This window comes from Saimiri boliviensis, chromosome 12, assembly GCF_048565385.1.
Source record: "Saimiri boliviensis isolate mSaiBol1 chromosome 12, mSaiBol1.pri, whole genome shotgun sequence".
NCBI classification, from domain to species: domain Eukaryota; kingdom Metazoa; phylum Chordata; class Mammalia; order Primates; family Cebidae; genus Saimiri; species Saimiri boliviensis.
The window spans coordinates 47080483-47368840 of NC_133460.1; the positions used below are offsets into that span (position 1 = coordinate 47080483).

The 288358-nt window shown below is 40.5% G+C and overlaps 4 protein-coding genes and 3 pseudogenes across 12 annotated transcripts in view; 3 read left to right on the forward strand and 4 right to left on the reverse strand.

Annotated features, from left to right (window-relative positions):
- The first annotated feature begins 23352 nt into the window (after nt 1-23352).
- Nucleotides 23353-23829, forward strand: LOC141580718 (large ribosomal subunit protein eL21-like; annotated as a pseudogene).
- Nucleotides 23830-27362: 3533 nt separating this feature from the next.
- On the reverse strand, nt 27363-113639 carry DNAJC12 (DnaJ heat shock protein family (Hsp40) member C12). Of its 2 annotated transcripts, XM_074382309.1 has the most exons (8): nt 113393-113639; nt 90607-90730; nt 83672-83787; nt 69910-70014; nt 56792-56870; nt 46412-46551; nt 37675-37879; nt 27363-27910 (listed from the first exon to the last, which is right to left on the reverse strand). In XM_074382309.1, the coding sequence occupies exons 4-8, from the start codon at nt 69985-69987 to the stop codon at nt 27816-27818; spliced, it is 597 nt and encodes a 198-aa protein (XP_074238410.1). In that variant the 5' UTR covers nt 69988-70014; nt 83672-83787; nt 90607-90730; nt 113393-113639; the 3' UTR covers nt 27363-27815. The 2 variants fall into 2 exon arrangements, with proteins under 2 accessions (XP_074238410.1, XP_010337618.1); XM_010339316.3 differs by lacking the exon at nt 90607-90730.
- On the forward strand, nt 61280-65082 carry LOC104651527 (mitochondrial import inner membrane translocase subunit TIM14 pseudogene; annotated as a pseudogene).
- Nucleotides 97438-101594, reverse strand: LOC141580506 (zinc finger protein ENSP00000375192-like; the record flags this gene model as incomplete). Its single annotated transcript, XM_074381575.1, has 2 exons — nt 97438-97547; nt 101433-101594. Coding segments are annotated over 2 exons (264 nt in total), but the record flags the coding sequence as incomplete, so codon positions are not given.
- An 89-nt stretch (nt 113640-113728) lies between the features above and the next one.
- SIRT1 (sirtuin 1) lies at nt 113729-158886 on the forward strand. 2 transcript variants are annotated; one of them, XM_039478420.2, is made up of 9 exons: nt 113729-114240; nt 117483-117599; nt 120226-120467; nt 123130-123282; nt 140244-140391; nt 141512-141591; nt 142843-143029; nt 146530-147090; nt 156789-158886. In XM_039478420.2, exons 1-9 carry the CDS (start codon nt 113799-113801, stop codon nt 157115-157117), a joined length of 2259 nt encoding a protein of 752 aa, XP_039334354.2. In that variant the 5' UTR covers nt 113729-113798; the 3' UTR covers nt 157118-158886. The 2 variants fall into 2 exon arrangements, with proteins under 2 accessions (XP_039334354.2, XP_003928731.1); XM_003928682.4 differs by lacking the exons at nt 113729-114240; nt 117483-117599; nt 120226-120467; nt 123130-123282 and adding an exon at nt 138199-139742.
- Nucleotides 158887-162358: 3472 nt separating this feature from the next.
- The window catches only part of HERC4 (HECT and RLD domain containing E3 ubiquitin protein ligase 4), a 147359-nt gene continuing 21359 nt past the window's right edge, over nt 162359-288358 (reverse strand). For 4 of the 7 annotated variants that reach the window (XM_003928679.4, XM_074382299.1, XM_074382298.1 and 1 more), the window contains 23 exons: nt 268705-268864; nt 260242-260318; nt 257042-257263; nt 255866-255957; nt 248972-249102; nt 236857-237017; nt 227498-227574; nt 227112-227236; nt 226035-226094; nt 225794-225905; nt 225091-225280; nt 223579-223751; nt 208056-208175; nt 199046-199069; nt 196828-196926; nt 195106-195273; nt 194733-194876; nt 180704-180870; nt 179382-179448; nt 175587-175669; nt 171269-171452; nt 165745-165847; nt 162359-163569 (listed from right to left, as the gene is read on the reverse strand). In XM_003928679.4, coding sequence (XP_003928728.1) covers nt 163361-163569; nt 165745-165847; nt 171269-171452; nt 175587-175669; nt 179382-179448; nt 180704-180870; nt 194733-194876; nt 195106-195273; nt 196828-196926; nt 199046-199069; nt 208056-208175; nt 223579-223751; nt 225091-225280; nt 225794-225905; nt 226035-226094; nt 227112-227236; nt 227498-227574; nt 236857-237017; nt 248972-249102; nt 255866-255957; nt 257042-257263; nt 260242-260318; nt 268705-268864 — 2948 coding nt within the window. In that variant the 3' untranslated portion in view covers nt 162359-163360. The other 3 variants (XM_003928678.4, XM_074382302.1, XM_074382303.1) reach the window with 3 other exon arrangements.
- LOC141580581 (POU domain, class 5, transcription factor 1-like) lies at nt 227583-236850 on the reverse strand (annotated as a pseudogene).

The window sequence follows — 288358 nt, forward strand, 5'->3', positions numbered from 1 at the left end:
CATTTCAAGTCCCCTCTGGAGGGAATGCCCATGTCTGGAGTCTTGTTCCCCAGTGTGCCCATGTCCCCAAAAACATCTGGTCTCAGGTTCTTTCTACATACTAGAGTGCATACAACTAACAATAATACCTAAGTCTTAGCTCCTGCAGGGGTGAGAGAGAGGCTCTGACACTGAGAGCCCCCTTCGTTCTTTTCATTTTTATTCTAATAAAGCCTCCTACATCACATATGTCTACAAAGACTCTTGAGGAATATATTTCCTTACCAAACATATTGATTTCAGACAAAATTCTCAGAACATTTGTTCAGGCCGGGTGCGGTGCGTCCCACCTGTAATCTCAGCAGTTTGGGAGGCCAAGGCAGGCAGATCACTTGACGTGAGGAGTTTGAGACCAGCCTGGCCAACACAGGGAAACCCCATTTCCACTAAAAACACAAAAATTATCTGGGTGTGGTGACGCATGTCTATAATCCCAACTACTTGGAGGCTGAAGCAAAAGACTCTCTTCAACCCGGGCCTTGGAGGTTGAAGAGAGCCGAGATTGTGACATTGCACTCCAGCCTGGGCAACAGAGCAAGACATGGTCTCAAAAAAAAAATTGTTCAGCACGGAAACTTTAGACACATTTTATCTGACACCACAAGTCATTCCAAGAGTTGCATATACACAGTGTCCTTCTGAAAGTTACTTGTCTTTCAGATGTGAAGACACATACATCATTAGAGACAGAATGCTAGTGTTTTAAAATAGTGTGTGCTTTGGATGTTGAAGCACAGAAATGCTGCACTTAACTTTTGGTACACACCTCTAGTGCAGGGGTTAGTTAGCAACTTTCTCTCTAGAAGGTCAGCCAGTAAATATTTTAGGTGTCGCAGGTCATATGGTTTCTCTTGCAACTACTCAACTCTGCCTTTGTATCACAAAACCAGCCATAGTTAACTTCCAGTTTCATGGAAAGAAAAATGAAAAACAAAAAGCAGCCACAGATAATCTGTAAACAAATGAGTGTGGCTGTGTTCCAATAAAACTTTATTTACAAAAACAGAACAGGAGGCTGGATTTGGCCCGTGGCTATAGTTTATTTCTGCTGTAGAGGACTCTTCTCACTATAATAAAAAAGTTACTCCCAAGTTATAACTGTGAAGATATCATTAAGTGGGACACTATTAAGAGGCTGATTAATGTTTCACTAGTTCTTCCTGGTTTATAAACACCCAAGAAATCTCATGATTTCCATTAGCACAAAGAAACCAAGAAAGGATATCAGTAATATATACATGAGGCCAGTTGGGAATGAATATTTTTGAAGATCATTTAATCTCAATACATCGGAATGGCCCAAAGCCTTCCAGAATCCTCTCCTGTACACTGTGGTTGTCTGCTCCACTTGCCAGTGGATGGGGCGCAGGTCCTGGAAATGCTTAACTATTTTCTCGTTTCTCTGTAGTTAGTACTGTATCTGCTGTTGTAAACAAAGCCTTTCAGCCCTTGAGCATGTTAAGATGTAACCTGAATCCAGGTTTGCAAGTTTATTTGTGAAGTAATTTGAAGGAATAGGAAGGATAGGGGCTTTGAAGTCAGAGCAACCAGGCATCAAATTTAAACTCCTTCCCTTTCTTGCTGTGTAACTTTGGGCTGTTTGCATAACCTCTCTGAGACTTAATTTCCTTATCCACTAGGTGGTAATAATAATCACTTCCACCTCACGGTATTGTCAGCAGTCACTGCCATTTTCTAAGTTCTAACCACAGGTCAGGCACTGTGATGAGTGTTCATTCATTTAACCTCCAAAACAGATCACAGCTAGTCTACAGAGAAGGAAGTGAAGATGAGATCACATGCTGGTATTCTCTTTCCCTTTTGCCAGAATGAGTCCCCCTCATAGAGGTATCTGCAACCAACTCAAGGGAGCCACTGGACAGGGATAAAGAAGGCCATTTGACTCATGTTATTGAAGGAGTGGAATGTGCTTTGCTCTTTTGTCTCTCTGAGCTGGATAAAGGGAGAAACGAGTTCCCTGGGAGTTGATGTACAAAGCTGCCCAGAGTTGACTCTAGCCGAGGATGTGTTTGGGACTGCATGAGGCCATCTCTGAGAGGCCAGCAGCAGCTGCTCTGACATTCTCTCTGATCTAGGCCTTTTTTTTTTTTTTTTTTTTTGATGCCTATTACAGCTCATGATTTGTTTTACAAATATAATTCCCCAGCCTGTGTAACATTCATCATTCCAAGTTCAGCCCAGCATACTTTTTAAAAAATATATATCGGTTGGGCATGATGGCTCACGCCTGTAATCCCAGCACTTTGGGAGGCCGAGGCAGGTGGATCACGAGGTCAAGAGATTGAGATCATCCTGGTCAACATGGTGAAACCCCGTCTCTACTAAAAATACAAAAAACTAGCTGGGCATGGTGGGGGGCATGGTGGTGCGTGCCTGTAATCCCAGCTACTCAGGAGGCTGAGGCAGGAGAATTGCCTGAACCCAGGAGGCGGAGGTTGCGGTGAGCCAAGATCGCGCCATTGCACTCCAGCCTGGGTAATAAGAGCGAAACTCCGTCTCAAAAAAAAAAAAAAAGAAAAAAGAAAAAATATATATCAACTGCATGATATATGTCAATTACCCCTGAATGTGAGATATTCTATCCCTGAGACGAAAGACTTGGAGGAGGCTTCTTTCCCGGCATCCCTGGACCGGGTAAGTCTCTTTCGTCACCATCACCATTGCCTCTTTCTTTTTTGAAATGAAGTTACACTCTTGTTGTCCAGGCTAGAGTGCAATGGCGCAAACTCTGCCTCCCAGGTTCAAGCGATTCTCCTGCCTCAGACTCCCAAGTAGCTGGAATTACAGGCATGTGCCACCACACCTGGCTAATTTTGTATTTTTAGTAGAGATGGGTTTTCACCATGTTGACCAGGCTGGTCTCGAACTCCTGACCTCAGGTGATCTGCCTGCCTTGGCCTTCCAAAGTACTAGGATTACAGGCATGAGCCACCATGCCCGGCCACCATGACCTCTTTCTTGACATCGTTCTGACCACCTCTCTCTCCTGCCCACAGACCCCCAGTAGACGGCTGGCAGAGTAAAGGCCAAGCTTCCCAGTTTCATTCACAAGGCCTTTCATAATTTGGACCTAACATCTTTTCAACCTTGTCTCGTACTACTGCCCAGCATGACTCCCTAAGACCAGTTAGGCTGCGTTACACACTCCCGCAGAACAGAATAGCAATTTCTGGTTCTTTCACACATTGACATCCTTGGCTAGAAAGTTCTCCTTGCCCTTAATAGTTTCCTGGAATATACACACCCCTCAACATGCATACACACACACATACACCTCACAGATATGCACACATGTAGACTTAAGAACATACACACAAATAAATTTAAATAGGTATATAGAAGCAATAACTAATTTATATTCTGTCTCATTTTCAAGAAGTACTCAAAGGCTGGGCACAGTAGCTCACGCCTGTAATCCCAGCAGTTTGGGAGACAGGGGCAGGTGGATCACCTGAGGTCAGGAGTTCAAGACCAGCCTGGCCCACACAGGGAAAACCCCATCTCTACTAAAAATACAAAAATTAGCTGGGTGTAATGGTGGGCACCTGTAGTCCTAGCTACTCAGAAGCCTGAGGCAGGAGAATCACTTGAACCCAGGGGGCAGTGATTGCAGTGAGCCAAGATCATGCCACTGTACCCCAGCCTGGGTGATGGAGCAAGGCTCTGTCCCAAGAAAGAAAGAAGGAAAGAAGGAAGGAAGGAAGGAAGGAAGGAAGGAAGGATTGATCTCCAGAAAAGCTAAAACAAACATTAGGTATACTAGAAAAAGTCAAGAATTAAAACACTAACGATCTTATTTTGTGGCAAGACAAAGCAGTGACTTTTGTTATCAAATAGTATTAATTTCCTTATTGAATAGGTAACACACTCTTATGATTCCAAAATCACAATGGGCTCCTCTCACCCCTGTCCTCCTGCCACCAAGGTCCCAAAGGCCACCAGTTATCAGTTTCTCACTTTTTCTTTCAATGTATTCTTTTTTTTTTTTTTTTTTTTTTTTGAGACGGAGTTTCGCTCTTGTTACCCAGGCTGGAATGCAATGGCGCGATCTCGGCTCACCGCAACCTCCGCCTCCTGGGTTCAGGCAATTCTCCTGCCTCAGCCTCCTGAGTAGCTGGGATTACAGGCACGCAACACCATGCCCAGCTATTTTTTTTTTGTATTTTTAGTAGAGACGGGGTTTCACCATGTTGACCAAGATGGTCTCGATCTCTTGACCTTGTGATCCACCCGCCTCGGCCTCCCAAAGTGCTGGGATTACAGGCTTGAGCCACCGCGCCCGGCCTCAATGTATTCTTTATGCACATACGAGAACATATGCATATTGTACACAAATGTTAGCATATTATTCAACATGTTCTGAACCCTGCTTTTGTTATTTGAAGATATACACTGTCTTTCTCTATGAAGAATTTGCTCATTAAAAATGGCCTCTGCTAACTCAAATGCCAGCTGCAGGTGGAGCTCACTGCCTCAGAATGAATACATCATTATTTATTTAACCAAATCCCTATTGATGACCACTAAAGTTGTTTCTAATCTTTTGATTTCCCAAAAACAAATGGTTCAAAGAAAAAAAAAAAAAGAAGAAAACTCTTGAATATGTGACATTTTCTAAAACAGGACTCTTAATCCAAGTCATCCAGAATTAGAAGGGGTCAGCCCTTTGTGCGGGTATCAGGAACTGGGCACAAGAAATCACTGTAGTCAAACAGTTCTAGAAGGACCACCTACACAAATAGTCTAGAAAAGAGAAGCCTGCCGGGCGCGGTGGCTCAAGCCTGTAATCCCAGCACTTTGGGAGGCTGAGGCAGGTGGATCACGAGGTCAAGAGATCGAGACCATCCTGGTCAACACGGTGAAACCCCGTCTCTACTAAAGATACAAAAAATTAGCTGGGCATGGTGGCGCGTGCCTGTAATCCCAGCTACTCAGGAGACTGAGGCAGGAGAATTGCCTGAATCCGGGAGGCAAAGGTTGCGGTAGCCGAGATCGCGCCATTGCACTCCAGCCGGGGTAACAAGAGCGAAACTCCGTCTCAAAAAAAAAAAAAGAAAAGAAAAGAAAAGAGAAGCGTACTCACTGCGACCTCTGTCTATGCCATTTCTAGGAAAAAGGAATAACCAGAAGGAAAAGCATTCCTTTGCCTTACGACTTCTCAAACAAGTCAATTGTTAGAAACTGTTCTTTTCCTTACTACTTCTGTTTCCCCTGCTTCTCCTTCGCTCCAGAAGCTCCCCAGAAAGGACTGGACATCCTGGAATTTTTTATGAACAATTCAAGACGCTGCAGTCATAATTTCTGTGACCACAGCTTCTGCTAACTCAAATACCTTCTGTGTGTAGCGCTCACTGCCTCTGGCTCATAAGAGGGACCAATAATGACTGCAGTTACAAAGAAGGAAGGTCTGCGGCCTTCTCCGCAGAATGGCAAGGGGCATTTATAAAGCAAGAGAGAGACGGGAGGTGCGTGAGACCCACTCTCAGTCACTGCTTCCACTTGCAGAACCTTTCAGGGGTGAGATGTAGAACTCCGTTAATTTTTTTCAGTACCCACATGAATATCATGACGCAGTCCCAACTCCTTGGCAAGACTCACTTGAAGGTACATTCATTCTGGAAACTAATATATTTCTAAAATGCAAGCAAAGAGGCTCAGAAACGCTGTTATCTATTGCTTCTCCTATTCCTGCTTTTGCCCCTAAAATTAGCCAATATATCGTTCAAATCTACTTGTGACAATTTGATTTTGGTTTACATTCATCCCGGCTTGAAAAATGACCAGGGCTGAGGCATATTGATGCTTCCTGAGCCATTCATTTCTAGCACGTATTAATACATCAGCACTACCTTCAAGTAGTATATCTTTCTGAATTAGTCTTTGGTTTTTTTTCCCCACTGCCTTTAAAACTTCATTTAAAAAAATAACACTCAAACCATTTTTCTCAAGATTGTCTCTATAAAACATCCAGCCTGTTACTGGCTGGGCCGTATCTTCACATCTTGGTTTTTTTTTCAGTCCTTCTTTCTTACTCTCTGTTATTATTACTATAGCATTTGAGAATTTCTCGGTAGGAGTAATGCTTGGCTACTGGGGAAATAAAGAGATTTTTCATCTTTCCAACTAAAATGTACCACAAGCTGTAACATTTTCCCTTCGTGACTCTTCGGGCTGCCATGTCAGAGGTTCTGGTGGAGGTTGTCCACATTTTAAAAATGATAAAAGTATCAAACTTCTTATGCGAGTCAAGATCTCAGCAGGAGACAGAAAGCACATTCAATTTAGAACAATTCTATTCAGATTACATAAAAGAGTCTACAAAGGGATGGGGAGAGTATAAAGAAACCACAAGGGACACTGAGCTGCCATCACCCCTTAGAAGAGAGAGAGCGGGCACCAGATTCCTGAAGGAGAAAGTTCTGAGGAAAGGGCTGCCCCCGAGGAGGAATAAATATCTAGGAATAAATATATACTCCTAAACTGCATTGCTAAAGTGCACACAGCCAGGGGAAGGTGATCCTTCTGGGAAGGAGCTGGGACGGTAGCACACCACCTCACTCATCTCCCTTCTTTTTGCTCCCCAGTTAGGCCTCCCTGTTGCCAATGCAACTGCTCAGCCTCTGTGTCTGAGAGCAGGACACGGAGTGGGTCTCTAGAAGGACAAATAGAAGGTAGCCGGGACTCTGACTTACAAAAAACTTGGGAAATAGAGAAAATAAGATCATATGTCATCAAGCACCTTAACACATTGATCTGTCCTATATTTATATTGTCTAATATATGGTTACATTAAAAATTAAATCATCAGGGGTATCGTGGCATGTGCTTGTAGTCCCAGCTACTCAGAAGGTTAAGGCAGGAGGCTGCCATGGGAGGATCATTGGAGCTCAGGAGTTCCAGTACAGCCTGGGCACACAGCAAGACCCTGCCTCAAAAAAAAAAAAAAATTGCCAAGGCTAGAGTGCAGTGGCACAGTAACAGCTCACTGCAGACTTGACCTCCTGGACTCAAGGATCCTCCCACCTCAGCCTCCGACGTAGCTGGAACTAAAGACATGCGCTCTGCCCAGCTAATTTTTTTGGTTTTTGTAGAGATGGGGTCTTGTTAGGTTGCCTAGGCTGATCTGTAACTCCTAAGCTTAAGTGACCTTCCTGCCTCTGCCTCCCTAAGTACTGGGATTAGAGGTATGAGCCACTGCCCCCAGCTCAAAAAAAAAAAAAATTATTAATGCTATGGCTAATCATTTCCAAAAAATAAAAGTTTTAAAATTACAAATTAAATGATTAAATCATTGACTATTTCAAAGATACAGAGATGCGCTGAAGATAACAGCATATATTTTGTATTTTACATTAAAATTATCTTATGGGCTTTTTGTTGCTCCTTTGTCTTCACAATCATGATTTTCAAATATTTTTTCTTTTTGATTCTGTCTCTGGAGACATAATCATTGTTTTTAACAGCTCTATAGTAGACTACACAGTAGCTGCATCAAATTTTAAAAATCAACTGTTGCACACTTAAACTTTTTTTCTTTGCATGTAATGTTGTTAGGTGTATCTTTATGATACAAGCTTTTTTCCATAATTCCTGTCATTCCTTTAGGATCTATAGTTCCAAAAATGCAAATGTTAAGGCAGAGGATGTGAACATGTTGATGGCTCTAAATATGTATTTTTAAATTGCATTGCTAAAGAATTATACTCATGTTTAGGGCCACCAAGAATGTATAAGAAAATTGGGATCACGAAACCCTCATCTACATTGAATATTAACACTTTCAGCTTTTTTCCCCTTTTTTTTATGTTTTGCTAATTTACCAGGCAGACACACTCAGTTTTGTTTAATTTGTTTTTCTTTGCTTACTAGCAGAGTTTCTATGTTTTACCATATGTTTACATGTTGCTACTAAATTGGATTTGCTATTGAATCTCTGACTTTCAGTTATTAGGCCCTAAACCTGCAACTAAAATTGACTCTTGGGAGCATCCTTACTGAAAACAATGGATAGTAATTTCAAAGGAAAAAAGCTAATAAATTTCAAATTGAGAATATATAGTCAATATCTACTTTTGGAAAGTTTATAACTCTGTTAGATTTTAAGATTTATCCACCCCTTCCCCATTTTACCCATCTTGCCCCACGTTCCACCATTTAAAATAACTAGTAGAAAGCAAAATGTAGCCTGAAAGATAACAGAAGTTAATTCACATTACTTTCTGCTTCTCATTGGCAGTGTAATGGTTAGCATCCACTTTAGGAGATATTGGGGTATTTAGGTTTGACTGACTGATTCTGAGATACATGTGGGTCTATTTCGGTCTAAACTTCTATTTCTCTCTCTTTTCTTACCTCACAAGCTATTTGGGGAAGTATCTTTCTTGACCCACCAGGTTCCAGGGCTGTAGGAGGTCCTTCTTATATCAGAGATTCTCAAACATTAGAAGAATTACCTAAGAGAGCTTATTAAAAACACAACCCCTGAACCTCACTGTTGGAGATTCTGACTCGGCAGATGTGGGGTGAGCCTACGAATCCACACTTTTGAAAACAACTGAGATGCAGTGCTGTCCTGAGCACACTTTGGGAAACTAGAATAGATCCTTGGCATAGAAAGCGTATCTATACTGAGAATATTCGAGGTGGCAGGGCAAATGAGCCTGGGAGGAGGGAGAAGGAGCATATAGCCCAGCAACAGCTCCTTCTAAGCCCATTCTCCAAATGTGTCATTGTGGAAGAAACTCTAAGACCATGATGTGGTGGAAAAGGTAATCAGTGTGTAGCAACCCTTCTTCTTCTTCTTTTTTTTTTTTTTTTTTTTTTTTTTTCGGAGACAGGGTCTCACTCTGTCACCCAGGCTGGAGTGTAGTGTTCCAAGTCTGTAGTTCCAGCTACTAGGGAGGCTGAACAGGGAGGATGGCTTGAACTCAGAAGGTTGAGGCTGAGGCTGCTGTGAGCCATGATCACACCGCTACACTGTCTCACTCTGTTGCTCAGGCTGAGTGCAGTGGCGTGATCATGGCTCACAGCAACCTCAACCTCCGGGACCCAAGTGATCCTCCCACCTCAGCCTCCCGAGTAGTTGGAACTACAGGCATGCAACCATGCCTGGCTGATATTTTAATTATTTTGTAGAGGTGGAGGGTCTCACTATGTTGCCTAGGCTGATCTTGAACTCCTGAGCTCAAGCAATCCTCCCACTTCAGCCACCCAAAGTGCTGGGATTACAGACATGAACCACCACGCCCAGACTGTGACAACATTTTTGTATGCTAAGGATAGGCTGGTCAATAAAACAGACATATCTCTACCTTGTTGAAGGCCACCATCTAGTAACAATTCATTATAACATCATTTAGTGATATCGAATACATTTTCAGTGTTGTATCACCTCTCTACACCTATTTCATAACATCCTAAAATGCTCATCCAAGCCTCCACATCAGTCTTACCTCTGCCCACAATACTTTCAGATAGCATAAAGTTTCAGATTCTTGGCACACACATACACTTTGTGAACAAAAGTATTTCTCTTCTGCACTGAGAGCACTGGCCTGAGCAACGGCAGAATTGCTAGATTGTCTAAGATTTCTTCAAGCCCCACTAGGTTTTATTCATGAAATGTCTGCAGTGGACAGCAGTAGTAACAGACCACACCATAGACATATAGAAACAACCAGATCTGGAGTCTTTTTGCACCGTCACAGCCACTTGCAAATACGTTCTAGGTGGAGTCTTCTGCTACTATTAGCCCAATGCTGCCATCTTGTGGCCGTCTAAGGAAACGTGATCACAGTTTACAGACGAAGATTTTTTTTTTCCGGAGACCATGTCAATATTTTGCTGGTGGTGGGGGGAAATTTATACTTCCTTATCATGCCCTCTATCAATTTTTAATCTAGGTAGAAGCTACTTGGGAAGCTTTGAAAGTGGAGTTTAAAAATTCTACTCAGAGAAGCAGAGAAGCTTAGATCTTAGAAAACACCTTGTAAAGAGATGGTTGGGCTTTTCTTATTTTTTATTTTATTTTACTTTTTTGAGACAGAGTTTTGCCCTGTTTCCCAGACTGGAGTGCAGTGGCACAATCATAGCTCACTGTAGCCCAGCCTGGACCTCTGAGGATCAAGGGATCCACCCACCTCAACCTCCTGAGTATCTGGGACTACAGGCGTGTGCCACCATGCCTGGCTAATTTTTGTATGTTTTGTAGAGATGACATTTCATCATGTTGCCCAAGCTGGAGTTGAACTCCTGGGATCAAGTGATTTCCCTGTCTCGGCCTTTCAAAGATCTGGCCTTTTTGTAAGCCACGTTTGCCCAAATGGTAAAATCTTGATGTACACGCTGCTAAAATCACTGTAATATCAGATTACACATTTCTTCCAGGATAACTTTGCATCCTGAAATTCTTTTTTTTTTTTTTTTTTTTTTTTTCCTGAAATGAAATCACTCCTAAGGAAAAATCTTGTTCCTTGCTCTGCAGAAACCAACATGCATTTGTTTGAAGTGCTTTCCCAGCCTCATTTTTCTTCAGGGCTTCAACTGTACATGCATATCTAGACTGCTCATATCTTTCCTTGAGCGGAGAAAAATTATTCTTCCAAGTTCTTGTTAAACACCCATAGTACTGTGTCACTTTCTTGTTTCCTCTCTGAAACCAGTTGTAAAGTTTAACCCTCGGCACTAAAAGGCACAAAACTTTGGACACACACAAAGTCTAACCTGGACAAGTACCTCAGTTGTCCTCAGCACCGCCCTGGGCATTGCAACAAATGTGTAACCAATGCCGTAGCATACTGAGGGCAGAAGCCCTGGTGTCGGGAGTGAGGAGGGGGTGTCTCTGAGACTGATCCCCAAATAGGAATGCAAAAGGGCAGTCCCTAGTAGAGTCCAGAGTAAAGAATTAAAACAGATACACACAGATATATGACTTCTCTAGTCCTCTGAAAGAGAACTTTTACCGAGTGTTTGTCCAGATTTACCATGAATACAGTGTGGTTATGTTGGCTACTTTCATTAAGCATCTGCTACGCTGCAGGCCCAGGTGCTCAGAGAGGAGATCCAGTGGTGAACCAGACAGTTCCTGCCTCGGGGAGCTCCTAGACTTGCCATAGCCACAGATGACAACGGAGGACAAGATGTTGTGACACACGCTAGAGCAGGTGTTGGCTGAAGGAGCCCCTGAGCCAATGTGAGAGAGGCAAGGAAGGCTTCCTTATGTAACTCAACTCCCTCACTTTCCTAAGGAGAAAACAAGTCTTCTGTATGTAGCAGCCTGTCCACCATCTCTGAGTGAGAAAATGACAGCGCTAGGACCAAAAACCAGGTCTCCTAACCCCCAGAGGAACTAACAATGGCTCAAAGGATCATGGCTTATTCGGGACATGCAAGAGCCTGGTGAGGCTGTGTAGAATTGAAGGTTCTTGTTTACACCTTTGTCGAGTTTTCTAGGAATCCCTCTTTCCTTATCTCCCCCTCTACCCCCACTTTTGGATTTTCAGTTCTGTGTCATCCTCTGGATTCAAAGTAACAGAGCAGGCTGGGTGTGGTGGCTCCTGCCTATAATACCAGCACTTTGGGAGGCCGCGTCAGGAGGATTATTGAGCCTAGGAGTTCGAGACCAGCCTGGGTAACATAATGAGACCCTATCTCTACAAAAAATACAAACATTAGCTGGACGTGGTGGTGCATGCCTGTGGCCCCTACTACTTGGGAGGCTGAGGCAGGAGGATTGAGTGAGTCCAGGAGGTTGAGGCTGCAGAGAACCATGATTGCACCACTGTACTCCAGCCTGAGCAACAGAGCTATGACCCTGTCAAAATAAAAAAAAAGTAACAGAAAATCAAACCCAAAGTGAACATATAATGAAGGTATTTAGATTATGATGTACCTATGCATGATAAAGATATTTAGATTATTTAAAGGAAGCAGGGGGGAAAAAAAAGAAGAAAAAAATTTAAGGGAGGAAAGTAGTTGATCTTTATTCTTTTAATTTTTTATGATAGAGTATATTAGTTTCCTAGAGCTACCATAACAAAGAACCACAAACTAAGTAACTAAAATCAAAAGAAAATTTTTTATGTATTCATTTTTTTTGAGACAGGTTCTCATTCTGTCACCCAGGCTGGAGTGCAGTGGTGCAAACTTGGCTCTCTGCAGCCTCGACCTCCCAAGCTCAAGCAGTCTTCCCACTTCAGCCTCCCTAGTAGCTGGTGCATGCCACCACATCCAGCTAATATTTGTATTTTTTGGTCAAGTTGGGGTTTCACCAGGTCGCCCAGGCTTGTCTTGAACTCCTGGGCTCAGACAATCCACCTGTCTTGGCCTCCCAAAGTTCTGGGATTACAGGCATGAGCCACTGTGCCTGGCCTAAACTAAAGAAATTGATTGTCTCAGTTCTGGAGGCTAGAATTCAAGGTCGTTGGCAGGGTCATGCTTCTTCAGAGGGAGGGTCCTTTCTTGCCTCGTCACAGCTTCTGGGTAGCCATCAATCTTTGACATTCCTCGTGTCTCTGTCTTCACATGGAGTTTTCCTCTAAGAATACCAGTTATACTGGATTCGAGCACACACTAATGACCTCATCTTAACTTGATTACAACAAGTTAATCAAGCAAAGACCCCATTTCCAAATCAGGTCACATTCAGAAGTGAGAGGAGACTAGAATTTCAACCTACCTTTTAGAGGAACATAATTAAACCAATAACAAAGAACATTTCAAGCATAACACATATGCAAACATTCTTAGAAGAAGAGTCTAGTATGATGAACCTTTAAGCATCCATCTCCCAGGTTCAACAATCATCAATTTTCTACCAATCTCATTTCATCTGTATCCCCATCCACTCCCCCTCCTCTCCTGTATTATTTTGAAGCAAACCTCCGACCTTATATCCTTTCATCTGTAAACATCTGATCCATCTCTAAAGATAAAGACTCTTGGTTTTAACATAACCACAATAACATTATCACACCTTAAAATGTTGGTCAATAAAATCCTTTCAGTATTCAGATTTGCATTGTCTCATAAATTGTCTTGGTTTTGTAACAGTTTGAATCAGGATTCAAATAAGGTCCTCATATTTAAGCTGATATTTAAGCCACCTTCCTAGGAGGTAGGCTAACAATCTCAACATCTTTTTTCTCCCTCTGGTGGAGTTGAACCCTAGATGACTTCACCGAAACTGACTGTGGGAGTAGGGGTTTGAGGATTTCTGAACTGCTCTGAGTGACAAGAATTTAAAGTGGATGGAGGGAGATCTTAGCAGGAGGGAAGGCGTGAGAAAGACAGTAGGGTAAGATGGAGAGAGGAGCCAAGAGGAAGATTGTGGATTCAGGAGCCACAAGGCCACGGATGGAAGGAGCCTGAGGAAAGGTGGTAAGGTGGCTTGAACAGCAGTGGGGAGAGGCTAGCTGGCAAGCTTTTAAGAACAAGATAGTCTGGACAGGTGCGGTGGCTCACGCCTGTAATCCCAGCACTTTGGGAGGGAGGCTGAGGCAGGTGGATTGCCTGAGGTCAGGAGTTTGAGACCAGTCTGACCAACACGGTGAAATCTCATCTCTACTAAAAATGAAAAAAAAAAAAAAAAAAAAAACATATCTGGGCATGGTGGCAGGCACCTATAATCCCAGCTACTCGGGAGACTGAGGCAGGGGAATTGCTTGAACCAGGGAGGTGGAGATTGCAGTGAGCCGAGATCGCACCACTGCACTCCAGCCTGGGTGACAGAGCGAGACTCTGTCTCAAAAAAAAAAAAAAAATAGAACAAGGAATTCTAATATGCAACTGTACATGTCCTACACGTCAGCCACCTAGAAACTTTCTCTTTCCAAACACACTAAGTGCTGTGAAGCTTCCACACTGTTCCTTCTATTGAAATACCCTCTTACCTCTCATCCCAGCTCTTCATCCTGGAGAACTAGGCACTCTTCAAAAGCCAGTGCAGATATCCATACCTCTGTGAAGACCTCTCTGACTCCCCGCTCACTAAGTTGGCTTGCTCCTTTATCTACTGCTCTATAAGGCTTTGAATATATTTCTACTACAGCACTTCTCAAAGTCCTGTCATGATCTGCATGCATGTCCGAGTCCCCAACAAAACCGTGGGCTCTTTGAGGGAAGGGGCTACACTGGTTCATCTTTTTATCCTGAGTCCCTACCACAGTGCCTCGCACGTTCGGTAAATGCTTACTGAATGAAAGAAAATTAGAAGAGGAGGAAGATAAGAAGAAAAAGGAAGGGCAGGCAAAGACAAGATCAAAACAAGAGGAGAAAGAAGACGAGGCAGGAAAGGAAGACATACACAAGACAAAGAGCTGAGCTCGGCAAGTGTTAAAGCAAACTAAACACGGCCTGGGAGGGACTCTGGACGCCTATATTTGAGTCCTTGTAGACAAACCGCAACCTAGCTTAATAGGCAGACAACACTGAAAACCTAACTTAGAAGTATGCACCTCTATCAATAGCTGAGTATCGGCCAATCCCAGCGGCCACGCTTCAACCACTCACGGACTGCTGAGTGTTCACGCTGCCTTCAAACGAGGCAAACGCCGAGCTGTGACCAGTCCAACTTCCCATTTCTGTGCGTCATTTCCCTTTTTTTTTTTTGTCTATAAATCTTCCACTACGTGACTGCACTGGAGTCTCTGTGAATCTGCTGTGATCCTGGGGTCTGCCCGATTCGCGAATCATTCACTGCTCAATTAAACACCTTTAAATTTAATTCAGCTGAAGTGATTATCACAAGGCAGAACAGGCTAGTGTGATTTCCAGGTTGCAAAATCAAGGTGAAATTAGGCCTTCAGGAATCTTTCCTTGGCCAGTACAGCATATAGCTTTTTATTTTTTCTTGAGAGGGAGTCTCCCTCTGTTCCCCAATCTGGAATACAGTGTTGCAATCACAGCTCAGGGTAGCTTCAACCTCTGGGCTCAAGTGATCCACTTCAGCTGAGATTACAGTCATGCACCGTCATGACTGGCTAATTTTTTTTTTTTTTTTTTTTTCCTTTTTATGTTTTGTAGAGAGAGAGTCTCACTATGTTGCCCAGGCTGGTCTTGAACTCCTGGGCTCAAGGAATCTTCCCTCCTTGGCCTCCCATAGGGATTACAAGCGTGAGCCACCACACCTGGCCTCAGTTCAGCATTTTAAAATTTTTAATTTAGTGATCGAAATTTAAGAATCATGTAAAAATCCAAATTTCTAACTTCTCAAACAAAAATAGAACTGCCTAACCCGGCCTATCCTGGGCCAAGCCTCCTCCCTGGTAACTATTGGATGGATCAAAACATGCTTTCTCTAGGTTACCACAGCCCCCACCACTCCCTACTGTAGCCCCAGCACGTGGGTTGAGTATCATTGGTCACTCACTGTGTCTGTGCTCCTGGTTTTCTCACAATTGGCCTACTTCACTCATTTACTTCACCCGCCTGGGTCTTATAAACATTAGTTTGTCCACTTTGTCTCAGGCAAGCTGCTCCTCCCAGATTCTCTATGGTTATAAAATATAATGGTAATAATTACTGTAAAGCTGCACTGTCCTATAGAACTTCCTGAGATGATGGGAATGTTCTATAATCTGTACTGTCCAATACGGGAACTACTAGCTCCATGTGACCACTGAGTACTCAAAATGTGGCTAATGTGAATAAGGAACTCCATGTTAAATTTTATTTAATTTTACTTTTCATAGCCATGCATGCTTATTGGCTATCATATGAGAGACGCATTTCTAGGGCAGCGCTTCTCAAGGTTTATTGAGCATGGAAACACCTGAGGAGCTTGTTAAAACTCGGACTGTAGTTCAGCAGATCCAAAGTGGGGCCCAAGATTCCGCAAGTCTACCAAGTTCAAATGCGGATGATGCTGAGCTTTGCACCACATTTTGAGGGTAAGAATCTAGAACACTTCTGCTCAAACTTTAGCTTGTCAAAGAATCCCCTGGAGAGACTGTTAAAACAAATTCGTGGGCCTTAGACCTCACAGATTCTGATTCAGTAGGTCTGGGGTGAGGTCCAAAAACCTGCATTTGTAAAAAGCTTCTGGGTGATGCTGGAGCACCATTCTAGAAAATGGGCAAGTGATGAAAAAAATAGTTTCAGTGACTCTCTAATTTTCTTTGCCAGTTGCTACTTGTCTTGGTCCATTTGTGCCACTATAACAAAATACCACAGACTGGGTGGTTTACACACAACAGAAATTCATTTCTTACAATTCTGTGGGCTGGGAAGTCCACCACTCCAGGTTTGGTGTTGGGTGAGGGCCAGATCTCTGCTTCCAAGACGGTGCCTTGTGGCTGCATCCTTGGGAGGGGGGGAACATGGTGTCCTCGAATGGCTGATGGAAGGGAGGGGCGAGGAGGCGAACTCTGTCTGAAGTCCCTTTCATAGGGGCATTCATACATACATGAGGGTAGAGCCCTAAGGACTCTTAACAGAACCAGCCCAATCTGGTTCTACTCTGTGTTATAAAATGATGAGTTGTTTTTCAATTGCCATGGACCCCCAGGTTGCAAGTTATGTAACCTGATCATGCTCAGATGAACCAAGCATGCAACCACAGGTGGAACCTAAGTGCTCCAACCAAGGAACAAGGAATGAATTAAGAAGCAAGCACATCAATGGCATGATCCATGATCCAATCAAATCAAGCCCTGGCATTGCCCCATGGCATGATCCAGTCAGGTCACACCTCCCAGCATCATCTCATGGCAAGATCTAATCAGATCATGCCTCATTACCCTCTGCCTATAAAATCTACCCCAGCTCCCAGGTTGGGAGACAGATTTTAGCATTGCCTCCTGTCTCCTTATCAGTTGACTTAATAAGCCCTTTCTTTTCTGAAAAGCCAGTGCCACAGTGTTGGCTTCTAGGCCTGTCGGGCAGCAAGCCCATTGCTTGCTCTGTGACAACTTAATCACTTTCCAAAAGGCCCCACCTCTTCATATCACCACAGTGGGAATTAAATTTCAACATGAATTTTGGAGGAGACATCACATTCAAACTATGGTACTACTAGCTGGGCATGGTGGCTCACACCTGTAATCCCAGCACTTCGGGAGGCTGAGGCAGGTGGGTCAGGAGTTCAAGACCAGCCTGGCCAACATGGTGAAACCTGTCTCTACTAAAACTACAAAATTAGCCAGGCATGGTGGCGCATGCCTGTAATCCCAGCCTCACAGGAGGCTGAGGCAGGAGAATCCCTGGAACCCAGGAGGTGGAGGTTGCAGTGAGCCGAGATGGTGCTATTGCACTCCAGCCTGGGCAGAAAGAATGAAACTCTATCTAAAAAGAAAAAATTAGCTGCGCATGGTGTTGCATACTTGTAATCCCAGTTACTCCAGAGGCTGAGGCCGAAGAATTGCTCGAACCTGGGAGGCAGAGGTTGCAGTGAGCCAAGATGGTGCCACTGCACTCCAGCCTGGGTGACAGAGCAAGACTCTGTCTCGGAAGAATAAAAAAACTATAGCACTATTATTACCAGTTAATATTTTGTGTCCTACACAAAGGTAGTTGCCATCTCCATTACCGATTTACAGATAAGGAAACTGAGGCACAGGGAGGTTAATGAACTTGCCTAACTGATGTTACTGCTGGTAAGTGCCATCCCCAGAGCTACCCTCTTCACCAACACAGTTTACACCATGAACAATGTGTATTCTAGCAGTAGTGGCTTTGCTGTGATACAGAAATGCCCTGTGTCCTTGAATTTAGACCTGAAAATAACTTATTTAATCAGTCAGTCTGATTTTGATTCACAATTTTCCTAGTTTAATTTTATAGTTCCTCATTTTACCAGGGAGGAAACAGACTCAGAGGAGGGACATTTCTAATGCCACACAGCTATTTCTCTTTAAGTATTTTTTGATGAACACACCTTCACATCGAATGACTGACAGCTTCTGTTTCTAAAATTTTCTGCCCCACGTTGTTTGAACACGGATGGAATCTCTAAAACAGCATTTTTAGCTAGCCGCTACTAGTGGAGACACATCACACCACTCTCTACACTCACACACTGCGGAATCTTTTGTCTTTTATTGGCCCAGGTGTTTCTTTTTTGAAGCTTGGGGAGGAAAGACACTTGCATAAGAACAAGGTGAGAGAGGAGGGAAATGGTCAGAGGAAAGATGACTGGTTCTCATCCTTGAACCGTGCGGCCACAGATCCTGACTGCCGGGCCTGAACCAAACACCGAGAAACTTCAAGAGAAGTCTGGTGAGCAGGAAGCTGCCAGGAAAGGAGACCATCTTTCTTCACCAGCAGGTATCCAGCAGCAGGGACGCTCCAAGATGGAGGTGAGGATCAGAGAGGTGGGGCAGAGACAGGGGCCGCTGTAATAGACCTGTCTGGGAGCCCAGGGGGAGTGCCCCTCGGGTCATAGCGACTTCTAGAAATAGCAGGTCACAGGGAAGAGGGAGAGCCACCAAGACATTAACCATTTCACCTACAGCTTGTATCGTTGAAGCCACCACGATCCTCAACCTCAGCAGCATGTTAAAATTACCTGAGAGTTGTAAAATTCCTGCCCAGAAATATGAAATCAGAATCTCTGGAGTGGGCGGAGTGGGGTGGCACTGAGATATTAGGAAAACCAAAGCATTTTGCCTACCCTCCTCTATGATGCAGAATGTTTCACCTCTGTTCACCACCAACTAGTCAGTTACCTAAAGGTTTCTCCAGCAAGGTGTCCTCAAATTCAATTTAATTGTGACACTGTCTACCTGGAGATAGCCTGAGATCCCATAGAGCAAGAACTCAGTCCCACAGAATTCTCCCCGACTTCACATGCCAATTGCACGCCCCAGCTTGTGTCCTGTGATTCTGTCTGGCTGTAAATCATGGTTCTCACCACCCACTACTTGGGTTTCATTAATTTGCTAGAGTGGCTCAGAGAAATCCTTTACTTACACTTAAGGATATTACAAAGGATACAGACTGTCGACCTAAACAAAGACTGAGGCAAAATTAATATGAAGAGTTTATTTCTCTTTTCTTTCCCAGGCTGAACAGCCAGATGGAAGAGATGCGTGGATCAAGGTATGTGGGAAGGGGCATGAAGCTTCTGTGTTCTCTCCAGGCACCACCCTCCAAGAACTTCCATGTGTTATCCAGAAGCTATCCGGAAGCCCCACCCCAAGCCCTGTCCTTTTCTGTTTTTATCTAGGATTCATTAGGTAGATATCATTGATTACACCATTGACCATCAGTGATCAACTCAGCCTTTGGCCCTTCTCCCTGCTCCGGTGGTAGCGGGGGTGAGGCTGAAAGTCCCAACTTTCTAATCATGCCACGGTCTTTCCAACCTGCATCCTGCCACCAGTCATCTCATTAGCATATAAAAGACACTTATCATTCCAGAGATTCCAAGGGTTTTAAGAGCCCCATGACAGGAAACAGAAGCAAAGACCAAATATTTATGTCACAGTGTTGCTGGTGAGAACCAGGGTTTTCACGTTCTCCATTGAGTCCAAGGTTGAGAACCAGTGGTTTAGGGAAAAAAAATAAAATGAAACAAAAATGTTTTCCATTTTACGGTGGTTTTTAGAATGTAACAAAGTCGACATTGAAATGAGATTAGTTGTGAGGTTCCAATAAGTTGTATCAGGAAACACTTTGGAAACTGTTAATATTAAAGGTAGTAGTTACTGTTGGTATTATTATTAGACCTGGTTTAGAGCCTCAGTTCCAGCTCAAGTGAGCGGGAAAGTCCTTACTATAGAAATTTCACCCTGTCCTTAGAGGAGGAATGCTGTCTAGAATGGCATCAAACTCAGCCGAATGTGAAAAGATAATTGAGATGTTTGGGCTGGTCTATACAGATGTACCTAATTAAGTATAATCTTTCCCTTTCTATCTTTGTCCTTTTACTTAAAAGACTAGTAAGAAAGGCGAATTAATAGAAAGAAATGGCGGAAAAGACACATCCTCTTTCTCTGCCTTCCATGTCCCATGTCCCTCAAAATCCTCAACTTCCACTTTTGACCTACACATTACCTGCAAGGTCCCACACTGTCCCGGCTCCCACCCAAGTTTCTAAACTGGCCAACTTTGGGCCTAGCCCTTGGCCAAGATCCTATGTTCTACAAGGGGAGATCCTTTTATCCAGCCACAGGTAGAAAAAACTGAATCAGGGAGCACAGGTAATTTGCCCTAAGTCCCACAGTAGTTTAGAACCAGAGAAAGATCCACTTCTTCACTTAAATTCCACAAAAAATATAAGAAATAATCAAGGCAAAAATATTGGAAGAAACCAAAGACACCAGGTGGGAAAAGAAAGGGTAAAAATGAGCTGCCTGATGCAAAATATTCTCCCACAATGAGGATGAGTTGCCACAGAGAGCTGAGAAGTAATAATACTGAGGACAAGGCCACACTGATGCATATCACAGAACCTGAAATTGAAGGGAATTGAAGCCTTTCATTGTGAGACATTTCATCATTTTCTCAGTAATTGCATCAGTTTTATAATTTCTTCCATCACTGACTCCCCAGTAGTCTTGGCAACTCCCGTCTGTGATGTAGAGGTGGTAAGTAATGGTGTTTGCCTCCAGGAAATTAAAGACTCCTCTCAATAACTATATTAGTCATCAACACTTGCTGCTGTGATTGATCTTGTAACCACCATCAGATCTGGAAAGGATATGAAAATTCATAAGCAGGAAAACAACCTTATCTTCTCCTTATTCAGCTCTGTGATACAGAAGGAATATCTGCAAAGTCTTCTCTGCATTTCTAATTTGTTCATCAAGGGGCATATTTTTGTCAGGTTGGAAATATGTCCAGGTACTGAAAATTATTTGGATTCACTGGAAATTGTGAATTCTGCCTGCGTTTTCCAGAGTTGCTCTGTTGAATTACCCTTTACTTAAAATGTTTTAGAATGTGCATTTCAACATTTCAGGATACCCAGAAGGCAAGTAGTCACAGCATTGAAAAAAAAAAAAAAAAAAGCCCTGTTCTCCTCTCTGTCCGTAGAAGGTGCCAGAAGAAATGTGTGCTCTGGTTTTATTATTGCTTTATATCTTGGGCAGTCCTGGTATTAGGGGATAGAGAAGGTGCTGGGTAAATTATCCCATAAGCACAGTGCTTCAGACTAAGCCACTCAACAAAGTCTGGTCTAGAATGGAAAAAAAAGGCAAGCATCTCAGTGAATAAGCATTGTTTCCTGGGTTTTTTAATCCAGTGGCCCTAAGATCTCTGAAGCCTGTCAAATTGCATCTATTCATTTCTTGAGAATATGGTAATCAAATTATAAATGCACATACATACTCTTTAATCCAGAAATTCCAGTGCTAGGCATTTATCCTACAGGTATACTTTACATAGAAGAAATACTTTATACAAAGCTGTTCATTACAGTGCTATCTGTGATTGCAGAAAAAAAAAATGTAAAGAGCTTGAAAAGGCATTGATAGAGGATATGTTAAAAAAAAAAAAAAAAAAAAGAGTATGGTTCCAAAACTTAGCTGGGTATGGTGGTGTGCACCTGTAATCTCAGCTACTTGGGAGGCTGAGGCAGGAGAATCACTTGAACCCAGGAGGCAGAGATTGCAGTGAGCTGAGATAGCACCATTGCACTCCAGACTGGGAAACTAGAGCGAAACTCTGTCTCAAACCAAAAAAAGAGAGAGAGAGAGAGAAGTATGGTTCATCCACACGATAGAATGCTATATAGCAGGTTAAAAAGAATATAGTAGCACTCAAACACTAAAATGAAAAACTTCCAAGTTATATTAACTGAGTACATGGAAATTATTCAGGAGTGTACATACCATGCTATCATTTGTGTAAAGAACAGAAACACATAAATGTGTGTAAATTCCAGGATACCTAAGGAAAGATATGCAAAAAATAGTGCCTCAACACATACGAATGCAGTAAGAACGGTAACTAATACACATAGCACTTACTTCTCATGTTCTAAGCACATTACATATTTAAACTAATTTAATATACTACTTTTAAACTGACAGTTATTCACATACCTGTCTTACTTCACTAAAATATCAGCCTCTTGAGACATGATATAAGCCTTCTGATCTCCTACACAGGCCAGGTGTTGTGGCTCACACCTAAAGTCCCAGCACTTTGGGAAGCCAAAGCAGGAGGATCACTTGAGTCCAGGAGTTTGAGACCAACCTGGGCAATACAGCAAGACTCCATCTCTACAAAACATGTATATTGTGTATGGTGTGTGTGTGTGTGTGTGTGTGTGTGCGCGCGCGCATGCGCACGCACTTAACACGCTAGGTTTTTTGCATTTATTTTCTATTTTTGAAGTTAAATTTGCAGAACGGTAATGCCAAACCATGTTTTACTAAAGTGCTAAAATACTGATAGAAATGATTATCTAAACCAGGCATGGTGCCTCACACCTGTAATCCTAGCACTTTGGGAGGCTGAGGCGAGCAGATCACAAGGTCAGAAGTTTGAAACCAGCCTGACCAACATGGTGAAATCCCATCTCTACTAAATCCTACACAAATGCTAGTATAATATTTATCACATAATATTCTCAAGAAATATGTGCCTCATTCAGTCACTATCAAATATGAGAAAATACCTTCACCATTTCAAGCTGCTGATTTTACAGGTTAATAATCGTTAAGTAAAAATGTCTTTTCATAATGAGTTTGCTATGGCATGAAGCTGAGCCACAATGCAAAACTAAGTGGCATTTAAAGTGTGCTATTCTATATACGCACACCCGATTAAGGTTGTGCTGGACACACCAGGAAACTGAACTGAATTATTGAAGAAATGTCCTGTTGTCCCGTTACTTTCCATTCAAAAGACTGCATTATCACAGCACAGTCCCCTTCCTTTTTATACTTTGAGTTCAGGGAGTATTTAAGTCTTTAAGTGTAAAAGGTCTGCTACTAAGTTAAATGGGATCAAGTATACAAAGTGCTTAGCACAAGCCTGGCCTATTATAAACCTCCTTTAAAGTGGATGAACGTCTCATTTTCATGTTGGAGGGTTCAGGCATTATGGGAGAGAAAAGCAAACGAGCTGGTGCTCAATCTTGTCAACAATTGGGAAATGAGTCTGTAACAAAAATAGAATGGATCGCGGGAATGAAGTGTTTTTGCCTTTGACAAGTCATTAAAAATCATCAGTGTTATAAACCAGTCCGGGGGAAAAGAAAAAATAAATAAAACCCTGATTCTTAGATTCAAAAATTCACTTATTCAATATGGTATTGATTTGGGTGCCTACATGGGCGAGGCAGGTATTCTAACAGGCAATTGTTGCCTTTTGGCGGGAACCGCTATTTTCTAATAATTCACCAAAATGAGGAACACAGAGGAAAAGAGGAGAGGCACCCGACTGATGTTCTCTAGACCTTTCAGAAAACAACGACTTGTTCCTTTGACCCTGTCCATGCGAATCTATAGGAAAGGTGATATCGTAGACATCAAGAATGGGTTGTTCAAAAAGGAATGGCCGCAAGTGTTAACCACGGCAAAACCGGAGAGTCTACAGTGTGACCCAGCGCGCGTTGGCCTTGCTGTAAACACACGAGTTGAGGGCGAGATGCTTGCCAAGAGAATTTGTGTGCATATTGAGCACTTTAAACACTCCAGGAGCCGAGATAGCGCCCTGAAACGCGTGAAGGAAAATGATCAGAAAAAGAAAGACGCCAAAGAGAAACGCACCTGGGTTCAACTGAAGCCCCAGCCTGCTCCACCCAGAGAAGCAGCGATTGTGGGAACCAATGGGAAGGCGTCTGAGCTGCTGGAACCTATTCCCTTTGAATTCACGGCATAATAGGTGTAAAAAATAAAAAAAGACCTCTGAACTGTAAAAATGTTCCTCTTCATTGAGTATAAGCGTAGTATCCTTCCCCCAAAGAAATTTTTTTTTTTTTTTTTTTTTTTTTTTTTTTTTTTTTTGAGACGGAGTTTCGCTCTTGTTACCCAGGCTGGAGTGCAATGGCGCGATCTCGGCTCACCGCAACCTCCGCCTCCTGGGTTCAGGCAATTCTCCTGCCTCAGCCTCCTGAGTAGCTGGGATTACAGGCACGTGCCACCATGCCCAGCTCATTTTTTGTATTTTTAGTAGAGACGGCGTTTCACCATGTTGACCAGGATGGTCTCGATCTCTTGACCTCGTGATCCACCCGCCTCGGCCTCCCAAAGTGCTGGGATTACAGGCTTGAGCCACCGCGCCCGGCCCCCCCAAAGAAATATTTAAAGCAAACTTTAATTGTGTCCTAATTCATTGTGTAACGTCTTTACTAATCAAATTTAATGTATTTCTTGCTGAAAGACGTGAGGTGGCTTATTATGCAACAAATTACTCAATTGGTTACAAAACAGCCATATATTATTTATGAAATGTTTGTACTGGTTTCAAGATAGTCTCTCTAAATCACCATAGAAGAAACAAAATAATTTTACAAAAATTAAAAAAAAAAAAAATAGGCAATTGTTGTCCAAAAGCTCACTTTACTAAATTAACATGCTAGGTTTTTTGCATTTATTTTTTATATTTGAAGTAAAATTTGCAAAATGATGATGCCAAACTATGTTTTACTAAGGTGCTAAAATATTGATAAAAATAATTATCTAAACAGTTGGCCCTAACTTTTACACTTCACAAAACAGTAAAAACTCAAATAAAAATAAAAGAACCAACACAGAGTTGTATTAGTTAAGAAAAAAACAAGAGTTTTCATGGATGTTATGGACGGAATTGTGTCCCCTTGAAATTCATATGCTGAAGTCCCAAACCCCAGTACCTCATAATGTAAGCTTATTTGGAGATAAGATCTGGAAAAAGGAGATTAAGTTAAAATGAAGTCATTAGGGTGGGCCTTAATCCAATATGACTGGTGTCCTTATAAGAAAAGGGAGAGACACCATGGATGTGTGTGCACAGAGAAAAGGCCACGTGAGAACACAGCAAGAAGGTGGCCATCTGCAAGCCAAAAGAGGCCTCAGAGAAAGCAAACCTGCTGACGCCTTGATCTTGGACTTCCAGCCTCCAGACCTGTGAGAAACACTGTTGAAGCATCTAGTCTATGGTATTTTGTTGTGGCAGCCCTGGCAAACTAATACAGGCTATTCTGATACCATTTCATCAAAGGAAACACATTTCAAACTACAATGGTTGGATCGCCAGGCACGGTGGTTCACGCCTGTAATCCCAACACTTTGGGACTCCGAGATTGGTGAATCACCTGAGGTCAGGAGTTTGAAATAAGACTGGTTAATATGGTGAAACCTCATCTTAACGGGCGTGGTGGCGGACGTCTGTAATCTCAGCTACTCAAGAGACTGAGGCAGGAGAATCGCTTGAACCCAGGAGGCTGAGGTTTCAGTGAGTTGAGATTGCGCCACTGCACTCCAGCCTGGGTGACGGAGTGAGATCTGTCGGAAGAAAAAAAAAATTTAAATTTAAATTTAAAATAAACTACAATGGTTGGGAGGACATGGCATCTAAATAACAGACAGCCCTGTATAATGAATACATTTAGCTTTTTAAAAGACACTGTCAGTGGAGGAGGGGAGTGGAAAAAAATGGAAAACAAAATTGCTGTCTTAGTCCACTGGACTACTTAACAAAATATTATAAACTAGGTAGCTTATAAACAACAAAATTTTATTTCTCACATTTCTGGAGACGGGGAAGTCCAACAACAGGGCAGATTTGTTACCCGGTGAGACCCCACTTTCTGGCTTACAGATGGTGGCTTCCTGCTGTGTCTTCACATGGTGGAAGGAATGCAAGGCGTCTCTCTCTCTCTCTCAATCCTCTTTCATAAGAGCACCGTAAAGTTTACTCTCTGCGGGTTTACTGTCGAGTTAAAAACGAGGAAACCGAGGCCAGCACAAGAAAATTGGATGCCAATTTATTCAGCTGCCGGGCAAGGTTCTGCGGTCCCGGGGAGAGGGGCTAGGGAAGTCGAGCTTGACTCCTCTCAGGAGTGGGGTTTTATAGGGAGTGAAGGCGTTCAATTGGATTTGGAGAAACAGGATGTGCACAGGTTGAACTGCTATTGGTAGGTAGGTGGGACTTCTGGTGAGCGGGCTAAGTGCTGAGTGCAGAGGGGATTTCCAAGGGTGGGGGTTAGGTGACAAGTGCGGAGGGGATTTCCAAGGCGGAGCTAGATGATGGGCATATTCTGATAATGTAATTTTCAAGCCGGGAGGGAGATGGGCGTGTCCGAACTCCCAGCGAGGCAACCAGCCTTACAAGCACTAATCCCATTCATGAGGGTGAGCCCACATGATATAATCACCTCCCAAAGGCATCACCTCCTAATAACATCACCTTGGGCTTTAGGAATTTCTACTTGTGAATTTGGGAGGAACATAAACATTCAGACCATAGTACTTTCTATACTCTTTACCTTTCTCATTGTGCTGTGGCCTAGTGAAAACTCTGTCACTAAGAAACCTCCACTCTAAAATCCATTTTTTTCTTTATTTTTCATTCACTTGTTCACAAGCTAAGAAATAACTATAGACTACATGTTACTATCAATAATTGCAACCCAAAGAAGTTCTATTACCTAACAGGTCCATTTCCATAGTTGTAATACATTTTATAGACTTATCATTTGCAGCCGGTCACAGTGGCTCATGCCTATAGTCCTAGCACTTTGGGAGGCTGAGGTGGGCAGATCATTTGAGGTAAGGAGTTTGATACCAGCCTGGTCAACATGGTGAAACCTCACTGCTACTAAACATACAAAAAAATCAGCTGGGCATGGTGGTACACTCCTGTAATCCTAGCTAATCGGGAGGCTGAGGCGGGAGGATCACTTGAACTTGGGAGGCGGAGGTTGCAGAGAGCTAAGGTCACAAAACTGCACTCCAGCTTGGGAGACAGAGCAAGACTCCATCTCAAAAAAAAAAAAATTATCACTTGCTTATAAAACACAAGAAATCTTGTAAAATCATAATTTCCTCTAATAATAACTTTTTAAATTAAATTAGAAATGTCTATTTTAAAATTATTTTTAAATTACAAATTATTTTTAAAATACAGTCAAGTCCAGGCATGGTGGCTCATGGCTGTATTCTGAGCACCCTGGGAGGCCAAGATGGGAGGATCACTTGAGGCCAGGAGTTCAAGACTAGCCTGGGCAGCATAGCAAGATCTCATCTCTACAGAAAATAAAAAATTAGCCAGGCATGCTGGTGTGTGTCTCTAGTCCCAGCTACTAGGGAGGCTGAAGTAGGAGGATCACTTGAGCACAGGAATTTGAGGTTATGGTGAGCTATGATTATTACACTGTACTCTAGCCTGGGTGACAGAACAAGACCCTAAAAAAAAATTGAATTATAAATTCATTTATGAACTTTGGAGAAATTATTTATTTCACTCCATGGGGTTTAGGCAAGTGATTTCACATTTCATTGTAAGTCAAGGATAAGAAAACATTTTTTGTACATCCATCACTAATACAGATCATAGTATATCAATGAAATAATTAAATACACTGGACAGAGATTGATTTTTAATGGATTTCTACAAATAGCATTAACAGGAAAAAACATATAATACAATCTACTCTGCATCTAAGAGCTTTAGTTTATTCAAATATTGGAAGAAATTTGTCTTCTGAAATTTTTCTCATTTAAAAAGCATTATGAGATCTGGTTCAAGGATAAAGGAATCAATTAGTACTCAGCAATTCACAGACATGACATATAAACATGACATGCTGAAAATATAAACAAAGACTGCATGTTGGCAGCGTAGGGGACAGTCTTGCTCTTCCTCATGTTTGAAGTAGAGATATTTCATATTTCATAGTTTCTGAACTTCCTCAGGAGTTCTGAGGGAGCATCCCTGGACCAGCGGAAACGAAGGTGCCAACCATTCACATCTGAAAAATCTTTAAAGGAAAGAAAAGGAATATTTAAAATCATAAGTAGGAAAAGAAAAGTCAATCTTGTTATAGTAAAACAGTTTGGGGATAAGATTTCACTGCAGCCGGGCGCGGTGGCTCAAGCCTGTAATCCCAGCACTTTGGGAGGCCGAGGCGGGTGGATCATGAGGTCAAGAGATCGAGACCATCCTGGTCAACATGGTGAAACCCTGTCTCTACTAAAAATACAAAAATTAGCTGGGCATGGTGGCGCGTGCCTGTAATCCCAGCTACTCAGGAGGCTGAGGCAGGAGAATTGCCTGAACCCAGGAGGCAGAGGTTGCGATGAGCCGAGATCGCGCCATTGCACTCCAGCCTGGGTAACAAGAGCGAAAACTCCGTCTCAAAAAAAAAAAAAAAAAAAAAGATTTCACTGCAACAGGTACAATGTAAGGGTAAGACTTTGGTATGAATTACCAACATCTTACAGAAATGGATTAACTTAAGCAGACTGGAATTCTTATGAATAACAATTATAATTTATATGGATGAGAAGATCTCACATGCTTCAACACTTGGTAAGAGGAAATACATAGATGCCTCTGGTGGTGGGGATTTTGACAATTCACATGCCAAGAAATTTGAAATCAATTTCACAGTTTTCAAAAATCTTTCAAAAGCAAAAAGTCAATGGTAAAAGAATCCTGGAAATATGAATACTGTAATTTAATTCCATGGTAATAACATTTTTAAAAATTATAATAAACAACATTGTTGAAAACCAGAGGGAAAAAAGGTAATTTTCCTTCTCTACTAGAAGTATAAATTGGCAAAACTCCTCTAGCTGGCAATTTGGCGATATTTATCAAACTTGTGAAAATATATAAACCTTTGACTCAGTAATTTTACTTCTTTTTTTTTTTTTTTTTTTTTTTTGAGACGGAGTTTCGCTCTTGTTACCCAGGCTGGAGTGCAATGGCGCGATCTCGGCTCACCGCAACCTCCGCCTCCTGGGCTCAGGCAATTCTCCTGCCTCAGCCTCCTGAGTAGCTGGGATTACAGGCACGCACCACCATGCCCAGCTGATTTTTTGTATTTTTTTTTTAGTAGAGACGGGGTTTCACCATGTTGACCAGGATGGTCTCGATCTCTCGACCTCGTGATCCACCCGCCTCGGCCTCCCAAAGTGCTGGGATTACAGGCTTGAGCCACCGCGCCCGGCTTTAATTTTACTTCTTGAAATTTATCCTAAGGAAATAATAATGGATGCACCCAATGATTTAATTGTAAGAATATTTATAATGATTCATTTATAAATTTTTTTTGCAAACCAGGAAGCATTCTAAATCTTTAGCAAATGAAAGCTAGTTAAAAGGTTTTGATACAGTCATTAACAATTTTTTAATATTTACTGTCATAGAAAAATGCTCATAGCATATTGCTAAGTGACGGTTAAAAAACTGTTTATGTTGGGCACAGTGGCTCATGCCTGTAATCCCAGCACTTTGGGAGGCCAAGGTGGGTGGATCACGAGGTTAGGAGTTTGAGACCAGCCTGGCCAACATGGTTAAACCCTGTCTCTACTAAAAATACAAAAATTATTGGGGCGCGGTGGCACGCGCTTGTAATCCCAGCCACTCGGGAAGCTGAGGCAGGAGAATCACTTGAACCTGGGAGGCAGAGGTTGCAATTAGCCGAGATCACTCCATTGCACTCCAGCCTGGGTGACACAGTGATCCTCCATCTCAAAAAAAAAAAAAAAAAAAAAAAAAAAAAAAAAAAAAAAAAAAAAAAACTGTTTACATAGTACTTTCTCATTACTAAACTCATTTATTTACATGAGTATTTATGTGAAATGTTTTTAAGTCTAAAAGAAGAAGGCCAGGCATGGTGGCTTACACCCATAATCCTAGCACTTCGGGAGGCTGAGGCAGGTGCATCTCTTGAGCTCAAGAGTTTGAGACCAGCCTGGGCAACATGGCAAAATCCTGTCTCTACAAAAAAAAAAAAAAAAAAAAAAAAACCATATATTAGCCAGGCAAGGTGGCAGGTGCCCGTGGTACCAGCTACTTAGGAGGCTAAGACAGGAAGATCACTTGAGCCCTGGAGGCAGAGGTTGCGGTGAGCTGAGAGTGTGCAACTGCACTCAAGCCTGGGTAATAGAGTGAGACTTTCTCAAAAAACAGATAAGAAAAGGTACACCAATCTTTAAAAAAAAAAAATTTTTTTTTAAGGCTGGGCACTGTGGCTCACGCCTGTAATCCTAGCACTTTGGGAGGCCGAGGTGGGTGGATCACCTGATGTCAGGAGTTCAAGACCAGCCTGGCCAACATGGTGAAACCCCATCTTTAAAAAAGGAAAAAAAGAAAAGGTACACCAAAATTAACAGTATTTATCCCTGGATTATTGCTATAGATGTGATTTTCATTTTTATACTCTTTTTTGTTCATCTGTACTTTCTTATTTTTCTACAATAAACAAGCATGCTTTTGTCTTTTTATGTTTATAATATTGCTAATGAAAAAGCAGGTTACAGAATAATATATAAAATATGCTTCCATTGATATTTTAATATAGTATATAAATATGTAGTTAGGAAAAAATCATATACGGAATGGTTAACAGTGGTTATCTCAGAAAAACAGATTACACTGACACTTTTTAAAGAATTATTGGAAGCCAGGTGTGGTGACTCACACCTGTAATCCCAGCACTCTGGGAGGCAGAGGCAGGCAGATTACAAGGTCAGCAGTTAGAGACCCTGTCCAATATGGTGAAACCCTGTTTCTACTAAAAAATACAAAAATTAGCTGACTGTGGTGGCGCACACCCGTAGTCCCAGCTACTTGGGAGGCTGAGGCAAGAGAGTTGCTTAAACTGGTAGGCAGAGGTTGCAGTGAGCCGAGATTGTGCCACTGCATTCCAGCCTGGGAGACAAAATGAGACTCTGCCTCAAAAAATAATAATAATAATAATTATCGGAGAAAACAAATCTGAAGAATTTCCATTTGGAGAAAAAGCAAAAAATAAATTATTTCTGATTGCTATATTTGTTCTTATAATTAAAACTTACTCACAAAATTTGTATACTATGATCCTTTTAGATATACTAACACAAATAAAAATATACCAAAATATCAATAATACATATTTCTCTAAATTATAAGATTATGAATTATAAATTCTTCCTTTTCCTTGATCATATTTTCTCACATTTTATATAGTAAATAAGTGTCATTTTTGTTTAAAAAGATGTAGTTTGTAGTTTGGGTTCCTCTAGAAATAGACATGCAGACAAGAACTTGAAACAGATTGGGCACAGTGGCCCACACCTATAATCGCAGAACTTTGGGAGGCTGAGGTCAGTGGATAACTTGACCTCAGGAGTTTGAGACCAGCCTGGGCAACATGGTGAAACCCCATCTCTACAAAAAAATTAGCCAGATGTTGTGGTGCGCGCCTGCAGTCCCAGCTATTTGTGGGGCTGGGGTGGGAGAATCGTTTGAGCGTAGGAGGTTGAGGCAGCAGTGAGTTGTGATCACACCACAGCACTCCAACCTGGGTAACAGAGTAAGACCCTGTCTCAAAAAAAAAGAATCTGAAACAAAGTGGCTAATTTGGGAGGTGATCCCAAGAGGCACCTTAGCAGAATGAGAACCAAATCTATAAAAGGTACATTATCAAACAAGTTACCATCATGGGTGACTGCAAATGATCCCACAGGGGAACTCTGGGAGACATATAAAACTTCTTAGAGTTATCCCATGTGAGGAGTTGAAGGAGCTGGGGAATTTAGCTTCCCACTCCCACTTATTATTGTCATCCAAAGGGCATTTACTCCCTGGCACTTACTGCCTGCTGATTTGCTGCCAAGCAGGCTCCATTGCCAGAGCAAGCCCTCTGGCAGAGTCACAGTGTTTATAGTTGGGGCCACAGGGTTGGCAATGCCTAGGAAGGTAGGTGCCCAGGGACATGGCAGCACACCAAAATCATTGGGTACATTTAAATTTGGGTTCCCTTTTTTACTTTACTCCCTTTCTTTCCCTTTTTTACTCCACGATGTTACATACAACTATTTGATTGTAGAACTGTATTTATCAGAAGGCATATTTATTGCATATTTAAGCAGAAAGAAGTAAAAATGAGATTGTCTTGCACAGTGGTTTTCAGATGTGGTGCTCCATATTTTACTGTTTGCAATAAAGAATTAGAACGTGGTGGGGACTATTTGGTGGCTGCTCATTACAGAAGAGAAATCGAAAAGCAAACTCCAAAGTGAATATCTAGTGCTGCTTGAGGAAATTAGCAAACATGCTGAAAAGTGATATATAAGAAGTCACTCAGGGCTTGGTAAAGTTGACGTGAATAATATTTCTTAAATGCTGACATTATAAAAATTTACACTGCAGTAAAATGAAATGATAAATAATCATGCAAAGGCACTTTGATATATCAAACTCCAGCTTTAAGGCACTAGTCAGAAAAGCCAATAATCTTTTAAACAGCATAAAGAAAATACTGGTAAATGCAACCTTTGGCAGAATTTCATAATTCTCCAACAACAGCTTCTTAGAACAACGATTCCCAGCCGGGTGCAGTGGTTCACACCTGTAATCCCAGCACTTTGGGAGGCCTAGGTAGGCAGATCACCTGAGGTCAGGAGTTCTAGACCAGCCTGGCCAACATGGTGAAACCACGTCTCTACTAAAAATACAAAAATTAGCCAGGCGTGGTGGTAGGCACCTGTAATTCCAGCTACTTGGGAGGTAGACACAGGAGAATTGCTTAAACTGGGGAGGTAGAGGTTGCAGTGAGCCGAGACCACACCATTGCACTCCAGCCTGGACAAAAGCGAACCTCTGTTTCAAAAAAAAAAAAAAAGAACAATGATTCCCAACCCCTCCACTTCATTTTTTATTTTTTATTTTTCCAGACACAGAGAGACACAGGGTCTTGTTCTTTAACCCAGGCTGGATGCAGTGGCAGGATCACAGCTCACTGCAGCTCAAGCAATTCTCTTGCCTCAGCCTCTCAAGTAGCTGGGATTACAGGCACATGCCACCATATCTAGCTAAATTTTGTAGAGACAGGGCTCTTGCTGTGTTGCCCAAGCTGGTCTTGAAGTCCTGGCCTCAAGCAATCCTCCTACCTCAGCATCCCAAAGTTCTAGGATTACAGGCCCAAGCCACCACGGCTGGCTCCACTTCATTTTTAAACAATAGCATATACATCGCAATATGAAGACATCAAAACTGACATTCACAATTTGTTCTAAATACATTATATATGAAAATTATGTGAATTGGCATTATCTATTATTATGCAAGTAAATAGAGTCGAGAACCAGGAGGAGGAAAAGAAAAGCATTCAGGACACAAACACCTGCCCAAAGATTCTATCACAAGCCAGCTGCCAAAATGACCTGCCTTGCCTCTAAGGCTAGTTTTACCTATTGCCATCACTCACTAATTAGAGCTTGCTAGTTCCCACAAGCTTTGCTAGTGCCAATGAGTTTTCTTTCAAAACAATATGTAACATTTCTCTTTCTAATAAAACCCCCAACTTTTGTTTGTTCTTCAGGCACAGCAAAGACCACCCCATATGTGTATACCCCGAATTGTAATGTAGTTTTTATATATTTTCCTAAGTAAAACGTTTTACATAGAGATGAGAATCTATATTTTTGTCTGACTTTGATGTAATATATATCTACACTGCGGAATGCTATCAGCTGTTAAAAAGAAGGAATTCATTCTGAATGTAAGGATTTACAGACAAGTCCCTTAATCATAAAAGTTAACACTGGCAGGGAGTGGTGGCTCATGCCTGTAATTCCAGCACTTTGGGAGGCCGAGGCGGGTGGATCATGAGGTCAGCAGATAAGAGACCATCCTGGCCAACATGATGAAATCTCGTCTCTACTAAAAATACAAAAAAAATAGCTGGGCGTGGTGGCACACGCCTGTAGTCTCAGCTACTCAGGAGGCTGAGGCAGTAGAATTGCTTGAACCCAGGAGGCAGAAATTGCAGTGAGCCAAGATCGAGCCACTGCATTACAGCCTGGGCAATCCTCCTACCTCAGTATCCCAAAGTTCTAGTTAACACTAAAATAGTGATTATGATGTGCCTGGTACTGGTCTATATATTTTATGTATATTAAGTTAGTGTGTGTGTGTGTGTTTGCATGCACACGCACGCTTGTGACAGGATCTCATTCTGTCACCCAGGCTGGAGTACAGTGGTGCAGTCATAGCTCACTGCAGACTCGACACCCCCGCAGACACACACCTGGGCTCAAGTAACTGGAATTACAGGCACACACCACCACTCCTGGCTAATTTTCGTATTCTTTTTTTAGAGATGGGGTTTTGCCATGTTGCCTAGGCTGGTCTCCGGTTTCTAGCCTCAAGCAATCCGCCCACTTCAGCCTCCCTAATTGCTGGGATTAGGTGAGCCACTGCATCTGGACAGTTATTTGCTGAAAAAAAAAAAAAAAAAAAAAAAAAACCGTATGAGGTAGACACTCATATTTTGACCATTGCATAACTAAGAGGACACAAATGGAGAAAGGTTAACTAGCTTGTCCAAGGTCATACAACTTATCAGTGAAAAGCTGAGCCCACACTCTTAACCACTGTGTAACACAGAGAAATGGTACAGTGTAACCCCATTCTTTACTTGTAAAGCTCTCCTAAGTGCACAAATACACACTTGTGTTAGCATAGAGAACAGTGGAAGGGAACACACCTGAGTGTCTGCCTTGGTTACTTCAAGAAGTAGAAGCAGAAAAGGTTGGCAGCCTGGGATAGACACTAAGTTACTGCTTATACATGATTCTTTGAATTTTGTTCCATTTTTTGAGACATAGTCTAGCTCTGTTGCCCAGGCTGGAGTGCAGTGGCACAATCTTGGCTCACCGCAACCTCCGCCTCCTGAGTTCAAGCGATTCCCTGCCTTAGCCTCCCAAGTAGCTCGGATGACAGGCACATGCCACCACACCCAGTTAATTTTTGTATTTTTAGTAGAGACTGGGTTTTACCATGTTGGCCAGTATAGTCTTGATCTCCTGACCTCGGGATCCGCCCTCCTCGGCCTCTCAAAGTGCTGGGATTACAGGCATAAGCCACCACACACGGCCAATTCTTTAAATTTTTTAACAGCAAGTCTATACTGCTTTTGCTCTTGTTTAGTATTTAAATGACCATTTTTTAAAAAGAAGGAAAATTTCATAAAATTCTATGAGAAGGGCTTAGGCCTCAGCATCATGCCTGAGTCTCTGAAGTATCTCCCACTCCACCCACACTACACCTAATTCTGGTGTGTGCAGACTTGGCCTGAATCTGACAGAAAGACTCGGGGAACCCCCAGGGGTTAAAGATTCACAGAACTGAACATTCATCATGTTTGCATGCAGGGAAGTGATAGTACTCCTGTATTTGCTTAAAATACTGTTTTTCTACATTTCGAGCTTCTCCTTTGATCAGTTAGTTATATTATAACCCTTTCCAGTTACTAGGTCATGCAATCAATGTGCAGATTCCACAGCGATCTCTTGGGTAACCCACAGAGACATCTGAATCAAACTCTATGAATCTTCATTACCAGCAAGAAGAGAAAACGTAAAAGTTATCCCCAAAGAGAGATGTGAAGTGACTATTTCTCAAAAAAACTATAATCCACCACAAGCCATCTAATTATCTTTTTAATACAAATGTTCGAGGTTGTTCAGGAATGTTCTGCTTAAAGGCTAAATTCTAACAGGGGGCTACATCACAAGCCTGAGAATCAACACATAATAATTTGAAGGACAGTTACAATGTGTGTATATACAACAACCTAAACTAGTTGGATGGCTAGATAGATGGCCAGGTAGACAAATGATACAAACAGCTAACATTTACCTAGGACTTCCTAGAGGTGAACCGCTGTGCTAAGCATTTTGTAAGTATCTCCTCATTTAATCCTCATGGTAGCACTACAAAAAGGTACTATTTTTATTTAAGAGACAGAGTCTCACTACATCACCCAGGGCTGAATGCAGCACCTATTCACAGGTGTGATCATCGCACACAGCAGCCTTGAACTCCTGGCCTCAAGCCAGCTTCCTGCCTCAGCCTCCTGAGTAGTTAGGACCACAAGTGCATGCCAACGCCCCTGGATGAGCAAGTACTATTATAATCCCTATTTTATAGATGCAGAAACTGAGTCTAGAGAAGTTGAGTAACTTTGCTGAGTAATACAGATAATTAGTTGAACTAGGACATGAACTCAGGTAGTGTAGCTTAGTAGTCAGGAGATAAACTTCTATAATACTCTGCTTCAGTGGATTTATAAATTATTCAGAATGTCTACAGAGCTACTTACAGATAAGGCAATATCAGGCCGGGTGTGGTGGCTCATGCCTGTAATCTCAGCACTTGGGAGGCCCAGGCAGGCGGATTATTTAAGGTGAGGAGTTTGAGACCAGCCTGGCCAACATGGTGAAACCCCATCTCTACTAAAAATGCAAAAATTAGCCAGACATGGTGGCAGGCACCTATAGTCCCAGCTACTGGGGAGTCTGAGGCAAAAGAATCGCTTGAATCCGGGAGCCAAAGGTTGCAGTGAGCTGAGATCGTGCCACTACACTCCAACCTAGGAGATAGAGGAAGACTCCATCTCAATAAATGAATGAAAGAATGAATGAAGACTAGGCGTGTTGGCTCACACCTGTAATCCCTGCACTTTGGGAGGCCGAGGCAGGTGGATTGCCTGAGATCAGGAGTTCCAGACCAGCCTGGCCAACATGGTGAAACCCCATCTCTACTAAAAAATACAAAAAATTAGCTGAGTGTTGTAGCACATGCCTGTAAACCCAACGACTTGGGAGGCAGAAGCAAGAGAATCACTTAAACCTGGGAGGCGGAGGTTGCAGTAAGCCAAGATCATACCATTGTACTCCAGCCTGGGCAACAAGAGTGAGACTTCGTTTCAAAAAAAATTTTTTTTAATTAATGAAATAAAGCATTATCACAGGATAGGGCAATACCTTGGAACACTGACTCTGAAGCCAAACTGCCTTGGTCCCTCAACCTTCTTGGACTTTGGTTTTCCTAACTATAAAATGAGAATAATATTGATACCCCTACAACCTTGTAGTGAGGATTAAATAAGTTAATTCATGTAAAATTAATATTTAACGAGATAATAAATGTAAACTAATATATGTAAAGAGTGTTTCTGTACATAGAAAACCTTCAATAAATGTTAGCTAGTGTTATTTCAGTAGACAAAAGACACTGAGAATTCTCTCAAGGTTTCCCTTGAGGAATGTCTTCTAGTTTCGCTGTCAATGCTAAGTGTCTTTTAAGATGCTAAACCAGCCGGGCGCGGTGGCTCAAGCCTGTAATCCCAGCACTTTGGGAGGCCGAGGCGGGTGGATCACAAGGTCAAGAGATCGAGACCATCCTGGTCAACATGGTGAAACCTCGTCTCTACTAAAAATACAAAAAAATTAGCTGGGCATGGTGGCGCGTGCCTATAATCCCAGCTACTCAGGAGGCTGAGGCAGAAGAATTGCCTGAACCCAGGAGGCAGAGGTTGCGGTGAGCCGAGATCGTGCCATTGCACTCCAGCCTGGGTAACAAGAGCGAAACTCCGTCTCAAAAAAAAAAAAAAAAAAAAAAGATGGTAAACCGATCTCTAAGCTTGGCACTGCTGTGCACATTGAAAAAGTTAAGAATAAATGCAATATAAACAAAGCTCTTTAATTTCAGACCTTCTCCATTCTGCAGTTACATAACATGACTTACTTGAAGAATCTGAATTTTGCGGGGAGACTGGCTTCTCCAGGGGTTTGGATTCTTTTTGCTCCATTTTCTCTGTGGTTGAAGCCAGCTCCTCTTCCTTTCTTTCTCTTTGCTCATTCCATTCCTCATTTTCAACCTTGTTGGTAAGAGTCTTGTCAGATTCTTCCAGCATCAGGTCCTTTTTACCTCTGACAGCCCAGTGCATTGACTAATGTAAAGCAGAGACATAAAAATTAAATTGATACTATATGGTTTTCTATATTTAAAGTTTGATATGTGGTAACACCTGACCTACTCCTGTCGTGCTAATTAACAGCATGTTAGATGTGACTATTAACCAGATACTCGTAAATTAATTCAAATATTAATCCAACTATTGGTTACTTTTCACCACACACCCTTTTGTACCTTTGTCATTTTCTGTTCTGTATATGTATTTCCTATTAGATTTAAAAATTGAACAGATGGATGAATGGATGGAGGGATAGATGGAAGAACTAACAGATGAATACAGCAAAAAAGAGAGCTTTTGAGATTGCTATCAAGAATGTTTCAAGTGGAATCATTAGTCCTAGCATCAACCAAAATAATGCATAACTATTTCTTAAAATCTCAGCTGGATATTGTGGGAAGCTATTCCTGAAGTGCTAGCAAACAGTGACATACTATCTCTACTAACAAAACTCAAGACTAGAGGGAAATATAGCCTTTTAACACCCTAAAATCATAAATATTCTAGCTCTCTGCCCTAATCAAATCAAAGAAGTCATATATTCCCTCCTCCAACCTATCTCTTCCCAACTACAAAGCATCATCATACTGAACCCACTTCCCCAAATATAACCAGTTCAGAGGATAATCAACCCTAGGATCTATGAACCACCCCATAAAGCAGCCACTGCCACCAATAAATGTAATCAGCTCTCACTCTAACAAGAAAAAGAAACGGGTCTGGGTGCAGTGGCTCATGCCTGCAATCCTAGTACTTTGGGAAGCCACGGTGGGTGGATCATTTGAGGCCAGGAGTTTGAGATCAGCCTGGCCAATGTGATGAAACCCTGTCCCTACTAAAAATACAAAAATTAGCTGGGCATGGTGGCACACACCTGTAATCCTAGCTACTTAGGAGGCTGAGGCAGGAGAATTGCTTGATTGAACCCAGGAGGTGGAGGTTGCAGTGAACTGGGATCGTACCACTGCACTCCAGCCTGGGCAACAGAGCAAGACTCTGTCTCAAAAAAGAAAAAGAAATAGGAAGGAAAGGCACCAAAATGTAACTGCAGTTATGCCTGTGTAACAGAATTATATCTTTTGTTGTATTTCCCAAATTTTCTATGAGAAGATTATATATATGTACAATTAGAAAACATTCTATTTTAGGCCGGGTGCAGACACTCACACCTATAATCCCAGCACTTTGGGAGGCCAAGGAGGGTGGTTCACAAGGTCAGGAGTTCCAAAATAGCCTGGCCAACATGGTGAAACCTCATTTCTACTAAAAAAACAAAAATTAGTTGGGCAAGGTAGTGAGCACCTGTAATCCTAGCTACCCAGGAGGCTGAGGCACGAGAATCACTTGAACCCAGGAGGCAGAGGTTGTAGTGAGCTGGTATTGCACCACTGCACTCCAGCCTGGGTGACAGAGCAAGACTCAGTCTCAAAAAAAAAAAAAAGAAAAGAAAAGAAAACATTCTATTTTAAAAATTAAATGTAGTCTTGTAGTTATGAAGCAAAAACATACAAGGAGGGAGATTCCTGGTGCCAACAATATGTGTGGGAAGAGAATAGTTACAGAGTAAACACTTCAAAACCATTTGCTAAATTGTAAATGCAAGTATTACCCATTTCTCTGTAGATTTTATTTCAAAATAAAAAAAAATTTTTTTTTTTTTTTGAGACAGAGTTTCGCTCTTGTTACCCAGGCTGGAGTGCAATGGCGCGATCTCGGCTCACCGCAACCTCCGCCTCCTGGGTTCAGGCAATTCTCCTGCCTCAGCCTCCTGAGTAGCTGGGATTACAGGCACGCGCCACCATGCCCAGGCAATTTTTTGTATTTTTCGTAGAGACAGGGTTTCACCATGTTGACCAGGATGGTCTCGATCTCCTGACCTCGTGATCCACCAGCCTCAGCCTCCCAAAGTACTGGGATTACAGACGTGAGCACCGCGCCCAGCAAAAATGTTAATTTTTAAAAGAGGAAATGCCTCAGCTGGCATTTTAAAAATTGGCTTTTGTTTGGTTGATTTAGGTTTGTAGTTTTGGTTTGGTTTTTGCATAAGCACAGAATAAAAGAGGTTGCCAGTGACTTCCTTACAGAGGGAAAAGGATATTAGGAAGGTTAGTGAAAAACAGGGAATAAGACATTCAAGAATTCAGGGCCCAGAGAGCTGAAAATGTGGACTGCGAGCTTCACAAACCAGCAAGGTGGCCTGTACATGATGTATTAATCTCTGTGCCTCAGTTCTTCTCTCCTGAAACCAAAGTACCTACGGTCTGCCTTAGATAAGTGGCTAGGGTTAATGCCTAATCCACAGTAAATGCTTTAAAGGCCCTCAGTGAAAAGATATTCTGAAATAGTAGTCTTATTCATTTCCTTTGTGAGTAAATCAGAATAAAGTATGTTATCATCAGACTCCCGCATCTGCTGATCCTAATTAAAGAAATATACAGAAGAAATAGCCAAACTGTATCTAACCTTAGATACAAGTGCTTCTCAGGCTTTGCAGTTCAATCAAAGGACTAACATCAGAGTGATGCAAAGCAGCCCGGTTTGCTGGGACACAGATAAATAGTCTGCAAATCACTCATTTCTGTGTTCACAGAGCATATTTCTCAGCTCCCCAATGGTGTTAGTTGTACAGAACAACATTTAACATCAAGTGAACTAGTCTATTATGGAGCAGATTGTTTCAATTAGAATCGGCATCAGTAAAAGATATCAAAAGACAATTTATACAGACTAAGAGAGAGACTAGAAAGGGGAGAATCTGTACAGCAAGATAATAAAAGGCAAAAGACAGAATATCGGTATATGCATGGAAGGAACTAACACTAAAAAGAGAGCAAGCCCAGGTGCAAAGGCCACTAATCTTTTTTTTTTTTTTTTTTTTTTTTTTTTGAGACGGAGTTTTGCTCTTGTTACCCAGGCTGGAGTGCAATGGCGCGATCTCGGCTCACCGCAACCTCCGCCTCCTGGGCTCAGGCAATTCTCCTGCCTCAGCCTCCTGAGTAGCTGGGATTACAGGCACGCGCCACCATGCCCAGCTAATTTTTTTTTGGTATTTTTAGTAGAGACGGGGTTTCACCATGTTGACCAGGATGGTCTCGATCTCTCGACCTTGTGATCCACCCGCCTCGGCCTCCCAAAGTGCTGGGATTACAGGCTTGAGCCACTGCGCCCGGCCAAGGCCACTAATCTTAACAGTTTGTGAAATCGCTATGTTATTCCGCCTTCACAATTAACTCATTTACCAGCTCTCTTCAATGAGTTGGGTTTTTTTTTTCTAGGAAGCCATTTTCTTACATTCTAGACCTTAGTCAATACTAGGAAATAGTGCCTTTGCTGTGGCTTCTTTTTTTCCACAGCCATCCTAAATCCATGCTGCCATATATTTTGGTGCTAGAGGGAGAGCCACCCATCCCTGGGTCCCTTTGGGTAAAACTGTTTAGCATGATAACTCTTCAGGTTATCCCAGGATCCCAAAAGCCTGGATTACTGAACCCTCACTCCATATCCTTTTTTTTCAAACCAGTATTACATGTCTAAATTTAAGTTGCCAACATATTCATCGACCTGGGTGAGAACTTAAAATAATTTTACAAATTAAACTATCAGGAGGAACTTCTAGAAAACAAAAAGAAAAATAAATAAGTGGGTAGTAAAGTGACAGACTTAGTGTGAGGAAAAAAATACCAGTTCAGTTGCATTACTCCTGGGTGATAGAAATGTGGTATATATACACCATGGAATACTACTCAGCCATAAAAAAGAGCAAAATACTATCTTTTGCAGCAACTTAGATGGAGCTAGAGGCCATTGTTCTAAATAAAATAACTTAGGTATGGAAAACTAAATACTGTATGTTCTTCATCATAAAAGGAAGCTAAGCCATGGGTACACAAAAGCATACAGAGTGGTATTAACATAATAGACTTTGGAGACTCGGGGGAGACTGGGAAGGAGAGGGAAGGATAAAAAAACTACATATTGGGAGCCGGGCATGGTGGCTCACACCTGTAATCCCAGCACTTTGGGAGGCCAAGGCAGGCAGATCACAAGGTCAGGAGATTGAGACCATCCTGGCCAACATGGTGAAACCCCATTTCTACTAAAAATACAAATATTAGCCAGGAGTGGTGGTACACACCTGTAGTCCCAGCTACTCAGGAGGCTAAGGCAGGAGAATCACTTGAATCTGGGAGGCAGAGGTTGCAGTGAGCCGAGATTGCGCCACTGCACTCCAGCCTGGGTGACAGCAAGACTCTGTCTCCAAAAAATAAATAAAAATAAAAAATTACATATTGGGTACAATGTATATTACTCAGGTGATGGGTGCACTAAAATTTCAGACTTCACCACTATACAATTCATTAATGTGGCTAAAAACCACTTGTATTAGTCCGTTTCACACTACTATAAAGAACTACCTGAGACTGAGTAATTTATGATGAAAAAAGCTTAATTGACACAGTTCCTCAGGCTTAACAGGAAGCATGACTGGGAGGCCTCAGGAAACTTACAATCATGGCGGAAGGTGAAAGGAAAGAAAGGACTTTCTGCATATGGTGGCAGGAAATAGAGAGAGAAGCGGAAAGTGCCAACACACTTTTAAACCGTCGGATCTCCTGAGAACTCACTATCACTGAGAAAAGCAAGAGGCAAACCCGCCCCCATGATCCAATCACCTCCCATCAGGACCTTCATCCAGCTCAACATGAGATTTGGGCAGGGACACATATCCAAACCATATCACCACTCGTACCCCAAAAGCCAGTGAAATTTTTTAAAGTTTTTAATACAAGAAAAATATGGCACCCCCGAGGCTGTCATTTGAGGAATTCTCCTAAAGGAGACTCCCAAGATATGATCTTGTGTGTGATGCTACATAAGTACACTGTGATTTGTCCTGCCTTGTGGGTATAGGGACTAAAAATGCTCCCAACCAGAGTGATTATACTGCTTAAATAAAAAGCAGAAACACAGGGTTGATGGTGTAAAGGAAAGGGAATTCATGAGATTTAACACTCTGTAAATGTGCTGGGCATGCGTTTTAGAAACATGTCACCTGAAATTGAAATCTTAAAGTTATAATCATTTTGTTGTCAGAATGGCACATATAATATAGTAGTCTGCCCTCATCCTCAAGGGGTATTCCAAGACCCCTATGGATGTCTGAACCTTGGGTAGTACCAAACCTTACATATACTATGCTTTTTCTGATATATACACACCTGTGATAAAGTTCATACTTCAACCTCAGTCCAAAAATAGGTGAGTACAGTACAATAAAATATTTTGAGAGACAGAGCACATTCACATAACTTTTATTACATATGTTGTTATAATTTTCTAGTTTATTATTAGTTATTACTATTAATCTCTTACTATGCCTAATTTATAACTGTGGCCATGAGGACATAGTTCTCATAAGCTGTTAAAGTTATCTCATGCCACTTCAATTGCTACAAATTTTATAAAGAGTTAATAAAAACACATTTTTGGTGAATTGATCATCTGACAAATTGATTGCCTCTGGGAGGGCTTTTGGGTCAGACCCATGTGGGCCTATTTGTTTGCTGATTTTTCCTGGGTTCCCAGCTAGGTAAGGTGTCTTTGGGGTGGGTCCAATCGGCCATAGACTACCTATCAGGAAAGCTTCCTACTATGCCTGCATGGCCACAGCTATAAATTAGGTACAGTAAGAGATTAATAACAACAATGAATAATAAACAAGGATAATTATAACAATGTATGTAACAAAAGTTACGTAAATCTGCTCTCATACTCTCTTTCAGAATATTTTATTGTACTGTACTCATCTATTTTTGCACTGGGGTTGATTGCAGGTAACTAAAACCAAAGAAAGCAAAACTGGGGATAAGGAAAAATACTACTGAATACCTGACTCGAACACCCTAATGATGACATTTATCTACAAAACAATAGGCAATGATCTCTTAAGTGATGAACAATACTAGGTATGATAATTGTTATTAATTTCTCTAGAGTAGCGAAATGATAAACATAAAATAGTAAAAAGACAAGGTGACAATTAAAATGTTGTAGAGAGAAGTGAGGCGCTCACATGCAGAAGTTACTATAAGGCATAGAATAGAAAGGAATGAAAGGAAAGTTACAGAGCGTCTATCAAATGAGGTCGAGAACAGGTAATACTTGATATATAGGACTCAAAGTCCACTGCAACAGGGAAATAGAAGGATATCAAAAACACTAAGGTTTGGCCCAAACAAAGAAGACTGTATGAGGAAAAAGTATCACTGCTGATTTGAAACAGAGAGATATACATCTCATCATTTTGCACTACTAATAAAAATAAATCTGAAGCCAAATATAGCCCAGCACACTATTTCAACTTTTCCCACAAGACAAATGATGCAGCCAGTAAGATCTAAAACGTAATTATTGTAAAACCTTGACGACTTCACAGTTAAGCTACATTCAAAGCAGAAATGATGTGTTTGGAGACAGGAAATTAGTATTTAATGGAAAGACGCTGATAATATAAACTCAAGTGGGGATTTGGAGAAGAGTTTTTGAAAACTTCACAACTAACTGGATATTAGCTACTAAAAATTCAGTGATACAGTTGAGTGGACCATCCAGGAAAAGTGAGCTATAAATCAGAAAGTGTTAGAAAAGCAGGAGTCAGTAATTCAGTGGCAGTTACAGTGTGCCACACTTAAGAGACTGGGAAATATGGTTATGCAGAGTTGGTAGAACAATGTTCATTTAGCTAGTGTCAAAAAGGAATTTTGAATTTACACAATGAAAATGACCAAAATCTTATTATCAATACATAAAGTCACTATTTTTTTAAAGATTCCCTCTAGTAATTTTATGCATTTGTACAATAATCATATAGTTAGTCTCTCATAAATAATTAGCCCACCTTAAACAAATCCACATGAATGCACACTTCTTTGCAAAATGCGATGAAAAAAACAGCGTACACTTTATGTAGAGTCACTTTAATCATATACTTTGGAAGTTTTGCATTGCTCTTCCCCGTTATTTCGAAAAACACCCTTCAATGTTATGGGCCTTTTGTCAACAATTTGCTCAAGTCTTCTGAAATAAAAACTACGAATAAGGAAATCTAAATGTAACCCTGAAGGGCTATAATTTAAGAGATGTGAATCATTTTATACACTAATTCTAACTGTCCCTGAAAACTTATCTATGAGGTAATTACTGTATTATAAATCCCATGTCATAGAAAAGTGTTCCAATGGAGAGAATCTAGGTAACAAATCATGCCTAAATCTTTAAAATTACATTTTGTCTATAATATATAAAGGTCAATGTTGAACAAAATAAATATATAACAGTAAGTACAGTGAATATTTTCGGATTTATGTTTTTTTTTTTTTTTAGACGGAGTTTTGCTCTTGTTACTCATTGTTACTCAGGCTGGAGTGCAATGGTGCGATCTCAGCTCACCGCAACCTCCACCTCCTGGGTTCAAGCAATTCTCCTGCCTCAGCCTCCTGAGTAGCTGGGATTACAGGCACACGCCATCATGCCCAGCTAATTTTTTGTATTTACTTTTAGTAGAGACGGGGTTTCACCATGTTGACCAGGATGGTCTCGATCTCTCGACCTCGTGATCCACCCGCCTCGGCCTCCCAAAGTGCTGGGATTACAGGCTTGAGCCACCACGCCCGGCCGGATTTATGTCTTTTAATGACATGAAGAAAGATAACACATGTTTTTGGTTTTGGTTTTGGTTTTTTGAGACAGAGTTTCTCTCTTGTTGCCCAGGCCGGAGTGCAGTGGCATGATCTTGGCTCACTGCAACTTCTGCCTCCTGGATTCAAGCAATTTTCCTGCATCAGCCTCCAAAGTAGCTGGGATTACGGTCATGTGCCACCTCGCCTAGCTAATTTTTGTATTTTTAGTAGAGACGGGGTTTCTCCATTTTGGTCAGGCTGGTCTCAAACCCCTGACCTCATGATCCACCCACCTTGGCCTCCCAAAGTGCTGGGATTTCAGATGTGAGCCACTGTGCCTGGCCTGTTTTTAAAGTCTAACAATTTTTCACCAGAATGATTAATAGGAATAATTCATGGCTTTCTTTGACTAATCAGATCTTACCTTTTTAATAAAAATTGTAAGCCTTCAAAAGAGAGCAAGTGGATATAAACTAAAAAGATGGAGATATGAATTTACAATGGTTAAAACTCAGCAATTCATGAGCAACTTGAGAAGGACATTTATTAGAACTCATAAAACAGTAAGTGATAACAGGGAGTGTGTATACTGAAACAGCCAAAGAGACTGAAAAAATGTAGTCACAGGCTCTCCTGGCACAAATTCATGGCCTCTATTCTGGTGAATTTCTCTTCATGGAATTCATGGACACTGAATTATACCCAGACTCTGCTAACTTCTTGGATTTCTCCCTGCTATTGCCTAATGACTCTTTAAGCTACTACATGAGTCTAATCCATGGGCAGCCTGAGCTTCACAAATTCACGTCATCCCCAGAGAGAAACCCACCATCTTCACCGAGTCATTCAAAGCTTCCCACTGCTGGAATGGCATCGAGATCTGGCTCCTTCGCCAGTGGTCATAGTGGGCTCGACTCTCTTCATTGGTCAGAATCTCCTTTGCCTTCTGCAGTTTCTGAAAGGTCTCCACTGGAAAACAAATCAAGAAATGAGCACTTCTCTCTTGAAGACGATATTTTAAACTCCAAAACCATCCCACTGATCTCATTAGAACCGTGATTCTGCCACTTAGTAGTGATGTGATCTTGGGCCAATTTACCTTGTTAAGCTTTTGTAAAGGGTATCATAGGGACAAGCAAGATCATGGATATAAAGTGCTTGGCACACAGTTTATCCACTCCCTTTATTGTGCCTCCGTCATGTGCCAGATGCTACTCTCAGTGCTGATGACAGATGTGAATAATACACATTATTAGCAGGGGAGAGAGGCATTTGTAAACATTAAAAACATACTATTCTATCTTCTAGGAAGAAAACTATCTTTTTTAGTGCTGGTTATGAGAGAGGGCAGTAATTAGGCAACAGGGACAGTAAAACTGAAGACTATATGGCAGGAATGAGCATGGTGATTTAGAGGAAGTAGAAATTGCCAGTGTAGCTGCAGCACACAAGGCTAGGGGAAGAATGACGACGGATGGGCCTGTAGAGTAGACAATAGCTCAATCAACCACGGCCTGAGATGTCACGTTAAGGATGCTGGACTGCTTTTTGTCGTAAGACCAATGGGAGGCTTTAAGTATAATAAATAACATGGTAGATGCTGGGACAAATGGTAGCTTGTCACTAATCTACTTGACCAGATGGCATATAATAGAAACCTTTTATGGCTCCAAAGTCTGCTCTGCCCCTCAGTGAAGTAAAACCTTTCTGCAGCCACATAATATGATTCTTTGCTTAAAACTTCCAATAAGGGCCGGGCGCGGTGGCTCAAGCCTGTAATCCCAGCACTTTGGGAGGCCGAGGCGGGTGGATCACGAGGTTGAGAGATCAAGACCATCCTGGTCAACATGGTGAAACCCCGTCTCTACTAAAAAATACAAAAAACTAGCTGGGCGTGGTGGTGCGTGCCTGTAATCCCAGCTACTCAGGAGGCTGAGGCAGGAGAATTGCCTGAGCCCAGGAGGCGGAGGTTGCGGTGAGCCGAGATCGCGCCATTGCACTCCAGCCTGGGTAACAAGAGCGAAACTCCGTCTCAAAAAAAAAAAAAAAAAAAAAAACTTCCAATAAGGCCAGGCGCAGTGGCTCACGCCTGTAACCCCAGCACTCTGGACCATAAAGCCAAGAGTTCGAGACCAGCCTGGCCAACATAGCAAAACCCCGTCTCTACTAAAACACAAAAAATTAGCCAGGCCTGGTGGAGGGTGCCTGTAATCCCAGCTACTCGGGAGGCTAAAGCGGGAGAATCACTTGAACCCAGGAAGTGGAGGTTGCAGTGAGCCAAGAGCCCTCCATTGCACTCCAGCCTGGGCAACAAGAGTGAAACTGCATCTGAAAAAACAAAAACAACTTCCAGTGACTTCCCACTTCTCTTAGAATAAAGTCCAAAATTCATAGCATGGCTACTAGGCCTGTCCTGTCCCCCTCCCTTCCTCCTCTGATCTCATTTCCTGTGACTTAGACCCATCTCCTCTTGCTGCAGCCACAGTGACTGTTCCCTGGGCACATCAAGTACACTCCAGCCTCAGGGTCTTAGCACTTGCTGTCCCTACCAAGAACACTTTTACCCCAGGAATCCATATGACTCTCTTCCCTCAGATGTCAGCTCAGGTGCCACCTTATCAGTGGGGCGGGCCTTCTCTGAGCCTGCTATGTAAAAAGACTGCCCACCCATCAGCCCCACTCCATCATCTCCCATACCCTACTTTACTTTTCTTCATAGTACTCCCTGACATTATAGAGCTAATTGTTTATGATCTCTCATCTCAACCAAACTATCAACTCCATAAGAGCAGAGATGTATCTGTTTTGTTCTCTGCTTGCATCCCTTCCACTAGAGCAGTGTAATACATACTCAAAAAAGCATTATTTGAATGAATAAATTAATGAACGAATGCTTCCTATTTTGAGTATGAATATAAAGATTTTTTCTTCTTTTGAGAAAGGGTCTCACTCTGTGGCCCAGGCTGGAGTGCATGGTGTGACTGCAGCTCACTGCACCTCTACCTCCCAGGCTCAGGGAATCCTCCCACCTCAGCCTCCTCCTGAGTGGCCGGGATCACAGACACTTGCCACCAGGCTTGGCTAATTTTTGTACGTTTTGTAGTGATGAGCTTTTCCCAAGTTGCCCAAGCTAACCTCGAACTCCTGAGCTCAAACAATCTGCCCACCTTGGTCTTCCAAAGTGCTGGGATTACAGGCCTGCTCCACTGCTCCCAGCCCTAAAGATATTCTTCTTTTGCTATTCTCTGAGCTCCAAGGACTAAAGAAATGGCACATATCCACAAAACATTTTGTGAATTAGGAATATTTTAATAGTATAATTGGAAAATACAATTTAAAATACACTGATAATGCTTAAAAATTCCTCACAGGAAGGGACCAAGATGCTCAGAAACAGAAAGCGTTAGGGCATATTCATATTCAGTACTTAACAGTACCTCCACACCAATTGTGAAAATCCTGAAATACTTCCGTATTCTAGTTGGTAAAGAACTACGTAGGCTGTTTGCCGTGGCTCACGCCTGTAATCCTAATACTTTGGGAGGCCAAGCTGGGTGGACCACCTGAGGTCAGGAGCTCAAGACCAGCCTGACCAACATGATGAAACCTCATCTCTACTAAAAATACAAAAATTAGCTGGGTGTGGTGGCACACGTCTGTAATCCCAGCTACTTGCTTAAACCCAGGAGGTGGAGGTTGCAATGAGCCGAGACCACACCAGCCTGAGCAACAGTGAGACTCTGCCTCAAAAAACAAAAAGAACTACAGTTACTGAGCCGCCATCCCAACACACCACCACTTCAAGTGTTCCCCAGAGATACTGCTTGACACAGTAGAGCAGGTCCAGGCCCCTGGTCAGAAGCTGGACAATACAGGTACCTTATGAGCCATTAATTAGTTCAAGGCCTGGCACAGTGGTCCATGACTGTAATCCCAGCACTTTGGGAGGCTGAGGCAGGAGGAATGCTTGAGTCATGATTTCTAGACCAGAGTGGATAACATAATAAGACCTTGTCTCTACTAAAAATTTTAAAAATAGAAACAATTAGCCATGTGTGGTGGCACATGCTTGTCATCCCAGCCCCTAGGGAGACTAAGGCAGGAGGATCACTTGAGCCCCAGACATTGAGGCTGCAGTGAACCATGATTGCCACTGCACTCCAGCCTGGCTGAAAGAGCCTGTCTCAAAAAAATAAGTAAACAAAATGTTTAAGAAATAATAAGTAAAAATGTAAATTAAAAAATATTTGTAAGGCCAGGCACAGTGGCTCACACCTGTAATCCCAGTACTTAGAGACAAAGGCAGGTGGATCACCTGAGGTCAGGAGTTCACAACCAGCCTGGCCAACATGGTGAAACCCCGTCTCTACTAAAAATACAAAAAATTAGCTGGGCATGGTGGTGGGTGCCTGTAGTCCCAGCTACTCGGGAGGCTGAGGCAGGACAGTTGCTTAAAGCCAAGAGGTGGAGGTTGCAGTGAGCTGAGATTGCACCATTGTACTCCAGCCTGGGCAACAAAAGTAAAACACTGTCTTAAAAAAAAAAATTAAATAATATTAATTAATAAATAAAACAGTTCAATATTACTTCTGTTGGTAGTAGCAATTCATGGATGAAGGGGAAGACTTTAAAGATGGGGCTATTGAAAGCTACAGGAAAAAGAACAAATAAAAGTATCTCCATAGCAGCTTGCTCCAGCGAAAGCAATCCTTTCTGTTCCTATTAACAGTGTAAATGTCCCACCTGTATAAATGAGATGTCATTTTTTCCAACAGGAATAAAAAGCTTACTAAATTACCGCCGAGGCTGTCCGTGCCAGTTGCTGCTCTTGCAGTGCTTGTAAAGATTTGTGTTTTTATCTGTGACTCACCTTCTCTTTGCACAACATTGTTGGCTTCCCTTTCTAGAACTCCCAGAATGAAAGAAGCTGCTTAGAATTATTCTGATGTGAGTCCTTCAACAACAGTTGATAACCAGAAAGAAAAAAGAAACCTTATCTTTCCTATAATGTGACCTTTTTCTTGTTCCATCCACTTCACCACATTTAATAAAAGTGAGTTTGGGTTTATATTTGTCCATTAATGTAGCAACTAATCAAATGAGTCACACAAGATAAACACCGGCCAGTTCTGGGAAGAGAGGCCTCATTTTTAAAGCTTATGTGAGCAAATGATGCTGGAAGTTTTACGAGACGTTCTGTTCTAACTCCATAAAATACAAAGGTTCTTTTAAGTTCATATTTCACAATAGAATTTGTATTATTACAGTCACATTTTAAATGTATGCCATTTACAATTACCTGAGAAATAATAACAATACTGTGTCAAAATGATCTTTGAAAAAATCTGGAAGATAATAGGCCAATTGTTAATAGTGCTTCTCTATCAGGGAAAGAAAAAAGCAGACTTTCTCTTCCAGTGTTATTTATTATTTATGTTATTTTTAATCTATGGGGAAAAACTGTAAAGATTGTAAAGTAAAAAAAAAAAATGGAGACATTAAAAGATGTTAGTTAACAAAGGACAAATTGCTCCCTTCTTTTTTTTTTTTTTGAGACGGAGTTTCGCTCTTGTTACCCAGGCTGGAGTGCAATGGCACGATCTCGGCTCACTGCAACCTCTGCCTCCTGTGTTCAGGCAATTCTCCTGCCTCAGCCTCCTGAGTAGCTGGGATTACAGGCATGCACCACGATGCCCAGCTAATTTTTTGTATTTTTAGTAGAGACGGGGTTTCACCATGTTGACCAGGATGGTCTCGATCTCTTGACCTCGTGATCCACCCGCCTCGGCCTCCCAAAGTGCTGGGATTACAGGCTTGAGCCACCGTGCCCGGCTAAATTGCTCCCTTCTAATATCCAAATGTCTTTGAAGTTTGCATATCAGTAACAAAAATATCATTCCACAGGTTCTTAATTTAGTCTAAAGTTGCCTTTTTTTTTTTTTTTTTTTGATGGAGTCTTTTTCTGTCCGCCCAGGCTGGAGTGCAGTGGTGCAATCTCGGCTCACTGCAACCACCACCTCCCGAGTTCAAGTGATTCTCCTGCCTCAGCCTCCCAGAGTAGCTTCGATTACAGGCACCCACCACCACACTTGGCTAATTTTTTGTACTTTTAATAGAGACAAGGTTTCATCATGTTGGCCAGGCTCGTCTCAAACTCCTGACCTCAGGTGATCCACCCACCTCGGTCTCTCAAAGTGCTGGAATAATAGGCATGTGCCACCACACCCAGCTCCAAGTGAATTTTTAAAGATATTTTGAGGCCGAGTGCAAATATATATATATATATATATATATATATATATATATATATATATATATATATAAATAAATATACTGATAAAAATATTTCAAACATATATATATCCAAGTGCGTAAAGATCAACATAACCGGGCATGGTGGCTCACGCACGTAATCCTAGCACTTTGAGATTCTGAAGCAGGTGGATCATCTGTGTTCAGGAGTTCGAGGCCAGCCTGGCCAGCCTGGCTAACATGGTGAAACCCTATCTCTACTAAAAATACAAAAAGTAGTCGGGCACAGTGGTGGGTGCTTGTAATCCCAGCTACTTGGGAGGCTGAGGCAGGAGAATAGCTTGAACCCAGGAGGCAGAGGTTGCAGTGAGCCAAGATTGTGCCATGGCACTCCAGCCTGTGCAACAAAAATGAAACTCAGTCTCCAAAAAAAAAAAAGATCCACTTAAATATTCAGAAAGTTGTATTAATGAAAATTGAGTAAATAGATGCTTAGATTAAAAAACAATCTCTACCCAAAGGTTGAATCATCTATCAAATGCATGCCTGACTAGAGAAAATATTGATGTCTGTGTACCTTTTCATTTTAAAAAATATTTACACAGTCCAGTGTTTCTCTGAACAAGCCTTGAGGTAGCCCATACATGAAAACCCCCATCACTATGGCAACTAGAAATGGCAATGACAATGATTACACAGTGATTCATCATGTATCCTGAATAAAAATTTTTGTCAGGGACAGAGAAACAACTCACAGTCATGTTTCACTGAAAAGAACCCAGTTAAAGAATAACCTGGAGTGGTGGTGGTTTTTATTGTTTATTATATATATATATATATATATATATATATATATATATATATATATATATATATTTATATATGTAATCCCCCTGCTGGGATTACACGTGTGAGCCACTGTGCCCGGCCCCAGAAATCTGAGCGCTGTCTGGAGCTCCCTTTCTCAACTGATGACCTGCTCTGTGTGGGGAGGTGGGGTCTTACGCCCCCAGCTTTCTCGGGGAGGACCCCCGACCTCCGCTGCTCCTCTGTCCTGCTAGTCTTCCTCCATGAAGCACGCTGGGTGCACATAATCAGGCCATCCTGGGGAACTCCAATTTAAGAGGGTCAGTTACATCTCAGGGAACTCCCGGGTGGATGTTCCACTCTCAGTAGCCCTTCTTGTTTTACCAGAAAAGATGCAGTTAAATCACCCACTGAGGTGGCAGCTTATTAGTGGGAAGACAGATGGAGCATCAGGTGACACAGGCCATCCAGGCGGCTCTGCTCCCACCAGACAGGAGCCAGGCCTCACTGGCGGGACGGCTGCCCACAGCCCTTCAGGGGCTCACTTGGCGGGTGACAGGGCTGCAGCCAGGCCTTCTCTCCCTGCCCCTTGGTGGCCCTGTGACTTCCCGTATGCTGTCTCTCCTGCCACCTCTCACCTCACCACTAACACTGCTGAGACCAGGGAAGTAAGTGGGTAGCTTCTCCATAAGCATAGGTTGGGGACTGTGGTCTTGAGAAGCCATGGGCCAGCAATACCTGCTTTTCTGAAACTCCCAAGGAGGGCTCTGACATTCTTTTAAAAAACAACACAAAGCAAAATTAAAAAAAAAAAAAATATATATATATATATATATATATATATATATATATATATACATATTTTTTTTTTTTTTTTTTTTTTTTTTTGAGACAGAGTTTCACTCTTGTTGCCCAGGCTGGAGTGCAGCAATGCAATCTCGGCTTACTGCAACATCTGCCTCCCAGGTTCAAGTGATTCTCCTGCCTATGTCTCCCGAGTAGCTGGGATTACAGGTGCCCACCACCAGGCCCGGCTAATTTTTGTATTTTTAGTAAAGACGGTGTTTCACCATGTTTCAAGCTGGTATCAAATTCCTGACCTTAGGTGATCTACCTGCGTTGGCCTCCCAAAGTGCTGGGATTACAGAGTGAGCCACTGCGCCCGACTTAAATTTTTATCATGTTATGCTAGGACATCTATCTTAATATTAACTCCAGTACAGACAGGTAGTTAATATGTCCCCTAAAGAAATGTTCGGGCCAGGCTCGGTGGCTCATGACTGTAATCCCAGCACTTTGAGAGGCCAAAGCAGGCAGATCACCTGAGGTCGGGAGATGGAGCCTGGCCAACATGGTGAAACCTTGTCTGCACCAAAAATACAAAAATTAGCCAGGTGTGGTAGCACACGCCTGTAATCCCAGCTACTTGGGAGGCTGAGGCACAAGAATTGTTTCAACCTGGGAGGCGGAGGTTACAGAGAGTGTCGAGATCATGCCACAGCACTCCAGCCTGGGTGACAGAGCAAGACTGTCCCCACACACACACAAAAAAGAAAGAAATGCCAGGTGCAGTGGCTCACATCTATAATCCCAGCACTTTGGGAGGCCGAGGCAGGCAGATCATGAGGTCGAGAGATAGAAACCATCTTGGCCAACATGGTGAAACGCTGTCTCTACTAAAAAATACAAAAATTAGATGGCCGCGGTGGCACGTGCCTGTAGTCTCAGCTACTTGGGAGGCTGAGGCAGGAAAATTGCTTGAACCCAGGAGGCGGAGACTGCAGTGAGCCGAGACTGCGCCATTGCACTCCAGCCTGGCGCCTGGCGACAAAGCAAGACTCTGTCTCAAAAAAAAAAAGGCTGGGGGTGGGGTGGGGAAATCAAATGAGCACAAGCAATAGCTAAATATCTAACAAAAGATGACCTCACGTATAGAAAAATGACCTGTTTTTGCAAATCAAAGGAATCAATGATTTCTAGAGAAAATTAATAAAGAACTTTAAGGCAAGGAAAACATTTTCTAAATGAAAGAAGAGTTTGGATTTGTGCAATATAGAATTATAGATAGGTCTTAGTATGATATTGTCCTTATAGAAAAATCACATATACACACATGTTATACACATATAGTCAACATAACTCTCAAATTTAAGATATAATATTACCTACTCTGAGGATAATATCGGAGTAGGAAAACACAAGAGACTTCAACTGCACTGGTAAAGTTTTAAGCTGGATGAAACATATGTGGGCATCTGTTAAATTTTTTTTTTTTTTTTTTTTTGAGATGGAATCTCTTGCTGTTGCCCAGGTTGGAGTCAGTGGCAGGATCTTTGCTCACTGCAACCTCCACCTGCCAGGTTCAAGTGATTCTCCTGCCTTAGCCTCCTAAGTAGCTGGGACTACAAGCATGTGCCACCACACCTGGCTAATTTTTGTATTTTTAGTAGAAATGGGGTTTCACCATGTTGGCCAGGCTGGTCTTGAACTCCTGACATCATGATCCGCCCAACCGAGCCTCCCAAAGTTAGAGTATTCTTTATTCCTTTTTGTACATATATTTTTTTCCATAATTAAAAAGAAATGAGAAGCACTTAAGGAATGCTGTAGCTATCCAGGCATGAAATGATGGGGGCTTACCGATAGCAAGAGGCATGGCAGAGGGACATGGGGAAGGTAAATCAACAGTGTTTGTCAATTGCCCAGATATGGACATGAGGGAGAGGAAGGAGACGAGGCTTCCATGACACCAACTGAATGGATGGTGGTGTCATTCACTGAGATGGGAGAACACAGAAAAATAAGCAAGATTTCAGAAGGGGTGATAGGAAAATAATGAGTCTAGTTTTTGACAGGGTGACCTTGAAATATTTCCAAATGGAAATTTCCCAGAAGCAGTCAAAACTACGATCTGCAGATGGGGAGTGAGAACTGAGTTAAAGATAGATTTGGGAGTCATCAAAAGAGCTGACGATTAAAGCTACAGACCTGGACTAGGTTTGAGAGAGAAAATGGGGAGTAGGCTCAGAAGAGCGCTTAGGAGGGAATGTTGGGACAGGAGAGGAGTCACAAAGGAGACTGATAGAGAGCAGCCCAAAGAGGCTGGAGCAACCGTGAGTACATATTATCCTGACAGAGTGTTTCAAGGAGGAAGGTATGGTCAACAGGGCCACATGCTGATGCAGGTTCAGCAGAGATAAGTACTAAAAGGAAACCACTAGATTGGATACCCAGGCAGTCCTTGGTTCATTTCTGAGAAACTAGGGAAGTCAGAGGGGGACAAATGGAAAAGTAGGGAGAAGGGAAATAGTGACATCAACCGCAGACTTCTTTTTCAGGAAGCCTGGTTCTAAAGAGAAGAAGAGAGGCAGGAAAGGAGAGAAGGAAGACAGGTTGTGGAAGGATTATTGGTTTGTTCATATTTTTCCCAAGCTTGGATAGGTATAAGAATATTTAAGTGATAGTGACAGAAAGAAACAAAAGTATGAATATATGGTATATTCAGGTCCCCAGTAATGAAGAAATCACAGCAAGGTTCTCATCAAGACAACTGCCTAGCCAGGCACAGTGGCTCACTCCTGTAATCCCAGCACTCTGGGAGGCCGAGGCAGGCAGATCACTTGAGGTCAGGAGTTCAAGACGAGGCTGGCAAATATAGTAAAACCCAGTCTATTAAAAAAAAAAAATTAGCCAGGTGTGGTGGTGCACACCTGTAGTCCCAGCTACTCGAGAGGCTGAGGCAGGAGAATCACTTGAGCTCAAGAGGTGGAGGTTGCAGTGAGCCATGATTGCACCACTGCACTTTAGCCTGGGTAACAGAGTAAGACTCTGTTTGAACAAAAAAAAAAGACAACCACCTGATTACAAATATACTCAAGTTATGTTAACACTCAATAGCTGGTGAAATAAAGCATTAACTAGAAGAATTTTAAACCACAAAGCAACACATCATAGCAGAAAGAATAGTGGACCTTAAATGACTACTATTAGAAGAGACCTTGCACAGTCCCCTCCCTTTCTATCATCCAATAGTGCAAAGAAAGAATACATTTGTGCATAATAGACAAAAGAAAATGAAGTTACTATTCACTGGTTTTCAGTTCTATATACTATGCATTTTCTTGAGAAATAGCCTTTATGAAATTCTTACCAGCTTTGGAGTTTTCAGGATGCTTGTCTGGGTGACATTCCAGAGCTCTGGCTTTAAATTCTGCCAGGATTTGTTCAACCTAAAACAAAAAATCAGTGTTTAAAATAAGGAGTCCTGCCGGACGCAGCGGCTCTCGCCTATAACCTCAACACTCTGGGAGTGTGAGGCAAGGGGATGGCCAGGAACAAGACCAGCCTGGACAACAAAGTGATAACCAGCCTCTACAAAAAGTAAAATAATTAGCTGGGCATGGTGACACATGCCAGTAGTCCCAGTTACTTAGAAGGCTGAGGCAGGAGGATCCCTTGAGCCCAGGAGTTCAAGGCTGCAGTGAGCTATGATTGCACCACTGCACCCCTGCCTGGGTAACAGAGCAAGATACTACCTCAGTATAAAAAAAAAAAAAAAAAGGTCAAACTTGAATGCATGAAAGAAAAAACTGGGGTATCAATCCTCCCCAAAACAACCATGATCAACCCAACTTTGTTTTATCCTTATATTTCTACTTTGACTTTTTCCTGAAAGAAATAATTTCCTCAATAACAATACTCAGAAAGCATACAATAAAATAGTAGTTATGGCCAGGTGCAGTGGCTCACACCTATAATCCCAGCACTCTGGGAGGCTGAGGCAGGCGGATCACCTGAGGTTAGGAGTTCGCGACCACCCGGCCCAACATGGAGAAACCTTGTCTCTACTAAAAATACAAAATTAGCCATGCCTATAATCCCAGCTACGCAGGAGGCTGAGGCAGAAGAATCACTTGAACCTGGGAGGTGGAGGTTGTGGTGAGCCGAGATAGCACCATTGCACTGCAGCCTGGTCAACAAGACTGAAACTTTGCCTCAAGAGAAAAAAAAAAAGAAAAATAGTCGTTGTGATGACAATTTAGCTACTTAATTTAAATGATGGCCCAAGATATCTATGACCTCAAAATATTTAAATATCCAAAATGGTCAGGTAGGTTTCTCCTAAGAATATACAAAATATCCAAATTCTTCAAAAATGCTTAGCCACCATTACTCAAGGATAACTGTCTCTGAATTATAAATTATATATTTAAAAGTTCATTATTCCTGTCTTTTGGTCTTTTTCTTTTTTTATTAAGAATTTCCAAATTAAGCCAGGTGAGGTGGCTCATGCCTGTAATCCCATCACTTTGGGAGGCTGAGGGGGATGGATCACGAGGTCAGGAGTTCAAGACCAGCCTGGCTGAGATGGTGAAACCCTATCTCTACAAAAACTACAAAATTAGCCAGGTGCAGTGGCACTTAACACAAAACCTGATCATCATAAGAACTCAATAATAGTGGCTATTACTAAATACAGGTGGTTGGCTGGGCTTGGTGTCTACACTTGTAATCCCAGCACTTTGGGAAGCCGAGACAGGCAGATCACAAGTTCAAGAGTTCAAGATCAGCCTAGCAAACATGGTGAAACCTCAGAAGGCTGAGTCAGGAGAATTGCTTGAACCAGGAGGCAGAGGTTGTAGTGAGCTGAAATTATGCCACTGCACTCCAGCCTGGGCAGTAGAGCAAGACTCTACCTGAAAAAAAAAAAATTAAATACAGGTGATTAAGTAACCTGTCCAAAGACATTCAGCTAGTTACTAAAAAAAAAGCTGTTAACTAAGCAGTCAGACATCTTTCTTTCTTTCTTTCTTTGTCTCCCTCCCTCCTTCCCCCACCTCCTTCCTCCCTCCCTTTCTTTCTTTCTTTCTTTCTCTCTGTCTCTCTCTTTCTCTCTTTCTTTCTTTCTTTTACCAACCTGGGCAGGTTCACCCCTCCTTAGGCAACCTGGTGGTTTCTTACTCCCAGGAGGTCACCATATTAATGTTGAGCTTACTGTGGACACTCCATTGGCACAGCACTGCAGCCCAAAACTCGTGGGCTCAATCAATCCTCCTGCTTCAGTCTCCCAAGGAGCTGGGATTACAGGTATGTGTCACCATGCCCTATGGCCCAATTCGTCAGGCTTAGGAAATTCTCATGGGGTTCCATCTTTACTGACTGCTAATTAATGAAAACAAATTAGCCGGGCACGGAGGCTCAAGCCTGTAATCCCAGCACTTTGGGAGGCCGAGGCGGGTGGATCACAAGGTCAGGAGATCGAGACCATCCTGGTCAACATGGTGAAACCCTGTCTCTAGTAAAAATACAAAAAATTAGCTGGGCATGGTGGCGCGTGCCTGTAATCCCAGCTACTCAGGAGGCTGAGGCAGGAGAATTGCCTGAACCCAGGAGGCGGAGGTTGCGGTGAGCCGAGATCGCGCCATTGCACTCCAGCCTGGGTAACAAGAGCGAAACTCCGTCTCAAAAAAAAAAAAAAAAAAAAAAAAGAAAACAAATTAGCTCTTGTTTGAGAAATTAAATATCAAGCACCTCAGCTGAATATTATCATAAGATTCATGGTAGAATATAAACTTTATGTTCTTTTCTCAGTTCCATGTTATCCTTAGTCAATTCTCATAAGAAATGTCTTCACTTTTACAATCAAAGTCAGACTGTGTTAGATGGACATATGTATAAAACCCAGAGTAATGACTGTATTCTTTTCTTTGTTAAACTTCCTTCAAATAATAGGAAAAGACAGACTTCCTGTTAAGAACTGTAATGAACTATGTGTTTCCTCTTCCTGAGTGCTGTCTTTAACCATTAGTCACCATAACCTGCTTATATAATAAATAAAACTGACAATTAGACTTGTTTTTAAATTTTAAATTGTCAAATATTCTATAAAATGTAGTAGTAAGCATTTTTAAATTCTTAAGTCATTTATAAATACAAACTCTCTGAAAAATGTTCTACATCTACAGAAAAAAAGTAAAAAAAAAAAAAAAAAGTCCCTTTATTCCTCGTCCAAGGATTATACCCAAGAGGATAAATTATATCCTTAAAGACACACTTTGGCAGTGGTGCCATCATGGTTCACTGCAACATCCACCTCCTGGGCTCAAGCAATCCTCCTATCTCAGCCTCCCAAAAAGCTGAGACTACGACATGGGCAACCACACCCAGCAAATTTTTGTACTTTTTGTAGAGATGGAGTTTTGCCATGTTGTCCAGGCTGGTCTGAAATTCCTAGGCCCAAGCAATCCACCTGCCTCGGTCTCCCAACGTTCTGGGATTACAGGCATGAGCCACTATACCTGGCTTAAAGATGCACTTTTAATGCATATTTATGTGTGTGTGTGTGTGTGTGTGTGTGTGTGTGTGTGTGTGTGTGTGTGTATCTTGGGGTTTTTCAATCATGTATAGATAAAATTGTATCTATCGAAGGTAGAAAGTTTTGGGGTTTTATCATTGCTGTTGTTTTATTTTTCAATTCCTATCCCACTAGAAAACATTCTGGGCTGAGCACAGTGGCTCACGTCTGTAATCCCAACACTTTGGGAGGTTAAGGTGGGCAGATCACTAGAGGTTAGGAGTTCAAGACGAGCCTGGCCAAGATAGTGAAACCCCATCTCTACTAAAAATACAAAAATTAGCTGGGCATGGTGGCGCGAGCTTGTAATCCCAACTACTCGAGCGGCTGAGGCAGGAGCGGCTTGAGGCCAGGAGGTGGAGTTTGCACTGAGCCAAGATTGCACCACTGCACTCCAGCCTGGGTGACAGACTGAACTCTTTTTTTTTTCTTTTTCTTTTTCTTTTTCTTTTTCTCTATTTATTCCAGGCTTCAGGCCGAGGCCCTAGAATAACTCTCTTAAAAAAAATTAAAAAATCCTAGGCTGGGCATGGTGGCTCATGCCTGTAATCCCAGCACTTTGAAAGGCCAAGGTGGGTGGATCACCTGAGGTCAGGAGTTCGAGACCAGCCTGACCAATATAGTGAAACCCCCGTCTCTACTAACATACAAAAATTAGCCAGGCATGGGGACAGGCACCTGTAATCTCAGCTACTCGGGAAGCTGAGACAGGAGAATCACTTGAACCCAGGAGGCGGAGGTTGCAGTGAGCAGAGATCGTGCCATTGCACTCCAGCCTGGGCTACAAGAGTGAAACTCCAACCCAAAAAAAAAAAAAAAAATTCTGAGATTTAGTATATGGAAACAAATGTGTCAAAATGGTTGATTCTCAGTTTGTTTACATTTGTGATTTTTATTTTCTTATTTCTATTTTCTAGGTTTTACCAATTTCACATTTTAAAAAATTAAGAAAGTCCGTATCTTTCTTTCATTATTATTGCTAGTTTTACTATCATAAAGTTTATTACAAAGCTCCTATAGAGTTGGCTGTATGTAAACTGGTAAAGTGGGTTAGTTTATCTTGAACACATTGTATTTATCTTCTGGCCTGCCCACTCCATAGGCCCATTGCCAAGTGCAGTCTATTGGCGGCTGAGGCTCTCCATGTCAAGGTCCACCAAATCCGGCCTTCCTGACCCAAAGTCCAGTAGTCTGGAAAACTGCCTAACCTGTTGTCCTGTAAACATACAAAAAATGTTCAACTCTACTCGTAATCAAATAAATCAAAATATCCAAAAGACGGTAATGAACAGTGTTACTGAGCGTGCAAAGAAATGGACATTAATGGTTTCCTGGTAAGGATGTAAATAGGTATAGACTTTCTTCAAAAAAATTGAAAGATACATGTTTGTGTGTGTATATATGTGTGTATCTATAGACAGATAGATACACACATATATATGAAGAGCCTTTAACTTATTTCCCACTCTTTGATTCAACAATGCCAATTCTAGGAATTTGTCTAAGGAGATAATCAGAGTTAAGAAAAGAATTGCTTTAAGAAGGTCCAAGAATAAAATATAAATTTTAAACAAAACCTATGATAGAGCAGGAGCAGTGTCATCTCGGACAAACACCGACACTTTAAATTCCAGCTCCCTGTCTAGCCTCATGCATTTCAAGGAAATCACTTCTCTTAACTACAAGCAGCCGGAAAGAGCAGACAGTAAAACGGATAAGACAGCTCAAGCACAGAGGGAGGTTGCAGGGCAGGGGTGGGGGGAGTCTCTGGTAACTGCCAAACTTCACCCTCATACAATGGGCCCTAGTAAAAGAGTGGACCTTAATAAGTACATTCCTTTCCCTTCAGGTGCACTAAGATAGGGAAGCTAAAAGTAGACTTGGGGTGGGGGGAGCCTGCAGCTGCAGGAAGATGTGTGGGAACAGGTACACAACTCTCCCTCACAGATAAGCATAACAAAGAGACACAGAAGCAGTCCAGGCCTCTGATAAACTCTTCCACCCTGAATCCTTAAAAACAGTCAGTACAAGAGTGTGGCTCTGACCTAACTCGGCCAGCTGCCCCTCTCAGGTTTATTCAAAATAAATCTGACCCTGTTGACTGTCAAGCCGTCCTTCATATTTCTCTCCTCTTTCTTTAATTCTTACAACCTATGTGTCCAAAAATAGGATATTTGTTACAGTTGATTGTAATACAACTATAGAGTAGAATACTTTACAGTCATTTAAAAAATTGTCATCATAAAAGATTTTTAACAAACAGAAAATTTAAGTATTTCTATGAGAAAAGGTAAGATATTATGAGCAATATATTATGTTATACTGCATATAATAATATATAAGTATTATGTGTAATATAAATCCATGTCTTATCTCAAAAGGGATTATATAACATATATATGTATATAATAATGATAATTATTATTTTAAATTTATTGAGCCAGGCACGGTGGCTCATGCCTGTAATCCCAGCACTTTGGGAGGCCGAGGTGGGTGGATCACCTGAGGACAGGAGTTTAAGATCAGCCTGACCAACATGGAGAAACCCCATTTCTACTAAATACAAAAAATTAGTCAGGTGTGTTGGTGCATGCCTGTAATCCCAGCTACTCAGGAGATTGCTGAGACTAAAGAATCACTTGAACCCAGGAGGTGAAGGTTGCAGTGAGCCCAGATTGTGCCATTGCACTCCAGCCTGGACAGTAAAAGTGAAATTCCATCTTAAAAAAAAAAAAAAGTCAGGTGCAGTGGCTCATGCAGATCACTAGGTCAAAAGATCAAGACCATCCTGGCCAACATGGTGAAACCCCATCTCTACTAAAAATACAAAAAAAAAAAAAAATACCTGGGTGTGGTGGTGCACACCTATAATCCCAACTACTCAGGAGGCTGAGGTAGGAGAATCGCTTGAACCTAGGAGGCAGTGGTTGCAGTGAGCTGAGATTGCACCACTGCACTCCAGCCCGGCAACAGAGCGAGACTCCAACTCAAAAAAACAAAAAACAAAAAAATTCATTTTAATACTGATTTAATTGATATCTATTATTTTAACTCACTCTGTTTGAAACTAGATTTTTCCCGCAAAATTCCAGATATTAGCAATATCCCTGAAATAAGAGATCCTCCTAAATTATTTAAACCAAATGATAATTAAGACATGAGGCATAGAAAACAATTTAAGACACAAAATAAATAATGGTAGTATTTGGGTTATTACCCTTAAAATACAATAACTTGCCTATTAATTGATACGTGATAAAAATAAGCTGAATAAACAAGTAATGTGGGAGAAGGGATAGTTTTTCCTTACTGAAGAATTCCAGCAAATAAATGTAAAAATAATGAGAAAAAGAAAGTCACCATTAGGCAAACACCACAGTAATAACTGCTACAGGCAAAATTCACCTAAAAGATGCTAAACTCAGTGAGTAAAAGTTTGAGGAGAAACAGTACAGTCTCAAAGTATCTTCCCCAAGATATTTGTTAATTACAAAAGGAAAAATAATAACCCTACCATGGAAAAACCTAGCAGAAGCAACCTGATGGACATCACCTTAACGAAGTGATCGAGGTCAACAAGGCACATCCATATCATGTACCCCTACATGATATACTGAGAAAGACACACCGTCACATCTGAGGAATTCTTTCCAAAAATGCAAAACCTCAATCTAATCATGAGAAAATATCAAACAAAGCCAAATTGAGGGATAGTCTACAAAATAACTGACCAGTACTCTTCAAAGTGTCCAGGTCATGAAAGACAGAAGGTAGAAGAAAGCATCAGATTGGAGGCCACTAAGGGAACAGGACAACAAAGAGTAATAAGGGATCCAGTCTTTGATCCTAGAACAGAAAAAAGGCATTAGTAGGAAAACCGATGAAATTAGATAAGACTTATAATTTAGATGAGGGATTGACTGACTCTGGCCTACTACTACCTGTTTCTTTGTTGTTGCTGTTCATTTGTTTGTTTTGAGATGGAGTCTCGTTCTGCCACCCACGATGGAGTGCAGTGGTGCGATCTCGGCTTACGGCAACCTCTGTTTCCGGGGTTCAAGCAATTCTCCTGCCTCAGCCTCCCAAGTAACTGGGATTACAGGAGCGTGTCATCACGCCCAGCTAATTTTTTGTATTTTTCATAGAGACAAGGTTTCACTGTGTTGGCCAAGCTGGTCTCAAACTCCTGACCTCAGGTGATCCACTCGCCTCAGCCTCCTAAAGTGCTGGGATTATAGGTGTGAGCCACTGCCCCCAGCTGCTGCTGCCTGTTTTTTAATTAAAGTTTATTGGAAGACAGCCAAGATCATTCACTTATATATTTATTTGGCTGTTTTCTCCAATGGCAGAGCTGAGTAGTTGGGACAGAGACTATAAGGCCTGCAAAATCTAAATATTTGCTATCTCAGGATCAGCACCAGGTGAGGCAAGCAGAACACCTAGGTTTAAGGAAATCTCTCTTTCTTTCTCTCTCTCTCTCTCTCTCTCTCTCTCTCTCTCTGTGTCTCTCTGTCTCTCTCTCAAGTTTCTGTACATACACAACCCTGAATCCTGACTCTGTCTATCTGACCTTTTGCAAAAAATTGTTTGCTAGACTGTGGTAGAGTTAATTGCAGCAATGTTAATTTTCTGATTCTTTTTAGTGGTTTGTGCTTGAGATCAGTGGCTGCATCACTCTCTGGTAAAGGCATGCGGTTGTTGGCTGTGACCTCTGGGCTCGGATGATCTGTGCTTCTTGTAGAGGCAGGGGGCCCAGCCAGAGCCACCACCAGTACAATGGTAGCAGCTGGACTGACCATTGCTGTTGCAGGATTTGCAGGCCATTAGTTTTGCAAGCCATGGAGCACATGGAGCCTCAAGTAAAACAAGTTTTTCAGTCTACCAAAATCTGCCTTTAGCGGTGGATATTACTGAAGTGGGTTTGAACCCAAAAATGACAAAACAAGAAGCAGCATTAATACTAAGGGTAAGCCCTACTGCCAATAAAAGAAAAATAAGACATGCTCACTGATGAATTATACTCTTAAATCACAGCAACCAAAATCAGTGAAGCTAGAGATTTACTAGAAGGTCAAGCTAAAATATGAAGTAAATGTATGAAGAATTTTAAGTTCATTTTAGTTTATGTATATGAGAACCAAGTTTTTATAATAAAACGCCTCAGAGCTATAATTCCTTTTTAATTTCTGATTCTGATCATTGTACTTTCATTAAGTATGATGTTAACATAAAGGGAAGCTGGGTTAAGGGTATATAGAACTCTGTGTACTATTTTTAAACTTTTCTGTAAGTCAAAAATTATTGCTGGGTGCGGTGGCTCACGCCTATAATCCCAGCACTTTGGAAGGCCGAGGCAGGTGGATTACCTGAGGTCAGGAGTTTGAAACCAGCCTGTCCAACATGGCAAAACCTCATCTCTACTAAAAATACAAAAATTAGCCACTTTCATTAGCTAATGAAAGTGCCTATCATTAGCACCATGATAGGCACTTGTAATCCCAGTTACTAGGGAGGTTGAGGCAGGAAAATCGCTCAAACCCAGGAGGAGGAGGTTGCAGTGAGCTAAGACCATGCCACTACACTCCAGCCTGGGCAACACAGGGAGACTCCATCTCAAAAAACAAAACAAAGCATTATCACAAAATAAAACATCTTAAAAATAATGCAAGCTCAAGGATAGGATAAGTGTACTAAATTCCAAGTGCACAGTAACACTATGGGGCCAAAACAACAGCTACAACCACAACCACAACAACTTAGCACTCTGCGCCAGGCACTGTTTAAAGTACTTTACGTATCGTGTACTGTTTAATCCCCACAATGCTATGAGGTGGATACTATTTACTCCCATTTGCAGGTTAGAAAAATGAATCATGCCGGGCGCGGTGGCTCAAGCCTGTAATCCCAGCACTTTGGGAGGCCGAGGCGGGTGGATCACGAGGTCAACAGATCGAGACCATCCTGGTCAACACGGTGAAACCCCGTCTCTACTAAAAATACAAAAAATTAGCTGGGCATGGTGGCGCGTGCCTATAATCCCAGCTACTCAGGAGGCTGAGGCAGGAGAATTGCCTGAACTCAGGAGGCGGAGGTTGCGGTGAGCCGAGATCGTGCCATTGCACTCCAGCCTCGGTAACAAGAGCGAAACTCCATCTCAAAAAAAAAAAAAAAGAAAAAAAAGAAAAATGAATCATATTTTATCAATGTTATACAACTAGTAAGTGGCAGAGTCAAGATCTGAACCCAGGTAGTATGAAGTCAACAAGAGGACTAGAAAAAAATATATAGATAGATGTTTCCATTTATCAGGTTCATGCTGAGTTTTCAAGTCCATGAAGTCTTGAAGTCATAAATGTCTTCGAATCATTAGCACTGAAATACCAAATATTTTAAAACCAGTTAAGAGCCACACCAGAGAGGATGCTTTACAACTCAAATGTGTAGTGTATGCAACAGTAAGGACTTTACCTTACTGTTTTTTAGCATGTGTCTTTTGTGTAGAATCCAGCATAAGGGGCGAGGCGCAGTGGCTCATGCCTGTAATCCCAGCACTTTGGGAGGCCAAGGCATGTGGATCACTTGAAATCAGGAGTTCAAGGCCAGCCTGGACAACATGGTGAAAACTTGTTTCTACCAAAATACAAAAATTAGCCGGGCATGGTGGTATGCACCTATAATTTATGCTACTCAGGAAGCTAAGACAGGAGAATCACTTGAACTCAGGAAGAGGAAGTTGCAGTGAGCTGAGGTCCTGCCACTGCACTGCAACCTGGGCAACACAGTGAGACCTCATCTCAAAGAAATAAAAACTTTTAAAAAAGAAATACAATATAGGGAGAAAGGCTGACTGTCTTGGGATCAATCTTTGTTAAATTGTTTTGAAATGTGAGTATATTGTTTTCTATACAACATGGAAATCCTATAATCTATATGATAAATCATGATGTAAACTAGAAAGTTAGTCTCATTGCTTATGGTCTGGTTGTATTTTCAATTTCTGAAAGATGATTTTTAAAATTCTCTGAGAAGGAAAAGCTTCAGAATTACTACTCTAAAACTATAAGACAACATATAATTTTACTTTAATCAATTTCCAGCACAAAACTTTAAATTGTAAAAACTGTATACCAAAGCAAAAGTGTTATGTGGGTGTCTCAATTCAATTGTGACAAATAAAATTCAAATATCAAATTGTTTTGAAATTCTAACTGCTAAAATGCTTTTGGGCATAACAAGTTCTGACTAATTTTAGAGCATCAAATGAAGGAACACCTGAAGTAAGACAATCTATCCAATACAAATCAAGTAAAGGAAATGTCATATTATTCAAAAATGTCATAAACATATTTTTTAAATGGGAAGCATATCTATAAAAAGAAGAGAAAAAATGACAGCTATCTAAAAAGAAGTGACAAAATTGTGACAAATATTTTATTAAAAATAAATGATTGCTATCTAGATATGCTATGCCATTGACAGACCAAAAAAATACATCCAGTAAAAGGAATGTTGAGACAAAGAAGTATGACTATACCTGGTAACCATATTTTGAATATTATACATAAACAATTGGGATTATTTTTTGTGAGGCTGTCCAAAATGAACCCTCCTTCTATGTAGACTCAAAAGATAAGAACATCACTTCAAAAGACTGACTACACAATCATAAAAAAGAATGAGTTCATGTCCTTTGCAGGGACATGGATGAAGCTGGCAACCATCATTCTCAGCAAACCAACACAGGAACAGAAAACCAAACACTACAGGTTCTCTCTCTCTCTCTCTCTTTCTCTCTCTCTCTCTCTCTCTCTTTTTTAGAGATGGGGTGTCACCATGTTGGCCAGGCTGGTCTTGAACTCATGACCTCAGGTGATCCACCCATCTCGGCCTCCCAAAGTGCTGGGATTACAGGCATGAGCCACCGCGCCCGGCCCCCGCATGTTCTCTCTCACATGTGGAAATTGAACAATGAGAACACGTGGACACAGGGAGGGGAACATCACTCACTAGGGCCTGTCAGGGGGTAGGGGGCAAGGGGAAGGAGAGCACTAGGACAAATACCTAATGTATGTAGGGCTTAAAACCTAGATGACAGGTTGATAGGTACAGCAAACCACCATGGCACATGTATACCTATGTAACACACCTGCACATTCTGCACATGTATCCCAGAATGTAAAGTAAAAAAAAAAAAAAAAAAAGACTGACTAAATGAGTCACAGATTATGGAGATATAATGATCTTTACTTTATAGCTTAGCACATATATATTTTTTAATCCAAATTTGTGAGCCTTATCAAGCTAAATTATGTTCCTTTGATTTTAAATTATTCCTTCAAAAATTAATTGATAATATTATAATTTCAAGTGTGACTAGCACATGGTAAAAATGGTAATAAGCTTTCTCAATCGCTATAAGCAAATCAACATAAACAAGACTATCACATTCTTGAGAAGAAATGTGCAACTCAAAGACCATTACAAGCTATTTTGGGGCGGGGCAGTTTTTAAAATTTCAACATGTCTAAGATAACTTCCTCAGCATAGCAAAAAGAGAGATTTTAATCCTTTGTGTCCAATAACACATTCTGTCCTTAAAACAAAACTAAGTACATTAATGAACTACTACTTTTACGAAACAACAATAAATATAGAAACATTTTGATTTAAAATGCTAATATTACTATTTAGATTTTAATAAAAATAAATAAAATGTATTAATTATATAAAATAAATATATTCCAATAACATGATTCAATCATATATAATTTAATAATAAATATATTTTATATTAATCAACATTATTTTAAATCTTAAAAAATTGAAAATAAATAAAATATTTAACAAAAGGAGAATAATTCAACTGTCGTAGCACAGTGAAATGGAATATCTTGCAACCATTAAAAAGTGTATAAAGAAAGTTTAACAGCATGGAAAAATCCTTGTTATGACTGGGTAAAAAGCAGGAATCAACAAGTATATACAATATCCTCCCAAACATGTCTTTAAAGAATATACATAGAAAGAACACAGGAGATTAATATGCCAAAATATAACTAGTGTTACCCTTGAGAGACAGAATTATAAATGATTTTTCCATAATTTAAAAAACCTCTACAACCTTTGTAATTGTTTATTGCGAATGTTAAAAACCTTATTTCCTTACAGATCCAGTGAACAGCTACAGAGTTTTCATATATTTTGTTTCAGAAGCCACCTTTTGAAGAAGTAATTTCTGTTACACAATTTGAAATATTAACATAAAAGGATGCTTCTTGGTTTATACTTTTTTTTTTTTAATAGAGATGGGATTTCTCCATGTTGCTCAGGCTGGTCTCAAACTTCCAACCTCAGGTGATCCATCCACCTCAGCCTCCCAAAGTGCTGGGATTACAGGCATGAGCCATGATGCCCAGCCAGTTTATACTTTAACTGCTCACATAGGAGTACACATTTTAATAAAATCTATTAAAATCCCTAATTTAATAGGAAATTTCATTTCACCTCAATTATGAGTCACCATAATAAAGGTATAGCTTATGTATACTGTGAAACACTGCAATCAGAAAGTATAATAAAATTTCAAATATTTATTTTTAGTATACTATATTGTGAAACAGAATATATGTCCATGTGCCAGAATACACATATTTGATCAGAAGTGTCCATAAAATTGCCATAGGACACTCTTCAAGTAAAAACCCAACATACATTTAAATTCTTAACTTTCTCTGAGCTAAAAGTGCTTTAAAACAATACAAGATTTAAAAAAAAAAAAACAAAAAAAAAAACAAGATTATGTTTGTAGGCAATGTAACTAAAAATTCAGTTAAAACCTTAAATAAAAACTTGAAATACTATTGTGAAAAAAAATGCTGTTGTGATTTTAAAAAAAACATTATCCACTGACTTACCGAAGATAGTTCATCACATCCCAGCAACGTGTAGTAATCTTCAGTATCTCCTGATCTGTAATTCAGTATTGCATCCATTTAGATGACTTAATTAGCTCTTCTTCCCTTAGAAACAAGAGACACAGTGAGCTTCGAATTAACAGGAAAAGACTCTTTTACAGCACCACGTTCCAAACAGCAAAAACTAGCTTTAAGACTGGCCACAGTCAGTACACCAGATGTCATCCTAGACCTTTGTAAACTCTGCCTCTCATTGGCCATTTACAAGAGAAGAAAAGAACAGTCCACGTGTCTATTATTGCAGTGCTGCCTGGGATCTGTAGTTTGAGTTTATATAAGAGCTGCAAATGAACCGTTTGTTTTATGAGTTAATAAAGACTGCCCATTTTTCAGAAACTTGCCACATTAACCACCTCTCCATAGCCTATACATTTTTGTTTTTATCATTTAAAGGAAAAAAAAAGAAAAATTGAAGCATGTGGTAAAATCTTAGGATGTGTTAATTAGGGTAGTGGGAGTTTTTTGAGCATTTTAAATATTTCATTTTATTTATTTATTTATTTTCAGACAGGGTCTTGCTCTGTCACCCACTCTGGAGTACAGTGATGCAATCTCAGCTCACAGCAACCTCCGCCTCCCAGGCTCAAGCAATCCTCCCACCTCAGCCTCCAGAGTAGCTGGGACCACAGGCACACACCACCATGCCCAGCTAAATTTTGGTTTTTGTTTTGTGTTGGTTTTTGTTTTGTTTTGTTTTCAGAGAAGGAGATTTTGCCATGTTGTCCAGCCTGGTCTTGAACTCGTGAGCTCAGGGAGATCTGCCTGCTTCGGTCTCCCACTGTGCCGGAATTACAGGTGTGAGGCATGGTGCCCAGCCAATAACACAGTTTTAATTTTTATGGAGCTTACGTTCTAATGGAGGAAGACACCTGAAAAACATGAAAAAAAAACAAAAACAAAAACAAAACAGGATCATTTAAAACAGTGATTTGTAGGCAGGGCATGGTGGTCCACACCCGTAATCCCAGTTACTTGGGAGCCAAGGCAGAAGAATCGCTTGAACCTCGGAGGCAGAGGTTGCAGTGAGCTGACATAGTGCCACTGCTCTCCAGCCTGGGCAACAGAGCAAGACTCCATCTCAAAAAATAAAATAGTGATTTGTGCTGTAGAGGAAGTAAAATAGGACAATGAGAAGGAGAACTGTATAACTCAGGTCAGATGGCTGTGCTATTTCTCCTGGGTTGGTTCAGATTCAGGTGTGTCTCTGGTCTGAGGTGGGTCCAGGCAATTTATGTTTCAGTTCATTTTGGCCCTAAGAAAACACATCTCAGGTCTGGGATTTAGAGAACAAGGTGAGTGGTCAGGAACACAACACTTTAAATGCCTTAACACCTTTTTTTTTCTTTTTTCTTTTTTAGAGAGAAAGGATCTCCCCATATTGCTCAGATTGGTCTTAAACTCCTGGAGTCAAGCAGTCCTCCCACTTTGGCCTTCCAAAATGCTGCAATTACAGATGTGAGCCACCCTGCCTGGCCTTTAACACTTTAAATTCCCCCACCTTAGGGGAAAAATAGTTTTTATTTTAGCCCACCTATATACATCTTTTTAAAGGTTTATTTCTGAAGAGAAGCAAGAAAAAGCACTGAAGCAGACCAGGCGCGGTAGCTCATGCCTGTAATCGCAGCACTTTGGGAGGCCGAGGTGGATGAATCACAAGTTCAAGAGTTCAAGACCAGCCTGGGCAACATGGTGAAACCTCATCTCTACTAAGAATACAAAAATCAGCCTGGCATGGTGGTGCATGCCTGTAAGTCCAGTCACTCAGCAGGTTAAGGCAGGAGAATTGCTTGAACCCAGTGAGCTGAGATCATGCCACTGCATTCCAGCCTGGGTGACAGAGCAATGTGGTATTGGTCAGGTGCAGTGGCTCATGCCTGTAATCTCAGCACTTTGAGAGACTAAGGCAGGAGGATTTTTTGAGCCCAGAAGTTCAAAACCAGCCTGGGCAACATAGCAAGACACTGTCTCTATTTTGATATTAATAATATAACATTTTTTAAAGTGTGTGGTATCTTCCCCAGCTCTCTTACTCCTGCTCTCACCATGTGATGTGCCTGCTCCCACTTCACCTTCTGTCATAAATAAAAGCTCCCTGAAGCCTTCCCAGAAGATGAACAGATGCTGGCTCCATGCTTCTACATCCTGCAGAACTGTGAACCTCTTTTCAGTATAAATTACCAAGTCTCAGATATTCCTTCATAGGAATGCAAGAATGGCCTAACACAAAAAATTAGTACCAAGGAGTGGGGCATTGCTATCAAGATATCGGACAAAGTGGGAGCAGCTTTGAAACTAGGTAATGGGCAGAGGATGGAGGACTTGGAGGGCTCAGAAGAAGACAGGAAGATGAGGGAAAGTTTGGAAATTCTGAGAGACTGGTTAAATGGTTGTGACCAAATTGCTGATTGTGATATGGATAGTGAAGTCCAGGCTAATGAGGACTCAGATGGAAACAAGGAACTTATTGAGAACTAGAACAAGGTCACCCTTGTTATGCCTTAGTAAGGAACTTGTCTATATGGCATTCATGCCCTAGGGATCTGTGAAAGTTTGAACTTAAGAGTGATGACTTAGGGTATCTGGTAGAAGAAATTTCTAGGAAGCAAAGTGTTCAAGAAGTGACCCGGCTGTTCCTAACAGCCTAACTCAGGTGCAGGAGCAAAGAAGTGACTTAATTTATATTTAAAGGGAAAGCAGAAAAAGCTTGGAAAATTTGGAACCTAGGCATGTGGTAGAAAAAAAAAAACATTTTCATGGCAAGAATCCAAGCAGACTGCAGAGCAACCACTTGCTAGAGAGACTTACATAAATGAAAGGGAGCCAGGTGCTAATAGCCAAGAAAATGGGAAAAAAACCTCAAAGGCATTTCAGAGATCTAAGAGGCAGCCCCTCCCATCACAGGCCCAGAGGCCCAGCAGGAAAGAATGAATTAGGGGGCCAGGCTCAGGGTGCTGCTGACCTGCACCACCCTGGGAGGCTGCTTCCCTGCATCCAGCCACTTCAGCCCCAGACTCAGCTCAAAGGGGCCCAGGTACAGCTCAGGCCACAGCTCTGAAGGGTGCAAGCTATAAGCCTTGGTGGCTTCCATGTGGTGTTAAGCCTGAAGATGTTCAGAATGCAAGAGTGAAGGAGGTTTGGCAGCTTCTTCCTGGATTTCAGAGAATATAAAAGAAAGCCTGGGTACCCAAGCAGAAGCCTACCACAGGGGCAGAGCCCTCACCAAGAGCCTCTACTAGGGCAGAGCAGAGGGGAAATGTGAGGTTGGAACTTTCATATAGTTTGAAAAGTGTCCCTGCCTGAATCTCATGTTGAATTGTAATCCCCAGTGTTGGAAGTAAGGCCTGGTGGGAAGTGATCAGACTACGGGACTGGATTTCTCACGAATGACTGAGTATCATCCTCTTGGTGCCGTCCTCGCAATAGCAAGTGACTTCTCTGAGATCTGGCTGTTCAAAGTGTGTATCACCTCTCTTTCTCTCTCTTTCTCTCTCTCTCTTTTTCTCTCTTTCTTTCTTTTGACATGGAGACTTCCTCTGTTGCCCAGGCTGAAGTTCAGTGGCACAATCTCAGCTCACCGCAACCTCCACCTCCCAGGTTCAAGCAATTCCCATGCCTCAACCTCTCTGAGTAGCTGGGATTACAAGCACATACCACCATGCCTGGCTAATTTTTGTATCTTTAGTAGAAAAAAATTTTTTTGCCCTCTCAGGGTTTTGCCATGATGGCCTGGCTGGTTTCAAACTCCTGACCTCAGGTGATCCGCCCTCCTCAGCCTCCCAAAGTGCTAAGATTACAGGTGTGAGCCACTACACTTGGCTTGTTGCTCCTTCCTTTTAGCTGATTTCTCCCTTTTGGAAAGGGAATGTATACCCGATACCTGTATCTCCGTGTATCTTGGAAGAAATAACTTGTCTTTGATTTTACAAGTTCATGTGGAAGAAACTTGGCTCAAGTCTCAGATAAGACAGACTTGGGACTTTTGAGTTAATACTAGAATGAGTTAAGACTTTGGGGAACTATGGGTAAGGGAGAATTGTATTCTGCAATGTGAGAAGAATATGAGATTCGAGGGGTCAAGGTGGAATAATGAAGTTTAGATGGTGTCTCCTCTAAATCTCATGTTGAATTGTAATCCCCAATGCTGGAAGTATGGCCTGTTAGGAGGTGACAGGATCATGGGGCCAGATTTCTCATGAATGATTTAGTGCCCTCCTGTGGCTGCTGTCCTCAGAATAGTGAGTTCTCATAAGATATGCTGTTTAAAAGTATGTAGCAAGGCATCTTCTCCCTCACTCTCCTGTTTCTGCTCTTGCCATGTGACATTTCTGCTCCTGCTTTGCCTTCTGCCATGAGTAAAAGCTCTCTGAGGCCTCCCCAGAAACCAAGTAGATGCTGCCTCCATGCTTGTACAGCCTGCAGGACCACAAGCCAATTAAAACTCTTTTCTTGGCCAAGCAATGTAGCTCATGCCTGTAGTTGTAGCACTTTGGGAGGCTGAGGCAGACGGATCACTTGAGCCCAGGAGTATGACACCAGCCTAGGCAACATGGCAAACTCCATCTCTACAAAAAATATAAAAATTAGCTGAGCATGGTGGCATATGCCTGTAGTCCCAGCTACTCCAAAGGCCGAGGAGGGAGGATCACAAGCCCAGGAGGTCTAGGCTGCAGTAAGCCACAATCATGCCACTGCACCCCAGTGTGGATGACAGAGTCAGACCCTTTCGCAATTAAAAATGTTTAAAAAAGCTTCCTTTCGGCTGGAACCGCCATCTTCCAGTAATTCGCCAAAATGACGAACACAAAGGGAAAAAGGAGAGGCACTCGATACATGTTCTCTAGGCCTTTCAGAAAATGTGGAGTTGTTCCTTTGGCCACATATATGCAAATCTATAAGAAAGGTGATATTGTAGACATCAAGGGAATGGGTACTGTTCAAAAAGGAATGCCCCACAAATGTTATCATGGCAAAACTGGAAGGGCAACCCAGCATGCTGTTGGCATTGTTGTAAACAAACAAGGGCAAGATTCTTGCCAAGAGAATTAATATGCGTATTGAGTACATCAAGCACTCTAAGAGCTGAGACAGCTTCCTAAAATGTGTGAAGGAAAATGATCAGAAAAACAAAGAAGCCAAAGAGAAAGGTACCTGGGTCCAAATGAAGCGCCAGCCTGCTCCACCCAGAGAAGCACACTTTGTGAGAACCAATGGGAAGGAGCCTGAGCTGCTGGAACCTATTCCCTATGAATTCATGGCATAATAGGTGTTAATAAATAAATAAATAAATAAAAGACCTCTGGACTGTTAAAAAAAAATAAAAAAAAAACCAAACTACTTTCTTAATAAATTACCCAGGCTCAGGTATTCCCTTATAGCAATGCAAGTATGGCCTAAGACAATGTGATTTTGAGGAACATTTTAACCCAGGAATTCATAGAAGCACTCAGAAAATAAATAAAAAGCAGAAGGAAGGAGCAAAACACATAAGCTGTCATACAGAGATGGAAATGTCCATTGCATGTTCAGTTAAAGGTAAGGAAAATGACCTATGGTAAGGTGTGTTGGAGAGAATGCCTTTAATACTGGGATTGAGCAGGTGACCTGAGCCAGAATATAGAGAGCCTTGATGATCAGGTAGAAGATACTGAGTGAGTACGGATGCAACAGGAATTGTAGGTTTTTGAGCACGTGAATAACATGTTAAACGTAGTGCTTTTAAGATTAGTCTGGGCAGTGCACAGTGGTTTCCACTTATAATCTCAATGCTTTGGGAGGCCAAGGTGGGAAGATCACTTGAGATCAGAAATTCAAGACCAGCCTGGAAAACACAGTGAGACCCCCATCTCTACAAATATATATATATATATTTTCTTTTTAGATGAAGTTTCACTCTTTTGCTCAGGCTGAAGTGAAGTGGCATGATCTCAGTTCACTGCAACCTCTGCCCCACGGGTTCAAGCAATTCTCCTGCCTCAACCTCCTAAGTAGATGGGATTACAGGTATCTACTACCACATCCAGCTAATTTTTGTATTTTTAGTAGAGACAGGGTTTCATTATGTTGGCCAGGCTGGTCTTGAACTCCTGACATCAGGTGATGCACCTGCCTTGGCCTCTCAAAGTGCTAAGATTTACAGGTGTGAGCCACTGTTCCCAGTCTAAAAAAACAATTTATTATTATTATTTTAATTAGCCAAGCACAGTGGTACACACCTGTAATCCCAGCTACTCAGTAGGCTGAGGTGGGAGGATCACTTGAGCCCAGACCAGGAGTTTGAGGCTGCAGTGAACTATATCACTGCCACTGCACTCCATAGGTGAGAAATAATGGCAAATAGTGTTTAACCATCATCTCAAAAATTGGACCCATATTTATTTTTGGAATGCTCCAGATTCAGTGTCTGGTAAGGCTTACTGTTTGCTTCATAGATGGCACTTTGTTGCTGTGTCTTGACATGATGAAAAGGGCAAGGCAGCTCCCTTCAACCTTCTATAAAAGCACTAATCCCATTCATGAAGAAAGAGCCCTTGTGACATAATCACTTCCCAAAAGGCCGAACTACTTTTTTTTTTTTTTGAAACGGAGTTTCGCTCTGTCACCACGCTGCAGTGCAGTGGCATGATCTGGGCTCACTACAGCCTCCACCTCCTGGGTTCAAGCAATTCTCTTGCCTCAGCCTCCCGAGTAACTGGGACTTCAGGTGCATGCCACCACGCCCAGCTAATTTTTGCATTTTTAATAGAGACGGAGGGTGGTGGGGGGTTAAAAAAAATTGAGATGGGATTTCACCATGTTGGCCAGGATGGTCTTGATCTCTTGACCTCATTATCTGCCTGTCTCAGCCTCCCAAATTGCTGGGATTACAGGCATGATCCACTGCGCCCGGCCAGCCCAACTTCTTAATTGCATCACAATGAGGATTCAATTTTAACATAAATTTTGGAGGGACACACTCAGACTATAGCAATACCCTTCTGAATCTTAGTGCTCTTTTTTCCTTTTCATTTGATTGTCTCATTCTTTTTTTTTTTTTTTTTTGAGACAGAGTTTCACTTTTGTTGCCCAGGCTGGAGTGCAGTGGTGGGATCTCGACTCACCTCAACCTCCGCCTCCCGGGTTCAAGGGATTCTCCTGCCTCAGCCTCCTGAGTAGCTGGGATTATAGGCATGTGCCACCATGCCCAGCTATTTTTTTGTTTGTTTTTTCAGTAGAGATGGGGTTTCTCCCTGTTGGTCAGGCTAGTCTTGAACTGTCGACCTCAGCTGAGCCACCCACCTCCCACCTTGGCCTCCCAAAGTGCTGGGATTACAGGCGTGAGCCACCGCGCCCCACCTGATTGTCTCATTCTTTTCAACATCTCTATAGCATTCCACCCTGGTCATACAATACTTTATTTAACCAGTGTCTTTTTTAAGTTGCATATTCATTAGAAAACTTTCATTACTTATTTTAATAAATATTAGCAACTTTTTTGCATATTGTTCAGAAAAAGCAGTAATACAAGATGAACAGGTATTTTGAGGAAAGTTGGAGTACCACTTCATTATTCCTACTCTTTTCCCCAAAATTAACCTTCAAACCTTTGCAGCATCTCATGGTAGGGTATAATTTTAATGTTCTTTGGGGTTCTCTCCCCATCTATAGAGGTAACAAAAATCATGACAAGGCAGAGCATGGTGGCTCACGCCTGTAATCCCAGCACTGGGAGGCCAACATAGGCAGATCACAAGGTCAAGAGATCAAGACCATCTGGCCAACATGGCAAAACCCTGTCTCTACTAAAAGTACAAAAATTAGCTGGGCCTGGTAGCGTGAGCCTGTAGTCCCAGCTACTCGGGAGGCTGAGGCAGGAGAATTGCTTGAACCCAGGAGGCACACTGCACTCCCTCCAGCCTGGGTGACAGAACAAGATTCTATCTAAAAATAGTAATAATAATAATGACAGGACCACTAGCTAATCTTTTGGAGAAGTGATAAACAGTAAAACTAGAGCCACTCCTCTTTATACCAAAATAAATTATGGAAAAATCAAATAACTCAGAAGCCATGGGAAAAAAATCTTACAAGCATGACTATATAAAAATTAAGTGGCCAGGTGCAGTGGCCCATGCCTGTAATCCCAACACTTTGGGAGGTCAAGGCAGGTGGATTGCTTGAGCCCCAGAGTTTGAGACCACCATGGGCAACATGGCAAGATTCAATCTCTAAAAAAAAAAAAAAACAACTTAGCCAGGCATGATGGCACACACCTATGATCCCAGCTACTTGGAAGGCTGAGGCAAAAGAATCGCTTGAGTCTGGGTAGGTCCAAGCTGCAGTGAGCTGAGATCATGCCACTGCATTTCAGCTTGGGTGACAGAGCAAGACCCTGTCTCAAAAAAAAACCAAAAAAATTAAGCACATTTTTGTGACCAAAAAAAAAAAAAAAATACAAAAGCAAAATCAGAAGGCAAATAATATATGAGGAAAAAATCATAATTTTCTTAACAGACAAAAGACTAACTTCCTCAATATACAAATCAATTTTTAAAAGATGAACAACATAACAGACATTTTTTTTTTTTTTTTTTTTTTTTTTTTTTGAGACAGAGTTTCGCTCTTGTTACCCAGGCTGGAGTGCAATGGCGCGATCTCGGCTCACCGCAACCTCCGCCTCCTGGGTTCAGGCAATTCTCCTGCCTCAGCCTCCTGAGTAGCTGGGATTACAGGCACGCGCCACCATGCCCAGATAATTTTTTGTATTTTTAGTAGAGATGGGGTTTCACCATGTTGACCAGGATGGTCTCGATCTCTTGACCTCGTGATCCACACGCCTCGGCCTCCCAAAGTGCTGGGATTACAGGCTTGAGCCACCGCGCCCGGCCCCCATCTCTATTAAAAATACAAAATTAGCTGGGCATGGTGGCCTGTAATCCCAGCTACTCTGGAGGCTGAGGCAGGAGAATCGCTTAAACCCAGGTGGCAGTGGTTGCGGTGAATCGAGATCTTGCCATTGAACTCCAGCTTGGGAAACAAGAGCAAAAGTCCGCCTCAAAAAAACCAAACAAATAAATAAATAAACTGTGTGAAATCAATATAGTTATCCCACCATTTTTCTTCTGTATGGAAGAATATAGCGTACAGTAGAAATCATGTAGACCTTTTTAACAGTTAAAGCTCTGCGGCGGCCGGGCGCAGTGGCTCATGCCTATAATCCCAAAACTTGGGAGACTGAGGCAGGTGAATCACTTGAGTTCAGGAGTTCAAGACCAGCCTGGCCAGCATGGTGAAACCCCGTCTCTACTAAAAATACAAAAATGAGCCGGGCATGGTGGTGGGTGCCTGTCGTCCCAGCTACTAGGGAGGCTGAGACACGAGAATTGCTTGACCCTGGGAGGCAGAGGTTGCAGTGAGCCAAGATCACGCCACTGCACTGCAGCCTGGGCAACACAGCGAGACCCTGTAAAAAGAAAGGAAGGAAAGAAAAGAAAGAAAGTAATGAAAGGAAGGAAAGAAAGGAAGGGAGGGAGGGAGGGAGGAAGAAAAAGAAAGAAAAAAAAGGAGGAGGAAGGAAGGGGAGAGAGACAGAGACAGAGACAGAGAGAGACAGAGAGACAGAGAGACAGAGAGAGAGAGAGAGAGAGAGAGAGAGGGAGAGAGAGGGAGGGAGGATAGATCACACACACAAGACACAGATCGTCCTATGCTCAATCCCATGCCTTGGGGGCAGGTTCCTCCCGGACGGGAAGCGTGTAGCTCATTCAAGACTACAACTCCCACAAGGCATCGCGAAAACGGCGCTACAGGGGAACCGGAAACAAGCCAGTTACTGTCTTACTCCCAAACCACCACCCGCCCACCCGAGCGCCCTGCGAAGTGCTATTTTTACATCTAACACCCTCGACTGGAAGTGGGTAAACTGAAACTAAGCTCAAATAAAAAGGAGAAAGGCTGTAAGACAAGAGGCTACAAGGTCCAGAAGCTCCGGGTGAGGATGGAAATTAGCCAGCCCACAGGGGGGCTCTGCGCGGCCCGAAAGTCGCACTCTCAAGTGACCGTTTCCGCCTCTCGTTTTTCTTTTCCAGTCTGGCTTCAAAGTTCTGTATTGCAAACGAAATCAGCGCCTTTCCCCAAGGATTCTTCCAAATACGAGCTAAGGAGGCACAAAACCCGGGTTCCAGAAACTGTGCCTGCAACCATTCGTCCTTCTTTCCGTACACACAGGCCCCTGCTCCCCGCTAAGGTGGAACCCGGGACACGAGTTTTGCGCTCTGATGGAAGGGCTTGGATTCCAGTTTGCCACTGGGTTCTCCTTAAAATCTACTGAAGCGGTCCAACTTAAGATCCAGGGGAAAGAAAACACAGTGACAGGCGTGGAGGCTCACGCCTATAATCCCAGCACTTCGGGAGGCCGAGCTGGGTGGATTATTTGAGGTCAGGAGATCCAGACCAGCCTGACCAACAGGGTGAAACCCCATCTCCACTAAAAATACAAAAATTAGCCAGGCATGGTGGTAGAGGCCTGTAATCCCAGCTACTCCAGAGGCTGAGGCAGGAGAATCACTTGAACCAGGGACACAGAGGTTGCAGTGAGCCAAGATCAAGCCACTGCACTCCAATCTGGACAACAAGAGGGAAACTCCCATCTCAAAAAAAAAAAAAAAAAAGGAGCAGCATAATAACCATTCTGATAAAATTACAACAAATTTAAAGATCTTAATTGGCTTTTATTTGCAATAAAAAATCAGATAGCACCTCATTCTGTAAAATAAATTGAGTGTTCTGGTGATACGGCCAGGAGGTTGGCTTTATAAGCCAAAAAAGGGCTGAAGAAAGCAGAAACAGATAACAAAAAGCAGATTGGTCATTTCAAAGTTACTTTCCTTGTAAAGTTAAAGCAGAGCCATCATGCCAGCTGAAATCGGCCTGTATGGGAATGTGGCCATTATCTCTCCCGATTTCTTGGAAAGTGGAATAAGCAACTTAGTTTTGGTTTGGTGACATAGTAGTTCAGCATGAGTAACTTCATTTTGGTTTGGTCTATTGGGCCTAGTGCTGGAGCTCAGTTCAAACCAATGGCGTATAAATTTAACACCATTACTGAGCTCTTCTTATGTGCCAGTGATAAAGCTGGGACTTGAACTCTGCTATGTCTGACTCCAAAGTCCCTGGCAAAGAAATTGTTTAAAATACTACATCAAATTATCTGTCCAAAATGTTGGCATATTAGAAAATGCTTGTAGGCCAGGCATGGTGGCTCACACCTGTAATCCCAGCACTTTCGGAGGCCGAGGCGGGTGGATCACAAGATCAGGAGTTCAAGACCAGCCTGACCAATATGGTGAAACCCCATCTCTACTAACAATACAAAAATTAGCTGGGCATGGTTGGGCCTGTAGTCCTAGCTACTCGGGAGGGTGAGGCCGAAGAATCACTTGAACCCAGGAGGCAGAGGTTGCAGTGAGCCAAGATGGCGCCACTGCACTCCAGCCTGGTGGCAGTAAGACTCCGTCTAAAAAAAATAAAAGAAAATGCTTGTAATCCCAACACTTTGTGGGCAGGAGGATTGCTTGAAGCCAGGAGTTCAAGACCAAACTGGGCAACAAAGTGAGATCTTATCTCTACTAAAAATAAAATACAATAAGCTAGCCAGACATGATGGCATGTGCCTGTAGTCCTACCTACTCAGGAGGCTGAGGAAAGAGGGTCTCTTGAGCCCAAGAGTTTGAGGCTGCAGTGAGCTATGACTGCACTGCCAATGCACGCCAACCTGGGGGACAGTGCAAGAACCTATCTCAAAAGGAAGAAGGGGGGTGGGGAGGAAAGGAAGGAAAGGGAAAAGGAAAGAAAGAAATGCACTGGACAGGGTGTCAGAAGACCTGATTTAGAGTATCAGTTCTCCACTGGCTCCTTGCAGAACCATGCTTCCTTGATTTTTGAAGACTGGACAAGAGCAATGATTCTCAAAATTAAAGCTACACACAAATCACCTGGAGGTCTGGTAAGATGCAACTTCTGCTTCAGGATGTCTGGGTGAGCTCTGAGATTCTGCCTTTCTAGCAAGCACCCAGGTAAGCTTCATGTTGATCCAAGGATCACACTTGGAATAGTAAAGAATAGGATGACCTCCAGATCCTTTTTTTGTTTTGTTTTGTTTTGTTTTTTTGAGATGGACTTTCACTCTTGTTACCCAGGCTGGAGTGCAATGGCGCGATCTCGGCTCACCGCAACCTCCGCCTCCTGGGCTCAGGCAATTCTCCTGCCTCAGCCTCCTGAGTAGCTGGGATTACAGGCACGCGCCACCATGCCCAGCTAATTTTTTGTATTTTTAGTAGAGACGGGGTTTCACTATGTTGACCAGGATGGTCTCAATCTCTTGACCTCGTGATCCACCCGCCTCGGCCTCCCAAAGTGCTGGGATTACAGGCTTGAGCCACCGCGCCCGGCATCCTTTTACACACTAACACAGTCAATCAGTCTTTTCCTCTAACCTTAGGTCTGTTACTATCAAGGAACTATTAAAGGAACTGTCAAAAAAGAGAATCCTTAAAGAAAATTCCTATCTGAAGCCCCAAAATAAAAAAGAGCTATTTAACTTATGATAATAATGTCTCAAGGGATTTACAAGAAACCCATAAGAGTAGTCACCTTCAGGGGGAGGGACTGGATGGACAGGAATGAGAGGTAAACTTTACTACTAGATTCTTTTTTTTTTTTTTTGAGAAGGAGTCTCACTCTGTCGCCCAGGCTGGACTGCAGTGGCTCGATCTCAGCTCACTGCAACCTCCATCTCACAGGTTCAGGCATTTCTCCTGCCTCTGCCTCCCACCTCTGCTGGGACTACAGGTATGCACCACCACATCTGGCTAATTTTTGTACTTTTAATAGAGTCAGGTTTCACCATGTTGGCCAGGCTGGTCTTGAACTCCTGACCTCAGGTTATCTGCTCACCTTGGCCTTCCAAATTGCTGGAATTACAGGCATGAGCCACCATGCCTGGTGTTTTACTGGATTCTTTTCTATCTTTTGAGTTCTTACTATATGTATGCATTTTTCAAAAAAAAATATTTAATGATCATAGAAAACTACCTCCAGAAGTTGAGGCCAATAACTTACATCTGTGGTCTGATAGGGTGTGCATCCTCATGGGAAGAAGAAGGACACTCCATGTTCTTATCATAGCAAAACATATGCCACTCACATAGTGAAGTGTTTGGAATCATTTCAAAGCTACATAACTCTCGGTGAAGTTAAATAGATACATACCAATCCAGGATCCTCCTGCCGACCAATTAAAAGGGAGTCTTAGGATGAGGCATAGGTATAGGTTGTTTTTTTGAGACAGTGTCACCCAGGCTGGAGTGCAGTGGTGCATCACAGCTCACCGTAGCCTCAACCTCCTGGGCTCATGCAATCCTCCCACCTCTGCCTCCTGAGTAGCTGGGTCTACAGGTGCATGCCACCAGGCTATTTAGTTATTTATAGAGTCAGGGTCTCATTATGTTGCCCAGGCTGGTCTCAAACTCCTGAACTCGAGCAATCCTCCCACCTCTGCCTCCCAAACTGCTGGGATTACACGTGAGACACTGCACCCATCGGCATGGGTTTTTTTTTTTAAAGCTCCCCTCAATGGTTATAATGTGCAACAAGGTATCACGTAGACCAAGGATGTTAATCTATAGGAAATATTAATGGAATAAAAACAAGAACTTGTAATACATACTTTCTATGCCCTAGGTCTTGTCCTCTGTGGTAAATTCAGAGAATCCATTTCATTCAGTGATAAATTCACAAATGCCGTATAATTCTGTGATAGCCCAGGCTTGCCAAATGAAATGTCTGCCAAAAGGAAGTGAAATATAAATATAGAACAATATTCATGAGAAGATTGATGGCTCAGCAAATTTCCTTGAGAACGTGGTATATACCTAGTGCTGTAGGAGGTGTAAAAGGAATCTATTTTAGTGGTTCTTCCCATAAGGAACTTGCATTGCAGCTAAAGAGAGAAGATTGAACTTGTGACCCATACGTCAAATCAGGCCTCCCAAACCATGTTAAAAAAAAAATTGTGAATTAATTGCTAACATTTCAAAATTGAGAGATTTTACATAAAACTCCATGCTTCTACCTTCTCTTGCAAAATTGAAAGATCTGAAAACTTTGGGTCCGCTTGCCATTCCAAGTGGTAACATTTGCCTGGAGCTGAGCTGTGAATACCCTCCCCGCTAGATGGGGCATGTGGTATTGAGTTTGTCACAACTCCCTGTTTCTTTCTGATACTGAGGCCAAGTGTCAGTGGCCAGACTTTATCACAGTGTCACTTACGTTTTTGTTTTTGTTTTTTTTTTTTTTTTTGAGGCGGAGTCTCGCTCTGTCACCCAGGCTGGATTGCAGTGGCACAATCTCGGCTCACCGCAACCTCCACCTTCCAGGTTCAAGCAATTCTCCTGCCTTAGCCTCCTGAGGAGCTGGGATTACAGGCCATGACCACGCCTGGCTAATTTTTTTTGTATTTTTATTAGAAACAGGGTTTCACCATGTTAGCCAGGAGCTGACCAACAAGGGAGGAAAAGGTGGCTTTTTCCTTTCTTCTTGGTCAGCTACCATTTACCAGCTGTATGATCCCACTTAATGGCTCTGTGCCTCAGATTTCCCCTCCTCATCTGTACAAGTGGGATAAAAACAGCACTTCCATCACAGGGTTCGTTTGAAGATTGAACAAGGTAGCATGAATTATTGTGGTATCTGGTACCCCATAACAGCTTCATAAATGTCAGCTATTTTTATCCTCATCAAAAAGTGCTAAAGGGTGAGTTAATGTGGGAGACAAAGTGAGTTGTTGGGGAAGCTTTGTAGCTGACCAAGAAGGGAGGAAGAGGCAGCTTTGCCAAAGCGAAGTCAGGGCAGGATAGGCTTGAGCAAAAGCTCAGAAGAGATGGTGACCAGGGCCTGGGCATTCAGGCTGTACCATTTCAAGACAATCCCAGTGGAGAGTTTTCCTGATGTTTCAATTTTAAAAACTAAAGACTTTGCTGGCCTCTGCTTCATGCTATACAGCTGGTGAGTGCTGTGATTGTAATAGCAATTTTATGATTTTTCCCATCCATCATTTGGCAAGGATTACACAATTTCAAGAATTCAAACTTCTGTTGAGTGTTTCAGAATTCTATTAAAGATATTTTAGGCCAGGCGCCATGTTCACACCTGTAATCCCAGCACTTTGGGAGGCTTAGGCGGGAGGATCGCAAGGTCAAGAGATGGAGACCAGCCTGGGCAACATGATGAAACCCCGTCTCTACTAAAAATACAAAATTAGATGGGCATGGTGGCATGCACCTGTAGTCCCAGCTACTCGGGAGGCTGAGGCAGGAGAATTGCTTGCACCCAGAAGGCGGAGGTTTCGGTGAGGCGAGATCGTGCCACTGCACTCCAGCCAGAGCGAAACTCCGTCTCAAAAAAAGAAAAAAAAAAGATATTTTAGCTCTCACTCTAGAATGTTTGTGCTTGGACACAGTCACCAGCACTACCTCATCATCACCGCAAGGGGGACTAGAACCAAAGGAATTATCAAGCAGCTAGGTACAGTGTTTACCTTCCCTGATTCCTGCTCAATAATTCCCTATTAACATTTTTTTCCTTTGAAGTGTATTTCTATTTTATGCACATTAAAATGCTCTAAAAATTCAAACTCTAGTAGAATATAGGAAATTAAAAAGTCCTAATCATTCTCATCAGGAGAATCTGTTCCGACCCACAAAATAGTCACTGTTAATAAGATTCTTGTGTATCTTTCCAGATGTTTTCATATTTATTCTTCTGTTTAAACCCATGATGTGTCTCTTGACTACCACTCTAACTTCATTTTCTACCACTCAGATCTTTGAACTTGCCAACCCTTGCCCTCACTACATTATCTTCCTGGACAATTTGTCTTTTTTTTTTTCTTTTTGAGACAGGGTGTCACTCTACTGTTGCCCCGCTGTACTCACTGCAACTTCCGCCTCCTGAGCTCAAGGGATCCTTCCCCCTCAGCTTCCCTGATAGCTGAGACTATAGGTGCATGTTACCAAGCCTCTCTAATTTTTTATTTTTTGTAGAGATAGGGTTTCACCATGTTGCCCATGCTGGTCCTGAACTCCTGGGCTCAAGCAATCCACCTGCCTTGGCCTCCCAAAGTGCTGGGATTACAGATGTGAGCCACTGCACTGGGCCCTGGACCACTTTCTTTTCCTCAGTCAGGAGGCTGAGGCAGGAAAATCGCTTGAACCCAGAAGGTGGAGGTTGTGGTGAGGTTTCTTCACTCAGATGCCAGCTCCTATGTCACTCGCTCACAGACACCTGTTGTGACACCCGTCAAGTAAATACTACCCAATCGAAGTCACTCTCCATCATTGTGTTAGAGATTACCATGTTCATTTAAGTGCTTGCTACCTTATTCACTGTTAAAATATGACCCCTATGTTTGTTTAACAGTGTCATGGAAGGCCGTGTGTGGTGGCTCAAGGCTGTAATCCCAGCACGTTGGGAGGCCAAGGCAGGTGGATCACGAGGTCAGAGTTCGAGACCAGCCTGGCCAATATGGTGAGACCCCATCTCTATTAAAAATAATAATAAAAATAAGAATTAAAAAATAGTGTCATGGCCCGGGCGCGTTGGCTCAAGCCTGTAATCCCAGCACTTTGGGAGGCCGAGGCAGGTGGATCACGAGGTCAAGAGATCGAGACCATCCTGATCAACATGGTGAAACCCCGTCTCTACTAAAAATAGAAAAAATTATCTGGGCATGGTGGCGCGTGCCTGTAATCCCAGCTACTCAGGAGGCTGAGGCAGGAGAATTGCCTGAACCCAGGAGGCGGAGGTTGCGGTGAGCCGAGATCGTGCCATTGCACTCCAGCCTGGGTAACAAGAGCGAAACTCCGTTTCAAAAAAAAAAAAAAATAGTGTCATGGTATTTATAAATTTCGTAAATGATTTATAATTTATTTTACTCAATTCTGTGTTGACAGACTTTTGATTGTTTCAGTTTTTGTTACTGCAAACAATGTTGCAGTAATCATTTTCATGCTTAATATATATACAGTGCAATAAATTCCTAGAACTGAGTGGCTAAATCAAAACATACATGTGTATCGAATCATAAAAGATCTTAGCAGACTTCCCTTCAAGAGGGTGCCACAATTTATAACTTCCACCAATGGTACACAAGAGCACCGATTTTCCCATACTTCTGTTTTTTGTTGTTGTTGTTTTTCGAGACGGAGTTTCACTCTTGTTACCCAGGCTGGAGTGCAATGGCACGATCTCGGCTCAGTGCAACCTCCGCCTCCTGGGTTCAGGCAATTCTCCTGCCTCAGCCTCCTGAGTAGCTGGGATTACAGGCACGGGCCACCATGCCCAGCTAATGTTTTGTATTTTTAGTAGAGACGGGGTTTCACCATGTTGACCAGGATGGTCTCGATCTCTCGACCTCGTGATCCACCTGCCTCGGCCTCCCAAAGTGCTGGGATTACAGGCCTGAGCCACCGTGCCCGGCCCTCCCATACTTTCGTCCAGGATAAATATTTCAGACTTTTAAATGTTTGCCACTCTGATGAGTGAAAAATGGTTGGTCACTCTCAGGTTTTATTTTACATAAATGTTTAATATCACTAATCTTGACCGGGCGCCATGGCTCGCCTGTAATCCCAGCACTTTGGGAGGGCGGATCCCAGCACCAAGACAGGTGGATCACCTGAGGTTGGGAGTTCAAGACCAACCTGACCAACATGGAGAAACTCCATTTCTTTCTTTTTTTTTTTTTTTTTTTTTTGAGGCAGAGTCTCACTCTGTCATCCAGGTTGGAGTGCAATGGCACGATCTCGGCTCACTGCAACCTCCGCCTCCCAGGTTCAAGCGATTCTCCTGTCTCAGCCTCTGGAGTAGCTGGGATTACAGGCACGTGCCACCGTGCCCATCTAGTTTTTGTATTTTTAGTAGAGACGGGGTTTCAACATTGTGGCCACGCTGGTCTCGAACTCCTGACCTTGAGATCCACCCGCCTCGGCCTCCCAAAGTGCTGAGATTACAGGCGTGAGCCACCACGCCCGGCAAGAAACCCCATTTCTACTAAAAATACAAAATCAACTGGGCATGGTGGCAGGCGCCTGTAATCCCAGTTACTCAGGAGGCTGAGGTAGGACAATCGCTTGAACCTGAGAGGCGGAGGTTGCAGTGAGCCGAGATCACACCATTGCACTCCAGACTGGGCAACAAGAGTGAAAAAAAAAAATTCACGGATCTCCTCTGTATAGTTCCAATTTTAGTATACATGCTGCTGAAGCGAATGCTGCTCGCTGTTGTTTCAATGTTCATTTATCTTCTTATGAAGTTGAATATCTTTTCATATTTTAAAAATTGATGTATTGATATGTAATTAACATACCGTACAATTCACCTAAAGTGTACAATTCAATGGCTTTTTGTATATTCACAACTATCACCACAATCCATTTTAGAACATTTGCATTACTTTTAAAAGAACCCCATATAGTTTAGCTATCACCCCTCTATCTCCCCATCATCCCCCACCCTAATCGACCACTAATCTACTTTTTGTGTCTGTAGATTTGCTCTTTCTGAATATTGCATGTAAATGGAATCATGTAACATGTCATCTTTTGTGACTGGTTTGTTAGCATAATGTTTCAAAGGTTCATTCATGTTGTAGTATATATGAGTACTTTTCTTCTTTGTTTGTTGAGACAGGGTCTTGCTCTGTCACCCCAGCTGGAGTGCAGTGGCACCATCATGGCTCACTGCAGTGTTTGACCTCCTGAGCTCAAGTGATCCCCTCACCTCAGCCTCCCAAGTAGTTGGGATCACAAGTGCATACCACCCCATCCAGCTAATTTTTAAAATTTTTGTAGAGACAGGGTCTCCCTATGTTGCCCAGGCTGGTCTCAAACTCCTGGGCTCAAGCATTCCTCTAGCCTCAACCTCCCAAAGTGTTGGGATTACAGGCATGAACCATGACACCTGGCCACTTGGTTCTTTTTTATAGCCAAATAATATCCCATTATATAGCTATGCCACTTTTTAAAATCCAAAGCAGTTCATGGACATTTGTGTTCTTTCCACCATATTTTTTTTTTTTTTTTGAGATGGAGTCTCACTCTGTCTCCCAGGCTGGAGTGCAGTGGCGTGATCTTGGCTCTCTGCAACTTCTGCCTCCTGCCTCAGCCTCCTGAGTAGCTGGGATTACACATGCACGCCACCACACTCAGCTAGTTTCTGTATTTTTAGTAGAGTCAGGGTTTTACCATGTTGGTCAGGCTGGTCTTGAACTCCTGACCTGGTGATCTGCCCGCCTCAGCCTCCCAAAGTGCTGGGATTACAGGCATGAGCCACTGTGCCCGGCCCACATTTTTTTTTTAAACAAGCAAAGACCTTTAGAACAGTGAAGACAAGATGACACTAAGTAGTTTCCTTTATTGCTGTAACTAAGCAGTCAAATCTGGTGGGCAGAACATTAGCCTAGGAAGCACAACACTCAAAATACTGACCTTGCCGGGCGCGGTGGCTCAAGCCTGTAATCCCAGCACTTTGGGAGGCCGAGGTGGGTGGATCACGAGGTCAAGAGATGGAGACCATCCTGGTCAACATGGTGAAACCCCGTCTTTACTAAAAATACAAAACATTAGCTGGGCATGGTGGCCCATGCCTGTAATCCCAGCTACCCAGGAGGTTGAGGCAGGAGAATTGCCTGAACCCAGGAGGTGGAGGTTGCGGTGAGCTGAGATCGCGCCGTTGCACTACAGCCTGGGTAACAAGGGTGAAACTCTGTCTCAAAAAAAACGAAAACAAAAACAAACAAAAAAAAATACTGACCTTGTCACAGAAGGGTTATCCGTGTAATCTCGATGCTTCTCAGCTTTGAGCTTTGTTTCCCAAATGTAAACTGATTTCTAACTACACATGTACTATGGAAGAATGAAATTGAATCAAGCTCTTTGAATTGCTTGGAGAAATGCTTACCAACTCATTTAAGACTACTGTGCTCTGTAAGAAAAAAGTAGGAGGAAGAAGTTAACTAATAAAGAAATATGGGGCCTGATGTGGTGACTCACGCCTGTATTCCCAACACTTTGAGAGGCCAAGGTGGGAGTATTGTTTCTGGCTAGGAGTCCAAGATACGCCTGGAAAACACAGTGAGACCCAGTCTCTACAAAATATTTAAAAATTAGCAAGGCACATATATACACCATGGAATATTATGCAGCCATCAAAAACAATGAGTGCGTGTCCTTTTTAGGGACATGGATGAACCTGGAAACCATCATTCTCAGCAAACTGACACAAGAACAGAAAATCAAACACCGCGTGTTCTCACTCATAGGCGGGTGTTGAACAATAAGAACACATGGACACAGGGAGGGGAGCATCACACACTGGGGTCTGTCAGGGGGAAACATGGGAGGGACAGTGGAGGGTGGGGAGTTCGGGAGAGATAGCATGGGGAGAAATGCCAGATATAGGTGATGGGGAGGAAGGCAGCAAATCACACTGCCATGTGTGTACCTATGCAACAATCTTCCATGTTCTTCACATGTACCCCAAAACCTAAAGTGCAATTAAAAAAAAAAAAAGAAAAAAAAATTAGCCAGGCATGGTGGCACATACCTGTAGTCCCAGTTACTCCAGAGGCTGGGGTGGGAGGATTGCTTGAGCCCGGAAGGTGGAGGCTGCAATGAACCGTGATCATGCCACTGCACTCCAGTTTGGGCAACAGAGTGAGACTTGAGGCCTAGAGAGATTAAATCAGAGTCTCTCAGGCCTCCGAGTAGCACTAAGTTAGTTCACTTAAAGCTACCGTGGCGCGGTGGCTCATGCCTGTAATTTCAGCACTTTGGGAGGCAAAGGTGGACAGATCACCTGTAGTTAGGAGTTCTAGACCAGCTTGACCTACATAGTGAAACTCAGCCTCTACTAAAAATACAAAAATTAGCCAGACGTGGTGGTGAACACATGTAATCCCAGATACTAGGGAGGCTGAGGCAGGAAAATCGCTTGAACCCAAGAAGCAGAGGCTGCAGGGGGCCAAGATCGTGCCACTGCACTCTAGCCTGGGAGGCAGACCAAGAATCCATCTCAAATAAAATAAAATAAAATAAATTTAAAAAGGAAAGGGAAGAAGCCAACTAATAAAAAATATAACACCTTTGCCAGACATGGGCATGGTGGCAGGCACCTGTAATCCCGGTTACTCAGGAGGCTGAGGCACAAGAATTGCTTGAACCCGGGAGGCAGAGGTTGCAGTGAGCCAAGATTGCACCACTGCACTCCACCCTGGGGGACAGAGCAAGGCTGTCTCTAAACAAATAAACAAAACCCTTCTTCATAGTTCCTGTGCAATATATACTCCCAATATCAAGTCTACCCTAGAGTATTTACGGCAGACTAAATCAGCTCAATTTATACATAGAATAAGGTAACTAAAATGCAATGAGCTTCTGCCTGGAAGGTAAGAGGTGGGCTCTCAGCTCTCTTCAAAAGCAGCCTTCACTGCACATGGGAATAAGCTGAGCAGTTTTTTAAATATTCATACCTGGGTCCCACCCCTACAGATTCTGTCACAGTTCATCTGAAGTCCAAACTTAGCATCGGGATTTTAAGAAATCCCCAGAGGATTTTAAAAACAAGTCAAGGTTGGAAACCACCGCCAGCCAAGTTCCACCTGGGTTCCATTTTTTGTCTTTACATTGATCCCCTGCAAAGAGTCACTGAGCCTTTTTACTGTCATTGTCTACTATTGCATTATTTAAAATAAACTTTGAGATCTACATTGAGATTTAGATTTTGGTATCTTCCCAATCCCTGGGTCACATGAGGGCCTGAGGGCTGATCTAGAAGCAAACCGCCCTCCCCTTCCCCCCAACCCCGACCTTTGAGCTCTGTGGTCTAGAGGAGACTGGCCACTCTGGATACAGTCCTCCTGTGGCTCAGTTCCCCTTACCTCTTCCCTTTCCCTTGGCAGTGCCCTGGGTTTGCTTTCGAGTGTGTTTTCAGATGGACCCTCTTCCAGCTCTCTTAATTAAGGGTTTGCCCTTTGGTCTGAGTGGGAAAGAATGCTTGAAGGAAGAACCACCACCTCCCATTCTTCCCACCTCCAACCCCACCCCCTCCATTTGCACTAAAAGCTTGACTGGAGAGTAGGGGAAGTGAAAATCCCAATTTGATGGGAGGTGGTACTGAGCCACTGCATTCTAGCCTCAGGGAGAACAAAGCTGCCTCTACCATCCTGGTTTGTTTTGTTTTGTTTAATTTTAAAAATATTTTAATGTTTGACACATACAACACCCCCCCCCCCAACCACCAAAAAAAAGTCTCTTTTGACTTATTCACGATTTTCTGAAACCAGATGATTTCCACCACATGCACTGCGTACCTGGAGAGAGAGTCCAACGCAGTAGTCACATGCTGCCCATCCACCAAGTACCCTACACTCTGCCAAGCACTGGCGACACCAGATGTTTAATTTACAGAATAAGGAGACCTCCTCAAAACATTTAATTCAGTTACAGTACTTTTCTTCCTTGGACAGTGCAGACACACTGAGAATTTGAATTATAAGATGGTGAAATCCTGTGATATAAGAGTATTAAGGCCAGGCACGGTGGCTCACATCTACAATCCCAGCACTTGGATCACGAGGTCAAGAGATCCAGATCATCCTGGTCAACATGGTGAAACCTCGTCTCTACTAAAAATACAAAAATTAGCTGGCATGGTGGCGCGTGCCTGTAGTCCCAGCTACTCAGGAGGCTAAGGCAGGAGAATTGCTTGAACCCAGGAGGTGGAGGTTGCGGTGAGCCAAGACGGCGCCATTGCACTCCAGCCTGGGTAGCAAGAGTGAAATCCCGTCTCAAAAAAAAAAAAGAGTATTGATAAATATTCTTTAAATGTGTAAATTTGGAAATAATGCAAATTTCCCAAAGTAAAAAAAATTATCAAAATTACATGATTTCAAAGCTGAGATGTCCTGATTTCATTGCAAATATTGTTGCCACTTTAGCTGCAAAACAGAAATGGTTTTGCCGCAGTTCTTTGTCCAAATTCATCTTGAAAAATGTGGTTTGAATTGCTGTGAGATCTTCAGGAGCATAGGTGGCGCCTAAATGAAATAGTTGTATATCTGAGTTTTCTGTACATAAATCTATTTCCCTAGTGGGACTATCTCCCTTACCTCCCACTATACACACTCCGAAAAAACACAGTGCATTTGCACAGGGTTCAACAAATCTATGCTGAATTTAAGAGTAAGTAGGGCTGGGCACGGTAGCTCACACCTGTAATCTTAGCACTTTGGGAGGCAGAGGTGGCCGGATCACCTGAGGTCGGGAGTTCAAGACCAGCCTGATCAACATGGAGAAACTCCATCTCTACTGAAAATACAAAATTAGCCGGGTGTGGTGGCACATGACTGTAATCCCAGCTACTCTGGAGGCTGAGGCAGGAGAATCGCTTCAACCAAGCAGGCTGAGGTTGCAGTGAGCCGAGATCATGCCACTGCACTCCAGCCAGGCACCTGGCGACAGGGCAAGACTCTGTGTCAAAAAAAGAAAAAGAAATTATATTTCCGCACCTTCAACTTCCATGTGTACCCTCCCTAAAACATATCTCAGGCTATCTTTCCTGGTTCCCTGTTGTAACAGCACTCATCCCACTTTATAAAAAAAGTCACTCCCAACCTCCATCCTGAATATGACTGCAGTGTGACAAAGTCCCAAGTGTGAGAACTACTAAGACGCTAACCCAATGAACAACTGAAAACAGTCCCTTTAATATTACTCAAGATGCCATGAATCTTTTTTAGAGTTTCCCGCCTTTCCCAGACTTAAAGATATTTCTGTTTAGGGGGAATTACTGATTTATAAATGAGGTATATTGGTCTTGTTGGGATGTTCTGAAATTAATGTGGACTACGGAAGTGGTGATGATCCTGAGAAAGAGTAGGGACCCTTTTTAGGGGCGCAGGAACCTGCAGGCCCCCAAAGCATGGAAATAAAGGAAAAGCTTGAGCCCCTTCAAGGGAAATTCCATGCACCTAGCTAGCCTTGAGAAGTAAAGGAGCAACTTGATAATCAAGAATGTAGCTTTGCCAGGTGTGGTGAGCTCACACCTGTAATCCCAGCACTTTGGGAGGCTGAGGCAGGCAGATCACCAGGTCAGGAGTTCGAGACCAGCCTGGCCAATATGGTGAAACCCTGTCTCTACTAAAAATACAAAAAATTAGCCAGGTATGGTGGTACATGCCTGTAATCCCAGCTACTCGGGAGGCTGAGGCAGAAGAATCACTTGAACCCAGGAGGCAGAGGTTGCAGTGAGCTGAGATCGCGCCACTGCAATCCAGACTGGGTGACAGAGTGAGACTCCATCTCAATAAAAAAAAAAGAAGGTAGCTTAAAGCTACAGTAAAGAAGTTAAAATCACAGGATGTTTGGTTCCCCTACAGAAACTAAAGAAAACATCAACATATGTCTGAGTTGTTTTTTAGAAACCCAGACCCCCACCAAACGGATCCTCTGGCACAAAGCCCCAGACAAAGGGGAACTGAAGACTGAACTGTGACCAAATTTGTTCTAAATTTCTTCCTGAGGGAACTGGAGGAAGTCACACCCACAAGCGAGAGCTTACGTAGAAAAAAAAGCCTTTGAATCTATCTATGACCTGGAATCGCCCTCCTCCCTCACTTCAAGATAACCCAACTTTTTAGGTCAAACCAATACATAACCTCCATCTACTGGTTTATGATTTTTGCCTTTAACTTCTGCTTTCCTGAAATTCACCCCTGCCTTTAAAAGTCTGTACCTGCAGGCGAGGTGCAGTGGCTCACGCCTATATCCAGCACTGTGGCAGGTACAGGCAGGTGGATGGTTTGAGTTTAGGGGTTTGAAACCAGCCTGTGCGACATGTGAGACCCTATCTCTACAAAAATAAAAAAAAAATTATCTGGGTGTGGTGGCTCGCACCTGTAGTCCCAGCTACTTGGAAAACTGAAGTGTGAGGACTGTTTGAGCCCAGGAGTTTAAGGCTGCAGTGAGCCCTGATGGGGCCACTGCACTCCAGCCTGGGCAACAGAGCAAGATCCTGTCTCAAAAAAAAAGAAAACATCTTTACCTGCAAGGCATCCAGGAGGTTGGGACTTAAGTGTTAGCTGCTTGATCCTCCTTGCTTGCTGCCCCACAAATAAACACTTTCTACATTTCAAAACTGTATGGATAGAGTAAGCAGACTCTAGTTCTGTTTGATAACATCTGTATTACCCAGGCTAGAGTGCAGTGACTATTCACAGGAGCAAACATAATACACTGTAACCCCAAACTCCTGGCCTCAAGTAATCCTCCCTCCTGAGTAGCTGGGAATACAGGTGCATGCCACCGTGGCCCACTCATAATTTTATAATTTCTTTTAGAGTGAAAGTGGATTATTCAATACAGTAGTTAGAAAATTTTTATTTTATTTTATTTTATTTTATTTCATCTTATTTATTTTATTTTAATGAGACAAGGTCTTGCTGGGTCACCCAGGCCAGCGTGCAGTGGAGCTATCATAGCTCCCTGAAGCCTCAAACTCCTGGACTCAAGCAGTCCTCCTGCCTCAGCCTCCACAAGTGCTAGGATTACAGGTGTGAGCCACTGTATCCATCTAGAACATGTTTTATTAAATCATATCAGTAATATTCAGTTCCTTACTATAGGCCATCCGTATTCTTTTTTTTTTTTTTTTTTTTTTTTTATGTTGAAAATTACTATGAACTGACCGGGTGCAGTGGCTCACACCTGTAATCTCAGCACTTTGGGAGACCGAGGTGGGTGGATCACAAGGTCAGGAGTTTTAGACCAGCCTGGCCAGTATGGTGAAACCCCGTCTCTATTAAAAATACGAAAATTAGCCGGGCGCGGTGGCTCAAGCCTGTAATCCCAGCACTTTGGGAGGCCGAGGCGGGTGGATCACGAGGTCGAGAGATCGAGACCATCCTGGTCAACATGGTGAAACCCCGTCTCTACTAAAAATACAAAAATTAGCTGGGCATGGTGGCACGTGCCTGTAATCCCAGCTGCTCAGGAGGCTGAGGCAGGAGAATTGCCTGAACCCAGGAGGCGGAGGTTGCGGTGAGCCGAGATCGCGCCATTGCACTCCAGCCTGGGTAACAAGAGCGAAACTCTGTCTCAAAAAAAAAAAAAAAAAAAAAAAAAAAAAAAAAACGAAAATTAGCTGGGCATGGTGGCAGGTGCCTGTAGTCCAGCTACTTGGGAGGCTAAGGCAAGAGAATCGTTTGTACCCTGGAGGTGGAAGTTGCAGTGAGCTGAGATCATACCACTGCACTCCAGCCTGCCAGCCTGGGCTACAGAGACTCTGTCTCAAAAAATAATGATAATAAATAAATAAATAGGCCAGGCACGGTGGCTCAAGCCTGTAATCCCAGCACTTTGGGAGGCCGAGGCGGGTGGATCACGAGGTCAAGAGATCGAGACCATCCTGGACAACATGGTGAAACCCCATCTCTACTAAAAATACAAAAATTAGCTGGGCGTGGTGGCATGCGCCTGTAGTCCCAGCTACTTGGGAGGCTGAGGCGGAAGAATTGCTTGAACCCAGTAGGCAGAGGTTGCAGTGAGCCAAGATTGTGCCACTGCACTCCAGCCTGGCGCCTGGCGACAAAGTGAGACTCTGTCTCAAAAAAAATAAATAAAAATAAAATAAATAAATAAAATTCAGGAGGCTGAGGCAGGAGAATTGCCTGAACCCAGGAGGCGGAGGTTGCGGTGAGCCGAGATCGCGCCATTGCACTCCAGCCTGGGTAACAAGAGCGAAACTCCGTCTCAATAAATAAATAAATAAAATTTTAAATTACTATGAAACATAAATTTAGCAGCTCAAAACAACATACCTTTATTATCTAAGTTTCCAGGAGTCCCTGCAGGATTTAACTGAATTCTCTACTCAGTTCTCACAGGTTGCAATCAAGGTGTAGTGATGGGGTCTGATTTCATTTGAGGCTGGTGATGGGGTCCTCTTCCAAACTTACTGGTTGTGGGCAGAATTCAGTTCTCCCAGTTGTATGCCTGAGGTCCCAGCTCTCTTACTGGCTGTCAGCAATCTGCTCTCAGCCCCAGAAGCCCCTGAAGCTCTTTGTGTCAAGGTCCTCTCACAGCCATCCTCACAACATAGCAGTTTACTTTATAACCAGCTGGAAATTCTCTCATCTGCTGAAACAGTCCTCTATAATATAGCCTGTTCAAAGGATCAGATATCCCATCATAGTCACAGGCCCTGCCCATGTTTAAGGGCAGGGGATCACACAGGGCATACATACCAAAGGGGCAAGAATCTTGGGGTGGGGGCCATCTTAGAATTCTGCCTACCACCCCATCTTGTCTCTATTTTTGAAATGTTTGATATTTTATTATTTTTATGGCCAAAAAACAAAATCATATTCTAACAGCTGGAGTAACTGATTAATTTTCAGGCCAGTGTGGTGGTTCACGCCTGTAATCCCAGCACTTTGGGAGGCCAAGGTGGGTGGATCCCCTGAGGTCAGGAGTTTTGAGACCAGCCTGGCCAACATGTGAAACCTCATCTCAACTAAAAATACAAAAATTAGTCGAGTGTGGTAGCATGTGCCTGTAATCCCAGCTACTCAAGAGGCTGAGGCAGGAAAATCAGTTGAACCTGGGAGGCGGAGGTTGCAGTGAGCCCAGAGCACCATCACTGCACTCTAGCTTAGGTGCCAGAGTGAGACTCTGTCTAAAAAATATATACATATATATTTTTTAGCATTATATAATTTTCCCTTTTTTGCTAAATACATGGGAAAAATGTGTGGTGTTATCTAAAAAATTAATGGCATATTAGGCTTCATTTTAAATGAATAGAATTATTTTGGCTGGGCATGGTGGCTCACGCCTATAATCCCAGCACTTTGGGAGGCCAAGGTGGGTAGATCATGAGGTCAAGAGATCAAGATCATGAAACCCTGTCTCTACTAAAAATACAAAAAATTAGTTGGGCATGGTCATGCACGCTTGTAATCCTAGCTACTTGGGAGGCTGAGGCAGGAGAATCTCTTGAACCCAGGAGACGGAGGTTGGAGTGAGCGAAGATTGCACCACTGCACTCCAACCTGGTGACAGAGCGAGACTCCACCTCCAAAAAAAAAAAAAAAAAGGAATTATTTTATGGTTCTTGTTTAACTGTTCCTAAAAATCAAACACCAGAGACCAATATGTGCATATGCACATTTGCTTATATATATGCCACAACTTTTTGTTTTAGACAGAGTCTTGCTCTGTTGTCCAGGATGGAGTACAATAGTTCAGCCATGGCTCACTGCAACCTCTGCCTCCTGGATTCAAGTAATTCTCTTGCCTCAGCCTCTGGAGTAACTGGGGCTACAGTTGTGCACCACCATGCCCAGCTAATTTTTATATTTTTAGTACAGACATGGTTTCGCCATATTGCCCACACTGATCTCAAGCTCCTGTCCTCAAGCAGTATGCCTGCCTCAGCATAATAAGAGCCTTACATTTAAGATGTTTTATCACTTACAATACAAAACGGATTAATTTATGTTACACCAAAGTTGATTTAATCTGTCTGGATGTGATGGCTCATGCCTGTAATCTCAGCACTTTGTGAGGCCAAGCGGGGGGTGGATCACCTAGGGTTAGGAGTTCAAGACCAGCCTGGCCAACATGGTAAAACCTCATTTCTACTAAAAATACAAAAATTAGCCAGGTGTGGTAGCATGCTCCTATAGTCCCAGCTGCTTGGGAGGCTGAGGCAGGAGAATTGTTTGAACTAGGGAGGCAGAGGTTGCAGTGAGCTGAGATTGTGCCACTGTACTCCAGCCTGAGTGACAAGAGACTCCATCTCAAAAAAAAAAAATTAAAATAACATACATGACTCATTACATTTCTGTTGGACATCATTGTTGTACACATGGAGCTACATCTGGAACTTCAAGGTTTTGAGAAAAATATATTCAAGGTGATTGATAAGATAAAATAATTTTATCGAAAAGTTTGTGTTGTATAGAATTTAACAATACTGGCCAGGCGCAGTGGCTCACGCCTGTAATCCCAGCACTTGGAAGGCCAAGTCGGGTGGATCATCTGAGGTCAGGAGTTCAAGACCAGCCTGGCCAACATGGTGAAACCCTTGTCTCTACTAAAAATAAAAAATTAGCTGGGTGAGGTGGCACATGCCTGTAATCCCAGCTCCTTGGGAGTCTAAGGCAGGAGAATTGCTTGAATCCAGGAGGTAGAGGTTGCGGTGAGCCGAGATCGCACCATTGCACTCCAGCCTGGGCAACAAGAGTGAAACTCTGAGCCGGGCGCAGTGGCTCACGCCCGTAATCCCAGCACTTTGGGAGGCCGAGGCGGGTGGATCACGAGGTCGAGAGATCGAGACCATCCTGGTCAACATGGTGAAACCCCATCTCTACTAAAAATACAAAACACTAGCTGGGCGTGGTGGCGCGTGCCTGTAATCCCAGCTACTTAGGAGGCTGAGACAGGAGAATTGCCTGAACCCAGGAGGCGGAGGTTGCGGTGAGCCGAGATCGCGCCATTGCACTCCAGCCTGGGTAACAAGAGCGATACTCCGTCTCAAAAAAAAAAAAAAAAAAGTGAAACTTTGTCTCAAGAAAAAAAAAATTAACAATATTTAATATTCCCCAAACTTTCTTAAACAGGGTGCCTCTAATAGAAGAAATTAGGTACCATTAATGGTTGGAAAGTCTTGCCAAACTTCTCACAAACTGAGAAAGAAATGACTGTAATGATTGAGTAATAAATCCTTTTGAAAGTCAGGTAGTTTCCAGTTATTTGCTTTCCAAAAACCAAAAGAGAAACTAACCATTAGATGATAGGTCATTAAAAACAATTTTTGAAAACAGAAAATTATGTGATTCTTGGCATATAACTAGAAAGTTCAAAGAATTGAGTGACATAGCTATAACAAAATTGCCTCCACTTCACATATGTGAAACAAGGTTTTTCACAGCTTGATGCTGAGCCAGTCTCATTCTAGTAATGACTAATATTCATATACAGATATTTAAACTAAATGAAAAAAATATTTATTTATTTATTTATTTATTTTTGAGACAGAGTTTTGCTCTTGTCACCCAGACTAGAGTGCAATGGCATGATCTCGGCTCACTGCAACCTCCTTCTCCTAGGTTCAAGCAATTCTCCTGCTTCAACCTCCTCGGTAGCTAGGATTACGGGTGCCCACCACCACATCTAGCTAATTTTTGTGCTTTTAGTAGAGACAGGGTTTCACCATGTTGCCCAGGTTAGTCTTGAACTACCCTCCTCAGCCTTCCAAAGCGCTGGGATTACACGTGTAAGTCACCACACTTGGCCTTGAAAAATAACTTAAAGTGCTATTCATCTCATTAAGAAATGCACTTCCAATAATTTTTTTTTTTTTTTTAGACAGAGTCTCATTCTGTCACCAGGCTGGAATGTAGTGGCATGATCTTGGCTTACTGCACCTCCACCTCTTGAGTTCAAGCAATTCTTCTGCTTCAGCCTCCTGAATCTGAGTAGTTAGGACTACAGGCTCACACCACTATACCCAGCTAATTTTTGTATTTTCAGTAGAAACAGGGTTTCACCATGTTGGCCAGGATGGTCTCCATCTCTTGACCTTGTGATCCACCCGCCTCGGCCTCCCAAAGTGCTGAGACTGTAGGCATGAGCCACCATACCTGGCCTTTTTCTTAGTAACTATGAGAATTATATCAACGTTATTAGGGCAAGTTGTATAACAATGGTAATAGCTAAATTGGGAAGAAAGGTTTTTAACACACAGGAAAAATATTTTTAAATTAAATTTTCATTTAAAGAGGCCGGGCGCGGTGGCTCAAGCCTGTAATCCCAGCACTTTGGGAGGCCAAGGCGGGTGGATCACGAGGTCAAGAGATCGAGACCATCCTGATCAACATGGTGAAACCCCGTCTCTACTAAAAATACAAAAAATTAGCTGGGCGTGGTGGCGCGTGCCTGTAATCCCAGCTACTCAGGAGGCTGAGGCAGGAGAATTGCCTGAACCCAGGAGGCGGAGGTTGCGGTGAGCCGAGATCGCGCCATTGCACTCCAGCCTGGGTAACAAGAGCGAAACTCCGTCTCAAAAAAAAAAAAAAAAAAAAAGAAGTATGATATGTGATCAGAAAAAGACTTCTCAAGATTTCTGTTACTGGCCAAGACAAAATTAAGACCACTGTAGACTATCTTTCCCAATAATTACAACTAAAAATTCTGAACAATATAGGAAGCAAATACTTGAAGACTCTAAAAAATTAGTATTCAGCCGGGTGCAGTGGCTCACACCTGTAATCCCAGCACTTTGGGAGGCCTGGATGGGTAGATCATGAGGTCAGGAGATCGAGACCATCCTGACTAACACGGTGAAACTCTGTCTCTATTAAAAATACAAAAAATTAGCTGGGTGCGGTGGCATGCACCTGTAATCCCAGCTACTCGGGCGGCTGAGGCAGGAGAATCGCTTAAACCCAGGAGATGGAGGTTGCAGTGGGCCGAGATCATGCCACTGCTTTCCAGCCTGGGCAACAGAGCAAGACTCCATCTAAAAAAAAAAAAAAAAAAAAATTAGTATTAGCAGACTGCAGAGGAGGAGCAAAGGCTAAGAAGGATACATACAAGGTTGAGTTTCCCATTTTCTACTTTTATCTCCTGGTTTTGACCCAAAGGCAAGACGATCATATCATATAACTGCACAGTTGGCTCAGGCATCAAAAACTTGAGAAACCTCGTGCTTCTGTGGACCAGGAAAAGGAGAATCCTCCTTCCCCGCCCCCGCCCAAACTTTTTTTTTTCTGATCTTTTTCTTCTCTAACCCTTCTCCACCTACAGTCCCAGTCACAGGGCTGCACTGTGATGACAAGGGCATGAACATACCAAATCCCAACAAGAAACCTGTCTTTCAGGCCAAAGAAACTGAGATAAAGGGACCATGTGATCTGAAGAGTATAAGGGACATCCCCGTTTTTTTCTCTCTCTTTTCTTTCATTGTTTTATCCAAAAGTTGGCCCCAATGATGCAGAACTATATGGCAGCTTGGCAGCTAAATCTCCAAGAGATATTTTATCTTTGTAGTCAGAGAATGGAGAAAAGAGGCCCCTGTAGTTGGACAGTGTGGGGAAATCCAGGAGAGGAGAGAATGGAAGGTTATGGCTCAATTCTTTTTTTTTTTTTTTTTATGAGCTGGAGTCTTGCTCTATTGCCCAGGCTGGAGTGCAGTGGTGTGATCTCAACTCACTGCAACCTCTGCTTTCCTAGCTCAAGCAATTAATTCTCCTGCCTCAGCCTCCCAGGTAGCTGAGATTACAGGTGCCTGCCACCATACCCAGGTAATTTTTGTATTTTTTTTTTTTTTTTTGAGACGGAGTTTCGCTCTTGTTACCCAGGCTGGAGTGCAATGGCGCGGTCTCGGCTCACCACAACCTCCGCCTCCTGGGCTCAGGCAATTCTCCTGCCTCAGCCTCCTGAGTAGCTGGGATTACAGGCATGTGCCACCACGCCCAGCTAGTTTTTGTATTTTTAGTAGAGACGGGGTTTCACCATGTTGACCAGGATGGTCTCGATCTCTCGACCTCGTGATCCACCCGCCTCGGCCTCCCAAAGTGCTGGGATTACAGGCTTGAGCCACCGCACCCGGCAATTTTTGTATTTTTAGTAGAGACGGGGTTTCACCATGTTGGCCAGTCTGGTCTCAAACTCCTGACCTCAAGTGATCTACATGCCTCGGCCTTCCAAAGTGGTGGGATTACAGATGTGAGCGACCATGCCCAGCTGGTTATGGCCTAATTCTGATAGTGGCCAGACAGAGCAGGAAAACAGAGAGAAGACACAAATTACCAATATGAGGAATGAAAGAAGAGATATCACCCCACAGATGACAAAATGTTAAAAAAAAAAAAAAAGAATACTATAAATAAATTGATTCACACAAATAGACCAATTGATTTTCTTTGAGACAGGGTCTTGCTTTGTCTTGCAGTCTGGAGTGCACTTGCATGATTACTTCTCACTACAACCTTGAACTTCTTTTTTTTTTTTTTTTTTCAAGCTAGTATTTCAGAATCAGCAACATTGAACTTCTGAGATCAAGCAATCCTTGCACCTCAGCCTCCTGAGTAGCTAGAACTACAGGTATGTGCCACAATAATTGTAGAGGTGGGATTTTCTTGTGTTGTCCAGGTTGGTCTCGAACTCCAGGGCTCAAATGATCCTCCTGCCTTGGCCTTCCAAAGCACTGGTATTAATGGTGTGAGCCACCACGCCCGCCTAAATGGATCAATTTCATGAAAAATGCAAGGTATCAGGTACGGCGCAGTGGCTCACATCTGTAATCCCAGCACTTTGGGAGGTTGGGAGTTCAAGACTGGCCTGGCCAATATGGTAAAACCCCATCTCTACTAAAAATACAAAAATTAGCCCAGTGTGATGGCAGGTGCCTATAATCCCAGCTACTCAGGAGGCTGATGCAGGAAAATCACTTGAACCCAGGGGTGGGGCAGAGGTTGCAGTAAGCCAAGATCATGCCATTGCACTCCAGCCTGGGCAACAAGAACAAAACTCCATCTCAAAAAAAAAAGAAAAATACAAGCTATCAAAACTCACACAAGAAGAAATATGTAACCTGCACATTTCTATATCTATCAAATAAGTTGCATCTGTAGTTATAATATTCTCCAACACAGACAACTCTGGTCTATCAAACATTTAAAGAAGAAATAATACCAGAAAACAAAAGAGAAGGAAACACTTTCCAACTTCTTCTAAAAAGTCTGTATTACTCTGATATTAAAACAAGAGAAAAATATAAGAAATTAAAACCACAGATCAATGTCACTGATGATCATAGATACAACAATCTTCCACAAAATATTAGCAAACTGAATCTGATGGGAGTTATTTTAAAAATGCAATGGTAACTCAACATTCAAAAATCAATTAATGGGCTAGGCATGACGGCTCATGCTTATAATCCCAGCACTTTGGGAGGCCAAGGCAGGAGGATTGGTTGAGCCCAGGAGTTCAAGACCAGCCTGGGTGACAAAGCAAGACCCTGTCTCTACAAATATAAAAATCATTATTATCATTATTATTACCTTTGAGACAGGGTCTTGCTCTGTCACCCAGGCTAGAGTGCAGTGGTGTGATCACAGCTCACTGCAGCCTCAGCCTTTTCTCCTGGGCTCAGGTTATTCTCCCACCTCAGCCTCCTTAGTAGCTGGAACAGGCCCACACCACCACACCTGGTTAATGTTTTGTTTTGTTTGTTTTGTTATTTGTTTTGTAGATACAGGGTTTTGCTATGTGGCCCAGGCTAGCCTCAAACTCCTGGGCTCAAGCGCTTTGCCTGCCTTGGCCCCCCAAAGTTCTGGGATGATAGTTATGAGCTATTGCACCTGGCCGAAAAATTAAAAATTAGCCAGGCATGGTGGCACATTTCCTTGCAGTCCCAGCTATTCAGGAGGCTGAGGCAAGAAGGTTGAGGCTACAGCAGTGCGCTATGGTCACGCCACTGCACTCTGGCCTGGGTAACAGCAAGACTCTGTCTTAAAAAACAAACAACAGCAACAACAACCAAAAACAATGAATGTAATTCGCCGTTTCAACAGCCTAAGAAGGAAAACCATATGATAATTTCAATAGATGCGAAAAAAGCATTTAACAACTTTTAACACCCATTTATAATAAAAACTCTCAGCAAACTAATAATAAAAGAAACTTTCTTCACCTGAGAAAGAACATCTGTTAAAAAAAAAAAAAAAAGAAACATAAAAAACTTACAGCTAACATCACACCATTTAGTGAAAGCCTGGGGCCAGGGACAGTGGCTCATGCCTATGTCCCAATCCTAACACTTTGGGAGGTTAAGGTGGTTGGATCCTTTGAGCACAGGAGTTCAAAACCAGCCTGGGCAATGCTGTCTTTACAAAAATTATTAGCTGGCTGTGGTGGCATGCACCCATAGTTCCAGTTACTCAGGTGGCTGAGGCATGAGGGCTGCTTGAGCCAAAGAGTTCAAGGTTACAGTAAGCACCGCTGCACGCCAGCCTGGGAAAGAGAGTGAGACCCTGTGTCTTAAAAAAGATAGTGAAAGAATGAATGTTTTCTCCTAATATCTGGAACAAGACAAGACAAAGACATCTGTTGTCTTTACTCCCCTTCAGCAATGTATTAAATCATAACCAGTATGATAAGACAAGAACAAGTAAATAAAAGGCATGCAGATTTGAAAAAAAAAAAAAAAGAAATGAAACCCTCTGTTCTCAGACAATATGATAGTCCATGTAGCCAATTTCAAAGCATCTACAGAAAAGCTCCTAGACCTAATATGTAAGTTTAGTAAAATTGGAGTTAATATTGAAAATTAATTACATTTCCAAATGATCCATTAGACAAGAGGAGTAAGTTTCTGAGGTAGATTGCACGGCATGGTTACCATAGTTATCAATAATGCACTATATATTACAAAATTGGCTAAAAATATATTTCAAATTTTTTACAGAAAAATGATAAGTATGTGAGGTGATAGATACGTTTTTTCTTGTCTGTTTTGGTGGTGGTTGTTTTGAGACGGACTCTCGCTCTGTCGCCCAGGCTGGAGAGTAGTGGTGTAATATCAGCTCACTGCAACCTCTGCCTTCCAGGTTTAAGCAATTCTCCTGTCTCAGTCTCCCGAGTAGATTGGATTACAGGTGCCCACCACCAAGCTGGGCTAATTTTTTGTATTTTTAGTAGAGACTAGGTTATACCATGTTGGCCTGGCTGGTCTCAAACTCCTAATCTTGTGATCTGCCTGTGTTGGCCTCCCAAAGTGCTGGGATTATGCCACTGTACCTGACAATAATGGATATGTTAATTAGTGCCCGGCCCAATTCACACACTTTATACAAAAACTAACCTAAAATGAACATAGTCTTAAGTGTAAAATGGACAACTATAGAATTTTCAGAAGAGGCCACGTGCAGTGGCTCATGCCTGTAATCCCAGCACTTTGGAAGGCCAAGGCAGGTGGATCACCTGAAGTCAGGAGTTCGAGACTAGCCTGGCCAACATGGCAAAACCTTGTCTCTACTAAAAATACAAAAATTAGTCAGGCATAGTGGTGGGTGCCTGTAGTCCTAGCTACTCTGGAGGCCAAGGCAGGACAGTCACTTAAACCCAGGATGCGGAGATTGCAGTGAGCTGAGATGGTGCCACTGCACTTCAGCCTGGGCTATGGAGCCACACTCTGTCTCAAAAAAAAAAAAAAAAGAAAAAGAAAATTTTCAGAAGAAAAACTAAAGAAAATATTTGTGACCTTGGGTTAGGTAGAGTTCTTACACATAATACCAACAGCAAAATTCATAAAAGAAAATAAATGGTAATCTGATCTTCATCAATATAAAAAACTTCTAGCTGGGCACCGTGACTCACGCCTGTAATCCCAGCACTCTAGGAGGCCAAGGCAGGTGGATCACCTGAGGTCAGGAGTTTGAGATCAGCCTGGCCAACATGGTGAAATTCCATCTCTACTAAAAACACAAAAATCAGCCGGGCATGGTTGGAGGCACCTGTAATCCCAGCTACTCAGGGAGGCTGAGGTAGGAGAATCACTGAACCTGTGAGTCGGAAGATGCAGTGAGTCAAGATCCCGCCACTGCACTCCAGTCTGGGCAACAGAGCAAGACTCTGTCTCAAAACAACAACAATATAAAAAACTTCTGTGGTGGCTCACATCTGTAATCTCAGCACTTTTGGAGGCCGAGGTGGGCGGATCATGAGGTCAGGAGTTCTAGACTAGTCTGGCCAACACATGGTGAAACCCTGTCTCTACTAAACACACAGACATTAGCTGGGCGAGGTGGTGGGCACCTGTAACCCCAGCCACTCGGGAGGCTGAGGCAGGAGAATTGCTTGCACCCAGGAAGCGGAGGCTGCAGTGAGCCTAGATCATGCCACTGTACTCCAGCCTGGGCAACAGAGCAAGACTCTGTTCAAAAAATAAAATAAACAAATAAATAAATTGAATACTTCTATTTATCAGAAGATCTAATTTGCCTCAGTCACCTCTGCTGCTATAGAAAATTATCATAGACTGGGTGGCTTAACAACAAACAGTTGTTTCTCACTGTTCTGGAGGCTGGAAGTCTGAGATCAGGGTGCCAGAATGGTTGGGTTTATGTAAGTGTCTTCTTCTTGGTTTACAGGAGTCTATCTTCTTGCTGTGTCTTCATGTGGGGAAAACAAAGTAAACAAGTTGTCTGGGGTTTCTTTTATAAGGGTACTGATTCCATTTGTGAGGGCTCCACCCTCATGACCTAATCATATCTCAGAAGCCCCATCTCTCAATACTATCATTTTGGGGGTTAGGAATTCAACATACAATTTTTTTTTTTTTTTTTTTTTGAGATGGAGTCTTGCTCTGTTGCCCAGGCTGGCGTCAGTGGCACAAGCTCAGCTCACTGCAACTTCTGCCTCCTGGATTCCAATCAATCTCCTGCCCTCTCAGGCTCCTAAATAGCTGGGATTACAGGTATGTACCACCATGCTTGGCTAACTTTTGTATTTTTAGTAGAGATAGGGTTTCGCCCTATTGGCCAAGCTGGTCTTGAACTCCTGACCTCATGATCTGCCTTCCTTGGCCTCCCCAAATGCTGGGATTACAGGCATGAGCCACTATGCCTGGCCAATATATGAATTTTGAGGGACACAAACATTCCGTCCATGACACCATTAAAGGAGTGGATTCATTAGGTGAAAGGCTAACAGGAAACTTTATAAAGTTAGAATGAGTGGATCTAGCTGACAACTTGGACATACAGCTAGAGCACGTTTTAGTGCTGGTCATTGTCTCTGCTAGCCCATTACTCTAATCTGTCATTCTGAACAATATAATCTCCAAGGCATCCTTGTGTGTAGCCACATGACTGATTTCTATAAAGTTGAATGTGGGAAGGAGTAGTGGGTTCAACTTCCAGGACTCGTCTATAAAACCCTTTAACAGGTTTTACTTAATTTCCTTTGTCCAATGGCAGAGCTACAAGATGGAAAGAACAAGGGTCTCTTGTTCACTTTTTAGAGGAAAGCTGTCCCAAAGAGCTGCCTCACCAGGGAATAACCATGTTAGATTACTATGTGAGATATAAACTTTTTTTTTTTTTTTTTTTTTTTTTGAGATGGAGTCTCACTCTGTCACCCAGGCTGGAGTGCAGTGGTGTGATCTCGGCTCACTGCAACCTCCACCTCCTGGGTTCAAGCAATTATCCTGCCTCAGCCTCCCAAGTAGCTGGAACTATAAGCGTGTACCACTGTGCCCGGCTAATTTTTTGTATTTTTAGTAGAGACGGAGTTTCACCGTGTTAGCCAGGATGGTCTTGATCTCCTGACCTCATGATCTGCCTGTCTCAGACTCCTCAAGTGCTGGGATTACAGGTGTGAGCCACTGCACCCAGCTGAGAGATAAACTTCTGTTGCATTTAGCCATTGAAATTTTTGGATTATTTAGTATGTGATTATGAAACTTTTTTCTTTTCTTCTTTTTTTATTTTTTGTTTCTTGGGGTTTGTTTGTTTTGAGACAGAGTTTTGCTCTTGTCGCCCAGGCTGGAGTGCAGTGGCGCTATCTTGGCTCACTGCAACCTCTGCTTCCTGGATTCAAGTGATGCTGCCTCCCCCTCCCAAGTAGCTGGAATTATAGGTACCTGCCACCACACCTGGCTGATTTTTGTATTTTTAGTAGAGATGGGGTTTTGCCATGTTGGCCAGGCTAGTCTCAAACTCCTGACTGCAGGTGATCTGCCCACCTCGGCCTCCCAAAGTGCTGGGATTTCAGGCGTGAGTCACTGTTTTGTTTTTTTGAGATGGAATCTTGCTCTGTCACCACGGCTGGAGTACAGTGGCAAGATCTTGGCTCACTGCAACCTCTGCATCCCAGGTTCAGCGATTCTCCTGCCTCAACCTCTCTGGTAGCTGGGACTAGAGGCCTACCATGCCCAGTTAATCTTTGTTTTTTTTTTGTTTGTTTCTTTTTTTGGTGCTGTGACTCAGATTCAAATATCTTTGTAATTTTAGTAGAAACAGATTTTCCTCAGGTTGGCTAGGCTGGTCTCGAACTTCTCACCTCAGGTGATCTGCCCTCCTCAGCCTCCCGAAGTGCTGTGAGTATAGGCATGAGCCACAGTGCCCATTGTGTTCGTTTCTGACACTGGTTTTTACTATGTTTTCTGGGGACTCTAGATATCCTCAGTGACGTCTTTGCAGGGTGCTCTGCTGGACATTAGGGAAGGCTGTTTCAGCCAGAAAAGCCCTACTGTTATATGTTTAGTATGTGTAACATATGATATATGAATGTATGCATGTATGTATGATATATATGGTGAACACTTCAAAAGGCACAAAAGATTTAAAAAACTAAATCTCCTTCACAGTTTTTTCTTTTTGTCTCCCATTTCTTCTCCCTAGGAACAACTTCTGTTACCCACTTCTTTTTTTTTTTTTTTGAGACGGAGTTTCGCTCCTGTTACCCAGGCTGGAGTGCAATGGTGCGATCTCGGCTCACCGCAACCTCCGCCTCCTGGGTTCAGGCAATTCTCCTGCCTCAGCCTCCTAAGTAGCTGGGATTACAGGCACACGCCACCATGCCCAGCTAATTTTTTGCACCTTCAGTAGAGACGGGGTTTCACCATGTTGACCAGGATGGTCTCGATCTCTCGACCTCGTGATCCACCCGCCTCGGCCTCCCAAAGTGCTGGGATTACAGGCTTGAGCCACCGCGCCCAGCCAACCCACTTCTTGAGTTCAATAATCTATGTACATATAAGGATGGGTACTGGTAATACCTTTAGCCAGTTCCACATTAACGGAACAATTAGTTTATTTTTAGTCTTCTACTAATATAAACAATAGCACAATGAATATCCTTTAATATATGTAATTTCACACATATGAAAGTAATTCTTTTTTTTTTTTTTTTTTTTTTTTGAGATGGAGTTTCGCTCTTGTTACCCAGGCTGGAGTGCAATGGCGCGATCTCAGCTCACTGCAACCTCCGCCTCCTGGGTTCAGGCAATTCTCCTGCCTCAGCCTCCTGAGTAGCTGGGATTACAGCCACGCCCCACCATGCCCAGCTAATGTTTTGTATTTTTAGTAGAGATGGGGTTTCACCATGTTGACCAGGATGGTCTCGATCTCTTGACCTCGTGATCCACCCGCCTCAGCCTCCCAAAGTGCTGGGATTACAGGCTTGAGCCACCGCGCCCGGCCTATGTTTTGTATTTTTAGTAGAGACGGGGTTTCACCATGTTGACCAGGATGGTCTCGATCTCTTGACCTCGTGATCCACCAGCGTCAGCCTCCCAAAGTGCTGGGATTACAGGCGTTAGCCACCGCGCCCAGCCAAAAGTAATTCTATAAAGCTGATTCCTAGGATTGGAATTGCTAGATTAAAAGGTACATTCAGTTTATATTTTGATAAATGGTGCCAAATACCTTCCATGGAGTTGTACCAATTTACAATTCTATTATCACTATACAAGAGGGCCTGGCTCTTCACATCCTTGCTAATGTAATATATAATCAAGTTTTTGTTCCTTACTTTTTGTTTGTTTGTTTGTTTTTTGAGATAGAATCTTGCTGACCAGGTGCAGTGGCTCATGCCTGTAATCTCAACACTTTGGGAGGCCAAGGCAGGTGGATCATGAGGTCAGGAGTTCGAGACCAGCCTGGTCAACATGGTGAAACCCCCATCTCTACTAAAAATACAAAAATCAGCTGGGCGTGGTGGCAGGTTCCTGTAATCCCAGCTACTCGGGAGGCTGAGGCAAGAGAATCGTTTCAACCCAGGAGGCAGAGGTTGCAGTGAGCAGAGATTGCACCACTACACTCCAGCCTGGGTGACAGAGCAAGACTCCATCTTTAAAAAAAAAAAAAAAAAAGGTAGAAAGAAAAGAAAAGAAGAGTCTTGCTCTGTCACCCAGGCTGGAGTACAGCGGCACAATCTTGACTCACTGCAACCTCCACTTCCTGGGTTCCAGTGATTCTCCTGCCTCAGCCTCTTGAGTAGCTGCGATTACAGACACCTGCCACCATGCCCAGCTGATTTTTGTATTTTTAGTAGACATGAGGTTTTGCCATGTTGGCCAGACTGGTCTCAAACTCCTGACCCCAAGTGATTTGTCCGTGGGGCCTCCCAACGTTCTAGGATGTGTGACTCACTGTGCCTGGCCAGTTCCTTACTATTTTGATGGGTAAAAACTGGTATTTTGTTGTAGGTAAATGCATAGTTCTGTATTATGAGTGAGGTTTTACATTTTTCATATGTTTAAAAGCCAGGTGTGTCCCATTTTCTGTGAACTGAACTCTTTATTTCCAACTAGGCTACAATCTTTTTCTTACTAATTAATGAGAGTCCTTTAAAAAGGAAATATATCTTTATGATACTATACAATAGAGTTAAGTTCATTCAGTGGGTGTATTCTGATAAAAACCAATGTGAAAATCACTCCTATGCTACTCTGCAACCTAGCTTTGGTAATAAAAGCTTGCCCCTTCATTCCCTTGGGAACTTTCCTCACTTACAGCCTCAATCATTACCACTTGCTCTATAGGGCTGAAACTTTAGGTCAGTGTTTCTCAATCATGGTACTGTTGAAACTGGCTGGATAACTATTTGTTGCAGAGGGCTATTCTCTAGATTTCTAGAACGTTTAGCAACACCCCTGGCCTCTATCCACTGGATGCCAGTAGTACATCCTTCTTGCAGTTGTGACAACCAAAATGTCTTTGAAATGTCAAATGTCCTCTGGGGGATGGAGGGCAAAATTTCCCAGTTGAGAACCTGATCTAGGTTTATATACTGCTGGCGAAAGTCAGGCTGCATTACTAAACAGTCTATTTGCCATAGTTTGGAAATTTCACACAGCTACCCAAATGTTGTTTGATAAAGTGCAGAATACTAAGTTCTGTAGGAAAGTACACCATTTGTCTTCTTTTTTTTTTTTTTTTTTTTGGTGAGGTGGAGTCTTGCCCTGTCACCCTGGAGTGCAGTAGCATGATCTCGGCTCACTGAAACCTCCGCCTCCCAGGTTCAAGCAATTCTCCAGCCTCAGCCTCCTGATTAGCTGGGATTACAGGCATGCACCACCACACCTGGCTAATTTTTTGTATTTTTAGTAGAGACAGAGTTATACCATGTTGTTCCGGCTGGTCTCAAAACTCCGGACCTTGTGATCTGCCCACCTTGGCCTCCCAAAGTGCTGGGATTACAGGGGTGAGCCACCACGCCCGGCCAACACTTGTTTTCTAACGTAGTGAAAAAGACAAAATAGGCAGGAGGATGCCTTGAGGTCAGGAGTTTGAGGCCAACCTGGGCAACATAGCAAGACCCCATCTCTATTAAAGATTTTGATAGAAATGCTGTGCTCCAGGCAGATGCCACAACAAACACTGGCTCTAGATCTACCATGGGTTATATGGGTCCTTAGTTATGGTTAGCTATGGAGTCAGTGTCCCAGAATTTCAGGGAGGGAAGAAAGTAACTGGAAAGGCTTTCCACTAACGCTTTTGAACTACTAAGTACCTCTCATTTTACACCAGGTTATCTCATTTAAATCTCACCAGGACCCTGCAAAATATTATTACCATTTAAGACATGAGAAAAATTGAGTTTAGAAAAGGCTACATAGGGCCAGGCGTGGTGGCGCGCCTCTAACCCCAGTTACTCAAGAGACTGAGGCAGGAAAATCGCTTGAACCTGGGAGGCGGAGGTTGCAGAGAGCCGAGATCGTGTCTTTGCACCCCAGCCTGGGTGACAGAGCAAGCCTTCGTCTTAAATAAATAAATGGCTACATAGATAGCTCACGCCAGAAAGGAAGGACTCCAAATTTTAACCAAGCGCAGATGTGCATGGAGGCCAAATCCTCTTCCTTCCGTACTCTCCTCATATTGACCCAACACACCTATTCTGCACGAGAGAAAACTGAGGCCCGGAGAAGGGAATTCACACACACTTGAAGCCAAGCTGGGGCCAGAATGCAAACCGGCTAATCTCCAAACCCTCACGTCAAAGGTCTTCTTCCCTTGAGGACATATGCCTTAAAGGATCTGACAATCTACACCACCCTAAAAGTGATGGAGAGGGGCAAAAACAACCGACTAAGGAGAGAAGCAAGGAGCAGAAAAAGGAGCTAAAGAAGAGCTGTGAGAACGGTGTGAGGAGGGTGGGAAGGGAGCCGCCTCCTTTTGCCTCTCTTCCTACTCATTAACGACACGGAACAGCTCTCCCGCGTATTTCAGGGAGCTGAGTCTTAGCCAGCTTCAGGTGTGTTTTAACCCTTAGCTAAATCTAGAGAAGGCTAAGGCAGGCCAGAAGTGGAAACTTACACTTGAGGCAGAAGTGGAAATTCCCAGTGCGGACCAAAACTTGAGCTATTCGAGCGGTAATGGTTTGAGGTCGGTTTGAAAGAGAAGTTGAGAAAGCGGCCGAGGGGCGAATTTGGCTGCACAACACGCCTGCCACAGAAGGGCAGGGCTGCGGGACGCCGGGGCAGAGTTTCCTACCAGCTCAGGCAGAGTAGTAGACGCAGCTGCCTCCGCCCGCCACGTGACCCGTAGTGTTGTGGTCTGGCTCGCGTGGGTGGCGGGAGCGCCGCGAGGGCGGGGGCGGCGATGGGGCGGGTCACGTGACGGGGTTTAAATCTCCCGCAGCCGGAGCCGCGGGGGCGCCAGTGCCGCGCGTCGAGCGGGAGCAGAGGAGGCGACGGAGCAGGGCCAGAGAGGCAGTTGGAAGATGGCGGACGAGGCGGCCCTCGTCCTTCAGCCCGGCGGCTCCCCCTCGGCGGCGGCGGCCGAGAGGGAGGCCCCGTCGCCGCCCGCCGGGGAGCCGCTCCGCAAGAGGCCGCGGAGAGATGGTCCCGGCCCCGAGCGGAGCCCGAACGAGCTCGGTGGGGAGGCCCCGGAGCGTGAGGTGCCGGCGGCGGCCGGGAGCTGCCCGGCGGCGGCGGCGGCGCTGTGGCGGGAGGCGGAGGCAGGGGCAGTGGGAGCGGCGGCGGCGGCGGCGGCGGGCGGGGAGCAAGAGGCCCAGGCGACGGCCGCGGCTGGGGAAGGAGACAATGGGCCGGGCCTGCAGGGCCTATCTCGGGAGCCACCGCCGGCTGACAACTTCTACGACGAAGACGACGACGACGAGGGCGAGGAGGAGGAAGAGGCGGCGGCGGCGATTGGGTACCGAGGTGCGCAGGGTGCGGGCAGCCGGAACTGCGCATCCCCTCCTCCCTCTCCCGGGGACCCTCCTGGCGTGGGGTTGAGGGGGTCTCTGGGCCGGGCCGGGGACTTGGGGCAGGCTCCGTGGCGTCCTCCTCCCCACCGGGCCCTCCGCTCAGCTGCGCTCCTCCGGGGCTGCGGTTCCTGCTGCGGGAGCTGCCGGTGGATTCGCTCTTTTTCTCTGTCCGTGGCCTGCCCGGGCGGCCTTGCGCTTTGCGCAGCAGCGAGGTCGGGAGGCCCTCGCAGTCGCTTTAAAATAAGTTTTCTCTGCCCCCTTACTCTTTTAGCATATTGCTTTTGTTAGAGCTTTTTTTTTTTTTTTCCCTCTTTCTTTCCCTTTTTTGGGGGGTTGCTTTTTTCTCCCACCTCCCCAGCACACTTACGTCTGCAACTTTTTGCTGTCCCGTTCGTCGGCATTTTCAATTACTTTTCGCAAACTGACACCTCTGCAATTTGCTTTTTTTGGGGGTCTACATTTTTTTTTTTTTTTTTTTGAGACGGAGTTTCGCTCTTGTTGCCCAGGCTGGAGTGCAATGGCGCGATCTCGGCTCACCGCAACCTCCGCCTCCTGGGTTCAGGCAATTCTCCTGCCTCAGCCTCCTGAGTAGCTGAGATTACAGGCACACGCCACCATGCCCAGCTAATTTTTATTATTTTTAGTAGAGACGGGGTTTCACCATGTTGACCAGGATGGTCTCGATCTCTTGACCTCGTGATCCACCCGTCTCGGCCTCCCAAAGTGCTGGGATTACAGGCTTGAGCCACCGCGCCCGGCCTGGGGGTCTACATTTTTATACCTGAAATTACAATTTTTAAAAGAGCAAAGCTGTTTCTATAGTCACAGCCTGCAAAATATAAAGAACATGGCTGTTCCTAAAGACATTACCATTCTGTAATGCAATTAGTAGTGGGCATGGGAGAGTCAGTACTTTTAGAGCAGTTCATATTACTTCTATTTTAATCTTGCTCTTATGTACGGTAACGGTGTTGAGGCGAGGTATACTCTTTTGTATGTAGTGACACAAAATTTAGCATTTCTAGCATAACGAAGCAGATGTGTTGCATTTGTCATGTTTTTGAAGGTTTGATATTTTTGATCTGAGGAGTTTCTATTTGTTAGAGGTGTTCATCTTCATCAGTATTTGGGTCAGGCCAGGCGCAGTGGCTGTTTCGTGTAATCCCAGCCCTTTGGGAGGCCAAAGCGGGAGGATAGAGCCTGGAAGTTTTAGACCAGCCTGGGCAACATAGCGAAACCACCTTTCTACTAAAAATTTTAAAAAAAGATTAGCTGGGCATGGTGGTGCACAGTTGTAGTCCGAGCTACTGAGGAGGGAGGATCTCTTGAGCCCGGGAGTTCCAGGTTGCAGTGAACTGTGATCGCGCCACTGCACTCCACGGTGGACAACACAGTGAGACCCCGCCTCAAAAAAAGTTAATGTGTGCCTTTTTAAAATTAGTATTATTTTTACTTATTTTTATTTTTTAGTAAGACGACGTTTCACCATGTTGGTCAGGCTGGCCTTGAATTCCCGACCTCGGGTGATCCTCCCGCCGTGGCCTCCAAAGTGCTTGGATTACATGCGTGAGCCACCACACCCAGCTTTGCCTTTTTTTTTTTTTTTTTTTTTTTTTGAGACGGAGTTTTTTGCTCTTGTTACCCAGGCTGGAGTGTAATGGCGCGATCTCGGCTCACCGCAACCTCCGCCTCCTGGGCTCAGGCAATTCTCCTGCCTCAGCCTCCTAAGTAGCTGGGATTACAGGCACGTGCCACCATGCCCAGCTAGTTTTTTGTATTTTTAGTAGAGACGGGGTTTCACCATGTTGACCAGGATGGTCTCGATCTCTCGACCTCGTGATCCACCCGCCTCGGCCTCCCAAAGTGCTGGGATTACAGGCGTGAGCCACCGCGCCCGGCCCAGCTTTGCCTTTTTTTAAAAAAAAATTTGGCCGGACGCGGTGGCTCACGCCTGTAATCCCAGCACTTTGGGAGGCTGAGGCGGGTGGATCACGAGGTCAAGAGATCGAGACCATCCTGGTCAACATGGTGAAACCCTGTCTCTACTAAAAATACAAAAAATTAGCTGGGCATGGTGGCACGTGCCTGTAATCCCAGCTACTCAAGAGGCTGAGGCAGGAGAATTGCCTGAACCCAGGAGGCGGAGGTTGCAGTGAGCCGAGATCGCGCCATTGCATTCCAGTCTGGGTAACGAGTGAAACTCTGTCTCAAAAAAAAAAATTAATTCAATTTTTTTTTTTTTTTCATTTTTTTTAAAATACAGAGATGGGGTTTCATCACGTTGGTCAGCGTGGTCTCGAACTCCCGACCTGAGGTGATCCACCCGCCTCGGCCTCCCAAAGTGCTAGGATTGCAGATGTGAGCCACTGTGCCCTGTCAGGAGACCCTGATTCCAAGTAACACAGTTGAATGCTAATTTATTGTTAATAATAATTGTGTTGGCCGGACGCGGTGGCTCAAGCCTGTAATCGCAACACTTTGGGAGACAGAGGCAGGTGGATCGCGAGGTCAAGAGATCAAGACCATCCTGGTCAACATGGTGAAACCCGTCTCTACTAAAAATGCAAAAAAATTAGCTGGGCATGGTTGCACGTGCCTGTAATCCCAGCTATTTAGGAGGCTGAGGCAGGAAAATTGCGTGAACTCAGGAGGCGGAGGTTGCGGTGAGCCGAGATCGCACCATTGCACTCCAGCCTGGGTAACAAGAGCGAAACTCCGTCTCAAAAATTAATAATAATAATAATAATAATTGTGTTGTTAATACTGTTTATTATTTAATAGAGGAAACAATTCAGAGATACCTATGTTTAGTATTATGTAAGAGTTTAAAGTGCGCTTTGCCACGGTTTTATTTGAATGACATTTTTGTGTACATTTCCATTTATTACAAGTTTCATGAACTGTTATTGTTTGTGTTTGATACTTGCTATATGTTACTATCTTTTCTGTTTAAGTAGACTTAATTTATTTTTAGATTTTAGCCGAAACTTTTGGAGTCTGAGCAGAATTCCTAAAGATAAAGAAACTGTACCTATGAGAAGTGCAAGCCGACCCCATAAGCATTTACACACACAGTATAAATGTTAAATGCTGTACTTGATGAAAATGATTGCATTATAACCCTTGATAGGTCTTTGTACATTTTAGGTGCACATTGTTTTGGTAGCCTTGGCTGACTTTTGGTTTTTTTTGCAGATAACCTTCTGTTCGGTGATGAAATTATCACTAATGGTTTTCATTCCTGTGAAAGTGATGAGGAGGATAGAGCCTCACATGCAAGCTCTAGTGACTGGACTCCAAGGCCACGGATAGGTAGGGCTCAGAGCCGTTAACTTAAGAGCGTAAATGTATGCTTTTTGTTGTCCTTGTTGGTTTTTTTGAGACAGTCTAACTCTGTTGCCCAGGCTGGATGGAGTGCAGTGGCACAATCTCAACTCACTGCCACCTCCACCTCCTGGGTTCAAGCAGTTCTCTCGCCTCAGCCTTCTGAGTAGCTGGGATAACAGGCACCCAGCACCATTCCTGGCTAATTTTTGAATTTTTTTTTTTTTTTTTTTTTTGAGGCGGAGTTTCGCTCTTGTTACCCAGGCTGGAGTGCAATGGCGCGATCTCGGCTCACCGCAACCTCCGCCTCTTGGGTTCAGGCAATTCTCCTGCCTCAGCCTCCTGAGTAGCTTGGATTACAGGCATGTGCCACCATGCCCAGCTACTTTTTTGTATTTTTAGTAGAGACGGGGTTTCACCATGTTGACCAGGATGGTCTCGATCTCTTGACCTTGTGATCCACCCGCCTCGGCCTCCCAAAGTGCTGGGATTACAGGCTTGAGCCACCGCGCCCGGCCTTTTTTTTTTTTTTTTAAGTGGCGACAGGGTTTCACCTTGTTGGTCAGGCTGGTCTCAAACTCCTGAATTTATGATCTGCCCGCCTTGGCCTCCCAAAGTGCTGGGATTACAGGCGTGAGCCCTGGCACCTGGCCTTTTTTTTTTTCTTCATCCAGTTAGACTGTCTTCCTCACTCACTTCATATATCTTGTTTTTTCACTTTTATACTTATCACTTCTCAACAAGTGCTGTATCTTACATTGTATTGTTTCCTGGTTTAGAATAAAAGTTCCATGGGAGCGGGAATTTTTTTTTTTTGAGGGGGGCTGGTCACGAAGTTTTGCTCTTGTTGCCCAGGCTGGAGTGCAATGGCGTGATCTCGGCTCACCACAGTCTCCGCCTCCCGGCTTCAAGCTCTTCTTCAGCCTCCCTAGTAGCTGAGATTATTGGCATGCGCCACCATGCCCGACTAATTTTGTATTTTTAGTAGAGATGGGGATTTCTCCATGTTGGTGAGCCTGGTCTTGAGCTCCCAACCTCAGGTGATGTGCCTGGGAAGCCGCCTCAAGTGCTGCGATTACAGGTGTGAGCCACTGCGTCTGGCCAGGGAGCAGGAATTTTTGACTGACTTGTATACTGCTGTTTTGTCAGTGCCTAAAATGTGCCTGGCACATAGTTTGTGCTCAGTAAATATTTAATAAACATGTGAATAAATATTTAATAAATATGTGAATGAAATGGGAAAGTATTTTGTAATAGAAAGCATTTTCAGATGTTTATACCAAAGGTATAATATAACCATCTTGAAAGTGGATCATTGTCTTTTTTTTTTTTTTTTTTTTTTTTTTTTTTGAGATGGAGTCTTTGTCACCTAGGCTGGAATGTGGTGGCCAATCATGGCTCACTACCACCTCTGCCTTCTGGATTCAAGTGATTCTCATGCCTCAGCCTCCTGAGTAGCTAGGATTATAGAAGCATGCCACCACGCCTGGCTAATTTTTGTATTTTTAGTAGAGACAGAGTTTTGCCATATTGGCCAGGCTGGTCTCGAACTCCTGACCTGAAGTGATCTTCCCCTCTCGGGCTTCCAAAGTGTTGGGATTACAGGCGTGAGCCACCTCTCTCAGCTGAAAGTGAATCTTTTTATGTTCTCACTCTTTACAAATGGTTTGATTATTTAAACATAGTAATGATTAGTTTCTCTTTGGTGTCTGTAATTTTATTTTTTAAAAGATTTTTTATTCTTTAATCAAGCTAGGGAGCTGATTTCAGCAATTTCAGGTTAAAAGAAAATGATTAGGCCGGACATGGTGGTTCATGCCTGTAATCCCAGCACTTGGGAGATCGAGGCGGGCAGATCACCAGGTCAGGAGATCAAGACCATCCTGGCTAACATGGTGAAACCCCGTCTCTACTAAAAGTACCAAAAAAAAAAAAAAAAGCCAAGCTTGATGGCACATGCCTCTAATCCCAGCTACTCGGGAGGCTGAGGTAGGAGAATCGATTGAACCTGGGAGTTGGAGGTTGTGGTGAGCCGAGATTGAGCTATTGCACTCCAGCCTGGGCAACAAGAGTGAAACTCTGTCTCCAAAAAAAAGAAAAGAAAATGATTAATTCTTAGAACAACAACATCGTATGTATTATCTTGCAAGATTAGTTAAGATCAAATTGAAAAATTACTGGAAAAATAATTAAGATGGCAGTTAGGTATAGGTTTCATTTCTTTTTCCTGTGTGGTTTTTAATGATAAGTAGGCTTTTAGGACTGGTATGATCTTTTCTGTGTTGACTTGTAGAACCTTTTTGTAAATACTTCTGTGTTATTATGGTGTATGTTTCTAGATTTTAACCATAAGAACTTAATTTTGGTTGTTAGGTTCTTAAAATATGTACTTAGAGCTCAAGGGGGTCTCCCAACTCTTGATTAGGTCTTCCTAGTCTCATTGGGATATAGCATTAATTATGAGGGTGTACTAAGAATGAAAGACCATTAAATTACGTTTTCTTACTTTGCAAAAAACCCTCACAGATTGCTAACTCATTACCTCAGAAAATAAATGAGATTTTGAATTACTTGACAAGTTGACTTGATCTAAGTCTTTTCCCCCTTATTGTAGGTCCATATACTTTTGTTCAGCAACATCTTATGATTGGCACAGATCCTCGAACAATTCTTAAAGATTTATTGCCGGAAACAATTCCTCCACCTGAATTGGATGATATGACACTATGGCAGATTGTTATTAACATCCTTTCAGAACCACCAAAAAGGAAAAAAAGAAAAGATATTAATACAATTGAAGATGCTGTGAAATTACTGCAAGAGTGCAAAAAAATTATAGTTCTAACTGGAGCTGGGGTATGTAAGACTAGTAAATGGGGGAAGTGGTAAATGTGTTTTCTTACGCCTTTTCCAAGTAGGAAACGTTTTTCTGGTTTAGGAGGATTTATCCTTACATGATAATGGATGTTTGGAAACTGCCAAAAACTGAGTGCAGCAGCAGTTGCTAAATTAGTTCAGATTTTTAAAACCTCTCCAACAGCCTTTACAAAAATTTGCTTCCGCTTATTTATAGCAGTGGGTAAATGGAATTAAAGCAAGATTTTTACCTACATTATATCACAGCTCCTAAAGGAGATACAGGGAATTGAAACTCTGCTTTTGTTAAGGTATGTCAGAGTCTGAAGGAGAAATTGGATATTTGTTTGATTTTTATGAGAAACTGGAAACCTAGTTGGTATTCACAAATGAAGAACTTAATGTTGGGAAGATAAGAGATTCCTATCTTCCCTCCATTTTAAATTAAGATGTTAGGATTGTGGTGACTTGACATTTTCTATTTGATCTACCTTAGGATCTCAGCTAATTAGTTACCTAAGGCTATTGCACAGTGTGTATTTCATGCAGGGTATATTACATGTTAGCAACCAGAGCAACTGCTATAGTAAAATTTTGTCCTGTTTTCTGCCATTTTAAATTGTGAAAGGGTGTTACATAATCTTAAGTGATCATCAGGAGTATGTTCTGCTGACAGCTAAGGATGTAGACAAGTTTGTTTAACTTATCTTAAATTGACCTTGACTCCAGGTCAGATTGGAGTCAACTCTGGTAAGATGATGAAACAATAACTTCTGAAATCTCTATTTGAAATGTCAGAATTTTTTGTATGATTAGTATGTAAGTCTGTTCTTAAAGAAATGAAGAATTGAAATATTATACAGCCTTTTAAAAATGTTTCTGAGACAGGGTCTTGCTCTATTGCCCTGGCTGGACTGGAGTGCAGTGGTGCCGTCATGGCTTACTGTAGCCTCAACCTCTCCTGGCCTAGACGGTGGTGGTTTGTTGTTGTTGTTGTTGTTGTTGTTTTGAGACGGAGTTTCGTCCTTGTTGCCCAGGTTGGAGTGCAATGGCATGATCTCGGCTCACTGCCACCTCTGTCTCCCGAGTTTAAGTGATCTCCTGCCTCAGCCTCTCAAGTAGCTGGGATTATGCTATCACCACTGGCTAATTTTTTGTATTTATAGTAGAGATGGGGTTTCATCATGTTGGCCAGATTGGTCTTGATTTCCTGACCTCAGGTGATCCACCTGCCTTGGCCTCCCAAAGTGCTGGGATTACAGGCATGAGCCACCGTGCCTGGCCATTTTTTATGAAAATAGAGAAATGTAGTAATATTGTGGTGATAGAACCCTAACTATAGGAGCGATGTCTTTGGAATTACTTGTCTGTAATAGAAATTCTTGGCTAGTGCAGTGGCTTATAAATATAATTCCAGCACTTTGAGAGGCTAAAGTGGGAGGAACACTTGAGCCCCGGAGTTTGAGACCACCCTGAGCAACAGAGTGAGACCCCCTTCTCTACAAAAAAAATTAGCCTGGTGTACCTGTAGTCCCAGCTACTCAGGAAGCTGAGGTGGGAGGATTACTTGAGCCCGAAAGGTTGAGGCTGTAGTGAGCTATGATGGCACTGCTGCCCTCCAGCCTGGGCGTCAGAGCAAAACTGTCTCAAAAAATAAAAATTGCCGGGCGCGGTGGCTCAAGCCTATAATCCCAGCACTTTGGGAGGCCGAGGCGGGTGGATCACGAGGTCAAGAGATCGAGACCATCCTGGTCAACTTGGTGAAACCCCGTCTCTACTAAAAATACAAAACATTAGCTGGGCATGGTGGCACGTGCCTGTAATCCCAGCTACTCGGGAGGCTGAGGCAGGAGAACTGCCTGAACCCGGGAGGCGGAGGTTGCAGTGAGCTGAGATCGCGCCATTGCACTCCAGCCTGGGTAACAAGAGCGAAACTCTGTCTCAAAAAAATAAATAAATAAATAAATAAAAAATAAAAAAATAAAAATAAAAATTCTTCCCTACTGAAAATAATTTTTTAGTAAAAAATTATGTTGATGGTTTACTCACTTTTCAAGTTGCATTTGCATTAATTTGTTGGTTAAACACTTAAAAGGTTTAAAATTAGCCTGACTTAAAAATTCCTTATCTGTGTTAAAGGTGGAATATGAGGTATGTTTGATTATACTCAGTTATTTGGGAGTTTTATTTCTATTTGAAATTAGGGTAGGGTTGTATTTTTGTTTCTTTTTTTTTTTTTTTTTTTTTGAGACGGAGTTTCGCTCTTGTTACCCAGGCTGGGGTGCAGTGGCACGATCTCGGCTCACCGCAACCTCCGCCTCCTGGGTTCAGGCAATTCTCCTGCCTCAGCCTCCTGAGTAGCTGGGATTACAGGCACGCGCCACCATGCCCAGCTAATTTTTTGTATTTTTAATAGAGACGGGGTTCCACCATGTTGACCAGGATAGTCTCGATCTCTTGACCTCGTGATCCACCCGCCTCGGCCTCCCAAAGTGCTGGGATTACAGGCTTGAGCCACCACACCCGGCCGTATTTTTGTTTCTTAAAAGGGGTTTCAGACTAAAATTTTCTTTCCCAACTCTTACCTAGTTATATGTTAAGAGAACTAGTTTTTATAAAGGTAGAAGATTTAATTTTACAAATTATGCCATGCATATTTTAGGTGTCTGTTTCATGTGGAATACCTGACTTCAGGTCAAGGGATGGTATTTATGCTCGCCTTGCTGTAGACTTCCCAGATCTTCCAGATCCTCAAGCGATGTTTGATATTGAATATTTCAGGAAAGATCCAAGACCATTCTTCAAGTTTGCAAAGGTACTATGAACTCTTCTGGTTGTCTCTTTGGCCTTGTCTCATGAAAAGGTATTTTGTTCATACATAGCCACTTTAAGATTATCATTCATTGTTTAGTAAAGTGGATGCTGCTACTGTGGCAGAGTAAGATCACTCATTATGGCCAGGATTCCCTTACTTCTAGAGAACGAATATCATCTACTTTTCTTCATTGTAGGAGTGAGCTTGTTTTCAAAGAGACAGTTTCATATTTTTAAAGTTTGCACTTCTCCTATGGTTGTTATCTGCCTGGGCTTTAAGAAATTTGTACACCATAATAAAAGTAATATAACTTGTAATTTGTAGTATTTTATTACAGATTGTAAAAGTTAGAACATTGCTTTGGGATTTTGTAGTCATGTTTTAACATTAGGATGTGCCCGAAAAATCATTTGTAATTAGAGATGGGGAAGATTCTTGAGTTGGATTTTTGTCAACAAGTTGCAGAGGAGCCTTATTCTGCTCTAGAGTTGCACTGTCCGGTTCAGAAGCCACTAGCCCAGCTACATGTGGCTGTTGAGTACTTGAAATGTGTTGACGTGTACAATAAATGTGGATGGCTCAAACCTGTAATCCCAGCACTTTGGGAGGCCGAGGCGGGTGGATCACCAGGTCGAGAGATCGAGACCATCCTGGTTAACATAGTGAAACCCCATCTCTACTAAAAATACAAAAAAAATTAGCTGGGCATGGTGGCACGTGCCTATAATCCCAGCTACTCAGGAGGCTGAGGCAGGAGAATTGCCTGAACCCAGGAGGTGGAGGTTGCGGTGAGCCAAGATCGCGTCATTGCACTCCAGCCTGGGTAACAAGCGAAACTATGGAAAAAACAAAATATTTTATTAGTTTTATTTATTTAAATATTAAACAAATTGGTTTTTGTATGTAAATAATACTTTTTAAAATTTAATTCTTTCTTTTGAAACACTTTTGATATTGGATTAAATAAAATATATTTTGGGCTGTGCATGTTGCCTCATGCCTGTAATCTCCGCACTTTGGGAGACCAAGGTAGGAGGATCAGTTGAGCCAGGGGTTTGAGACCAGCCTGAGCAACATATTGAGACCACATCTCTACAAAATAAATAATAAAATTTGCTGGGCACGGTGGTATGCACCTGTAGACCCAGCTACTCAGGAAGCTGAGATGGCAAGATCCCTTGAGTCCAGAAGCTCAAGATTCTAAGTGAACCATGATCTGCCACTGCACTTCATCCTGGGCAACAGAGCAAGAGTTTTTTTAAAAATATGTGTATGTTTTGAAGTTTTCACTTTTTTTTTTTTTTTGAAACACAGAGTCTCACTTTTTTGTCCAGGCTGGAGTGTGGTGGTGCAGTCTCGGCTCACTGAAACCTCTGCTTCCTAGGTTCAAGTGATTTTCTTGCCTCAGCCACCTGAGTAGCTGGGATTACAGGCACCTGCCACCACGTCCAGCTAATTTTTATATTTTTAGTAGAGACGGGGTTTCATCAGGTTGGCCAGGCTGGCCTTAGACTCCTGACTTTTCAGGTGATGCACCCACCTCGGCCTTCCAAAATGTTGGGATTATAGGCGTGAGCCACCGTACCCAGCCAGTTTTCACTTTAATGTAGTTTTTGAAAAAATTGAAGTTACGTGTGTGTCTCACATATATCTATTGTACAACTCTGCTTTAGAGTATAAAGTTTAATAATGCATTATGCCATACCCAAGAGATTTAGTCATTAGAAAACTGTTTTCTTTCCTGTATCTAGTCTTTTGAGAAGAAATTACAAAATTTGTTATTGTTAAACTTGGAGGTATATGTATTTGAAAGAGTCATTTTATCCTGACCTCATAATCTGCCCGCTTCGGCCTCCCGAAGTGCTGGGATTACAGGCATGAGCCACCCACCGTACCTGGCCAGTGAACCTAAATTTTAACTAAATGGTGGCCTCGTCTACTTTTGGACCATATTATGTATTTACATGACTACAGGAGAAGCTCTGCTAATTCAGAATAAATTGGTGACTGTCTTTAAATAAAAGTAATTTTCTTTAAAGCACTGTAATCCCAGTGCTTTGGGAAGCTGAGACAGGAAGATTGCTTGAACTCAGGAGTTTCAGCCTGGCCAACATGGTGAGACCCTGTCACTACCCTCCACCCCACCCGGTGTAATCTTTGTTTTATCCAGGTTGTAGTACATTAAATGGGCATTATTGTAAATGGGGAAAATTATGTTAAAAATTCTTGAATATGATTACTAAACTGAATTTGAAAAGTTTTCAGGCTCTATCAGGATAATTTCGAACTTAAAACTTACATAATTTGAACTTTTTACTTCATATGTCTACAATAATGATGGTCATCTATATCTAGCTTTTAGAGCAGACAACTGGTTCATACATACCTGGATTGAATAAATAATGTAGGGTTTTTTTTGTTGCTGTTAATTATGGATTAGTGAAGATTTACTGTTTTAATCTGCTCCTAGTGGTACTAATGCATGGTTTTGAAGACCAATGAAATACGACTAGTTAAAGGTTTCTTGAATTGACTCTAGGACACTGGCATTACGAAATCTCCATGTGGTTCAGGCATTGACACTATCAGAAGACCAGCAAGTAACTAGAAGTTACTTTGATCTTAAATCTTACTACAAAAACTTGACTCACTAGTGCATTTTTATGATGCTCACAAGATTTTTGTTGTACATTTTTTAAATTTTTTTGCTGTTTTTGAGACAGGGTCTCACTTTGTCTGAAGTGCAGTAGTGATCATGGGTCACTGCAGCCTTGATCTCCTGGGCTCAAGTGATCCTCCCACTTTGGCTCCCCAAGTGGCTGGGACCATAGGTGTGTGCCCCCATACTCTGCTAATTTTTGTATTTTTTGTAGAGACAGGGTTTTGCCATATTGTCCAGACTGGTCTCTTAACTCCTGAGCTCAAGCGATCTACCAGCCTTGGCCTTCCAAAGTGCTGGGATTACAAGGCATGAGCCACCACACCAGGTTTTTCTGTAAATTCTATCTTGCTAAAGCTAACTAGTCACCTGTCTTCGCCAACTTAGGAAAATCTACTTAAGTAGATAGTAAATTGCCTGGTAAAGTTATAAGGTGCAGTTAAATGTCTAAAATTAGGAGTACTGTTCTTTTGATAGCAAGTTTTTATATATTGCTTTAAGTACATTTGGTAACCTAACACTGGAAAAATATGGTAACAGTGTAGAAATAGCAAGGTGAGGAGGATTGTTTGCTTAGTTGTCTAGTGTGCAAACCAGGTATGCATCTTTAGTTTAAATGAACTTTGACATGTAAGAATCTGTAGAAGCAATTCATAATTACTCCCAAAAAATAAGTCCTAAGAACTTTTAAAATCCATTTAATAGAAATCTAGAGAGTGTATAAGAGAAAATACATGAAATATAATAACAATGGCACACTGTTAAATTGTTACAGTGGCTCTTAACCACTCTGTACAGGTTTTATACTCCCTGGGAGGAGAAAAGGTTAAAGAGTATAAGCATTTTTCACTTATGTATAAAATGGAGAATATGCAGGCCGGGTGCGGTGGTTTATGTTTGTAATCCCAGCACTTTGGGAGGCCAAGGCAGGCGGATCACGAGCAGTACTGCTGTAACAGAGCAGTAACTTTAACACACTTCTGCATTACTTGGAATTTTCAATCTAAGTGAAATTTAAAGGCTGGGCATGGTGGCTTACGCCTATAATCCCAGCACTTTGGGAGGCCTAGGCAGGAACATCACCTGAGGTCAAGAGATCAAGACCAGCCTGGCCAACATGGTGATACATCGTCTCTACCAAAAATACAGAAATTAGCTGGGTGTGGTGGTAGACATCTGTAATCCCAGATACTGGGGAGGTTGAGGCAGGAGAATTGCTTGAACCTGGGAGGTAGAGTTTGCAGTGAGCCATGATCCTGCGACTGCACTCCAGCCTGGGTGACAGAGCAAGACTTCATCTTGGGATGCAGGGAAAGGAGAATATGCATTAAAAAAATTTTTTAATTTATTTTAATTTTGTTTTTTTTTTTTTTTTTTTGAGACGGAGTTTCGCTCTTGTTACCCAGGCTGGAGTGCAATGGCGCGATCTCGGCTCACCGCAACCTCCGCCTCCTGGGTTCAAGCAATTCTCCTGCCTCAGCCTCCTAAGTAGCTGGGATTACAGGCACGCGCCACCATGCCCAGCTAGTTTTTTGTATTTTTAGTAGAGACGGGGTTTCACCATGTTGACCAGGATGGTCTCGATCTCTCGACCTTGTGATCCACCTGCCTCGGCCTCCCAAAGTGCTGGGATTACAGGCTTGAGCCACCACGCCCGGCCCTATTTTAATTTTTTAAGATGGGGTTTCACCATGACGGCCGGGCTGGTCTTGAACTACTGACCTCAGGTCCTGACCTCAGGTGATCCACCCACCTCGGCCTCCCAAAGTGCTAGGATTACAGGCATGAGCCACTGTGCCCAGCCACTGAGAATATGCAATCTTGGAAAAATAAATTTAGTCACTTAAAAGGTGTCTTCTAACCCAGTTTATATAAATTTACTTTTTGGAATGGAATCTTGCTCTACTCACTGCAACCTCCACCGCCTGGGTTCAAGCAATTCTCTTGCCTCAGCCTCCTGAGTAATTGGGACTACAGGTGTACACCACCACATGCAGCTAATTTTTGTATTTTTAGTAGAGACTGGGTTTCGCCATGTTGGCCAGGATGGTTTTGATTTCTTGACCTTGTGATCCCCCTACCTCAGACTCCCACAGTGCTGGGATTACAGGCAAGAGCCACTGTGCCCAGCCTTATAAATTTAATTTTACTTTTCTGAGTTTTCATTTATGGTAATGGTTAAATTTAGCTTTTACAATTGTTAGTCACATGTAATTCTTTGTGCATTGTTTAATTCTCACATTGGAAACTGACTAAAACAGAAAGCTTCTAGGCCGGGCACAGTGGCTCACACCTGTAGTCCCAGCACTTTGGGAGGCTGAGGTGGGTAGATCAGCTGAGATCAGGAGTTCAAGACCAACCTGATCAACATGGCTAAATCCTTTCTCTACTAAAAAACACAAAAATTAGCTGGACGTGGTAGTGGGTGCCTGTAGTCCCAGCTTCTGGGGAGGCTTGAGACAGGGAGAATTGCTTGAACCAAAGAGGCAGAGGTTGCAGTGAGCCAAGATCGCTTAAGGAGAAATAAATAAGGACGAAGAGTGCAGGATATAGTACCCTAAAATGGAGGATGGGGAAAGTATGTAAATATTGTCAATATATATATTTTTTTAATCTTTAAATTATTTTATTGTAATATTAAGAGAGAAAATAAATGAACTAAGTACTCAATTCAAGATAAACAAGCAATTATTTCAGAAAAAAAGATAATACAGAAGCACATTAGGCAGTGAAAAAATTAGACTTGATAACTAAATTCAAAAGCTTTTTGATATATTGTCAATATTTTACTAAATTTCCAAATAATACAAGAATAGAATACTGATAGGATAACCTAAGTTTTTTTGTGAGTCAGTGTATTAGTCAGAAAATTCACTAAAATGGTTTATGATTTTTGCTAGTTGTGAGAAAATATTTAAAATGAAGCCATGAAAAGAGGAAATACTATTGGTCAAATTTAGATACTTTGGAAGGAAAGAAAATTTCTATACTATCTATTAACACCATTGATTATATGCAATTATTGAGAAGAAACTCAGAGATTTTTTTTTTGAAACTGAATTTTGCTCTTGTCACCCATGCTGGAGTGCAGTGGTGTGATCTTGGCTCACTGCAGCCTCCACCTCTCAGGTTCAAGTAATTCACCTGTCTCAGCCTCCTTAGTAGCTGAGATTACAGGTGCCCACCACCATGCCTGGCTAACTTGTGTAATTTTAATAGAGATGGGGTTTCACCATGTTGGTCAGTCTGGTCTTAAACTCTTGACCTCAGGCGATGTTCCTGCCTAGGCCTCCCAAAGTGCTGGGATTACAGGTGTGAGCCACCGTGCCCAGCCCTTAAATTTCATTTAGATTGAAAATTCCAAGTAATGGAGAAGTGTGTTAAGAAAGTTACTGCTCTATTAGAGCAGTTTTTAAAATTTGACACTATTGACATTTTGGGCTAGATTTTTTTTTTTTTTTTTTTCTGAGACAGTTTCACTCTGTTGAGCAATCACAGCTTGTTGCAGCCTTGAACTCCTGGGCTCCTGCCTCAGCCTTCTGAGTAGCCAGGACCACAGGCACATACCACATACCTAGATAATTTTTTTTTTTTTTTTTGTAGAGTCAGGTTCTCACTGTGTTGCCCAGGCTTGTCTCGAACTCCTGGGTTCAAGCAGTCCTCCTGCTTAGCCTTACAAAGTAATTACAGGCATGAGTCACTGCACCCAGCCTTGGGCTGATACTTGCTGTGAGGAACTTTCCTGTGTGTTGCAGGATGTTTGGCAATATCCCTGGACAGCCAGGTGCAGTGGCTTACACCTGTAATGCCAGCACTTTGGGAGGCTGAGGTGGGTGGATCACTTGAGGCTGGGAGTTCAAGAGACCAGCCTGGCCAACATGGTGGAACACTGTCTCTACTAAAAATATAAAAATTAGCTGGGTGTGGTATGAGCTGAGGCACAAGAATCACTTGACCTCGGGAGGCTGAGGTTGCCGTGAGCCAAGATTGCACCACTGCACTCCAGCTTGGATGACAGAGCAAGACTCTGTCTTAAAAAAAAAAAAAAAAAAAAAAAGCCGGGCGCGGTGGCTCGAGCCTGTAATCCCAGCACTTTGGGAGGCCGAGGCAGGTGGATCACGAGGTCGAGAGATCGAGACCAACCTGGTCAACATGGTGAAACCCCATCTCTACTAAAAATATAAAAAATTAGCTGGGCGTGGTGGCGCATGCCTATAATCCCAGCTGCTCAGGAGGCTGAGGCAGGAGAATTGCCTGAGGCCAGGAGGCGGAGGTTGCGGTGAGCCGAGATTGCGCCATTGCACTCCAGCCTGGGTAACAAGAGCGAACCTCCGTCTGAAAAAAAAAAAAAAAAAAAAAAATCCCTGGCCTCCACCCACAAAAATGCCATTTGGACCCCCACCCCAAGTCCTGACAATAAAAAATGTCTTCAAGATGTTTGTTGCCAAATAACTCATTGAGGCCAACTGAGGTGGCTCATGACTTTAATCCTAGCACTTTGGGAGGCGGAGGCTGGCAGATCACTCAAGGCCAGGTGACTAGCCTGGCCGACATGGCGAAACCCATTTCTACTAAGAATGCAAAAAATAGCCAGACTTGGTGGTGCTCACCTGTAATCCCAGCTACTTGGGAGGCTGAGATATGAGAATTACTTGCACCTGAAAGGTGGAGGTTGCAGTGAGCCTTTTTAGCATAAAACTTGGCTTTTGCTGTTTTATGTTACCATATTTTTCCAGTGACTTGCGGTTATAGTTTGAACTACTCAGGAGAGTAAGGTGGTAGTATTGCTTGAGCCAAGGAGTTTGAAGCTGCAGTGAGCTATGATTTCTCCTCTGCACACCAGTCTGAGTAACAGAGCAAGATCCATTCCTGAAAAGAAAAAACTTGGGTGTTTTACTTTGCTTTGGATTTGTAGTATTTTCTAGTTAAGATAATAAACTTTCTGTGAGGTACATGAATACTTTTTCTTTTTTTGTTGAGATGGAGTCTCGCTGTGTCATCCAGGCTGGAGTGCAGTGGTGCAATCTCGACTCACTGCAAGAATCTTTGCATCCCAGGTTCAAGTGATACTCCTGCCTCAGCCTCTGGAGTAGCTGGGATAACAGGTGGCGCCACCACACCCTGCTAATTTTTTATATTTTTAGTAGAGCTAGGATTTCACCCTGAGCCTGGATAGTCTTAGTCTCCTGACATTGTGATCCACCTGCCTCAGCCTCCCAAAGTGCTGGGTGGTATTACAGGTGTGAGCCCCTGCACCCGGCCTTTAGTACTTTTTAGTTATTGTCTATCAAGTGATGAACTGTAATTCTGCATGTGTATGTTTTGAATGTGCAGTTGTATTTTTTTTTCTTTTTCTTTTTTTTTTTTTAGAGTGAGGGTTAGGGTGAGGGTAAGGGTTTAGAGTTAGGTTTAGGGTGAGAGTGAGGGTTACACAGTTGTACATTTAAATGTACAAATAGTGTTACAATTGTCCTTTTCTGATATGTTTCCAGTGTTCTTAAGATAAATTCCTGAAAGTGAATTTCTGTTTTGAATTTCAGAGAAACATGTCAGAGTTCTTTAAGTCTTACTGCAGCTTAGAAAGGTTGAAATAAAATCTTCATCAGGGCAGGTGTGGTGGCTGAGGCCTGTGATTCCATCACTTTGGGATTTAGCTAATTTGGCTGATTTAGCATGCTACTGCCACCTATACCTACTCCAGATCTACAAAAACCCCACAATACATTAGTAGCATTAAAATCCCTTTATTTCTTTCTTTTTGGAGACAGTGTCTGGCCCTGATAACCAGACTGGAGTGCAGTATCTTTCAGGAATTATATATCTCTATGTAGTTTGCCCCTTCTGTCTTTCCTGCCCCTAATATCTATCCTCAGTGGTTACCATGGTGAAACTTGGGTATCCAACAGGGGAAAAATAAAATTGTGTTGGGATGGGGAGGGATGTAAGGATAAGTTTTTAATACTTGATAAATGATTACTAACAGAATAAAAAACAGTGTTATCTGTCTTGCTTTTTTCACCATATAATATTCTTGGGAATTTATCTATTTATTTTATTTTATTTTATTTTGAGATGGAGATCTTGCTCTGTTGCCCAGGCTGGAGTGCAGTGGTGTGATCTCTGCTCACCACAACCTCTGCCTCCTGGGTTCAAGCGAGTCTCCTGCCTCGGCCTCCAGAGTAGCTGGGATTACAGGTGCGCACCACCATGCCTCGCTAATTTTTTGTATTTTTAGTAGAGATGGGGTTTCACCATGTTGGCCAGGCTGGTCTCGAACTCCTGACCTGGTGATTTGCCCACCTTGGCCTTCCAAAGGGAGGAAGGAGAAGGGAAGGGAGAGGAGGGAAAAGATTTTCTTTTTTTTTTTTTTTTTTTGAGGCGGCGTTTCACTCTTGTTACCCAGGCTGGAGTGCAATGGTGCGATCTTGGCTCACCGCAACCTCCGCCTCCTGGGTTTAGGCAATTCACCTGCCTCAGCCTTCTGAGTAGCTGGGATCACAGGCACGTGCCACTATGCCCAGCTAATGTTTTGTATTTTTAGTAGAGATGGGGTTTCACCTTGTTGACCAGGTTGGTCTCGATCTCTTGACCTCATGATCCACCGACCTCGGCCTCCCAAAGTGCTGGGATTACAGGCTTGAGCCACTGCGCCCGGCCGTGAAAAGATTTTTAAAGAGGCAGAATTTTTCTTTTGAAAGAGGAGATTTAATTCCTCAAACAATAAGCCAAAATAAAGACAGCATGAGGCCAAAAGTGCTGGGAATTTATAGGCGTGAGCCACTGTGCCTAGCTGCTGATGGTTTTATAACAGCACTTAATAGATATACCTTATTTTTCAAAGAAGGCTGTGTATTATTAAAGTTATTTCACAATATATTAATGTCTCCTTTTGATAGGTATATACGTTTTTGTCTTTTTGATCTAGTGTTGTTTTTAAGGCAGTTTAAAAACTATAGTAAGTAAAACAGGCTGGGCATGGTGACTCACACCTGTAATCCCAGCACTTTGGGAGACCGAGGCAGACAGATCACCTGAAGGTTAGGAGTTCGAGACGAGCCTGGCCAACATGGTTGAAACGCTGTCTCTACTAAAAATACAAAAAATTAGCCAGGCATGGTGGTGCACCCCTGTAATCTCAGCTACTCAGCTGGCTGACACAGGAGAATCACTGTAACCTGGGAGGCAGAGGTTGCAGTGAGCCGAGATTGCACCACTGCACTCTAGCCTGGGCAACAAGAGCAAAATTCTTTCTCAAAAAAAAGTAAAACATTAAGGTTTTATTTTTTGAGACAGGGTCTCCCTCTGTTACCCAGGCTGGAGTATAGTGGTGTGATTGTATAGCTACTGCAGCCTCCAACTCTTGAGCTCAAATCATTCTTCTGCCTCACCCTCCCAAGTAGCTAGTACTATAGGTGTGCACCACCATGCTCAGCTGTTTCTTTTTTTTTATTTTTATTTTTGTATGGACAGTCTTGCTCTGTTGCCCAGACTGGTCTCAAACTCCTGAGCTCAAGTGATTCTCCTGCCTCAGCTACTCAAAGTGCTGGGATTGTAGGTGTGAACCACCAGGCTAGGCCTGCTTTGTTTTTGTTAGCGTGGGCGACTGCTGATTACTGCTGGCTATTTGTGTATCCCTAAATTGCTTCTTTGTTCTTAGCCATTTGTCCCCATTTGGTTGTTTTTTCACACTGACTTCTGGGAATAATTATGTTCTTTTTCTTTTGATTTACCTTAAAAATTTTTACTGATACATAATAGTTGTTTGTGTACATTATATATACTTGAAGAGTTAGGCTTACTTGGATTCCAGCCTTTAGTAATCCCATGAAGGTGAGCAAACTGAAATGTATTTACTAGTTGTAGTCATTTGGTTTGTAATACATAATAGAAATGGTGCTTATCCTAAAAGAGAAAAATAGAAAGCTTCAGGATGAGGGATCAGAAACTGAAAAGGCAGTGAATATTGCATAGAGGTTAAGTGCTGGGGTTTTTGGATTTTCTCTTTCCTTTTTTTTTTTTTTAAAGATAGAGTCTGATCTGATACCCAGGCTGAGCGCAGTGGTGTGATCGTGGCTCACTTCAACCTCTGTCCTCTGGGCTCAAGCGATCCTCCCACCTCAGCCACCTGAGTAGGTGGGACCGCAGGTGTGCGCCACCATACTCAGCTATTTTGTGTTTTTGGTAGAGATGGGTCTCACCATGTTGCCCAGGCTGTTGCCCAGGCTGTTGCTGGATTTTCATACCAAAATAAACCTCTGCTACTTACTTGCTCTTGTGACCAAAATGGCAAGTTATGTTTGGATTATTTTCTTTCATCTGCTGGGTCAGCAAACTTTTTTTTTTTTTTTTGAGACGGAGTTTCACTCTTGTTACCCAGACTGGAGTGCAATGGCATGATCTTGGCTCACCGAAACCTCCGCCTCCTGGGTTCAAGCAATTCTCCTGCCTCAGCCTCCCAAGTAGCTGGGACTCACAGGCACGCACCACAATCCCCAGCTAATTTTTGTATTTTTAGTGGAGACGGGATTTCACCTTGTTGACCAGGATGGTCTTGATCTCTTGACCTCATGATCCACCCACCTCCGCCTCCCAAAGTGCTGGGATTACAGGCGTGAGCCACGGCGCCTGGCCCAGCAAACTTTTTTGAGTAAGGTAGGGCCAGGTAGTAAATATGTAGTCTGCTTTGTGGACTGCTTAGGGTCTCTGTCATATGTTCTTTGTTTTCTTTACAGCCTTTAACAAGTCAAAAAAACCCAGTCCTTAGCCTTTTCTGTAGCATAATAAAGAAGAAATAAAAGTGCTTATATTATATGTGGTGCATACTAAAAGTTTATTAGTGGTGACTGGCAGTTTAACTAATTGACATTCTCTTGTGTTAGGTTATTACAGCAGTTGGCCTACTATGGCCTCTGTGCAAATGTGGCCCACTCCCTGTGTTTGTATAACCTGTGAGCTAAGCATTAAGCATTATTGCTTAAATCAACGAAGTTTGTATGGTGTACAACATGTTTTGATGTGTGTACATTATGGAATGGGTAACTGAAGCTAATATTACCTCACATGCTTTTTTTGGGTGGTCAGGGTGTTTAAAATCTATTCTTAATAATTTTCAGGTATACAATATGTTATTAATTATAGTCAACAATAGATCTCCTGAACTTACTTTTTCCAACATATTCCCAGTGCCACCCTCTGCTAATAATTAATTTTTAATGGCTGGGGAAAAAATTGAAAGAACTATTTGATGACATTTGAACATTATATAAAATTCTTAGATCATTGTTCATAAATACAAACTTTTATTAGAACATAGCCATAGTTGGCCAGGTGTGGTGGCTCATGCCTGTAATTTCAGCACTTTGGGAGGGTGAGGTGGGTGGATCACCTGAGGTCAGGAGTTTGAGACCAGCCTGACCAACATGGAGAAATCCTGTCTCTACTAAAAATACAAAATTTGCTGGGTGTGGTGGCACATGCCTGTAATCCCAGCTACTTGGGAGGCTGAGGGAGGAGACTCGCTTGAACCAGGGAGGCAAGGCAGAGGTTGTGGTGAGTGGAGATCGTGCCATTGCTCTTCAGCCTGGGCAACAAGAGCAAAACTCTGTCTCAAGCAAAAAAAAAAAAAAACAAAAAAACAACATAGCCATGCTTATTTATATGTTGAAATACAGTTCAATTTGTCAGGTGACCAATTTATTAGTATCGATTAAGATGTTGAGTGGCTTATTCAAGTGTGGTTTTGTGGAATGAAAGAGACAGGAGGGATTATGAGGACTCTCTTGCCAGGATTGATGTATTTCACTTTTTTTTTGACAGGAAGGTTTAGGTTCTAATTTCTTAGCAACTCTACTTACTGCCTCCATCTGATCTATATGTAGGAGGAGGTGGATTTCAGCAGAGAATAACATCTGTACATTTTGATGAATTCTTTTCACTTTTTATTTTTTAAAGAGGGAATTTTGGCCGGGCACAGTGATTCACACTTGTAATTCCAGCACTTTGGGAGGCCAAGGTGGGTGGCACCTGAGGTCAGGAGTTTGAGACCAGCCTGGTCAAGACATTGAGACCATCCTGGCCTGTCTTGGCCAGGTGAAACCTTGTCTCTACTAAAACATGGTAAAACCCTGTCTCTACTAAAAAATAAACAAAATTAGCTGGGGGTGGTGGCGTATTCCTGTAATCCCAGCTACTTGGGAGATAGGTGAATTGATTGAACCCAGGAGGCGGAGGTTTCACTTAGCTGAGATTGCACCACTGCACTCCAGCCTGGGTGACAGAGTGAGGCTCCATCTCAGAAAAAAAAAAAAAAAGGAGGGTAGGGGTGAATTTCATTATGTTGTGTGAGCTAGAGTGTAGCACCTTTATAGGCACCATCATAGAATACTACAACTCCCATACTGCTGGACTGAAGTGATTCTTCCTCCTCTGTTTCCCCAGTAGCTGGAATAACAGACCTGTGTCACCATGCCCAGCTGTCTTTTTTGTTTTGTTTTGAGACAGAGCCTCGCTCTGTTGCCAGGTTGGAGTGCAGTGGCATGCTCTCAGCTCACTGTAACCTCTGCCTTTTGGGTTCAAGTGATTCTTCTGCTTCAGCCTCCCAAGTAGCTGGGACCATAGGCACACGCCACCACAGCCAGCTAATTTTTGTATTTTTAGTAGAGGCGGGGTTTTACCAAGTTGTCCAGGATGGTCTTGATCTCTTGACCTCCTGATCCCACCTGCCTGCGCCTCCCAAAGTGGAGATTACAGGTGTGAGCCACCGTATTGCCACCTTTGCCTTTTATTCTGGAGTCTTTTATTCATATTGCTAGAAATCTGGAGAAGAAAGAAAGGCATAATCTCTAGAGAAAAGCTATTTTTTTCTACAGATAATTCTGAGCTTTAGTTTTGCCCACGTTGGTTGCCTATGGCCAATTCCTGGATTATTTACACATTTCCAGACATAGCTATGTGAAAGCAGGGTTTGTTTTTATAGTGTTTTGAGCCTTTGGTTCCAGTTCTCCTTCCACTCTTGTTCTGTAAGGATCCATGTGGCAGCAACAGAGTGGCCCAGCCCTTATGATTGGTTCCTTAAAAAGGCCTTAGTATATTCAGATCTGGGTGGTCTTTCCTGGAACAGGGCTCAGCATGTCCTACTTTGACCATGGAAGAGTTAATTCATATTCTGTCTGTGAGTTGTATCTCCAGTAATTTGGTTTTCAGCAAGTGGCCCTGTGTTAGGAGGAGTGGTTTATATTAGAACAGAACAGTCCTTCCAGAGTAATTTTTTCCATTATTTCAGATTTAAGCTTTTTTTTTTTTTTTTAAAGGCTCTCACTCTGTCACCCAGGCTGGAGAGCAGTGACATGATGATAGCTCACTGGAACCTCCACCTCCCTGGGCCCAGGTGATTCTCCCACGTCAGCCTCCCAAGTGTCTGGGACTATGGGCATGAACCATGAGGCTGGCTAATTTTTGTGATTTTTGTAGAGTCAGGGTTTCGCCATGTTGCCCAGGCTGATCTTGAACTCCTGGTCTCAAGTGATCTGCCTGCCTTGGCCTTCCAAAGTGCTAGAATTAGAGGTGTGAGCTACCACACCTGGACTACTTCTCTTAGTCTGAACACTATATTTAAATCTAATAATTCAGACATGGTCCATTTCATACTTGACAGAAAGTATGAGTCAAAGACTCAAATTATTCACATTCTCAGATGTCAAATGTAGGCTTATAAAATAAAACAAAAATGTCCTTTAAAATTTGTCTTAAAGGTAGTTAAATTAATTTTAAGGGCTAACCTTGAACTGTTACAAGTAGGACAGGAGGGAAGCAAGTATAAGAGCTAAATCTAGTGTCCTGTAGATCTTTGTGTTTCTTACCCTACCCTTTAGAAAGGGTGGGGGTGGGCATGGATAAAACACACAGTTAATTTGTAGAGGGTGGAGTTTTGGTACTTTTGTTCCCTGACCATGCCCTGGAGTTGTTTGGTGGTTTTTTATTTTTATTTTTTGATGGAGTCTTGCTCTGTTGCCTATGCTGGAGTGCAGTGGCACAATCTTGGCTGACCACATCCTCCACCTCCTCGGGTCAAGCTATTCTCCTGCCTCAGTCTCCTAAGGAGCCGGGATTACAGGTGCATGCCACTACACCTGGCTAATTTTATATATATATATATATATATATATATATATATTTTTTTTTTTTTTTTTTTTTTTTGAGATGGAGTTTCGCTCTTGTTACCCAGGCTGGAGTGCAATGGCGCGATCTCGGCTCACCGCAACCTCCGCCTCCTGGGTTCAGGCAATTCTCCTGCCTCAGCCTCCTGAGTAGCTGGGATTACAGGCACGCGCCACAATGCCCAGCTAATTTTTTGTATTTTTAGTAGAGACGGGGTTTCACCATGTTGACCAGGATGGTCTCGATCTCTTGACCTCGTGATCCACCTGCCTCGGCCTCCCAAAGTGCTGGGATTACAGGCTTGAGCCACCGCGCCCGGCCTAATTTTTTATATTTTTAGTAGAGATGGAGTTTCACCGTATTGGCCAAGCTGGTCTTGAACTCCTGACCTTGTAATCACCTGCCTCCGCCTCCCAGAGTTCTGGGATTACAAGTGTGAGCCACTACACCTGACTGGAGTTATTTTATTTTATTTAATTCTGCCTTTGGCATGCTGTTATCACTTCCTTACTACTATGAATCCTATTTTATCTGTTGCCTAGCATATTGTCAGAGTGCTTAAAATACTCTAAAAGCTATTTCCAGAAGGAGCTTTAATAAGACATTAAAATATTTAATCTCCCAAATATAAATATTCTAGAACAAAGCATTCTGGAGAAGAAAACATTGGTTGATTTAACACAACTTACTTTCCCAAAACAAGGCACCTTTTGATTTTCTGTAAACATTGACTTCATTAAGCTTTTCCCTTGCTGCTAAATTTGCACTGTCCGTTTCTTAAATTGCAGAGTTAGTGACATAATTTGTTATAAATACTCGAATGTAAGGTTTTTAGCAGCATGTGTGTGATAGCTGTTAGGGAATTCACTTACGTTTTACTTAGGAGCCTAGGAAGTAGAACCTCGAAGTTTCAGTGGGAATTTTTTTTTTATTTGAAAGATTAAATAGGTAAAAAGTCATCTTGAATTTCTATTAAACTTTTTTTGTATAATGTCAGAAGTAAAAGTTCCCCACATCTGCTTATAGCCTGTTTGTATCCTTCCTGACTTGATTGATTAAATGGACATATCTATATACATGTGCATGTAATTCTAATTTTTGCTTAGTGACAAAAACAAAACAAGCTATACATACTGGTGACTATTGCTTTTTTCAAGTATGTCATGAGTCATTTTCCAGGTCAGTTCATCTAGATCTCCCTCATTCTTTTTTAATAGCTACATACTCCACTATTATGGATGTACCATATTTATGCAACCGGTTCCCTACTGATGGACATACGGTTGTGTCTAGTTTTTTGCTGGCATTATAATAGGTTAGAGCCTGTAATGAATGGTAAGGAAGTAAGTAGATGATAGCACTACTACTTTAAAGGAAAAAGTAGAGAAGAAACTTCCTTTGCCATAGCACTTACTAAATGAAATTTAATAAAAACACTGTCAAAAGTTGGGAGGACCGAAATTGATACTTTTTCTCTGATCTTTTTGCCATGTGTATATCTGAATTCTTTGTTTTTAAAGAAGAAACAGCATTGAAGCATTATTTGGGGGGAAAAACACACACACAAAATCCAGCAACTCAGCATTCATGAGCAACTCTATACTATACCAGTATGTGCCTGTGCAGTGGAAGGAAAACAATTTTGGTAAGGATTGAAACTTTAGCTTTAAAATTCCAACAGGTTGATATTCTAATGAATGATAAATCAAATAACAATTTAAATATTCTTGTATTGACAGTGATTTTTTTTTATCACCATATCTTTGTTATCTGTAATTTTAGTTTTAAGCTTTTCCCTTTTTTCTTTAAAGAAAAAAATCTGAATTTGCAGCCAAAAAAATTAGATATCCTAAGGTTGTATTACTTCTGACTTTTATTAATATCAACATTTATTAGAGATGTTTATGAGCCGACTTTGTCCTTTTCTTCAAGGGGCCAAGTTCACTAATTGCTGAGTTTTATACATATGACAGCAACAGTCCTTTTGTAGGTGTGTGTTGCATCCGTCTAGATACTTTAAAATGCTCATCTATTTCATTTTTAAAATTATACGTGGGGTATTATAATCAGTAGTTTTTTGTTAAACATATTACATCCGTTGTTTATTTCACTAATGTGAATTTTTTCTACCTTTTGCTTGATATAGGAAATATATCCTGGGCAATTCCAGCCATCTCTATGTCACAAATTCATAGCCTTGTCAGATAAGGAAGGAAAACTGCTTCGCAACTATACCCAGAACATAGACACGCTGGAACAGGTTGCAGGAATCCAAAGGATAATTCAGTGTCATGGTTAGTAAACTTCAGAATGGTTTTCTATAGTTTTATTTTAGTTTTATAGGAAAAATCAGGATTAGAAAGCAGACTGCCATCTAGAAGTGGAGATTAAGCATTGTTTAATCGTGTTATCTCATTAATGTAGATAACCTCAGGAAAGTGGAAAGCGAAAATAATAAGAACAAAAGTATTGGCCTTTATATAAAACCTCAGATAAGAGTGTGCTTTTGGATTTCAAAGATGTTGCTGTTGCTTGCAGTCTTTTCTGGTCTGATGCTGTGGCTGCCTGTAGTCCTAGCACTTTAGGAGGCCAAGGCGAGCGGACCACATGAGGCCAGGAGTTTGAGAATGGCCAGCGTGGTGAAACCCTGTCTTGACTAAATGTGCAAAAATAAGCTGGGCATACTTGGGAGGTTTAGGCATGAGAATCACTTTAACCCAGGAGTTGGAGGTTGCAGTGAGCTGAGATCGTGCCATTGCACTCCAGCCTGGGTGACAGAGTAAGACTCTTAAAAGAAAAATTTTTTTATAAGAATAATATTAGCTACTAATGAAGAAAAATAAGACATCTTTAGTTTATGAAACTATAAGAGAACTGGATAGTTGAGATGTACAGGATTCAGAGATATAGAAATGTTTAATGTAAAGCAAATATGAACAGGTCATTTTCTTATGTATCTGAACTGTTTCTAAGAACTGCTAAGCTTAGGTAGTAGAATTGGAACTATCCAACTTTGCAGGATTTTAGCCCTGGAGGAGTGAGTTGTTTTGTTGAAAAGAGTAGCTTTATGTATTTTCTTTTTTTTTTTAATGAGTTGAAAAGAGTAGCTTTAGAAGGCATCGTTGTATCAGTGTCTCAGCGATTGAGAATTGTATTTATTCTATGTAAAAATAAGTATATATGTAAATTCTTTATCTCCTAGATTCTCCTGTAGCGTATCACAAAATCTGCAGGGTGTTCTGAGTTTTAAAATAAAGTTAAAAACAAAAATTTTTAAACTCTCTTAACTTTGCAGACTTCATAACCTTTGTAGTGTGTCAACTCTCTTAATTTGTCAAACTTTATAACATTTGTGGTGTGTTCAAGAAACAAATAACTTCTTTAATAAAGCATGTATATGTTGGTTATTTTTAGGTTCCTTTGCAGCAGCATCTTGCCTGATTTGTAAATACAAAGTTGACTGTGAAGCTGTTCGAGGAGATATTTTTAATCAGGTAATTTGTTTCCTATATTTTAGGAATTGTGCATGTCTCTGATGTATTTCTTCTTTTGCCTCAAAACCCTTTTTTTCCCGATGCAGGAAGAAAATAGTTAGCATTGGGAATTTTGGTGAAATACACAAGAACCTTTCAGTACCTTAAATAAAAAACAGGTCTATAAAGTCTCTTAAAATTATGAAATTGGCTTCTCAGTGTCCAAGCCAAACATAAAATACAAGATCATAAGCAAGTGTTGTTATGGTAGTTTTTCTCCTCCTCCTCCCTTTTTGTGTCTGTCAGGTTTGGACCTTATATTTGTTGTGGTAATCTTTTTAAAGTATTTCATACATATTCATTGCCAAAAAATATAGGAAAATGTAGCAGAAAATAAAAATTACCCAGAAATATATCCTATGTGTTTAGCAATATATAGAGTTAATCATGTCATTATGAAAGAGGAAGAACAGTATAGTAAAATGGAATCGTTGGTTGGGTGCAGTGGCTCATGCTTAATCCCAGCACTTTGGAAGGCTGAGGTGGGTGGATCATTTGAGGTCAGCCTGGCGAACATGGCAAAATGCTGTCTCTCCTAAAAATACAAAAATTAGCCTGACATGGTGGCGTACACCTTTAATACCAGCTATTGAGAGGCTGAGGCAGGAGAATTCACTTGAACCCGGGAGGTGGAGGTTGCAGTGAGCCGAGAGATCATGCCACTGCACTCCAGCCTGGGCAACAGAACAAGACTCCATCTCAAAAAATAAAATGGAATCGTTTTATTTTACAAATTTGTATTTTATTTATTTATTTATTTTTAGAGGCAGGGTTTCACCATGTTGTCCAGGCTGGTCTCTATCTCCTGACCTCATGATCTGCCCTCCTTGGCCTCCCAAAGTGCTAGGATTACAGGCATGAGCCCCACTGCACCTGGCATGTATTTTTTTTAAAAGGATCAATTCCCATTTTGTGTATATACACACATTGTATTTTTCCTCTTAATATATGATGGATTCTTGAATGTCAGTGTTTTTCTGCATAGATATTATAATGTCATAATATTTCATTGTTTCATAGTATGTTAATAAACTTTCCATTATTGAAAGTTTGACGTTTAGATTGTAATCCAGTTGCTGTTTATCCATAGCTTTTTTTTTTTTTTTTTTAATAATTCTGAAATGTTTTCTTGAAAGTATGGAAATGTTGTCTATTTCTAACTTGGGCTTACTCTTCACTTCTCTCCCTCAACCAAAATCTGAACATATGTAGGTAGTTCCTCGATGTCCTAGGTGCCCAGCTGATGAACCACTTGCTATCATGAAACCAGAGATTGTGTTTTTTGGTGAAAATTTACCAGAACAGTTTCATAGAGCCATGAAGTATGACAAAGATGAAGCTGATCTCCTGATTGTTATTGGGTCTTCCCTCAAAGTAAGACCAGTAGCACTAATTCCAAGTAAGTTGGTGATGGTTTTTGGAAAACATTTCTATATATAATGCCATGGGTTGTGGATCTGTGTAATAGACCGTAGTAATCTTACTCTGCTTCTGTTTGAAAGAGTGGTGAAGGCCAGGGGCGGTGGCTCAAGCCTATAATCCCAGCACTTTGGGAGGCCGAGGTGGGTGGATCACAAGGTCAAGAGATAGAGACCATCCTGGTCAACATGGTGAAACCCCGTCTCGACTAAAAATACAAAAATTAGCTGGGGATGGTGGCGCGTGCCTGTAGTCCCAGCTATTTGGGAGGCTGAAGCAGGAGAATTGCTTGAACCCAGCAGGCAGAGGTTGCGGTGAGCCGAGATCGTGCCATTGCACTCCAGTCTGGGTAACAAGAGTGAAACTCCGTCTCAAAAAAAAAAAAAAAAAAAAAAAGTGGTAAAGAGCTAATTTTAGAAATTGTTTATTTTTAATAGAGATGAGATCTTGTGTTGCTCAGGCTGGATTCAAACTTCTAGGCTCAAGTGGTCCTCTTGCCTCAGCCTCTTGAGTAGCTGGGATTACAGGCATGAGCCACCACATCTGGCTAAACTTTCTTTTTTAGGTGGCATTGTTGTTCATAGAGACTGGTGAATCTGACATTTTGATGGGGGTGGAGGGTTGTCAAAACACAAGTAATGTTGATGGCTCATGTTGTAATCTCAGCACTTTTGGAGGCCAAGGCAGGCCGATTGCTTGAGGCCAGGAGTTTGAGACCGGCCTGGCCAAGATGGTGAAACCCTGTTTCTACTAAAAATAAAAACATTTTTTAAAAATTTAAAAATATGTATATATAAAAATTAGCTGGGCGGGATGGTGTGTGCTGGTTATCCCAGCTACTCTTGCGAGGCTGAGGCATGAGAATTGCTTGAACCCAGGAGGCAGAGGTTGCAGTGAGGTGAGATTTTGCCACTGTACTCCAGCCTGGGCAACAGAGTCTCAAAAAAACAAAACCAAAACCAAACCCCCGAGTAATGCTAAACTCTACTCCTAATTAATGTGAAAAATTAAGACAAAAGTAAAGAGTTTAACAGACTTTTTGGTGGAATCTGTTTTTAATGTTGCAAGGGTTAGCCTCAATTTATGAAACAGTCCTTAATCCTTGTGTTTTTTAGTCTTAATAACATAGTTGTTATCCTTCCAATTTAATTGATTTCACATCCAATAAATTCAAATGTATAGTTTGGTAGAAGGTAGAAGTGTAACATACCATGTGAGATGCATTTGGGGGCTCAAAATGATTGGTTCATTCTTCTAATAACAATCAGCCATGTCATAATGGTATGTTGATCTAGCAAACCCAAAAGCTGTGTGTGTGTATAAAAGTGTTCACATACAATTTAAATCCCTATTGCCCTCAGAATAATTTCTTTATCATATATATTCTCATACTGCCTGTTTATTCCTCTAGTGAAGAATCAGAAGAGAGAGATTTCAGTTGCATCAGATGTGTCCATTCATAAGTGAGAGAAAGAGGAGAAAAACAAAAAATCCCTAGCCAGAGAATTGAATTAGACCCCACATCAGTGTGAAGTCAGCCAGAGTAAACAGTTGGAAGAAACATGGAATCAAGCTCTTCAGTTTTGTGTTTATCTCATATCTGATGTCTTTAGCAGTTAACTCAGTCTTACCTAATTAGCTATAAAACTCTGTTAAAGTAGAACACAAGACAATTTGCAATTAAATGAAACATGAAAATTTAATAAACAAGTCTTTGATCTTGAGTTGCTCTTTTTTTTTTTTTTTTTTTTTTGAGATGGAGTCTTGCTCTGTTGCTAGGCTGGAGTGCAGTGGTACTCTCTCAGCTCACTGCAGTCTCCACCTTCTGGGTTCAAGTGATTCTCCTCCCTCAGCCACCCGAGTAGCTGGGATTACAGGTGCACCCCACCACATCCAGCTAAGTTGTTTTTTGTTTGTTTGTTTGTTTTGTATTTTTAGTAGCGATGGGGTTTCACCATGTTGGCTTTGCTCTCATGACCTCATGACCCACCCTGCCTCAGCCTCCCAAAGTGCTGGGATTACAGGCGTGAGCCACCGCACACGGCCTTGAGTTGCTTTTTTTAAAAGTTAATTCAGCCGGGTGCGGTGGCTCACGCCTGTAATCCCAGCACTTTGGGAGGCCAAGGCGGGTGGATCACAAGGTCAAGAGATCGAGACCATCCTGGTCAACATGGTGAAACCCCGTCTCTACTAAAAATACAAAACATTAGCTGGGCATGGTGGCGCATGCCTGTAATCCCAGCTACTCAGGAGGTTGAGGCAGGAGAATTGCCTGAACCTAGGAGGCGGAGGTTGCAGTGAGCCAAGATCACGCCATTGCACTCCAGCCTGGGTAATGAGTGAAACTCCGTCTCAAAAAAAAAAAACCAAAAAAAGTTAATTCAAAGGCACTCTGCTTAAAAAGCTTTTTGTTTTTTAGAGATCGGTGTCCAGCTCAGGCTAGAGTGCAGTGGTGCAGTTACAGCTCACTGCAGCCGTGAACTCCTGGGTACAAGGAATCCTCCCACTTCAGTTTCCTGAATAGTTAGGACTGCAGGTGCACACCACGCTTAGCTAGTTTTTAAAATTTTTTGTGGAAATGGGACTCACTTTGTTTGCCCAGGCTGGCCACAAACTCCTGGCCTCAAGCGACCCTTCATCTTCAGCGTCTCAAAGCATTAGGATTACAGACATGAGCTACCACACCGGTCCTTAAATTCTTTTGTTTCAAAAGCTTTCGCTTCAAAAGCTTTCTGTGGGATAGTATGGTGTGTTGCAAAGATAATTTTTTAAAAAATGAAACAGTTTTATAATAGTGTAGAATAGATATGTATGTCTTTTCACTTTATTTATTTCAGATGGAGTTTCACTCTTCTTGCCCAGGCTGGAGTGCAATGGCACGATCTTGGCTCACTGCAACCTCCGCCTCCTGGGTTCAAGTGATTCTCCTGCCTCAGTATCCTAAGTAGTTGGGATTTTAGACATGCGCCGCCATGCCCGTCTGATTTTATATTTTTAGTAGAGACGTGGTTTCACCATGTTGGTCAGGCTGGTCTTGAACTCCTGACCTCAGATGATCTGCTTGCCTTGGCCTCCCAAAGTGCTGGGATTACAGGCATGAGCCACCAGGCCTAGCTTGCTTTCTTTATATCAGGAACTACCAAGAACTCTTCTGTGCACTTGACTTACTTATTTAATCCTCAACGACAGTCTTGTGGAAAGTACTATTAATATCCTCATTCTACAGACAAGGAAATTGAGATTCAGAATAGGAAAGTCTGGGAAGATACCTCGGGTAACTAGGTGACAGGAGCATAACCTGAATGTTTTATAAAAGACACTTAACTGCCCATCTGCTTGCTTGATGTAATAGCTTGGTTAAGTATTAGTGTAAGTGTCTTTTTTGGGAATCGGGAGCTCAAGCCCTTGTATCTGTTGTGGCTTTATTAGCTTACTTTCTCCTCCCTTTTTCTAACTCTTATTTTTCACCCTGTTTTTTAGGTTCCATACCCCATGAAGTGCCTCAGATATTAATTAATAGAGAACCTTTGCCTCATCTGCATTTTGATGTAGAGCTTCTTGGAGACTGTGATGTCATAATTAATGAATTGTGTCATAGATTAGGTGGTGAATATGCCAAACTTTGCTGTAATCCTGTAAAGCTTTCAGAAATTACTGAAAAACCTCCACGAACACAAAAAGAGTTGGCTTATTTGTCAGAGTTGCCACCCACACCTCTTCATATTTCAGAAGACTCAAGTTCACCAGAAAGAACTTCACCACCAGATTCTTCAGTGATTGTCACACTTTTAGACCAAGCAACTAAGAGTAATGTTGATGATTTAGACGTGTCTGAATCAAAAGGTTGTATGGAAGAAAAACCACAAGAAGTACAGACTTCCAGGAATGTTGAAAGTATTTCTGAACAGGTGGAAAATCCGGATTTGAAGAATGTTGGTTCCAGTACTGGGGAGAAAAATGAAAGAACTTCAGTGGCTGGAACAGTGAGAAAGTGCTGGCCTAGTAGAGTGGCAAAGGAGCAGATTAGTAAGCGGCTTGATGGTAAGAAGGCAATCAACCATTTTGAAAGTATACTTGTCATAACAATATTTGCAAAAAATTAGCTATTTCAGCAGGTTAATAGAGTAGCTTTAGTTGATTCTGTTTAGAGAAACTGTACAGTTCATAATCAAAGGTAAATCTGGTATCTTACATAATATGGAGAAGGAAGTGTTTGATAGTGCTCTGTATGTTGTGTTTCTCTAGAACATGGAAAGATAAAGAATGGGTTGGTATTGAGTGCTGTGCAGTTGTCTGGTGAGAGCTTTAGCTGGCAGAAATGATGACAGATTTGAGTGCATAGTGTGGATCAGCTGCTTTACATACGTTATGCGATTTTAATCTTCTGAGGCAGGAACTATTACTTTCCTCTGCAGGTGGGAAAACTGAGGACCATAGAGGTTAAATAACTTGTGCATGGCAACTACTAAAAAGTGGAAGAACCAGATTAAAATCCACTCTACTTATGCTTAGAGCCTGCCCTCTTAACTATTGTGCAGTGTTATCTCAAATCTAGAACACATCTTTGTTTTCTCTGAGGACTTAAACCATCTTTGATTCTTCTCCACTGAATATAGGAATAGTTTCTACCCTGTTTTGAACATGCATAGTCTTTATCAATGAGTGTTAATCGACATAGGTGAAATCACTTTCTATTCTTCGGAAGCTGATGTTTACAAGTAGTCTGTGGTGGAAATTCCTGACTTAGGGTTTTTTTTTTTTCTTTAACATTTGTAAACTTAACATTTCTTGACACTTACTGTTTAAAAAAAAAAAAACATACACACACTGTAACTTAGATGTCTAACAGTTTAATTTAACTTAGAATAACTTACTCCATTTACCATACTTGGTGGAAACTGACAAATTTTAGACAACTGTATTAAGTATTCCAGTTATTTGCTGTAAATAAGTTTAGTTCAGTTGAACCTTTGGCCTTTTCCATATTAGGCACTGTGTTAAGTTCTGGAGTCAGTGATTAATGTTGTGTATAATTATAAATGTGGGCGATAAATATTCATTAATACTTTGATATAGGTGTTGCTGAAGAACAAAGTACTTTATTATTATTTTGAAAATAACATCGCCCAAAAGGTAGAAGTAGGGATTTAAAAGGACAATACAAAAAGCATAGAGGGATATGCTTATGTTTGCAAATCGTGGCAGAAGGGGAAAAATTGCTACGACTTAAGTAATACACAGTCTCTACCATATACAAAGTCTACCTGTGCACTGAAGACTTGTATCAGGATCTCTTCGTTTTTTCTATTTTTTCCACTTTTTAAAACCAGCTTTATTGAGATATAATTTATATACCATACAATTTATCCACTGAAGGTGTATAATTCAGTGACTTTTAGTATATTCACAGAGTGGTGCGTCATAATCAATTGTAGAATATTTTCATTACCCCCAAGAGAAATTTCATTCCTCTTAGCTGCCATCTACAATTCCTCTCTTCTCTCCCACAGTCTCCCCTGCCTTAGGTAATCACTGATCCACTTCCTATTGCTATAGATTTGCCTATTCTGGACTTTTTATATAAATAGAATCATATTTTCATTTTCTTCACAAATTCCTATAACTTGAAAGGTAACACTTCACGTCTTTTTTTTTAATTGCATTTTAGGTTTTGGGGTACATGTGAAGAACATGCAAGATTGTTACATAGGCACACACATGGCAGTGTGATTTGCTGCCTTCCTCCCCATCACCTATATCTGGCATTTCTCCCCATGCTATCTCTCCCCAACTCCCCACCCTCTGCTGTCCCTACCCCATTTCCCCCCGTCAGACCCCAGTGTGTGATGCTGCCCTCCCTGTGTCCATGTGTTCTCATTGTTCAACACCCGCCTATGAGTGAGAACATATGGTGTTTGATTTTCTGTTCTTGTGTCAGTTTGCTGAGAATGATGGTTTCCAGGTTCATCCATGTCCCTACAAAGGACGTGAACTCATCATTTTTTATGGCTGCATAGTGTTCCATGGTGTATATGTGCAACATTTTCCCTGTCCAGTCTATCATCGATGGGCATTTGGATTGGTTCCAGGTCTTTGCTATTGTAAACAGTGCTGCAGTGAACATTCGTGTGCATGTGTCCTTATAGTAAAACAATTTACAATCCTTTGGATATATACCCAGTAATGGGATTGCTGGGTCAAATGGAATTTCTGTGTTTAGGTCCTTGAGGAATCGCCACACTGTCTTCCACAATGGTTGCACTCCCACCAACAGTGTAAAAATGTTCCTGTTTCTCCACATCCTCTCCAGCATCTGTTGTCTCCAGATTTTTTAATGATTGCCGTTCTAACTGGAGTGAGATGGTATCTCAATGTAGTTTTGATTTGCATTTCTCTAATCACCAGTGATGATGAGCACTTTTTCATGTGTTTGTTGGCCCTCATGTATGTGTTCTTTTGTAAAGTGTCTGTTCATATCCTTTGTCCACTTTTGAATGGGCTTGTTTGTTTTTATCTTGTAAATCAGTTTTAGTTCTTTGTAGACTCTGGATGTCAGCCCTTTGTCATACGGGTAGACTGCAAAAATTTTTTCCCATTCTGTTGGTTGTCAGTTCACTCTAATGACTGTTTCTTTTGCTGTGCAGAAGCTGTGGAGTTTGGTTAGGTCCCTTTTGTCTATTTTGGCTTTTGTTGCCAATGCTTTTGGTGTTTTGGTCATGAAGTCCTTGCCTACACCTATGTCCTGAATGGTTTTGCCTAGATTTTCTCCTAGGGTTTTTATGATGTTAGGTCTTATGTTAAGTCTTTAATCCATCTGGAGTTAATTTTAGTGTAAGGTGTCAGGAAGGGGTCCAGTTTCTGCTTTCTGCACATGGCTAGCCAGTTTTCCCAACACCATTTATTAAACAAGGAGTCCTTTCCCTATTGCTTGTTTCTGTCAAGTATGTCAAAGATCAGATGGTTGGAGATGTGTTGCCTCCAAGTCCTCTGTTGTGTTCCATTGGTCTATATCTCTGTTTCGGTACCAGTACCATGCTGTTTTGATTACTGTAGCCTTGTAGTATAGTTTGAAGTCCGGTAGTGTGATGCCTCCTGCTTTGTTCTTTTTGCTTAGAATAGACCTGGCTATGCGGGCTCTCTTTTGGTTCCATATGAAGTTTAAGGTGGTTTTTTCCAGTTCAGTGAAGAAGGTCATTGGTAGCTTGATGGGGATAGTGTTGAATCTGTAAATTACTTTGGGCAGTATGGCCATTTTCACAATATTGATTCTTCCTAACCATGAACATGGAATGTTTCTCCACCTGTTTGTGTCCTCTCTTACTTTGTTGAGCAGTGGTTTGTAGTTCTTGAAGAGAACTACATTATCCTTTACATTCCTTGTTAGTTGTATTCCTCGGTATTTTATTCTTTGTAGCAATTGTGAATGGCAGTTCGTTCTTGATTTGGCTCTCTTTAAGTCTGTTATTGGTGTATAGGAATGTGTGTGATTTTTGCACATTGATTTTGTATCCTGAGACTTTGCTGAAGTTGCTTATCAGTTTCAGGAGATTTTGGGCTGAGACAGTGGGGTCTTTTAGATACACGATCATGTCGTCTGCAAATAGAGACAATTTGACTTCCTCCTTTCCTATGTGAATACCCTTTATTTCTTTTTCTTGCCTGATTGTTCTGGCTAGAACTTCCAATACTATATTGAATAGGAGTGGTGAGAGAGGGCATCCTTGTCTAGTGCCAGATTTCAATGGGAATGCTTCCAGGTTTTGCCCAGTCAGTATGATATTGGCTGTCGGTTTGTCATAAATAGCTTTTATCATTTTGAGATACGTTCCGTCAATACCTAGTTTATTGAGGGTTTTTAGCATAAAGGGCTGTTGAATTTTGTCAAAGACTTTCCCTGCATCAATTGAGATAATCATGTGGTTTTTGTCTTTGGTTCTGTGGTTAATTATGTTTATAGACTTAGGTATGTTGAACCAGCCTTGCATCCCTGGGATGAAGCCTACTTGATCATGGTGGATAAGCTTTTTGATGTGCTGTTGCAATCGGCTTGCCAGTATTTTATTGAAGCTTTTTGCATCTATGTTCATCATGGATATTGGCCTGAAGTTTTCTTTTCTTGTTGAGTCTCTGCCTGGTTTTGGTATCAGGATGATGTTGGTCTCATAAAATGATTCGGAAAGGATTCCCTCTTTTTTGATTGTTTGAAATAGTTTCAGAAGGAATGGTACCAGCTCCTCTTTGTATGTCTGGTAGAATTCTGCTGTGAACCCATCTGGACTTGGGCTTTTTTTTGGGTGGTAGGCTCTTAATTGCTGCCTCAACTTCAGACCTTGTTACTGGTCTAATCAGGGTTTTGGCTTCTCCCTGGTTTAGGCGTGGGAGGATGCAAGTGTCCAGGAATTTATCCATTTCTTCCAGGTTTACTAGTTTATGTACCTAGAGTTGGTCGTAATAATCTCTAATGATGGTTTGTATTTCTGTGGAATCTAATGATATCCCCTTTATTGCTTTTTTATTGCATCTATTTGATTATTCTATTTTATTAATCTGGCTAGTGGTCTATTTTGATCTTTTCAAAAAACCAGCTCCTGCATTTATTGATTTTTTTGAAGGGTTTTTTGTGTGTCTGTCTCTTCAGTTCTGCTTTGATCTTAGTTATTTCTTGTCTTCTGCTAGGTTTTGAGTTTTTTTTGATCTTGCTCCTCTAGCTCTTTAAATTTCGACAATAGGGTGTCATTTTAGATCTCGCTTCTCATGTGGGTATTTATTGCTATGTATTTTCCCCTCAAGACTGCTTTAAATGTATCGTAGAGATTCTGGTATGTTGTGCTTCGTTCTCATTAATTTCGAAGAACATCTTTATTTCTGCCTTCATTTCATTGTTTATCCAGTCAACATTCAAGAGCCAGTTCTTCAGTTTCCCTGAAGCTGTGCAGTTCTGAATTAGTTTCTGAATTCTGAGTTCTAACTTGATTGTACTGTGGTTTGAGAGACTGTTAATGATTTCCGTTCTTTTGCATTTGCTGAGGAGTGATTTACTTCCAATTATGTGGTCAATTTTAGAGAGGTGTGATGTGGTGCTTAGAAGAATGTATATTCTGTGGATTTGGGGTGGAGAGTTCTGTAAATGTCTATTAGGTTTGCTTCATCCAGGTCTCAGTTCAAGTCCTGGATATCCTTGTTAATTTTCTGTCTTGTTGATCTGTCTAACACTGACAGTGGGGTGTTAAAGTCTCCTACTATTATTGTGTGGGAGTCTAAGTCTCTTTGTAAGTCATTAAGAACTTACCTTATGTATCTAGGTGCTCCTGTATTGGTTATGTATATATTTAAGATCGTTAGCTCTTCTTGTTGCATTGATCCTTTTACCATTATGTAATGTCCTTCTTTGTCAGTCTGATCTCTCCTTTATGAGGTGACTCTTTGGATATACAGAGGTCAGGGAGCTGCTTGAGGAGACAGTCTGTCCTTTATAGGAGCTCAAGTGCTGAGCTGTGAGCTCCATTGTTCATTCAGAGCTACTGGGCAGATACATTAAAGTCTGTTGCAGCAGAACTCATAAAACCCCCCCCCACCCTTTCTTTTCCCCAGGTGCTCTGTCCTGGGGAGTTAGGGCTTTATGAGTTTCTGTTGTGCTGCTGCCTTTTTTCAGGGCTGCCCTGCCCAGCGAGGAGGCAGCCTAGTCACTGTCTGCCTGCAGAGGCTTTGCTGAGCTGGTGTGGGCTCTGCTGTGGGCTCTGCCAAGCTGCTGTGTGAACTTCCCTGCTGTTCTTTTTATACGAGTATAGTTAGAACTGCCTGGGCAATGGCGGCCCACCTCTATAAGGGCGGACTCTCTTTGTAATGACGGGCTGCCACAGCAATGGCAAACTACCTCCATAGTGGTGGACTGCCTCAGTAATGGTGGACGCCCCTCCCCCACAGAGCTGGACCTTCCCAGGTTCAGCTGTGCTTGCTGTGAAACTGTCAGTCCAGAGCATTTCCTATTGCTGTTTTTTGTGGGGGAGGGACCAGCCAAGCCTGATCACCTGACTTCCTGCCTCAGAGCCCTTGAAGGGTCAACTCTGTCTCCCAGGTGTTCCAGTCGCCTGTTGAAAAGGCTCTGGGATCTGTGTGATTTCCCGTGTGGCGACCCACTGTGCCGGCTGTGCTGTGATTTGTGGCGCTTTTTTGCCTGGGAATCTCCTGGCCTGGCTCCCTGTTTCAGTCCTCTTTTTAAAAATCAGTTGAATGGGTGACTCTGTCTGCCACGAGCTCCAATCGCCAGCTAAAACGGTGCCTGGACCCGTGTATTTTGTATGGAGAACCGCTGTGCTGAGGCACCAGCAAAACAGCCACGCCAGCTAAACCAGCTGCGCTGTCAACCTGTGGGGCTCCTCTGCCTGGGAATCTCCTGGTCTGTGGGCAATAAAAATCCGTCTGGAAATGCGTTGTCCACTCACCCTCCGCGCTTTCACTGGGAGCTGCGATCCTGAGCTGCTCCTAATTAGCCATCTTGGATCCCTCCCAGGAACTTTTCTTGAATGTCATTCTGACAGATGTGTCAAACACACAAATCTCTTTGACCAGGAAACAAGAGTTAACCTGGAGCAGTCAATTTTATTTTATTTTTTTTTGAAATGGAGCCTTGCTTTTTTCTCAGGCTGGAGTGCAGTGGCGTGATCTCAGCTCACTGCAAACTCCCCATCCCTGGTTCAAGCAATTCTCTTGCCTCAGCCTTCTGAGTAGTTGGGATTATAGGCATGCACCACCACAAATGACAAATTTTTATATTTTTAGTAGAGACGGGGTTTCACCATCTTGGCCAGGCTGGTCTTGAACTGACCTTGTGATCCACCTGCCTGGCCTCCAGAGTGCTGGGATTACAGGAGAAAGCCACCGTGCTCAGCTTATGTTTTATTTTTAACAGTCTCTGTCGTCCAAAGCTCACCAAAGCCTTGATCTCCTTCTGGGATCAGACATCCTCCCGCCTCAGCCTCCCAAGTAGCTGGGATTATAGGCTGTACCACCATGCCTGGCTAATCATAAAATTTTTTGTAGAGATTGGGGTCTTGCTTTGTTACCCAGGCCAGTCTCAAACTTGTGGCCTTAAGTGGTCCTCCTGCCTCAGCCTTCAAAGCACTGGGATTACAGGTGTGGGCCACTGCATTGGCCTCTTTTATATTATACTGGTTTTTACACCAAATTAGGAGTCCTTAAAGGTACAGGAGTTTTAGAATTAGACCTGTGTTGTCTCAGTTTTATCTCAGCAGTTATTTTATATCATAGGTTCTTAAATATCTCAGAATTGTAAGAATTTAAATAGGATGTGTATGAAAAGTATAAAATTGTAGCTGTTAAAACCAAATGACCACTATAGGTTTCTCCGTTTTTTTTAGCCACAATTGTCACCTATTTCTGCTTCCATCTGTCAGGTCAAGGCTAAAAAGGAGGAAGTAAGAGCACAGATAAGGTAAACTTTTAACCTGTCTGGAGAGTTGCCAAGTAGAGGGCGAAAATACAGGTATTGAGCACTGGGGCTGTGAAATACATTATTCAGTTTTTTAGGGAACCTAGGTCAGAAGGAAATGATTTTTAGAAGCATGAGACAAAACTACAAAAAGAAAAGAGGACAACCATTTGCTGGGACCCCTTTAAAAAAAGATTGATTGGAGCTGGGCAATGTGGCATGCACATATTGTCCCAGATGCTAGGGAGGCTGAGGTGTGAGGATTGCTTGAACCCAGGAGTTTGAGTCCAGCTTGGGCAACAGAATGAGAACCTGTCTCTTTAAAAGAAGCAAACAAACCAGGTGCAGTCGCTCACGCTTGTAATCCTAGCACTTTGAGAAGTGAGGCTGAGGATTGCTTGAGCTCAGGAGTTGGAGACAAGCCTGAGCAACATGGTGAGACTCCTTGTTTACAAAAAATAACAAAAATTAGCCAGGTGGGGTGGCATGCACCTATAGTCCCAGCTGTTTGGGAGGCTGAGGTGGGAGGATTAGCTGAGCCTGGGGAGGCCACGGCTACACTGAGCCGAGATTGTGCCACTGCACTCCAGCCTAGGCCACGGGATGAGACCCTATGTCAAAAAAACAAAACTTAAAAAGAGTAGGTGTGATTCAAAGGAGATGGCCCAGTTAGAAGAACCAGGTGAGGTTATCTGCCAGTGAAATACAAGTACTTGACTCCTTTCTCTAACCACGTAATTAATACTGGTGCCTTATTTTTGTTACAGGGTCTTGCTGTATTGTCCAGGCTGGAGTGCAGTGGCATGAACTTGGCTTATTGCAGTCTTGACCTCCTGGGTTCAAACAGTCCTCCTGCCTTAGCCTCCCAAGTAGCTGTATCTGAGACCGCAGGCCCATGTCCTCATGCTCAGCTAATTTTTTTTTTAGTTTTTCTAGAGACAGGGTTTTACCACATTGCCCAGGCTGATGTCAAACTCCTGGGCTCAAGCGATCTGCCTGCCTTGGCCTCCTAAAGTGCTGGGATTATAGGTGTGAGCCACTGTGCCCTGCCTGCGGTATCATAGGAAACTGACGAGTACTACGTATCTCTTGTAATAGAGGGAAATAAGTAATTTCTGTTATTTATAATGGGACTGTGAAATTTTAGGGGTTCAGGTCAGAATTGTCACACTGGTTGTAGTTGTGATGAGAACTGGGTTATGATGCAGTATAAAAGTTTGAGAGCCACTTTGGAGAGAACTTGAGGTATGCTTCATATCTAGAGTGACATGCCACCTACCAGTGTGGTAACCAGGCTTTTGTGAATGAGTCTGGGATATGGTACAATAAATACTACATTTATTATGTGTGAAAAAATAAGTTAGGAGCATACTCCTGTGAATTCAAGGGTAGAAAACTTGTCCGTCATTAGTCTTTAGGGATCCTGCTCTTTCACTTAAAAAACCCCAAATGGCCAAGCTGGGATTCATTTGTGTGCTGTAGAAAGAACTTTATTGGTGTTCATGGATTCAAACATCTTAGAGGAGTTTTCAAAAGCATCTTTAGACTGTACGTGTATATACACACACATTGATTCAGTAGGTGGGTCATGGGGCCATGAATCTAAATTTAGATTCACAGGTGATAACTGTAGATTCACAGTTACTACGACTACTGTGAGTTTGTGGACATTATTGACTACATTTTAGGCTTATAATCAGAAAAAAGTTAAATGAGTTAATCAAGATGCTTTAAAACCCTGTGTACTTTAGAGAAGTTACATTTAATGAACACAAATAGGGGATCTAATGTAGGCTAGGGCATACACTTCATTTTCATCAAATATTTTGAAAAGAATTGGTGAAATAACATTTATTAAATGTGGTTCTCTACATTTTTCACACTTAACCTCCCTCATAGGGTTGTAACATGTATCTCATTTTCTGGATGAGGAAATTGAGGCACAGAGGTACATTTACAAATTTACAAAGATATAAATGGCGGAACTAAGATTTGAACCCAGGACGAAGTCTACTGCTTGTTTTTATTTAATTAATTTTTAAGAGACAGGGCCTCTCACTATGTTGCCTAGGCTGGCCCTTGAACTCCTAGGCTCAAGCAGTCCACCCACCTCAGCCTCCTGGGTAGTTGAGACTGCAGACACACTATGGCCTCCCAGTTGTTTTTAAACACTAATAGTAGTCTTTCACAAGGACACTTATAAAAGGCAGAGCTGGACCCCACAATTCATTTGCCTGCTCCGACTAAGTCTTAGAAAACTAAAAGTAACATTTTTATTGCTATATTTCAGGTAATCAGTATCTTTTTTTGCCACCAAATCGTTACATTTTCCATGGCGCTGAGGTATATTCAGACTCTGAAGATGACGTCTTATCCTCTAGTTCTTGTGGCAGTAACAGTGATAGTGGGACATGCCAGAGTCCAAGTTTAGAAGAACCCATGGAGGATGAAAGTGAAATTGAAGAATTCTACAATGGCTTAGAAGATGAGCCTGATGTTCCAGAGAGAGCTGGAGAAGCTGGATTTGGGACTGATGGAGATGATCAAGAGGCAATTAATGAAGCTGTATCTATGAAACAGGAAGTAACAGACATGAACTATCCATCAAACAAATCATAGTGTAATAATTGTGCAGGTACAGGAATTGTTCCACCGGCATTAGGAACTTTAGCATGTCAAAATGAATGTTTACTTGTGAACTCAATAGAACAAGGAAACCAGAAGGTGTAATATTTATAGATTGATAAAATAGATTGTTTTTCATGGATAATTTTTAACTTCATTATTTCTGTACTTGTACAAACTCAACACTAACTTTTTTTTTTTTTTAAAGAAAGGTACTAAGTATCTTTAATCAGCTATTGGTCAAGATTAACTTTCTTTTAAAGGTTCATTTGTATGATAAATTCATATGTATATGTAATTTTTTTGTTTTTGCCTAGTGAGTTTCAACATTTTTAAAGTTTTCAAAAAGCCATCAGAATGTTAAATTAATGTAAAGGGAACAGCTTATCTAGACCAAAGAATGGTATTTCCACTTTTCTTTGTAACATTGAATGGTTTGAAGTACTCAAAATCTGTTACGCTAAACTTTTGATTCTTTAACACAATTATTTATTTTTAAACACTGGCATTTTCCAAAACTTGTGGCAGCTAACTTTTTAAAATCTCAAGTGACATGCGAGTAGAAGGAAGTCAGCAATATGTAGGCAAGCACTCGGTTGTCTTTACTTTTAAAAGTAATACTTGGTGCTAAGAATTTCAGGATTATTGTATTTATTGTTCAAATGAAGATGGCTTTTGTACTTCCTGTGGTCATGTAGTAATGTCTATATTGGCTCATAGAACTAACCTGAAAAACAAATAATGCTTTGGAAATGTTTCAGTTGCTTTAGAAACAATAGTGCCTGCCTGGATCCCCTTAGTTTTGAAATATTTGCCATTGTTGTTTAAATACCTATCACTGTGGTAGAGCTTGCATTGATCTTTTCCACAAGTATTAAACTGCCAAAATGTGAATATGCAAAGCCTTTCTGAATCTATAATAATGGTACTTCTAGTGGGGAGAGTGTAATATTTTGGACTGCTGTTTTCCATTAATGAGGAGAGCAACAGGCCCCTGATTACAGTTCCAAAGTAATAAGATGTTAATTATAACTCAGCCAGAAAGTACATGTCTCCCGTTGGGAGGATTTGGTGTTTAATACCAAACTGCTAGCCTAGTATTATGGAGATGAACATGATGTAATAGCAGAATAGTTAATGAATGAAACTAGTTCTTATAATTTATCTTTATTTAAAAGCTTAGCCTGCCTTAAAACTAGAGATCAACTTTCTCAGCTGCAAAAGCTTCTAGTAAGTTCATACTTTATGAAATTGCACAGTAACCATTTATTTTTCAGACCATTTTTGAACATTATTCCTAAATAAAGTATTCCTATGTTGCTTTAGTATTTATTACAATAAAAAGGCTTTGAAATATAGCTGTTCTTTATGCATAAAATACCCAGCTAAGACCATTATTGCCAGAGGGAAAAAAAATCGTATTGAATGGCCGTTTCCCTACCTAAAAGATGTCTCAATCTGAATTTATTTGGCTACACTAAAGAATGCAGTATATTTAGTTTTCCATTTGCATGGTGTGTTTGTGCTATAGATAATATTTTAAATTGAAAAGTTTGTTTTAAATTATTTTTACAGTGAAGACTGTTTTCAGCTCTTTTTATATTGTACATAGTCTTTTATGTAATCTCCTGGCATATGTTTTGTAGACTGTTTAATGACTGGATATCTTCCTTCAACTTTTGAAATACAAAACCAGTGTTTTTTACTTGTACACTGTTTTAAAGTCTATTAAAATTGTCATTTGACTTTTTTCTGTTAACTTACATCGTTTAAGGTATATAATTTTTAAATCTTGCAGAATTTGTACAGCTTTGAATGCTACAGTATTAGATGCTTTATTTCTCATACTATGTTTTATCATTCAGTTTACTACATTAGTCTCACCAGACCAGTACTTGGAAACACTGATGGTGTTGAACCTAGATGATGCATCACCATCAAGCATTTCAAAACCATTTCAGCCAGTATAGGCTAGAGGCCTTAGCAAGTAAAACATGGGGAAAAGGCAAAGCAGCGCTTTAAGAAGGACGTGATAACGTCCCATGACAAAGGACCAGGAGTTTGAGATTCGAGAGAGAGTAGGAAGTGGTGGATGGTGAATTCAAGAATCCCATGTGATGCAAAGCCTGGATTAACTGAAATATGTTCTTGTATGCTAGGTTTTTCAAGTCCGAAAACTGCAGACCACATTTGGTATCAACTTTGAGGCTGACCTGAGAACCTACTTAAGCCATTAAAGGTTTTGAGGGAGAAAGTACTAATGAAGAGGCCAGCAACATGCCCCTTAAAATGTTATGTGTAACGAGGTATGTGTAATAAAGCTGGGCATGATGGGTCACGCCTGTAATCCCAGCACTTTGGGATGCCTAGGCAGTGGATCACCTGAGGTTAGGAGTTCGAGACCAGCCTGGCCAACATGGTGAAATCCCACCTCTACTAAAATACAAAAACTAGCTGGGTATGTTGGCAGGCGCCTGTAGTCCCAGCTACCTGGGAGGCTGAGGCTAGAGAATCGCTTGAACCCAGACGGGGAGGTTGCAGTCAGCCAAGATCGCACCACTGCACTCCAGCCTGGTGATAGAGCAAGACTCAGTCTCAAGAAACAAAAGTATATGTAATGAATAAAGCTTTAGCAATTTCCTGTTCACAGTTCTGCCTCCCTCCTCAGCAGACTTTCTATATATACCCTGCCCTGTGTATTGTTAGCACTAGAGAACCTGTAAAATCCCATCCTCAAAATACTACAAAATTAAGGAACATCATTCTATATATGCACAAATTGAAGTCAGGCAGTTGATAACTTTTAAAACATACATAGTCAAGTGGTTAAAAGGTAACTTGGCAAGACTTGATTTAACTCAAGCCCTGTACATAATACTACTGAACTACTTTGGCTAATGCAGCATATATGCTACATTTCATTGATTGTAATACCCTAGTTAATGCCACATGATGTTTTAGTTACCATTTTTTAATAGTGGTACATAAAATGATTGGACCTTCAATGGTGTTTTACATAATCTCCAACTAAGCTTTATTTGAAACACGTCTCAACTCCTGACCTATAATTTAGAAAGGGGTGCCGGGGGAGTATGTATGTGTATGTATGACAAAACCTCTCCCCCCAAAGATCTAAAGCCATTCTGTGCCTTAAGTTCAAACTAGGATACTAATAGAAGTACAGAAATGTGGCCTAATGCCCTCCCCACCTTTTGGAGTGACTCTCAAATGGGACTATTAAAAACCACTTGAAAACTTTTTAAAAGTATGTATAGCCTGAGATGTCTTAGAAATACAGATTTCATTGGTATAAGGCGGGGGCTTGTGCAGAGTTATTTAAAACACCCCCAGGCGATTCAGACCCCCAGGCAATTCAGAAGGATAGCCAGATTTGAGAAATGCCCTTAGCTAGAAAAGAAGAGGGAAGCTCCATTTAGACTTTTAACATGGCCTGAAAGGGAGGTTAACTTATATTAGCACCCTCTTATTTCCAAGTTTTCCCCAGAAATACTTCATCAGTTAGTTAACTTGGGGTTCATAAGCCAACAAAGGGACGAGTAGGGAGCTATCAAAATAGTGAAGTCTTCAGCAAAGGAGGACAAAACTACTATAAGGCATTTTGGATGGTCAAAGTGCAAAAGAGGTTGGGAAGTGGAGGGAGACTGATGACAGGAATATTTTGCTCTTGTTTTTTAGCAAGCTTACCATACACGCTTCAGGCAAAGACTGCTCTATGCCATATTGCGCTTTGATTCACAACTTTACTAAATGTAGTAAAAAGCTGTAAGGAGGAACAACCTGCTAGTAAAAACTGACCCCAATGAATGGTCCTTAGGAATAGATCCTTTGAGAAGGCTAACCTTGGGACTCTAAATTAGGACTTTCAGTTTTTACAACTGCATTCTGGTTTTATTGTTGTATTATTTTTTGAGACAGTCTTGCTCTGTTGCCCAGGCTGGAGTGCAGTAGCACCTCAGCTCACTGCAACCTGCACCACCCAGGTTCAGGTGATTCTCCAGAGTAGCTGGGATTACAGCATCTGCCACCACATCTGGCTAATTTTTTGTATGTTTAATAGAGATGGGGGTTTTACCATGTTGGCCAGGCTGGTCTCGAAGTCCTAAGACTCAAGCCATCTGCCCACCTCAGCCTTCCAAAGTGCTGGGATTACAGGCGTGAACCACCACACCCAGCCAGCATTCTGGTTTCATTTCCTTTTAATTGAAAGGAGTATCTTGGCTCTGCTGCCTTAATAATCCTTAACCATGGCTACTAGCTAAAGACAGGAGAGCTACAAACACACTATATATCTACCTCTTAGAAACAGATGTGTGGAGGCCAGATGCTTCAGTATTTAGCTAACTCAAATCATCACAGTCCTACAATTTAGCAAACTATCTGCATGCAGCCTTGCTGCTCTGATCTACAAAGCTCGAGACTTGTTTTATAAAAGCAAATGGCAATTTCAGAAATCTTCAATGGTATTTTAACTGTCTACCATGAATCTCCTTGCTGTTAATGCACTGTATCAGTCTGCAGTAATGGAAGAAAGCTCCCAAATTAAGCTCTGTACAGTGTGTTCCCAGATGAGATGCTATGCTCTCGTTAAAATACTTGTTCATGGAACTATTAATCCAAAGTGACTGCTATTTCACAGATCAGCTTCATAGTACACAAAGGTTACTATTGAAAAAGAGCATCTGATGTGTTTGATTTGAATAATTACTACCTCAAGGAATGGATGAACAGGGAAAATGGTATACTATCAGGTACGTGGAAACATTTCTCATAGAGAGGAATGCTACTACTCTGAGAAGTACCTTAGGTGAAAATACTGTTTTAGTGCTTCTATCTATAGAAAAGTTCTATGGCTTGCCAATAGTTTAAGTTAAGACTACTGAAAAGTACAAGTCCACATCCCTTAGCCAACCCTGGGGCTTATTTGCATTTTGGAATTATGCATTTTAAAGATTTTTTTAAAGCACCCAATAGGGTTCATAGTCTCATTTAGTGTATACCATTAATAGCTTCAACAATTCAGATCAGGTTTTTCTGCATAGTGAGAGGTGAAAATATTCTTTTCAGTTTTTTTAAATTTTAGAATTGCAGGTAAGAGACTGTGGACCTCTATAAATTCATATGGGCATGGAAATAGCAATCCAAAATTTAAGAGACCCTCCCTGAGCCATCCCTCTTTCTGAAAAATTTTGACTCTTACATGAGAACCACTGAAAGTTTAAATATTAAAACAATAAATTTTTATTAAACAGTTTCACGGCATTTTAAAATAAATTTTAAAAATAAATATTTGCATTGTAGCAGAAAGTCACATGTATTGCATCAACTCACTTTTACAATTTAATGGCATGAGATAACTAAGCATCAGCACCATAAAACTGTTAAAGATTTGTTTAATAAATTCAAGGAAATCGCTCTAAAGCACTGCAGCATCAATGATTTTGAAAGCTATAACCCAGAGACTGGTGCTCATAGTAGCCAGTTTCTTTTTATTACGGGCAAATGTAGAGACAAGAATTCTTCCAGTACTAAATAGTTTCAACAATCCCCCATCTCAGCATGTTGGGTCACAAAAGAGAAAAGAACTGCAGGTTATGTAGTATATTCCCTATTTGTGATTTAGGTTTGCACAAAGACACTTATTCTAGCAAAAAAGAAAAGACTGTTTCCACCATGCTACCTTTTTTTTTTCATAGTCTCAGAGGAAGATTGAAATCATAATTTTTAACCTTTAAAAGTCTGCTCAGGTTCAATTACAACCATAGAAACTGTACTGGTATCAGAACATAACTATTTTATTACAAAACTTAATACTATTTACAAAATGAAAAAATAATCAAATGACTATCGCAGGCCAAAGTTAAAGGTTTTTCACTCAATGATTGAAGAAAAATTAAGCAGTATTTCCATGCATTCACACCAGATCATTTCTGAAGTATGCAAACTCTTGAAATTTATGTTAGTAAAACTTTAATGTATTCACAATACCTGTATGTTTATTGGAAGATGGTCAAAAAAAAGCCATGGTTCTGTACAATAATATTAACAGTTTGTTCATTTTCCTTTAATTTTTTTGGCTTCCATGAACACTCGCAGATTGAATATTTTGCAAGTAAGAATTATAATAGTACCTCTGTCACCTTGCTGAATTCATCACCACAAGAAAAACACAAATAGTTTAATGCTTTTGCACTAAACTGAATAGTTAAAACTCCAAAGTTATATTAAACTGAAGCCTTCATTGTGATCAATAGCTTGGATCAGTTTAGAGCGTAGAGTTTCTTTTTCTGTATATTTTGGAAGATCCAGAAGATTAAAACAAGTATGGGAAACTGGGAGATATTCCTCACCACCTCCTGTTGGCTGGATGACTAGTTTCAGACTCTTCATGCCAAGAATAGGAATGCGATCACTACCTGTCAAAAATACTGCCAAGAAAAAAAATCAGTCAACCACTTCGAAACCAAAACTTAAAAGTAGCAAGTAAACTTTCGTACAGTCACTATAGCAGAGCTTCATATTAACATTTGCTCTAAGGTATTAACTTATTTCCTGAATTTGTGGAAGACAATTTTTTTGAGACGTACTAATTGCTCATCCGCACAAAATTTTTTTTTTCTTTCAAAGTATAATCTTAATACTGGCACAAAGGAAGTGCTTAATAAATGTTTGATAAGTGAATAATTACTGCCATTCCTAAAACATTTTGATAGCACCCTTTTTTTGGAGAACTCATTTAGGAACTAGTTGACAAACCAAATACAAAATGCAGTTTTGATTATGATTTATCTGTTTCTGTCATTTTTTGAGACTGAGTCTCGCTCAGTTGCCCAGGCTGGAGTGCAACGCTGTGATCTTGGCTCACTGCAACCTCCGCCTCCTGAATTCCAGTGATTCTCCTGCCTCAGCCTCCTGAGTAGCTGGTACCTGGCTAATTTTGGTATTTTTTAGTAGAGATGGAAGTTTTACCATATTGGCTAGGCTGGTCTCAAACTCCTGACCTTGTGTTCCACCCTCCTTGGCCTTTCAAAGTGCTGGGATTACAGGCATACACCACTGCACTCAGCCATTTCTGTTACTTTTTGTCAGAAATTTATAATGGGCAGCCAAAATTCAAAATCACTTTTTTTTTTTTTTTTTTTTTTTTTTTTTGAGATGAGTCTTGCTCTGTTGCCCAGGCTGGAGTGCAGTGGCACAATCACGGCTCATAGCAGCCTTGACCTCCTGGGCTCAAGCAATCCTCTCACCTCAGCTACTGGAGTAGCTGGGCGCACAGGCGCGTGTCACCAAGCCCAAGGCTAATTTTTGTAGAGATGTGGTTGTGCCATGTTGCCCAGGCTCAAATCACTCTTAAAGAGTAATGATTTCTCATCCTTAAGACACAGAAAAATTTTGACCAAGATTCTCAAAGAGATTGCCAAAATATTCTTGTCAATTGCAGGAATATCAAAGAAAATGTCACTGATTTAGACACAAATTCCGACAACTTTAAAAATAAGTCAAATTTCAATTAGAATATGGACTTTAACAGGAGGATACACAGGCATCAGTTATAATGAGGGAACTAAGGCCTGAAACTGTTTCATTTTATATGGAAATTCCTAAAGGTTTAGTCTTGAACCAAAAGAAAAAGAAAATGAAGACCAAACAGGGAAAAGGGCATGTATACAGTTGGCCCTCCATATCTGTGGGTTCTGTATCCATGGATTCAACCAACTGCAAATTGAAAATGTTCTCAAAAAATGGATGCTTGTGACTACTGAAATGTTGACTTTCTTTCTTGACATTGGTTCCCAACAATACAGTATAACAACTATTTACATAGTATTTACATTGTATGAGGTATTATTAATACAAGTACATTCATGTGTCATTAAGTTCTGAGAAATGCAGCATTAGGCGATTTTGTTGTATAAACATCATATATTTACACAACCTAGACAGTATAGTCTACTACACACTTAGGCTACAAACCTGTACAGCATGCTAACTGTGCTGAACCCTGTATGTAACTGTAACACAACAATAAGTATTTGTGTATCTAAACACAGAAAACGTACAGTAAAATTAAGGTATTATAATTTTATGGGACCACTATCGTATATGTGGTCTCTCATTCACTGAAAAGTCATTATGTGGCACATGACTGTAATCTGGACATGATTTAAAGTGTAAGGATGCGTGTAGGTTAAATGCAAATACTGTGCCAATTTATGTAAGAAACCTGAGCATCTGTTGGATTTAGGTATCCTTGGCGGTGAGGTCTTAGAACCAACCACCCATGTATGCTGAGGGATGACTATTCTAGAGATCTTTTTAGAAATCTAAATTCTACAATCCTAGTTGATTGTAACCACAGTTTATTATAACATAGCTATAGTTTGCTTTCATTTCCAAGTTAGCTTCCGTTTTACTTCATAGAAGCAATGCCATTTTGGAGGCAAACTGAATTTAGCCTTTGAAATAAGAAAATAAATGTACTGAAGAGTGCAGATCAGTTCTTTTATCAAAAAAATTATTTGAAAATTAAAAACAGGACTTTGGAATAAGATTGTAATTAGATTCCAGTCTCATAAAATAGACAACCAGTTAGAAATACTTACACAGAAACTGTTTCTTCTTTTCCAATGGTAATTCGTGAAATACTTCCCAAAAAATTTTTATCGTGGGATGTTCTGCCCAATATTCCCCTTTGTATTCTGTATTCTAAAAACAACATAATCTTTTATTAGTATTAAGGGATATTAGTTTTGTTTTGAATCTGGCAAACTGGCTAATGTATTATTAACACATAAAGCTAACATGGTCCAGGAGTTTGAAACTCATGCAATTCAATGGACTGCTCACTACTTCCTGGACATTTACAATCTGAAGCTATTAGTTCCAGGAGAAAAAGAAGAAACATGTAACAATCGCCAGAAATCTCTCCCAGCACTTCAAAGAACAAGACAGGATCATAATATCATCTTCAAAAGTAAATATTTAAAGAGAAACTAGATTACTGAAATAATGTTATGGGACTATTAAAAGTTTGACATGAAATTATCTGTGATAATTAGAAAATTTTCACTTTCTGTATTCATGAACAGAAGTAAAACATTACATTCTATCCCTCCTTTTAAAAATATGGTACTAAGCAACACTAAAAATTTTCTGAGCTAGTTTCCAAGATGGCCACTTGCCTCCTGGTATTCATGGCCGTGTGTTGTAAGGATATTGTGAATATAGAGGATGTATGATTTCTGAGACAATCATAAAAAAAACCTATGGTTTCAACCCTTCTTCTGGATCACTCACTCTGGGGAGGACCAGTTGTCATTTCATGAGGATATTCAAACATCCCTATATGGAGAGAAGTATTCATGGTCCTATATTAAGGCCTCCTGCCAACAGTTATGTGACTAAGCCACCTTGGAAGTGAATCTCTATCCTTAACTAGGCGCGTTTAGATGACTACAGCACCAGCCAGTATTCTGACTGTAACTTCACGAGAGAACCCTGAGCCCAAACTACTCAGCTAAGCCACTCCTGAATTCCTGACCTACAGAAACTATGAGAAAGCAAAGTTTTATGGTTATTTTGAAGCCAGTAAGTTTTGGGGTAATTTGCAGCAATAGGACTAATAGATCTCTTTCAAAAATATTAGTACTGGCTGGGGATGGTGGCTCACGCCTGTAATGTCAGCACTTTGGGAGGCAGAGGTGAGCGTATCACTTGAGGTCAGTTCTAGACCAGCCTGGCCAACATAGGGAAACCCTGTTTCTATTAAAAATACAAACATTAGCCAGGCGTGGTGGCAGGCGCCTGTTGGCCAAGCTACTTAGGGGGCTGAAGCAGGAGAACCAGTTGAATCTGAGAGGCAGAGGTTGCAGTGAACCAAGACTGTGCCATTGCACTCCAGCCTGGTCAGTAAGACTGAAACTCTGCGTCTCAAAAAAAAAGAAAATTAGTACTAGGAGAGAAGGGGATAGGAAGCAGAAAGGAAATAGTTTATATTGTGAAGTGTTCTTTTTTTTTTTTCGAGACAGAGTTTCGCTCTTGTTACCCAGGCTGGAGTGCGATGGCGCGATCTCGGCTCACTGCAACCTCCGCCTCCTGGGTTCAGGCAATTCTCCTGCCTCAGCCTCCTGAGTAGGTGGGATGACAGGCACGCGCCACCATGCCCAGCTCATTTTTTGTATTTTTAGTAGAGATGGGGTTTCACCATGTTGACCTGGATGGTCTCGATCTCTTGACCTCGTGATCCACCCGCCTCGGCCTCCCACAGTGCTGGGATTACAGGCGTGAGCCACCGTGCCTGGCCTAAGATGTCCTGTCTTAACTGAATGAACACTTCCATCAACTGTCACTTCAGGCAGGGTTTCAAGTACTTACTGAGCACTCTTCTAGGTGCTGGAAATACAGCAGCGAACAAAGAGGCAAAAATTCTCCCCTCATGGTGCTTACATTGTAGCGGGGGTGGCGGGGGTGGGGGGGGGGAGGAGCAACCGTAAAGACAAATAAGTAAAATTATGTCAAATCCAAAGAAGCAAAATAAAACAGTGAGGGGAGAGAGGATATGTACGCAGGAGAGAGGATTGCAATTTTTCTATCAGTTATCCAGTGAAGGTCTCTGAGAAGGAATAAACACATAAAGGAAGGGCAAGAATCTTTTGAGCTTATCAGGCACATGGAAAAGGAAAACAGAAGTGCCCTTAGACTGGAGTGTGCGTGGAGGGATCTGAGCTCAGCAAAGAAGTTAATAAGGCTGAGGCAGAGTGAGAGGAACAATGACAGAAGATGAGGCAAGGAAGGACAAATTGTGTAGGATCTAAAGAGTGATGAGAAGCTGTTATATCATTTTCGTTTTAAGGTGATTAGCGGTGGAATCCATTTCCACTGGGGGACCCCTTAGAGTTCGTATCTACAGGCTTCTTCTCTTGAGCAGATCAGTTTACCTCCACACAGGACCTTTCAATCTCCTTCCTGAAGGATTTACATCTGGCTACCAAGCTGCGAGGCATCCTGTTTTACCTAGTTTCCCAAATTGTAAAGCCTTTCTCCCAAGCTGTCTTTTGCTGGGTAGGAGAGGAGACGTGAATGGTCCAATTATTCTTTAAAATTGCTGTAAAGTAATTCTATTATCCTTAGTCCAACCCTCATCCCTGTCATTAACAGTAACATGGTATTCTTGAGTCTTTCAGATTCTAGGGCAGGCGTCCCCAAACTTTTTACACAGGGGGCCAGTTCACTGTCCTTCAGACCGTTGGAGGGCCGCCACATACTGTGCTCCTTTCACTGACCACCAATGAAAGCGGTGCCCCTTCCTGAAGTGCGGCAGGGGGCTGGATAAACGGCCTCAGGGGGCCGCATGCGGCCCACGGGCCATAGTTTGGGGACACCCGTTCTAGGGTATAAAATGAGTTGCCTCCTGACAATCCTGTCCCTCTAGAGGCTTAGAATTCAATTTTTCTCTGCTCTAAGTCACTCATCAATTTATCTCCTTATTTTCTGTCTTCTAAAACTATTTCTTCTCTTGTTCATTAAATTTTCATTTTTCTGTGTGTGTATTCCTATTTTTATTCCATTACTGTCATTCTAGTGAGATTTTGGGAGGGAGCAACTATGTTTATTCCATAATGTTTAATTAGAAGTCCTAATTATTATTAAAATCTTATTCCTTAAATTACTAAACAGTAAAACTGGCCATTTTCTGATGTGTATATAGTTCTGTAAGTTCTAAGAAGATGTGCAGATCTGTGTAATCGCTGCCACAATTAGGGTACTGAACAGTCCCATCACTGTTATGCTCTGAGATGTCTCTTGTGCTACCTCCTCTGAAGTCACACCTTCCCGCTCAACCCCTAGCTCCTATTCACTATAACTGTTTGTCTTTTTAAGAATGCCACATAAATGGAACCATACAGTATGCAATAATTTGAAACTGGCTTTCTTTACTCAGCATAAAGCCTCAGAGTCACCCAGTTGTTGCATGCATCAATAGTGCCTTTTTTTTCTTTTTTGAGATAGGGTCTTACTTTGTTGCCTACATCAGAGTGCGATCGAGGCCCACTGCAGCCTCCACCTCCTGGGCTCAAGGGATCCTCCCACTTCAGCCTATTGAGTAGCTGGGACTAGGGGTGCACACAACCATGACCAGCTAATTTTTGTATTTTTTGTAAGTAATGGGGTTTCATCATGTTGCCCATACTGGCGAACTCCTGGGCTCAAGCAATTTGCCAGCCTTAGCCTCCCAAAGTGCCAGGATTATCGGTGCTGTGCATTTTTTTTTAACACTTAGTAGTTATTCTGCTGAATAGGTATACTGTAATTGGTTTACCCATTCACCCACAGAAGGACATCTAGGTTGTTTACAGTTTTTCACTCACTTGCAAATTTTAAAAAGTATTTAAAAATTAAGGTAAAACACACATACCATACAGTTTACTTCTTAATCATTTTAAGTGTACACTTCAGTAGCATTAATCACATTCACATTGTTGTACCACCATCCATCTCCAGAATTCTTTTCATCTTGTAAAACTGAAACTCTGTTCCCTTTGTTTATAGACTTTTGTGTGACTATAACTTAATACCTGGGAGTAGGACGGCTAGGTCATACAGTAAATGCATGTTTAACATCCCATTTTGTGTCCCCACCAGCAACATATAAATGTTCCTGACACTTTGCACCTATGAAGATGACTAACATAAAAAAATAGAGTGGTAAGTGCTAGCTGTTTTTTTTTTTATGTTAGTCATCTTAATAGGTGCACAGTAGCTGACTAATTATAAATGCACAAATTACAGGATGCTGTATTATAAAGATGGAAAGTTGACAGGTCAATGCTGCATGTATCTTCTTCAAAGCTGATCTAAACCATGCACTTTCTGTCACTCAGGCTGGAGTGCAGTGGCATAATCTCGGCTAACTGCAAACTCTGCCTCCCGGGTTCAAGTGATTCTCATGCCTCATCCTTCCAAGTTGCTGGGATTACAGGCGTGCGCCACCACACCTGGCTAATTTTTGTATTTTCAGTAGAGACGGGGTTTCACCATGTTGGCCAGGCTGGTCTCAAATTCCTGGCCTCAAGTGATCCACCATACCTGGCTTAACCTAACACTTTCTATTAAATGTTTATTGGAAGACATATTTGATAATTACTCTGCTACAAAACGTGACACTGAGACTAAACAGAAAAAAGGAAACAAAGATTTTTAAACATCACATCTGCTTTTCATAATGGTTTTCCTAGGACTGAGGCAGAATGAAACCCCATTCAATTTTGGCTAGGGCTTCATAGATGACATTTTTCTTTTGAGACAGGGTCCTGCTCTGCCATCCAGGTGGAGTGCAGTAGTATAAACATGGCTTACTGCAGCCTCAATCACCTGGACTCAAGTGATGCTCCCATCCCAGCCTTCCAGGAGTAGAGTAGCTAGGAGAATAGGTGTTTGCCACCACATCTGGCCAATTTTAAAAATTATTTTTATTTATTTTTTTGAGACAGAGTCTTGCTCTCTCGCCCAGGCTGGAGTGCAGTGGCGCAATCAATCTCAGCTCACTCCAACCTCCGCCTCCCAGATTCAAGCAATTCTCCTGCCTCAGCCTCCTGAGTAGCTGGGATCATAGGCACATGTCACCATGCCCAGCTAATTTTTGTATTTTTAGTAGAGACGGGGTTTCACCAAGTTGGCCAGGCTGGTCTTGAACTCCTGATCTCAGGTGATCCACTCACCTTGGCCTCCCAAAGTGCTGGGATTACAGGCATGAGCCACTGTGCCCGGCCTAAATTATTTTTAGAGATGAGATCTCGTTATGTTGCCCAGGCTGCTGCTGAACTCCTGCCCTCAAATGATCCTCTTGCCTAAGCATCCCAAAGTGCTGGAAATACAGGCAGGAGCCATTGTGCCTGGCCAGAGTTTTCTGTATCAATACTACCAATTACAATAGTGCCTAATTCATACCCAGTTCAAATCCATTCATTGTGGGGTAAGAAGGGTAGAGTGCTTGCTTCCCTGTAAAATGAGTGTAATAAAGTATATAAAATAAAAAATAATACATAAAAAGGCAAGATTTCCACATATAAGTGACATTCTTCTTTTGCCTTTCCATTTAAGCAACATCAGAGATTAGTTTTCCCCTACCTTTTCTAATTCCTTCCAATCATAGTTTGTATTTCCAATGACCATTGCTTGTAGTTCATTAGGCTGAAAGAGCAGCAGAACTTTTCCTCCACAGACCTTATGAAAGCCCGCGTGAAAAGCATCAAACAAGGAAGCCACTGATTTATTGAATATGTAATCCACATAAGCATCAACAAACTCTTGCCTAGAAATGAAAAAGCACACATGTACAGATTATGAAAATCATTTATGAAGAATACATAATATAGTCTTATTAAAACTTCAGGCTGGGCATGGTGGCTCATGCCTATAATCTCAGCACTTTGGGAGGCTGTGGCAGGCAGATCACAAGGTCAAGAGATTGAGACCATCCTGGTCAACATGGTGAAGCCCTGTCTCTACTAAAAATACAAAAATTAGCTGGGCATGGTGGCGTGCACCTGTAGTCCCAGCTACTCGGGAGGCCGAGGCAGGAGAATTGCTTGAACCCAGGAGGTGGAGGTTGCAGTGAGCCGAGATTGCGCCATTGCACTCCAGCCTGGGTAACAAGGGTGAAACTCTGTCTCAAAACAAAAACAAAAAACAAACAAAAAAAAACTTCACGTGCTCTTGCAATTTCTGCTACATATCTACAAAACTGAGAATGTATGAGCGGGTTTCAAACAGGATAAAATTAAAGTCATTATGGAAAAAGCTGTTATTCTTTCTATATGAAAATCAGCTATATCCATGAGGCATTTAATTACTCTTAGGATATTCCCTTTTTTTTTTTTTTAGACGGAGTCTCACTCTGTCACCCAGACTGGAGTGCAGTGGCATAATCTTGGCTCACTGCAACCTCTGCAACCTGGGTTCAAGAGATTCTCTTGCCTCAGCCTCCTGAGTAGCTGAGATTACAGGTGCCTTCCACCATGCCCAGCTAATTTTTGTATTTTCAGTAGAGACGGGGTTTCAACATATTGGTCAGGCTGGTCTTCAACTCCTGACCTCATGATCCACCCGCTTCAGCCTCCCAAAGTTCTGGGATTACAGGTGTGAGCCACTGTGTCCAGCCTTAGGCTATTCTTGATGGAAAAAATGTCATTTCCTAATGGGGAGAATGATGCAAATGGCTATCAAAATAATTTTGGTATTCAGACCATTATACAAACTATAGCCTTCTTTTCCTGTTCCAAGGAATCTGAACATTTATTTTAATAAGTACCTAAGAGAGGGTACTAAGCATTCTTATAGGATAATCATTAAAGAGTACAAGCATAGTTTTTTTTTAAACGTATGTGTGACTCACATGACTCACAAACATAATCACTTCTGATTCTCTTCTCTTATGATATGAAAGGAAACTCTAAAGAAAGAAAGGAAGCCACTTTAACCCCTGAATTTGAACCACCATTTTATTCAATTTGTTTTGTTTTGCTAGCCAAAAATTTTTTATGATGCTACCTGGTCAAACAAATAATGAGAATAGGTACTAGAAGACTTCACTATTTCATATCTTTGTTCTGTAAGTAATAAAGGATGATTTGCAATAGGAGTAATGGTAAATTGCCTTTAAAAACCAAATTAAAAAAAAAAAGAATATTTAGAAAGGTCCTAAAATTTTTTCACATTACAAAAACAGCTTTATTTTTATCAAAGTAAGACATATCAATAGTTTAAAATACCAAATAATAGCAATCCTAATAGCCAACATTTACTGAGCACTACATGTGCTAGGTCTATTCTAAGTACCTTAAAATATTGTCTCATCTAATCCTCAAAATAATGCCATGAAGGTACAATTTGTCATTCCATTTAACAGAGAAGGACACCTAGGCACTGAGACATCAACTAATTTACTTAACGTTATAAAGCTTCTAAGTAGCCGAATAGGATTCAATCCTTTGGACCAAGCCCCTGGCAACAGTCACTACTAAAGAATTGTAACAAAATAGAAGGGAGCAAAGCAACTCTGTCCTGCACTTCTCCATCAGAAATTCCTGCTATTCAAAGGTAACTCTTTGTTAACTCTTTTTGCTATTCCAGTTGATATTTATATTCAAGCTTTTAACAACACAGTTCTATAGTTACTCCTTAAAATTTCAATTTGGTTTGGATTTATGTTTTAATGGAGTCTCGCTCTGTTGCCCGCTCTTGTTGCCCACACTGGAGTGTAATGGTGTGATTTTGGCTCACTGCAACCTCGGCCTCCCCTACTGGGTTCAAGCGATTCTTCTGCCTCAGCCTCCTGAGTAGCTGGGATTATAGGCATGCGCCCGACTAATTTTGTATTTTTAATAGAGACGTAGTTTCTCCATGCTGGTCAGGCTGGTTTCAAACTCCTGGCCACAGCTGATCTACCGCGCCAGGCCAGATTTACCTTTAATGTAATTATCCCATTCACTTTCCACTCTCCTGCACATCTATTATATTTATATAATAATTTTTGGCTCAATATTTGTTAACATTTCTATATTATTCAGTTAAGCTGTATTCTATGATTACTTTTCTCTTAAAAAGAACTTCTAGCGGGCCCCGTGGCTCACGCCTGTAATCCCAGCATTTTGGGAGGTTGAGGTGGGCGGATCACAAGGTCAGGAGTTCGAGACCAGCCTGGCCAACATGGTGAAACCCCGTCTCTACTAAAAATATAAAAATTAGCTGGAAGTGGTAATGGGCACCTGTAGTCCCAGCTACTCGGGAGGCTGAGGCAGAAGAATCCCCTGAACCCAGGAGGTAGAGGTCGTAGTGAGCAGAGATCGCGCCACTGTACTCAGGCCTGGGTGACAGAGGGAGACTCTGCCTCAAAACAACAACAAAAACTTCTATTTTCCTTAGTTTGCTACTTCATCCCCAACTTCTCCAAAAGAAATATTCATTTCCTCTAGATTCATTCAAAATATTAGGTGCTATCAGTTGCATTTCTCTCCTCAAGCCCTCTATACTCTTGGTGTAATTCAGATAGTTAGCTCTCTAAATCTACACAGCTATTGATCCTTCAGAAAGAATCTTTGCTTGTTTGAATCCTGGTGGTGTTTTGTTGCGTTTATAATCCTTTGTCTTCCTCTTTCTTCGTTTAATTCCTTTAGTAGATAGAACACATCCTCCAGTAGCTTCCTGAGAAAAAGGCAGCAGAAGTAAATTCTCTGAGACTGTGCATGTATGAAAATGTTTTTAAACACTCACACACTTGATAATTTGGATACAGAATTTTAAGTTAAAAGTAATTTTCTTCCAGAATTTTGTTCTGCTAGCTTCCAGTGTTCTTTACAAGTCTGATGTTATTGATTCTTAAGTCTGTTGGTTTTTTTGACCATTTTAGGGTTCTTTTATCTTTGAAAATTTCATGTATCTTGTCTTGGTATTGATCTTTTTTCCACTTCTCACACTTTCAATCTTGAAAGGATGTCATTCGTTTCTGGAAAGTTGTTTTTTTTAAAAATATTTTATTGACAAATTTCATTCATTCCATTTCTTTCAAATGAAATTATTTTTCTATTTTTAATTGTATGTCATGCATCATTCTGAGGATACTGATTTCAGTCTCCTCCAACGTTTTGTCCTTCAACCTGCATGGTTCCTGGCTTCTTGCCATTCTTTTTGACTGTTTTGGTCTTTTCTTTAATGTCTATTGATCTTTGACTATTGAGTTACATTTTAAATGTTGGGCAGTTTTCCCAGAAGTGGATCTTCCACTATACAGTGCCAAGGAGGAGGGAGTTATAGATTTTCAGAACCTAATCTCCCTGTTTTCAGTTTAGCTCCTTGCCTGTGGCAGTGTCCAGGTGTCCTCAAATCCACAGTCCCTTTAGTTCAATTTCTCCAGAAGGTAAATTTCCGATCTCCTGCCCAGTCTGGATAGAGGTAGTTGCCAGGTTCCTGGTGTGCTAAGGGAAACTAGCACTTTCATTGTTGTTTTAAATCCAGTGTTAGCATGGGAAACTAGTTTCTAACTGCTTCTTGTAAGAGTCAACCTTTGTTTCTAGCATTTCCCCAAACACCATGCACTTTCTAAAGGTATGTTTTATTCTCAGCACCTCAACTTTTGTTCTGTGAAGTGATCCAGCTGGCTTCTTGGCCCCTCTTTCCATTTTATGTTGCAGCTTTCTCTGGTTTGCGAAGGTTAATTTTGACTATTTTCGGGCTTCCAAAAATGTTTGCTGCTGTCACTTCTCCCTTATCTTTGCTTTAATGTCTTCCAGGGATTTCAGAAGGAAAAGGCAGATTATTTCCTCATTAACCACTCAAAATTAAAGTTTTATTGAAGTAAAAACTCAGGGTTGTGACACGTTTTCTACATACAGAAGAAAATGTCTACTCAATCTTATTATTCCCACTGTTGCTGCTATAATTCACTTACCGATTTTGTTTGTTAACAGCTGTGTCTGCACCATTTACAACCAGCTCTTTCACTTCTGTTGCACCAAAGTTTTCAACTGTGATCTATTAATTTAAATTTTTAAAAAAAGTCAATGTCAGACTCAAAGCTTAGAGTATTTTAATAATCTGTTATTATATTCTACCTTTCTCTCATTTAATAAAAAGACTAATAAATTTGAGATAAAATTCTGCTACCATAGCTTATTTGAGAATTCTGCTTAAAGCCGTAACTAGAAATTCTGATCCTCTCTAGTTTGAAATCCTACTATGATTAACTACAAATTACCAAGTGTTTGGTAAGTTACTAAGGAAACTAAGCATTTCTTATGCATAAAACTTTAGAATGGTTACTGTAAGAATAAAATATTAGAAAGGATGTTTTCCTTAGATGAGTGATAAAATCCAAGCATCAGAATGCATTCAGCTTAGAAAACCATGAATTCTTCCCACATGACAACCGCTATTCCAGGGTTCCTCTTTCAGCCTTGTAAATTTAATCACAGGGAGGTTTCTAGTTATGTACTAATTTGATTTATAAAGATAGTCAGGTATTTGGAAATTAGGTATTTCTTTTACCTCTGGAATTTTTCTACAACTATTACCACTCCCACTGTTGCATCTTTTCCTCTGCTATTTCTTCTTTGTGGAATATTACCCTCTTTTATGAAAATCTGCTATTTATAAAATACTATGATGGGAGTGGGATGTTAGATAAACATTTCTCCTCTGAAATTTACTATCTAGTAAAAAAAGAGAAATGTAATATATAAAGAACTAATTATAATAAAATAATCCATTTACAAGAGAGATACGAATGAAATGTTAGCAGATCATAGGGGAAGGAAAATGGAGTTCTAACTAGAGGAAGTATGAAAGACCTTGAGGAAGAAATGCCATTTGAAAAGCACCTACAGGCCGGGCGCGGTGGCTCAAGCCTGTAATCCCAGCACTTTGGGAGGCCGAGGCGGGTGGATCACGAGGTCAAGCGATCAAGACCATCCTGGTCAACATGGTGAAACCCCGTCTCCACTAAAAATACAAACAATTAGCTGGGCATGGTGGCGCGGGCCTGTAATCCCAGCTACTCAGGAGGCTGAGGCAGGAGAATTGCCTGAGCCCAGGAGGCGGAGGTTGCAGTGAGCCGAGATCGCACCATTGCACTCCAGCCTAGGTAACAAAAGCGAAATTCAGTCTCAAAAAAAAAAAAAAGAAAGAAAGAAAGAAAGAAAGAAAAGCACCTACAAGTACAGGCAGTATCATGAAAGATTAAGAAGGGAATGAGATTTCAGAGAATATCGACTGAACAAAAAATTAGATACTGCGGGGCGCGGTGGCTCAAGCCTGTAATCACAGCACTTTGGGAGGCCGAGGCGGGCAGATCACGAGGTCAAGAGATCGAGACCATCCTGGTCAACATGGTGAAACCCCATCTCTACTAAAAATACAAAAAATTAGCTGGGCATGGTGGTGCATGCCTGTAATCCCAGCTACTCAGGAGGCTGAGGCAGGAGAATTGCCTGAACCCAGGAGGCGGAGGTTGCGGTGAGCCGAGATCGCGCCATTGCACTCCAGCCTGGGTAACAAGAGCGAAACTCCGTCTCAAAAAAAAAAAAAAAATTAGATATTACAGTAAGTACCAAGTTTCTGAAAATGTATGGCAAGTGGCTCTGCAAAAGAGGAAGGTAAGGTATATTCAAACAAACAAACAAACAAACAAAAAACAAAACACATGTGGTCTAGGCACAGTGGCTTATGCCTGAAATCCCAGCAATTTGGGGGGCTGAGGCAGGTGGACCACGACGTCAGGAGTTCAAGACCAGCCTGACCAACATGGTGAATCGTTGTCTCTACTTAAAAATACAAAAATTAGCCAGGCGTGGTAGCACATGCCTGTAATCCCAGCTACCTGAGAGGCTGAGGCAGGAGAATCACTTCAAGCCAGGAGGTAGAGGTTGCGTTGAGCCAAGATTGCGCCACTACACTCCAGCCTGGGCAGTAAGAGCAAAACTCTGTCTCAAAAATAGTAATAATAAAATAAAAACCTAACATGGGTATAAGTGAATCAAATGAAAAAGAGAACCCAAATTTCATATAAAATACTTTTTTTTTTTTTTTTTTTTTTTAAATTTTATGGTCCCTTCTTCTAACAGGAACATATTTTAGAAAATGCTTTTCTGTTATCTGGATTTGTGAAGAGGAACTTTTTTTTTTTTTTGAGACGGAGTCTCACCGTCACCCAGGCTGCAGTGCAGTGGTGTGATCTCGGCTCACTGTAACCTCTGCCTCCTGGGTTTAGGCAGGAGGCCTTAAACCTCTCCTGCCTCAGCCTCCTGAGTAGCTGGGATTACAGGTATGCACCACCACGCCTGCCTAATTTTTGTATTTTTAGTAGAGATGGGGTTTCACCATTGTTGGCCAGGATGGTCTTAGAACTCCTGACCTCAAGTGATCTGCCCACCTTGGCCTCCCAAAGTGCTGGGATTACAGGTGTGAGCCACTGTGCCCGGCCAGAAAATGGTTTTCAAAATTCATTTTTCTTGAAAAAACTATGAACATGCAATTTTTTTCTTTTTGGCAAATCTTATGACAGCAAAATATGGCATCTTTTGACAGCTTTGACAACAAAACCATAAAGAAAACTGTTGTGTGTGTGGCGAGTGGCAAACAAATATACAAATAAAAAATTTTTAAAAAGAAAAAGAGCCTGAGCACGGTGGCTCACACCTGTAATACCAGCACTTTGGAAGTCCAAGGCAGGCAGATCACCAGGTCAAGAGATTGAGATCATCCAGGCCAACAGGGTGAAACCCTGTCTCTACTAAAAATACAAAAATTAGCTGGGCATGGTGGTGTGCACCTGCAATCCCAACTGCTTGGGGGGTGCTGAGGCAAGAGAATCAGTTGAACCTGGGAGGCAGAGGTTGCAGTGAGCTAAGATCACGCCACTGCACTCCAGCCTGGTGACAGAGCCAGATTCCGTCTAAAAAAAAGAAAAGAAAAGAAAACTGAAGGTTTTACAATTTCCCCAGAGTCTAATTTATAATATTCTAATTGTTTCCTTCTGGAGGGCCTTATCAAAACCTTTATGGATTTTCTCATATTTAATTGCCAACTAGTCTACTCCTGCCATATCCTCATCTATTAATCGCTTTGCATGTGACTGGATCAGTTATTTAACATCCTTTCGTTGCCTTAATGAAACTGTGTATCTTTTACAAGATTTGCAATTTCATTTTCCAAATGATATTGCAATGTATTTGCATTTGTTTTATCTATGTTATCCAACAGTGAGTAAGACAAGATGGGCGAGGATGAATGCTGTGTGAAATACAACGGAATGTACCAGTGGAAATTTATGTTTTTAAGTTTAGTAGTAATATTCTCATAGTAACCTTTTGCTTCTCTAAAGCATTTCTGTAACTCCAGACTCAAAAATGAACACATGGATAAAGAGGATGTCTTGTATTTGTAAGTATCTTTAGCATAATGATAAAGCACACAGGTTTAAGTAACAGAGGTTGGTATGTATACTGACTTCCAAAGTAATGACTTTTTTCAGTTTTCTTCATCTGTAAAACAGGGATAATCACTGGACTGTTTAGGATTAAATGAAATGCATGTACTATGACTAGCTAGCACATAGTAAATGCTCAATAAATGTTAGCTAACGGGTTCTTTAATAATTCCATCCATCAAAATAAAGAAAAACTGTAAGACACAGCTCTTAAATAAAAGGGATGATGAATAATCAGGCCAATTTGTCTTTCCATCTTACCGTAAAATTAAGACAAAATGTTTCCTCTATGTCATCTTCTGGATAATCCAGTAATTGTTGCATGCTTCTGCAAAATAATATATATGTTTCTTAGAGCAAAATCACCATTGGGTATTTTGACTATTTTACTTATGAATATGTATATACTTCTCATTTGCTTAAAGTCCTTTTTGTCAATTTGTAATTATATATATTTTTTCAAAATAGTGAATAAACAATGGCAAACTTATAAACGACGCTGAAGGAAAAATATTAGACAAAGGTTCTTATCACGTTTCTGAATGCAAAAGGCCATGTATCCACTTATTTTAACGTTTTTCCTTATTTTATTTTATTTTCCCAAGATGGAGTCTTGCTCTGTTGCCCAGGCTGGAATGCAGTAGCATGATCTTGGCTCACTGCAACGTCCACCCCCTGGCTTTTTAAGAAATTCTTCTGCCTCAGCCTCCAGAGCAGCTGGGATTATAGGCATGTGCCACCATACCCAACTAATTTTTGTATTTTTAGTAGAGATGAGGTTTCACCATGTTGGTCAGACTCTTCTTGAACTCCTGACCTCGTGATCCGCCTGCTTTGGCCTCCCAAAGTGCTGGGATTATGGGTGTGAACCACCATACCTAGCCCATTTGTCCTTATTTATATACAATTTTTAATCCATTTTATTTAATAAAAATAAATTTCACATATTCAAACTAGGAATGAAGGTTATCAGAAGTAAAAGTCCAAATAAATAATTTAATCACTCTCAGAAAAAACTGCTTTCCTAAGGTGATTACCTGTTATTTGCAAGGTATTATCAAATAACTAAAAAAAAAAATTTTTTTTTTTGAGACAGAGTCTTGCTCTATCGCCCAGGATGGAGTGATACGGTGCAATCTTGGCTCATTGAAACCTCCACCTCCTGGGTTCAAGTGATTCTCTTGCCTCAACCTCCTGAGTAGCTGGGACTACAGGTGTGGGCCACCAAGCCTGGCTAATTTTTTGTAGTTTTAGTATAGATGGGGTTTTGCCATGTTGGTCACACTGGTATCGAACTCCTGACCTCAGGTGATCCATCTGCCTGGGCCTCCCAAAGTGCTAGGATTATAGGTGTGAGCCAAGGCACCAGCCAAATTTAGTCTTTCAATAGAAAATTTTGATCTGAGTAACATAATGGATTTTCCTTTATTAGAGGAGCATTTGTTTTAGTTTTTTTTTCAGAAATTTAAGGAGAACAACAAAAAATATTAATTCATAGAAGGAAAGCTTTCTGTACATTCCCCACTTCTTATCTCCCAAACCCTACTACCTTTTGACTGTTTTGTTGTTTTTTTACAACTAACCTCCCAACATCAGGCATTAGTTCTTTTAAATCATCCAAGGATGGCTTCTTTTTCAGTAGTTTCTTATATAAAGCCAAAGGAAAATGGAGGTCCACAATAGTAAAATTGTAAATAGCTAAGCCACAGATAACACCAATCAAATGGAACAAATCACTGTCTTCGAATGTCTAAAAATATAAGAAAAAGTACAGACATGTCCTCCAAGTTAAAATATTAAATTTTCTATGATTACATAAATATGCTCATAGTATACAATTTGAAGATAGAGAAAAAAGTAATAAAAAAATTAATATCTTGCTGAGATCACACTATACATCACTTTACAACTGTTTTTTCCCAGACATACAAGCATATTCATGTCACTCAACATTAAGTTAATAGGTGAAATAATTACTTTTTTTCTGATTTAAAAATACACATTTGAAATTTGGAAAACAAAAAAAAAACATAAGAAAGAAAATGATAAACACCTGTAAACCAATCACTCGGGAATAATGATCAAAAATTTTGTGTGTATTTCCACCTACAATAAGCTCAGAAAAATAATTTTAATATGCTGTATTTAAGATTTTATCTCATTTTCTAATTACAATATGAGTATTATGTCATTAAATGTTCTTCTAAAACATGACTTTTTTTGTTTGCTTTTTTGAGACAGGGTCTCCCTCTGTCACTCAGGCTGGAGTGCAGTGGTGTGGTCTCCGCTCACTGCAATGTATGCCTCCTGGGTTCAAGTGATTCTCCTGCCTCAGCCTCCTGAGTAAGTGAGATTACAGGTGTGCGCCACCACAGCCCGGCTAATTTTTGTATTTTTAGTAGAGATGGGGTTTCACCATATTGGTCAGGCTGATCTTGAACTCCTGACCTCAGGTGATTCCACCTCCCAGAGTGCTGGGATTACAGGCATGAGCTACCACGTCTGCTCAAAACATGACTTTTTTTTTTTTTTTTTTTTTGAGACAGAGTTTCGCTCTTGTTACCCAGGCTGGAGTGCAATGGTGCGAAATCAGCTCACCGCAACCTCCGCCTCCTGGGTTCAGGCAATTCTCCTGCCTCAGCCTCCTGAGTGTAGCTGGGATTACAGGCAGGCGCCACCATGCCCAGCTAATTTTTTGTATTTTTAGTAGAGACGGGGTTTCACCTTGTTGACCAGGATGGTCTCGATCTCTTGACCTCATGATCCACCCGCCTCGGCCTCCCAAAGTGCTGGGATTACAGGCTTGAGCCACCGCGCCCGGCCTCAAAACATGACTTTTTAACGGCTGCATATCGTATCATGAAAGTACAATGAGTTGCTAAATTTAGCTGTTTTACTCTAGTTGGATGTTTAGATTACTGAAACATACTTACACTACTGAAACACTAAAAATGTTTATTTTTTCTCTCATCTTTATAACAGTAATATGTATTTACAGAAAACTAAGCATGATGGCTAAAAATAAATGTTATAAATTAGACCTGGACTTCAGCCTGGTTTGGCAATCTAGCTCTGTGTTTTCAAAGAAGATATATTAAATATAAGTATTTATCTCATATGATTGCTGTGAGGATTACATGGGATAATATATGTTAAACACTTTTAGCACAGTTCTTGAAGCACACATGAAAAGTTCAGTAATTGTCAGTTACACTACCTAGCTAGTAATATTAAAAATAAGATGGGCAACTTTTTGCATATCTTGATCCATAGTTTGAAATATTTCCCTAGGAGAAATTCTACTTCCTAAGGAAAAATTCATAAGTCAAAAGATAGTCAAGCATATTGCTAATCTGTTTTCCTCTACCCCTGTTCCAGTTTGAACTGCTATTTGCAGTACAGGAAAATGTCCCACTCTTCATGTTTTCATCTGTATATATACTCTACACATACACAAACCTAATTTTTGTTTTGAGTTTAAAATGACAACTTGCTTTAGTACACATTTCTATTTGTGATACTGAAAAGCAGAAATATGTGGGTGCTCATGAAATATCTCCTCAGGTACTTGGTCCACTTATCTTTTGGGAGATAGTGTTTTTCTTTTGTATTTGAATTCTTCATATATCAGAAGTATTACTCTGCACCATATTTGTTATATACAACCTAGCCTGTTACATGCTTTTCAATTTTATGTCTTCTGCTATTATGCATAAATGTAACCGTTTTCAGTGGTCAAATTAATCTTTCTCTGCTGTTATGTCTTAATTCTGCTTAAGTTTAGAAAGCTCTTAAATAGAGCAGACTGATTAATGTGTTAATTCCCCCCCCCCACCCCCGAATACAGGAAGAAAAATGGTGTAAGTCCACAGGAAAAAAAAAAAGAGAATAAGAGATGTTAATAACATTTCAAAATATGAAAAGTGGACAAATGGCTGGTAACTGAACCGGTGAAGTAGAAAAAATTGAAATAGTAACTTACAGCTAATATGTGCTACAGGCTCAGGAATTTGAAGTACCAATGCCTGCAACTGCAACATCAGAGGTAGCCAGTTAGCTCAGCTTGTAAACATAAAGACTCTAAAAGGTGGAGGTATTAGAGTGGGGTTGAAACTAGGATACTTGTTTGTTTTGGTGAGCCTGAAGCAAGGCTCTGGAATCTGAGGCAGCTGATAGTCAGGGTGCTACACTGAAAACAAAGGGATCAAATGAAGGTCAGTATAGTTAGTGAACAGGGAGAAGCCTAGCTTCCTTTTCCAGAGTCCAAACCACTACTAAAACACAGACATCCAGGGTTACAACCTTTCTTGAAAACCTGAAGGACAAAATAAACAATATATGCTGACATTTGAGGATTCTCCTTTGAAAGGTACCTACCTAATTACTCTATGGATGGGGCCTGTAGAGTGGGAACAACTTTGCCTTGTGGCTTGGGTGCCAGCAAGGCCACAGTAGAACAGGGCACCAAGTAGATTCCTAAGGATTCTGACTTCAAGGCCTGGCTTTCAGACAGCATTTCTGGACCCAACGGGGACTGAGTGGAACTCTGTGCAATGAAGGAAAGAACACAAGCTTGTCTGGCTTCACCACCTGCTGACTGCAGAGCCCTAGGGCCTTGAGCAAACACAAGCAGTAGCCAGGCAGTGGTTACCATGAGCCCTAGGTGAGACCCAGTGCAGAGCTGGCTTCAGGTCTAACCCACTGCAGTCCCAGTGGTGGTAGCCACAAAGGTGCTGGTGTCACTTCTCACCCAGCTCCAGAGAGCTCAGCACAGAGAGACTCTATTTGTTTGGGAAAAAATGAGGAAAGAGATCAAGAGTCTCTGCCTGGTGATCCAGAGGACTATTCTGAATCTTATCCAAGACCAGGCAGTACCTCTTACTTTACAAGAGACAGTGCTATTGGGCTTGGGGTGCTTCCTAATGCAGATATGGCTGTAATGACCAAAAACTTCGAACACAACACCCAAGTCCCTCCGAATACCTGGAAAGCCTTCCCAAGAAGGATGAGTACAAACAAAACCAGACTGTGAAGACTACAATAAATACTTAACTCTTCAATGCCCAGACACCAATGAACAATCACAAGCATCACAGTCATCCAGGAAAACATGACTTCATCAAATGAACTAAATAAGGCACCAGTGACCAGTCAAGGACAGACAGAGATATGTGACCTTTCAGTCAGACAGAGAATTCAAAATAGCTGTTCTGAGGAAAAATAAATTCAAGATAACACACAGAAGGTATTCAGAACCCTATCAGATAAGTTTAACAAAGAGATTAAAAAGAATCAAGCAGAAATTCTAGAGTTGAAAAATGCAACTGACATACTGAAGAATAACACATCAGTATCTCTCAACAGTGGAATTGATCAAGAAAAAGAAACAATTAGTGAGCTTGAAGACAGGCTATTTCAATGTACACAATCAGAGGAGACAAAAGAAAAACCAGTAAAAAAGAATGAAGCACTCTTACAAGATCTAGAGAATCACCTCAAAAGGGCAAATCAAAGAGTTATTGGCCTTAAAGAGGAGGTAGAGAAAGAAATGGGACAGAAAGTTTGTTCAAAGGGATAAAAACAGTGAACATCCCAAACCTAGGGAAAGATATCAATATTCAAGTACAAGAAAGTTATAGAACACCAAGCAAATTTAGCCCAAGTAAGACTACTTCAAGATATTTAATAATCAAACTCCCAAAGGTCAAGGATAAAGCAAGAGAGTTCATTTGGTGAGGCCATGTTTTCCTGAATGGTTGTGATGCTTGTGGATGTTTGTTGGTGTCTGGGCACTGAAGAGTTAAGTATTTACTGTAGTCTTCACAGTCTGGTTTAGTTTGTACTCATCCTTCTTGGGAAGGCTTTCCAGGTATTCGGAGGGACTTGGGTGTTGTGATCTAAGTTTTTGGTCATTACAGCCGTCTCTGCATCAGGAGGCAGTAAGAGAAAAGAAACAACAGACAATGGAGCTCAGTACATCTGGCAGCAGACTTTTCAGTGGAAACCTTACAAGCCAGGAGAATGGCATGACATATTTAAAGTTGAAGGAAAAAACTTGAATAGTATATATATCCAGTGAGAATATCCTTCAAACATGATCAGATTCATTCAAACAGATCATTCAAACAGAAAATCAATGAAGAAACATTGGTCTTAATCTGCACTATAGACCAAATGGACCTAATAGATATTTATAGAACATTTCATCCAGCAGCTGAAGAATATACATTGTTCTCTGCAGTATATGAATCATTCTCAAGGATGGACCATATATTAGACCACAAAACAAGTCTTGCTTTAGGTCCAAAGACAGAAATAGGTTCAAAGTTAAGGTTTGGAAAATAGTTATTCCAGGTAAATAGTAACAAAAGAGAGCTTGAGAAACTATACTAATAACAGACAAAATAGTAAGATGCAAAACTGATATGAGACAAAGAGAAATATTGATAACAGGGTCAATTCATCAGGAAGATATAACAATTATAAATACTTATGAACCTAACAACACAGCTCCAAAATATATAAGGCAAAAACTGACAGAATCAAAGGGAGGCATGCATGAACCACGGCACCCAGCCAAACACACCTTCTTTTTAAGTGTACATGGAACATCTTCTAGGATAGACCATGTATTAGGTCACAAAACTTCTGACCTAATTTTAAATTTTAAAAAGACTAAAATCATAAAAAGTTATCCTTTCATATCATAATGAAACGAAACTAGAAATAACAAAAGGAAATCTGAAAAATTCACAAATATATGGAAATTAAACAATACACTCTTAAACAACCAAAGGATCAAAGAAGAAATCACAAGGGAAATTAGAAAATACTTAGAGGCTAATGAAAACACAGCATACTACAACTTATAGGATGTGAAAATAGCAGTGTTCAGAGGGAAACTAATAGTTGTAAACACTTAAACTAAATCATCATCATCATCATCATCATCATCATCTCAAGTCAATAACCTAAGTTTATAGCCTAAGGAACTACGAACAAACTATACCCAAAGCTAGCAGATGGAAAAAACTAAATATTAAAGCACTGATACATGAATTAGAGAATCGAAAAATAATACACAACCCAGAATCTACAAAGAACTCCAGCAAAGCAGCAAGAAAAAAAAATCCTATCAAAAAGTGGGCTAAGGACATGAATAGACAATTCTCAAAAGGAGATACACAAATGGCAAAAAAAAAAGAAAAGAAAAGAAAAGAAAAAAAAGGGCCAGGCACAGTGGCTCATACTTATAATCCCAGCACTTTGGGAGGCTGAGGTGGGTGGATCATGAGAGTCTGAGACCAGCCTGACCAATATGGTGAAACCCTGTCTCTACTAAAAATATAAAAAATTAGCTGCACATAGTGGTGGGTGCCTGTAGTCCCAGCTGCTTGGGAGGCTGAGGCAGGAGAATGGCTTGAACCCGGGAGGCAGAGGTTGCAGTGAGCCGAGATCATGCCACTGCACTCCAGCCTGGATGACAGAGCAAGACTCTAACCTCAGGAAAAAAAAAAAAAAAAAAGAAAAGAAAAGAAAAAGAAAAACTGCTAAACATCACTAATGATCAGGGAAATTCAAACGAAAACCACAATACAATACCACCTTATTCCTGCAGGAATGGCCATAATAAAATAATTTTTTAAAAAAGATGTTGGCGTGGATGTGGTGAAAAGGAAACACTTCTACACTGTTGGTGGGAATGTAAACTAGTACCGCTACGATGGAAAACATTGTGGAGATTCCTTAAAGAACGAAAAGTAGGCCAGGCGTGGTGGCTCATGCCTGTCATCACAGCACTTTGGGAGGCTGAGGTAGTGAATCACCTGAGGTCAGGAGTTCAAGACCAGCCTGGTGGACATGATGATACACTGTCTTTACTAAAAATAAAAAAATTATCTGGGCATGGTAGGGCACGCATATAGTTCAGCCACTTGGGAGGCTGAGGCAAAAGACTGGCTTGAACATGGGAGGTAGATGTTGCAGTGAGCCGAGACTATGCCAGTGAATTCCAGCCTGGGTGACAGAGCAAGACTCCATTTCATACCCCCTCCAAAAATAAATACAAATTTTAAAAAGAACGAAAAGTAGATTTACCATTTGATCCAGCAATCCCACTACTGGGTATTTACCCAGAGGAAAAGAAGTTATTTTTACAAAAACGATAATTGCACATCCACGTTTATAGCGGCACAATTTGCAACTGCAAAAATAATGGAACCAGCCCAAACATGCATCAATCAGTAAGTGGATAAAAAAATTTGGTATATATGTATACCATGGAATACTACTCAGCCATAAAATGGAACGAAATAATGGCATTCAGAGACACTTGGATGGAATTGGAAACCATCATCCTCAGTGAAATAACTCAGGAATGGGAAACCAAACATTGTACGTTCTCACTCATAAGTGGGAGCTAAGCTGTGAGGATGCAAGTGCATGAGATACAATGGACTTTGGGGACATGAGAGAAAGGGTGGTAGCAGGTGAGGGATAAAATACTACGCATTGGGTACAGTGTACACTGCTCGGGTGATGGGTGCACCAAAATCTCAGAAATCACCACTAAAGAACTATTCATGTAACCAAACACCACCTGTTTCCCAAAAACCTACTGAAATTTAAAAAAACCTATTATTTCCCTGCATCATTTTTCCTCTTAACTTCACCTTTAATGAACAATCTGTGAGTTCTGTTGTTTAACTTTGTACTTGCAGTTAAGTGTTGGTATTTTAAACAAATTAATGCTGACTTTCGCTGACTCCCCTCCACTTTTTTTTTTTTTTTTTTTTTTGAGACAAAATCTCACTCTGTCACCCAGGCTGGAGTGCAGTGGCACGATCTCGGCTTACTGCAACCTCTGCCTCCCAGGTTCAAGTGATTCTTCTGCCTCAGCCTCCTGAGTAGCTGGGATTACAGGTGCATGCCACCATGCCCAGCTGATATTTTTATATTTAGTAGAGATGGGGCCAGGCTGGTCTTGAACACCTGACCTTGTGATCTGCCTGCCTCAGCCTCCCAAAGTGCTGGGATTACAGGGGTAAGCTTCCTCTTTTCCTATAAAGGCTGCACCCTCTGGATGTATTTCAGTGAGTATACTAATTCCTGCCTCTATAAAACATTTACTTTTACTTAAAAAAAAAAGAAAAAAGAAAAATAATACACAGAAGCAACAAAGCCAAAAGTTGGTTGTTTTAAAAGGTCAACAAAGTGACAAATCTTTAGCTAGACTGACCAAGAGAAAAAGAAGATTCAAATGACTAAAATCAGGAATGAAAGTGGAGCCATTACTACTTTACGGAAATAAAATTATAGAAAACATTATGAGCAATTGTATGCCAACAAAATAGATAACCTAGAGGAAATGGACACATTCATAGAAATCGACAAACTAGTTGTCCTTTGATATTCATGGGGGATTGGTTCCAGGACCTGCAGCAAATACCAAAATTCGAGGATACTCAAGTCCCTGATATAAAATGATACAGAGTATTTGCATATAACGTATCACATCATCTTGTATATTTTAAATAATCTCTAAATTACTTATAATACCAAATACAATGTGTTATGTGAATAGTTGTTATCCTATATTGTATAAGGAATAACGACAAAAAGTCTGTTACATGTTCAGTACAGATGCAATTTTTTTCTGAATATTTTTATCTGTGATTAGTTGAATCCACAGATATGAAATCCACGGATACAAAGGGCCAAGTGAACTCAGCTGACACTACAAAAATACTAGAAAATCTGAATAAACCCATAACAATTAAAGAGATTAAATCTATAATTTAAAAATCTGCCAACAAAGAAAAGCCAAGAACAGACTCTACCAAACATTTAAAGGAGAAGTAACACCAATTCTTAAACTCTTCCATAAAATCAAAGCAGAGGGAATATTTTCTAAACCATTCTATGACACCATCACTATCAAAATATCAAAGCCAGAAAAGGACCTTGCACACATACTCCCCAAACAAAAAAACAGTAAACAAACAAAAATTCAACCCTACAAACCAATATTCTTTATGAACATAGATCTGAAAATTGTCAACAAAATATTGCACTTCGAGAGTCTGAGGTGGGTGGATCACTTGAGGTCAGGAGTTTGAGACCAGCCTGGCTAATAAGGTCAAACTCCGTCTCTACCAAACATATAAAAAACTAGCCGGGTATGGTGGGCATGCCTGTAATCCCAGATACTCAGGAGGCCAAGGCAGGAGAATTGCTTGAACCCAGGAGGCGGAGTTTGCAGTGAACCAAGATTGTGCCACTGCACTCCAGCCTGAGTGACAGAGTGAGACTCCATCTCAAAACAAACAAACAAACAAACAAAAAACAAAAAATAAAACAAAGCCAAAAAAAAAAAAAAGGATTATATAAAAGACTATCTCCAATAGTCTTTCATGATAAAAATGCTTAACAAAGTAGGGAAAGAAGGGAATTTCCTTAACATCATAAAGGCAATTTGGGAAAAGTGCACAGGTAACATTTACTATTATGCCTTTTCTGAGATGGTGATCCAGTATTATCTGAGGTCGAGCTTTTGACCAGTGCAGCCTGAAGACTGGATATATATAGGGGAGATTTAAGTAAAAACCCTAAAGATGATGGCAGTAAGGTTTCTCATAGATGATCAAAGTTATATACATAATATGGAAAGGGAGAAGGCTAGAGTAAATTCTTTCGTGTTTGAATAGAATTAGAAGTATCAGTTTGATTACATGGTCTTCAACATATATATACGACTCTAAATATAGATATGTCTATGTATGCATATGTGTATACACACATACAGTTCCTAGTTCTGTCAGCTCAAAGAACCCAGAACTACTGACTCTCTGGAAACATTAAGTACACTTAGCACCCAGAGCCTGATTTCTAAATACCATTTTCCACTTAAAAAAGACACGGTTCTTATGAAAAAATGGCTAATGCCAGGGCTGGGGTGGAGGAAACATAAGATGATCCTGGAATGTTTACTGTACCAAATGTAAAGAAATGCTTAAAAAGTAATGGAGATATGTCAGGAATACACCAAAGGGTAGAGCCAGCTCTAAAGGGCTCTCACCAGCCAAGTTGAGATATAAATGAAAATGTCCCACAGAGATTCATGATAAAGCTTGTTACAACTGCCCCTCCCTTGGTCTCAAAACATCCTCTTTGAAAAACTGCCTAAAGCGCAGACAGAACTCTATGTTTCTGGCAAGACAGGCCCCAACCTCATATGCTCTCTCAAATTCTACCTGTTACACCACTATAAACTTCCTGATTTCTCTATAAAGAGAGCAGTGCCAGGAAGGAGGCTAGAATTTGAGCAGACTGTCCACTTACCTCAGAGCCCCTTAGGACTAACTCCATCATGTCTTCTATGCCTGTTTACCGACCAAATACAAAGCCACAAAACTCATACATTATTCCTATACCCACATCCATACGGCATTGTGAGATGCACTCAAGTCTGACACAATTTTATGACTGTCCTTGCTCCACCAAACCCTTTCACTGTTTGTCCTGGAATTCACAATCTACCATTTGGAAAACTGCTTGTATCATAAACTCCAATTTTGTTCCCCTTTTTGTCTAAGAAAACAAGACTATCTCTTGAGGACACCATTTTCTCTGCAGCTCTCACAAATGGTGTCACTTTTTTCTTCCAATCCTTCATATGATTGTGTCTGGAGCTAAGGTAGGTCTCCTTGCTCTTTGGTGCTTCTAGACTTCCTTCCATTTGCCATCCTAAAACTTCTGACTCCCCTGAAACACAGGCCTACTGACTATATTCCCTGCTACTGTTTCTTGGGTAGTTGTATAAAAAACCTTCCACAAGTCCTTCACTCACAGACTTTGGCACTATCTTTTCTTTCTCTACCACTATTTCTGTTATTGTTTTTGGCAAAATATCCAGACAAAAAAAATGCACGTAACACATTAGCCTCTCAGTTCCTGGTCCTGTCTGTTTCCAACAATCTTGTTCTCCACCACACCTCAACATCCATTTCCATGGTTATATCTTACATTCAACTATAATACCACAATACTCAATTTCAAGCGTTTTGTAACTAACCATCACCTCTGACTTCGTATCTCAGTCTCTCAATACAACTCCATCATCAACTACAATCTGTTTATCTATTTGTCCAAACCAAGCTCACACAACGCTGAAATTCCATAATCCCTCACTCTAATAACTCCTTTTCCCTTTACTTCCTTCTGTGTTACATTCACCTGCTAAAACCAAACACTGGTTAAAATCAACTGTTGGTCTTGTCCTTACCTCTATGCAAATAGCTAAATGTGACTAAAGAGAAAAAACACAACTATGCCAACTGGTCTCCTTTTAAATTTATAAACATAAATTTCAAGTGGGCCTTCAAGGCTGCCAGTCTAATCTTGTATTTATTTACATGAACAATGTATTTTTTCATTTCTCAAAGTGATAACTTCACAACTTCTCCCATCTCCAAGTCCCTAGAATTTTAACTTTTTTTCTTATACTGCTAATAACGCTGCATCTTATTTCACTATAAAAAATAGAAATAATTTCAAGCAAACTTTCACAACCTCCTACCATCAACTATATCAAGTGATTTGCATTTACATATGTATGTACTTGGTTTTCCTTCCCATATTAGGTCATTCTTGCATTGCTATAAAGAAATACCTAAGACTGTGGAATTTATAAAGAAAAGAGGTTTAATTGGCTCACAGTTCTGCAGGCTATTCAGAAAGCATGGCACCACCATCTGCTTGGCTTCTTGGGAAGCCCCAGGAAGATTTTACTCGCTGCAGAAGGCTAAGGTGGGAGCTCGCACATCACATGACCAAAGCAGAAGCAAGAGAATGAGGGTGGAAGAGAGGTGCCATACACTTTTTTTGGTTTTTTTTGAGACGGAATCTCGCTCTGTTGCCCAGGCTAGAGTGCAATGGTGTGATCTTGGCTCACTGCAACCTCTGCCTCCCGAGTTCAAGCGATTCTCCCGCCTCAGCCTCCAATGTTGCTGAGATTACAGGCGCATGACACCATGCCCAACTAATTTTTGTATTTTTAGTAGAGACGTGGTTTCATCATGTTGGTCAGGCTGCTCTCTATCTCCTGACCTCTTAATCTGCCCACCTCAGCCTCCCAAAGTGCTAGGATTACAGGCTTGAGCCATCATGTCTGGCCAGTGCCATACACTTTTAAACAATCAGATTTTATGAGAACTGACTCACTACTGGGAGGACAGACCAAGCTATAAGGGATCTGCCCCCAGGACCCAAACACCTCCAACCAGGCCCCACCTCCAACACTGGGGATTACATCTCAACATGAGATCTGGAGGGGATATCCAAACTATATCACCTCCCGATATGGATCTACGTGTCCACAATACATCCTCTGACAAGTACACTAAACCCCATCCTGTCTTCACAACTTAAGGACCCTACTCCTGCAACTGATATCCATCCCTTCTTTCATTACTGATTTTCCATTTTCTGAGTAATTAATCACATCACACTCCAGTTTTTCACCTAAAATAAGATACCCATACTTGATAAAGGAAAAAATATGTATAGTATACTATTACTTTTAAAAATACTTATTTTAAAAATTTATTTATTTATTTATTGAGACAGAGTCTTACTCTGTTGCTCAGGCTGAAGGGCAGTGGTGTTATCTCAGCTCACTGCAACTTCTGCCTCCCCGTTCAAGCAATTCTCCCTGACTTAGCCACCCAAGTAGCTGGGATTACAAGAGCCTGCCACCACACCCAGCTAATTTTTATATTTTTAGTAAGAGATGGGGTGGTTTCACCCTGTTGGCCAGGCTGGTCTCGAACTCCTGACCTCAGGTGATCCACTCACCTCAACCTCCCAAAGAGCTGGGATTACAGGTGTGAGCCACTGTGCCTGGCCAAAGAATACTTATTTTAAGATACCTTAAAGACTCATAAATTACACAAATAATATAAAGAACTCCCATGTACCCTTCACTCAATTTTCTCCAGTGGTAACAGCTTACATAACCATTGTTAAAACCAGGAAAATGACATTGGTATGTAATATATTGCTATCTACATATATATATTTTTAAGGAGGATAGCCCATACCTTTTCAAAAGATCACCTATAGGGTGGAGAAAACAGGGTGGAGCTTGACTTCTTTGAATGTAACTTATTTTGTAGATTGGACTTTGGAACTATGTAGATATTTTACATTATTGTAAAACTAAATTGAATTTGAACAAGCAATCCCTAAAAACAGGTTAACTTAAATGAGTATTCACTTGGTGGCATAACCATAGAGTGTAACAACTGTAAATGATATCAAAACTCTATCATCTGGTTGTCTATCTGTATTAGGGTATACCCTATGGATAAAAAGAACTGAAAAACAATTTTAAAAATTTTAGTAATCATAATGTCAGTGGTAAGGTTGGTAGTTTTAGGTAGTAAATGTGTAAGATAAGTCTGGGACATTCTGCCATAGTAAATATATAAGGTAGCAAGAAAGCTACCAAAAAGTATATAAGCTGTTTCAAAAGGCCTCGGGCACCAACCTTAAGAGCTCTCCTTGAACAAAGATGGGATAATATGAGCATCAATAAAGACAATAACTGCAGTGGATTGAAACACTCCAAGTATGTTTAAACCCATGAATACACGATAGTTGAAAGCAAAACAAAAAAATGAATTATTACCAATGGACTATGCTAATGAACCAATTCATTCTTTTGAAAAATTGGTTAACTAAATAGAATCCTTTCCCATGAACTAAGAAATCAAAAAATGTGAGGAAATTTCTCTATAGAGAAGTATCCAAGCTAATAAATGAAAAAGAAATCTTAGAGGAACACAACATTTTGCAACTCCTAATGAATTAATGAGTCTAGGCACTGAGCACAAATGACTGCTAACATCATGTAAGACAGCCAGCCTCCAAGCAGAATGATTCAATATTACATCAAGGTTTTTATAACCAATAGATTTTCTATTTAAATTTCTTTCAAGTCAGGAGTTCTACTAAACTGATCCATCTGTTTCACTTATGATCTCTAAATCGAGTCAACAAACTTTCTGTAAAGGGCCAGATGGCAAATATTTTGGGGTTTCTTGGAAATACGGTCTCTGTTGTAATTACTTAAACTCTGCCTCTGCTATTGTAGTGTGAAAGTAGCCTTGGACAATAGGTAAATGAGTTGGTGTGACTTTATAAAAACACATGGTGGGAAGAATTTCATTAAACGACTACAGTTTGCTGACCTGCCCTAAATGGTAAGGTAGAGAAATCAATGACTCTTAATGATAAATTAATTTTCCCCAGAAGAAAAGTTAATCTGGTGATTATTATTCAATCCCAAATTGAAATTAGCAGAAGAAATAGTCAACGTTATTTTCTGGCTGACCATCTCTTAATTTATTTTGTTAATTTAAAATGTGTAAGCATCAAATGTGTTTTGACAACTTCAAGTCCAAAGTTTATAATTTTTCAAACTGTAATAAAGCAGATTTTATATGTTAGGAATCCAGTAATAACTCCTTATTTAATGAGTTAACTTGATACATACAGCTATAAATACATAGGTATATACACAGAAGTAATTTAGATAGTTGGACATTTTACCTTATCAGAAAACCAAATGAGCCTGGAATCTTCATAATACCTAAACATGCCATATTTAGGATCCAATAATTCCCTCATGATGAGCAAGAAAAATTCTTTGCGTACCCCTCCTGCATCCACAGCATCTTCTCCAACAAATATAACCTAAAATAGCACAATGCAAACACCGAATAGTCTGTAAAGAAATGAAAGTACATTCTGGAGACCCTATAACATGTTAATTATTACTAATAAATATTCAATCATTAACAGTTTAAATATATATATAATTTTATTTATTAAGTTTCAAAGATTGACTAAAAACAAATAGGAAAACTTTAAACATGGCTTCTGAATAAAAGTCCCAATTAAACAACAGAAAATGTGAAATTACCTTGAGTGGCTTTTTGTAATCTATGTTCTTTGTTTTCCTAAGGACTTCCATTGCATCTCCTACAATATTTTCTCTACGCACCACTAGAATTAAGCAGGGATTCACAGATTCAATCACTGGGAGAAAAAGAGAGGAGACGTTCTGTCTGTGGGCCTGATCAATAGCCATCTAGAAAACAAAAGATTACCATTTTAACAACAATGCTACACTAAAGCTACTATGACTGAAAGAAGCTAACCTCTACCGATTAGTTATAGGTATTATATAATTCCTATACTACTTAATTAACAAAGCATCTGGCACAGTATCCAGCATGGCATACAAACTTAATAAACTGAGCATGAAGAGTACCCTTTTGAATGTTTTTATATTAACATATAGCCCGTAACACCATTAAAGTAACCAAGTATAGAACTATAATAACACTGGTAAATCTGAGCACTGGTTTTCCTAAAAATCATTCACTGGACAGTAGGGTAAAGAAGAGAAAAAAACGAACCTTTAAAGAATGCAAGGAATAGGCCAGGTGCAGTGGCTCATGTCTGTAATCCCAGCACTTTGGGAGGCCAATGAGGACAGATCACTTGAGGTCAAGAGTTCGAGACCAGCCTGGCCAACATGGTGAAACCCTGTCTCTACTAAAAATACAAAAATTAGCAGGGCATGGTGGTGGGCGCCTGTAATCCCAGCTACTCAGGGGGTGAGACAAGAGAATCACTTGAACCCAGAAGGCGGAAGTTGCAGTGAGCTGAGACTGTGCCATTCCACTACAGGCTGGATGACAAGAGCAAAACTCTGTCTCAAAAAAAAAAAAAAAAACAAAAACAAAGAGAATAAGAAACAATCTGGCTAAGGAAGTGTTACACAAATTCACTTAATTAACTGATCATCATATATGCTCACAAACCAAGTGTTTGCCTTTCATCATTTAAAACTTTTGTTCTTTTCTTATGGTTCTTCCTGAGTTCTTGTTCTAAAATGGAATATCCCATGTTAAAATCACCAAGTTATTAACTTACTGTTTTAACAAAGACCTCCAAATAACTGGTTTACTAGCTGTTAGTATAGAATCCTACAAAAATATTTAGAATACCAAATGCATTTATTTGAATAGAATAAAAATGGTTAATAAGATTTGAAGGTTTTCAATTTTTAAAAATATTTTTAGACTATTAAACATTCGAGCTCTTTTTCATCCTTTCCTTAATCCTTAGTTGGTATAGTCAGATATTCTATACCAGAGGAAGCAGCTCAAAATCTTTTTTATTTACAAGATCAAATGATAAAGCAAACTTACTGTAACCCTTTAAAGTCATAATATGAAGTAGTTTTAAAAATCCTCATTATAAAACAAAGAATGCTCAACATAAAACGGATATGAAAGGGTGGTAGGAAGGGGAGATGAAAGAGAAATAGGAGATAATGGTGACCAACCCCAGGAAAATATTTAATACCTTATTATTAAAACTTTCTTCAAGGAAATTTCATATCCTCTTCCTAACGAGACATCAAATGCTTCCTACTTTTAACATCATCTCACTTCTAGTGACTTCCATCTCTTACTAAGTATATAAAATGGGGACATATAGCTACCCAAGGTACTTTGTGTACCTTCATTACTGATCCTAGAAAAATTTCAAATATTTATTGTCTAAAAACATGAAAGAAACAATTTTTTTAAAAAAGCAACTCAAATTAGATTAGTATTATACAATGTTTTACCTGCATCTGTAAGACTGCATCTGTCTGTAACAGAGTGGTTTTTGCTTGGGCATCAAATACAAATGGATATGTGCAGATTGTAACAGGGATATCTGCCAACTGGAAATAAAAAATTAACTTATTAGTACAAGTTGATTTGTGATATGCTTATTGTAGATGCTGTCATTTCTTATAAAGTTGACTACATTCTTTGGTTATTCACTCACGTGGTTCAGGAATTAAAAATAAAACATGCTGCTTACAGAATTATTAAAAATTAAATGAGGCATTGGAATAAACCCAATTTGCAATTTTAGGGGGCAACTATATACTTGAGAGTCCATACAATCACACACTGCAAGTATCTTTTGCTTACCATATATTAATTGCAAGTCTCAATGAATGAGGTTACAAATTTGTTCTAAAATCAGGGGCTCCTATGTTAAATACCATAACCAGTTTTTACATGTTAGGGCAACAGCAACAACTGAGGCTAATGGTAAGTAATCTGTCTATTCCTTCATTTAACAGATATTTATTAGTATAATGTCATTAGGGTGTCAAAATTATTAAGAGTCCAACAATCTCATTTACTTAATATACAAAAAAGGTACCATTTTTATGTTAGCCTTTAAAGTTAGGAAAACTGATCTATCATTATAATTATCAGACATTAGACACTTTATATACAATTACTTATCCTAGCAGGTAATACAATGATTGACTGCTTAGTATTTTAACCATGCAGTAAAATATAGTTATTAATTGCCAGTCACACATTCTTGTAGTTGGAAGAGGACCTACTTCTACCATCAACTCAACAAGACAATAATATCTTTGTGCCTGCCCTGACTCAGAGTCCCTGCTGTAAGACTTCCAATGAATTAATACACCATAAAAAATCCACTTCTTAGTGATTAGATAATTCTTCATAGTCTGAATCTGCATTTCTTCTTCTTCTTCTTTTTTTTTTTTTAATACAAAGTCTCACACTGTCGCCTGGGCTGGAGTGCAATGGCTCAATCTAGGCTCACTGCAACCTCCCCCTCCGGCTTTCAAGCGACTCTCCTGCCTTAGCCTCCCAAGTAGTTGAGATTACAGGCACCCGCCGCCACGCCCAGCTGACTTTTTGTATTTTTGGTAGAGACGGGTTTTCACTATGTTGGCCAGGCTGGTCTCCAACTCCTGACCTCTGCCTGCCCTGGCCTCCCAAAGTGCTTGGATTACAGGCATGAGCCACCTTGCCAGCCTGAATCTGCATTTCTATATATCACAATGCATCATTTAGTCTTTGTTTTGCCCCTGCTGGGAAGTGTATCTAGTTTAAATATTTGTAGTCCTGATCATACTCTCCTAAACTGTCTTTTATTCCATTCTCAACATTCACTCTTCAGTGGTTTTCATGTGACAAGGTTTACCTCCATCCTATATTTTGGCACTGCCTAGCTAATGATCATAAAAACTAATTTTACTTCTCTGAAATTGAAAAAGATTTAGATATCTCTAAAGCACCCTTTGGCTTCAAAACTCTGTTTCCATAATTTTGTGCTACTTCTATCTGACAATGAAGAAGCAGACAATATTAGACCCATAATTTAAAGCCAATTGAAAATGCTTCACTGGCTCAAGTGCTGGGAAAAACACACCTACCAACAAACAAAAAGCATATCAAAGCAAAACCAAACTAAGAAAGTATTTTAAGGTTCCCAAGTGTTAAAAGGGTAGTCTAGGGTTGTTGATTACTTAAACCAACACGCTAGAACTTTTATGTATTGGAAGTGAGAAAGATATTCATACCAGAAGTTTAACTTTGTGACCATTTTGAGTATCAATTATAAAATTTAAAAATGAAATTCATTTTACTTCTCTGATATAAAATGTTTTCAGCCACATTAAGTAGGCATTTGCTAAATTTTAATATAAAAGTTTGCTTTTTTATATTGTGAGGATACATTACATTTTATACTGGAAGATTTAAGGACAGAAACTATTCTGAAGCAAATATTGTTGAAAGGCATCATACAGGTGTAATGTTAACAGAATTTCATTTTCTTCAGAAAACTTCTGAAATGTTATACAAGATAATCTCTACAGACTCAATTTTTAAAAAGACACATACATATTTATTAATTTACATTTTTTAACCACACCCCCCAAAACAAACTTTGGCTCTTCAATTACTTAGGAGAAAATGGAGTATATCTTACTCTGAACATGAGCTTTATTACACCAAACTTACCTCAGTTAATCCATGGTTGACATCCTAAGACAGCAGTGCAGAATATAACAATAACGAGGAAAGAGCAATGTTAGTGTCCAAATTTAACTATTTCTATTCAAGGTAGCATTTCACGTATTTTGCTACAGCAGAATATTGAAGTAATGAGGTAGAAAACACATCTACAATAAAATACCACCCCCCACACATGTATCTTATAGGTACCTTGTGATCATAAAATTATTGAGGCTTGAACATAATGAAATCTGTTTTCAGCAATTAAGCACCCCCATTTGCAGAATTTAGGCATAATAAGAAAACTAATCTTATGCCTGGCTTGGTCTTAAAAAAATAATTTCATGGCTGATTCTCTACCCAAAAATGGAAAAAGCATTTCTCAGACTTTAAGACTTTTAAAATCTCAGCAAAATGTTTGACACTGTTTAGTAGATTAAAATGCTATATGGACAGGAAGAAAAAAGCCATACATGGTTTTTGACAGAAAAAAAAGACAGTAAAACATAAGGTATCTTACATTAAGCATTCTTTAAAACTGAATTAATTTAAGACAAAGTACAGGAGAGAGAGAAAGGCTTGACAAGCAAAAAGAAATGAGAAGAGAAAGACATATTAATTAAGGAAGTAATCATGGAAATAATAATGAAAACTTATTAAACAGAAATGTACGAACCTTCCGTATATGCTCAGAGCAGACTTGTGTAAAGCACCAGAATCTTCAGATATATGTTACTAAATTTGTGGATAGTGTCTTGTGTTATAAAGAATTAATTTTACCCCAGAAGACAGGGCATTATCCTAGGTTACTGGGAGGCGACCTACAGACCTGTGGAATATCATGCCTGACAGTAGTGTCTTTGTTTGCCTGGGGCTTTAGCCACTGGACAATGTGGTTTATGACAGTGGCTTGGGCCATGTGCTGTCAGTCCTGCCTCCAGAAGAGCTGAGAACTAGAGGTCACCACATGAGCAGAAGTGATTGAACCCCAGTAAAAACTCTGGGCACCAGGGTTCTGGTGCGCTTCCTTAGCTGGAAATGCTCTGTATTGTCACACATCTATGCCAGGAAAGTAACTCATCCATGACTCTACAAGGAAAGGACAACAGAAGCTCTGCCTCTGATATCTTTTCCAGACTCTGTCCTATGTGCTGCTTCTTTTAACTAATTTTTTTTTTTTCCACAGACCGAACCTTTTATCTGTCACTATTAAAAGCCTACATTTTAAACAGATTCTTGGATTTGTACTCCACATCCATCTGCTCATATAGCTTAAGCACCTGTCACACATCCCCAGTAGCCTTTCTAGAACTACTACCTTCGCCACAAAACTCCCAAAATTGGTTTTCCCAATTCAAACTTGGGCGTCTTCAGCATTTTTACTTTTCTAACAAGGACAAGCATGGAGAGGATAAATAGACTGGCAAGCCTTTTCTTTATCTTCTCCAGTGTTGTCAGGAATCAATTTATTGACCACTTCTTTCAAGTCACTTGTCAGAACCTCTTGGATCATGATTTTCATCACCTTCTTCGGGATTTGGCGGACCTGTTGGTGCTGAGAGTAAGAGGTCTTCTGTATCTGACTGTTGCGTTTCTTAGTGAAACCAACACAGAACAGTCGAAGCAAATAACCATCAGTGGTCTTGACATTAACATGAACTTCTTTCACGATCTATCAGTTTTTGGCCACGGAACTCATTTTGTCATGGGTAAGATCCATGCTGTGGAAGTTAGGTAGTTTTGGCCCTGAACATCCTCAGTAGTCCGCTTGAATTTTTAAAATACAATTTCATCATTCTGCAGATCAGAAAGGTTCACTTCAAACACACACAACCCTTGAGGCCATCCTGGTGACTAGTGTTTCTCTAGTATCTCTTATACTACACATAGCAGGTGCTTTCATACCATACCAATTATTTTTAGAAAGTAGACAACCACTTCCTGGCTCCTTATTTGTCACCTTTCATAAGGTGCTTGTTCTTGCCAAATGTCATGGTGCTGCTCAGAGAGCCAAAAGGACTGTTGGCTGATTTTAACCCATTATCCTTTCCCTGTAATAAACTCTAATCATCAGTGTAACAATTTTCAGTGAGTTCAGGGAGACCTTGTAGCAAATTATCAAACTTGAGAGTAGTTTGGGGGACCCTCCCCAAACTCACAATTGGTATCAGAGGTGAAGGCAGTCTTGTGTGGAATGTTCTCTTTAACTTTGTAGTTGACTAACTTCCCACATGTCACTGGGGTATTATTGGAGGATTTAAGATATTAGCAAAGACTTTGCGTTCTCTCACTATACTGTGTTAAGTAAAGCCAAAGCAGGGTAAGCATAAGCAAAACATGACTCTATGCAAATCCTATTCAGAGGAATAATATTACTGACAAGAGTTTCTTTAAAAAAATTCCAAGTACCAAGTTATTATTACGTAAGTGCTCCTACTGGCAGTATAAACAAGATGAAAGTCTTTAAAGACTGTTCTGCAAAAAAGCCTTTTAGATTACACTCAGTTTAGCTAGAAGGTAAAATAAAAGAAGATTTGAAACCCTTTTATAGTATACCTTGTGGGACGTTTTTGAAAAAAGAACTTTATTATTTTAAAGTGGCTTTACGTTCACAGCAAATTAAAAGGAAGGTACAGAGACTTCCAATATATCCCTGTACTCACACATGCACAGCCTTCACATCACCAATATTCCTCTTGTAGGACATTTAAAAAGTAGTAAAGACAGTTTAAGCAAAAAAAAAAAAAAAAAGCCTATAAAAATTCATCTATGGCCTGCTTGCCAACTATACTATATACCAAGGGAGTTCATAGTATGGGAGATGGATTTTATCCTTAGCTAAGTAATGAAATATTAGTATGTATGCGTTATCTTTTTTACTATTACATGTAAATAGATATAGATGCTATACATATCATTATCCACTGGGCAAGTCAATAAGATAATGTTAGAATTTATAGTGTCACTAACCCCATACTAAGCAGAGTATGATTCGGTTACACTAAAAATTTGGGGAGAAAGACGTGAACTGGCAAGAACATGAAAAATAATAGGACATGTGAAAAACCTGAGAAACACAAGGATGATCAGACATGAAATAAAATCATTTTTCTAGGAGAGAGAGGCATCAAAGGGAAAACCAGATTAAGATAATTATTACAAATTTCAATGTAAGGATTAAGAATTATAGACAAAGGCTCAAACATTTTAAAAGAGTAGATGCTAAGCAAGAATAAATTCTTCTGGGAAATATTAAGAGTTGTAAGGTGGCTCAAATTTAATGCATCATAGTAGTATTTCCAATGGAAATTTTAAAAAAAGACAAAGGAATGCAGGGGTGGGGGTAGGCAGGATAACAAAAATGTCTTAAGTCAACTAAGGTCCACTGCTAAAAATTCAGCATACTACTCAATGTGAGAGCTTCTACTGGCTCCAAATCGATAAACTCAAGCACTAACTGTTAGCTGTTTTTAGAGTGGGAACCCTGAAACTTGGGTTAAGGCATCCCTTTTTGTTGTTTTTGAGACAGGGTCACTCTCTGTTGCCTAGGTTGGAGTGCACTGGCATGATCTTAGCTCACTGCAACCTTCACCTCCTGGGCTCCAGCTATCCACCCACCTCAGCCTCCCAAGAAGCTGGGACCACAGGTGTGTCATCATGCCTGGCTAATTTTTGTGTTTTTTTGTAGAGACGGCGTTTCACCACGTTGCCCAAGCTAGTCTCGAACTTCTGAGCTCAAATGATCTGCCTATCTTGACTTCCCAAAGTGCTGGGATTACAGGCTTGAACCACCATGTCTAATTGGCAGCCAGGGCATGTCTAATTTTAGTTACTCAATGCCTTAGAAGCTGGAGCGACAAAGGACCAAAGGAAAGTTCAAAAGTCGGGGTTTTATGACTACTAAGGCTGCTTTTAACACAAATGGTTAATGATGGTTCCAGTTCTTTTTCTCTTTTTACTTTCATTTGCTCTTTATCGATGGTTCCAGTTTTTAAAGATAAAATAGATGTAGCACCTTGGCACTGCTGGTGTCATCTTGATTTAAGGGCCTAACATGGGATTTCTCTGAGCAGTTACTATTCCAAAGAAAGGATACCAAAGTTACTGAAGTTATTCAAATAAATATGAAGGGTCTTATTAGGTAAGAGAGAAATAAAGACATTTCTAAAACATAAAGAATATAAAAAATACACAAACATAATTTGATAATCTAATATGTAAGGAAAAAAATGATATTATGATCAGCCTAAGAATCTTATTACTTATTACTGGATCCCTACGAAATATTAATGCCACTAAAAGTGACTAGGGAGCTTTAAAAAACAAGGATGAACTTTTCTGAGCTGTGAGAAAGCACCAATTACTTCAGTCAACTTCTTTGTTTTATTAAATGAGAAAGAAATCTAACCCAATCTAATCTAAGAAAGTTAGATACTCGTATAACTTCCCAAAACTGGTCTACCCAGCTGTTATACTAGCCTATCTTCCTATTTTGCTGATGAACACATCATGTTGGTAGCTCAGCACCTGCCCAGAGTAATATACAACTTAACACAGTAGAATAAATATGGTGATAATTTATATATATAGAATAATTAATATGAAATGTCTTATTACTTATATAGAATATCAAAGACTGTAAAATGTTTGTTCACCAATTTACCATAGTGGCTTTCTTAGTACTTACTTGTATCTGACATACCTCTCAAATAGGTATACGCAGTTTTAGAAAAAATGTGCATATGTATTTAAAAAAAAAAAAGTTTCACTTGAATCTCATCGTAATTCAAACAAGACAGACCCAGTATAGACCTTTCTATACCTTACTGTGAATTAGTCAATTTTTACTAGGTATATATGAGGACATGCATGAACAATAACTAAAAGTATTAGGAAGGGAAGCAAAAAAGAGCAAAGAATTTGGTAGTAACCAATAAGGTATTTTTACAAACAATTTAAAAGCAAAGTTAAAGGAAGATAAGGAAACTGAGGATAGTACCTAGAAAGTGGAGAAAATCATTACATAGCAGAAGATAAAAAAGAGAGAGGGAAAACACACATGCTCTTTTATTTTGCCAAGAGATCATAGTAGAAGGGGAAAAAAAGGGATAAAAAGAAAAGGAATCCACATGAAAAAATAATTTTATTCATTGAGATCGGTGTCATGGAAAAAAACACAGAAGATTACACAGTAACTAGCAAGAGTAAGAGAATCAAGCAGGCTTCACAAAAACACGTAAGGGGAATGAGGTAAAACAGGATGGAGAATGGAAGGGAATGAGGTAAAAAGATGTTTTAGCAGTACAAAATGTATTACAAGGAAAGCCAAGATATTTCATGGAATTAGTTATTAAAGTTTAGGGATCAGGGAAGTGTATACCTGATGGATTCTTAAATCCTTGACTGGGAAAAAAAGGTAAAGAAAAAAAAACCCAAAAGATTATGGCATAGAGACAAAATTTTCTTGCAGTGTTTAGAATAAGGTAAAGCTACTAAATATAAATTATAAATAAAAGAACATCTGATACAGTTCGCCGTGATCCAGGCAAATATGACTCTCTACGACAATGTTTCTCAAACTGGGCTGGCAGATCCCAGGGGATACATTCTTAGGGAGTGTATGAATGCAATAGGAAAATTTTAAATTTAGAGTTTTATGCCAATAATTTAAAGGCTGATTTAAAAATCCAAAATTAGGATAACCCATTTATAATCCCAGTATTGCCACGAATCTTCAAGGCCTGCAATGGTTCTAAATATAACCAAACTGGTACCAAACAGGATCTCTGTAATTGCCTAGGACCTTATACTTAAATGATGTGCCTCATTAAGTGAAGACCAAATGAATATCACAACTCATTCTAAAAGCAGATGTTTCATTATAGGCATATAGAGAAAGGCAGCAAGAGAACAGTGTTACTAGACATGTCAGAATAAAAGCTACTGAAAAATCTGTAGCCTGTGTCAATGTAGCCAGCAACAACAATCACCATTTTATAAAGACTTAACTATGTGCCAGAAATTACTCTTCATCTTCTCAAAACATTTAAGCTAGGTACCAATATCCTAATTTACAGAAAAGAAAATGAAATCTCAGAGAAATTAAATAATTTTCCCAAGGACAGAAATGACTAGATCAGGCACTCTTATTATAAGTTACTCTGCTTCCTCATGATACATATTTATGTTGTGAGCCTGAATTCCTAATCATCACAACATTCTCCATAATAAATTAATTTTCCAATTTGTAAATTAATTAATTAATTTATTTATTTATTAAGACAGAGTCTCACTCTGTCACCCAGGCTGGAGAGCAATGGCCCAATCTCAGTTTAATGTAATCTTTACCCTCCGGGTTCAAGCCATTCTCCTGCCTTAGCCTTCCAAGTAGCTGGGATTACAGGTGCTTACCACCACACTCAGCTAATTTTTGTATTTTTAATAGAGATGGGGTTTCACCATATAGGCCAGGCTGATCTACAACTCCTGACTTCAGGTGATCTGCCTGCCTCAGCCTCCCAAAGGGATTACAGACATGTGCCACTGTGCCCAGACTGTAATGTTATTTACTTATTTTTTGAGATGGAGTCTCACTCTGTTGCCCAGGCTGGAGTGTGGTGGCGTGATCTCAGCTCAATGCAGCCTCTGTCCCCCTGGTTCAAGTGATCCTGCCTCAGACTTCTGAGTAGCTGGGATTATAGGCACACACCACTGCGCCTAATTTTTTTGGTATTTTTTCTAGAGATGGGGTTTCACCATATAGGCCAGGCTGATCTATAACTCTATGATTTGGCCCCTGCCCATTTCTCTGTTCCCTCCTCACTCCCATAAGCCATGCTGGCTTTTTTTTTTTTCTTTTCTTTTTTGAGACGGAGTCTTGCACTGTCACCTGGACTGGAGTGCAATGGCACGATCGTGGCTTACCGTAACCTCCGCCTCCTGGGTTCAAGAGATTCTCCTGCCTCAGCCTCCCAAGAAGGTGGGATTATAGGCACCTGCCACCATGCTTGGCTAATTTTTTGCATTTTTAGTAGAGATGGGGTTTCACTATGTTGGCCAGGCTGGTCTCAAACTCCTGACCTCGTGATCTGCCGGCCTTGATTTCCCAAAGTGCTGGGATTACAGGCCTGAGCCACTGCACCATGCTGACTTTTTTCGACCTTTCAATCTTGTTAAGCTTGTTTTTACCTAAGGTTTTTTACTAAATGTTCATTGTTCTTGAAATTCTTTCTGCTCTGATTTTAAAGGGCTGCTCCTTGTCACTCAGATTAACACTCATACATCGTAAGACAAGTCTTTTCTGAAACCTATCTTTACTAAATCACCTCAATTTTAATACTACATATTATTAGCTGGCATGTTTTGCTTTGTTTAACTATTGTCAATCTTGCCCAGTAGATTATGCATTCCATGAGAAACAAGGCTCTAATCTGTCTGGTTCACCACTGTATTTCTAATACCTAAATCAATGCCTGCTACATAACAGATTCTCATTGTTGAACAGCAAGGGAGTAGATCTAAATCTATAGAATGGCTATAAACCTGATCCAGCCTCAAGGTAATTCAGGAGAAAAGTCAGTTAGTCTCTCCCAGTCCAGACCCAAGTACACTAGGGAAGGAAAAGATGTCTAGAAGCAACCTGATCCCAGGAGGTAGGAGTATCCTAAAAACAGTATGTACTAAGCAGACTGCCATTCAAAAACTACTGTATGTTTTTAGTCCTTACTAGACATATTCTAGACACTATCAGAGGTGCTGGTTAACAAGAGTACCCATCCACAAGGAGCTTACAGCTGATGCCCAGCAAGCAATGAAAGTTATTACATAACTGCTGAACACATATTAAATTACCTCTGTGCAGAAAAGTGGGACTCAAGTATGCTAAAATGGATAGCAAATAAGAGTATTAAACCTAACTATTTTGTATCTAGCGGCTTACCCATTTCTGCATTAAAATTTTATGTACCTAATTCAAGTTTTATAAGACTATGATACTATTTTAATGAGATAGTGTCTAGTTATTAAGGAATTAGCCACACAAAAAGATGTACGCACCAACATTTATATAAAAAATCTGAAATAAAACTAAACACATAATCGGCTCACTGCAACCTCCACCTCCCAGGTTCAAGTGATTTTCATGCCTCAGCCACCTGAGTAGCTGGGATTACAGGTACGTGCCACCATGCTCAGCTAACTTCTTATATTTTTAGTAGAGATGGAGTTCTGTCACGTTGCCCAGGCTGGTCTTGAAATCCTGAGCTCAGGCAATCTACCTGCCTCAGGCTCCCGAAGTGCTAAGATTACAGGCATGGCTGGGCGCGGTGGCTCAAGCCTGTAATCCCAGCACTTTGGGAGGCCGAGGCGGGTGGATCACGAGGTCGAGAGATCAAGACCATCTTGGTCAACATGGTGAAACCCCGTCTCTACTAAAAATACAAAGCGTGCCTGTAATCCCAGCTACTCAGGAGGCTGAGGCAGGAGAATTGCCTGAACCCAGGAGGCAGAGGTTGCGGTAAGCCAAGATCACGCCATTGCACTCCAGCCTAGGCAACAAGAGCGAAACTCCGTCTCAAAAAAAAAAAAAAAAAAAAAAAAAAAGATTACAGGCATGAGCCACCGCACCCAGACCTCTTTGGTAGTCTTGAAGCACCAGTTTCAAAACAATAATGCATTTTCAGGAGTTCCACTATGTAGAATGCCAGTATTTTCCACACTGGAGAAGTAAGAGGCAACATCATGGAAAATAAATGAATTAAAAATCCATGTCACATTTGTAGTATTTTTTTTTCTAGTGTAATTCATCTCTTTGGTTTGGCTTTGGTAAAAGAGTATAATATTTGCATATAAATATTGAATAACATACAGCATTCCTTTGCAATGTGTTTTTATTTAAAAAGTAAGTTCTGGATAAGAGTTCTAAAAAAATATTCTCATTTCGAAACCAAGGAACTGTTTCATTTTTATTAGATACATACACATAAAAATAAAATCACAAATTGCACAGGAAACCTACCATTCCATAGGCTTGCTGTTGGACCCAGTTGATATAATCATTCCTTATGTCTATCAATTCTTGTACTTCATGTATATAAAATTTATCATACTGTATAATCTGTCCCGTTTTCTCATTTACCTACAAGAGAAAGTATAATTGACATTAAATTTAATCAGTACTCAAGACAGAGAAATTTAAAATGTCTAAAGAAAAAAAAGCTTTGGGGATTTTCTTGCTAATTTTTTCTTCCTACAAAAAATAACTACTGAGTGCCTATGATATGCAAAATGCTAGTTAAGTGCTATGGAAGACATAAAGATTTGTAAGATGTGATGTCTGCAGTCAGTACCCCAAAATCTAGAAAAGAAAGACACATCTTTATAACCACAACACAAAATGAGATATGTATTATTATTTTTTAATTTTTTTTTCTCCCCCTGCCCCGCCGAGATATGTATTATTAAAGTGTATATGGTACATATAAACTAGATACTACAAGGATTTATGGTTGGGAAATGGGACCTTAATAATAATAGCAGCTAATGCTTATGTTAAGTGTTGCTCTATGCTGGCACCTGATCAGAATAAACTTTAGGAAGTGATATCTGGACAAGATGTGAAAAATGAAGAGGATGCAAATCACTACCCCAGAAATTACCTACTAACTACAAAGATAAAAACAAATATTTACAGTGGAGAGCACCATCTTAACTAAGTGATCTAACTAATCATTATCAATACTGGAAAAATGAAATATAATGTTCTTGGTGATACAACTCAACAAGAGGCATACGTATGATCTATGAAATAAAAATGGTTTAACCGAAATCCAACCAAGTCTCCTAATCTAAATTCTAGTTTATTGCAAATACAAGAGAGAGAAACTAGTTAAATAAACAAATACAAGGGAGAGAAACTACTTAAATAAACATCACCATGAGGAAATAATCAGACAAATCCTGATTATGAAACTTTTATAAGAAAACTAGCCAAGACTTCAAAAAATCAAGGTAGTAGGTATTAAAAAAAAAAAAAAGGTAGGAGCTATTCTAAATTAAAAGAGACTAGAGGAATTCAGGTACTAAACATGGCAGAATACTTTTGTATCAGTATTAACAATTATAATTAACATTAACAATGATAAGCTTTAGACAATACATTAAAGAACAACTACTATACTTAAAAACGCTGGAGATCAACCAAAAGTAGACAGAAACAGGCATGGATACAAGAAGAGGATAGAGCTCAAGCAGAAAACAGCAGTCTTAACAAAGACTGAAGCTGCCAGCACAGCCAGACAGTGAGGAATGAAAAAATCAAAGAAAGGAATCGAGAGGATGAGGCTCCAAAATCTGTGTGCAAATTCCGCCCACATCCTTGGCTAAATCTAAACCATGAATGGACAAAGACTTGCCAAAAATAAATAAAATAAATAAACAAAACCCAAACCAACAGAAAGCACAGCTGGGAGGCTACTCTTAAAGTAAGGGTTCAAAAAAAGCACTTCCAGAGGAAAAGGGGCACATTTCATAATAACAGAAGGATTAATTCACCAAGAAGTCACAATAATCCAAAACAGCAGAGCTTGAAAATATATGAAAGAAATCAACAGAACCACCATCACAGTTGGAGATTTTTAACATCCCATCTCATTAACTGATAGAAAAAAATTAACAAAACCAGCAAGTATAAATGATCTGAACAACAACTTCAACCAACTTGCACTCACTGTCATAGAACACTTCACCCAATAATTGTACATGAAATGTTCACTTAGACCAAATCCTGGACCATACTGTAAGTCTTAATATATTTAAAAGAATCCAAATATACAACACATGTACTCTGTCCACAATGGAATCCAACTAAAATCAGTAACACAAAGAGATATGGAAAATCCTAGAACGCCGGCAATTAAATATAACACTTCTAAGTTACTGAAAACTTTTCTTCAACCTGTGAGAGAGCTAAAGTCACAAGATAACCAACTAGTGTGAATTCCAAGGATCAACAAATACTTCTGAGTCAGGATACCAGAAATGGCTCATTTGTGGCAGAGAGCAAGAGGAAACTGCTACTGTCATACAAGCAGAATATGGTAAAATTTTAAGGATCACTTTAAAGCTGAGTGTGGGGTGGCTTGACAGTATGAAACTCCACAGAGTCCCAGGCAATTGGCATTCACTCATAGCCTCTTTTCCATAGACTGCCACTGGGTACCCAGGAAAACAATTGGAAACATGGCAGAGGGGGCAGAGAAAAAGAAAAAGAAACAATGCAGAAGATCAAGAACCTCTCTCAATAGTGTAAGGAATTAGCTTCCACATGAGAAGGGAACGAAGGCCCACCACCCTGTCCAGATCATTCCCTCACACAGAGCAAAAGCCTTGAGCCACTGAGGAAGTGGGAAGCAAACCCCTATCTTGTTGCTGAGGGAGGGAAAAACCTTCAATTCCTGGAAGGAAGGGTGACAAGAACAGTCCTAGGTGTAGAATCTTCTATCAGTAGGACTAGCGGTCTACAAGTGCTGAGGGAGGGAGCAGAAACTTCCACACAAAAAGATCCAAGCAGAGTTTGGCTGCCACAGGGAAGACGTTAGGTAGATTATACGTGTCTGAACCTCGAATGGAACTGACCAAGTTGGTCAGTTCCATTCGAGGTTCAGACACGTATAATCTACCTAAGATCAAGGCTACATCACAACAACCAAGAACCATTTCTGTTCCCTCTCCTCTACCAATCTTGAAAGCACTGAGTAAGAAGCAACATCAGTTTACAACTGACAGGGGGAAAGAGTGAGAAGAAAACCCCTCTAAGGAGCAGGCATAAAGAAAGGGGCACAAACATTCACAAAAAACCATTTGACACCCCACTTCCACCCTACACACACTATATGACAAGGCCTCAAATTCCTCTAATGTTAGAGGCCTCAAATTCCTCTAGCATTAGAGGCTTGTAGGGTAATGAAGGTATTTACAGCAAATTAAAAATTCAATCCCAGCTTAACTCCTGAATACAGACTCAAATCCTTACACTAATACCAGACAGAAGAGGTGTACCCATTTATAAGCTTTAAACCTACTTATTTCAGTCTCTTACTATTTTATAGGTAACCCAAAATTATGAGACATATAAAAAAATCAACTGAACAGGCCGGGCGTGGTGGTTCATGCCTGCAATCCCAGCACTCTGGGAGGTTGAGGCAGGCAGATCATCTGAGGTCAGGAGTTCAAGACCAGCCTGGCCAACACGATGAAACCCCATGTCTACTAAAAATACAAAAATTAGCTGGGTGTGGTGGCACATGCCTGTAATCCAGCAACCTGGGAGGCTAAGTCATGAGGATCACTTGGATCCAGAAGGTGGAGATTGCAGTGAGCCGAGATCATGTCACTGCACTGTAGCCTGGGTGACTAGAGTGAGACTCTGTCTCAAAAACAAAAACAAAAAGCAAAAAACCTGAACAAAACAAAAAACTGTCTAAAGACAAAGCAATCAACAGAGTCAGATTCAGAGAAGATCTCCTGCCTCAGCCTCCTGAGTAGCTGGTATTACAGGCACGTGCCACCATGCCCAGCTAATTTTTTGTATTTTTAGTAGAGACGGAGTTTCACCATGTTGACCAGGATGGTCTCGATCTCTTGACCTCGTGATCCACCCGCCTCGGCCTCCCAAAGTGCTGGGATTACAGGCTTGCACCACCACGCCCAGCCAAAGGATCACTTCTTAATTCATTTTATGAAGCCAAAATAAACTTGATACCAAAAGCTGACAGCAGTATGAGAAATAAAAACTACAGATCAATATCCCTCATGAACAGACACAAAACCCTCAATAAAATATTAGCAAATTAAATCCAATAATGTAAAGTATATATAATATAAATATAATGCCAAATAAAGTTGATCCCAAGAATGCAAGATTTCTTTAACATCTAACACATTTAATAATATTTCTTTTTTTTTTTTTTTTTTTTTTTTGAGACGGAGTTTCGCTCTTATTACCCAGGCTGGAGTGCAATGGCGCGATCTCGGCTCACCGCAACCTCCGCCTCCTGGGTTCAGGCAATTCTCCTGCCTCAGCCTCCTGAGTAGCTGGGATTACAGGCATGTGCCACCATGCCCAGCTAATTTTTTGTATTTTTAGTAGAGACGGGGTTTCACCATGTTGACCAGGATGGTCTCGATCTCTCGACCTCGTGATCCACCCGCCTCGGCCTCCCAAAGTGCTGGGATTACAGGCGTGAGCCACCGCGCTCGGCCGGGAATATTTCTTAAAAAAAAAAAAAAAGGAGAGAAAAAATCATCTGTCATCTGTTCACCTCAACAAATAGAAATAACACCTGACAAAATTCAACATCCAATCATAATAAACACTCTCAGCAAATGAGAAAATTTCTTCAAACAGATAAAATCCATCTAATCCGTCTAATCCCCATACTTAACATTATACTTACTGTTAAGATAGTGAATGCTTTCTTTCTAAGATAAGGGACTAGGCAAGGATGGTCTATATCTGTTGCATTTTCAGTGACATGTAATGTATGCTTATTTTTTAGTAAAAAGAATGGTTTATGTTTTCTAAACTTTTGCCCTGAAGTATTCCTAATAGAAAAAGAGAACAAACACATATAATACCATCACCTACCTCCTTCCATGGGAGGTGGTAGGGGACTGTCAGGTCTTCAGCATGCTTATCAAGAAGGGAAGCTACAATTTTCACTATAATGCAGACTCTACCTTAAAATTCACTCAAATTTTATGTTCCGATCATAAAATAATAAAAACTATCATTAAAGTGGACTTTATGTACATTATCTCATTTAAACAGTCCTATGAAATATATACATGATGATGATCATACTACAGATGAGTATACTAAGGCTTACAATTTAAGAAAGTTAACCAAGATCACATAAGTAACACAGCCAGAAATGTAACACATGCCTAAGATACATGCATTCTTAACTCACTATATGACCCTCCAATTTGTTTGATCCTATGGTTTACCATCGAAGGTGCATATAATCCAGTTTAAGACACACACATTTAACGATACTGCTTTTATTTTCACAGTTGATACTTTTAACCCCTCTAATTATTGACAAAAGCACTTTCAGCTCTTTTTTTCTCCCACTGTTCTGATTGCTTTTTATCTGTGGCCAGGATACTCATTTGGGAGAACTGACCAGAGTTGTATTTCCATTACCTAGCTTTCAAACAAAACAAAGACATCAAGATTATATATGGAGACCAAAATCTTCATCCTAGAAGAAGGGGTTGGCAAGCTACTCAAACTGTGGGTCAAATATTACCCACTGTTTTTTAAAAGTAAATTTTGCTTTAAATTTATTTAAAGTGACCACTCCCATCCATTTACACGCTACCTACAGTGGAGTTGAGAGTTGACTCTCAACTGTATGGCTCACAAAGCATAAAATATTTACTATCTGGTCCTTTACAGAAAAAGTTTGAAGGTTCTTCCCTGGAGTCTTTAGTATTGTGCTCTAATCAACTGAAATAATTAGCCAAACTCTTTCTACTAAAAAAGAAAATATACAGAATAGTTATACAAAAAACACAATGGTTTTCCCCTCTCCAATATTTATGTTTATATATAAATTACTTTTTAATCACATTGGATTCTAAAATTTAGTGACCGCTGCAGAATATGATTCACATCCCACTGACCTCTGATATATATTTTTGTTTCTCTTACTTAAAATTTAAAAGTTAAACCACAGTTTCCATCCCTAAAAGCAAACAGGGGAAGAGGTGGAGCAATAGAGAAAAATGGAAAGCTCCACTGATTGTCCCAGCTGCATATACACCAATTTAACAACTATCTACACACAAAAAGGACCCTCCTAATAACCAAAAATCAGGTGAGCACTCATAGTACCTGGTTTCAACTCGATACCGCTGAAAAAAAAGAGATACAAAAAAGTCTTGAATCACCAACAGCACCCCTCTCCTAGCCCCTGGCAGTAGCAGTGCAGTGGAGACAGCATTTCTGTGCATGTGGAAAGAGAAAGAATGTAGCAACTGTGAGGCATTGAGCTCAGCACTGCACTGCCCTGTTAGGCCAAAAAGTAAAACTGAATCAAACTCAGCTGACTCCTGTCCACAGAGGGAGTATTAAAACCCAGACCTAGCCAGAGGAGAATTGGGGATCCCAGTGGTCAAAATGTGAGTTCCTGCAAGCCTCACCATAGTGAGCTAAAGTGCTCTGGGGCCCTCAATAAACCTCATAGTGCAGGCCACAAGGACTGCAACTACTAGGTGAGTCCTAGTGCAGAAGTGGGCCCAGAGCCAGTGCACTGGGGAGGCATGCGACCTACTGAGATACCACCTGGGGCTGTCAAGGGACTGCTGGCATTACCCCTCTTTAACCCAGGGCTGCACTGCTTGTGGCTACAAGAGATCCTCTCCTTCTGCTTTTGGAGAGATGAGAAGGAAGAGCGGGGAGAACTTTGTCTTGCATCTTGGATACCAGGTTATCCATAGCAGGATAGGCACCAATCAAACTTGTGAGGACTACTTTCCAGGCTGTAGCTTCTGGACAACATTTCTCGATACATAGTGGGCCAGAAGGGAACCCACTGCCTTGAAGAGAAAGACCCAGTCCTGACAGCATTCATTACCTGATAACTGAAGAGCCCTTGGACCCTGAATAATCAGCAGCAATACCCAGGTACTATGTACAAAGGCCTTGGGTGAGCCTGAGACTTCCCGGCTTCAGGTGAGACTTAGCACATTCCTCACAATGTCAGCTATGGGGCAAGACTCCTCCTTGAGAAAAATGGAGAAAAAGTAAAGGCGATTTTATCTTGCACCTTAGGTGCCACCTCTGACACAGGAGGGTGAACCAATTCCAGGACCTGGTTCTTAGAAGGCATTTCTGGACCTGTGCTGGGCCAGATGGGAGGCTACTGCCCTGGAAGGTAAGTCCCATGCTAGGAAGCATTCACCACAAGGTGACTAAAGAGCCCTTGAGAGCTAGGCATGGTGGCTCATGCCTGTAATCCCAGCAGTTTGGGAGGTCAAGGCGGGTGGATCACTTAAGGTGAGGAGTTCAAGACCAGCGTGGCCAACATGGAGAAACACTGTCTCCATAAAAAAACACAAAAATTAGCCAGGCACTGTGTTACATGCCTGTAGTCCCAGCTACTTGGGAGGCTGAGAGTGTAGTGAGCCAAGATTGTGCCACTGCACTCCAGCCTGGGCAACAGAGCCAGACTTTGTCTCAAAAAAGCCCTTGGGGCCAGGCGTGGTGGCTCACGCCTGTAATCCCAGGACTTCGGGAGGCCAAGGCAGGTTGATGGCTTGAGGTTAGGAGTTTGAGACCAGGCTGGCCAACATGGTGAAGCCCCATCTCTACTAAAAATACAAAAATCAGCCAGGCATGGTGGCACAGGCCTACAGTCCCAACTACTCAGGAGGCTGAGGCAGGAGAATCCCTTGAACCCAGGAGGCAGAGGTTGCAGTGAGCTGAGATCATGTCACTACACTCTAGCCTGGGCAACAGAGCAAGACCACAAACAAACAAATAAGCAAATAAACAAACAAAGTCCTTTGGCCTTAAGGAAACATTGGCAGTAGTCTGGCAGTACTCCCCACAGGCCTGTGGTGACAGTGCCAAAGGGAGGACAGGGAGTGTTCCTCTGTCTTTGGAAAGGGGAGTAGGAAAGACTGTTTTGTGGTTTCAATGTCAGCTCAGCTGCAGTACAACAGAACACCAGGTAGACTTCTAAGGTTTTTGATGCTAGTCCCTGGCTCCCAGATAGCACCTCTGCAGTCACCTGGGGAAATTTGCTGCCCTGAAGGAAAGGACACATGCCAGGCTGGCTTTGTCACCTGCTGATTGCAGAGCACCAGCACCTTGAGTAAAGACAGTCTGTAGCCAGGAAGTGGTTATAGCAGGCCTTGGGTGAGACCCAGTGTTGTGCTAGCTTCAGGTCTGACCCAGTGCAGTCCCACTGGTGTTAGCATGGCCACAGAGGCACTTGTGTCACTCCCCCCTCAGCTCCAGGTGGCTCAGAACTGATAGACAAAGTTTATTTTGGAAAAAGTAAGGAAAGAGAAAGAACACTCCAGCCTAGGCAACAGAGTGAAACTCTGTCTCAAAAGAAAAAGACAAAACTATGAAAGAAATTAAAGAGGATGCAAAAAATGGAAAGATATTCCATGCTCAATATTGTTAAAACATCCATACCACCTAAAGCAATCCATACCACCTAAAGCAATCTACAGATTCACTTGCAATCCCTATCAAAATACCAATGACATCAATCACAGAAATAGAAAACACAATCCTACAATTTATAAAGAACCACAAAAGACCCAAAATAGTCAAAGGTATCTTAAGCAAAAAGAACAAAACTGGAGGAATAATATTAACTGACTTCAAATTATAGTGCAGAGGTATAGTAATCAAAACAGCATGGTACAGGCATGAAAATAAACACATAGGCCGGGCGCAGTGGCTCAAGCCTGTAATCCCAGCACTTTGGGAGGCCGAGGCGGGTGGATCACGAGGTCAAGAGATCGAGACCATCCCGGTCAACATAGTGAAACCCCGTCTCTACTAAAAATACAAAAAATTCACTGGGCATGGTGGCACGTGCCTGTAATCCCAGCTACTCAGGAGGCTGAGGCAGGAGAATTGCCTGAACCCAGGAGGCGGAGGCTGCGGTGAGCCGAGATCGTGCCATTGCACTCCAGCCTGGGTAACAAGAGCGAAACTCCGTCTCAAAAAAAAAAAAAAAAAAAAAAAAGAAAAGAAACACATAAACCAATGGAACAGAATAGAGAACCTAGAAACAAATCTACATATCTAAAGTGAACTCATTTTTGACAAAAGAACCAAGAACATACAGTGGAGAAAAGAGTCTCTTCAACAAATGGTACTGGGAAACTCGGCATCTTTTTTTTTTTTTTGAGATGGAGTTTCGCTCTTGTTACCCAGGCTGGAGTGCAATGGCGCGATCTCGGCTCACCGCAACCTCCGCCTCCTGGGTTCAGGCAATTCTCCTGCCTCAGCCTCCTGAGTAGCTGGGATTACAGGCACGCACCACCATGCCCAGCTAATGTTTTGTATTTTTAGTAGAGACGGGGTTTCACCATGTTGACCAGGATGGTCTCGATCTCTTGACCTCGTGATCCACCCGCCTCGGCCTCCCAAAGTGCTGGGATTACAGGCATGAGCCACCGCGCCCGGCGAAACTCGGTATCTATAAGAAGAAAAATCAAACTAGACCCCCATCTCTTACATATACAAAAACCAAATCAAAATGATTAACAACTTTAAGACCTCAAACTTTGAAACTTCTATAAGAAAATATTAGGGGAAACTCTTCAGGACATTGGTTTGGGCAAAAATTTCTTGAGTAATACCCCGCAAGCACATGCAACCAAAGCAAACGTGGACAAATGGGATTACATCAAATTAAAAAGCTTCTACACAGCAAAGGAAACAGAAAACAAACAGGAGAATATATTTGCAAATTATCCATCTGACATGGAATCAGCAATCAGAATATAAAAGAAGCTGAAACAATTCTGTAGAAAAAAAATGTAATAATCCAATTCAAAAATGAGCAAAAGACTAGAATAGACATTCTTCAAAAAAAGACATAAAAATACCAAACAGGCGGCTAGGCACAGTGGCTCACACCTGTAATCCCAGCACTTTGCCACAGCCAGTGGATCACCTGAGCTCAGGAGTTTGAGACCAGCCTGGGCAACGTGGTAAAACTCAATCTCTACTAAAATGCAAAAAATTAGCCAGGCGTGGCAGTGTGTGCCTGTAGTCCCAGCTACTTGGGAGGCTGAGGCAGCAGAATTGCTTGAACTCAGGAGGCAGAGATTGCAGTGAGCCAAGATCGCACCACTGCATTCCAGCCTGAGTGACAAAGCAAGACTCCATTTCCAAAAAAAAACAAAAACAAAAACAAAAACAAAACACCAGATGGGCATATGAAAAGGCGCTCAGCACCACTGATCAACAGAGAAATGCAAATCAAAATTACAATATCTCACCCCAGTTAAAATGACTCTGATCCAAAAGACAAGCAATAACAAATGCTGACAACATATGAAGGCTTCATATGTTGTTGGTCAGAATGTAAATTAGTACAACCACTATGGAGAACAATTTGGAGGTTCCTCAAAAAGCTAACAATAGAGCTAACATGTGATCTAACAATCCCACCACTGAGGACCTACCCAAAAGAAAGAAAATCAGTGTATCAGAGAGATATTTGCACTACCAAGTTTACTGCTACACTGTTCACAATTGCCAAGATTTGGAAGCAATCTAATTGTCCATCAATAGATGAATGAATAAAGAAAATGTGTATTTATACACACTGGAGTACTATTCAGCCATAAAAAACAATGAGATCCTGGCCAGGTGTGGTTGCTAACGCCTGTAATTCCAGCACATTGGGAGGCCAAGGTGGGTGGATCACTTGAGGTGGGAGTTCGAGACCAGCCTGGCCAACATGGTAAAATCCCTTCTCTACTATTAAAAATACAAAAAACTAGCTAGGTGTGATGGCAGATGCCTGTAGTCCCAACTACTCGGGAGGCTGAGACAGAGAACTGCTTGAACCTGGAAAGTGGAGGCTGCAGTGAGCCAAGATCACGCCAATGCACTCAGATTGGGTGACAGAGCAAGACTCTTATCTAAAAAAAAAAAAAAAAAAAAGAAAGAAAAAAGAACGACATTCCTATCATGTGCAACAATATGGATAGAACTGCAGAAGGACATTACATTAAGTGAAATAAGCCAGGCACAGAAACAAACATCACATGTTTTCACTTATTTGTAGGATCTAAAAATCAAAACGATTTATCTAATGGAGACACAGTAGAAGAATTGTTACCAGAAGCTGGGAAGGGTAGTGGGGAGGCAAGGGTGACGTTGGGATAGCTAATAGGCGTGAAAAAAAAAATAGAATAAGACCTAGGATTCTTTATTTTTTTTTTTTTTTTGAGACAGAGTCTCACAGTGTTGCCCAGGCTGGAGTACAATGGCACAATTTCGACTGAATGCAACCTCTACCTTCTGGGTTCAAGCAATTCTCCTGCCTTAGCCTTCTGAATAACTGGTATTACAGGCATGTGCCATGATGCCCACCTAATTTTGTAATTTTTAGTAGAGACAGGGTTTTGCCATGTTGGCCAGCCTGGTCTTAAACTCCTGACCTCAACTGATCCACTGGCCCCAGCCTCCCAAAGTGCTGGGGTTACAGGTGTGAACCACCATGCATGACCAGACCTGGTATTTAATAGCACAACAAAGTGACTATAGTCAATAATAATTTAATTCTGCATTTAAAAATAACTAAAAGACTATAATTAGATTGTCTGTAACACAAAGGAGAAATGCTTAAGGGGATAGATACTCCATTTTCCATAATGTCATTATTACACATTGCATGCCTGTATCAAAACATCTCATGTATCCCATAAAGATACACCTACAGTGTACCCCCAAAAATTAAGAATTAAAAAAAATTAAAGAAATACAACCAGTGTTTGCAGTTTGTGTATCTTGCTTATATGATATGTACGTTTTTGAAAAGACATGTTAATGTTAGAATAAAAATAATATACTTGTAGTGGTAGAGAAGGTTCAACAAGCCATCATTTTCTCCAGGAGGTTTTCCATAGTCCTTCACGGTTACATGCCCACCCAAGTGTTCTCATAGCACTCTGCATTTTTCCTAATCTAGTACTTACCATGCTATAACATAAAGACCAAAAAGTTTATACAATCTCTCAACACTGTAAGCTCAACAAGGGCAGAAATCGTATCTTTTGTCACTGCATCCCTAATATCTAATATAATAATAAGCACATAGTAGGCATTCAATATGTGCAAAATGAATTTAAAAAAGAAGTCACATGGTAGAAGTTCAAAACAACCTATACATTTAGGATTATTGCCTAAATGTACAAAATAAAATCTATATTGATTATAACACTTTTATTTCACATTTTAATTAAAGTTTAGTATCCTTGCTTAAACACCTCAGTTCAAGGGTGGTTATGGTGAGTATGTATCTGTTTGGCTTATTTAAGGGTTCTGCATAAAATAGTTTGAAAATTCACTGATTTAGATCAACACAAATATGTAGCAACTAGGCTAGACAGACCAAGTAAGGCTTCTCTTCTGACATACCAACATGTCTATAATGTACTACATGGAACTCAGAAACTACTAAATAACTCAATTATTTGCCAGTAAACTCATTTAGTTGATAATACATCCATTCCTGACAGCACACACCAAAGGTATTTTCCTATGATGCCATTTGGAGCACTGAAAATGATTTTTAATTCAAAAACTTTCCAAAGGACATGACATATGGGAGGAACAAGTATATCCATATATCCTGAAATAAACAAGGAACACAAAGTCCAGTTCTCTAGTTCATAATCCTGCTCCAGGGTTAGATAAAGAAGGAAACTGAGGAAATTCACTTTAACTCTTAACAACAAAACAGACGGAAGGAATATACAGTTGTCAGATACAAGGAGTCTTTGAATAAACAAGTTTTTGTATTAATAGGTTCCTTGAATGATGCAAATAAATCATCCCTCATAGTTCATATCCAGATATCTATTATGGCAGAGTAGGATGAAGCAAAATTTCCTCTAAGGGGTAGAAGAAAGATAACTCACTGCTCTAAAGCCTCCCAGAAAGAGATGTTTAAGAAAGTCATACCAGTATCATCCTGCTTTTGACTACGTAACTACTTCAAAGAAGAACCCAGTTTCCTCATAACCCAATAATTTCTTCATATAAAAAGTAGTGGTTTTCCACCCAAGTGGTGGTGGTAACAAAGTCACTGCCTTATGAATGTGTAATAACTTACATATATTGTATTACTTATTTTTTTTAGACGGAGTCTTGCTCTTTCACTCAGGCTGGAGTGCAGTGGTGTGATCTTGGCTCACTGCAACCTCTTGCTCCTGGGTTCAAACAATTCTCCTACCTTAGCCTCCCGAGTAGTTGGAATTGTAGGCATCCACCACCATGCCTGGCTAATTTTTTTTGTATTTTTTATAGAGATGGGGTTGCACCATGTTGGCCAGGTTGGTCCCGAACTCCTGACCACAAGTGATCTGCCCACCTCGCCACCCAAAGTGCTGGGATTACAGGCATAAGCCATTGTGTCCGGCCCATATTGTATAATTTAAACAATATATAAATTTTGGAAAACTATCAGGGCTGGTATTTTAATCCATGTTTTAGAGATAATTCTTCATTTGCATATGGGATAAAGAGACTTCTTCAAAATCTCAGTGGTAGGAAGCAACACAGCCAGATTAGAAATATGATCTTTTTGATTCCTAGTCCAGGGCCTATAATACTACAAGTGATCTAGAATATAAACTTCTATATCTAGGGGCATAAAAGAAAATCAATCCCCCTTCTAAACAGATAATAATGCTACATCTGCTAATATAAGAACACTAGAAACAGCAGGGACTTTGCAGAAGATTGATTCTTGTATTTCAACTCTACTACTTACTTTGATGTGGACATTCATTTTTCCAGTCTATAAAAAGGAGCAAAATACCAACTATATAGGGTTTTAAAAGTTAAATGTATCTAAAAATTATTCACATGGCCTACATACAAAGGAGGTTCTAGTCCTAGCTGTGGTTAGCAAGCAATAAATGTTATTTTCCCTTCCACTTCAACTAACAAGATGTGAAGATTCTAGTATTTAGAATGAGTCCATTAAAAAGCTCTCTCCAGATGAAACTCAAAAGTTCTTCCTAAGACTGAAGTTACTGAGCTAGGCAGGTTATTTAACTTACTTAAGTCCTGCCTGTAGTTTGAAAAACAAAATGTTCAATTTCCTCCCCTTCTCTTCCCCTTCCATTTTCTTGAGGTAAAAGACACAGCTAAGAAAAAAAAGTGCTTTTTAAAGGGGGACTAAAGACAAGCAGATAATGAAAGCAAAGAATGAGTAATTATTTGGTAATAGGGTCCAGCTGAAAAGGGATGGTTCACCAAACTAGTAAGAAGTCCAGAGAAAAGAAAAAAACTAATTAATCTCTCTAATCACAATAAGTACACAGAAAGGTAGAGACCCATCCCATGAAGTTAGAGAATCTTCTTATTAGCAGTTTACTGCAGACCTGAACCCTGATATGCTAAAAGAAAACCTTGTTCTGGGTAAAGGCAAACATAAGAATGATCTGTTTCTGGCTGGTCATGGTGGCTCACGCCTGTAATCCCTGCACTTTGGGAGGCTAAGGCACACAGAACATGAGGTCAAGAAATTGAGACCATCTTGGCCAACATGGTGAAACCCCGTAGCTGGGCATGGTGGCACATGCCTGTTGTCCCAGCTACTCAGGAGGCTGAGGCAGGACAATCACTTGAACCCGGGAGGCGGAGGCTGCAGTGAGCTGCGATAGCGACATTGCACTACAGCCTGGCAAGAGTGAGACTCCATCTCAAAAAAAAAAAAAAGTAAATAAATAAAATAACCTGTTTCCCTAGGAAATATATGGCTATGATGATTTTGTCAATCAAAATGAGGAAAAATGAGTTGTTTTTCTAGGAATCTTGGATATACTAAATACAAGAGAAAAAAGTTAGTCCATAAAGTTAAGCAGTTGAGAAAAATACCCATGAACTTCACTAAAACAGGAAAATAAGTGTTCGGGAAATGTTCAGACGGATTATCTCCTTTATTCCTTTACTACTTACCTTAGTACTAGGCAAAAGGGTCTGAAAATACAAAGAAGCTGTTAAGGAGAAGAAACTAAAGATTAAAGGTTCATGTGGGTTTTTTAGTCAGTCCATAGGCTAGACACATATGTTTCTCCCTTAGGTCATGTCTCATCTAAATAGCAACTTGAGAAAACCAGATGGCATGACAGAGATATACCTACCAACTGTCAGGGATGAAATCCATCTTTAATGAAACAGCTCAGAGTCTACTTCTTCATAAAGCTTTGAACTACTACAAATGTAAAGGGTACTATTTTTAAAACTGGGAAGAAGGACAGGGAAGAACGATAGGCAAATTAATGAATTACATATGGTTCCAATTTTAAATTACTCATTCATTTCAAATGAAATGTTCTACTTTGAGGCCATTAGTACACTATATCAAAATAACACGAGTTTAAATGTTCATAACTACAACTAGGACTGAATCTCTTTCATATGATAACCACTTACAGCTAACAAAAACATGTAATGCAACCTAACAAATTATATTCTTCATAAAGAAATATAAGGAGAATTCTAACTCATTAGTATGTTACTGTTCTGCCCGACTACAGACAAGTTATCTATACATGCCTAACAAAGTCAGGTAAGACCAAACCTGCAAAGTACAAGTTATTTCTTTTAAGGGAAAGTATAGATAACTTTTCCAAATTTTTATAATATACATTATTGTTTTTGCCAATCTAAATCTTTAATAGATTAATGTTAAAATGAACATTATCAATCTGTTAATAGCAATAGGGAAAGAGTAAAATAAAGGAACTATTGGACATACCCTATGTAGTATTTCTAAAACCTTTAATGCAGTATGAAGAAAACTGTTGAAAATTCTTCTTTCAGAAGGGGGAATACCGATCTTGTAGAGTTTCAAAAGATGTACCACAACTTCCTTAAAAAGTTCTACTATCTTGAGGAATAGTGGAGGCTCAAGTACTGACCACCAGTTTTCTGTTATTAAAAAGTGAACATGCAAATAAAATGAAGTTAAGAAAAATCACAACTTTCAAAATCATACAGACTTTTTTTTTGTTAACCCTTAGAAAACCCCAGAAAGATGCATATAACACAGTATTTTATGTAACATTTCTATGGTTTATATCCACCCCAGCCAAGTTAAACAATATTGTCCTAAAATCTCTCAAAAGCGAAAATAACGTATGAAAGTCCTGTTGAATTTAAATTCTCGGTTTCCTAAATTATATTAAAAACTCACCACCATACCTAATATTAAAACCAGTTATTAAAAGTTTTGAAAATCACTGTTTCAATTTTCAAACAAAACATCCTTTAAATTGTATTGCTCTAATACTAAAGGATCTTTCTAAGTTTTATCTTTCAATTTAATATATGGTTGAAATATTATGAACCACTACCTTTAAAATGCAAGGTACTCCTGAAGATCAAACACAGAAGCTGAACAATGTAAAGTGTAACATACGGGTCCTTCCCCACATTCACTATTTGTAGTTACTAAGTACAAACACTTCAATCCTATGAAGCAGGCAGAAAGAATACAATAATTTCTGACAACAGGGAAGAAATACTCTTGTCAGTCCCTGCTTGACTCTACTGGGTATTTCCTCAGATTCCCATATTCTACCTCTTGCTTGTTGCTTCCTCCATTTACCCTCAGCCTTAAAGTTCTTGTACTGATATTCTATGTATCTCAGCTCCACATACCTAACAAATACTATTAGAAAGAAAAGCACTGGGTTAGCAAAAAAATTATAAAAGCCAGGAGATAAGAGATAAAATCTAGACAAATAGAAAAATTAAAGTGAGAAAAGTTTAGGCCAAAAAACCAGAGTGGTAAGAGATAGAAGTGCAAGATCAGATGAGCAATAAAATCTAGTCTATACACAGAAAAATAAAATCAAATATCATGAAATCAGCAAGTGAAGGAAACACAAGTTAGAGGGCTTATATCAGGGTTCAAAGAAGACTTAAAACCCATGTTTCTTCAGTTTTAATTGTTCCTCCTCCTTTACTTTAATAGCAAGACTATACTAAAGGCGATGAGGGAAAGGAATATGGGTAACAGTTTTTTACTTTCTTAATATTGTCTCTGCTGTTATGTTTGATTAAACTTCTATATCTAACATTTTTCTTTCAACAACTCCAACTACAATCAATGACTAGACAAAAACAAGAAAAGTTAAAACAGATTCATTTTTCCCTAAGACAATGTCAAATAAGCAGGGAGGAGAACCGGAAATAGCAAAAGAACTTATGAGCATTTTCATTTAAAGAGAAAAGATTTCAAAAGAAAAAAAATTAGGATTCTTACCGAGTACTTTCAGTGGTGCCTTTTCTAGGTTCACAAGAGCTGTACCAAAGGGAATTGCTATTGTTGTGAAATTGTTGGAATCACTCATCAGGGGACATTCTGGTAGAGTAAGATAAAACCTCAATGCTTCAACATCAGGTAAGGAGCTAGTCAGTTTAGGAATAAGATTCTTTTCCAAACTAGCTGCCACCTATATTTTGACAAAAAGTAAAACCTACTTCATTTAAAATGAATACACTTTCCAAAAAAAAAAAAAAAGAAAAAAAAAGGAAAGCAGGAAGAAAAGAAAGAAAAGGAAAATTCTGCACTACAGCAAACATGAAATGGTGAAGAAGAAAAAAGAAAGACAAATACGATGAATGTACTTTACAGCACAATGAAAATTAATGCCTAAGCATTGCTTGGAGAATTTAAAAAGTCATCTGTTGTACAAGTCTCAATTTAAAATCTCTACCTCTATAACTATACACAAACTGAAGCAACATGGTAATGTTAAGTAATTCAGGGTCTGCTTCAAACATCTGAAAAAATTTATAGATCTTTGACAGCTATATTACAAATGCTTTAAAATGAAATCTTATTTTAAAAGCACAACATAAGAGTCTGTGAAACTGCAAAGTAAATTAGGCTATAAACATATAACACAGAACAACAACAAAAAATCAACAGATAATAATGTAAATATAATACTTTAAAAACAGACCTGCTGAGATATCTGCGGATGATCAGGTTGTATAAGTTTGTGGAATAAAAGCCTAGCAGCATTCATATCAACCCCTGAAAATTTGGTACCTGTTCTATAGTGATCATCATTGCTAAAATACAGAAAAGAATAAAAAAAAACAATAGAATAAAACTTTAAAATTACTTCATTTTAAAATCTGATATACTATATTAATACAACAAATTTGAAAATTTCAGCATATTAAAGAACTGCCACTTACCTAACAGCTAAAAAACTTCCATTTAGGCAACCAGAGGAAGAAAATGTTCCATCTATCTCACTAAAAAATTAAAAAGAAAATTTTTAAATCACAGAATTATGAATTTAATTGTTCACCCTTTCTTAAAAAAGAATTAAAATGAATATGAATCTAATATTTAATGTTACAGAGCACTCATCTAACACCCAATTAGATGACTCAGAATTATATAAATTGCTAAAGACTGATAAAATAATACTTGATAAAGGTACTACTGTTTACCATAGACTTTCTCAAATATTACTTTAATTGCTTTATCAAACGAATTATCTACTTTAAAACACGGAATTTCAAAAATTAAGTGTGTATATTCAGATAAAAACAGTTTTTTTAATTTAAAAAAATTTTTGATTCCATATTGGCAGTGAGTCTAATTGGGGATGTCTTTGGGATTTTCAGAAAAAGTATAGTTTTGGAAAACAATCTAGAAAAACAAAACAGCTTTCAAATACAACCCATCATCCTAAATACCAACAAAAACCAAATAACAAATTCTTAAGTACTACTAGACAAGTTAACAAAATATTCAAGAAACAAGTAATATTCAAGTCTTTCAAAAAGTCTAAAAGTTAAGATACTGACCATTATGAAACTAGAAAGAAGACATTTCAAGGCCAATCCTAAAATGGCTACATTTAATATTTTATGTTATCATTTAACATATCCCTATGTACATGAAAGAACTATAACTTATGCATATTTAAGATCTTTAAAAATATCTATTATAATGGATTTTTTTGGAAGACAAGTTCTCACTTTGTTGCCCACGCTACAGTACGATGGTGTAATCTCAGCTCACTGTACCCTTGACCTCCCAGGATCGGATGAACCTCCCACAACAGCCTCCCAAGTAGCTGAGACCACAAGTGTGCCACCACCCATAGCTACTTGTATTTTTTTTGTAGAGATGGGGTTTCACCATGTTGCCCAGGCTGGTCTCCAATTTCAGGTCTCAGGCAATCTGCCTGCCTCGGCCTCCCAAAGTGCTGGGATTACAGGTATTAGCCAACTGTGCCTGGCCCAAAATGCTTTTCTTACTTGGCTATCTCCACAGGAAATCTTCCAGAAGGATAGCTCAGCCATTTCTGAATTAGAGCTTCATTCACTGTCCAGATCTGCTTTGTAGGGTCGGGACATCTGAAGTCATCTGGTGGCCCACAGTTCTAAATTTTCAAATAAGATTAGTCAAAGGGAAGAGATATTATATACAACTCAAAAACCCCATTATGTACTTGTGTTTTAAACAGAATTACTGAACACCTGAAACAAAAACCTATCTAATAGATCAGAAAAAATTTATTCTATAGACTTGAGGGGAAAAAAACAAGAGCAATTACTTTGTAACATATAAAGAACATTAATTATGGGTTTTTTAAATTTGTCAAAATTATTGGAACTAAGTATCTACATGATTATATTATTACCTGGGGACTAGAGTAATGTGAAAAGCTTTGATCTCCCCCTGAGAAAATTCTTTTTACACAGAAATATTCTTCAGAATCTGTAATAAAAATGTAAAAAATTAAAAGCCAAGATTTATATATTTCAAAATATCAAATATGCCATTAGATTTTCACATAATCATCTAATTTAATAAGGCCTCCCATTCATGGACTCCATGATATAAAGTGACTTCAAAGATTCTGACTGCTATGGGGATGAACTGATCAAATGATGAACATTAAACGATCCCACAAGCATAAGCAGCATTTGGTGAAGTTTACAAGCCTTTCTTCTGCCCTGCACCAAAAAAAAAAAAAAAGCATTTTCTAATTCGCATCTCAGTATATTTCATTTTAAACCAAAAATGATTTTAAAAAAATAGAATGAAAGCTACAAAAAATAGCTAGAAGAAAATAAAAATTAAGAATATTTATTTTTGGCAGGGCACAATGGCTCATGCCTGTACTCCCAGCTCTTTGGGAGGCCAAGGCAGGAGGATCACTTGAGGTCAGGAGTTTGAGAACAGCCTGGCCAACATAATGAAACCCCATTTCTACTAAAAATACAAAAATGAGCCAGACATGGTGGTGTATGCCTGTAATCCCAGGTACTCGTGAGGCTGAGACAGGAGAATCATTTGAACCCAGGAGGCGGAGCTTGCAGTGGGCTGAGGTCATGCCACTGCACTCCAGCCTGGACCAGAGAATAAGACTCCATCTCAAAAAAAAAAAAAAAAAAAAAAAATTATTCTTGAACTGGGCTACAGTGGCACATGCCTGTACTCCCAGCTGCTTGGGAGGCTGAGGTAGGAAGATGGCTTGAGTCAAGTTCAAAGCTGCAGTATGCTATGATTACATCTGTGAACAGCCACTGCACTGCAGCAAGGGCAACACAGCAAGACCTATCTCTTAAAAATATATATATTCTTAAAAAGAAATAACAAACAACAATGAAAACTTCTTGAGTAAATATTTCATAATACAAAACTATTTTTTTTTTCAATATAAGTATACAAGATAATACATACAGCAGTTTGTTGGCAGCTATTTGTCAGTAAAAAACCAAATTGGGCCCAAAAATGTATATATTAATAAGTTTATTAGGAATAAGGGCAACAAAGTTTCTTTTGCAAAAACAAATAAGCAAAGAGAAAACTGATAAAAACTTCACACTGTCTTTTCCCCTGCTCTTTAATTTTGTTATTTCTGTTTATATCTTACTATACTGTATATCTTTATAAGTTGCTATAGTTTTTTATTTGTTCATATTTTAGTCTTCTTACTCAAGATGAGTAGTTTGTACAACACAATTCACGTTGTAATATTTTGTATTCGTCTGTGTACTTATTACCAGTGAGTTTTGTACCTTCAGATGATTTGTTATTGTTCATTAATGTCCTTTTCCTTTGGAATGAAAAACTCCCTTTAGCATTTTCTTATAGGACAGGTCTGCTGTTGATAAAACCCCTCAGCAATTTTTTTTTATTTTTTATTTTTTAAATTTTTTTTAAGATCGAGTTTCCCTCTTGTTGCCCAGGCTGGAATGCAATGGTACGATCTTGGCTCACTGCAACCTCCGCCTCCCGGGTTCAAGTGATTCTCCTGCCTCAGCCTCCAGCACAGCTGGGATTACAAAAGCCCGCCACCATACCCGGCTAATATTTTTTTTATATTTTGAGTAGAGACAGGGTTTCACCATGTTGGTCAGGCTGGTCTCTAACTCCTGACCTCAGGTGATCCACCCACCTCAGTTTCCCAAAGTGCTGGGATTACAGGCATGAGCCACCATACCGCACCTGGCCGCCTCTCAGTTTTTGTTCGTTTGGGAAAGTGTTTATTTCTCCTTCACATCTGAAGGATATTTTCACTAGATATAATATTCTAGGCTAAATGTTATTTTCCTTTAGCACTTTAAGTATGTCATGCCATTCTCTCCTAATCTATAAGGTTTCCACTGAGAAGTCTGCTGTCAGATGTACCAGAGCCCCATTGTATGTTGTTTTCTCTTGCTGCTTTTGAAATCCTTTCTTTATCCCTGACCTTTGAAAGTTTTGATTATCAAATGTCTCGAGGTAGTCTTATTTGGGTTAAATACACTTGGTGTTCTATAACCTTGCACTTGAATATTGATTTTTTTTTTTAGGATTGAAAAGGTCTTCGTTACTAACTCTTTAAAAAACTTTTTATCTCTATCTCTCCTTCCACATACTCTTTAAGGCCAGTAATCCTTAGATTTGCCCTTTTGAGGCTATTTTCCAGATGCTGTGAGAGTATTTCACCTTTTTCTTTTGTTAGCTCTGTATACTTTCATATAGCTTGTCTTCATCCTCACTAATTCTTTCTTCCGCTTGATCAATTCTGTTGAGAGCCTCTGATGCATTCTCCAGGTTGTCAACTGAAATTTGAAGTCCAGAATTTCTCTTTGATATTTTATCGTTTCAATCTCTTTTGTTAACTTTATCTGACAGGATTCTGAATCTCTCTGCTTATTTTCAGTTTCATTGCGATTCCTTGAAACGATTGTTTTGAATCTCTGAAACATCGTGTAGCTTTGTCTCTTCATGTCTGGTCACTGGTGCCTGATTTCATTTGTTTGGTGAGGTCATGTTTTCCTGGATGGTCTTGATGCTTCCAAATTTTAGTCATGTCTAAGCATTGAAGAGTCAGGTATTAATTCTAATCTTTGCAGTCTGTGCTCGTTTGTAACTGAACTTCTTGGGAAGGCTTTCCAAGTATTCAAAAGGAATTGAGTTTAACGATCTCAAGTGTTTAGTCACTGCAACCATCTACAATAGGAGCCACGCCAAGCCCAGTAACTTTTTTTTTTTTTTTTTTTTTTTTTGAGAGAGTCTTGTTCTGTCACTCAGGCTGGAGTGCAGTGGCGTAATCTTGGCTCACGACTGCAGCTTCCGCCTCCCAGGTTCCAGCAATTCTCTTGCCTCAGCCTCCCGAGTAGCTGAGATTACAGATGCATACCACCACGCCCAGCTAATTTTTTTATTTTTAGTAGAGATGAGGTTTCACCATGTTGGCCAAGCTGGTCTCAAACTCCTGACCTCAGGCGATCCGCCTGCCTCAGCCTCCCAAAGTGCTGGGATTACAGGCATGAACCACCACGCCTGGCCTTTTCTTTTCTTTTCTTTTCTTTTTAAGCAACAGGGTCTCACTATGGTTGCCCAGGCTGGAGTACAGTGGCTATTCACAGGCATAATCCCACTAATGATCAGCACGGGAGTTCTGACCTGCTCCATTTCCAACCTGGGCCACCTGGGGGCCCCCAACTCCCAAGAAGTCACCATATCAATGTTAAACTTGGTGCAGATACCCAATCAGCACTGCACATTATAGCCTAGAGCTTCTGAGCCCAAGTGATCCTCCTGCATCACCCTCCCAAGTGGGTGGAACTACATGCACACATCACCATGCCCAGCAAAACTGTGACTCTTGCCAATTCATAGAGGTACTACCTTGGTGAACTCAGGTAAGATCTGGGAGAAAGCAGAGTCTCTTGTTCTCCTTCCTTACTCTCCCCTAAACAAATGAAGTTTCTCTCTCTGTACTGAGATTCTTAAGAGTTCGGAGAGAGGTGACTCAAGTACTCCCATGGCCACCACCGCTGAGACTGTGCTGGATCATACCTTACAGTAGTACTAGGTCTCACCCAAGGCATGTGGCAACTAATTCCTGTCTATTGTTGATGTTCATTCAAAGCCCAAGGGCTCTTTAGTCAGCAGGTGATGAATCCCGTTAGGTCTGTGTCTTTGTTTTCAGGGCAGTAGCTTCCCTTCTAGCCAAAAAATTTTTTGGTGTTTTTAAATAGGAGACTTGAGTTTTAGTACTCAAAATCAGTCTCCCCAGAAATTTGAAAGCTAGGGTTTTTCAAGGATAGTTTAGGTGGCAGGAGAATGGGTGCTGATGACTGGTTGGGATGTAATCATATGGATGTGGAAAATGGTCCTTATGTGCTGAGTACATTTCTGGGTCAAAATTTTTTTATATTTTTAATAAGCAATAGACTCAGAGTTCCAATTTTTAAAGAATAGAAAATAATTAACACTCCTGTATATACCCAAAAGAACTGAAGGCAGAATCTCAAAGAGATACTTGTAAACCTGTATCCATAGCAGCATTATTCACAGTAGCCAAAAGGTAGCAACAACACAATTGTCCACTGACACCTGAATAAACAAAATGTGGCATATGCATACCTCAAAGATATTTAGGGTTTGGTTCCAGACAACTGCAACCCAGCAGATATCACAATGCAAGTCACACAAATTTTTGGTTTCACAGTACACCTAAAAGTATGTTTACACTAGGCTGGGCACAGTGGTTCATGCCTATAATCCTAGCACTTTAAGAGGCCAAGGTGGGCAGATCACATGAGGCCAGGAGTTCGAGACCAGCCTGACCAACATGCTGAAACTCTGTCTCTACTAAAAATACTTTAAAAAATGAGCCAGGTGTGGTGGTGGGCACCTGAAATACTAGCTACCAAGGTGGCTAAGCCAGGAGAATCATTTGAACTTACAAGGTGAAGGTTGCGGTAAACTGACTGCACCTCCAGCCTGGGTGACAGAGCAAAACTGTCTCCAAAAAAAAAAAAAAAGTTTACACAATACTGTAGTCCATTGATAGATTTAGGCTTTTTTTTTTTTTTTTTTTTTTCCCCTTTTATAGAGATGAGAGTCTCACTATGTAGCCCCAGCTGTTCCAAACTCCTGGCCTCAAGTGATTCTCGTCTTGGCTTCCCAAAGCATGGGAATTACTGCCATAAGCCACTGTGCCTGGCCCAATATACTGCCGTCCATTAAGTGTGCAATAGCATTATATCTTTAAAAAAAAAAAAGTATATACCTTAAAGTCACTCATTGCTAAAAAATGCTAATGATCATTTGAGCCTTCGTGAGTCTTAATCTTTTGTTGATGGAGGGTCTCCATCACCACCTGATCAGGGTGGTGATTGCTGAAGGATGGGGTAGCTGTGGGAATTTCTTAAAATAAGACAGTGACAAAGTTTGCTACATTGATTAACTCTTCTTTTCATAAAATATTTCTCTATACCAGGAGATATGATAGCATTTTACCCTGAGAACTGCTTTCAAAAGTAGAGACAACTCTCTCAACCCCGGCTGCTGCTTTGTCAACTAAGTTTATGAAATAGTCTAAATACTTTGTCATTTCTATAATGTTCATAGCATCTTCACCAGCAATAGATTCCATCTCAAGAAAATGCCTTCTTTGCTCATCCATAAAACATGAATGGATGAGGAGTATTTTTCTTTTTCTTTTTTTTTTTTTTTTCTTTTCTAATATGTTCTAGGCTCCTTTATTTAAGAAAAAAGTGATACACGATACGGGGATTAAAATCAAGAACATCACTAAACTTCACCTTCCCTCCAGCCAGTTGCCCCAAACTCCCCTGCCCTCACCCTTTGTGTTCCCAATTCCTTCCTTAGTGAATGAAGAACTTAATCTCAAAAGCCCTGGCACAAACTCTGGGTTCTCTTTCCCTAGCTTCTCCTCTCTTCCCGTCCCCATTCCTAGAAGGGCAGGCACCTCAGTTCGAATGCATGGGAGAGCCCAGAGTGGTGACAGAAACAAGGGGAAAGGGACCAAGGAGTATAGTGCAGTGAAGTGAAGGCTCCCATAGCCTGGGATACCAAAATGGTATCTGGGGGCCAGAGGAAAGGACACTGGTCCCCCTGAGAAAAGAGACCTAGTAGCCTCAAAATTCTCTCATTGTGCAGTCACTGCTTGATCGCTTGCTCTCTGGCACCATTACAGAACCACACTCAGATCACATCCTTCTCGAGACCAAGTGCTGGGTGATGTGGCTGATCTGCTACAGTGTGGGTTTTGGGTACTACAGGAACAAATTCTCCAGGTTGCCTCTTACTTGGTTTTCAATACTGGTTCACTTTCTCTTTCGGGGCTGCACGAGTTGTTCTGCTTTGCATATCTCCTGAAGATTTTCACTGTTGCCAGCTTCTCCCACCCACTTCTGCAGCAAGGGCCACAGCTTATATATGCTCTAAACTAAGCTGCAGAGCCTCAAAGTAGCAGATAGTCAGTGGCTGAACACCTTCCCAAACAGATCCCGCAGGGTGAGCCCCACATCAGCCTGTGTATATCCAGGGTGATCCTCCTCTGCTTCAGGAGCTTGGCAAATTTCTTGAGTTCTTTCTGCAGAGCTTTGATATCCTTGGACTGGATAAGGAATATTTTTCATTTTAAGATTGCAGCAATTTGGTCACATCTTCAGGCTTTAGCTCTAATTCTAGTTCTCTTGTTATTTCCACCATATCTATAGTTAAGTTCTTCGAATGAAGTCTTGAACCCCTCACTCATCCATGAGGTTTGTAACAAAATTCTTCCAAACTCCTGTTATTGTTGACATTTTGACTTCTTCCCATGAATCAAAGACAGAGTCTCACTCTGTTGCCCAGGCTGGAGTGCATTAGCATGATCATAACTTACTATAAACCTTCAACTCCTATGCTCAAGCAATCCTCCTACCTAAGTCTCCCAAGTAGCATGTACCACCACATCTGGCTTTTTAAAATTATTTTTTGTAGAGACAGTGTCTCACTATGTTGCCCAGGGTGGTCTCAAACTGCTGGCTTCAAGTAATTTCTCACTTCACAAATGTTAACAGTAACTGGAATGGTGAATCCTTTAAAGGTTTTCAATTTTGCCCAGAACCATCAGAGTAATGACCATATATGGCAACTACAGCCTTACAAAATGTAATGCTTAAATAATAAAACTTGAAAGTCAAAATTACTCCTTGATCCTTGGGCAGCAGAATGGATGTTGTATCAGCAGGCAGGAAAACAAAAATCTCCATGTATATCTCCATCAGATCTTTGATGTGACCAGGTGCATTGTCAACAAGCAGCAATATTTGGAAAGCAGTCTATTAACTGAGTAGCGGGTCTCAATAGTGGGCTTAAGCCCACATTAATATATTCAGTATACCGTGCTGTAAACAGATGAACTGTCATCTAGGCTTTGCTGTTCCATTTATGGAACACAGGCAGAATAGATTTAGCATAATTCCTAAGGGCCCTGGCATTTTCAGAATGGTAAATGAGCACTGGCTTCAACCTAAAGTCACCAGATGTATTAGACCCTAAAAGAGAGTCAGCCTGTCCTTCGAAGTTAGGCATTGACTACTTCTCTCAGCTATAAAAGAAAGTTGTAGAAGACGTCTTCTTCTGAATAGAAGACTGTATTGTCAACACTGAAAATCTGTTGTTTAGTGTACCCACCTTCATCAATTACCTCAGCTAGAAATGCTAGATAACTTGCTGTAGGTTCTACATCAGTACTGTTATGTTGTGAAGATGGCTTCTTTCCTTAAATTTCATGAACTAATCTCTGCTAGCTTCAAGTTTTCTTCAGCAGCTTCCTTATCTCTCTCAGCCTTCAGAGACTTGAACAAAGTTAGAATCTTGGTCTGGATTAGACTTTGGCTTAAGGGAATGTTGTGGCTGGTTTGATTTTCTATTCAGACTACTAAAATTTTCTCCGTATCAGTAATAAGACTGTTTTTCACTTTCTTACCATTCATATGTTCACCAGAGTAGCACTTTTAATTTTCTTCAAATTGCATTCACAACTTGGATAACTGGCATAAGAAAGCCCTGCTTTCAGCCTGTCTCGGCTTTTGACATGCCTTCTTCTCTACACATAATCCCTTCTAGCTTTTGATTTCAAGTGAGAGATGTGTGACTCTTCCTTTTACTCATATACTTAGACGTCATTTGTAGGGTTATTAACTGGCCTAATTTAAACATCATTGTGCCTCAAGGAACAGGAAGTCCCAACGAGAGGAGACAGAAAGGAATGGCCAGCTGGTGGGGCAGTCAGAACGTACACAAGTATCAATTAACTTTGTTGTCTTATATAGATAAGGTTCATGGCACCCCAAAACAATTACACCAATGAGCACAGATCCCAGATCATATTACACATATAATAACAACATAAAAGTTTGAAATATTGTAAGAATTACCAAAATGTGACACAAAGATACAGTGAGCATATAGTCTGTTGGAAAAATGGTGCCAATAGACTTGCTCAATGCAGTGTTGCCAAAAACCTTCAATTTGTAAAAATTCAGTATCAAAAATTCAGTAAAGCTTATAAGCTTTAGTAATACTCATATTTCAATATTTCTCATTATTATTTTATCTTTTACGGTGATCTGTGATCTCTGATGTTACTACTGTAATTGTTTTGGGTGTCACAAACCACATCCATATAATAAGAATGCAGGCTTGCCTCATTTCATTGGGCTTTACTTTACTGTGCTTCTCAGATACTGTGAATTTTACAAATTGAAGGTTCAGGGAACTTGGCACAGAACAAGTCTATCAGCACCATTTTTCCAACAGCATGTACTCACCTCACATCTCTGTGTCAGCATTATTAAGCAATAAAGTATATTTTTAAACTGAAATTATAAAGTATATTTTTAAACTAAAGACTAAACACACAGTCTTTTAAGACAATTTTATTACTGCACACTTGGTAAACTACAATATAGTATAAATAGAACTTTTATATGCACTAGGATACCAAATATTTTGTGACTTGCTTTATTACGATATTTGCTTTATGGCAATCTTTGCTTCATTACAGTGGTCTGAACTGAGCCCACAATGTCTCCAAGGTATGTCTGAATTACACAGCTTAAAAAGGAAGGAAATTCTAACACATGCTACAACATAGATGAACCTTGAGGACATTATGCTTAGTGAAATAAGTGAGTCACAAAAAGAGACACTACTATATGATTCCACTTCTTTGAGGTACGTAGCCTAGTGTTAAGTCAAATCCATAGAGACAGAAAGTAGAATAGTGGTTGCCAGGCGCTAGGAGGAGGAAGGAATGAAGAGCTGCTGTTTAATGCATACAGTGTTTTAGTTCCTCAAGATGAAAAGAGTTCTGGAGATTGGTTACATAGTAACGTGAATATACTTAATGCTACTTAAATGTAAACTTAAAAAATGGTTAAGTCTGTAAAGTTTATGTTGTGCATATTTCACCACAATTTAACATAGAAAACAAAAAACCTCCCACCCATTGGTATCTAGCTATCACTTCGTTCCCATATGTCCCACAATCTGAAAGTAACTTTTGTTTATCCAGAATTTCTTTATGTATTTACAAGTAAACATAAGCAAATCAAACCATCATATACATTGTTCTCCATTTGTTTTCACTTAACAATATATCTTGGAAATCTTTTGCAGAAATCTTCATGATTTAAGAGTAACATTTTAACAAGCACTTTAATATACGAAGGAAAGCTTTAATATAACAGAACTTACCAATATCTGGTAGACATTGCCCATTATAAGGGTACCAATTTCCTTTTACAGTGAAGGGACTTTTCCTGTTGCTTGTTGAACCGGTTCCCAGCTGCCCATTACCACCAAGCCCAAAAGAGTAAATTCGTCCTGATGAAGGAACAAAAGCAGAAGTGTGCTGCCTAGAGTAAAATGATAGAAAACCTCAGACTTAATGTTATCTTCCAACAATTTACAATGATAAAAGCAGAGAAAATATCAAAAGAGATAATTTTTCTTCTCAAAAAATAAATTAATAAATTTAGTACTTCTAAAGCTTCAGTACAAAATATTCATTAGCAGCTTTAATATATAGAATGAATTCTGTATCACACAGGCAGGTTACACAAGCATGGTCCAGAAAATTTCCACTAATGTTTAAATTTTAAAAGGCCCAGGTCTATACGGAAATCCCTTACAATAAATGGTTCAGCTCCAGAATAGCATCTAATTACCTTGTCCAGGGAAGTCCCCACTACTCCCCTTGTCAAGTTCTAGTCCAGAGGTATGGTCTATGAAAGTCCTCCATTTGGGCATCACCCAGAAATTTTAGGCTAAGAAATGGGAAGTAATCTAGTACCAATCAGAAGGTTGTTATATATACTTATGCATGACAGAAACAATATTTCCTTTCTTCTGAGGAAAGTGATCTCTTTATATAGTCAACAAAACTCCTCTGGAGGTACTATAGTAAAAGCAAACCTAAGAAACCACAGAACTGAAGCTAAGGATGACCTACCAATCCACTCTCAGTAAACCTATCCGACTCCTCAGAAAAAGTCTCCTTATGTAAGCAGGGCACTATTTCATTGTGTACCCTTTCCATGAAACCGTTTTATTGAGAGGACATGGCACCTCCAGGTCTCGCCCTTGCTTCTATCGGGTCTTAGATCTTATTTCCTGCCTCTTTGCAATTTGTGGAATATTGTTTTAAAGTGGCTGAAATTATCCCTCTCCCCATACTCTCACATCCTATGCGGTATGACTGTTGCAACTGTTCCCACCAAGATTGGAAATCTCTTTCTCTATGTCTTAAATCCAAGTCCTAATCTACAGCTTGCTTTGGCCAGCAGAAACGAGTGTCTCAGTTCTGAGCCTATGCCTCACAAGTGGCTTTACACGCTCTTTCCCTAACTGTCTTTAGGAATCCTGCTCTACTGTCATTAAGAGTAAACCAAGGTTAGCAGCTAAAGGATGATCTACAAACTGGAACAAACTGTCCTAGCTGAGGCCATCCTAGACTCCCAGCTTCTAGCCAGATCATCAACTGATCATCTGAGCCAGCTAAGATGACAGCAGCCCACCTAAGCTCAGCTGTAATTACTGAAACAAAAAATTATCAGCTAAACAATTATTTTAGGCCACTAGATTTTGGAGTGTTTTGTTTAGTGATATAAGCTAATCAATATGTTACCCAGATTGGCAAATTCTTTTAGAGTGACTCCAAAGTCAATTCAAACAGCTTTGGTTTTTAAATTTCAAATTTTTTTTTTTTTGAGACGGAGTTTTGCTCTTGTTACCCAGGCTGGAGTGCAATGGCACGATCTCGGCTCACCGCAACCTCCGCCTCCTGGGTTCAGGCAATTCTCCTGCCTCAGCCTCCTGAGTAGCTGGGATTATAGGCACGCGCCACCATGACCAGCTAATTTTTTTTGTGTTTTTAGTAGAGACGGGGTTTCACCATGTTGACCAGGTTGGTCTCGATCTCTCGACCTTGTGATCCACCCACCTCGGCCTCCCAAAGTGCTGGGATTATAGGCTTGAGCCACTGCGCCCGGCCAAATTTCTTTCAAATTTCAAATTTCTTGTTTTTGCCAGGGGGAGTTCTCTTTACATCCTCACAAACTCACATATGCTATTTTAAAGGTATTTTTAAGTTTCAAAAGAGATTTCAAGTTAGCTAGTCTGACAGATTACTAGCCTCTCTCAGGAAGCAGCCATCTCAAAGGAATATATTGATAGTTTGAAAATTACTGCAATACAATTTTATTAAAACTCCTCCTCACATTGGCCTAATAAAGTGCTGATTCTTAACCCTGGCTGCATATTTGAATCATCTTGGGGTGAACCTAGGTAAAAATACACATTTTTGACCAGGCACGGTGGCTCATGCCTGTAATCTCAGCACTTTGGGAGACCGAGGCAGGTGGATCACTTAAGGTCAGGTGCTCGAGAGCAACCTGGCCAACATGGCAAAACCCTGTCTCTACTGAAAATACAAAAATTAGCTGGGCAGGGTGGCATGCTGGTGGCTGGCACTGTAGTCCCAGCTATTTGGGAGGCTGAGGTTAAAGTGAGCCAAGATTGTGCACTCCAGCCCGGGCAACAGAGTGAGACTCAGTCTCAACACCACCACCACCGTGTGTGTGTGTGTGTGTGTGTGTGTGTGTGTGTGTGTGTGTGTGTGTGTGTGTGTGTTTATAGTGTAAAGTAAGGGTTCAGAGCCACTGAAGGAACAGAACTATCTTAAGCTCTAGATTTAATATAAGAGCTTGAAAGCACTTTATTATACTGCTAGAATGTGAACCTTTTTCTTTTGGATCATCTACTGATGGACTGACATTTTGGTACTCTTGACTGCTTCATTCAGGAGGTTTTTGACAATTACTGAATAACAAAATAATACGTATTTCTTATATAGTACTGACCACTTACTTGGAAGTCAAACTGATCAAAATACCAGATACCTACTTACATTTCCTATTTAGATTAAGTCCTTAGATTTCACTCAATATGTTGAAATTTCACCCCAGATCCAGCGGTTACATGAATAAAATTGCTGAAAAGAACTGGTTTACAGAGCTAAGAATAACTATTCAAATCACGTATTACAGAGGTAAGAATAACTATTCAAATCATGTACATTTTGGCTGTTAAGAATTACAAAAGTGGATAACATTAAATCATTTGTGATATTTCACAAAGGACTAATAAAATACGTCAACTAAAAAAGTGATTTGAATTCACTATCGTGTTATATTAAACATACACATTCCCATCATAGCCTAATGGTGGTTGGGCTGTATATTACAGTCCCCATACCTTAACTTTAGGTTTGGTCATATAGTTCGCTTTTGGTCAATGAGATTTCAGTGAATGTGATGCAAGCAGAAGGCTTGAAATGTGATGTACAGCTGAGTTTGCATTCTTGTGCATTTGTCTCCGTCAGAAGTATACCCAGACGCAGCCCACTGCTCCTCTAGTATAGTCCCAAGAATGAGATATGTAACAAAGCCATCCCAACTGAAACACAGCCTAAGCAAACTTACCCCAGTGAAGAGGCAGACTGAAACAGAACTGCCCCAGTCAATCTGTAGCCCAAATAAAGCTGCTGGAGATAGCCTAAGGACGGAGGACGAACCACTTTACTGAACCACAGAGTAAGAAGTAAATATTTACCATTGTATGCCACTGCTGGGCGCAGTGGCTCATGCCTGTAATCCCAGCACTTTGGGAGGCTGAAGCGGACAGATCATGAGGTCAGGAGTTCAAGAATAGCCTGGCCAACACAGTGAAACCACGTCTCTACTAAAAAATACTATTATATATCACTGACATGTTTGTGCACAACAGACCAATGCAGACATTATAAATTTTAATTGATTGATTGATGGATTGATTGAGACAGAGTTTTTGCTCTGTCACCCAGACTGGAGTGCAGTGGCGCGATCTTAGCTCACTGCAACCTCTGTCTCCCGCGATCAAGCAATTCCCCTGCCTCGTCAGTCTCCCCACTAGCTGGGATTACAAGTGCATATCACCACCCTGGCTAGTTTTTGTATTTTTAGTAGAGGTGGGGTTTTTTCACCATGTTGGCCAGGCTAGTCGTGAACCCCTAACCTCAAGTGATCTGCCCACCTCAGTCCCCCAGAGTGCTGAGATTACAGGTGTGAGTCACTGTGCCTGGTCTATATCAATACATTTAAAATTAGGCAAAATGAAAAAATTCTTAGAAAAAAATTAACATTCATATAACTGACTCAAGAAATAATAAAAGCTACCTCATAGCCACTAAAGAAATTGAAGAATGTTTTTTAACTTCCAAAAAAGAAAATGCCAGGCACAAATGGCTTTACTGACAAGTTCTACCAACATTTCAAGCTGTTCTATTTCCAAAAATTAGAAAACAAGGGTATACTCCTCAATGTTATTTTATTAGACTAGAAAACCTTCATAATAAAACCTTGTGAAAAGAATTAAAAAATTATAGATCAAGCTCACAGATAAACAGAAATATACATAAACAGAATATTCACAAATCAAACCCAGCACTAAATAAAAATAATACTTGACCAAACTGAAGTTATTCCAGAAAACCAAAGCTGTTGTTAACTAGAAAAAAAAGAAAATCCATCAATATGCCACATTAACAGATTAAAGGAAAAAAATCATAAATCATTTAAATAGATACATTAGATACAATAGCAAAACAACATTAACAACTTAACTTCAATAGATACAATAGAAAAAACATTAACAACTTAACATCCATTCACAATAAAAAACTAGGAATAAAAGGGAAATTACTTAGTCTGATAGAGGTTATCCACAAAAATCTTAAGCGCAAACATGATAATTAACTGTGAAATAGTCAGTTTTCCCACAGAAAGGAAACATCATAGTATTACAGCAAACATCATAATAGTTTGCTGTAATATTAATAAAACCTAACCAGCACATTAAAACAATTATATAAACACTTTAAGTATAAATAATAGAAATAATGAAACAAAAACTGCGCTGACTCACAGATGATATGATTATGTACATGAGTAAGTTATTAATAAGAGTTTAGCAGCTGGGTGTGGTGGCTCACAAGGTCAGGAGTTCAAGACCAGCCTGGCCAAGATGGTGAAACCCCATCTCCACTAAAAATAAAATACAAAAATTAGTTGGGCATGGTGGCACATGCCTGTAATCCCAGCCTTGGGAGGCTGAGAGGCAGGAGAATCACTTGAACCTGGGAAGTGGAGGCTGTGGTGAGCCAAGATCACGCCATTGCACTCTAGTGTGGGCAACAAAAGCAAAACTCCATCTCAAAAACAAACAAACAAACAAAAAACAGCAAAGTGACTGTATTTAAAATCGATATGTAAATATCAATTATTTCTACATGCCAGTGATTCCTTAGAAAGTAGAAATAAAAACATAGTACCGTTAAAGAAGCACCTGGAAATGGGACTACGAAAAGACATACAAGACCTCTGTGATGAAAATTTTAAAACATTTTATTGTAAGACATTAAATAAATATGGAAGTTGATTAGAAAAGTAAATATTATAAAGATAATGACTTTTCCCAAAATTAACCTAGAGATTCAATGCACTACCTATTAAAATCCACAAGCCTTTTTTTTTTTTTTTTTTTGAGAGAACTTGATAGACCAATGCTAAAATTTATATGAAAGTAATAAAGGTTATCATCAGCCAAAGCATTCCTAATGAACAAGTATAACAAGAAGTCACTTTAACCCAAATAGAAGAAGTAATTATGGTGTCTAGATAGTGTTTAAGTGGCACAGGGGTAGGCATGTAGATTGAAAAATTAGAGATCACAGAAAGAGATCCATGTACACATAACAATTTATGGCAACGGTGACACCATACAGTAGGAGGGTGAAGGATTTTCAAAAATACAACTAGACAGGGGGATTCTTGGAAAATGGTGGAATAAGAAGCACCAAGAATCTTTTTCCCCACCTAGACAACAATTACACTGGCAGAATCTGTCTGAGAGAACCATTTTGCAACTCTGGAGTCTATGCAAAGGTTTGTTATTTCCAGGAGAGAGCTGGATGACAAATTTTGGTTAATTTCAATGTTAACTCATAGCACGGTAGCAGTTACCCATCCCTTACTCCTGTGTAAAGCAGTCATGAACAGGTTCCACGAGCAGCTTACATGCAACTTATAGGCACCAGGGTGGGCAATAAGGACTTTGTTCCTTTTAGGAACTGATGTTCTGATCACTAATTGGTGCTTCTGATCACCAGGTGCAGAAAGGCAGGCAATGACTGTTGCACACTCTCCCACTCTGGCTAAAGAGACTTACAAAGAATTCAAACGGCTGATGTCTTTATCTTTCTTTCTTCCACCCTCCTTCCACCCCCACCTTTCATTTTTTTCCTTTTTCCTTTGGGGAGCCAGACATTTACAGTCTAGAAAATTTAAAAACCACCACATTTTTGGCTTAATTCAGGAAGTCACTGTGCATTAGCAGGGAAAGGTACAGGCTAAGAAAACATCTGCAAAGACCTCATTTTTATACCTCAGGGTTACTCCTGACACAGAGACAACCTACAATAATCAAAAACCAAAAATCAGCAAACTCTGGCGAAGGGGGAGAATCTGATTTCCAGTTACCACATTATTATTAGAGTTTAACGTCCAGTTTTCAAAAAAAATCACAAGGCATACAAAGTAGCAGGGAAGTATAACCCACTCAAAGAAAATATAAAAACAGAAACTAGCCCTGAGAAGGAGCTCAAAACCAGCCTGGCCAATATAGTGAAACCGCGTCTCTATTTTTAAAATATGAAAATTAGTCAGGCATGATGGCACGTGCCTGTTGTTCTAGCTACTTGGGAGGCTGAGGCAGGAGAATTGCTTGAATCTGGGAGGTGGAGGTTGCAGTGAGCCAAGATCACACCACTGCACTCCAGCCTGGGTGACAGTGAGACTCCATCTCAAAAAAAAAAAAAGAAAGAAAGAAACTACCCCTGAGAAATGTCAAATGACAGACCTAAAATCTGCCTTCAGATTTAGACCTAAAAGACAAAGACTAAATCAAATATCCTAAAGATGCTCAAAGAACTAGAGTAAGATGTGGGAAAGAAAAAAAAAAGTATGAACAAAATGGAAATATCAATCAAAAAGAAAAACTAAGAAAAATTTCCAGAGTTGAAAAGTACAATACCTGAAATAAAAATATATACTACAGAGATTGAGTCTGTGGAACACAAAGAAATGTGCAGAGAGCCTAAGGGAACCATAGGACACCATTAAGCTGACGAACATAAGCACTGTGGAATTCTCAGAAAAATACAGCAAAGGAAAGAGAAATTATTTGAAGAATAGCCAAAAACTTCCCAAATTTGGCAAAAGACATGAATCTAAACATCCATAGCCCCAATGAACTCTATGCAGGATAAACTCAGAGATCAACAAAGAGACACAGTTCAATCCAAATGCTGAAAGACAAAGAATCTTGAAAGCAGCAAGAGAGAGGCTGTTTGTCATATATGAAGGATTCTCAATAAAATAATTATAAACTGAATTCAGCAGCACACTAAAAGAGTTATACACCACAACAACAACGAAGTGGGAGTTATTCCTGGAAGGCAAAGATAGTTCAACATATGAAAATTAATATATGTAATCAATGTAATATATCGAATTAACAGATTGAAGAAGAAAAAACACACATACAATCATCTGAATTGATGCAGAAAAATAACTTGACAAAATTCAACACCCTTTGGTAATTAAAAAAAAAAAAAAACCCACAAAGTTGGAACAGAAGAAAACCACTTCAACATAAGGAAGCCCTATCGAAAAAGCAACAATGAACATCATAGTTAACAATGAGAGACTGAAACCTTTTCCTGTACCATCAGGAATAAGGATGCCCGCTTTCACCACTTTATTCAATACAGTCTTTTCTAGCCAGAGCAATTTTGCAAGAATAACAAATAAACAGTATTCAGATTGAAAAGAAAAAAATAAAATAATCTCTGTATGCAGATGATATAATCATATATGTAGAACACCCTAAAGATTCCATACAAAAATTGTTAAAACTAATAAACAAACCTGGCAAAGCCGAAGGATACAAAATCTACACACAAAAATTAGCTGAGTTTCTATACATTAACAATGAACAGTTTGGAAAAAAATAAAATTTTATCGATAATCTACCAAAAATAATAAAATACTTAGGAATTAACAAGGCAAAAGATTTGCATAAAGTAAGTATAAATACTGCTGAAAGAAATTAAATGAGAAATAAATGGAAAGACACTCATGGTCATGGACTGGAAGACAATACTGTTAAAATGTCAATGCTACCCAAAAGAGTGTACAGATACAACGTAATCCCTATCAAAATCCCAACAATATTTTTTGCAGAAATAGAAAAACACATCCTAAAATCCATGTGAAATCAAGGGATCCGAATATCTAACATGATCTTGAAAAAGATCTTGAATAAGTTGGTGGACTCTCACTTCCTGATTTCAAAACCTACCTCAAAAGCTACAATCATCAATGTAGTAGTGGCATAAAGACAGATATACAGACCAATGCAACAGAATAGCCCAGAAATAAATCCTAGTACATATGTTGAGATGACTTTCAACAAGTGGGCCAAGACCATTCAATGGGGAAAGGACAGTCTTTTCAACAAAGAATGCTGGGAAAACTAGATGTCCACATGCAAAAGAATAAAAGTGGACTCATGACACATATAAAAATTAATTTGGTCAGACATAGTGGCTCACACCTATAATTCCAGCACTTTGGGAGCCCAAGGCAGGTGCATCACCTGAGGTCAGGAGTTTGAGATCAGCCCGGCCAACATGGTGAAATCCCGTCTCTACTAAAAATACAAAAATTAGCCAGGCGTAGTGGTGGGCGCCTATAGCCCCAGCTGCTCGGGAGGCTGAGACAGGAGAATCCCTTGAACCTAGGAGGCAGAGGTTGCAGTGAGCCCAGATAGCGCCACTGCACTCCAAGCCTAGGTGACAGAGTGAGACTCCGTTTCAAAAAAAAAACTTCTTTAATTCATTCAAATAGATCAAAGACCTAAATGTAAAAGGCAGAACTATGAAACTCTAAGAAGCAAACAGAAAAATGCTTCATGACATTGGATTTGGCAATAACTTCTTGGATATAACACCAAAGACATAGCCAACAAATAAAAAATAGACAAACTGGACTCTATAAAAATGTAAAGCTTTGTGAATCAAAAGACAGTATCTATAGAATACAACAACCCACAGAATGAAAGAAAATATCTGCAAATATCTGATAAGGGATTAATATCTAGAATATATAGAAAACTCTTAAAACTCAACAACAAAACAGCCAGATTCAAAAAAGAGAAAAATGCTTTAATTGACATTTCCCCCAAGGATGTACAAATGGTCAACAAATATATAAAACGATGCTCAGCTTACTAATCATTAGGAAAATGCAAATCAAAACCACAGGAGATGCCATGTTACACCTACTAAAATAGGTATTATTTTAAAAAAAAAGGAAAGAAAGAAAAAGGCAAAATGAGAAAATAACAGTGTTGGTGAGGATGCAGAGACACTGAAACCCTGTACACTACTGGTGGAAATTCAAAACAGGGCAGCTACTACGAAAAACACTGTGGCAGTTCCTACAAAAATTAAAAATAGAATTACCACATGAACCACCAATTCCACTTCTGAGTATATGCCCAGAAGAACTGAAAGTGAGATCCTGAAGGGATGTTTTTATATTCATGGTCATAGCAAAAATATTCACAACAAGCTAAAACACAAAAGTAACCCCAGTGTCCATCAAAAGATGAACGCATAAGCAAACTGTAGTATATATACACAATGGAATACTGTTCAGCCTTTTAAAGGAAGGAAATTCTGACCCATGCAGAAAGAAATTCTACAACATAGGTGAATCTTGATGACACTATGCTGAGTGAAATAAGTCAGTCACCAAACGACAAATACTGTAAGATTGTGCCTATATGAGATACCTAAAGTACTTAAATTCATAGAGACAGGAAGTAGAATGGTGGTTGCCACAGGAAGGCATGGAGGAGAATAGGGAGTTATTGTTTAATGGGTACAGAGCTTCAATTCTGCAAGATAAAAAGAATTCTAGAGATGAATGATGATGATGGTTTCACAACAATATAAATGTACTTAACACCATGGACTGTATACTTAAAAATAGTTAAGATGGTAAATTTTGTTGTATGTATTTTCCTCAACAAACTTTTAATTGTGCTAGGGTAATTCACTATTTATGTTTTTAAAAAGTTGATTCCTTACTTGAATATTATACTGTCCTCCACAAAATAAATCAACTTGAGATAGCTTACAGACCTCCAGGTAAAAGGCAAAATTATGTTTCTGAAGAGAATAGAGATGATTACTTTTATGCTTTGAGGTAGAAAAATATTTCTTAGGAAATAAATGGCACTATTAAGTAAAATATTAATAAACTCATTTTTATTAATATCTAAAACTTCTGTTCATAAAAATACAACAGAATGAAAATAACAAGATAAAAGTAAAACATGGAAAGACATCTGTAAAACATATGCCCAATAAAGAACTTTTGGGCTGGGCGCGGTGGCTCACGTCTGTAATCCCAGCACTTTGGGAGACCGAGGCGAGTGGATCATGAGGTCAAGAGATCAAGACCATTCTGGTCAACATGGTGAAACCCCGTCTCTACTAAAAATACAAAAAATTAGCTGGGCATGGTGGCGTATGCCTGTAATCCCAGCTACGCAGGAGGCTGAGGCAGGAGAATTGCCTGAACCCAGGAGGCGGAGGTTGCGGTGAGCCGAGATCACGCCATTGCACTCCAGCCTGGGTAACGAGAGCGAAACTCCGTCTCAAAAATAAAAAAAGAACTTTTATCCCTGTACTGAGAAACATTATGAACTTGTATCTACAATATATAAATAACTACTATGAATCAATTTTTTATATCCTGAAGAAATGTAAATGACCAATAAACATATGGAAAAGGTACTCAAGTAAGTCATGGAAATAATATATTCAAATTATGAAGTAACAATAAATATTCAAAAAATTAGCAAAAAGTCTGACAATACTAACTGGTGACAAGAACACAGGGCATCAGAAATTCTCACACATTGCTAATGGGCATATAAACTGGAAAAACCACATGGGAAATATGGTTTAACCTATAAAATTCAAATTAAGTGTCCTTTATAACCCAGCAATTCCATTCTGGGTGAATATGAAGGCTTACATATACCATAAAATAAAAGTGCAAAACAACATTATTCATAATTGCCAAAATCTGGCAACATGCAAATGTCTATCAGCAATAGAATTAGTATATTATCTATGCATAAAATTGACTAAAAAACACTAATGAGCCCTTATGATGGAGAACCATAACTACATAAAAATTATAGAAGCATGATGTTAAGAGGAAAAAAGAATTACCAAAGAATACTCACAGTTTGATTATATGTATTTGAAGCTAATAGTTGGTAAAACTAAACTACCATACAGATATGCATACAAGGTAGAAAAACATTAAGCAAGGTGATCAAAATTAAATTGAGTGGTCAAGAAAGGTACATTTTGCTACTTGGGAGTCTGATCAATTTAATTCTCCCAAAGATGAAGCTCAACCCAAAGACTCTTCTTATTTATTTCCAAGAACTAAAAATCAATAGATAAAGCTCAATGTCAAAGACTCTTCTGTTTACTCCCAAGAATTTAGAATAAGGAAAATCAGAAGATACTTGGTTTAATTATACCAATCAAACTTTTGTCACATTAATTCTGTCTTAATTAATTGGTCGATCTCTTCATCCTTTAAGGAAAAAAGGTAAGCCTGGGCAACATAGTGAGATCTTGTTGCTACTAAAAATTTAAAAAATAAAATTAGCTGGTATGGTGGTGCATGGCCGTAGTCCCAGCTACTCGAGGCTGAGGCAAAGAGGATCACTTGAGCCCAGGAGGTTAAGGCTGCAATAAGCCATAATTGTGTCACTGCACTCTAGCCTGCCTGACAGCAAGGAAAGACTATCACACATACTCAAAAAAAAAGTAGAAAAGAGAAAGAAAGAAGCCTTTTAAGTGTGATATCAAATATAATAAATATAATATTACATATACATTATTACATCTTGCCTCAGCTAAATCTGTTCAAGTAAAGAAAAATAAAATAACAGTTAAAAAAAGATGTTTTTCCTGTTACTATGATTCCTCAGTGGCAAAATCAGTATTTGGAGGGGAAGGTGTTTCCTCAGATTATTAGGATCCCTAAAACGATTCAATAAGCAATCCCTGAATAAATGCAGTTTAGAGACCAAAATATTCTTTTATATAACAGCTTACCGTCCACAAGCAATCTGAGTGACAATGCTTCCCATAAGTTCAAAAACTTTCCTTGGGTTTATTTCATGACTGGTAGAATTATGGCCCAACTGACCATACCCTCCAGCTCCAAAAGTAAACACTCCACCTTCCTTTAAAAAAAACAAAAACAAAAACAAAAACAAAACCCTTACCATTAGAAGGCACTATAAAAGAAAATAACAGGAAAATAAGTTATAGTCCAAATCTTTAATATAAACTTTGTTTTTTTATCTTCTACAAAATGTCTTCACAATTTAACAGACAGATGGCAGCTGGCTCTATCAAAGTAAAATGTCATAAAACTATGAGAATTCCAGTTAATGATGCTTTCACCATTATAAAATATTTAAAGTAGTCACTAGAGATAAATTATTGGCATTGCCTTTCACTATCATTATACTGTCTTGCTGATTTCCAAGTACATATATAAGATTTCACAAAACCTAAAAATGGTATCATCTTCCCTTTTCAAGGTAGTTATTGCCTTATGTAAATAATCTGCAAAAAGAGTACATGTAACCAGAATGCACAAATATAACAGTTTTTATTTACTTATTTATTTATTCAGATAGGGTCTTGCTCAGTCACCCAGGCTTCAGTATAGTGGCATGATCATGGCTCACTGCAGCCTCAACCTCCTGGGCTCAAGTGATCCTCCCACCTCAGCCTCCTAAGTAGCTGGGACTGCAGGCATGCACCACCATGTCTGGCTAATTTTTTACTTCTTTGTAGAAATGACATCTTCTTGTGTTGTCCAGGTTGGTCTCAAACTCCTGGGTTCAGTTAATCCTCTTGCTTCTGCCTCCTGAAGTGCTGGGATTACAGGCATGAGCCACCGTGAGTGGCCTTATAGCAATTTTTAGCATGCAGTTACAGTGATATAGAGATGTCTTTAAAAAAAACTCTTCTTACAAAAATAACTTAGGCGGGTAGATCACTTGAGGTCAGGAGTTCGAGACTAGCCTGGCCAATGTGGCGAAACCCCGTACCTACTAAAAATACAAAAATTAGGTGTGGTGGCAGGTGTCTGTAGTCCCAGCTACTTGGGAGGCTGACGCAGGATAAACACTTGAACCTGGGAGGCACAGGTTACCATGAGCCAAGATCATGCTACTGCACTGCAGCCTGGGTGACAGAGCGAGACTCTGTCTCAAAACAAACAAACAAAACATGTAACATATAACTAAATTAGAAGTTCTGCATTAGAAAAAAATCTATGATGGTAACACAATCACAATTAGTATTTTTCAGTTCAACTGCTTTTCTTCATGGTTAGAGCTATATATGCAACTTTACATTCTGCTTTCATCATTTAATAGCATCAATACATACTGTTACATGAGAACATTCATTTTTCTTTTTTTTATCATAGAAAATGTCAAGCAAATATACAAAAGTAAAGAGAAAATATAGTAAATCACCATAAAACCGTCACTAAGTTTCAATAACTGGCAAAAAGTTTGGTTAGTTTGTTTCACTGGTGTCTTCCTTTCCCTTTTGGGGTATTTTAAAATAAAACAAAAAGCACTTGAGTACTTTAAAGCAAATTGTGGTCATCAAATCATTTCACCCACAAATATGTATCTTCAACAGCATATATCTCTAACAGATAAAAGTATATAACCACAATACTATTATTACATTCATAAAATCAATACTAATTTCTTAATATCATCTAATAACCAGGCCACATTTAAATGTACCTGATTATTTTATTGCATCATTTCACAAAGCATATGTCTGCTTTGTTAGTAAAGTTAAAAATAAGTAAGTTGGATCTGGCACAATGGCTCACGCCCATAATCCCAGCACCTTGGGAGGCCAAAGCAGACAGAATATTTGAGGTCAGGAGTTTGAGACCAGCCTGGCCAACATGCTGAGACTCCGTCTCTACTAAAAATACAAGTGTAGTGGTGTATGCCTGTAATCCCGGCTATTCAGGAGGCTGAGGCAGGAGAATCACTTGAACCCGGGAGACAGAGGCCTGCAGTGAGCTAAGATCACACCACTGCACTCCAGCCTGGGCAACACAGTGAGACTCTGTCTCAAAAAATAACAATAAAATAAAACATACAAATAAAAATAAATAAGTGAAAGTGTGTCAACCTGATACAACCCCATTAGGCTCAATGTTCTTTGCCTAGATCCATTATTTATCAGGGAGTGTAAAATGGTGATTTTTCTAGTTTTATTATTTTTCCTAGAGTTATGAGCTAGAATTCTTCTCTAAAGAACTTATTAACTATTAAGTTACCCTAAAATACAATTTGCAAATGAAAGGCTGAAAACTTGATTCTTTCCTATTATTGACCAATGAAAAAAAATGAGTGCTGTCCTAGCAACCTCCAAAGGTAAGCAATAAGTTTTGCTTATATTGATTTGGAGGAAGAGAGTATCATCACAAACTCATGGATTTTTAATAGATCTGATGTTTTCCATTTTTTGCAGTCATTATTTTTCTTGATATCCAGTGAAACCTCCTTCAAGTTGTCCTTCCTACATGACAGTAGTAATTTTTGCTTTTTTATACCACAAAGTGCCCAAAGGTATTCTTATAAATATTTTTTGCCCCAGACATGAGCTCAGACTCTTCTCTAAGAAGTCCTGGTTCCTTTTAATAGAGAATCTACAACAATCAAGGCATTACCATTGTGTCCAGATTGCACATGGTTCATTACTTCTAGGACCTTTCAGTGGTTACAGCAAAACGAAAACAAAAACAAAAAACAAAACAACAAAAATATATTCCTAGAGAAAAACCAATGAAGAGGTCATACTAATACTCATGATTCAAAGTAAAGATCACAAGGTTTTAACTTAATTCCTATAGTTTTATGCCTATCTCTTTTCTCTTAAGCTAAAAATCATAGTTTCAAATATAGTAAAATAACTACTACTTTGCTTTCTCCTATTTATATGTAATATACTGGAAAAAAGACAATAGCAAATTTCCTTCTAACAATAAGACTACAAAATGCACACTTGTAACCTCAGCATTTGGGAGGCTGAAGTAGGAGGCTCATTTGAAACCAGGAGTTCAAGACCAGTCTGGGCAACAAAGCGAGACACCATCTCTACAAAAAATAAAAAGACTAGCCAGGCACAGTGGAGCATGCCTGTAGTTCCAGCTACTCAGGAAGCTGAGGTGGGAGAACTGCTTGAGCCCAAGAATTTGGTCATAGCTACAGCGCACCATGACTGTGCCACTGCGTTCCAGCCTGAGTAACAGAGTGAGGCCTCCATCTCAGAAAAAAAAAAAAAGAAAGAAATTACAGAATATAGTTTAAGGGATGGGCGCAGTGGCTCTTGCCTGTAATTCTAGCATTTTGGGAGGCTGAGGCAGACAGATTGCTTGAGGTCAGGAGTTCGACACCAGCCTGGCCAACATGGTGAAACCCCATCTCTACTAAAAACAAAAAAATTAGCTGGGGGTGTAGTCCCAACTAATTAGGAGGTTGAGGCAGGAGAATTGCTTGAACCCAAGAGGTGGAAGTTGCCGTGGGCTACTGTACTCCAGCCTGGGCGACAGAGCAAGACTCCATCTCAAAAAAAAAAAAAAGAATGCAGTTTAAGATTTCTTTGTGGATTCAGTTTATCCTTAGTGTATTTCCCCCGGTGATGTACTACAAAATGCTGTAATTAAAAATTACCTAAAATAATTCTTTCTTGTGTAATTGTGCCATTAACTTATTAGTTTTCAATTTTAAGGACTAATATTTACATAATTTACATATATATATGATTTTACTTTTTTTTTTCGGAGATGGAGTCTCGCTCTGTTGCCCAGGCTGTAGTACAGTGGTGGGATCACAGGTCACTGCAAACTCTGCCTCCAGGGTTCAAGTGATTCTCTTGCCTCAGCCTCCCAAGTAGCTAGGATTACAGGCACCTACCACCTAATTTTTGAATTTTTAGTAGAGACGGGGGTTTCATCATGTGGGCCAGGCTGGTCTCGAACACCTGACCTTGTGATTCACCTGCCTTGGCCTCCCAAAGTGTTGGGATTACAGGCGTGAGCCACTGCACCCAGCCATCATTTTCCTTCTCAATTACATGTAATAGTTTCTAGATTCCAAAGTCAAAAATTGTAGTAAGGCAAGGCACATTTGTTCTGGCTATTAATTTTAAATTTATTGTATTTTTAAAAACATATGGTCAGACATGGTGGCTCACATCTGTAATCCCAGCACTTTGGGAGGCCAAGGCAGGCGGATCACTTGAGGTCAGGAGTTCAAGACCAGCCTGGCCAACATGGTGAAACCCTGTCTCTACAAAAAATAGCTGGGTGTGATGGTGCACGCCTATAATCCCAGCTACTTGGGAGGCCAAGGCATGAGAATCGCTTGAACCTGGGAGGCAGGAGGTTACAGTGAGCCAAGATTGCACCAGTGAACTCCAGCCTGGGTGACAAGAGTGAGACCACCTCCAAAACAAACAAGGCATATATGATATATGTTCGTATTTCGGTCACTTTCTTACAAAAAGACAGCTGTTCCATATACCTTGCTCTTTTCACTCAACAATATAACCTAGAAATCATTCCACAACATAAAATAGAAATCTTCCTCATTCTGTTTTACACTTCACTGTACTTCATTACAGGGATGTACCACAATTTATTTAACTCATGGACATTTGGATTTCTTCTAGTCTTTTGCTATTAAAATGCCACAATAAATGGTCCTGTGCATTCATAATTTCACATCTTTGTGGTAGTTTCCTAAAAGTGGGACTGCTAAATCAATGTGTATTTGTATGTGATTTACATAATACATTTGCAAAGAAATTATAAAAAATATGACATCTTTATGGAAGTATCCTCATATCTATAAATATGGCATGTCTTTCCATTTATTCTGTTTTTAAAAGTTGATTTTAAAATATTTCCTAATGCAATTTTCCTAGTGTAGGTTTTGTACAGAAAACTGCTTCATAAAGCAATTTTAATCTATTTACTATTTCCAAGAAATTCTTCCAGGAAAGCAAGATATATGGATATGGAACAAGTATTGTAACTTAAATCAAGGGAAAATAAAATATTTTACTTTGGGGATATTTACAACTATCAAATTTTGTTAAAAATAATGTACACCCAAACTTCCAATGAACAAATATCACTAGCTACTGTCTTCTGAGAGAGGAATACATAAGATTAATAGAATTAGCATTTCTTAAAACTAAAGAGACATAAAAAGTTACTTATCTTAGAACATTACGATGAATGATTATCTGAAAGGCTGAATTTGAAAAGCAGTAACATTGTTAGTCTTTCTGCCATAAAATTAGTTTTTGGAATGATACCATACACAAATATTTTTTATATTTTGATAAAAAATATTTTTGCTATTATTTTTACATAGCCTTCTTTCTTCCAAATACCAATAACAAAACAGGATGAGTAAAATTTAAAACTTGCCAACAGGAATAAATAAGACTTCAGTGATTACATCTGTAATGTGAATGCCAAAATCAATAAAACATGGCATTATGTTGGTGCAAAAGTAATTGCAGTTTTTACCAAAAATGGCAAAAAAAAAAAAATTACTTTGCACCAACCTAATAATAAGACTGGCAGGTAGAATAATCCTTCCTTACTGAAAGGCAAGTAATACAAAATACTTTAACTTTCATAATTAGTCATTATATTTTTTAAAGTGCATTGAGTTCACTATATTTGACATGACGAAGAATTCTTGCCCTGCTAAAATTCCCAAGTAAAAATAAAGGTGCAGCATTTTAAAGCCTGATTATAAGTTTTCTTTCTTTTTTTTTTTTTTTTCAAGCAAGGTCTCACTCTGTCTCCCAGGCTGCAGTGCAGTGGTATGATCTTGGCTCACTGCAAACTCCACCTCCCAGGTTCAAGCGATTCTCCTGCTTCAGCCTCCCAAGTAGCTGGAATTATACGTGCCTGCCACTGCACACCCAGCTAACTTCAATTCTCTGGTAAAGGTTAGTTGAATGCTTTCATTTTCATCTAACTTCCAGTCACTAGAGAACAATACTAATACTCAATTGGCACATACCCAAGACAATGAGAGGTCAGAGTTAAAGCCATTGATAAGAGTGTGATGGAAGCTTGCTATAACTGCTTGCACAATACTTGGCCAATGAATAACAGAGAGTTTGAGTCTCCTCTATTGCTGATATGAAATATTCAAAGCCAAATGGAAACTAAATTCAAATTAGGCTGAGCTACACAATACAAACGGGCTTGATACATATATAGAATGACAAGACTAATGAACTAAAATGGAATAATTTTATTCAAAGTATGATTTATAAGCAGTAGGTCATATAAAGCTGAGAAATTCAGCAATATATACTATCACATATAACAGTATATCAGAATTCACATTTTATAACATAAAACAGTTGAAAAATTAAGGTAAATTATTTTTAAGAATAAATAGTCTCAGCCGGGCGCGGTGGCTCAAGCCTGTAATCCCAGCACTTTGGGAGGCCGAGGCGGGTGGATCACGAGGTCGAGAGATCGAGACCATCCTGGTCAACATGGTGAAATCCCGTCTCTACTAAAAATACAAAAAATTAGCTGGGCATGGTGGCACGTGCCTGTAATCCCAGCTACTCAGGAGGCTGAGGCAGGAGAATTGCCTGAACCCAGCAGGCAGAGGTTGCGGTGAGCCGAGATCGTGCCATTGCACTCCAGCCTGGGTAACAAGAGCGAAACTCCGTCTCAAAAAAAAAAACAAAAAAAAAAACAAAAAAAAAAGAATAGTCTTAAGTTTTTTTTCCCAGATAAATTATGTCTGAAACACCAATAATACACACGTTAAAACTTGAGAAAATATGAGAACATTCATTAATTATGAAATAACTATGAGTAATAATAAGGAAGTTTTAAAAGTACAATACCTTGGTTAATGCAGCAGTATGATCTTCTCCACAACAAATATAAACTATTTTCTGAGATCTTAGTGACTTTAGTAAATTAGGAACATACCTATCTGAAAATCCCAAAGAGATGTTAGCATTATTTTAAAAATTAAAACTTGTCTAAATGTGTATCCTCTACAGCTTCCCAAGCTCAGTAGATAGTTGTGACTAAATAATTTTAACTATGATTCAATGATTTTGAACTATAAGCTTACTAAATCAGGCTCCCAGGCCTATCCATACTACTGTGATAAAAAAGAGACTTAAAGAGTTAAGTGCTAAATAGTCAATAAGACAATCTGCACAGAACTCAGCAATTATGGAATTTCAAAATTGTTTAACTGCTTCTTATTTTCCACATATACACATCATTCTTTATATTCACTTCATGAAACTTATACTGACGATCCTACTTAAGAGCTTGAAAAAGAAAAAATGTACTTGTGCCTGTTTTGTAGCAGAAAAGATACATGATATCCTAATAGGATACATTTTTCTTATGCAAGGCAAGGTATTAATTATTTCTGAAAGTATTATTTGCTTACCATTACTAGTTCTTACTAGATCAACAACTCACTTTTGTCCATTTCAGTCATTACAATTATATCAAACTGTAAGAAATTAGCTTTTATAAATCAAATACTGGCATTCAACTCAATGTAACATAATTACGAAAAATAAGTTCCAAGATCCCAATTTGTTTCAGTTATAATTTTCTTCAAATTCAAAATACATTTATTTTTAAAACTTTCGCATCTAAGTTAAAAGCCCAACCAAAAATTTAACAACCCAAATCATTTAAATATTTCCTTGAAAAAGTCAAAGATTACTACTTCATGTTATTTCCCCAGAATAATTTTATAGCTTCTTTCCACTAACAGTGGCCGATAAATGGATTGATCAACGATTTGAAGATGAACATCCAATACTGAAGATTTTGTCCAGATATACTTTTTATAGTTTTTTAATGAGAAAATGGTATTTTTGTCTTCCAGCTGCATTCCTCAAATGAAATTTTTAAATAACATCTCATCCCCACGTCTATACCAGGCAAGTTTTGGATACATTTCTCTCTTACACTAAGAATCACTGATCTATCTCAAAAGATCACCTCTTTTTAAAAGTACATGTAAACTATACATAATGAGAACCTACCATTTTCATCATTAAGACCTAGTTGACCAAACTTGTTGCGTCCCCATCCAAAGATAGCTCCAGAAAGGGTGAGTACAAAACTATGGGCTCCTCCTGCTGCAACTTGCATGAAAGGGATTCCAAGCAAAGACTTAATCAGCTGTGGTGAGGTTTGCTTTTTACAGTCAGTACCTAAACCCAATTGGCCATATTTATTCTGTCCCCAACAGAAGACTTCACTTGCTGTAAAACAATAATAGAAAAATTAACCATTTTTCTCACATGCAAAAAATTTAATTTGAAAATCATTGCATTTCAAATTTCATATAAAGAATATTATTTTGGGACATTCTTCATATTATCAAAAGAATATACATATTCTTTTTAGCAATTATGCTTATTTCTTAAATGAAAATATACTACTACCTAGAAGAACATTCAGTATTAGTACACTTTAACTTTGACTGACTACACAGATGAAAAGGTGAGTCACTTAACAAGGAGTAATCTCATTTTTTTATGCTCAACAGTCTCCTGTTAATATTCCTTGAGTATCATTTTTGTTCTATAATTGCTCCCAAGAGGCACTCATTCAAGCTCAAAACTTTAGTAACTCTATGTTGATCACATTCAAAATTTTATCACTGGCCCAAACGTCTCCTGAGCAAAAAACCCACATAACCCATTGTTTACCTGACATCTATACGTGGATATTTCAAAGGAACTTCTAACTTAGGATGACACAGACTGAATTCATCACCCCATCCTACTTCCCTGGACCTCTTTCGAGTGTTCCCCATTTCAGTAAATAACATCATAACTGACTCAGTAGCAAAAATTACAAACCTAGGGAGTCTTCCTTAGGTTTCCTTCATTCCTTTTGTTTTTTATCTCACACATATACAGTCTATTATATATCACCAGTTATATATACAGTTTTCTTTCTAAAGAAAAATATGGCAAATAGATCCTTCCTCACCATCTTACCTGATTCTTAAAATACTTTTCCCTGCCTGTCACTTTTGTTCCCATACTGCCATCCTATTTGGAAACTTTAGACATCCTTTTATGAAACTAACAACTGGCACTAAATAACTGATACACTAGTTAACTTTTTTAAAATTGAAATTACAAAACAGCACACACTTAAAAGCAAGCTTCCTTCCAAAAAATCAGAATCCTGGTTCCTCTTCCAAGAGACAATCACTCTTACCAATTACTGGTAAGTCATTCAAGAAATGTTCTATGCACATATAAACAGACATTTGTATACACACAGAGATATTGTAAAAATGCAGATTTGATAATATTGCTCACCCTAAAAAATATGTTTCAGTGCTTTCTTGTCGCTCTTGGGATAAACACTTTAAACAAGGCCTATAAGGTGCTGTATGATCTACCTATGTTTCCAATCTCTTATCATATCAGTTTCTTCCCTCACTCACTATACTCTAGCCATAGTTGCCTTCCTTCATATTCTCCAAAGGCCATTTCTCACACACTTGCTGTTCTCTCTACCTAAACCTTTCCCTCATCTTTGTCCAGTTCATTTCAACTCTCTCCCAGCAGAAGCCTTCCTTCCCTGATCTCCCAGATTAGGTCTAGTACCCCTATCGTATGTTCTAAATACCCTGAAGTTTGTCTTTATAGCTCTTATCATACTATGTAATTATGTCATTATTTGTATGACTGTATCATGAGGGCTAGTAAGTAGTGCACTGCTTATCACTATATACTGTAGTACGCCTAGCTCATACTAAGGGCTCTAAAAAATGTTTAGGAAATGAGTAAGATTTTGCCTACAGCATAAAGCTGAGTAAGGCAGAAAAAAAAATAGGTCAATATGAAAAACTGTCCTCAGTAAAACCTTTTGAGTTTACATTTATATTAGATCCATCTACCGAAATGTCAAAAGAGGAGTTGGCAAAACAACAAAGAACACATAGAGATTCCATGTTCCTAACTGCCTACAGAAGTCCAAATACCTTAATATGACATTTACGGCCCTTTATAACAGATTTCTCTTTTTATTTCAGCCTAAAGTATGAGTACGTCTCTCATTCCCTCACAACACCCACATAAAACTACATGCCAATATTCAAATACACCACTTTCTTAACTCTATGCCTTTACACTAGCACAATCTCTTAGCCACTCAACATTTCTCCTAGTCCTTCTCAACATTTCTCCAATTATTAATAAATAAGAAAATATTTAAAGCCTGCATCAAATACTAATCCCCTCCTTATTGTTACCAGTTATATCAATTAGAAACAATTATATCATTGTCACAGCATTGTACCTTTACCTTGTCTGAAAAAGTACATATTTTTTTCTGCCTCAAACTACAGTTATTGAACATCTGTCTCTTTCACTAGACTGTATGATCCCTAAACCTGTCTCTTTATTTATCTGTGCTTCCCCATGGTTCTACCTCAGTGCTTATTTGTAGTAGGCTTCACTAAATAATAGCAACAATGGAGCAACTGGAACCTATTTCTTTTAATGGTAAAAAACATATAAATGGCAGATTCTTTACTAACCCATGTTCCAGTCCTTAGCTAGGATACTAATAAGTTAAATCAGTAACAGAAGAATGCAAACAAAACCAATAAATATGTTTGGCCTTCTCTATTTCTATTCATAGGAAGTTCATCTGTGAGATTAAATGAGATTGGGGAAGCAATCTTCCCCAGTTGCAGCTATGAAAAGTTTTTAACTGGTTAATAAACAGACACAAAAATCAATTTCATGACTATATAATAAACAAAAAATGACACCATTCACAACAACATAAAACCAAATATCTAGGGGAAAGTCTAATCAAAGGTGTGTAAGACCTGTCCAGGTAAAACAAAACACTAATCTGAAAAATTAAAGGGAGACTTAAATGGATGAATATACCATGTTCTAGAATTGAAATGTTCAATATCGTAAAGATTTTCCTTGAATTGATTTATAGAGACAATGAAATCCCAATCAAAATCCCAGGGGGCGTGTGTGTGTGTGTGTGTGTGTGTGTGTGTGTGTGCGTGCGTGTGTGTGTGTGTGTGTGTGTGTACAGACTAATGAGCTAATTCTAAAAGTTATATGGAAATGAAAAGGATCAAGAGCCAGGACAATCTTGGAGAAAGATGAACAAAGTTGGAGAACTATATGCACAATAAAAAAAGTATCAAGTAATAAAACTGAAGGGAAATAAAATAAAAACGAATGCTTACCTTTAGAAAGTGCAAGTGAATGATAGTAACCACAAGCAACCTGTACAATCTGGATATCGGACAAACTTTTAATATTTCTAGAAAAGAAGAAGACAGATCAAGATCAGTTAATTCCATTTAACAAATTGATCCTGAATGCTATTTTCTACTTATTGATGGCCTACTATATGCATATAGATCACACTAGTTTTTTTCATACAAGCCCAATTTTAGCATACCAAAAATTTATGCTAAAATCTGTAAATAAGAGCTAGATACAAAAAAATAAAATTAAAAGGGATGATAAGAAAACACCTTGGAATACAATACTGAAGCAAAGTGAACTATGCTCATACCTCAAGCACTCCTCAGAGTGCTCTTATAATTCAGACATTTTCTTTCACTATAAAAAAAAGTTTTTTTAAATCATCAGCTTACAGTTAGAAACCTGGCAATACATTTGGAAAGCAAATGTACATTATCTAATTTGTCTAAAATTGTTGTTTTGCCTAATTTAATGTACGTTCTCCTTTATCAGGTTTCTTAAGAACTAATAGGGCTTTTTATCATGTTCTACCAACTCACAAACTATGAAACCTATTCCTTACAAGCTATCCTTTTGCTCTACATCTCAATCAGGGACATTAAATTTTTTTGCTAGAGAAATTTACTCAATTCACATTTATAACAATCACTACTAATATGTTGTCTTATTTTCTTCTCTCTTGTATTTTGTCCTTACACTTTCATAATTTCTTCCCCTCCTTTCCTTTTATTTTATTATAACGCAATTTTAAAGGCTCATTTTTAAAACATTACAAAAATCAATTAACTTTGCATGTACATCAACCATCCCAGTATCTCCTCAGGTTCTTTCCCTTTACCTGGTCATGCCACTGTTTTTCCTGAATGAACGTTTTCAAGAAAAAAAAGGTAGGGAGCCTGGATGCGGATTACAGGTAGTTTACTGTAATCCCAGCATTTCTGGAGGCCATGGCAGGTGGATCGCTTGAGATCAGTCAGGAGTTTGAAACCAGCCTGGCCAACCTGGTGAAACCCTGTCTCTACTAAAAATAGGAACAGGAAAAAAAAAAAAAAATTAGCCGGGTATGGTGGTACACACCTGTAGTCCCAGCTACTCAGGAAGCTGAGACAGGAAAATCACCTGAAAGCACGAAGCAGAGGCTGTAGTGAGCCAAGATCATGCACTCCAGCCTGGGCAACACAGTGAGACCCTATCTCAAAAAAAAAAAAGAAAAGAAAAGAAAAGAAAAAAAGGGGGTATGGGGAGGTACACTATGTTTCTTACTTCCTTTTACCTGATACTGTCACCTGACCTGATTCTGCCATAAGAGAGTCCGGAGCAAATTCTGACCAGAGAGTCGACACACATGATTTTCGGGAGGCAGCTTCAGCAAATCAAATTTTGAGCAGGAAAAAGGAGAGTTACTCTAATTCCATATTATTGTATTAAAAATATTTTTATTTAGTGGATTTATGCTCTTAACTACAAAACTTGAGAGTTGTATTGCTACAACTTAGCAGAATCCAACAAATTAGCAGGATGCAATGTACCTTCAAATTTTCAAACTTAACAAAATACCATTTCTTTGAAATAGCAAAATCAAACACTGGGAATGCAAAAAGAGTAACGAACAAAAAATACATGAATATACACAACTGTGCTCAAATTACTAAACATTTACTGTTATTGCTTATGTGTACTAGGCAGACGATACATTGACCTGTTCAGCATATTAAGTATTTTAGGGAAAAAAAACAAAAACAAAAACAAAAAACCACCATTCCAGGTATCAAGTACAATTCTGCAAATGAAACATGTCAAAATACTACATTCCTATAGTAGTCTGCTTTTTCCTTCATAGTATTTATTGGTACTATTAGTGTACATATTCATTTAATATTTGTCTCTTCTGCTAAACAATAAACTCTGTGAAGGCAGACTATGTGTCTTATACCTATGATAATCCCTAGCACCTACTATAGTGCCTAATTAATAGTATGTAATGAATATACTGTTCAAGGATAAATAAACTTGTAAGGTCTTGGAGGCTTTAGTATTAATTAGTCATAAAATTTTCAAAAAAACTTCTAAATTTGCATAGCAATTTATACTTAGTTACTCTCCTTTCCAAAATACTTACCTAAGGCTTGTGAATACACATAAATGCTGATATATTTTGCCATTATCTACTACAGAGACCAGGAAATACATTCTTCTGTCTCATTACTATGTCAAAGAAAAAAACTATCCCTTTCCATGTTCATATAAATGTATTAATACCCTGAAGATTGGGGCAATATTGCTGTAACTTTCAGAAATTAAAAAAAAAAAAAAGAAAAGAAAATACTGTGAATGGTAAAATAAAGCTTCCCATGTTCCATTTTTCCTAAAGAGATAATTAGAAAATAAATAAATGTCTTAGAACTCATCAAAAGTAATCCACTTTGTCACATAAAAAAGATGTGTTTAACTGGTTTTGGTTTCTGAAGATTCAATTATACTGAACTGAAAAGCAAAACGAGCCAGAATAAATTTCGTAAATTAAAAAAATATACATACATATGCATGCATACAAAACATAAAGATTCCTAATTAATCAAATCTATTTTTAAAAATCAGAAATCAGACCTCTATAGCAAACATTTCATACTGCTTACAAATTTAAAATAACTCTCTAAAGTTTAGAGTATGTGAAATATTCTAAATGACTGTGATAGTACTAAAATGATTCATTGTAAATAACTGAACCAGTTCTTGAATAAATTTTCAAAGCAATTTGAAATTCGTAAAAGTTAATAAACTTGGAAATAAGATTTATACACCCTTCCTTTGGAATGCTGCTAAAGCATATTAATTACGCAACATGTATACTGTTGTATTCTTCTATTTTTCCAACTTAATGTGTAGCAGCAATACAGGCAGAAACCAGGCATTGCTAGTTATGTTTCTAAAGACAAAATTCCAACTACTAATGTTAATAATTAGTAAAAAGTTTATATTATTTAATCAAACATTTGAGGAACTAAAGCATTAAATATTTTGCCAATTAAACAGAATTAACAATTTCCTATTTTCCAGTTAAGCCACAACTTTCCTAGTTATTTAAGAAAAATCTTAACACCAACTCATTTCAATTTTCAAAAGTTTATCTCACATTAGGGGAGCTGATATTTTTAAAAAATGAACAATTTAAACAACTGATCCAGTCTGTACCATTAAAAAGTACTCTTTTTCTTTTTAATCTACAATGCTCTAAAATTTCATATGCTAATATTAGACAGAAATTGTAACATATTTTTAAATGAATAACAAGAAAATAAATTGTATTTCTGGCCTGGCGTGGTGGCTCACACCTGTAAATTCCAGCACCTTGGGAAGCCGAGGCAGGTGGATCATGAGGTTAAGAGATCGAGACCATCCTGACCAACATGGTGAAACCCTGACTCTACTAAAAACTACAAAAATTAGCTGGGTATGGTGGTGTGTGCCTGTAGTTCCAGCTACTCTGGAGGCTGAGGCAGCAATCACTTGAGCCCAGGAGGCAGAGGTTGCAGTGAGCCAAGACTGCACCACTGCACTCCAGCCTAGCAACAGAGCAAGACGCCGTCTCAGGTAAAAAAATAGAAAAAAGAGGCCGGGCGCGGTGGCTCAAGCCTGTAATCCCAGCACTTTGGGAGGCCGAGGCGGGTAGATCACAAGGTCGAGAGATCGAGACCAACCTGGTCAACATGGTGAAACCCCGTCTCTACTAAAAATACAAAAAAATTAGCTGGGCATGGTGGCACGTGCCTGCAATCCCAGCTACTCAGGAGGCTGAGGCAGGAGAATTGCCTGAACCCAGGAGGCAGAGGTTGCGGTGAGCCAAGATCGCGCCATTGCACTCCAGCCTGGGTAACAAGAGCGAAACTCCGTCTCAAAAAAAAAATAAATAAATAAATAAATAAATAAATAAATTTTTGACCCAGCTGATAATTCAAACATATTTAGTTTGTATAGTCCAGAAATAGCTGTACTCACAAAAATAATAATCTTACACTACCTTGCTGTAATGTTTTAGTGCATATGTCTAAGAAGCAGAACTTTTAAAGGATAAACTACATCTTTACTGCCAATTATTTTTCTGAAGTCTGTGAGCAAAGTTATGTTATTTCCACTTACATTAAACTAAGATAATAAAATTTGAGTAATTCTTTTTTAATAAAAAGGTATAATACATACTCTACATTAAAATCTAGCCAGAAATGCAGGTCTACAGACACTATCACTATTTAAAATACTTGCTCTTTCCCAAAGTAGTGACTTCAAAACAAAACAAACTCAGAAGTAGGAATGAATTCATTAACAAATTTATTAGTTTCAGCTATATCCAATTATTAATTTCACATTCTTTAGTATTATCCATTCATTGGCATAAAAAATGGATTTTGTCACAAAAGTATAACCTCATGTGAATCTTTTCTGATTACTCTTTTTTTTTTTTGAGATGGAGTTTCTTTTTGAGATGGAGTCTCGCTCTGTCGCCCAGGCTGGAGTGCAGTGGCGTGATCTTGGCTCACTGCAACCTCCACTTCCCGGATTCAAGTAATTCTCTGCCTTAGCCTCCTGAGTAGCTGGATTACAGGTGCCTGCCACCACACTCGGCTAATTTTTTGTATTTTTAGTAGAGATGGGGTTTCACCATACTGGACAGGCTAGTCTTGAACTCCTAACCTTGTGATTCACCTGACTCAGCCTCCCAAAGTACTGGGATTACAGGCATGAGCCACTGCACCCAGTCTTTTCTGATTACCCTTACGAAAATCTATAAACACTAGACAAGACACAAGGGTTCACAAGTGTAATCCCAACATTTTAGGAGGCCAAAGCCAGTGAATCCCTTAAGTCCAGGAATTTGAGACCAGCCTGAGCAACAACATGGAAAAACTCCAGCTCTATAAAAAATATAAAAATTGGCCAGGCAGGCAGGGTGTGGTGGCTCATGCCCGTAATCCTAGCACTTTGGGAGGCCGAGGTGGGTGGATCTCCTGAGGTCAGGAGTTTAAGACCAGCCTGGCCATCATGGTGAAACCCCATCTTTATTTAAAAAATAAAAAAATAAAAAAAATTGGCCAGGCCATAGTGGTGCATGCCTGTAGTCCCAGCTGCTAGGGAGGCTGTGGTGGGAGGACCACTCGAGCCCAGGGGGTTGAGGCTGCAGTGAGTGTAAGCATGCCACTACACTCCAACCTGGGTGACATAGTGAGACCCTGTCTCAAATAAATAAATAAATAAATAAATAAAATCTATAAACACCAATTTTTAGAAATCAGTGTATAGATACTATATGTAAAATTTACAACGCTGGCTGACATCTCTGAGCCACCTAGAAAAAGTCTTACATCTAAAAAATAATGGCCGGGCGCGGTGGCTCAAGCCTGTAATCCCAGCACTTTGGGAGGCCGAGGCGGGTGGATCACGAGGTCGAGAGATCGAGACCATCCTGGTCAACATGGTGAAACCCCGTCTCTACTAAAAATACAAAAAATTAGCTGGGCATGGTGGCTCGTGCCTGTAATCCCAGCTACTCAGGAGGCTGAGGCAGGAGAATTGCCTGAACCCAGGAGGCGGAGGTTGCGGTGAGCCGAGATCGCGCCATTGCACTCCAGCCTGGGTAACAAGAGCGAAACTCCGTCTCAAAAAAAAAAAAAATAATTTGGTACTGAAATTAAACCTAAAACTCACTTGGCACTCCTCCTTTTATAAAAATACATTTCCACTGAAATACTGAATGGCCCTTTAAAACCTGATAATATCAGTAAAAACTATGTATGTGTTACAACAAATCAGATCAAGCCATAAAATTTTGAAAAATTGAGATGGATGAAGAGCAGAAATAACTTAACACACAGTTTAAAGTTAATACAGATGTTGAGCACATACAGAAAGAAAGACGTTTAAACCAAAGAACTCAAGCAAATTCTCTTTCAGGTCCCAATCCAGGTTCATTGTTATTATTGGACAACCCTCAAATAAATTTTTTATATAATAAAATTCTCTCCTTATAATTAACTTTCTTTCCATTTATTATTTACCTATGTACTACTGACTAAAATCCTTTAAAAGTAAACAGCAACAAAAATTTAAGCATGAGAATCATCAGAATGGTAAAGTAAAAATAAAGGAAACTAGAAAGTTTTGCCATGAATTACGGTTTTGAAAATACTGACTTACAAGATCTAACAGGCAAATATCTTTTCATCCTAAAAACACAATTTAAAAAAAAAAAATCTTAAATTTAAAATTCTGTTCTATAAGAATTACTTGTGAGAAGAAATAAAAGGAGTAGAGGGAAGGTCAAATGTGAGGTCACTATGCTTTAAGAAAAAAACAATATTTTTCTCCCAAAAGTTCCAACATTAAGAGAAATCAAAAGGACACTGGGAATTGTGTATGTTATTTATGAGTGCAGAAGAAACAAAGGGTAAGCAAATTGTTTGGGAGTTGTTGTTTTTTTTTTTTTTTTGAGACGGAGTTTCACTCTTGTTACCCAGGCTGGAGTGCAATGGCGCGATCTCGGCTCACCGTAACCTCCGCCTCCTGGGTTCAAGCAATTATCCTGCCTCAGCCTCCTGAGTAGCTGGGATTACAGGCACGCGCCACCATGCCCAGCTAATTTTTTGTATTTTTAGTAGAGACGGGGTTTCACCATGTTGACCAGGACGGTCTCGATCTCTTGACCTCGTGATCCACCCGCCTCGGCCTCCCAAAGTGCTGGGATTACAGGCTTGAGCCACCGCGCCCGGCTGTTTGGGAGTTTTGAAGAATCTGGTTATATGTTCAATAAAGAAAATAGAAGTCTCAACAGATAGTTCATTATTAACAGGATATAAAATGTCAAATTAAGAGTTCCTATGCTCCATTTTCTTATTCCAGTAGTTACATCCTCATTCTCAAACCAAAACAAAATTTATCAATGTTAAAAACAAAATGCTTGGGCACGGTGGCTCACGCCTGTAATCCCAGCACTTTGGAAGGCCAAGGCAGGTAGATCACCTGAGTTTGGGAGTTCAAGACCAGTCTGGCCAACATGGTGAAACCCCATCTCTACTAAAAATACAAAATTAGCCAGGTGTGGTGGTGCATGCCTGTAATCCCAGCTACTAGGGAGGCTGAGGCAGGAGAATCACTTCACCCAGGGAGGCAAAGGTTGCAGTGAGCCAAAATCGCACCACTGCACTCCAGCCTGGGCAATAAGAGTAAAACTCCCATCTCAAAAAAATTAAATTAAAAAACAACAACAACAAAGAAAAACAAAACAAAATGCATAAAGATGTGTGGAAAAATGCCATCTGCAGTAAATCTAAAATTAACTTAAGAATACCTTGGTTTCCTGTAGCATTATTTTATTCCCACAACTATTACTAGGAAAAAGAACGAAAGAGTTTTAAGAGGTCAGAATTTATATAAATATTAAAACTAAATAAGAGGTAACATACTATTTACATATCTAAAAGAAACTGAATGCTTTTCTTTAAATCTGTATATTTTTACCTATGTAAAATACACATACTGCTACAGTTTTTAATATTAAAACAATGATTGGCCAGAAGCAGTGACTCACACCTGTAATCCCAGCACTTTGGGAGACCAAGGCAGGCAGACCATGAGGTCAGGAGTTTGAAACCAGCCTGGCCAACACAGCGAAACCCCCATCTCTACTAAAAATACAAAAAATTAGCCAGGTGTGGTGGCATGCACCTGTAATCCCAGCTACTCAGGAAGCTGAGGCAGGAGAATCACTTGAACCTGGGAAGCAGAGGTTGTGGTGAGCCGAGATCGTGCCATTGCACTCCAGCCCGGGCATGGTGCGAGACTCTATCTCAAAACAAAAACAAAAACAGAAAACAATAAACGTGATTATGCCCTATGTAAATCTGTAAGACTAAAACACTGATGAGACACTGCTTATTTTCTAATTTTGAAATGATTATATGATTAATTAACTAAATTGTGGTTACTGCTATGTAAAAAGTGGAAAATGATTAAATTCTTTTTAGAGTAAGCATGCTGGACTTACATATTCAACAAAAACAATAAAGACTGAAAAAAAACAAATCAGTGAAAAATACACAACAAACCAATATTTAATAAATATTTCAATAACAGGAATACTCAATAGTTTAAATTAGTCTAACTCACCAATAAAAATTTACAATGAAGCAAGTATGCCCTGCCCCCCCCTTTTTTTTTAACAAATATAAATCTATTGACTACAGAGAAAATATAGGGTATATAAAAATAGCAAACCAATCAACAGCTCAACCAAAATTACAACAAAAACCAATTTCTTATCAAAGAACTCAAAGGGGAGAAATAATGAGATGTCAACTCTTACATGCCTAAAGATAAGCAGAATGATTTAAATTAACAAATTTATTATAAAAGATTGTTAAAGATCTCTTTCTGGTCACCTTTGTTACCTGGGTACTCTGATGCATTCCTCTGATCCTAACAGGCCAAGCTGTCCATCTGAATCGAGACCCCAAGCATACACCTGGCCTTTGTCATTTAATGCTAATGTATGAGCTTCTCCACATGAAACAGCTACAATATTTTGGGCATCCAAGGCAACAACCTGCTCTACAGAAATAAAGAAGAGAGATATTACACTCTAATATTGAACTTCCAGTAAGAACAAAACACATTCTTCATTTTATACAAACAAGCTAAAGAAATGCTTAAACACATACTACATATAACCAGTTATTTTGAATTATCTAACAAATTATGTTCCATACGTAATTCTCATTGTGGTAAAACACAGACAAATACATTATAGGGCAAAATCAACTCAGAATATTAAGTGATCTGAACACTTTTGAGAAGAAGTTAAGGGTTTATAAAGATTCTCTCAGAATGTACCTTCTATTCAAATCTATTACTAATAAAAGAGTCCAAGTTAAAAACAAAAACAAAAAAAGAGGAAGAAATCATTTAAATAACCTGGGCTGCTTATTTTAACAATAAAATCATAACTGACACATATATTACAATGTATATGCTGCCGTGAAGTGATTCTGAAATTAAGGAAACAGGCTGGGCACACTGGCTCACGCCTGTAATAAATACCAGCACTTTGGGAGGCCAAGGAGAGTGGATCACTTGAGGTCAGGAGTTTTGAGACCAGCCTGACCAACACAGTGAAACCCCATCTCTACTAAAAATACAAAAATTATCTGAGTGTGGTAGCTCATGCCTGTAGTCCCAGCTACTTGGGAGACTGAGGCAGGAAAATCACCTGAACCTGGGGGATGGAGGTTGCAGTGAGCCGAGATCATGCCACTGCACTCCAGCCTGGGCAACAGAGCGAGACCCCGTCTCAACGGAAAAAAAAAAAAAAGGAAATTAAGTAAATAATCTGAATTAGCAACTTCTGAATAGAAAACAAATTTTTTAAAGATCTCATAAATAAAGCATCTATTAGATATGATGAGTAGAGAACTAGAAGGCAGTAAACCATGACTGACAAGGTTTCTATTTGTGGACTGCTTAAGTAAACATCAAAAGATATAAAAGCTGCTTACTTGGTTAAAATATATTCAAGTTAAATCAGAAATTAACTTAAAATATTGGCCCTACTACCAGGAGCCATCAATTGACAAATCAATAAAGAAAGTGAATTTGTTTCCCCTAGTCCTCAAGATGTGTTTGTCAGTTTAACTAGTACACGTTTTTTAAAAGATAGCAAACCAATCAGTAGCTTTAAAATTAACATTCTTTCAGTTTAATAAGAAAGCTATAATCACTGTCTTCAATGAACTAGAAGTCTTATGTTGAAACGGTTAAAACTGGATCAATCAGGGTTTCTTCAGAGGCACAGTTTAGCTTAATTTACAAATGCAGCTATTCAATAATGAAACAGACTGAACCAGAGAGTCTGAAATTCCTATCTACACAGAAATTCAAACGGTATCTAGATTACTAGCTTGCATTTTGGGAGTGGGAAGTTAGCCCTAGATAGCCTCTAGGAACCTACATAACTCTAATGATATATGAAATACTTACCTTCAGGTACTATGGGGTTGATTACTCCTGAAGCTTCCAGTATATGGAAGTTCATTACACTAATCCCTCACATTTTGGATAGCTTTTTAAAAATTATTTTGCAGAAACATACAAAAAGCAAAAAGGAAAACAAGATATGACACATGCTGTTCCTCAAAAAAAAAAAAAAGAAAAGAAAAAATACTTAGAAGCATCATTTGTTTATATCAAAACATTCCCATAAATCTTAATTATGAAGAAAGAAGTACATGTGTAAAAGATTTATCTCTCACAGAGGTTCCAGAAAGTCAAGGTCTCTCCAGAACAATCCTCAAAGGAAGTAGGAGAAAACAACAGGATGACAAGAGGGTTAAGACTGCTTGGTTGGTTCAACAATAACAAATTAATAGCAATGGCTGTAAAGAGAGCAATGGCCTTAAAGTGCACGGCACCAAAATCCAAGAAACAAAGCAGCAATAACTTATATTAAAAACTTGTATTGTATACTTCTTGTGCTCCAAGCACCTAGAATAAAACAAGTGTCCTAGCCCTCAATGAGTTTATGGCCTATGGAAAAACAAGCGAGATAAAGACTGTGACTACCTGCTAAGATAAACATACACAAAAGACACAAAAGGATCATTTATGTAAACCTTAAAGATAGTCCAGGCAAGGTAGTTCAAACCTATAATCCTAGCATTTGTAGAGGCCAAGGTGGGGGGATCACTTGAACCCAGGAGTTTGAGACCAGCCTGGGCAACATAGTGAGACCTTGTCTCTACAAATAATTCCTTTAAAAATGAGCCAAGCATGGTGGCATGCACCTGCGGGGAGACAGAGAGGGGAGAATCACTCGAGCCTGGGTGGTTGAAGCTACAATAAGCTGTGATTGTGCCACTGTGTTCCTTCATGGGTGACAGAGCAAGACCGTGGCTCCAAAAAAAAAATAATTAATAAATAAACCAAGAATTTTAGCTGAGTCCTAAGCTGAGGAAAGAGTAGATTCCATGTATCTAAGGAAGGAGACCCAGGCATCTAGGATCACCTCCTCCTTGACGTCCACACTGCATTTCAGTAAAAGAAAAGGCTGGCCAACTGGTGCCTCCTCTATCACCTTCCTGTAAATAGCAGGCATGGTATGGGGGTATCTCTCCAGAAGACATTGTTTTTACTTAAGACCAAAACCCCACCTCACTCCCTTTCATATGTGATTTCTAAAGCTATAAACCCAAGACCCTTTCATATGTGATTTCTAAAACTGTAAACCCAAGACCCTTTCATATGTGACTTCTAAAGCTATAAAACCAAGACCCTTTCACTTGTAATTCCTAAGGCTGTAAACCTAAGATTCTTTCATGTGTAATATCTAAAGTGTAAGCCTATATAAAGACAGAGCTTCTCTTTGTTAGGTGAACTTGGTCATTTAGACGAATTGTGGCTTGGCTCCCATTCGTAGTAATAATAATAATAATAATAATAATAATAAACACTTCTTCCTTCCCTGTTCAATGTTTGAGAGGGCTGTTTCTCACAGCAGTTCCTGCTTCATTTGATTCCCTGAATGGGAAAAGAGTTTTGGTTGGCAGACGGCCAGAAAGGCCTCTCAGGCAGTTTGCCTAGACCTTCGGAGCATCCCTGAGGGGGGCTCCCGCCTGCTGAGGATACACAGTTGCTGAGAGCGCTCCCAGGCAGGTATTTGCCCAGTGGAAAGCCTCGCCAGGGCGGAGCAGGAAAGTCCCCGCGGTGTGAATCCAACCAGTGGCTGAACACCGAGAAGGAACGGGTATTTGGAACGTCCAGACAACAGAAACACAGTTAAGATTGGTCCCGGGAAACTTGCCTACCTCCTTTAGGTGGAAGCATGGCCTGATCACCCACATGTGCCAGATTGGCACTTTTGAACTTGGCTCTCTCTCCCTCTTCTTTTGTAACTAATCTTGGAAGCTTTTGCTTATGGTTTCAATTTGGGTGGAGGGAGGACAGCGAGAGAGACAGAGAGAGAGAGAGAGAGAGTTTGTGTGTGTGTGTGTGTGTGTGTGTGTGTGTGTGTGTGTAGGGGTCCAACTGGACTCACTGGCCATGATGGGAGTATAATGGCCCACTAGAGGGGGGGACCTCATACTCCAAGCAATTTGTAGGGCTGACTGGAATTAGAGATGGCCACATAAGGCTAAGTGGAGGAGCTTTGCTATTTAGGCGTTGTGAAAGGGATTGAAGCAAATGATTCAGAGTGTGTACTGCATCCTGCTGGGTGGGAACTGCTGTGGGTGGAGTAACACTCTCTTAACTGTGAGAACTGATTTTTTGGCATGTAGGCATGGGTCACGCTCATAGCAAGCCTTTAGAGACGATGCTGAAAAATTTCAAGAAGGGATTTAGTGGAAATTATAGAATAGCTATGACACCAGAGAAATTAAGGACTTTATGTGAGGTAGACTGGCCAGCATTTAGGGTAGGTTGGCCCTCAGAGGGGACCCTGGACAGGTCTCTTGTCTCCCAAGTAAGGCATGAGATTATATGCAGTGAGCCAACACCTTGATCAATTTCTGTACACAACTCGTGGTTACAGTTAGTTTTAAACCCTCTGAGGTGGTTAGGAGGACAGACAGCATCTGTTTTAGTGGCCAAGGTACGAACTGCTAGAAACCAGCCCCCTCAACCCCGCCGAGAGATGCGGACTTCCAAGGTCCAGGCAGATTCAGTGGCAGAAACTACGACTCCCAAGGTTCTGACAGATTCGGCAGCGAAAGAGTTTTTGCCAATAATGCCCCCTCCTCCTCAGGGACTCCCTGCCCCTGGGCCGAAGTCTCAGCACCCCTACCAGAGTTGTACACCCCTAAACCACCCAGAGTAGACAAAAGAGAGTGCAGAAAAACTCCTCCCATTGCTACTCGCTTCCTGGAAGGAACTCCCCCTCTGGCAGCCCGTCTGCGATCCAAGGCAGGGGTGCAGATGCCTTTAAGAGAGCAAAAGTACACAAAAGTGGATGAGGATGGTTACATAGTAGAAAAGCGTGTTTTTACATACCTGCCATTCACCTCAGCTGATCTTATCAATTGGAAAAATAACAACCCGTCTTATACTGAGAAACCCCAGGCTTTCATTGATATACTGCAAACTATTATTCAGACTCATAACGCCATTTGGGCTGATTGCCATCAGCTGCTTATGCATCTTTTTCGCACAGACGAAAGGCGGAGAATACTCCAAGCCGCTTCTAATTGGCTGGAAGAGCATGTTCCTGCAGATTACCAGAACCCCCAAGAGTATGTCAGGGTCCAGTTACCAGGAACTGACCCCCAGTGGGATCCAAACACCCTGGAGGGCATGCAGACGCTAATCCAGTACAGAGAAGCCTTGCTGAAAGGATTAAAAAAGGGGGCCCAGAAAGTTACAAACATTAATAAAGTCTCTGAGGTTATTCAAAGAAGAGAGGAAAGCCCCACACAATTTTATGAAAGGCTGTGTGAAGCTTACCACATGTATACTCCTTTTGATCCTGGGAGCCCGAAAAACCAACGCATGATAAATACGACATTCGTAAGTCAGTGTGCAGAAGACGTTAGACGAAAATTGCAGAAACAGGCAGGATTTGTGGGCATGAATACTTCACAGTTATTGGAAATAGCTAACCAGGTGTTTGTAAACTGAGAAGCTGTGAGCCGTAGAGAGAGTCACAGAGAAAGTGAGCGCTAGGCTCAGTGAAATGCCGACTTGATAGCTGCCGCTATTAAAAGAGCACCCCCAAGAGGGTGGGAAAAGGGGGGTTCCTGGAAAGCCTCCCAGACTGCCTGCCCATGCCTGCAACACAATCAGTGTGCTTATTGTAGAGATGTATGGCACTGGAAGCACAGGTGCCCCAGCTAACAGGAAAACAGGGAGACCCTGAGCATGAGGCTTCAGACAAAAGAGAAGGGTCTCTGTTCAGTCTGATGGAAGGACTACTGGACTAAAGGGGACCACACTCCATTGCCCCCAAGGAGCCCATGGTCAGAATTACTGGGGAGGGCAAGGCTATTGACTTCCTCACTGACAGAGGTGCTGAATATTCCGTGGTAACCACCACTGTGATCCCCCCTCGAAGAAGACAACCTATATTGTTGGAGCTACTGGAGTGTCAGAGAAATAATCTTTCTGTTTGCCTCGAACTTGTGAGGTAGGGGGGCACGAGATAATTCACCAGTTCTTGTACATGCCTGATTGCCCTTTGCCCCTGCTAGGAAGGGATCTGCTCAGTAAGCTACGGGTGACCCTAACCTTCACCAAGAATGGCATCTTACAGCTGGCACTGCCTAAAACTGGGGTCATAATGGCCCTAAGGGTGCCTCGTGAGGAAGAGTGGAAATCCTTCTTAACCGAACCAGACCAGGAGATAGAGCCTGTGTTAGCAAAACGATGGCCTAAAGTCTGGGCAGAGGACAATCCACCTGGACTGGCAATCAACCAGATCCCTGTGCTCTTTGAAGTCAAGCCTGGGGCTCAGCCAGTTAGACAAAAGCAATATCCAGTTCCCCAAGAGGCCCTAGAAGGCATTCAGGTCCATCTAAAGCGCTTAAAGGACTATGGAATTATAGTTCCTTGCCAGTCTCCATGGAACACCCCCTCTTGCCTGTCCTTAAACCAGAAACCAAAGACTACAGGCCAGTGCAGAACTTGTGCCTGGTTAACCACAGTGACTTTGCAACCAACTGTGCCTAACCCATACACACTGCTGGGATTATTCCCAGCGGAGGATAGTTGGTTCACCTACTTGGACTTAAAGGACGCTTTCTTTAGCATCAGGCTGGCTTCTGAAAGTCAGAAACTATTTGCTTTTCAATGGGAAAATCCAGAAACAGGTGTAACCACCAAGTACACCTGGACCTGGCTCCCCCAGGGATTCAAGAACTCTCCCACCATCTTTGGAGAGGCATTAGCCCTTGACCTCCAAGTTTCTGGCTAAAGACTTAGGCTGTGTCCTGCTCCAATATGCTGATGACCTTTTATTGGGACACCCCACGGCAGTCAGGTGCGCAAAAGGAACAGATATCTTACTTCGGCACCTGGAGGACTGTGGGTATAAAGTATCTAAAAAGAAAGCCCAGATTTGCTGACAGCAAGTGCGATATCTGGGGTTCACTATCCAGAAGGGGGAACGCACCTTAGGAACAGAGAGGAAGCAAGTCATTTACAACCTGCCAGAACCCAAGACTAGAAGGCAGGTGAGGGAGTTCCTGGGAGCCGTGGGTTTCTGTAGATTGCGGATTCTGAGCTTTGCAGTAATGGTCAAACCCCTGTATGATGTGACAAAGTGGGGAGACAAGGAGCCCTTTGAATGGGGGATCCCAGCAGCATCAGGCCTATCAGGAACTGAAAACAAAACTTATGTCAGCTCCAGCTTTGGGGCTGCCTGATTTAACAAAGCCCTCCACATTATATATAGCAGGAAGAGAAAAAATGGCAGTTGAGGCCCTAACCCAAACAGTGGGACCTTGGCCTAGGCCTGTAGCTTACCTCTTTAAGCAGCTGGATGGAGTTTCCAAGGGATGGCCCCCATGCTTAATGGCCCTGACAGCAACTGCTCTGCTAGCACAAGAAGCAGATAAGCTAACTCTGGGGCAGAACTTAAATATCAAGGCACCTCATGCAGTAGTGACTCTAATGAATACCACAGGGCATCACTGGTTAACAAATGCTAGGCTGACCAAATACCAGGGCCTGCTATGTGAAAATCCCCACACCACCATTGAGGTCTGCAACACTTTAAGCCTTGCCACTTTGCTCCCGATTTCAGAGGGCCCGGCTGAACACAACTGTGTCAAAATCTTGGACTCAGTTTATTCCAGCAGGCCTGATCTTCGGGATCAGCCATGGGCAGCAGTAGACCGGGAGTTGTATGGGAGCAGTTTTGTTAATCCACGAGGGGAAAGGTGTGCAGGCTATGCAGTGGTAACTCTGGACACTGTAATCGAGGCCAAGTCACTGCCTCAGGGTACCTCGGCTCAGAAGGCTGAACTTATTGCTCTGATCCGAACCCTAGATCTGAGTAAAGACAAGGTTGTAAACATTTACACTGATTCTCAGTATGTCTTCCTGACTCTCCAAGTACATGGAGGACTGTACAAAGAAAAAGCCATGTTAAATTCAGGGGCAAAAGAAATAAAAGTATCAACAAGAAATTCTGTAGTTGCCAGAAGCAGTCTGTAAGCCCGGGAGGGTGGCAGTCACGCACTGCCGAGGACATCAGCGGGCCCACACCTCTGTGGCCCTGGGAAATTCCTGAGTTGATTCAGCAGCAGGTAAGGCAGCATCTGCTCCCTACCGAGCAGCAGTTATAGCCCCTCTGATTCTCCAGATAGCCAACTTGGTGCCTACTTACTCTAAGGAGAAAAAAGACTTTCTCCAGACAGAGAGGGGGCAACTGATTAAAGAAGAATGGATCAATGCCAGATGCAAGAATAGCAGTACCGTGGCTGTTAGGGGCAGTGGTTGTACAAGCCGTACATGAAACTCATTTAGGTCAAGATTCACTAGAGAGGTTGTTAGGCTGGTACTTTTACATCTCACACTTAGCCTTGACCAAAACTGTGGCGCAGCGATGCATTACATGTCAACAGCACAACGTGAGGCAAGGTCCAACTATCCCCCCTAAGATCTTCAAGCTTATGGAACAGCTCCATTGGAAGACCTCCAGGTAGATTTTACTGAAATGCCCAAGTGTGGGGGACATAAGTATTTGTTAGTCCTGGTGTGCACATATTCTGGGTGGGTAGAAGCCTTCCCAACTAGGACTGAAAAGGCCCATGAAGTAACCCATGTGCTGCTTCGAGATCTCATCCCTAGGTTTGGACTGCCACTGTGCATTGGATCAGACAACAGACCAGCGTTTGTGGCGGATTTGGTCTGGAAAACAGCAACGGCCTTGGGTATTACTTGGAAACTGCCTGCTGCCCACCGACCTCAGAGTTCTGGAAAAGTGGTAAAGAATGAACCAGACCATCAAAAATAGCTTAGGGATAGTGTGTCAGGAAACAAGATTAAAGTGGGTGCAGACACTTTCCTTGGTGTTATTCAAAATTAGATGCACTCCCTCTAGGAGGGCAGGATATTCTCCCTATGAAGTCTTATATCATAGGCCCCCTCCCATACTCCGGGCACTCCCAGGAACTCCTCGGGAGTGGGGAGAGATTGAGTTAGGACGCTAGTTACAAGCTCTAGGGAAAATCACTCAGGATATTTCAGTCTGGGTAAATGAAAGATGTCCTGTAAGCTTATTCTCCCCAGTTCACCCTTTCTCACCAGGTGATCACGTGTGGATAAAGGACTGGAGTGCAGCCCCTCCGAAGCCACAGTGGAAAGAATCCCCAACTGTGATCCTGACCACCCCTACAGCCGCAAACGTAGAAGGAATCCCAGCCTGGATATACCACAGCCGTGTGAAACCAGCAGCAGCTGAAACTTGGGAAGCTACATCAAACGCAGACAACAACTGCAAAATCACCTTAAAAAGGACAACAAGCTCTGCTCCAGCAACATCCCAGAAGCTGGCTGGTCTACGTACGGCGGAAGCATGAGGAAATGCATTGTGGGACTTGCTCTTCTTATTATTTGGACTTGTACAGTAGGGACCTTAACTAATTTTGAAGAATGCTCTCAGTATGTACACCAGGTTACTAAGGCAGGACATAAAGTTACTGCCGTTCTCTTGATCTACAGTTATTATGAGTCTACAGGGATACAAAAGGAAACCAGTTTATATAATGGTACTCAGTATAAGGTGTGAAATCCAGGGGATGGACAACCCAATGTACGCTACGACCCATCAGAGCCCCCCTACAAATACGACTTTTGAAATTAGACTCCTTACAGGGCAATGTAATAGCCCTACTAAACTAATAGCTAAAACAGAGGAGAAAGGAAGCCCAAAGCAGGTCACCCTAAGGTTTGATGCCTGTGCAGGCATCAATGCCTATCCTTCCAGTGGAGGGGTGCTGTGGTTCCCTCGGATGGGAACAAAGTTATGCAAAAGAGCATAAATACCTCTGCCAAAAAACCTACTGGTGCTATGACTGCCCCTATCAGTCATGTGTCACCTGAGCCACTTAGAAAAATGGTAAAAATGATCCTGTTTGCCATGTAAAAGGGAGGGACACCATTCCATGGGGTAATGTCCCCTGCGTCTCAGGACATTGTAACCCAGTAGAATAATCACGAACCCCCAAGAACCCAAATGGGAAAAAGGGGAGAGTGTAGTGCCAGGAACTGATGGAAAAGAACGTGACCCTGGAGTCAGCATCCAGATTCAGGGAAAAATCAAGAAACACTCGGCCCAGCCAGTGTGCTAGCACTTTTATGATATATTAAATGAGCCAATACCGGAACTTCCAAAAAAGACAAAGAACTTGTTCCTCTAACTTGCTGAAAATGTGGCCCATTCCCTCAATGTCACTTCTTGCTACGTATGTGGAGGGACGACTATGGGTGACAGGTGGCCATAGGAAGCCCATGAGTTATTATCCTCTGATCCTGTCCATGACCTGACCTGAGTTCAAAGGGTTCAAACCAACAGTTTCTGGGTTTTAAAGGTTTCAATTATTGGACAATACTGTTTGGCCAGAGAAGGAAGAGGCATCACTATTCCAGTAGGGAAGCTTAGCTGCTTAGGGCAGCAAATGCATAATGAAACCGTGGGCACTGTAACCTGATGGGAGCTCAAACTATAAAGAAAAGAACCCCCTCCTAAAGTTTCCAAAATTACAGGATGCTTGGGATCATCCTGGGTACCGGAGAGATTGGACAGCCCAGCCTGGGTTGTACTGGATATATGGACACAGGGCATACATATGGCTGCCTGAAAGATGGACAGGTACCTGTGTCATAGGCATCATTAAGCCTTCTTTTTTCCTATTATCTGTTAAAACACGTGAGCTGTTAGGGTATCCAGTCTAATCTGCTAGGGAGAAAATAAATCTAAAGATAGGAGAATAGACAGATGATATGTGGCCACCGGAGAGAATTATTGAGTATTATGGGCCAACCATAATGGGGATACCAGACTCATATTTACATGTTCAACAGGATCATCCGGTTGCAGGCTGTTTTGGAAATACTCACTAATGAAACAGGCAAAGCTCTGTCCCTTTTGGCCCAACAAGAAATTCAAATGAGAAATGTGATTTATCAGAACTGGCTAGCCCTAGATTATTTGCTGGCAGTTGAAGGAGGAGACTGTGGAAAACTCAATCTAACCAATTGCTGCCTACACATAGATGACCAGGGTCAAGCAGTGGAGGATACTGTACGAGACATGACCAAACTGGCACAAGTGGTATGGCACAGATTTAACCCTGAGTCTTTCTTTGGAGGCTGGTTCTCATCCTTAGGAGGATTCAAAACTCTCATCGTAAGTGTCATAGTAATAACAGGCGTTTGTTTGTTACTCCCTTGTTTACTCCCCCTGTTCCTTCAGATGATTAGGGGATTCATCACCACTGTAGTTAGCCAAAAAATGGCATCACAAGTATACTATATGAATCATTATCAATCAGTTTCTTCAGAGGATCTGGAAAATGAGAATGAATGAGACCTTTCACTAATATTATAGAGTGGTGAGGGTCTCAAAGCGGGTGGTGAGGAAGGAGACCCAGGCATCTAGGATCACCTCCCCCTTGACTTCCACACTGCATTTCGATAGAAAAAAAGGCTGGCCAACTGGCGCCTCCTAAATCACCTTCCTGTAAATAGCAGGCATGGTGTGGGGGATTCTCTCCAGAAGACATTGTTTTCACTTAAACAAGATCAAAACCCCACCTCACGCCCTTTCATATGTGATTTCTAAAGCTGTAGACCCAAGACCCTTTCATATGTGATTTCTAAAACTGTAAACACAAGACTCTTTCACTTGTAATTTCTAAGGCTGTAAACCTAAGATTCTTTCATGTGTAATATCTAAAGTATAAGCTTATATAAAGGCAGAGCTTCTCTTTGTTAGGCGAGCTTGGTCATTTAGACAAATTGTAGTAATAATAATAATAAACCGTAATAATAATAAACATTTCTTCCTTCCCAGTTCGGTGTTTGAGAGGTCTGTTTCTCACAGCCGCTCCTGTTTCATATCCCTTTGAGAAAATTCAAATTACTTGTTACTGCAAAACAAACAGCAAAGTCAAAAGACTGATGAAAATAATGAGGCAAAAAATATTACTCATATCAGACAAAGGAATAACATCCCCAGTTTTTACTGACTTCCTGGGTGGTGGGGGAAAGGTCAGTAATTCCCGTAACAACTAGGTATGAGATGTGAACCAACAGTTCACAGAGGAAGAAACAGAAATGGCCTTTAACCATATGAAAAGATGCTCAACTTCACTGCTGAGAGAAATGCAAATTCAAACTGAGAAGCCAATAATAGATTCACTTAGAAAACTCAACAAGCTATACATATACTTTCAATTTTGCACTTTTCCATAGGGGTTAAGCTTCAGTAAGTTGTGATCACGCCACTGTGTTCCTTCATGGGCGACAAAGCAAGACCGTGGCTCCAAAAAAAAATAAACAATAAATAAATAAATAAATAAATAAAGAATATTGGAAGACAGTGAAAACTAGCTGAGTCCTGAGCTGAGGAAAGAGGAGATTCCATGTATCCATTTGAGAAAATACAAATTACTTTGTTACAGTAAATTTATCAAGAGAATAAAAAGACAAGCCATAGCCCGGGGGAAGATATTTGCAAAAGATACAGCTGATAAAAAACTGTTAATACAAAATAAATAAAGAATGCTTAAAACCGAACAATAAGAAAACAAACAATCCAATTTTAAAAACAGGTAAAAGACCAAAACTGTCACCTCACCAAGGAAGGTACACAAACGGCAAGCAGGCATACAAACAGATGTTCAATTTACGTCCTCTGGGAGTTACAACTTAAAACAACATACCACTACACACCTATTAAAACGGTCACAAAACAGACACCACCAGATGCTGGCAAGGATGTGAAACAATAAGAACTCTCCTTCATTTTTGGTGGGAATGCAAAACGGTACAGCAACTTTGGAAAACATTTTGGCAGATTCCTACAAAACTAAATATACTGTTACCATATGACCCAATTCCTTAGTATTTACCCAAATAAACACTTATGTCCACGAAAACACCAACACCTGGATTTTTTTTTTTTTTTTTTGAGACAGGGTCTCACTGTTGTCTAGGCTGAAGTGCAATGGCATAATCAGGTCTCACTGCAGCCTCCCAGGCTCAAACAATCCTCCCAACTCAGCCTCCAGAGTAGCTGAGACTATAAGCACATGCCACCATACCCAGCTAATCTTTAATTTCTTGTAGCAACAGGGTCTCACTATGTTGCCAGGCTGGTCATGAGCTGCTGGGTTCAAGCGATCCTCCCACTTCAGCCTCCCAAAGTGTTAGGATTTACACGCATAAGCCACCACACTCAGCCCACGTATATGTTACTAGCAGTTTTATTCATAATTGCCCAAACCCAGAAGCATCCAAAAAGTCCTTCAGTAAGTGAATGGATAAACTGTGATACATCCAGACAATTGAATATTCAGTGCTAAAAGAAATGAGCTACTAAGCCATGAAAAGACATATAGAAAACTTTTATTACTAAGTAACAAAAGTCAGTCTGAAAAGTCTACAACCTATATGATCCCAACTGTATGACATGCTGGGAAATACACAACAATGGAGACAGTAAAAGAATTAGTGGTTTGACAGGCGGTAAAGGGAGGGAGGGAGGGATGAATAGGCAGAGCACAGAGGATTTGAGGGCAGTGAAACTATTCTGCATGATATTACAATGATGGATACATATCATTAAACATCTGTTAAAATCCATTTAATGTGTACACTAAAAATGAACGCTAAAGTAAACTATGGAATTTGGGTGATAATGATATGTCAATGTGGATTTGAAGATTTTTAACAAACCTGCCACTGTGGTGCAGAAGATCCAGAAAGTTAGGGGGGGTGTGCATGGTGGGGGGACAGGAAGTATAAGGGAACTCTTTATTTTCTGCTCAGTTTTGCCCTGAACATAAAACTGCTCTAAAATGAAAGAATATTTTTTAAATTTGTTTTTTTTTAACAACCCACATACTAAGATACTTTTTTTTAACCTTTAAAAAAGTTTGATAACAATTAGTTCATGGAGGAAAAGGCACTCTTGTACACTGTTAGTCAAAGAACAAAACAGTAAAACCTCTATGAAGAGAAATGTGGCAATATCTAACAAAACACATATGCATTCACCCTTCAGACCTAGCAATTCCAATTGCAGGAAATTTGTCCTACAGATTTACAGGGGTGTGTGTGTGTGTGTGTGTGTGTGTGTGTGTATTTGTAGCACTATATATAACAGCAAAAAACTGGAAATTCTCTAGTATCCAAAAGATTCCACATACACACTAAAATATTATGCTCTGCAATTAAAAAAAAAAATCAAGAAAAGAGGAAACTATACATATACATTGTTATGAAAAGATCCCCAGGGTATCTTACCCAGTGGGGAAGAAAAAAGAAGTAAAGATGTGGAATAGTGTATTTGCTATTTTTTGTATAAGAGGAAAAAGAAAACATTCATACTTGCTAATATTGTATCTACATTTCAAAAACTTTGAAAAGATAGGTCAGGCACAGTGGTTCCTGTCTGTAATCCCAGGACCTTGGTAGGCTGAGGTAGCCAGATCGCTTGAGGCCAGAAGTTATAGACCAGCCTGGCCAACATGGTGAAACTCCATTTCTACTAAAAACACAAAAATTAGCCAGGTGTGGTGGCAGGTGTCTGTAATCCCAGTACGAGAATCGCTTGAACCCAGGAGGCAGAGGTTGCAGTTAGCCGAGGTCATTGCCACTGCACTCCAGCCTGGGTTACAGAGGAGACCCTGTTTTAAAAAAAAAAAAAAGAAAGAAAGAAAGAAAAAACTTTGGAAAGATACACAAAAAACTAAAAAACGAACTGGCACAGTGGCTCACGCCACCTAGCACTTTGGGAGACTTAAGTGGGAGGATGGCTTGAACCCAGGAGTTTGGGACCAGCTTTGGCAACATAGTGAGACCCTGTCTATACAAAAAAAATAAAAATTAGCTAGGCATGGTGGCTCGTAGTTTCCACTACTCGGGGAACTGAGGTGGGAGGATCTCTTGAGCCTAGGAGGCTTAGGCTACAGTGAACTATGATTGTGCCACTGCATTCCAGCCTGGGAGAGAGTGAGACTCCGTCTCAAAACAAAACAAACAAACAAACAAACAAGGCTGGACACAGTGGCTTATACCTGTAATCCCAGTACTTTGGGAGGCTGAGGCAGGCACATTGCTTGAGTCCAGGAATTCAGAACCAGCCTGGGTAACATGGCAAAACCCCATCTCCACTGAAAACAAAAAAACAAAAAACTAACCATGGGCGCCTGTAGTCCTAGCTACTTGGGAGGCTAAGGTAGGAGAATCACCTGATTCCAGAAGGTTGCGGCTGCAGTGACCAAGACTGAACCACTGCACTCCAACCTGGGCAACTGAAGTGAGACCCTTTTCAAAAACAAAAACAAAAAAGCAACAACTAACAAGCATATTTACTTACAAGGGGTATAGGCAGAGGGAACAATAGTGTGGTCAAATGTTAAGAGCTAAACTTCTCAATGTATTTTTAAACTGATTTGATGTTTGAACCTTGTGAATATGTCGCCTTTTCAAAACAAACAATAAAATGTAACTTAAAAAATACAAAAGAAACAGACCCTTCAAATCAACAGAAAGTTGGGCAGTAAGAAAAAAAGAAAAAAAGTTTAAAAAATAAAGAAACAGACCCTTAGAGTAAGCAGTTAAAGCAAGGTATTAGGACCAGTTTTCATTTTAAAACTCATCTGAGCTCTTCAACCTTTTTCAACATACTAAATACTAAAGATAATTTTGGTTCTTTCAGAATTTTAGCCCCAGCAAATTATTAGAAATACCAATTTTGAAAATAGATAACGACTTCAGCAACACAGTACTATAAATACACATGACTTGAGAATATTTAATAGCTGACTTTTCAGACATCAAATACACAAAACCGATAACTTCACTAATTTTTTAAAAATTGGAAAAAAAATTTTTCCAAATGGCTCATCAAAATGAACAACCTCAACCATTTTCCCCCAGTATCCTTGAAAGTCATATCAACGGTTTGTTGAGACATTTTACATCCAAGTCAAATTCTGGTTGAATATGCAAATCAAGAAGGCCTAAAAAGGGAAATAATGACAAGCAAGAACGAAGAGAAATAAATGAATCCAGCACAACAAAACAAAACAAAAATCACTTACAAACCCTGGCCCATAATGCCACATGTAATAAAGGGATGCAAAAAAAAAAAAAAAAAAAAAAAAAACTATTCATGCTAAATCTTAACAGCTAACATTTATTGTTTACTATGTTCCAGGTACTGTGTACTATTAACTTTTTCACCAAAGTACATTTACCTTTAAAGGCCAATAACACAATTAGGAAACAGAGAGTTAAGTGAGATTAAACCATGTCAATTGAGGATAAGTAGAAAAACTCAAAGAAGACCAAAAAAAAAAAAAAAAAAAAAAAAACTCAAAAAAAACTTGCCATGCAGGTCTATTAAGAAACTACTGAATCCGCCGGGCGCAGTGGCTCAAGCCTGTAATCCCAGCACTTTGGGAGGCCGAGGCGGGTGGATCACGAGGTCGAGAGTTCGAGACCATCCTGGTCAACATGGTGAAACCCCGTCTCTACTAAAAATACAAAAAATTAGCTGGGCATGGTGGTGCGTGCCTGTAATCCCAGCTACTCAGGAGGCTGAGGCAGGAGAATTGCCTGAACCCAGGAGGCGGAGGTTGCGGTGAGCCGAGATCGCGCCATTGCACTCCAGCCTGGGTAACAAGAGCGAAACTCCGTCTCAAAAAAAAAAAAGAAACTACTGAATCCCTTGATAAATAAGGCTATAAGATGTTGAAATTACAAGCGTTTAAAACTACACTTGTTGGAGTTTAATAACAACAAATGATCATTACAGTCAACTGTAATTCAGAAACAAAAAGGTCTGTTATTAAAAATATGAATACACAAAGATAAAATACATGGCAAAATGTTAACACTATTCTTTCAACTTTCTTTTTTTTTGAGACAGGGTCTCACTCTGTCGCCCAGGCTAGAGTGCAGTGGTGCAATCTCAGCTCACTGCAACCTTGCCTTCCAGGCTCAAGTGATCCTCTCACTTCAGCCTCCTGAGTAGCTAAGACTACAGACTAATTTTTTGTATTTTTTAGAGATGGGGCTTCCCAATGTCGTCCAGGGTTGTCTCGAACTCATGAGCTCAGGCAACATACTGCCTCAGCCTCCCAAAGTGTTGGGATTACAGGCATGAGCCACCATGCCTGGCCTCAACTTTTCTTTATGCTTCAAAATGTTCATAATGTTCATATAAAAAGTGTAAAAAAAGTATCATTGTGTTCCTATCAGTATTTATGAATCACAGTATTTCTCATCAAGGAAAGAAAGGGACATTTAATTTTCAGAGGCACAAAAAGACAAGGAAAACACAAGTGGAAAGATTGCCTTTTGAATTCATTTTTCAGAGACACAGGCAAAACCTGAAAAGATAAAGCGCTAGACAGATGAAACATATCCACTGCATAGAAAATGATTTGACAGGTATTTCAAATACATCTCTAACAGGTCCTTGTTCATCATTACTTCTGGTTCTTCTTCTTTTTTTTTATAAAGATGAGGTTTCACCATGTTGGTCAGGCTTGTCTTGAACTCCCAACCTCAGGTGATCCGCCCGCCATGGCCTCCAAAGTGCTTGGATTACAGGCGTGAGCCACCACGCTCGGCCACTTCTGGTTCTTCTTACACTTCTACCATTAATCATATTTTTGAAAACACTAATGGCGTACCATTTTACTAAGCAGAAAGAGGCCAACTTCTTTGCTTCATAAATGAAAAACTATCATTTTTAGACTTTTATTTTTAAAAGTTAAAATGATCAAACTAATTAAAATTTTCAATTCTACATCAGCTACGTCCTTCCAATCACCTTTGTATGCAAACCCGACTTTAGTGTTTGTTCACTTACAAACCAAATTTTTTTTGCACCAACATCGTTAAAAAAAAGAATACTGTCTCACATACAGGACAGGTCCAGGTTCTTGTTGCAAAACATTACGTAACAAAAGTACTTCCTGTGGAATGACTAACTGGGTAAGAATATCCTATATCCTCTGGGACCTCAGAAATATTATCATTCATTAATCAATTAAGCTTGTGAAAATTCACACAGAATATCATCATCTCCAATACATTGTGTAAGAGTTCACTTATATGATCAATTTCACCATCATAAAGTGCTACTCTCTCTGCATTCATCTTCTGATATGTCTGAATTGTGAAACATCTTCCTCTGTCAATTTTCTTCTCTTTGCCATTATGAACAGAGAATGAAAAATTCTGTATTCTTAATTGTGGTCAATGAAAGCTACAAAAAGAGAAAAATAAAAGCTACAAAGACAGAGACTCCAGACTTGTTTTACACCTCCTTAAAAGATGACACAATACTCTACACAACACACAAAGAAACAGAAGGATGCTAAATACTGATGATTTATTTCTCTACATCATCCTTCTAGGAAACCACATCATTCTTCCACTTACTATTTTAGTCTTTTTATTTTAGTCTAGCTAGGAATACTCAATTCTCACTAACTGCAGTAAATATGTCCTAAAAAGTCACCAGGAACACTGACTTAGCAAATAATAAATCATTGCCCCTAAGGAAAATATAAGGTAAGATTCCTGCAAGCCTCTGGTCAGAACATTGTTGTCAACCGATGAATACATAATCTTGTTTTAGGAGTGTTTCTGTTTAAAAACATCTAATTTAGAATGTATTTAAGCACTACACTTGGGGGCCCTTTTTCTTTTTTTCTTTTTTTTTTTTTGAGACCAGGTCTCTCTCATCCAGGATGGAGTACAGTGAAGAAATCGTAGCTCACTACAGCAGCAAACTCCCAGGCTCAGGTAATCTTCCTGCTTCAGCCTCCTAATTAGCTGACACCACAGACATGTGCCACCACACTCCACTAATTTCTAAGTTATTTGTAGAGATGGGGTCTCCCTATGTGGCCCAGGCTGGTCTCAAACTACTAGACTCAAGTAATCCTCCGAATGTGCTAGGATTACAGGTTTGAGCCACAGCACCCAGCCTAGGGGTCATTTTAAACACCAAATCACCAATAAGAAGTGCAAAATAGGCACAAAAAAAAAAAAAAAAAAAAAAAAAAAAAAAAAAAGTGGCATTAAATATATCGCGAAAAGGCCACTTGTTTGCAATGACAGTGAAAACAAAAAAGCAGAGCACTGCCTTGAACCTCCACTGGTAAAGTGCACATCTGCTGACTCAAGTATCTGGCAGCTCTGTGCATGCCCACGTCCAGGAATGACCACAAACTAAAACATTAATCATGTTATATAGAGAACAAAAATATCTGTTGATGTTTTATGTTCAAGTTAACAAGATCTAGAATCAACATTGTCATGAACAGCAACAAGTAGATTCATATTGAAAACATTTTAATATTGAGGTCAGAAGGAACATACTTTAAGTACCTACTTTAAAGAGATCATTTCAACTCTCTAGTACTTGTTAAAACCACCAGAGTTTAAGTTTCAAAATCCTGTCCTATCACACCTCATTAATTGTTAAAAATATAGATTTCTCCTTCCCTTCTCTCTGAACAACTCAAAACTCTAAACTTGTGAATGCAAAGTATATGTAAAATCCATACCTAAAAATTTAAAGTTCTCAAGAAACCATACTATAAAATTATAAAAAGGTATTATATTATAGAGCTCCATTCTTACACATGTATGCAGAGAAAAGATTGGGAAAATGAATACCAAATTTTCAACACTGGTTTTTGTTTTTTTGTTGTTTTTTTTTTGGAGACAGAGTCTCACTCTGTCACCAGGCTAGAGTGTAGCAGCACAATTTTGGCTCACTGCAACCTCCGCCTCTTGGGTTCAAGTGATTCTCATGCCTCAGCCTACCAAGTAGATGCAATTACAGGGGTGCACCACCACATC

Bases quoted from the DNA above. Each gene is read 5' to 3' on its own strand.
- SIRT1 (XM_039478420.2), top strand. From the start codon at position 113,799: ATGGCGGACGAGGCGGCCCTCGTCCTTCAGCCCGGCGGCTCCCCCTCG. The intron at 114,241-117,482 runs GTGCGCAGGGTG...TTTTTTTTGCAG, and splicing joins GGCGGCGATTGGGTACCGAG to ATAACCTTCTGTTCGGTGAT. The intron at 123,283-140,243 runs GTACTATGAACT...TGCTTGATATAG, and splicing joins CATTCTTCAAGTTTGCAAAG to GAAATATATCCTGGGCAATT.
- DNAJC12 (XM_010339316.3), bottom strand. From the start codon at position 69,987: ATGGATGCAATACTGAATTACAGATCAGGAGATACTGAAGATTACTAC. The intron at 46,552-56,791 runs GTAAGAATTTCA...TTTGTTTTCCAG, and splicing joins TCCTGAAAACTCCAAAGCTG to TGGAGACCTTTCAGAAACTG. The intron at 37,880-46,411 runs GTGGGTTTCTCT...GCTTTACATTAG, and splicing joins TGAATGACTCGGTGAAGATG to TCAATGCACTGGGCTGTCAG.